Source organism: Chaetodon trifascialis, chromosome 18 (assembly GCF_039877785.1).
Source record: "Chaetodon trifascialis isolate fChaTrf1 chromosome 18, fChaTrf1.hap1, whole genome shotgun sequence".
NCBI lineage: Eukaryota > Metazoa > Chordata > Actinopteri > Chaetodontiformes > Chaetodontidae > Chaetodon > Chaetodon trifascialis.
In genome coordinates this window covers 15,544,450-15,813,624 of record NC_092073.1, presented here as the reverse complement: position 1 = coordinate 15,813,624, position 269,175 = coordinate 15,544,450, and the positions used below count along the sequence as shown (strand labels likewise).

At 43.2% G+C, this 269,175-nt stretch overlaps 12 protein-coding genes across 18 annotated transcripts; 2 read left to right on the top strand and 10 right to left on the bottom strand.

The window, feature by feature from the left end:
- The first annotated feature begins 71,427 nt into the window (after positions 1–71,427).
- On the top strand, positions 71,428–77,886 carry LOC139347019 (xin actin-binding repeat-containing protein 1). 2 transcript variants are annotated; one of them, XM_070986438.1, is made up of 4 exons: positions 71,428–71,470; positions 72,291–72,436; positions 72,702–72,749; positions 73,105–77,886. In XM_070986438.1, exons 2-4 carry the CDS (start codon positions 72,374–72,376, stop codon positions 77,884–77,886), a joined length of 4,893 nt encoding a protein of 1,630 aa, XP_070842539.1. In that variant the 5' UTR covers positions 71,428–71,470; positions 72,291–72,373. The 2 variants fall into 2 exon arrangements, 1 of the variants encoding a protein (XP_070842539.1); XR_011603296.1 differs by lacking the exons at positions 71,428–71,470; positions 72,291–72,436 and having other exon boundaries at positions 72,701–72,749; positions 73,141–73,196.
- Positions 77,887–80,329: 2,443 nt separating this feature from the next.
- On the bottom strand, positions 80,330–83,547 carry LOC139346999 (solute carrier family 22 member 13-like). Its single transcript, XM_070986416.1, has 9 exons — positions 83,173–83,547; positions 82,598–82,701; positions 81,937–82,091; positions 81,653–81,824; positions 81,438–81,558; positions 81,251–81,345; positions 80,847–81,061; positions 80,642–80,750; positions 80,330–80,528 (listed from the first exon to the last, which is right to left on the bottom strand). The coding sequence occupies exons 1-9, from the start codon at positions 83,545–83,547 to the stop codon at positions 80,330–80,332; spliced, it is 1,545 nt and encodes a 514-aa protein (XP_070842517.1).
- Positions 83,548–84,807: 1,260 nt separating this feature from the next.
- On the bottom strand, positions 84,808–88,739 carry LOC139347001 (solute carrier family 22 member 13-like). The gene is made up of 9 exons (XM_070986418.1): positions 88,365–88,739; positions 88,115–88,218; positions 87,406–87,560; positions 86,689–86,860; positions 86,450–86,570; positions 86,272–86,366; positions 85,950–86,164; positions 85,724–85,832; positions 84,808–85,006 (listed from the first exon to the last, which is right to left on the bottom strand). Exons 1-9 carry the CDS (start codon positions 88,737–88,739, stop codon positions 84,808–84,810), a joined length of 1,545 nt encoding a protein of 514 aa, XP_070842519.1.
- Positions 88,740–91,496: 2,757 nt separating this feature from the next.
- LOC139346941 (solute carrier family 22 member 13-like) lies at positions 91,497–94,742 on the bottom strand. The gene is made up of 9 exons (XM_070986320.1): positions 94,368–94,742; positions 93,741–93,844; positions 93,408–93,562; positions 92,839–93,010; positions 92,596–92,716; positions 92,420–92,514; positions 92,127–92,341; positions 91,752–91,865; positions 91,497–91,636 (listed from the first exon to the last, which is right to left on the bottom strand). The coding sequence occupies exons 1-8, from the start codon at positions 94,740–94,742 to the stop codon at positions 91,753–91,755; spliced, it is 1,350 nt and encodes a 449-aa protein (XP_070842421.1). The 3' UTR covers positions 91,497–91,636; position 91,752.
- A 2,049-nt stretch (positions 94,743–96,791) lies between these two features.
- oxsr1b (oxidative stress responsive kinase 1b) lies at positions 96,792–139,230 on the bottom strand. 4 transcript variants are annotated; one of them, XM_070985561.1, is made up of 19 exons: positions 138,616–138,912; positions 130,966–131,078; positions 123,306–123,414; positions 114,831–114,972; positions 108,406–108,461; positions 108,037–108,146; positions 107,738–107,839; positions 107,510–107,643; positions 107,329–107,377; positions 105,989–106,054; positions 105,784–105,906; positions 105,526–105,603; positions 103,503–103,538; positions 102,809–103,004; positions 102,652–102,703; positions 100,909–100,961; positions 100,246–100,314; positions 99,984–100,048; positions 96,792–99,608 (listed from the first exon to the last, which is right to left on the bottom strand). In XM_070985561.1, exons 1-19 carry the CDS (start codon positions 138,683–138,685, stop codon positions 99,528–99,530), a joined length of 1,704 nt encoding a protein of 567 aa, XP_070841662.1. In that variant the 5' UTR covers positions 138,686–138,912; the 3' UTR covers positions 96,792–99,527. The 4 variants fall into 4 exon arrangements, with proteins under 4 accessions (XP_070841662.1, XP_070841663.1, XP_070841666.1 ...); XM_070985562.1 differs by having other exon boundaries at positions 102,652–102,701; positions 102,819–103,004; XM_070985565.1 differs by lacking the exon at positions 105,526–105,603 and having other exon boundaries at positions 102,652–102,701; positions 102,819–103,004; positions 138,616–139,230.
- A 506-nt stretch (positions 139,231–139,736) lies between these two features.
- Positions 139,737–143,413, bottom strand: myd88 (MYD88 innate immune signal transduction adaptor). The gene is made up of 5 exons (XM_070986037.1): positions 142,956–143,413; positions 142,471–142,602; positions 141,046–141,223; positions 140,692–140,783; positions 139,737–140,602 (listed from the first exon to the last, which is right to left on the bottom strand). Exons 1-5 carry the CDS (start codon positions 143,263–143,265, stop codon positions 140,448–140,450), a joined length of 867 nt encoding a protein of 288 aa, XP_070842138.1. The 5' UTR covers positions 143,266–143,413; the 3' UTR covers positions 139,737–140,447.
- Positions 143,414–143,817: 404 nt separating this feature from the next.
- On the bottom strand, positions 143,818–149,546 carry cry-dash (cryptochrome DASH). The gene is made up of 14 exons (XM_070986036.1): positions 149,182–149,546; positions 148,300–148,472; positions 147,781–147,874; positions 147,560–147,690; positions 147,272–147,420; positions 146,720–146,808; positions 146,559–146,632; positions 146,371–146,460; positions 146,179–146,258; positions 146,044–146,103; positions 145,760–145,917; positions 145,494–145,613; positions 145,152–145,328; positions 143,818–144,753 (listed from the first exon to the last, which is right to left on the bottom strand). The coding sequence occupies exons 1-14, from the start codon at positions 149,242–149,244 to the stop codon at positions 144,646–144,648; spliced, it is 1,566 nt and encodes a 521-aa protein (XP_070842137.1). The 5' UTR covers positions 149,245–149,546; the 3' UTR covers positions 143,818–144,645.
- A 310-nt stretch (positions 149,547–149,856) lies between these two features.
- map3k22 (mitogen-activated protein kinase kinase kinase 22) lies at positions 149,857–188,293 on the bottom strand. Its single transcript, XM_070985973.1, has 18 exons — positions 187,906–188,293; positions 177,677–177,760; positions 176,894–176,938; positions 171,031–171,140; positions 169,089–169,126; positions 165,297–165,396; positions 164,962–165,078; positions 163,918–164,032; positions 161,866–161,999; positions 160,833–160,906; positions 159,698–159,759; positions 158,050–158,121; positions 157,338–157,502; positions 155,863–156,011; positions 155,626–155,757; positions 154,449–154,578; positions 153,046–153,223; positions 149,857–152,001 (listed from the first exon to the last, which is right to left on the bottom strand). The coding sequence occupies exons 2-18, from the start codon at positions 177,693–177,695 to the stop codon at positions 151,773–151,775; spliced, it is 1,869 nt and encodes a 622-aa protein (XP_070842074.1). The 5' UTR covers positions 177,696–177,760; positions 187,906–188,293; the 3' UTR covers positions 149,857–151,772.
- A 3,634-nt stretch (positions 188,294–191,927) lies between these two features.
- On the bottom strand, positions 191,928–203,797 carry dlec1 (DLEC1 cilia and flagella associated protein). The gene is made up of 38 exons (XM_070986214.1): positions 203,714–203,797; positions 203,463–203,603; positions 203,204–203,360; positions 202,941–203,054; positions 202,676–202,854; positions 202,188–202,396; positions 201,175–201,259; positions 200,974–201,061; positions 200,497–200,670; positions 200,256–200,392; positions 200,064–200,156; positions 199,670–199,760; positions 199,406–199,568; positions 198,871–199,063; positions 198,654–198,730; positions 198,367–198,529; positions 198,160–198,256; positions 197,883–198,013; positions 197,628–197,777; positions 197,410–197,540; positions 197,107–197,257; positions 196,873–196,989; positions 196,631–196,752; positions 196,331–196,516; positions 196,183–196,250; positions 195,949–196,100; positions 195,711–195,826; positions 195,549–195,619; positions 194,871–195,091; positions 194,560–194,718; positions 194,342–194,464; positions 194,132–194,226; positions 193,889–193,976; positions 193,562–193,759; positions 193,204–193,365; positions 192,946–193,096; positions 192,366–192,483; positions 191,928–192,264 (listed from the first exon to the last, which is right to left on the bottom strand). Exons 1-38 carry the CDS (start codon positions 203,795–203,797, stop codon positions 192,135–192,137), a joined length of 5,085 nt encoding a protein of 1,694 aa, XP_070842315.1. The 3' UTR covers positions 191,928–192,134.
- Positions 203,798–206,255: 2,458 nt separating this feature from the next.
- plcd1a (phospholipase C, delta 1a) lies at positions 206,256–221,538 on the top strand. 2 transcript variants are annotated; one of them, XM_070985560.1, is made up of 15 exons: positions 206,256–206,504; positions 210,549–210,707; positions 214,395–214,623; positions 214,759–214,888; positions 215,015–215,243; positions 215,352–215,553; positions 216,254–216,398; positions 216,510–216,662; positions 217,774–217,923; positions 218,013–218,169; positions 218,270–218,386; positions 218,482–218,660; positions 219,250–219,385; positions 219,526–219,675; positions 220,552–221,538. In XM_070985560.1, the coding sequence occupies exons 1-15, from the start codon at positions 206,474–206,476 to the stop codon at positions 220,641–220,643; spliced, it is 2,259 nt and encodes a 752-aa protein (XP_070841661.1). In that variant the 5' UTR covers positions 206,256–206,473; the 3' UTR covers positions 220,644–221,538. The 2 variants fall into 2 exon arrangements, with proteins under 2 accessions (XP_070841661.1, XP_070841660.1); XM_070985559.1 differs by lacking the exon at positions 206,256–206,504 and adding an exon at positions 207,518–207,775.
- A 288-nt stretch (positions 221,539–221,826) lies between these two features.
- Positions 221,827–233,214, bottom strand: vill (villin-like). The gene is made up of 20 exons (XM_070985558.1): positions 233,152–233,214; positions 231,981–232,019; positions 229,542–229,625; positions 229,330–229,404; positions 229,037–229,236; positions 228,530–228,638; positions 228,100–228,210; positions 227,439–227,641; positions 227,277–227,355; positions 227,089–227,187; positions 226,805–226,955; positions 226,377–226,477; positions 226,138–226,275; positions 225,880–226,038; positions 225,555–225,734; positions 225,260–225,405; positions 224,425–224,569; positions 223,811–223,999; positions 223,016–223,327; positions 221,827–221,993 (listed from the first exon to the last, which is right to left on the bottom strand). Exons 1-20 carry the CDS (start codon positions 233,194–233,196, stop codon positions 221,880–221,882), a joined length of 2,679 nt encoding a protein of 892 aa, XP_070841659.1. The 5' UTR covers positions 233,197–233,214; the 3' UTR covers positions 221,827–221,879.
- A 672-nt stretch (positions 233,215–233,886) lies between these two features.
- Positions 233,887–265,622, bottom strand: ctdspla (CTD (carboxy-terminal domain, RNA polymerase II, polypeptide A) small phosphatase-like a). 2 transcript variants are annotated; one of them, XM_070985978.1, is made up of 8 exons: positions 265,000–265,603; positions 247,709–247,875; positions 246,416–246,448; positions 244,133–244,234; positions 238,021–238,077; positions 236,294–236,386; positions 236,014–236,199; positions 233,887–235,496 (listed from the first exon to the last, which is right to left on the bottom strand). In XM_070985978.1, the coding sequence occupies exons 1-8, from the start codon at positions 265,073–265,075 to the stop codon at positions 235,371–235,373; spliced, it is 840 nt and encodes a 279-aa protein (XP_070842079.1). In that variant the 5' UTR covers positions 265,076–265,603; the 3' UTR covers positions 233,887–235,370. The 2 variants fall into 2 exon arrangements, with proteins under 2 accessions (XP_070842079.1, XP_070842080.1); XM_070985979.1 differs by lacking the exon at positions 246,416–246,448 and having other exon boundaries at positions 265,000–265,622.
- Between the last annotated feature and the right edge of the window lie 3,553 nt (positions 265,623–269,175).

Below are 269,175 nucleotides of genomic sequence, written 5' to 3'. Positions count from 1 at the left end.
AAAGACTGTTACCTTTAATCGTTTTTTGCATTGTAACGACAGCGGTGGTTATTAGCAGTTTGGCAAAAATAATGTTAACTCCATATGCCAGCTTGTTGTTTGCTCAGTGTCTGCTGTTTGCTCAGATACTGAGCAAACAGCAGCCAACCAGGGAGACCATGAGATACAGTTGGAATTTAGGAGTTTTAGCAACCTTGAGGAAGTTTTCGCTCAATAGATTAAAATGTACACACCGTGGATATTTTTAAGGCGGACTGTGGTATCTTTAGACTCCTTAAAGGAAAAGTTTGTCCTTTGGGGAAACGGCCTTTGCTTTCTTGCTGAGAGTCAGACAAAAAGATTAATAGCATATTTAAAATATTAAGCTGCAGTTAGTGGCTAGTTAGCTTAGCTTAGCACAAAGATAGGAAGCAGTCTGCCTCAGTAACCGAAGCTCACTAATTAATGTTACACCTGGTTTGTTTAATCTGGATCAAATACAAAGTCTAAATATGACAGTTTGTCATTATACAGGAGGGTGTGACTCAGACAATTTCTTGGAACAGTTGCCAGGCAAGAGGAAGCTTAAATTCAACATCAAAAAACAAATACATAAATCATTCTTGACAGTATGCAGAGAGCTTTAAAAAGTATTCAGACCTTTATTTTGAAAGGAAAAGCCCTCAAGTTAATAGGTCCAAGAGTTCCTAATAACTTTCAATTAAGATCTCTGGAAGGAATTTTGTAATGTGGAGCTACTTAAAGGAAACATATAAAATGTTCTGTAAGAGTTATTCCAGTCAGATTTTAGGTTTATTAGAGGCTGTTGATCTTCAGGGGAAGAGAAGAGCTGCCCCTTTAAATAAAACTTGATTTTGGCGTGGGGCATTCGTGGGGGTTTTACTCTTGACCTCGGCTTTTCTGCTCTTGCTAAGGCCCTGAAACCAATGTTAGCGAGGTCAGGACCACATTTTCACACAGAATTAATGACTTCTCATCTGTACAATATTTGAAATTCCCACAGTGTGGTAATCGCTGATTGAATCAGTCTTTTCTCCAGAAGCAGCAGCGTCACACGCCCTTTCCCTCCTCTGAACTCCTCCCAGGTATTTACAAGTCTCGCTGCCCACGGCGAGCTTGCTGACATACTCTGCTTTCATTCTCAGCTGGACCTGAACACTGAGGCAAAGTGTTCTGCCAATGTCAATACAGGTGCTCGACTCAGATATGTGGGGACGGCTCTCCTAAAGCTGTGTACATAGAGCTATGCTAATTGTCTCCTGCTAATAGAGGGCCCTTTCTCACTGGCCTGTTGAGCCAGAGGGCCCCATTTAGGGCAGAGGCAAAACAAGCACATCAAGCTGAATGACAGCACAAGTACTCTCATTACTGCTAATATTGAACCCACAATGTTTTTCAAATGAAGTTCTTATTTCTAAGTTTATAGTAAAACATATTGAAATTGACACAAGATCCAGTGAGCAAGTGTGTGGCTTTACTTGATTTGCTTTGGAGGCAGGAGTTTCACCAGAGCCATAAATTAGCATTTAAACAAGAGTGAATGGCTTTGTGATAATGAACATGTTAGATAACAGAGATTACAGCTGGCCACGCAACTTGTTTGTTTACCCAAAGGAGTCATTGGAAGCTATGGTGAAAATGTGAGAAAAGCTGCTCATTAACAACACAAAAAGGATGTATTACAAATGTTATTAAAACAATAAGTTAGTGTGATTAAAGCCAGATTCTGACTGATCAGTGAGACGATCAGGTGAGCAAATCCAGCAAAACATGAAGAAATCATTCAAAGCAATGCCGTCCTTTAGTTTTTCTGTGGTTCCAACATGCAGCATTTCCTCAGTAAAAAGTCAAGATCAAGGTATCCACTTCATCACATACTGTTACACCTTAATTACACTGTGATTAAGGTGAGGCGCAAAGGGGCAATTTAAAGTGTTATTGAAGCCTTTGTATTGTTGTTATTGCAGCTAGAAGAAATGGAAGAAGTGGAAAAAGGTGGAGAGAGTTGGCTCTCAAACCAGGGATCAATGTGATCTCTAATTTCTGCTGGTTTATTGTGAAATACTGGACACTTTTTCTACTTTAGGTATGTAAAATCCTTCAAAAATCACTGGTTAAGCTGCTCACAGCGAATCACTTTGCTTCCAGTTGCTAAGTGGTACGGTTAAGTAAGGAAGTAAATAAACATTTACTGATGCTATCTGCATACAGAATCTTTGTTGTTATCTGCGTCGTAATACCGTCCAGGAGTTTGTTTTTGTTTTCATGCTTCCAAGGTGTGTAACAGCATAGGTGAGGGTGTGTGACGTGGTAATGCTCTAGTGCAGCCTGGGAGTCTGTGTGTCCAGACAGACTCCACCCAATTAGCTTCCCTGTCGCCCTGCAACTCCTAAAAGACACAACAATGAAGTGTCCACGGCCCCGAGGAAGAAACCGGCGGTCACATGAGCGGCAGCAGCAGTCACAGCCATTACTGAGGAATTCTGCCCTCTTCACACACACACACGAAAACCCCTAATAATCACCAACATTAACAATTAGCCCTCTGTTTGACAAGTCCCCGAGAGCCTGGAGACATTCTCTCTCACTCTGACACTTCTGTGGTTCGGTTCAGCGTAAAGCCTAATTATAGCCAAAGCTTTGCAAACATCAGATCACTGACACAGCGTCGACAATGCTGCTTGACGGACAAACATTACGTAAGAGGCGAATCTGGAATCTGGACAGCATAAAGACTTGTTGTGAGTTCCTGTGCTGGTTTTTTCGGCCTTTGATGAAGTGTCCTTCATGAAGTTCTCTTGAGATAAACAGGAAATGTCTTGGCGGTGGGACTCGTGCTTTTTTATGTTGCCCTTTGAAGTCCCCTGTCAGGCTCATCAATTCCCTTTCTGATAAACAAGGAAAAAAGTTCCAGGGAACAGCGCGACTCACACATGTTTACCCTCTCTTCTAAGAAAAAGAGCTGCATACGTGTGTGTGCGCGTGTGTGTAGGATGGGGGGATGGTAGCCCAAGTGCCAAAGCCACTGAATCAGGCCTGAATACATTAAGGCCACTCTCTTTAAAAGTGTGCCAGAGAGTTCATGGTGGAAGACGCCCCTCCAAGAGCACAATAATGGGCTTCAATGCTTTCCATCTGCGGAGGGAGAAAGGCCTGTGACTGCACGTGCTGCGTGGAGTGGGCTCAACAATGTATCAATTTATGGCCATCAGAGGCATCATAAAACTGCTCCCGAGGTGACGACCGGGGCCGTGAGAGTGAAATGCCAAAGCCGTCGATAAATAGATAGGACTCAAAGAAGAAAAAAAAAAAAATTCGCAGCATGAGAATGTCAGCTGAGATTTAGAAAGCTCGCCCCGAAAGCGTGGAAATAAGCAAATTCATAGCAACATTTGTGTTGATAGAAGTGTCCCCTGGAGGAGCGACAGACCAGATGAGACAGCCTGGTGTTGTTGTTGTGGTGGCGGCTGTGGTGGTCAGACCGGGGCAGACGGACACACCGGGGCTCAGGGGGAGATGATTGATGGCTCCAGCTGTCCCAGAGGAGAGGAACACAGGCAGACAGCTGGTCACCTGTAGCCCCAGACATGGCTGTGATAGAGGCGCATGGCATTGTGTTTCACTGCAGAGGGCAGCCAGTGCAATGCAGAGTTCAGGCCACTGTTCATCACAGCCAGGAAAACAAGCAGGATGGCTACAGGGGATGAGACTTGAGGATTAAAAGAGCACTTGAGGAAATAGATTTAGCCAAGAAAAGCATGCATACGGCTAATTTATTGGATTTTAAGCAGCAATTCAACACTCAGTAAGTGTTTTGTTAATAAGATTACTGAAAACCTCAGGAGAAAACACACACACGCACACCTCAATGTCGTCATCAGCTAATAACAACGCAGTCCTCTGAATCATGCAGCTTTGTGTGAGACTGCTGGGACATGACTACGTAGAGAATAACGGGTGTTTTGACACAAGTTACATGAGAGAGAGAGAGAAAAAAGAAGAGATGAGCTCACTCAGGCACAGGGATTAATCCAGAAGCAGGAGAGAAAGAAGAAGAAGAAGAAGAAGAAGAAGGGAGAAAAAAGAAAAAAACACCCTCCCCCTCTCGCAGCCTGACAGCCAATCAGCACGCAGAGGAGCTGGTTTACTTGGAGACCAAAGATTCTGTGTGTAGTGATGTGACATCATCAGCTGCCCATTAAAGGAGAGGTCACTTTTTCTTCTCTTCCCCCTTTTTTTTCCTCCACCTTTGATGATGAGTGAGGAAATGTGGTGCAGTTTTCCAAGAAGAACAAAGACCCTTTCAAGCGTCGTACCTTTCCTGTTGTTTTCCTCATATTGATTGTTGACATGAAAGGATTGTTGTAGTAGCCTGTTCTCAGTTTCACCGTCCAGGATTGCCTGAACTGGATGCTTGAGTAATATTCATGAGTTTCAGCTGTTCAGCTCTGGGACAGGCACGATTCATAAATTCAGCAACTTGCCTCTGCTGTTTTCCTTTGTCACCACAACACTCAGACAAGAAATGTTGGGTTTTCAATGCTTCCATTCATTCAGTAACAAACAAGCGCTATGTTTGGGTTGCCATCACTGCATACAGTAAGTGTGTTTGCTCTTACTGGGTCTCTGTATGTGTCTTTAGCTTTAGGGGAAGAAAAGCTGCCAGTTTGTGTTGTGTTTACTTGGCAACGTCACAGGGCTGTCTGACTAATGCATTCTGGATCGCCTCTCCCAGGACGTTTGTTCTATGTTTTATTCATCGGTGTGATGTGCTATAGACTTCCCCCTGACATAATATTATTGATTGCCTAATAGACTATCAAAAGAATGGCCTCACTCAAGGCATCAAGAGTTTAGTGTACCTTTACTTTTCTAGATAATTAGATTTTTTTTTTTTTTTTTTTAAAAGCAGGGCTGCAACAGTTTCACCATTGTCAGGCTGTGCATTTAAATAAAAGAATTAGGCTCAATTAGGCTATTATAGTTTAATATCTCCCCTTCCTTTGAAAATGAATGTTATTTCCAAGAGCTTGTATCAGTGTGAACAGACTCCATGGAAATCCATAATGATAACTAGACACTAAATAACTAGAAAATGTTTTCAGATCTCCATCGAGGAGGCAGTCAGTGCTCAACACAAAACCCATAGTTCAGCTACTGATGAATGAGTCCTTAGCTTCACAAAAACTCCTCTTCAGGATCCCAGGAAGCAAACAAAATACTCAATATTATGAGACTCTATACAACGCCTCTTGCATCTGATAGACAAGGTCAATTATTCTCCATCAGCTCCTGAGTTACCTCTCGCAGTCCAGCCAGTGAGCTGCTGTCGGCTCCAGGGAATGGCCGGTGGTTTGAGGGTGGGTCCACGCGTAGAGAAGATGGAGCTGGAGAATAATCCGATTCTGTAGAACTGGTGAACTATGAATTTTTAATGAAACAGACTTTTTGGATTGTCGCCAGGGGTTGGCAAGCTAATCGACAATCACTCTCGGACTGGACCTCTTCCCCTCACCAGTAGATGCACACATTTTCTGAATGCATCAATATTCTGCAGGCGGGATGGGGAGCTTTGGTGGGCCGGATGTGGCCCTTGGGCCACGAGTAGATGAAACCAACAGTCCAAAGTTCAATTCAATCAAACATCACACAAAACAAAGAAAACTAATGCTGAAATTGTCATTTGAGTAATTGATAGGCAAACTCACAGAAAAATCAATCTGCAGCTATATTTGATAATTGACTTATTTAAATCTTAATGCAAAAATTCTCATTTTCTTTATTTACTATGATATTAAACTTAATATGATTGAATTTTTGACTGATGAGGGGCAAAACAAGCCATTGGAATTTGTCAACTTGAAACTGAATATAGTATTTTACATTGAATATGTCCACTTTCAGAAATGTAATGCACAAAAAGATGAATTGAGGGATCACATTAGTTGTGACTAAAAAAATCGTCTAAACTGAGAAGCTGGAACCAGACAATATTTGACTTTTTTGCTTGAAAAAATGAATTCAACAGTGACTTACTGATGAAAATATTTGGAATTAATTTTCCACTGCTTGCCTAATTGATTAATCAGCCAATTGTGTTGCCTCCTTTGCCCTTGTTTTCAACTTATTTTTGGACATGAGGCGTATTTTGTGAATCCAGGTAATCCTCCAGTTTCATGAGACAGATGGTTCTGGCACCCAGAATATTAATAGGCTGAATCTATTATTGAAGTGTTTTTGCGCTGTGAAGCGAACGAGTAAGAGATCAACAAAGAGCGTCTCTCGCTGCAGAGAAATAATGTTCACAAGAAACCGTTACACTAAACAGAAAGTGAAAAAAGAGGTGTGTAAGAGGCATGAAAGGGTTAATGATGAGTGACATGAGTATTAATGAAGGGGTCCCCTGCTTGGAGCACATCCCTGACCAACACTCAGGCCCATTATTCACATGACCGAGCTAAACCTCACTTCCAATCCAGACCGCGCAGTCGGCCTTTATCTCTGCGACTTCATCACAAAGACGCAGTGATCATTGTAGACTCCTGAGCTGCCATCACACTCTCCTCAATTGCTGTGAAACTGCTGTCAGTGCTCCGGCAGAAGTGTTGTTGGGACACATGTCTTCAAGAATTTACCGCTCCTGACGGCTCCCTCCATTGCCCAGAAATCAATATGTGGCAACCTGTGCTTTATGGCAACATAACAGTCCTAAAAGATGTAGTGCAGGAGTGCATACAGAGATATTAGCTCGGTTGAGTGCCAGACAACAAAAGCGAAACCCCTCATCTGCTTATTTTCCTTTTACTGCAGCACTTCCTCATTGAAATGTTTACATGCAGCACACGTGCTTTCAAAGAAAAGGCAGAGGCTTGTGAAGCACAGGAAGCGCTCTGCTGATACTGATACAGAGCTGATAGTAACAGTCGCACACATGCTATGATTTAATATGTACTCATACAGCAGTCAAGATTGATGCACAATCACATGAAACTATAAAACTCTTCCTCTTGCATAAAGTTTTTTTTGCTAGATTTATAGCAACTGCACCATTAAACAAACATGTTATTAGTATATCTGCCCAGAAATAACTTCCCTAGGCTCACTCTCATGCCTTCATATGTTACTGTGATCCTGATCAGTGTTACTGGAGACGTGATTTACTGAAAGAGTCTGCCTTTCACCAGAAACGGAGAAGCTGCTTCTCAGCAACAGAAGGTGAGAGTGCGACTGAATGTGATGGAAGTCCCTCGCCGCGTCACGCTCTCCCTGACACAAGGAGAAGGAAACCACACACTGCCGTGTTTCCCGTAACAAACTGAGCACTTCCTCCTTTTTTTGTTCTCATTGTCTGTGTGACAATTTCAAAGCGTACAGTATCTCACGATGTCAAAATAGGTGCTGCTGGGAAAAAAAAAAAGCAGGCCGGCACGTTGAAATTTCCAGCAACGGCAGAAAACCGACATCTCGAAGATCTCAAAAGAAATATGTCAACTGCTCACTCACTTTCTGACTCAGACAGATAACAATGTAGTTATCATAACTCAGCAAATAAGTCATCAGTTTCTGCCCATGTGGGGTTTTCTCTCTGTGTTTGTGGTTTGGTGCATGGCTGCCATTGAGGTTCTAAACAAATTGAATGCAAAACAGCTTTGTGAGACTATTTGTGACAGAAAATTTGATTTGTGTTGGGTTGACAGCAAATCAGCTTTTATACTCCTCTAGTGTTTCCAAGTGGCATTATTGTTGCTGCCGCTGTTGCAAAGGCATCCGGATCACTTTCCATTTTCCTCAGAGCTTAGTGCCTCCCAGCAAAACAGGACAAACTGCATTCGCTTCCAAATTTCTGTGAAGAGACGATCAACACCACTTTGGAAAAAGGAGGGAGGAAAGAGAAAAGTAAAGTGAAACTGTTAGAATGTTATATAGAGTAATAACAGTTTGAGTATTCACATAAACAAATAACTAGAGCAGGGGTCGGCTTCAGGGTGGAGGGGGGAGAGGGAGAACACCCCGTGAGTTCATTCATTTATTTAGTCTCTAATGGAGACATGGAAGCAGACAGAACTTCTTAACTCTGTGTTAAGAAAAGCAAAGTAAGTTATTTTATATTTTTACAAAATTAATGTCCACTGCCCGTTTAAGCTAGCTGTTTCCCCTTGTTTCCAGTCTTTATGCTAAGCTAAGCTAACAGGAGGCTGGCCCTAGCTTCATATTTGCTGACAAGTAACAAACCAATTAACAGCAACAAAGTCTCGCCACCTTCCTTACACATTATCACAGCAATTTAACTCATTCTGGTTATGTAATCCAGTTATGTGTGTTTATGTAAACAAATGGTCTGAGTCATGTGTGCACCCACTCCATTAAAAGTGCCGCACGTTAACTAAATCCCAGCTTCCTGCTCTGACAGTAGTTGGTTGTTGTCAAACAAAATCAGCCCGTAATGTCTAATTTGTGGCATTTTTTCACTTTTTTTGGGGTGGTGGTGGTGGTTGGTAATAGGGGAACGGCAGGGGAGGAGCAGGTGGGGGTGGCTGGGGGACGTGCAATCGCTGAGGCTCGGAGAATCAGCATCACAGCAGGCTGCTGTTACCACGGCTACAGTGACATGCGGGCCAACTGCAGGTGCCAGGCCGACAACAGTGAGGCCCAATTAGAGACCCTGGGAGAGGGAAGATAATGAAATCCAGCCCCGGACTGACGTGGGTTAACTAAATAAGTCCACAGTCATTTAGAGTTAACAAAAAAAGACGACCGGGTGGATGTCAGGGCAAGAAAAGTGGTCACAGGCCCCCGGACAGTCGTTCAGATTTATTGACTGACAGGCTAAGGAGATGATTGGATTTGGTGCTGTGTAATATAAGAATTTAAGATTAAAATTCATCATTTATATGCCCTTGATTAGCTTGCATTACCACACTTTCCATTCCTTTAACAAGCTCATTTCCCCCTGCTCTTTCTCTTTCTCTCAGTCCATTTCAGCTGTACCTCACTTACTCTGACACACACACAAACACACACATGCACTCCACAGCGTCAGCCTCCGGGCTAGCCGCTGCAGAATGGCCTCAGAATGTGAGAAAGGGACAAGTAGCTGTGTTTACCGAGCACTACTGTCCACACATCCGTTCCCACAATGGCCCCATTGAGGGTGGGCCCAGGTTAAAGCCTATTTAAAAGGCTTGTTTAACACTGAGAAGAGGGGCCGCATACCCGAACCGCAGGGAAGGGGAGGTGGGGGGAGGGAGAGGGATTCACAGCAGGCTCCTCACCCTCCACCCCAGCTTTTTCTTCAAAGTCGGGCCCATGTTGTGCTGACAGTTCACTTTATCTTTCTCTCTCGCTGCACTTCTGCTTTTTGTTCTTTTTCCTGCGCACTCTCTAAAATTTCTTTCTCACGCCGTGCCTGTGTGCACGTGTGAGGGTGCATGAGGACGTGCCACAGTTTGAGCTGAACAGAGGACAGGGGCCAACGGAAAGGGAGAGGACGGAGACAAGGGTGGGAGTAGTTGTAAAAGTAGATAGTTTGGGGAGGGAGAAGCAGGATGGATGGGCAGAGGGGAGGAAAGAGAGAGTAAAGGACAGCGAGGGAATATTTTCCCCTCCACCCTCTCTCCTTCCCGCCTTTCTCTTCTCCTCATGTGAAGGACAAGCCTGGCGGGGCTGCGGTCTGGCCCAGTGATTGTGTACGGCGCCTTGCGGTGCCTCACACAGGAACCCCATTAATCACTGGAGCAGGTCTCTCACTCCTGGACACAAAGACCCCACACACTGACTCTGCTGCATACACTTGCACATGTAAACACACAAACATAAAAAATACTTGCATATCTGCTTGTGCATGTGAGGGAAGGAGGAAGAAAAGAGCAAGAGCGAGGATGGAGATTCCTAAGCGTTTTCACAGAAGTACACGTAATTATTTCTAAAATGTTTTGGCAGCGCTCTGCAGAGAGAACTGAGAAAGGAATGCCAAACAGTTTGGAGTCACACCAAGAGAGCGGTCTTGAATTGCCTTAGCATTTAGTCGTGGACTGAATTTGCTCCTACAACACAGCATAATCCTGATATTTAAGACATTAAAGTGCCCTGATAGTGATGTCAAGAAAACTTATTTCATGTTCTTCCTTACGGTGCAAAAAAGAAAGAAAGAAAAAGAAAAACAGCATCTGATTTAATTAAGCAAGCAGGCAAATAGCTAAAGATGACTCTGGTGTCTTGATAAATTAGATATTAGTGCTAAGACGTGTAGGAGATACACATATTATCTCACAACTCCAGCAGGCAATGTTTTCCAGGTCATTTGGTGGAGAAATCCCTGCAGCAATTCTATTTCCATCGGCTGCCTTGAGCTCGAGTCCATGTGTGCACAGTCCGTCTATAGTAGCAGCCGAGGAAAGGACACCACTGAGGTCATTCCCTATATTAAGACTGCTGGCTCCTCTTACCCCCAACATGCATTGCAAAAAAAAAAGAAAGAAAAAAAAGAAATATTGACCTTAACAAGTCATTTACTCCCACATGCGGTTTTAAAATGAAAAATTGTGTCATTAGGTGAGGTGATTAGACCTGTTTCCAACATTTGCATGAGGGAAGGGGTGCTGATTATTTACTATTTTAAGAAAATTACACTAAACCCAGGCAAAAAAATCATGAATTGATTTTCACTGGAAATAAATATAAATATTGATATATGTAAATATTGCACCTACTACAGAATTTTTCACTTGTTTTAAACAAAATAAATGTTTTAAGCAACACATTGCTCCTCTTTCCAAAGTTTGACTCATCAACAGGTCCACACATTCATTTCTGAACTGTCCATCATGTTGTTTGTCGTCTGAACAGCTGCAGAAATGGTCCTTTTCAGCCCGCTGCATGCTGCATTCAAACGTGTGCATCTGCAAGCATAAAAAGTAAAACATGAAATTGGACTGATTGATAGAGCAATCTGCAGGTGGAAGAGGGGGAGGAGCACTAAAATGTGGAGTTGTCTGGCATACGAAGAGACAATCATCTGTGTGAGTATGTGTGTGTTTGCATGCATGCATCCTCCTCCACTCTGCCTCTCAGACATCCCCCTCTCATACCTAATCCCAGCCCAGCCACTATAATTTACTGCCCCATTGGTAACTAGCCATCGACAGGGAGGAGATGAGGAAGAGAGAGGGAAAGGCAGGAGCCAGAGGCAGGCTGAGGGTCAATGGCTATATCGAGCACATAAACCCCCATGTAATGAGCAATATTTGTGTACCAGGAGGAAGGTCATCAGGGTGAAATGGAGAGGGAGTTGCACGTCACATGCAGACGCAGGACTCCATTAGTCAAGAGCTACAGAGCCCATGTATAATTCTTTTTTGTGCATGTATGTAAAGCAACTAAACCAAAACTGAAAAAATGTGAATACCTTTTCTTCCCTTTGTCCTTCCTTTTTATGATGCATCATTTATTGCTTTTATTATTTTCTGTCTGACGCCAAATGCGCCGCTGATTCTTTGCTTATAAAAGAGATTTCTGTTCTTAATGGGACTAATCTAGATAAGCAAAGATGAAACCAAAAAACAAAAGCCATACGCTAAAGGGCCCATTTGTTTCCTTTTTGAACGCAGGCGTTAACTGTCATGTGCGGCAGAGTGAATCACTATCCTAATTATGTGCTATTGCATAATCAGTGTGTTTATCGTGATGAAGCAGATTAGTGTGTCTAAAAATCCTGCGTGCTGTAAGGTGGAAATGCAAATGACGGCTGACACGTTGGAGCTTAATGTCCATCAGTGCTGTAAATACTTACAGTATGTCTTAGCTCTTATGATTAAAAACACACAACAAAGTGAATCCAATCAGTGCTCAGCAGCTGACCTCAGTCTGGGTAAACACATTTAATGTGTTGCAAGGAGTGCTTGTTTTTTTGTCCACGTTAAAGCTGGGCCTTTGTAGAGAGATTAAGGCAGCGGATCCTGCGTGTTTGAGATTTGATGCGCATTGTGGCTACTTTAATCATCTCGGTCCTAACGTGACCTCACACTGTACGAGCATACTTTATAGATGTATCCAGAGCCCCCAGGCCTGTGTCACCCCGCACTACTCATCCCCGGTGGTGAAAGCCCTGCTGGGATTGGCCCGACCTAAACCCCTTTCTAACTGATGGAGCTCAGGGACGTGGAGTGACAGCATGTGTTTCATAATGATTGAATGCTGAGCGAGGAGTCCATCAGTGACCAGGCATTGGCTTGCGAACACCTCCAGATGCTGTTAATCATCTAAACAATACACTGCCTCCATCTCACACACAATGGATCCATATTCACGAGCAATCAGCCGTGAACCCATCAGGCCCGGTATCAGCTGTCCTCCTGGTAACGACTGTGATACTGCTGACAAGTGTTTCTTTTTGGGTGAGAATAGGTGTTATGGCAGGCAAGTCCAAGAGCTGACTGAGCCACATCAATGTGCTAATGACGCCCTGATACTCTAATTAATTAAACTAGCAAAAGCAAATGGAGTCTATTTATTTACAGCTTCCTGGAGTTGATTCTTCAGTAGATCAGCTCCATGTTTGCAGGTGTGATTAGGACACAAGATGTTGATGGAATCTGACACCTCAGCACTGTTAAACCCTCATGAGCAAATATGTAACAGAAGCAAATAACCAGGGTGTAGAAGTAGCAGCACGGCAGATACAGTGAATTTCATAAAAGCCCTTTAAGAGGACACATGCATTAAATATGCAGCCTGTAAATCTTTTATAATCTAATTATACGAGCAATTTGGAAATCTTTTACAAACCATTTATATGTGTAACCACAATCAGATGAAAACTCTCCGTTTGCTTAATCTATTACAATCCAGCTAAATGAGGTAAAACTGCTGTTTTGTTGTTGTTGTTTCTAGAAGAAATAGACTTGTGACCCACGTCCAGTCTGTAAAATTCAACAACAGTGGCTTTAGATAAGAGGAGGTATTACAGAATAACATGTTTCCTTTCTGTCTGATTAATGCATCAGTGGCAGATGCTGAGGGGATTAGGTCTAGATTAGTATCCTTTCCACTGACTCTGTTTTCCTCTGTTTGCCACATTGCCTTTCCAATGGTCCTTTTTAAGAAACAAACAGGATCAGCTTTCCCTGTTTTTCATCTCACTCAGCCATTGTTGTTTTTCATGCTGTTTTTGTCAAATATATCATGCAATATTTTCACAAACCGACTGCTGGACCTCAGGTGCACGTATGGAAATGTCAAACTGCTGGGCCAGGCACGGTCGAACAAAAGGCTTTCCCGCTCGGGGTGGTCTGTTTCACTTCACCGTTCTGGCACTGTGTGCGCTCTTCTTTTCAGGCGTGACTCATTATTTCACCTTTATTAACCTGACTCATCAGTTTTGCAGACCACATCATGGCAGGATACAGGAAGTTGCATTTTTTTTTTCTGTTGAAGCTGGCAGTGTGCTTCTGGGCGGATTCTGGCATCTGTTTAACCATCCAGAGATAAAGCTATCAGCAGCAGGGCCTGTTCTCCATTGTTAAGAGGAACACCCGGACCCTAATGAAGTGCATGTAAGCGGCATAAAGGGACCGGGGTGTGTCTCTTCCTCTCTAACCTAAGTAACGCCGGTTTTCTCTGTGTTCCCTGAAACTGCATTCACAAGCAGATGTCTGCTGGCAGGGCCTGCCAGATAATGACAAAGGATTAAATCGCCTGATTCCCACACCACCAGCCCACTGTGTTTGTCTACCCTCTTTAGCCACAATTTATGGGCTCTGCAGAGCTGAGATAGATCGACTATAGGAGTATAAGCCTCAGAGGAATAAAGAGGGGCGCTAATCGGCGAGGAATAATCCCAATTCAGGGCAGTGATTTGGGATTAATAAAAATGCAAATTTGCAGAGATGTGATGGAATGATTTCTTGTGTTGATGACATGTCATCTGATATACATATTCAAGTTGTTTCATCACTGATTATCACAGCACTTGAATGGAATGGGAAATATGGTTATTGTTTATTCGACTTAGATGAGACAGTTGATGCCACTCCAATAGGATAAATACACAGATACAGTCCATTAGCTTAGCTTAGCACCACCACCTCTAAAGTCAAATTGCACAAAAATCTAAGTGTAAAAATGCTAGCTAGCTGCTAGCTAGCCGGGCTAGCTGCTACCTCCGCTTCCATTTTTCAATTCACATCTATTATTTTCCAGTTTTTCTTCCCTTCTTTTTGAATTTTCCATGCAACTTTTTCTGCCTAAATGCATCAAATGCCACTGATTGCAAATAAGAAATGTGAAACTCATGGTATAGAATTTGCCTAAATCCTACACAGATCTCAGTTTGCATTGATAATGGCATATTTTTGGAGCTTTTGGATGCAAAACTCCCTGCGAACTAAAACGATTTGATGAAAATGTGATTAGAGTTGATAAGATGATGATGATGCTCAGAAGTAGTTAAGTTAAAAATGAATGAGCTATCATTCAAAGACAAACAAGACAGAGACTAAAATAAACATAACAAAACTTGCCACACATGATAACCTGCAATTTGAAATCAAAACATAGATTTTTTTTGGGTTTTATTTGTAAAATACAGAGGCAATTTTTGTCTGAACACAAGGACGCTTTGGATACACACTGCTCATTTCTAGTGGATGATTTGTGTACCAAACCTGGCAGACTATCATTTGTGTGTGTTTTAATGCGGAGTCCTACTGACTCCTGCAGTTTTGCGGATCACCCAAAATAACACCGTGTGTTTGTCATTTAGGGATAATGTAGCTGGCTGGCAACGGAGAGCAGCAAAGCAACAATTAGAGAACTGTTCTCTCCGGCTCGCGAACAGGAGACGAGGGGAGGTCACTGTTTTCATTTGGTCAGGTTTGCTTGGCCGCAGAGTAATAATCAACTGGCAGGCTGTCTTACAGTAAAGAAAGCAGTCGGCGGAGAGTTGAAAGCAGGACACGTGTTCTCACTTCACTTCAGCCTCTTTATTCAGTGCTGGGAAATGTAGTGTGAAATGAGAGACTCACATTTTTGTTTTCAGCTGTTTACAGTCTTGACTTTACTGGTGTACATTTCTATTCATAACCTCCCAATGCATGAATTTTCCCCCCTTGCTTACACATACACAAGAGGCGGCACTTTCCACCACAGTGTATGCAATGAGGAAAGTATCCTGACAATCCCTGTCTTTGTTTGCAGTAAACTACAGCGCTCACCTGTGACTGCAGTGGCACTGGCAGCTATCCAGAGGTGTGTGTGTGCATGTGCTACTAAGTGTACAAAAGACAAAGAGAGGGCCAGTCAGGCGCCTGTGCATTGGTTTGCCTGTTTCCACACAGTCTGGGCCCCAGAGGAGGATTTGCAGGCCAGATAGGATTAGGCTCCCTCTCTTTACACAACAGTGATGGGGATAAGGAGTCCGCAGAGCTCAGGAGCACTCCAAAGCCCTATTAATACACAGCAGCAGAAACCGCACAGATGAGTACCTTAAACAGCTGAGCCCACTCTGTCCATGTTTGGTTATCAATGCTCGGCTGCTGCGCCACTGGTCAATTATGTCCACAGCCAGCAATGCTCGGTGGAAAATTTACTCAATGCACCAATTATCAGACACGTCTTCCTGTTGCTGAGCTGCTGCTGCTGCTTTTGATCAGTCATTACTAACAAAGTCTTTCTGTCTTTCTACCTCATCATAGTACTTAATAAAAACAGGGAGGGCACTCAATATTTGGTGCATTCGGCTTATTTAATCAGTGTGTGGCACACAGTCAAATGTTACCTGTAATTATATCTCTCATTTAGCCTCCCATTCAGAACCATTGATGGCAATTTTCACACTAACAAATTCCTGTATCACAAAAATACAGAACAAGTCAAGCCATTATCCCTGATTATCTGCCAATGACAACTGTCAGCGACAGCAGCTCCAGTGGGTCTTGCATACTGGTGGGTGACTGACGAGGGTTGCACAAGTGAAGGGTCCTTCCTGCCCTGTGAGGGTTCAAAGAGCCCTAATCACATTAAGACAAGCCACTTGCAGCTGAGTTCAATCTAACTGCAAACTCTCCCTGAGCTCAGATAAGACCTCCCGAGCCATTCAGACAAGACAGTAGCAGTCTGTTTGCTTCGCTTTGATCCCCGTGAAGTCTTTATGGTAGGAAGCATACAGTTCATTGCTTATTTTGCCATTAGTTCAACACATTCATAAGTGGGCTGTCATCAAGGCTGGCGCTCAGCACAAATTTCCTCCCACTTCCTTTTATCCCTGTCGTCAGAGCTTCAACATCACATTTCCCATCTCATCCTAAAGTCTCGTCCTCTTATCTCCTTCATTTGCTACCTCCTGCAGAGTGTATTGATCTCTGCACAATCTGCCAGCCTACATGTCCCACAGAGCATGCTGGGCCTCCTGTACAGTACTGGAAGTTAAAAGAGGACAAACGGCTCTGCTAGAAGTCTACTGTCTACAAACAGCAGCCCATTTTCTGTACGCGGATTCTTTAATTTAAAGAATAGATTATTTTGACGTGAATTAAGATCCTTCTCTTTGGGTAATCTTTTTTTATGAAGTGTCATACACCCTAAATTCTGTCATCAAATTCCTTCAGGCAAACAACGCTAGTGACTAGGAACATTATTGGTCTTAAATCCATCAGGTTGCAAGGACCTCCAAATAAATGCTGACGCTCCATATCTGCTGGATGTATAAATAAGATACTGTAACAGGCTGACAAATTTCCATGTGAACTTAAACAGTGATAGTCCAGTGTCCTGCATGAAAGTCTATGTGCTGTATGCCCATCCACCACCTTGTACTCCACATCCTTCCTTTCCACTTCTATAAAAGCCCGACTATTTCCTGCATTGGCATATTAGAATTTGGCGTAAATCGCCCAACATAATAATATAATTCCTTGGGACACTGTGCTGGGATTAGACTAATCATTTTACAATGTAATTTTAGTGTAAATGACTTGAATGATGTGTAATTTTTGCTAACAGGTCTCTCAAATGTCTGGAATCAGCCAAAAAAGGTTCCACTTGTCCAACGCTAAATCCCAAATTTCATGCCACCAAATTACTCGGTGGTTGCAGAGTGCTGATGCACAGTATTCTCATTGATTCAGAGACGAGGAGACTGACGTGCAGCCAGCTAGACGGCACTCTGCCGAGATTACTGCGACCCTCCCGGTCTGTTCTGGTGTTTAAGATTAGGAAAATAACTTGCTGTGGACAGTGAGGACATTATTAACCAAGGTTGTGGTGCAGAGATGTGCTCAGGGCTTAATTTCACCACAAGTCTCTATGTGTGTGTTAAAAGCTGATTAGCATTAGCATTAGCCTCGCATGGGGTGTAAACAGGCAAAGAAAGGGTGTAGCAGCGATGGCAGCCCATGAAAGAAGAGGGGGGTCGTAAAGAATCGTGTTTCCGACTACACAGAGCATTTTTACAGGGTCTCTGCCACAGAGGGTCAGAGGGTTTGGAGTGGAACTGTGTGTCAGTGCGATTATTGAGCAGTGAGCAGCGAGGTCACATCACGGTCATGGACGTTTACAGATAGAAATATATGATCTCCAAACAACGACTTGCAACAAAGCCTAAAACTGAGAGCTCATTAAAACTCACAGCTGTGGAGGGATGGAGGGGTGGTGAATTAGCAGAAGGGAGGAGAAGGAGGCCACTTTCACTGTCTCTGTTCAGCTCACAGTGTGCAGACCTGTAGATTGGGGGGGGGGGGGGGGGGTCAGCTGTATTTAGCAGGAGAAGCTTCCTGTGCGTGGGCCTCATGGCGCCGAGCGGGGGACGGGATCCACAATCCAACTTGCTGTCTCCACAAAACACCCTTTGCTACAAAACACACACACCCTCTGGCACCGATTCTGCTCTCAATTTCCTGCCTGTAATTCTGGCTGCTGGTCAGAGAAAAAGCGACTTCCTAACAGTGAAAGAGCCCCGGACAATCATTCGCTGCTTAGATCACGTGTAAATAACCATGCTTCGTGGTACGAGAGGTGCATGAGGTACCGTAACAGTGTATATTCAGTGAACACAGCACAAAATCTAAAAGAAATTTGAGTTTACAGTGTCGTTTCTGTGTGCAGCCATTATCAATCAATTATATGATCCATATACAGTCAGTAAAAGGAATTCCCTAAAGGTGCACAAAGCGTTTGACTACCAGGTCCTGTGCATTTGCATCAGGTCTGTGCGAGTTTTTGCAAATTAGGTGGTGCAGAAACCACTCTTAGGTACAGTTTGAAAACATTTGAATGGCCTCTCAGTTATATTTGAATTAGTCTTACCAGAAAAGACGACAAATCACTTCCTGTTCATGCATTCACTGCTCCCTGTATGAGAGATCCAATATAGTGTACTCTATAGATATGTGGTGTAGTGCAGTGTGGGAAATCTAGATTTTCATACGTTCATCGCGGGATTTTTTTTAGGTCACTTGAGATCAAGAACACTCAGAATATGAAGCCTCATATAAGATAGTAGAGGGTAAATATAAATGTGTTATATGGTTAAAGGGGAGCTCAGAGTTCTGTAAGGCTGCACTGCTACAATGGTGCTTTGAGCTTGATGCTAACCTCAGCATGCTAACGTGCTGATGTTTTTCATGTTTACCTTGTTCACCATCCTATTAGTTTAATATGTTAGCATGCTACTGTTTGCCAACTAGCACTCAACACAAAGTGCAGCTGAGCCTGATGGGGATGTTAGTAGTTCTGTAGATATAAATGAAAACATTGGACAGTTGAAACTGTAACCTGATGATGGTGCAACAGGAAGTCAGAGGCTTTCATTCTGTATTTGTTGAGAAACTTCAGCTGGGACCAAAGCGGTGCTCCAACTGACCTATGTTACCATTCATTGAGCAACACCAAAAAACAAACAGACAAACAGAACCAGAACTGACAAATCAAAAACAAATAAAACAAAAATAGATGGCAGATTTATGTCGCTGACCACTTTAGTTGCTTTTTGATTGCTTGATGAGCAGGTTTGTTACCACTGACGCTGACATGTAGAGGGACACTTTCATGATCTTTAGAAGTAGAACAATGTGTTTGACATCAGCAATCTATAGTCAAATCTAATACCACACATAGAACCAAACATTACATTAAAGACAGCCACAAGGTGCCGAACCTCTAATTAGCCTGGCCTTTGGTTCACACCCATGAAAAACAATCTGAGCGAGGACAGCCCTGTAATTAAAACCTGAGAAACCCTGCGTCCATGAGCTGTAAAACAAACATTTATTCCAACCGTATCTCTGACTTTATTCACCCGTGCTGGCCATCTCCTCCCAAACAATTCCTAATTCATGGACATTACAAGACCCAGAGGATGTTCCTAATTACAGGGCACGTGTAAAACCAAACCAAGGCTGGTTACCCCTGGAGGGGTAAGAACACAGGAACATCAGGCTGGAGCCAGTTTTATTGCTGTTGCCAAGGCTGAGGAGAAGAGCACGGAGGAAGTCCTAAATCAATCCTGCTCACTGAGGGGTTCACAGTAGGAAAGAGGCTGTCATCAACAGGAGGTGGATCTGTCACGATCAATTACAAATCCACAGGGAAAAGCCCTAATGAATTCTGATACCAGCCTTTGTCTCGCTTTGTTTTCATTTCAGGACTTTTCCGAGCTGATAAACTCTGAACAGCTCATTCCTACATTTAAAACAGACTCAAATCCCTTATTTCTCCAAAATGTCGCATGTTTAGGATTTTCTATTTTCTAAAAATGCTGTCGTTTCATGCCTGTCTGAACATAAAGATTTATGGAAATCCTTTCAGCCTAAAAGATTAGCCACTTAATTACTATGTAAATTTGTCAATAAAGTTTATTTTACTTGTGCAATTCAATCATTATTGTACAGATAAATACGAATAATTATAAATGCAACAGCCGTTTGTTTCCTGTTTTTAAGAATGTTGTGCATTTCTGAGCTCACTCGTTAAAAGCTGAGACCTAAATACTTAATAGAATCATTAAACATCTGCTGTCTGGGTGCAGCCGCTCCATTAGCCACTCTATCTCCGTTTCTGTTGTCAGTCATCAAAGCTGTCTGCAGGCACATTAGATACCTGACTGCGTGAGATGTAATCTGTGCAGAGTCATCATCGTTTGTCTCCATGCGCTTCTCAAAAGAAGAGCAGGGCAACGAACACGGTGTTCAAACCAGAAAGACTGGGACACACATCAAGCCACAACTGAAACGCTCAGCGAGAGAACACATAACATGGAGGCCTAACTGGGTCAAAAGTTAACCTAAGCGCTTTGCCATTCTGAAACACACCATCTCTTCAAATATAAGCTGACACAGTCACCTAAAGAGGAGGCTGGGAGTGGAAACATAACTCTCTATTGATGCTCAGAGAGCAGAGCTATTTATTTAAGCTAACACTCAATCTGAAAAACTCCAGCAATTGCGTTAAAACAAGAGATTTCAAAATGATAAGCTCAACTTTGCAGGATGCCAACAGGTTGATAAGAAACCCCAGGCAGCCAAGTGTTTATCACTGTGCACAGTTACAAACTGAAACTAAATTACTCGCTTCCCACGACAGTAACAACAACATTTATTCCATTCAAAAGCATAACCCCGGTGCCAAGTGCAAGGACGTTGCGTTGTATTGATTCCTGCAAAGCTTTACCAATGTTCTCCTGATATGTAGGTCAATGAGGCTGCAGACTCGCTCAAGTGCAGCTTCAGTCAGATATTTAGGTCACACCCCAATTACAGCGAGGCAGAGAGATGAGCTCTGCAGGGGAAATATCTTTATGGAGTACAGCCATTTCTTTGAATATTATTTTGTAGTTATTTTGAGACTGAGCCCTGGCAGGGGCTCGGAGCAACAAGCAGCGGTAGCAGGAAGATGACAGCTCGGGTGATTGGGTTTGAAAGTGGACCTGTCTAGCCTCTATGCTAATGCTCTGGCTCCTAGACAGTCTTCTGTTGGCGACGCTCTCCGGCGAGCTCCAACCCTTTTCTTTTAGGTGACATCACCATTCATACAGGCACGTTGACATCACTGGGAGAGCGTGTTTGGGAATCGCAACTAACAGCAGATCTGGCAATTTCTACCTTGCGCCGGTTTGTGTGCGCCTTTGTTCTCTTCGACAAGACAATCTCTCCATCATATCTGCATATTGTCACTGCTGATAAAACCTGATTCACATCCCAAAAAAAACCATCCGCCCTGCATGCTGGAACTCATAGTGAGATTTTTTACAAGAAGCAAAAGAATGTTGCCAGCACTATTTTACATCTCCAAGGGAAGCCCTGGGAGCGTAAGCAGGCTGAATGTAAAGTCAATACCATCGTACACAAGCTCTGCATGTGGTCTGCGTCAGATCAGTCCTGGGGGCAACTCTCAGCGAGGGGGGATGGATGGGAGGGCTCATTTAAAATCCTTTGAATACACAGAATAATTGAAGCAGATATGTTGAAGTCTGTAGCAAAAAATGACAAAAATGTTACTGCGGGTGCTGCAACTAAAACACTTCTTTTTTTTAAAAAAAAAAGGGGGAAATGAACAAATGATAAAGACAGACAGTTGTGAAGAGGAAGGAGGCAGGAGAACAAGTGTTCCTAATTCACAAGATTGTGATTAGCATGACAGATTTAGTGCATGGTGACAAGAGGGCCTTGCACTCTAATTGGGGGTTTTCAGCTCTGTATGTTATTTTAAACTAGCTTATGATGATTATGGCAAACTGACACTAACTCAACTCCCACATATGCTGCTGGCAAGAGTCGGGTGGATGAAGAAATAGTTATTTTGCGTTTAAAATAAAATCCTGCTTGCATCATGTGCTATGAATAACAAAACGCAATTTCATGCAATCCTGTTTTTTAGATAAAATATGTACCTATAAAATGACCTCATCCCAAAAAAAGACTTGATATTATGACAAACATGGTGGAAAACACTTTTAAAGAGTGAATCTAATGTTTCATGTGCACAAACTACTCACATAGAGAACTTCAACCTCGTTCAATAATGAGCGTTGGTGGGTTAACTGTGGGTTTTCCAGTTGCTTCATTACCACCTGGCACTCTACATCACATAAACCGGTCCAGCTGCAGGGTCAGGCCTGTCAACAGAAATCCCCTGTGTGGTGCTGTGCACAAATATGCTGCTAAATAAAACAAATAACATCCAATAACAAGAAGATACTTCGTTGGGGCGACTCAATTTTCACAATCTGGAGAGATGAAACGTCAGTCTTTCAAAGTTTTCGTAGGAAGCTCATACATCATTTACATGTCTGAAAACAAGTTGGAGGAAAGTCCCTGTGATTTGATTAGACCACGGAGGAGTTTTCTCTCAGCTGCTGCTGCCACAATTTGAGTTTTAAAAAATGAAACTGGGCATTACAGTCATAACGAGCATTTTTTTTAGGCCACGTGAGTAGCTTGGCTATTGGTCAGTTGGATGGTGCAACACTTTGACCTAGACTGAAATATTTTAACAACTGTTGGTGGGATTGCCATGAAATTTTGTCCAGACATTCTTCTTGTCCAGAGGATGCTGACCTTATCTTTTCCTTTCGAGACGTTGGCATTGTGCTTCATGGTGAAATACCTTATTTCGTGGACTGTGTTAAAGTTTACTACAGATATTCAAGGTCCCCAGAGGACTGATTCTAATAAATAACTACAATTTGTCCAATAATTTGCTTTAGATAATGAGATTTCCATCAGCCCACTTTGCGTCTAGTGCTGCTAATTAGCAAATGCTAGCATGCTAACAGTCCAAACCAAGATGGTGAACACTTTAAAGATTACGCCTGCCAAGCATCAGCACGTTAGCACTGTCAATGTGAGCACGCTAGCATGCTAACATGACTGCTGTGCAAAAGTAGAGCCTCACAGAGCTGCTGTGTCTGTAGACATTTTTAATGTGTTTGAGAGTACATGCAACCAGAAGCATATTTTTACTCTTCCATTAGTCTTCCATTTATGCTTGTAACCACATGTGGCTGATGCTCAATACTGTGCCTGAAAAGCCAGACGGTAGCACTGCTGCTGCTGCTGCTGCTGCTCTGCTAACATGCTGCTTTTGCCACGCAGGCATTGTGTAAGATGCAAAGGAGGAACATTAACATTAAAAAAAATCAGACCATGCACTTTGATTCGGTTTGGACATCTTAGAAATGTTTGAAGATGAATTAAGAATGGACTTTCCTCACCGCCAGACATTTCAGCTCATATTAGGAAAGCACAGGTGTAGTTAATAACATAAATTAATGATGGCTCTGTTCCATTTGGTGACTCAGTAAGCCATGACAGTGAGCCGGCGTGTACAAGACCTCAAACACCTAACTGGAATACAGCCTTCATTAAAGTCGCTGCTATAAATCCCACTTCTGCATCCATCAGGCTCTTCAGTGAGGTTTTTTAGAGTAGAAAGTTCCCTGTTTTTCTCCCTCACTCAAGAAAAAAAAGAGATCATCTTACAATTTGGAAACGATGTACTGTCACTCAGGTTTTCTCTAAAGCTCTTCCCTGTTACTCATCACCACCAGCCACATTGAATATTTTGACTTCTTTCCCACTGAAAAATTCTTGTGAGCTGTACTAACAATGAGCGAAAGCAGAAAATATTTCCTCCTTAATCTTAAGCCTGTTATTCTAAGGCTCTTTCCCTCTGGCAGAAAAGACACACAAGATGGCTTTCCCAATGTTATCCCTTAAATCTTCCCCAAGTTATTGCTGGCATTAGTCTGGCTATTTCAGCTGTGATATCAAAGCAACACAAAGGACACATCAGAACACAATGTCCTATGAAAATGCATGAGGGAAAACCAAAGTCTGTAAAAGATACATAATCAATTCTTTCAGCAGAGGCCGGCCTGGAGAGGTCTTTAAAAAGCTGAATTACATCACGTGGATCTAATGAGTGATGAGTCTCTGGATTTCTAACAACCAGACCTGTGTCTCATACACAGTGTGTCGATAGCAGATAATTACATGGTTTACACTACACACACACACACACACACACACACACACACACAAACACACACACAAACGAGTATGTCTGCTTCAGGAGGTGATTTTCACAAATGGAATGTATGATCTCAGTGTGTAAACGGAGGGTAAAACCATAGACTGGAAAATACGAGACCAAGCCCTTAAAACATAGTGAGAATTCAACAACGCGACACGGGGGAGGGTGGGGTTTCCCGACGAACACTCCCATGTTTTTTTTCCAAATCTGCTGATGCCGTGGAAACTTCAAAGAAGTCAGAAAACAAGGAGAGGGAAAGGAGATCTGTTTTGTTTTCCCTCTGCCTGCTACTAGGTGACTTGGCAGATGGCCACGGAAAGGAAACCAGGAGTCTAAAGTACAAGATGCAGCACCTCATCAACAGCGACTGATGTCCCGATCTTATCTTCTGACACCTGGTCAGTCAGCAGCAGCAGTCCGACTGTAGGCAATCAGTGCTGCAGATCAAATGTCTCAGGAGTGTTACCAGACGGCCGTACAGATAGCATTAGTCATGTCTCTGCAATGTACGCTAAAGGAAATTAGAACAATATGTGCTTACTGCACAAGCAACTATTGCCCCTTTTCTCTAGAATTTCTCTTTCCAGGAGAAGATTAAATTCATGTGAATATTAACGACAGGTTTCAGAAATACGTACCTCATGAGTTCAGAGTACTGCCAACCAAACTCCATGAGATTTTCTGAGTATTTTAAAACAAATTTGATATTTTATTTATTTATTGTGGTTAGCACTGACGCCTCACAGGAAAGTTTGCATTTGCCTGTCTGTGTTTCCTCCCACAGTCCAAAAACATGCATGCTATCTTAACTGGAGCCTCCAAATCGCCCATGGGTGTGAATATGGGTGTGAATGGTTGTCTGTGTACATGTGTCAACTCTGTGACTGACCCCAACCTGACCAGGGTGTACAACGCCTCTCTGGGATCAACTCCAGCCCCCGTGACCCTCTAAAGGATGAGCAGTTATAGCTGAAGGATGGATGGACATATAACCCTTCAGTTATGCCAAAAACAGTCAAAATTCAAGATGTTTAGAAAAAAAATCCAACGAAAAATTCATGTTCACACTTGCAAATTCCTAGAGTTGATACAGAGAATAGGATGACTCTGGTACCTATATTTTGAATTTAATCAGGTATAAAATCTATGATTTCATCAAGTTTTATCATATGTGAATTGTCTGAAAGCCACTTAAACCTATGCAGGCTACTGTATTGGGAATCTCTCTATGGAAAGAAGAATACACCAGCTACAAATTAAAGGGAAAAACATGACCATAAATGGGAATAAAAACTTAAATACAGATTGTTTCATACAGCCAGTGAATCTATGTTAGCCTCCTGGTCATCAGATCAGTGTTAGACGTGATCAAATGATGCAATTTAGTGCTTTAGCATGGTCCTCATCCCTCCAGCAGAGTTACACAGACTTAAAAATCTATAGCAGGGAGATTTGAAGATGTTCTTTATATCAGTTTTCCTTTAACTTCTAACTAATCTGTGCTTCTTCTTCCAGGACACGGCTATCAGCATCTCCTCAACTAACAAATTTGAGTAACTATTGTTCATTCAAGGACATGACTGGCTTCCCACCTGAGAATTCAACAAACTGTGTACACGCTGCACTGTCTCTGCAGAGAGAGACCCCCCCCCCCCCCCCCCGCTCACATGGCAGACATTAGCCAGATGAATGGAACATTTTCACCACACTATGCGTTTGCTAAAAATGCTTTCAGGTGAGATTTGCTGTCAGTCCATGAAGCGCCTTACTGCTGCGGCAATGCAATGCTGCCTATCATTAGAAATGTAAATATGACATGGGGCGCAGTCTCATTTACAGAGAAGGAAATGGGAATGTCTCACACTCACGTCGTGCAGAGAAAACACTGGAGGCTTTGCTCAATCATGTCCTGTTTTAGCACCTTGTGAATGCAGCACAGGAGCGGCGTGACATTCAAGATAAGTTGTAATGACTACCTTAACGATGGCAACCGGTGATTATTGAAATGTTAGTGTGGCAATTCATGCAGAGGGTGGGAGATCCACCGGGCAGCAGAACTACTGTATGTTAAATAATTTCCTTACAATGAGATTACTCCCCATTCATCACTCTTTCTCACGCACACACAGACTCACACACACACACACACACACAGCCGGAGAGCACCCTCTGCTTTATTTGATGCTTCTCTCTTCACACAGATCAAAGTGAGAAGGACTGATCATGCATGCATTAGGACAAAACACAGACTGCCTCCAGCATGAATGCATTACCAGGTTAGTTATTTTAATTAACTCTTCAGCACCATCACCTTTCACCTGCTTTCAATATCCCATTCAATCAAAAGAGGTTATGATTTAGGGAGCTGCTGTGCTCTCATGATTTCATCCAGCTACAGCTCCCGATACTTTGCAAATGACTTGTAATTCTGAGGCTTTCGCTGGCAAACTAGAAACAAAACCAACAAAAAGTCTAAGCGAACCTTGGCTTTTCTGCACACTGTCTATATCAGGCCTCTTATCTTTCTGTCAGCCATGACAGCTGATTGCTCCTGCAGAGGAACAGCAGTGTGTAAAAGACCACAGGGAAAGCATGCCTTAAATGGCGCGTCTGCAGCTTGCAGCCAGGTGCTCTGGGTGTCCCAAGGACACAGTCGGCCAAAGGTCACTGGAGTGCAGAGCTTAAATTACATAATCAAAGTTTGTTTCAGGCTTTCAATACATTTCCTGGCTGACTCCTCTGGATGTGCTGCTGACTTTTAGCCAGTATGTGAGGAAATGTTATGCGATTGCACCATTTTTTAAAATTATTCTGATGGCATAAGTTTGTGTTTGTACAAAAATGAGACAGAAAACTGCTGCGGTTGTGTTGCTCTCAGCCCATTCATCTCACTGTCCCTGGGTCAGATCCATACGGGGATGAGAGAGACAATCAGCAAATATTGATGTCTGCCACAGTGTTTCTTTTTTGTACTACTAGTAGAAGTTGCCAAAGCTGGAAACTGCTCCCTATGGTGGCCAAAATTATGTCATAAATGAAAAACTATGTCAACCATGTACATATCATAAATTATAAACTGTACTAAATTGTATGGTGTCTCAGTGGGAGTCAGATCAGTGAATCTCGTTTGGTCATCCATCTTTTTTCTATCTATTCTTAGTAGTTAGGGTCAACAGGGGTTGGAGCCTTCTCCAGGACCCTGGACAGGTGGCCGCTGTGTTGATGCAGCTGCGGTGCCAGTGCAGGTGAATAAAGTGGAGGGTTGTCCAGCAAAAAGTTGAATTTTTGCTGCAATGCAACACCATTCAGAAGGAGCTGCATTGGCAGATCAAATAGGTTTTAAAATGTCTTTCTGGTATCTGATTAGGCTTCAAACACATGAAACTGTTGCTCAGACTGGACAAGACGCCCCCCAGCATCGCAGGCTATTGCAGTTTTGTTGCAGTTTTTGGTCTGAACAGCCACGAAAAAAGAGACAAACACATCCACACCTAAAAACAAAGAGTCCCTCAACTGTGAGAGGAAGCTGCAGCACCTGAAAAACAGGCAGAAAAGTCAGGATGTCCGTACTGTGACACTCCAGTGCAAACTCTGAGCTAATAAAACTTTCAAATATAAACGCCCAAAGAAATGTGGGTGGTGTGCCGTCATGTCAGGAATAATAAGCTACTCCAACTGAACCTATGCAATGTTTGCATTGCAAAATGAGACCGTTTTTGGCACCGTTACAGGCTCACAGTTTCCCAGCTCATACATGTGTTTAAACAGCCATGAGCACTTCAAGACAGGAGAGGGATAACTGACATCTTTGGGTGGTCCCCATCTCTCCACACAGCGCCTAACAGTCGTGCGACATTCCTCACGGGGGTTACCGCAGGGTCCGTCCTTTCTCATTGATGTTTGGGAAAATTTGAAGAATTTTTATTGTTCTTTGTTGGCCTTGCTGCTCTTTGGACAATAGGGAGGCATGGAAAGGAATGCACGGATCATTAAAGGGTCAGTTCACCCAAATTAAAAGAAAACATATTTTCACAGTTTTTTTATTTACTCAGGCTGCGAGATATCATCTGGTCAGACCACTGACACCTCCTGATACAGAATGGGGAGAAGAGTCAGCAGTTGATATCTCAAAAGGTGAAGAAATGAAAATAAAACTTTCTACATGGTTTGATACCACAAGGAATTAATGGGAAAATAGAAATTATTATGAGGTTTGGGTGAACTGACCCTTTAAAATGTTTTTTGTTTAAAAATGCAGGCCAATGAGAAGGTGAGATTTTTATGATTACTTCACGTCTACACTCCTGGTATTAATGAGATCTCCACATTTTTTCTAAATAGTCGTCCAAATACTCTTTGAATTACACAAAAGTTGAAATGTTTCACTCCAGCAGACAGTGCGAAAATACTTCAGCTCAGTCAGGTTTCTTTTTAGAACTTTTTATTTCTGACCTCAAAAGACAGGAAGTTCTGCACACAATAAAATGTCCACTGATGGTTTATGGCGACTTCATGACTTCTACTGATGTTTATAGTTTTCATATTCTTACTGGAGCAGATGCAGTCGTTTGTCTGCCTGACAAAGACGTGTATATTAGGCCTCTTGTCTGATGCCAGTGACTGCAAACTCCTCAAGGAGAACAGAAAGCATTCTTCCAAAAAATTAATATAGTTAGAACCCACACTCCTAAACCCCCCTTTGCCTCTAATATCAATCAGGAATGATTTTTATTTCCCTCAGAAGACGACACTCACTGGCACTCCCAACCATCTTCCCTTTGTCTTTCTGCCTCTGCGGGCTTTTGGCGCTCAGTGCGAGGAGCGAGGGCAGGAGGAGCCCCACTTGGCATGAGGGGAGGATGACTCCCGAGCAGCCTGTCGACTTCACTCCCTAATGCTCTTTCGCCTGCCCCACTGACTGAGTTTTTAATAAATGATGAGATGTGGTATAAATAAACCACAAGGCAGTGCAACTGCCAAAAGGCAGAGAGAGATACCAAGGTAACACACAGGAGTGATAAATAAGTCAACAAGGACTCATTTGCACAACTTGGTTTCTATCACTGTCATCATGGCACTGCATTAGATTGGATTTGAGAGGTAGTGAGTATGCCTCCGCACATGCACGAATTATTTTTGGAACAGAAACACTCAAGTTGTGCATCACTTCTGCATGATTTCTAAATATAACTCAGAGGTCAGGAGCTTGGCTTTTTGCTCTTTAGCTTGTTCCTTTCACTAGTCCTCCAGTCAACAAGCCATTTGCGTTGGTTTCATTGATGTGATTTACGTTCCTAAGCATGAAACACCTTAATATCAGTGAATTTGAGGAGATACTGTATGTGATGCAGCATAATGTTAGACTGCAGCAACATCTGAGATATTAACCATACAAGGTTCTGCTTGATATAAAACATAAAATTAGAATTATTCATCCATTGCACAATATCCCCCTGTGTGCATTAACTCATACTATTTTTCCTGGACTTGCTTGTACTTCAAGGTTATTATATTAATGCACTAAGAAAACACAACTATAAAACATGTTTTCCAATAATTCTACAATAACCTTGGCTCGCTGTGCATAGCAAAGCTACTTTCTAGTTACAAGCATTAGTTTTTCCATACAAAGGCATTCAAAGGGATCCCATCCTAACACTTTCATTTGACTTCCATGTCTGCGCTTGCAGACGCATCATATAAAACAGAAAAAAATGCTCCAAAAAAGCACTCTCAACAACATTTGTACGAAATGATGTTAAACAAAGAAGAGCTTGAACTAGCACAGGCAACCTCAAGCAGAATCGTTGCCTTGAATGTAAAAATGGACATTGTTATTAATAGTTGACAAGCCTGGTTTCATCACGAACAGGTCATTGATTCATATGTCAAGATGTGGGGAAATCATAACAACAGTGCAGACCTCTCTATCTTCAGCCAACCGTTGGGAAAACAGTGGTATTTTGCAACAGAATATCAGCCTATATTCCAACTCTGTCACTGCCACTTTTGCTCCAGTTATGGTCTGCAGATAAAGACAAACCTTGTCCTAGATTCTGCAAGAGCTCAAGCTGGTGCTGGGCGAACTTTTAAACTAGGTGAATTCATACTTGGATGACTCTCTTTCACAGGAAAAGTCCACCAGGCAACAGCTAATGCTGCAAATTTATATCACTTTGAATAAGCAACATTAAGTGATTTTAGAGCAGTGGAGGGCAGGAAGACGCCAAAACAAACACAACCCCTGAAAATCTTATCATGTGTTTATGGCTAATGTGTTAGCAAACAATTTCCTCCCTCACATCCTGCAGACACAGAGCAACATGAGCATCCCACTGGAGTTTGTTTAACACAAATTCAATATGCATTCACTTGAATTGCTATTAAGAAGGACCCGTTCTTTTGAAGTAAAAAAAAAAAAACATTAAGTTAAAATTTACCAGATTGGTCACTTTGATTGGAAAAAGGTAGACAAAGCCAAAGGCAGAGATGAATGGAGATGGAGTTAGGAAAGGCTGAAAGGTTGTAAATTACAAGGCATATCAGGATCCAGCATTAGTCAATGGAGCTGGAATGATGAAAAGAATGATGAAAGGCAGGGGTGAAAAGCTGAAATGAGGTGGGGGGCTGTTTAAAATATCCTCCATTTCATCAAAGTGATTATTGGGGGTACTTAGCAGCTTTCATATTAAAATGATTAAGGCCTCTTTGAAAAACTAAGAGCTGGTGTGGCTGTAGTCGGTGGGAGGCCTTGAATAAAAGGTTCTTGTGGTAAGAGAAGAATGAGCTTTAAATACCTTACAGGGGACGGGCGACGTGGCAGGTTTTGGGTCTTTCAGCGCTGCTTCTGCTCACTTACAGGGGGCTTCTGCAACGAGGAGAATGAGCTATAAAACTGACAAACTATATAAATGTTCACATGGAATCACCTGTTATACTGATGTTTTTCTCCTTTCCTTCATTAATGGCTTTTTAAACAAAGATAAAAACAGTATAATTCAGACCCCGGATGTATTTTTTTACATTTGAGATCATTTTGGCCGCAAAAGAAGAATAATTAAAAGATTCAAACTTCGATTTCCCCACAGTGTTTCAAGGCAGGGGAGGATGCTGTTGTAACCAGTTTGCCCCAAAATACTCATCGATTTTGTATTTGTTTACCAGCCCAAGCAAAAGATCATTATTGAACCACAGCGGTGCAATTTGGGCTCTAAATATTTTGTTAACCTGGTCTCCTGCAGGTCCTCTGCAGTCCAGCCGGTGGTTAGCTTGAATAGGTTTAAACTGTGATTTGTCAGTCCAAAGTGTGCCCAGCTGGCATTCTGTGATTCAGCTCCAGTAGCGCTCACACCAGACTGACCTTCTATTTCTATAGCTAAAGCATTAATTGTGCACTTGACACTGAAACAGGAAACTGTTCCTTCTTAAATCTGCACAGATTTTGAGGCTAAGCTTCGGATTTCTTCACCACTGACTGGTGATTCTTATTTAACTGCGGCTCAGACGATCTTTGTCTCTTTGCGCTCTTTCAGTTGTCAGTCTGGTTGAACTATTGTACAGTGTTTTGTTCTCTAAGTGTTTTCTACTTTTTTGCAAACCCTTCATAAAAAATAACATTCAAAACCTTAATCTGACTGGACTCAAGCTTTTGTTGCAGGCGGTTCCAAACTTTTGAGCGGTGATGTACGTCCCTGTGGATATCCGCCTCAGACATTCACTTTATGGCTGTTGGCAACATCCACAATGCACAGTCCTGCTATCACAAGCAAGTATTGTAAAGCTTGTCCTTCAAACAGATGGTCAACACAAACAGGTGAGGACTGTCTGTTCTGGCCTGCTCCCTTGACATCCGCTGGGGCACACAGAGCTCAAACAATCTCCCACTGGAACATACAGTGAGAACCTGTTCTACATCTCGCCGAGCTGCAACCTAACACCGCCATCAAAGAGAAGAGAGACATTACTCATTTCTGCGTCACCGTCGGACCTTTGAGGACAAACTGTGCATATTAGCAAACACAGCAGTCAGCTACATTATAAATTGTTAGACTCACTTTGCAGTAAATGCAACAGAGGAGCAAATATTGATCAATTGATTAGCGTCTGAATGTGACTTTGCTCGGTTGAATGTTAATGGCAGTGAACAGATGCCTGGAGAGGCGCTGGCTGCAGAAAAAAACAAAAAAAAAAACAGCTCTCCATTTTGTCTGGATTAAGGGCTTGTGTCACAAAATCACTGACTTAAGTGAACAGGAGAGGGGTCGTGACCTCTGCGGGGGCCAGTCTGGTTCGGACTTGAGATTGCAACTGGACAGTTTTTTTTTGTAAGCCTTGTTAAAAGGTCAGCCTGTTCGCAAGAAAATGCTGTTAAAGGATCACACTGTGGCGCCCGCTCCACTAGACATCACAGAACGTTCCCTACTCACTGCAGAAGGATTATAGAGACAACTAGAAACAGGGAGCAGGTTAATATTTAGATACAGCCGGGCGGAAAGTGAAAGCACTGTGGTTGGGGTGTTAGGTAGGCGTACACAAAACTGTCTCTAATTCAACAGCCTGAAGCCAACTGCCAACTCACGCTGAGAGGCGAGCGAAAAGCCTTAAACTTTTCTGTTTGCCTCTGCCTTTTATTCAATTACATTTGGAGCTATTCGTTTATATCACGCATTGTACCGTCACTGTCCTCTTCACTCTTCTGATTATTCTGTTTTGCTCGATTTTAGCTTATTTCACACCATTAAAATCCTATTTGCACGTGTCTTCTGATATTGCCTGGTGTTTCTTTTATATCTCGTCTTAATGCCTTTTTATGCTGATGTGAAGCACTCTGAATTACCCCGGTATTAAAAAAATGCTACGGTATACACATAAACTTGCCTGGCCTTGAATTATCTTGAAAGTGAAGTTATATATATATATATATATCTATATATATATATTTATTTATTTATTTATTTTTTTTTTTGGAGCTTCAAATGAACCAAACCATAGCATGCACAACTTGAGAAAAGTGTCAGAAACTCTAATTTACAATGGAAAAAAGTATGTTTACATTATTTATGTTTATGCATGACTTCATTACATTTTAATGGAAACCTGTGACCACTGGTGTTGTTCAGGGAGGGTAAATCCCCCCATAGCTTCTCACTTTTACCAGTTACTTTAAAGTTTCCATGCAGAGACTTCACACTGACGTTTAAATAAAAAATATCTTGTGATAATACCGTCATCAAACATTCCAACCTGCTCTGCAGCCACCCACGAACATATCTGGGGGATATGATGTTGCTAACAGGGAGGCTACAAATTTGCCACCCAGCCGCCAGATCAGTGGAAGCTGGACTGTGGCTGCTGCAGCTGCAGGGGCAACACGCAGCATGTATAAAACTCTGGGAACCAAAGAGCTGCACGTTGTCCTCACTTCACACACACACACCCATACACTCTCCCGGGGGAGACAGAGACAGTCTATCAGTCGGAGCAACTAGGGCATCTTATCCTCAGCTCACCCTCTCTTGTTGGACGTTAGCTCATCTGGCTTAGATGGGGAGGGGTCCTGTCCTCGGTTCACACTGAGTGAAGGTAACACAGGGACAGAGAGAAAATGTTGTGTCTGCCTTTGATGCAGCTTGGAGCTGCAAAACAGCTGCTCCCACTTCATCCTTTAACAAAGCCCCTAATTTTCATCCTCATTCAATTAATGCCACCTTTTCTTCTGTTTTTGATCAGAAAAGTGTGAAGGTGTCTGAAGGTGTCAGCCATTGGTGCTGCTTTTCCAGAGACTTAGAATTATTCCATGTTTGGTGACAGTATAACTTAATCCTTGATTTAACCCCATAACCCCTTTCATCATGCTGTGACCCATGCCGCGCTGCTCCCCTGCCTCATCAATAAATCAGACTTTTGCTTCAGAATTTCAAGATGGGCCCGAGACAGAAATGAATTTCTAACTAAAATGGAACCATTTGCGTCTCTGCCAGAAATCAATTCATTTTCAGCTTTCAGTGGGAAAGCAGAAAAAGAAATGAGAGAGGGAGAAAAAAAAAAAGTCTCTTAACATCTCATCTCTGCTGCTTTTCCACAGAGAGCCTCGGCATTGTCTAGAGACGGTGCAGAGATCTTCTACCGAGGCTTATTAATTCACTACTCTCATCTCCCCGAGCTGGCTATCATTACAGCCCTATATATAGAGTCGCGCAGGGAATAGTGAGGGATGCACACACACATTAACATTAATGACTTTAGGCTCTGCTCATGAGCCGTGTGCGCTCACAGACGCACTCGCACATGCAACTGTGAAAAAAAAAAAATCAACCAAGTGTGCTAGCACCCATGAAATAAACACTCCTCTGTTTACAAACAAAAGAAAGACCGGTTTCGTTTTCACTACGATATCTCAGCATCAAGTTGATGTCGCGTCTCTGATTTCACGACTGAACGTGCGTCAGGTTTGGCTGCAGGCGAGAGCAGGGAGTCTAATCCGGGATCTTCGGTAGGTTGGTCGAGTGCAAGCTCCTACTGAGTCTGCTAATGAACAATCATCAGTGCCTCCCCCAGTGGCTGCTGTAAAGGACCAGTGCACGGCTGTATTGTGAAAGCAGGATTTCATTGTGTTGGGCCCTTCCTTAGTAATTCTATCCCGATCTCAGCAGGAGTCTACACAGCCCATTACATTTTCCACATGTTAATCAGGATCTAATGTCCAATATTGCAACCGCACGCTCTGGGTTTCGTGCACAGGTCTGCGCACATCTCTTTGAGCAGAATCCTGCAGGATGCATTTGAAGGAGAGAGCCAGTGTTGAGGCTACTTTAAGTCCTTCCTCCCCTGCAGCACCCCCAGGCCCCATCCTGGGTGGCTCAGTAGTGGGGTAGCAGATGGTGCTTGGGGGTTGTGGGGGGCAGGGAGGGGGGCTTGCACACACTCCTGTCCCCCTGCATGAGCCTTGGGGGTGTTTGCGGCTCAGCAGGGGCGATCCAGTGGGCTTCCACCCAGGAGCAGCAGAATGTGACCCCACTCTCTCTCTTGCGCTGCCCTTAGGCCTGAACATGGTCAGCCACGCATGAACCAAAGACACTCACGCATAAACACACACAAGAGCTGCCATGGACAGGTCGATTCCCAGCTATTTCCCCCATCGAGGATCCATTAAGTGTCTTGTGCATGCATGTTGTTCGCACGTTACATTAACTGACAGCAGGATGAATGATTTATTCGGGGAGCTTTTCAATTGTCAGAGATGGATGGCATCAATAGGGGTTTTGTCCTTGCCGATGAATCAGGCGATTTGCCACTTTAAACAAATCTATCCTCACGCTGTTGTACAGGCACACACTCAGAGAGGACTCCAGGGACCTCCTCTGTCTGTTTAGAAACTGGACTCAAAATGAAGGAGAAACAGGTGAGGGAAGCAGGCAGAAACGAGGAGCATATTGCAGTGTATATGCCCTAAGCCCCTCGCTGCTCCCCTTCAGTCTCTTTGATATCTTTATGCAAATATGAGCTGGCTGATTTGGGAGTATGGAGAGGATTAATAGCTCTCTCTGTGGACACGCTATAACACAGTAGCAGAGGATTGTGGGTCAGAGTGCTGAGACCCCTGGGCCCAGCGGGCATCAGCTGCCATTCTCCAGGTACGAAGGCTCGAGGAAAGCTGTGAATGGTCTCACACCTGGTCACAAACCACTCCGTATTGCATGATTTTATGTATATTTACTAAAAAACATGTTTTCCAATCAAAATTCATTTATCCACTAATAATTTATATATTCTCTTGTTTTACGGTCTCAAATAACATCAGTTGTGTCACGTGTGTCCCCCTGTGGAATTAGCTGATAAATTAGCCTGGAAGCATTATATGCCTTTGAATAAGCAGCCGTTTAGATTATTTAGCCATGGGAATACTAAAATAACATACAATGGTAAACAATTAATGAGGAGATAAAACGGCAATTAATCAAAATGAATGAAGGAGGATGAAAATGGCACATCACTTGAGGTGTAATATGATTTAAGCATGCAGGTTTTGATTAAATCTGCATTATTCTACAGTGAGCCCGCTGCACATTAGGCGGTGGGATATTGCAGTGGGGTATGAGCGCTGTGAAATAGGCACAATAGGCTGAGCTTGTGTTTTCCTGGAGGCATACTGCATGCTCTCGTGTCAGCCTCACTCACTGCCGGCAATGACCAAATCCATCATGACATGTGGACAACAAAGAGCTACAAGAATGCCTGCCTTTAGTGTGCACGCACACCACACTGCGTCTTAGAAGGCACTATCTCCCCAGAACACAAGCCTATCCCCATGCACGGGGAGCATTACATGTCACAGAACACAGTGAAATCTTTAAGCACCGTATCCAAAGGAAAAAGCCCTGTCAAATAGTTCTACTCCACATGAAATACAGTAGAGCGGTTGACGGTGCCAGAGCGGAACTAGTCAGCGGAGGGAATTTTCCAGATAAAGCTTTCTGGTAGAAAATTGGGAGAGTCCAGTCATCAGTATGTTCCAGGCAATTCTTTAAATTAGCACGAGATTAGGGAGTGCATGGTGATTAAGCTCATTTGAAGTATTGAGGATCCGTCTGGGCATTGGCAACAGCCACACTTTAATTAATCTGGTAATGGATGAGAAAAATAAGCACTCTTACGCACATATCAGCATTTTGCTGAACAGGAGGAAGTAGAGGAGATGGAGGGGAGGGGGTGCGGTGCGTGGTTGGGGGGTGGAGAGGGGTGGATTTTTAAAGGCAGACACAGAGTGAAATGGAGCATGTTGCCTACAGAGAAATTAGCACTGAGTGTAGCCTGATGAATACACCATTGTATCTATGTTATAATGGAAAAAAGGAGACTGTATGATTTTTTTTTTTTTGCTTTTTATCGCTTGCCCTTGTCCGGGTTTTTTCCCTGGAAACAAGGGATGTGAGAGGATTTCAGATCATGCACAGAAAGGCTGCGGCGCCACATTAACAGTGAGAACTGTACAGTGTGCGAGACAGCAGCGAGGCTACAAGTCTTTCTACTCTTTGTTTTGTTCACTATGAATGACCCGAGTCAGACAGACACCGTGACTGACCCCCACATGACAAACACGGACTCGATTGCTCATGTAACCCTGTTCCACCAGTTTGAAGCAGTGACGCCTTCGTGACAAATGTCTGTGCTCGCTAGTTGAGTCATGTATTTTACAGGGTTTGACAAATTAGCTGTGTGTACATGCAGCACAGCAGTCAGCAACAAAAGTAACATTTAGTCACGCGGTCCATGAACCAAGCTGGTGCTTCTTAAATAATTGAACCCTGGGAAAGGAGCCCTGGAAGAGGTTAAGAGAGACTGAGCTGCACAGGCGTTCTTGCTCGGTGGTCGCGAATCTGCCAGCAGGACGGCCTCTCACCCAGGACTGTCCCAGGAGTGGACTTCTTTGCCTAATTAGGCTTACGCCCTTTTAACATTTAATAACGGCCAACTGGATCTTCAGTTGAATACTTAATCCAAGTCTATGCTGAGGGATTTCACAAAGATTATCGGGATTATGAGACAAAAGACTGTCCCTTCCTATTTGAAATTCCCCCCCAATATTTTAGAAATTTATCATATTTGAGTGACAAATTTTACAACTCCCTCGACACAGTCAGAGGATGCACAAATAAATTACAGCCATATTCTCCCGTTTTCCTTTGTTATGCTGCAGGAGCTCATTTTTCACAGGCATAAGATGAAGAACAGATGCATGCACTGCATCATGCAGCGGGAAAAATCTGTGCCAGTGTCGATCACTCTAATACACTGAGCCGTGGATAGTATAATAAGCAGAGAGATCTTCTGAAAGCCTCTACTAAAAAGCCTAATCACATATGGGGAGGTCAGTGGACCATCTGGTGGCTCATTGTTATCTTGGACAGCTCTCACCATACCTGAACATCAGCATACTGAAGGCATTCCCCGGCTGCACTAATTCAAAATAAATCCTCTCCAAAACCAGAAAAAAATTAGGAAGCTCATGAAGAGGGATTGCTTGTCAGAATTTCAAAGAACACGACAAATATAAACCTCAAAGGACCAACAGGCTCATAACTGAGTAACACTTTTTGTGTTAAATATGGATTATCAGATGCAAATCAGCTGCTCGCAGGACTCAAAGGTGGCTGTAGTTGTGTGCGGCAGGATTTTTAATGCAGAGTGTCATTCCTCAGCTCAGTGTACATTAAGACATGCCACTGTCTATTTACCACCTCTGACATCCCCCCACCGGACATGCAGCCCTTGTCGGCTTTGCTCCGAACCAACTTCACGGCATGAAAAACAGATAATGCTAGCGTGGCCTACTTATTTTCCCCTGCCTTTCCCTGTGTGTGTAATAAGTAGTGATGGCATGTCCTCTTCAGGGAATGTAACTCTGAATGTGAAGAGGCCCTGTAGAGGACAGGTCAGTGTGTGTGTGTGTGTGTGTGTGTTGGGGGGGGGGGGGGCGGGAGGACAAGGACCCTCATCAGAGCAGCCCCCCTGCTCCCAAAACAGATTCAGAGTGATGATTAGAGGTAGGTGACACAATAAACTTAATATACTGTTTATAGAAAGACGGTTCTGCCTGTGGCTGCATTTGCCCAATGCTGCAACTCAATGATCAGGACTGCGTTATAGCTATTTTGATATTTTTTTTCTGTGTATAATTCACCAGATTAGGCAAAAATATGTATTAAAATTAGCTAACAGTAGCTAGCATTAGCCACCATAAGCTACCAGTCATACCAGGCAGAGTACGGCTGTAGCAGCAAAACCACTGAGTGTATTGAATTGAGCTGCAGAGCGTTTTATTACCTCTAAATTGAACTTTTCTTTTGTATGATGCAGAATATGTTATTTCATCTTTTAAAAGTGACATAGGCTTGGCTTTAAAGGCACAAGTGAAAAGGAGCAGTTATTATTAAAGCCACCTGTAAGCTCATACAATAGAAAACCAAAGTCGGGTCTGAGCTGCTTTATGGGTCATTTCAGTAAATGACCTGTGTTAAGTCAATCAAATGTCTCCAGATAGGACAGCCACTCTCAGCACACAGGATTAGGTCTACTGACCCACACTGCCTGGGCTACTTATGTAAACACACTGTAACAAGCCTGTTGTGTAAAACCCGTACACTTCCTATAACCTTGCTGCTGTGAACTAGGTTTCTGTGCATCCTCCTCTGTCTCCTTCGTACCGTATGACCCTGAATTGTAAGCAGGATTTTGATCTTGCTAAGGAGATGCATTGGATGCATTTAGCAGCTCTGGATGCCGTCCCCCTCCTGCTGGCAGCAAGGCATCTTAATTCAGGATGTGGATCTCAGTCAGCAGGTGAATGCTGGTCTAATCAGCCAACCATATGTCCTCATATCCCCTGGCTGATTAAGGTTTCCTCTCTCCCCCTCACTGATTGCTGTATGGTTTGATAAATCATATCCCCTGTGAAAAATGCTAATGATATGGTAATGCCGGTTCCAAACTGCTGTCCGGCCAGATAAAGGCTTCCAGCTCATATGACCCTCATACTAAATTCCTGCCCACGTTCGAGGAAAGAAAACAGGAGTTCCTGTCAATTCGGAATAAACCCAATCTCTCTTTCCTCTTTTTCTTTTCCAGGAATCTGTTGCCCTTGTCCTCCCACATGGCCCATCTGTGTAGCCGGGTTAGTCACAGGAGCTCCATGCGGCTCCCTCAATCCCCCTCAATCTCTTTGTGGGTCACAGAAGCACATCTACTCTGCTAGTCGAGAGCAAGAGCAGAATCAGTTACCAGATCTCGGTCAAATCACAGACACATTAAAAACAGTAGCCTGGTACTAATACCCCTCACACACTCACTCACACACACAGGCTGCTTTATAGTTTGTTTCACATGTTGCAAACCAATCTCCCCTGCTGTGGAACCAGGCATTGAATTTAGGTCATGACCGTTTACCTTGTTATCTTGTGATTTTATACCGTAGCAAGCGAATAAACTGCAGTGACGCCTTAATGCAGCTAAAGCTCCAATGAAACCAGCCACCGTGCAGGAAGAGTTCATCCCATTTCAGCAGCTGATGAACATCTGTTCAGCATTAGTGGTTACTGCTCTGTGGTCTGTGGTCCTGTGGGTGCAGCGCAGGGCTCAACTGATAATGTCGAATCCTCAGGTGCAGCGTGCTTCAGTTCAGAGGTAGAAACAGACAGGAAAGAGAAACAGGAGCAAATTTCCTGTTTGCGTCGTACGCAATCCCAGACCGATGTTTGAAGCCTGTCACAGGGCTCAAAACATGAATGCAGATGTTCGCTATTTGTTTTTTAGAAAGGCAACAAACAACTGAGCCAACATGCAGTTTGCTCCTAACTTTCTATTAAAAGTTTTTTTTCTTTGTTTGTAAATAAAGAAAATATAGAAAAAAATGCTCCAATTCTTTAATTGAAGCATAGTGTTCAATTAGGCAGATGAACTTAACTAATAAATAACTAAAGCCGCACTAACATTAGCTGATTAGCATTAGCTGTTTCATTGTCACTGGGTCATTCATCTGTGTCCATCGATCAGCTGACTGGAAACCTTCCAATCATATTCATGCAGGTGTACTCAGGTGGTCTTATAACGTCTCATTACAACTGCTGACATGCTCATGTTTACACTGTTTGCTGACACACCTCACCTGCCTTAAATCTTTGGTTTTGTTTATTTATTATGTTTATCCTTTTTCACCAAATCTAACTACACAACTATTTGCTACAAACGGTCAATTTCTTGTCTCTGACTGACAAGGAATGTGCCTTCTTTGAGTTAATTTATCTCTTTTAATCAACCCTCCTGTGGTTTTTATGAGCCACATGAGGACCCCCACCATCTGAACATGGGATGCTGCAGATAAATAACACCACCACACTTACTATCCCGCACATTTTCATTATATATTATTTTTGGGGCTTTCTGGTGGATTGGAGACATTTAGCTTGAGCCTACAAGACATAAACAGACATTAGTACCATAACATCCATTTTATTTGTTCATTTATTGCAAAACAGAAAAAATTATGTTATTGATTTATTTTATCATTTTTTATCATATTTTTATCATTTCAGGTATTATTATTTCACATGTTTCCACTGTTTTTTTTATATATATCTGCATCCCAATACCACACCCTCTGTCCTTGAAGTTAGTTTTTGTGAACTGTTGTTTGAAAAGTCAAGAATAAACCCTCAATCACAAATTTTGAGCCAACATAAAGTCTTTAAAGTGCTCCAAAGGCTCCAGAACTGCTCCTGGGTGGATTCTGTGGTCACATTGTTTTTGTCAATTATTTCTGTTGTTGCTTCTGTTGTTGTTCGTGGAGTATTTTTCTGCCAGTGAATATGTGTGTGTGTGTGTGTGCACGTGTGTGTGTGTGTGTGTGTCCAGGGGTGCGCATTCTTGAGTGTGTTTGTGTGATTCACACATTCCACAGGCTTAAGGAGAGGTCGTGATGAGCATATTTCTCCAATCCTGTGGCACCTCTTTGTTTACATACCAGACGTGCTCCTGGGAGACAGAGTGACTGACTCAATAAGCTTGCCTGGGCTGTCTGTACATCACAGCAGGCCTCTAGCACATCGTAGTATAACAACAAGTTCCCAAATGCACGGAGGAGCCGATGGTGCAACCACTGTAAACTGAGTAGCTTGAGGTTTTTGGACGTTGTAATAGGAATTTTCACCATGTTATGACATTTTAAAGACCGAATGATTAACTGATTACTTAATACTGAAAGGAATGACTTGCAGCCCTCGAGGTGACATCAACATACTGTAGCTGGCGGGCTCTGATTTAACTCAGAAGGAACATCTTTGCATGTTGTTTTTGTCTCAGTGAATCTAAAAGAAGCCAGTTGTCCCTCATCAAATCATCGACTTAACAAAAGCAGCCTCTTTTCTAACATGATGGGGGTTACTGAAAAGGTGGAATGGCCCTTGGTGGAGACGGACGACCTTTCCCCCGGATCCTGACCCCTGACCCGCCTCTCTGTGATCAGCTAATTGGGAGAGAGCGAGCTAGAGGAGCCTAAAAGCTCTCTGGCAGGAGCCAAGCGGCTGGGACCAGGACAAGCCTTCTGGGGAAAGAGCTGGTCTGCTTGAGGAGAAGGGATTGAATAATGGCTTTGAGTAGAGGCCAGTGTGTGTGTGTGTGTGTGTGTGTGTGTGTGGGAGTAACAAGTCGCAGGAACACCACTCATTACAGCCACATAAACTGAAGGAACAGACATGAGAATACCCCAGGCAGGTGTGGTGCCACAGACTGCACATGATGAGTCAATAAATCACAAAGCCGATAGAGTTTTAAGCAGGGCGGTCATCAGCATTCAGACAGTCTGTGCAGATTTACGAACCACAAGATTGCAATACCTTTCACAAGCAGTTATCTTATGAATAATACACGCAGACCATATTTGATGAGCCAATCTACAGGCGACTATAAACTTCTTTTATTTGCGACGCCGGGGTTGGTCTGTAGTGCCTCTCTCTTCATAAAAATGGGATCTTCATTGAGGTAACAGCAGCGCCATTTGGGTAATGGCACACTAATATTTTACACCAGCTCTGGGAGACCTGATTAACTGCAGCGATGCTGGGAGAAATCTTATGCAATCAAAGCGCTGTTTCACCTCCCACGATGTTACTTGAAAGACGATTATGAAATCAGGAACCTTAGCTCTTGATACAGAGACAACTTTTAAGCACAGTGTGAAGGAGAATCACACAAAGAAACAAGGATGTGATCCCAAAAGGAATTATATCTTCACACTGACATGATGCCTTTTAAACAAGCTTTAAGCTTTGGGGAGAACATGCATATAGTTGTATTTTGTCCAAAGGTGCTACACATGCACAAAACATCAGGATATTTTAAAATATCTGTGATGAAAACTTAATGTTTTTAATACATACTATTCAAACTATGTATTTATTTTCCATCAGATTTCTTTTACTATTTGAGATAAATGCCACCAAAACCCTTTTTTTTTTTAAAGTAAACCCTTACAAAACAGTGTCTTTGGGTCGCAGAGAACAGCCTGACAAAGAGGAGCATTGATTCAAATATAGCTTTAGTGGTTATTCTGATGGTGCCTCTTTGTACAGTATCCGGTCTAATGCTTTAGTCTGTAATAGTAACACACTTCTGGTCACTGACTGACAGATACGGTTGATGTGTGAGAGAGAGTGAAAGTCTGTTTTCAATGGAAAAACAAGCTGTCTTCTCTTCTGTTGCGTCACATTCAGCAACATGCAAATGTGCCAGATCTGTCCTTTTTGCTTTCATCAGCAAACACAGCAATCGGAGAGTAGTGGGGCCTTGACAGCACACACACATGCACACACGCTGCAGATGATTGACTGAGTGTGTGTGTGTGTTTAAGATAAAATGGTCAAAAAGGCCCTGAATCCCTTATAAAACAGCGAGCAGGCCTGGTTTTGACACTCATTAACTAGACAACCCAGATCTCAGTGTACGTAGTGTAGCACAGTGTTCTAGTGTGTAGTTGCAGGCTAAAGAGTGTGCGTGTGTGTGTGTGTGAGTATGCGTGTGGTTTGTGCGTCACACTCAGCTGCAGCCTGATACCACTGGCCTACCAAGCTCTGACCTCTGAGCTCCAGCCACGTAACAATCTGCCGACCTGCTGCCAGCATGAAGCGTAGGCCGTCCTCAGGGTCACACACACACGAACATATAAACACACACAGTATATTGGTCACTGCAGATCTCAGGGTCTGCATTAATGTTTGCTTACGCTGTCTGACTCTAAAAAGCAGTGACTGCGTGTACGTGATGAGGCCGAGCTGAGGTGAATCATGAATGGTTTCGTCTCGTTTTGTGAAATACAAATGATGCAACGTCAGTTCACTGATAAAACGGAGCCGTCTCAGACCTCTGTACAAATCCAAGGTGTTTTGTTAGTTGCTGAGCAGTTCCTATAAATACATCATGTTTGAAGTCGGGCTGAGGAACGTCTGACTCAACTCTGAGACACCCACCAGGATAAAGCTGACAGCTGATTGGCTGAACAACCGATCCAAAATTCAATTTCTGGTCTATTCACAACACAAACAGAGACACTGAGATGCAGAACACAACTACACTGTACACACAAACACACTTTAACATGCTCATATGACACACACACATTACACAGATGCAGAGATGCTTATGTTCATATACATTTCATACATCATTCTGCTACAGCTATTTCTTTACATACTCGGAACGTTGTTTTGAGGATGGCGAAGGTGAAATAGCTCAACAACTACTGAATGGGTTCACATGAAGTCAACATGGTAAACACTACAGTATAGCTGCTATGCACTGACATGTTAGCGTTGTCATTATGAGCATATTAGCATGCAAATCTTAGCATTTAGCCCCAACTATTGCTTTGCAAAGTACAGCCTCGCAGAGCTGCTAGCATAGCTGCAGACTCCTAGCCCTGTTAATCTCGTCTTAAAACCCATTTTTGTAGCTTCTATTAACAACCAATGAAGTGTTGCTACGTCATATAGTTTTCCCTCCAGTCTTACAATTTGCAGTCTCATCTAGGACTTTGTAGATTTTGACTTTTTTACTCTCTTGCATAAACATTTTGCTGTTGAGAGACCAAACTGGCACAAACAAAACAGATACAAACTATTTAACCTGCCATAATTATGAGAGACAAAGAGCACACTGTTCCAATGTAAAGTTGAAAAACTTTCCAATATACAGAAATTTTTTCCAATTGGGTCTGCAGAACAGTACATTCAAGCACAAGCACACACAGAACTGATGACAAAAGCAAGGAGGTGGCCAGCACTTGCTGAGCCCACACCGCTACGGAGGAGGCATGTGCTGAGGCTGAGTCACGGCGTAGCCAGAAATCATCAAGTCATGAATCCGTCTGTGTTTGGGCGTACAGAGGCACATATGAGTCATGACAGAGAGAGGGAGAAACGAGGAGAGAGACAGAAAGCTGCAGAGACAAAGACAGAGGACAAGCAGTCTCAGGTCAGACATACATTAGTTCCACACAGTCGGTTGTGGTGACAGTCTAGAGTGTCAGCAGCTCTGAAGTCAGCCTGAACTTGAAATAAACCCTGAGCTGAGCGGCAGCAGCACTGGGGTGACACAGTTTTTTGTCTTCAGTTCAGTCTTTGCAGAGAAACACACAGTCCTCCCACCCTCACTCTCTCTGTCCTCATGCACTCCTACACTCCAATTCTCATCTAAAATATATGCTCAAGATCCCGTGGATAATCTCAAACTAGGCAGAAACACTCGCTCGACTCAGACATCAGCCCCTTCCGTTGACTTTTGGTCTAAAAAGAAAAAAGAAAAAAAAAAAAATCCTACTTGATCCGTGTCCTACATTTGGCAAGACTTGGAGGCTCCCTGGTCAGTCTGTGCCAAGGCTTTTCCCTGGTCTAAGCCACGAGCAGTGTGCAAAAACCGAGCACAATCCCTCCAGCAGTATGTTGTCAGTGCATATTCTATCAACATAGCCAGGCGGTGTTGTGCAACTCTCCACTGACAGGGTGGGGGTGACGGGGGCTACCATAGGTGAGGGAGGGAGAGGCTGCAACAATCGGTCAGGAGCAGCTGAGCCTTTTGTGTGTTATTACAGGTTAAAGCTCTTCACCTTATGGTCCCACCTGGTGCCACTGAGAATGAAAGGAGGAGGCCTGCAACGGTTTTAGATTGATATTTCCAGTTGATGCTAACAGTGGCGGAAAGTAACTAAGTACATTTACTCAAGTACTGTGCTTAAATGCAATTCTGAGGTGCTTTTACTTTACTTGAGTATTTCAGTTTTATACTACTTTATACTAAGTAGTTACTAATTACAAATTAAGAGTTTACAAACAAAACAAATATGATACTACGCCATAGAAACTACCTAACTACATAAAGTACTTCAAACATGCGCCACCTCCACCAGCTGTAGCATTAAAATACAGCTTATGTGTGAAAGCATCAGTAATGATATTCCAGTCATATATGTATAATCATACAAATCTCAGATAGAGCTCATTCTGGCCAACAAATGCTTTAATACTTTAAGTACATTTTGCTGTTAATCCTGTTGCACTTTTCCTTTACTGCTTTTTTTGCAGAGCAGTTTTGCCACTTTGCTTTAGTAAACCATCTGAGTGCTTCTTCCAGCGCTGGTGTGAGTCAGTTTTCCAGAGTTCTGAGCGATTGAGGAATTGTTTTTGAGATGGAGTGATGTTTTGGTTACAGGAGTTTTCCCCATGCTGTCAAGGCAACCAGCAGAGAGGGCAGTTGGCAGGATGGTAGTAAGACAGCGAGGGCGACATGCTGTTTGTTCTGCAGATGCAGCCCTCTGTTCCCGAGAAGTCCCTAGGTGGTGCAGACTGAGTGGTGTGTCCCGAGGGGCTATCGCGTTTCAGAGCGAAAACAAGCCGGCCGGGCCCTGGCAAACAGGATCGCTCATTGCAAAACCTTTCATTTGCAAAGGCCTCTGTAGCTGGAGGCTTGTTTCTTTTTCTGAGAACCCTTCTGAGAAGTCAGACAACGGCAACCTAAATTTTGCAGAATAGTTTTGGGAAATGTGATCCCTGTTTTTTTTGCTTCTGGTATTATGGGGGGAAAAAGAATCAAAGCCCACCTGTTTGTGCACGCTGGAAACAATGAAAAAAACAACACAAAGTGGATGTGGTGTTGATGTTTGTGCATGCTCTACAGTCATCACAATAAGTATCCAGTGGTTGAAAAAGTCAGTTCAAACCTATTTCATGTTTTTGTGGTCATCCATGTGAGTCATTACGTCCCAGCCACATGAACAAGTTATAGCTAATGCTGTCTGTGGAGGATAAAAGGCTACTGTTGCTGGCATTGATATAAAAGGCAACACTTCCTAAAAATAGACTCACCCGAGGCCATGGGGATGACATAAGTACCTCAATCTACCACAGTGGCGCAGCTTGTTTCCTTTTTTAACTTCCCTCTATTTACCCATCACCACATATGGGGAGCAGCACGTGGTGTCATGTGCCATTTTTATCCCAGTGCAAATATCCTGAGCGGTCGCTAATAATGCAGCTCAAGGTCAGGATGATGAGTAATTTATGGAAGGTGTCATAGTGTTTTTATCAACAGCGTGACATCAGGAAGTAAGTAAAGATGCTGCATGTCATGAGTGACAGCCTGCAGATTTAATTATTTTTCATCAACACTGACTGAAGCACCTGTTTGCGTTCCCTTTCTCCTTCTTAGCAGAGTTCACTGGATGTCACGTCATTACTATTAATAACGCTTTCATCATAACAGCGTCAGACTTTGTGAATGTGTGCACGATTCCCTTTTCTAATTAGGCTGATGATAGTGAGAGTTTCTCAAAGGCTTCATTCACAATGGCACACATTTCCTGCGGAGTATGAGTCATATGCTCAACCAGAGGGAGAGAGAAGAGCACTTCCATCATCCGTCATCCATTGTGATGTCATCCTGAGTCATAATATTAGTGCCTTGACATGTTAAAGCTCATCCACGGGTCATAAATCCTACTCGTGCCACCTCCTCACTCTGTGTCACAGGTGTTCTGCAAGATTCAAGTCGTGATGCTGGAGCTTCGAGTCAGGACCTACAAGTCCCCAGAGTCCAAAGTTAAGGACTCGGCAATGTGACTGACCTTTGAGGGCTAAACAAGTCACTGGGTTATTCACCAAATGTAAGAGTCATAGGCCAACTAACTACACAAGCTCCAACCTTGTTAAAAGTTTAAGTTGTTAAAGGGAGAGTCTAGTTTTTACAACTTAGTTTGGGCCATGTTATGCTTATGCATATTATTTTAAGAATAATTCCGGTTCGGCCTTATTTTCATCGTTTTTACCTTTATTTCTATTAGTTATGATAATGTTTTACACACAAAGTGAGCTGCTGATGTTTGGGAACATAGCAGCAGTGCAGGGAAACAAATAAGCTTGCAGGTTTTGCAGAACCTCCTTCTTACCGGCTTTAAATGGACTGACTCCCTCCTTTACCTCCAAACTCATTTCTCCATTTGCTCCATCACATCCTTTACATTCGCTTGATGCAGACTATTTAACCATTCCTCTAACCTACTGCTACACATTTGGGAGGCGAGGCCTGATGATGCTTTCAAAAACACGTCTGTTTTCTGTTTCCTTTCAAAGTGATCTTCACTGATTTCACCGGCGGGAACACAAATCACTGTTTATCCTCATTGATTGTAGGCTAGCTACCACAATCCTGCTCTGGTCATCTGACCTGTTTTTAAAACTACTAACCTCAACCTTGCTGTCGCATTACCATTAATGCCTGTGAGTGTGTTTGTATGTGTGTGTGCTTTTACCTGTAATATGGTGTGTGTTCCTTCTGTTATTTTGCATTAACTTGTAAAAAGGAACAGAGACTGTCTGGCTGATGTGCACTTTTTTAAACAAACCCTCGGGTTATTCAGACTTATTTGGAAATGAAAATGCCAGTGAATGCTAAAAATATTACAGTCTGCTGTAAACATCCATCCACTGGCTCTATTTGGCTGTACTGCGTGCACATAGTTCCCCTGTAATATGAGGGATTATTAGCCTTATTATTATCTGCTGATGCTTCTTTTCCTCGTGTTGACCCACTCCCAAATCCCAGCAGCAGGCTTCATGAGTACAGTCTTATCATAACTGATAAAAACCTATGAAAACAGGCATCAAATTGTAATAGAATAAATCACCGCATAATACGCACTGACAAGGAGTGGCAGTGGAACACCGCCGTGTTACACATATGAGAAAAGAGAAGTGAGAGAGAAACTAAAAGAAAAGAGAAGATTCACAGAAATTACCGAATTTTCCAATAAAATTCAACCTGTTGAGGGATGGCAGCCGCTTAGCTCGCTGTCTAACCACATTATCCTCAGCATGCTGCTCTTTGTGCAGCCTGAAATGTCAGAGAAGTTGTATGTTGCTGCATCTCCATCTGTGATGTTTGTCCTGCTTGTTTTTTTATTTATTGATTGGTTTTTTTTATTTATTTATTTTGGCTGAACAGTGTGTAGCATCCAAATAATCCCTGGTATCATCTCTCATCTCTCTGCTCTGCTGTGTGAAAACTGAAGCGCTAATTCACTTCATGCTAACACACTTCACACAGCAGCATCATTTGGTTACTGGCTACAATATATTGTGAGACTTGTTTCTCATCTATTTGTTTAGTCACATTTATTTATGTATTTACTTGTTTAACTTGGTGAAATTCATGGACAAAACCTGTGGGCGGACAAAGTGCTCTGCAGCTCCAGCGCGGAGCAGAGCGTTCATGGGGATTGAATGTAAAAGAGAAATAAGACAGGTCAAAAGGCAGCTTGAAACATGCATATGATAACAGCAATCCAGACTCTCCGGATTCATTTAATGACTGAGGATGAATTACAGTGAGATTACAGGTCGAATAGTGTCTGTTGTGCTGCTGAAATAAAATATTTCTCCTGAAATTACTCTGTCAAGGCTTTACCAATAGCATTTATAGTCTTTATGCTCTCAGGAGGTGTACATTGCTGACATTAATTTGATCTAATTAAGCTCCATGTTTAATTTTAGGATGGACTGGTGTTTAATGAATGAGAGAAGAACCCTGTTCTTCCCATTTGATGGTAACAATTTGTATTCACTGCTCAGGACGTGGTTGAGGTCAGAGACAATGTTCTTGGCAAGCTTAATATGTTATTATGGAGGGCTGATTCTTAGAGTTTCTCAAGGGCTTGGCCCACAATCTTTGCACAGATTGTCATTTGTTTTGACTTTAAAGTAGTGGACAGACACTTGTACCACGCAGCATTACAATACTTTTCAACACTCATAGTCACAAAATAAAAAAAAAAACAAAAGAAGGATTTGTCTACTCGCTCCAAAAGACCTAAGGCGGCGGACAAAATACATGCTTTGTTTTGTCTTTCTGCAGACAGATTCAATGTGGTCTTTCCAGGACAACAGATGGTCTGACATTATATCCAAGTATTTGTATGGAAATACCTGCTTGATTTTTTCCATCATGGATAACAATGGGAACTTTATGGGAGTCAGATGTTGAACCTAGCGCAATGTCTTCCATTTTCTTTGTGTTCAGCATTAAGTAGATTAAATCTATGATGCTCAGATCACGTATGATCAAACCAGGAGCGCAGCACATTAAAATCGGGGGGGGGTGTAATCCCCCCGTTCCTCCGCTGAGCCCACTGTTTGTGACACTTCTCGCCGTTTGCCCCATGACTTCCCTGAGTTCAGGTCGCCAAGCAACCGGTCCCCTGCTATTACAGTCTTCATGCACCACTGTGTCCGCGTTGATGTCATGGTTGCCGTGGCAACCATATGACCAGGACACTTTTCTTTGCCACTATTAAGAATCTATAAGCCTTTTTTTCACTGGCAAGCAGGAGCAGTGACGGTATGTGATGTCACTTCACTGCATTTCTTCATTTTTTTTAGAAGCACCTCTCCCCATTCTGAAGATCAAGAGCATCGACATGAGCACTTTGACATGATAAAAAAAAGGGTTTAAAGGTCCAGTGTGAAGGAAGGGGGGATCCAAATACCAACAATGTACTACCCCTCATCGTCTCATACAGATGCTTAAGATACCATTTGACATCGAAAAGTATCCTTCAGCATCTATATGAGATGCCTGTTAGAAAGCCTTAAAATAAAGTGTGTTAAAGGGGTAAAAATATGCACAATTACAAATATGTGTTACATACAAAACTTAATGTACGTTACATTAGTTAAAATTCATTGATGCTGGACTAATGGTTTCAAAAGGGACATTGACTTTTTGCTCTTTGCACTATACCTCACCTTGCTCTGAGTGTCTCAGAGTTGGTTGAAAGGTATGCTTTACAGTCTCATACAGACTGGGGGCAAAATGTGACAAACAGTTGGTTTTTGATGACCTGGGAATGAGAACAATGTGGGTGTTCTTTTGGTTGCAATCTGCAACCTCACCACTAGATGCCACTAAATCCCACACGCTGGTCCTTTAAATATGGGTCCAATTGGCAGTGATAGTCAGGATGCATGGCTGTAATTTCTTTAAAATAGGGCTTGCCTCTCGGCAGCTCCTACAGTAAATGGATTCTAAATGGCAACAATCCAAAGATAATCCACAGCTGAAAAATCAGATGATTAATGCCCCTGACATAAATCTACTGTAGATTGCGACTGCCAAAACCCAAGAACTGTGGTAATCTCAGCCGCTCATTTCCTCCAGCGAAACAGCCACAAAGCCGTGGGATAGTGCTTTATTTAGATTAGGTCAGGGTCAATGCAGGAGGACTCCGAACAGTGCCATTCATTTAAAGTATACAGCATCAGACTGTAGCCCCATGTTTTCTTTGATTATCAAAAGTACCATGACCTTCCACATTTAAAGGCATAAGGAGCAAGGGACCAAAAAGAAAGGAAAGCAATCATGATCTCGAGACAAGAGTTAACCCTCGCTCTCCCTGTCAACACTCTCCCTCACGCTGAGCCTAAAGGGGTCGCGACCTCCCAACTTAAACTACAGCAGCTGCCCTCTGTCTGAAGAGCAAACACATGCCGATAATCACAGCCACAATGGAAGTGTTTTTCCTCTGAGATAGATGTGACAATAAGCAATAAAAAAACATGCTGACAGAGTTCAGGATCCACAACAAAGCCAGCACAGTTGAGGTCAGAGACTGCACTGTTTTCTGAAGAATGTTAATGCTTTAATTTACAATTTCTTATTAACTATTCATTGTTTTGTCCCGTTCCAGCAATTAATGTCTGACAACCAGAAATTAGATTATCAGTGTGATACGTCTGGAGTTTGTCAGAGACAAATCAGCGGCTGATCTTACAATAGGACGCTTGAGATAAACCCTTTTTGCTGAAGCTCTTTCCTAAGAGCGTCCAAATGAGCTAACCACCGTGCTCTGCTGATAATAATCTTTATAACTGAGAGACTTTTGTTGGGTTCCCTGGAGGGAGCAAAATACTGATGGTGAGGACTGTTATGTGATGATCTGTCTCGATCTCTTCCCTCGACAAAGATAATCCGTCTAGTTCACTGTGTGCTGTGCCTGTTTGCCCGGCAGCCTCAGTCTGCAGGCTGGCGGTGGCACGCTGGAGCGGAGCTGCAGGGAACTAGGTAAAGGATGGGGAGGAATCAGCGCTCACTACGTCTGGCGGTGCCAAGGGCGATCTGCCGACTGGGAAGCACGCCCAGAATATGTGTCCAGATAGGAAAACAATCTGAGGGATCTTTTCCCCCGCACAGTTAGCAGGAAATGAGGGTGATAGTGAGGTGTCTCTGCAGGTGAGAGGAGGCAGAGCAACTGCTTCTGTCAGAGGATTAATTCAGTCTGGTTGCGCTATTAATGGTTGTTCTGGAAGTTCATCCTAAAGGCAGCGACACCGGGCTGCCAAAGTCCTTCCAGTGTTGAGTCTGCAGCGCTGAAATGATTAGTTGAGTAATAAATTAGCCGATTAGCAGGAAATTGATTGACAGCAATGTTGCCATCTGATTACTGGGTCCTGCAGGGTAAAAAAGTGTGAGTGAACCTGAAGCGTCATATGATATGAAATTATTTAAGAGGGAACAATAAACTCGAGCATTCTGGTCTAATTCAAGTCTAATTTAAGTGAACATAACAGGGATTCTTTGTGTTGTAACTCATGAGAAACATCCATGAAACAGTCATCCATGTTCCTGTTATTTCAACACATTCATCTTGACTCTCATGCTGCTAGCATCTTTATTTTTGCTTAATAAAAAATTCATCTCTGGAAGGGCATGATTTTTATTTTAGATTTTTGGGTTTTTTAGTTTTGTTTACTTATCCACTGGCCAGCGATTTCCTGGAGCTATTACTAAATAAGAAATTAGCTCATTTCACCTTGTATTTCATTTTGTCTGGGTGAGGATCTTTTACGAGCACCTGTCTTAAAACAACAATAAACACTGATGTGACAAGCAGCTTATTTCACGTATAGTTAATGACACAGTAATAACATTTTGTAAACACTTTCTCTTAGCCTAAAGTGAAACTTACAGTTATTTCACTAATGAGTAATCTGACAGATACTTTTAACTGGAAAAATGTTTTGTGGAACAAGATGTTTATATTGTTTAGGTATTGCTTTAGTTTTGGAACATTTACACCAAATCTTACTCACAAAAGGGACGATTTCTTGATGTTATAGACTACAAGATTAATAATAACATACATAATAGATGATGTCCTGTGATTCTCTCCTAAATTTGTTGTATAACAGTGAGTCTCTTTCTTTCACAAGTGATTTCTTCCTATTGTTTATAATCCCTAAAAATCCCTTTTTTGAGCCCACTATGAGTACTACATACAGCTTTGTGCTGCGTCCCCAGCAGGGCTGGCTTCCAGGCAGCCAGTTAGTTGTGAATGTTTATCTGAGGCTGTGCTGCTTACACCACAGAGGCAGCATGGGAGTCTGGCACAGACACAACGCTGTGAGCTGAAACTGTGACCGTGACGTCATGTGGGTGGCCGTTCCTATGTAGTCAGCACTTTTTACCCCTCCTCCTCTTTTTCTTCTTCTCCCTCCAGCTGCACATCACACACTGACCTCTGGCTATCCTCCATGAGGCCCAGGGGGAGGGGGCTCGACCAGGAGCCCCGCACACAGGTCAGAGGAGAAGAGCACAAAAGCAACCCATGGGGGGAGATAGGAGCTCAAGTTTTAGGGGGAAGGGTGGCAAAGTCGGTTCACCTCTCTCCTCTGCAGACTGACTGATCAGAGAGCATGGAGAGCAGTCTGGTGTCGTTCTGGGCATCTCGTCCAGATAGAGCGAGACACAAAGGGGTGGGAAAGAGCAACAGCGGCGGCGGCAGCAACAGAGAGCGCCCGTCTCACATGCTCCCCCATGTGAGACTGAGCCAAACAGGAACGGGAGCAGCTTTATGTAAGTGTCTCCCAGCAGCCTGTGGGACTGCTGGAGAGCCTCACATGTTTGTGTTGTGGTCATCCCACACGGATGGACTGGGGACGGCTCGGCTGGACCGGACCACAGCGCGTCCTGCCTCGAGCCGCTTGTCATCCGTCTGCCTCTGTCTGAACATTTGGTTTGTCTGTGCGCCCATGTCGCTGTCTGTCTCTCTGTCTGTCTCTCTGCTGTCCACTCCTCCCATCAGCGTCTTTCCACTCCTGCCGCTGCTCCCTGGTTCACCCCTGGCTGCGAGGGCTTGCAGCTGGGATGGGGAGGAGCAGGCGGAGGCAAAGGGAGGGAGGGTGAGGAAAGGCGGGAAGAGGAGGAGGAGGAGGACAGATCAGAGGTGCCGGCTGTGTTTCCCAGCAGACATAGCAGAGATCAGAACCGAGCCCAAAACACAAACAGTGGCCAAAATCTGCACGTGAGGCATTGAGACGTGTGCCATAAGAGACACCCCTCAGAGTCCTGCATGGACCACAAACACCAAATATCTTCAAACAACAACTCCCCAATTCAGATTCTATAAATAACATTTAGTACATAACATCAGCCACATACACATTCAGCCCCGCAGCCACCCCTCACCCCCGCCCCTCCTTCTCTCAGGGCAGCTGGCAAAACACAAAGGAGAGAAGTGTGCAACTGGTGCGATAAAGCTGGGAACATCTTGCTATTCAAGCGTCAGCATAATAAACTGGAGGCACAATTAAGGAAGAAAAAAATCCCCTAAACCACATGAACAAGTGCTCAGTGCTGCAGCAGCGTTCAGCGCCTCAGTCCAGCTGCGGGTTGTCTTTAGGACACAGGAAAAAAGGACAACAGAGCTTTTCTGTTCCTCCTTCTGGGGAATGCAAATGATCAGACAGTGACATACTGAGGGACTACAAAGCATGTGTGTTTTAACCTCAGATGTGCTGCCATGATTCTATTCGGGAGGTCTGATATATATTCGTGTGCGCAAACATTACTCCCTTTGTCTAAAATTCCCAAAAGCAACACACGGTGGGACATTCACATAAAGTTAATAGTTAAAAGGTGCTTTAAAACTTTATGATTTAACAAGATAGAACAAAGAGCCCTTATTTAAACCTTGGATTAAAAAAAGTTGCTGAGATCTTCAAAAAAAAAGAACCCCTCCTGTAAAATTAACGGCCCTGAAAAGCATAAAGTTTGGAGGTTTTTCCCTAAAGCTTTTTTAGAGAAAAGAAAACCCAGAGAGATTCCTCGCCCTAAACCCTCCTCTCTGTTCCCACAATCCCCCGAGGAGGCTGGTGCAAAGTCTGCCGCTGTCTGGCTGTTCCCATGGCAACCACCAGGTGAGCAGACAGGCTTGGAAAGCACGGCGGAGAACACGTGACTCCCTCCACATGCTCAGGCACGGCGCACACACGCGCGCACGCACACACGCACACCCTCAGCTAACAGGAGGCGAACTCCCTCTTTTATTCAAACTTGCAAGTACATGGCGTAGTCACAAAAAGGCAATGTTTGGTGAGTCTGAAAGCAGACAAGCAGATGACCAGTCTGCCAGTCCGTCTGTTTACCACTCTGTGTCTGTCTGTGACACATGCACACACACACAAACACACACACTGCACTGAGGAGTGAGGAAGAAGAGGAGGAGGCTGCCCTGGAGGGGGGCGACTGAGATGTGTCATAACCGCTGAACGTCAAGTCCAGTTCTGCCACAGCGGCAAAAGGAGAAGGAGAGGGTGGTGAAAAAGTCACACAGACGACTGAGAGAGGAGAGGAGGATCGTTCTGAAAGAAAAATGGATTCTGAGGAAAAAGAGGAAGAGCTTTGAGCTAAATGTCAGCGTGATAAAATGCTCGCACTGATGATGCTAAATGGGTTAATGCTCACCATCTTAGTTTAGCATGTTAGCATGCTAATGTTTGCTAATTAGCAGAAGGTACGGCTGATGGGAGCATCATTAGTTTGCAGTTGTTTGGCCATAAAATGAAATATTGGACACTTTGAGCTGATGATGGTGCTAGCTGAGAAGACACCATTAAAATTCATCCTGAGGTGCACAATGCATCCAATAGTTGTTCAGACATTTTACTCAAAAATAAAATATCAACCTCATGGTGGCGCTAGAGGACGAGTCAGGTGATCGGGGAGTCTTCCTCTGGGGACCATGAACGTTTGCACAAAGTCTCGTTGCCTTCCACCCGGTCGTGGTGGAGTTAATTCATCCTGGACCGAAGTGGTGGACAGATGGACCGGCTGATCTTCAACAATCTAATCTTATCTTTCTATTTTACTGCTCTGTTATTTCTTCCTTCTGCTGCACTGACGCCAGAGCAGTTCCTTGCACACATGTCCTCGGTGACTAAAGTCTGATTCTGGTGAGGAGCTTAAACAATATTATGAGAATTCACAAATGCAATTGTGATAAGGAAAAAGAAAAAAAAAAAGTGTGTTGCTTAGCAGCATGTACACAGTCGTATGCAGTTACTGGAAGGAAGTATTATGATCTGACTGTTTATTATTGACTCTTTTTATCACCAAGTATTGCTTGTTTGTGCTGTCTATTGTATTTCCTCCTTCTGCACGTGGCACACACAGATGGATTACTTCAGTGATGAGGTTCAGCCTCAGTCATATTCAACAATACAAACTATCACCGGGCTGCCAAAACACAGTCACATGGACATTCTGTCCAGCAGCCACATGTGATTAAGATGAACATGTTTTGGACTGGAGAGATTCACCATTAGACAAATCAAATTGTTCTGTTGGGAAACAGCAGCGGGCCCCGTGTCCGTCACGAGACTTATTAAGATGTGATGAATAAGGCTGAATCAGTCCTGCGCTGTCGATCTGAGGAGGGCCGAACCTCTCCTCTGTCCTCTTGTCATAGCTCTGTCTGGGATTTGCATAATCAGGCAGGTGACAGAGGTCAACGTGCAGCCATGTTGTCTCTCATTACTCAGCTATCCCTGCCTCTCTGTTTGTGTCTAACCTCTCAGGATGACACAGGATGCCTAAGCCAAACGAAGGTCAATCCACCCACCTGACCCATCTCAGACACTCCACCTTCGTGCTCTCATGCTGCTGGTGTGTGATTCATCTTTTATTCATGTCTGCTTCAAATGGGAACTTGATTAAAAGCATGGCCACATAACGCGAGGAGGAACACACACATTCCTTAGAGATTTCATCACTGTTTTAACATGTAGGCTACACAGTGAAAACCCTCACGGGGGTGTGTTTGTGCAGGAGGCTGACACAGAGGTGGGGAAAAGTGCACACCTGCATGAATATTACATTACATGTGTTTTTGCTTTAACAGCCACATGTGCCTCTTTCATTCGTAAGCATTTCCCTCCCATAACTGCCACTGGCGTTCTATAAAAAACTCTTTCCCCTGCCATGGCCAAGTTGTGCTCCCGGCCCCTGGGCTTTGCAGCTCCTTTCTGCCGAGGCGATTTCTGTGGAACACGACTCCAGAATAGGCTGGATCGTGTTGCCGTGGATTCCGCCTGTCCGCCTGCAGGGTCTATAAATAGTGCCTGTCAGATATTTTCACTCCTGTGCTGAGCGCATTCAGTGGCAGAGCGGTGTATTAATATCCACGGTGACCAGAGTCGTGCCTCAGGAGTATGGTGCGGAGGTGTGGGTGTGCGAGTGTGCATGTGTGCATGTGTGTGCAGGGAGGGTAGGTGGAGGGACAAGCAGCCAGGAGCTCAGCAAGACTACACACAACCAGCAGGCTGTCATCTTCCCTCCAACCTCCCTCTGCAGACTGAAGCTCCAACAAAAGAGCTCTTCATGTCTCACTCTCTGACGTCTCCCCACAATGTGTACACACAGTTGATTTCAGCTTACAGGGGACGTGATCTGAGTCACATTACCTCTTCACCCTGATTACTCCATGTTATAACTGCCTCCTGGAGACTCTAACCAATGTCTCTATTATGCAATCAGATGCGAAAAACCACACAAGGCCTATCATCTTAATCATAAGGATTCTGCAGCACATGAATTACATTAGAGAGGGCTAATATCCCTGGTGCACGTTGTTAATCAGCCTTGAGAAAGTGCAGATCTGCAGATAACCCCTGAGAGCTTCAGCTGTGTGAGATTTAAACATGAAAAATAAATCAGGTGAATAACTACGAGGATTAAATGGAAACAACCGGGTAAACAAGTCACATTGGGTATGAATTCAATAATAAGATAAAGGCTTTTTACCAGTTTGTGCAGCTCACACATACAGTAGGTGCAAATAATACTGTTTCTTTGAAAGCTTCAGCAATTCATCACTTCTGAGCAGGTCATGTGCATACACCCCAGCTTTCACGGCTCTCTCACACACACATGCACACATGCACATAACTAGTGACTGCCTTGTGTAACAGGGGAGGACTCTGCATGCGCAGTTGCAGTGCATCACATGTGCAGATGAACAACCTGAGGTCAGACAACAACACACAGCACACTGACAGAAAATGCGGCTCAGCAGCCAAACTCTCCACATGTTTTGAGTAATTAAGAAATTATGTTAATTTAGCCAATTTCCATGAATTTTCTCCCACTGTTCCTCTTTGTGTGAGAAACAAGCTCTCTACTCTCCTTACACACACACACACACACACACACACACACACACTGTCACGCCCTTCATCATTAAAAACATGCACAACAAAAGCAAATCAAAGGAGAATAAATGCTGCAATAGTATGACGATATTCAACATGATTGCATCATGTGTCTCCGTACAGTGAGCTCCTGCTCTTCATGAACAAGGACTGTGTGCAGAGAGCCTGCAGAACACTGCCTCCAGTGGAGAGGGTGAGTATAACTAAACCAGCTCCTAATGACAGTGCTGAGAAGCAGCCACAGAGGGTGGACAAAATAACATGAACACTACCTTTAACTGTAATATAAGCCAGTGGAAAATAAAGCAGTAAATATTATCTTTTTAAGCTGTTAATGTTCAGTTTTTATTGGAACAGGTTCATTAAGGTGCTGATTTCCCACTGGGAAATTGAGCCATCATTCACAAGGAAATATATTTTCAATACTCTTTGGTATATAATGTGCATAGCCTCTATAGCTGATTTTATTTGGCATCTTTTTTTTATTGCCCGTTTGTTCTTTTTTCTACCTCTGCTTGTTTATTCTTGCTATTGTTACAAGTGAATTTCCCCAGCGTGGGATCAATGAAGTCTTATCTTGTCACCTCTATGGTTATTTGTGACTATGCAGTTGTAATGAATTACATGATACTGCAAGGTGGTCCTGTTTTTTCATTCACTCCTGTATGTGATATAAGTGTAAAAGCTGCTAAGCATAATAAGTTTTAACATGCATAATTTAACATGCATGCATGCAACAGCTCTAAGGGGATAGATGGTATTTTCAAAAGCTCCTTTTCAAAGTCTGTAATTTAGCTAATTTAGCACTGCACTTCCATGAAACTGGAGGACTTAGAAAAACTAAAACACGTACATTTCTGCATCAAAAGCCAAGACTTGCTGACTTGTAGCCCCCAATACACTGAAGTCAAGCTCTAAAAACACGGCTCCTACATGTCTGACATCTTTTCGTTAGACCCTTCCTGTCTGGTAAATGCCCACGTCTTTCAAACTCCACGCCCATGTAACTCAGAGTTTCTATTTTAAATGTGTAGTTTCCAAGCCTAACCCAAGATAACCCCTGATGACATCACTAGGGGATATTTTCTCAAACTTTAAAAAGCTCCCTTCAGAGCCACAGAACACATACAGCTGATCTTGACAGGGAAAGTCAGGGCAGTTCCCCTTTAATTAACTTTTTTAAAAATGTTTTGTTGCCAATAGAAAAAAATAAAGATAAAGACAAATGGCAGGAAAAGTGCATTAAAAAGTCGACACTTTCAGTGCAAACTCAGTGTATCACCAACTGCCTTCTTTACATAATTAACCTTCTCATAGTATGGCACCGATCCACAACTCTTGTAATGGCAATGACTAGGAATTTGTCATCTGCGTCAATGATCTCTGCTCTTCATCTAATGTTCCAGGTGCTTCTTAACCTGCTGAAGACTCGGTGGAATCATGCTGCAATAAATTTTCAAAAGTGGATTTTAAAAAGTTCTCTAAGAAACTTCTCTGAGATAAACAGCGCAGACATCTGCCTGTGTGACAGTGTTGCAGTACAAAGTGTCACAGGCGGAGATAAGAGAGTGCAGTTGGCTTCTGTCTGAGTTCGTTCTGTTTTCTGAGACATTCCAGGAGCTGCACCGTGTGACGTCTCACATACGGCATCACATTTCACAGTGGCCCACAGTCAAAACCACAGACCTCTTTGCTGGTGCAGCTGATTACTTGCAAGCATTAAATTAAACTTTCGGACTAGCTTATTAAATAAAGGCCAGCGTGCACACAGGAGCAATTCATTCCTTTGCTCCAAAAGTAGGAAAAGAGAAGAAAACTGATGCAGATACACCCTCTTTTTCCTCTCTCATGTTGCACGCGACTTCGCTGCAGTATTGTGTGCTTGTCATCTTTTTTCTCCAGCTTCATAAATTTACTCTAATATCCTCATATGCTCCACTTCACTCTCCTCCCCTTTCCTCCTCCTCTTCCTCCTTCACAGTGCCCAGCCTCTACTGGCGCCACGGCAGGGTCATCTGGGGTTCCACAGCAGAGGGGGAATGCGTAGAAACAACAGTCGTACATTTTCACAGAATGAAACCATGAATGAACCGCACACCAGGCACCAAATACTCTGGCTGTATGCAAAACAGACCTAGAAAATCTCATTAAAACACTTTTAGGATTCATTGTTGCTGCTGTGCCACCAGCTATCCAAATGCATAAAAAGGTGGTTTTAACTCCCTGTGATTATTATCTCCTGACCTTAAATCCACTGCCAGTGGTTGGGTTGGTATATGCTTAGAGAGCAGCAGCAGCAGCAGCAGAGAGTGCCCTGATGCAGTGCTGCTGCTGTGTGCTGACAGAGGAGGAACAAAGGTGAAGCTGTGAGTACAAACTCTGCACAAAGACAGGAAACCTGATATTCCAGCTCTCAACATGGACTGAGTCTAGAGAGAGGGAGAGTGTGTGCATGTGTGCGATATCAACAGCAGGGAACATTAAGTCCTGCAGGACACATTCTGCACGGACGGTACGCTGCATGTGCGTATGTGCTTTTTTTTCTTTCTTTTTTTTGTACAGTACATCTGCAGCACAATTAATCATCCTCGACTAAAGTAAGTTGAGAAACTGTGTCAGAGTTTAACCTGCTTTTCCATACGCTCACACTTCAGCTTCATGAGGCTTGAGCACGGATTGCAACAAAGAAGAATATTTAAATATATGTTAACCACTAAAATGCATCAAATGAACTGCAGGCCCGTGCAAAGATTTTCCTCATCGATAAAAAGAAGACCTTTTTTGAGTTAATCAAGCGAGGAAAGATAAATACTTCCAGGCTCATTGACAGATTAATGCTGTCACCTTCTTTGACTGCTGAACAAGAGCTGTGTTTGTGACCATGTACAGTTCAGTGCGGTGCCTCCGTGGGCAGCCCCTGACCCTGCATTGTTATGTGAAACCCTGGGCACCATGCTCCAGTGCTCAGCTATGCCGTCACCCCCTCTAGGCATGTAGCAAACACAGCCCTCTGAGTAGCCAGCGAGCGGCTGCCCTCCTAAGCCTCGCAAAGCAGCTTAGAGCTCCGGCTGCCTCCACGGTGGTCACATGTGTGAAACGTGCACTCTCACTGACACAGAAACACATGCAGGCGGGCTCGCCGCCGCCTTGTGCGTGGCCACAGCAAGACGGGCGGGGCTTGCTCGGCCTCATATGGACAAAAAGGGGACGGGTTAGGTCATAGTCACTCCCACTCAGCTGTACCAAAGCACGTTCCCCCTCAGGCACAACACACACACCTGCAGAAAAACATGCACAGGGACAGAGAACACACACGCAGTGTTCTGCTGCTCACCACAGCTCATGTTCTTCACAGGCAAGAGGGAGTGTTCCAGCAAATCATAGCCATGTGCCGGGAGAAGGCTGGAAAGAAAACACTTTCCCAATGACACATAGATTCCCACTTAGATCCGTCCGTCAGGCGCTGAGAACAAATGAACTGAAAAATACTTTGGTAAAACTCAGCTTCAGTTTTGTTTGGTTTCCCTCGCTGCTCTCCAAAACATGACGCAGCCTGGGTGAGCTGCTACACCTAATTAGAGTCAATTATGGGCAAGAAAAACAGCCAAACAATGTAGTTTCTCTGACAACAGAACAAAAGCGAGTTTATCTTGTTTTATCTCTGTGGACATGGGAATATCATCAGGGTTTGTGTCGACTCCTGCTATTGGTTGCTTGTGATTTCGGCGATCTAAGGATTTAATCCTCAATAAAAGTCAATCAAATGACTAAAATCTTAATGTAAAATGTGCTGTAAGCTCAGCACAGGGGCTCCTTCTTGCACAAAGAAAGCTCGGTGATTCCTTTCAAGCCTCAGCTTCTCTCCAGTAGTTTCTTTGATTTGTGACTCAGCTAAAGGATAAATATATACACCTTTATCTTGCTCTTTTCATTCCTCCTCGTCTTGTTTCTCTTCCTCCTCCTCACTTTTCTCTGCGAGGGGAAGAATGAAGAACTAGCCAGCAGCAACCAGCAGCAGAGGGATTCACAAATATGTGAGGATGTGAAATATATTCTCAAACCGGAGTTAAAAACATGAAAAACTGTGTTTTCTAAGGCATAATGCATTAGTACATTAAACTGTTGTCTTGCTAATTGCATTGTTAGCACTAATAAATCTCAATAAAAACAGCACTGTAGCCAAAAACACAGTGAAAACAAGAAAGGAAATTTTGTTTTTGTAGATTATCTGAGCTGATAATGCTGTCTTCTCTGCTGACACAGATTAATTAACTTAACAAAGTTCTTGTCATAATGATCTATTCATTCAACATCTTAAACATAATCAGTGTAATTATCTCTGCCACCACTGTTGCCTCAGACATTCAACAGTCTTTTCTTGTTTTTGGCACAGTGGTTTATGCAGCTATATGTAAGGCTCAGACGCACTTTCTGATGGTTTTTCACATCTGACTTGGTGCCTCTGCAGAGGAACATGTTGAATTTTCCATGTTCATTAATGGTTCAGCATAACACGAGCAGGCAGCGCATCTACAAACTGCATCAAGGGTTAAGTCTCAGTTCAGTCAGGTCTTTGTCAGGTGCAGCAACTGTGAATCTATCAAAATAAAAAAACGTGTGTTAGATAACAAAAAAAAGTTTCCTTCTCAGTCTCAGCTGTCCAATGCATCCTCCATATTTTAACATTTGGCAGCATACACACTGCAGCGAACCCTCATCTGCTCTCTGCCTGCTTCTGTTTTGGATCCATACACTGAACATTTGCTCTTTTACGTCAGGCACGTCACCAGGAACAGATGAACGCAAGAGCATGCATATTGAGACAGAGCTAATGCATTCACTAATAACTGATAATGTCCTGCATACATGACATATATCATCTATAGCACTGTCGCACATCACAAATGTTGGTGCTCCTATTTAAAATATTGAAATATGTTGCATTATTTATGTAATGCATATGCATGATATTCAGGCAGTGAGTAGTTGTACATACTGTACAGCAGACTGAGAGAAATATGCCTCAAGATTTTTGGCACAAGACAAAAAACACTTTTACATACTGTCGGTCTGACACTTCATTTAAAGAGTATTAAAGTTAAACATTAGAGAATAAATTAATTAATAGTTAGGGCAAAAAGAAAAATGAGTAAATTAAATTGTGCTTCCTCTAGTACTAGTTATGCTGCATGCTTTTGTCTCTTCAGGGGTGGTCTGTTTCTAGACTACAGATGGGACATTTCTAACTAATTGGGCTCAAATCTTGGCATCAAAGTAATCTGGCTGAGAGATGACTGATGAATAAATAAGACATTCCTACATGAGCCAAAACTGATTTGAAGAATGACTTTTTCAGTGTGATTAGACTAATAAGCAAAGCTACACCAAACTGATTAAGTTATGAACAGCGTCTAAAAGCCGCAGAGTTATTTAATGAACATTGTAAATTGAAAAAAATAAATGTTTTCTCCCACATTCACAAATGACGAGAGTGTTTTGTTTTTTTTTTCTCGAAAGTTCTCTGAATGAAAACCAACTAGATTACCTCAATTGCATGTTGGGCAGTATCACTAGTAGCAGCAGCATGAATCACACCCGCACCCACACACACACACCACTGCTGAGTCACACACACTGTGCCTGCCCTCTGTGTCATGATGCATACATATTAGCCATCACGGCAAACTCATGACTGCTGGCCCTGTGAGATGCGTGGTGCATGGCATGTGTTTGTGTGTGTGTGTGTGTGTGTGTGTGTGTGTGTGTCACTCACGTCCAACACGTCATTCAACCAGTATCACACGCTCTGTAAAGCACTGCAGACCTCAGACTGGCATGTGCGATGCAGACAGGATGCTGTAGAAATGAGAAGACGCAGCAGGGTTAAGTGAGGTAAGAGACCTTTAACGCCTTATGATGACAGAATTTGTTTCCAGCACATGATGAGACAGAATAGTGCTGCATATAAATTGATTTCACTGTCTGTGATCAAATATGTTATGTTTGCACCACAGGCGAAACGCTTGAGCAGTTTTGACCTTATCTTCCTCAACTGTCTGGTCTCTGTTCTCGCTGCTGTACATTCTGGGTTATTTTGGTGCACTGAAATAACCCAGTTTGGCCTCGAATGGCCCCACTGTAATGTTCCCATATAACCCAAATGTGGGCAAGACAATACAGAGCACTGAGTTTATGTGGTCTTTACCGCCCCCTGCTGGACAAGCTCAAAATGTCTTGCATGTGCAATATGAAAGGCCAGTTCATTCTCATGGCTGTTCTTACACATTCAAACACAGGAAGTCAAACAGATGCATCTGCGAGCATGCTCACGCTCTCCTCTTTGCAGCTCTTCACCAGTCACGGAGTGTAATCCGCTGGTATTTAAGTCTCCTTCCAACCAGCCGGGATCCTCCCTCTAAAACAGCTGGCTGGTGTACGCAAGTGTGTTTAAAACGCAGACAAGGCCAGTAAACTTCCCCCTAATAACACTGCACAGTTCACAGTCAAAAGGCGGCACATTGCATATTCCCTTTCATCTCTCCAGTGCCTCTGAGACAGAGACAGGAGTGGGTTTTGAAGGGAGGGATGAGGGTTGCAGTCAGAGGAGGGGCAGAGGAGGGGGGAGACAGCCAGGCTGAATCTCCCATTTTTGCCCCAGGGGTGTGTGCTGCTGTGTTGCTCTCTCTTTGTCTGAAGGCTGATTAACAGAAAGCAAGACTAAAGAGAGTGAATATGAATTCTGGGCGCCAACAAAAGCTTCTATTGTCTCAAACTTCCGCTGCATTTTACAAATGCGCGAAACAGAGGGAAACCCAGATAAAGGGTGATACAAAGCTGTGTTCAGATTGAGTAAAATGGATTTGTCTGCTGTAAAGGTAACTTCATATACTGATTTTGATAGTTTATGGTTTATCTCATAAATCTTAACACCTTAAAATCATAGCTAACTAGTAACTATATCCACCATGTAGTGGAGATAAACATCTAATTTTTATCTTAAATAATAACAACATCAAAAACGGTGACAATATGCCAGTGTTGTGTTTTCAGCTTGTTCTGTTGCCCCCAAGTGGCCAAAAATCAATTAATGCAGCTTTAATGACAGCTTTTGAGTAAGTTACAGCACTTTCAAAAGCTGCCTGTAAAGCTGTCAGTTCAAAGTTTATGGGATGTGCTGTTGATTTCATGACAAGCTTTTAAATAATATTCTAACATTTTCTTTCTTTTTCATTTCTAGTTTTAGTTTTTAGCTTGTGTCAATGCACTAATCTCGCCCTCCATGGTTTTACTGCAGTAAAGATATTTCACCACATGATAGCATCATTATCAAACCCCCCTATCATTTCACATATGGAAAAAGCTTCCATATGCACATAAGCACTGTGATTATACTATGCAGTACCAGCCAGAAACAAAATAATAATTACAGCGCCAGTATGTGGCCCACAAAGCTCAATGTCATGACAAGTAATATGTAGTTAGTTCGTTTAACATTCAAGCCCAGAAAAGCTGCAGCGGAGCACACATTTCTTAGCTGATGCGGTTTTGCTGCAGCATGTGTCAGGGGGAGTCTGGTTGGGGTTGGTGCTGTCAGCGAGGTCATGAGGGAGCAGAGTTTCCTGCTGCTCTTACTTGATCCCTGAGGGTCAGCAGGTCTTGGAATTCCTGGGTGGAGACGAACTTCCACACCACTTGTTTCCTCGCTGGCTGTCTGGACCGGCTGAACCCCAGCCAGCTGAAATCTAATCTGAGAACGAAGAACCTCTAAAACAGGGGTGCCCAAACTTTTCGCCTCAGAGGGCCAAAACCAAAACTTAATTGTGGGCCAAGGGCCAAAAGCAAACATGCACGCAAAATGGTACAAAGATGCCAAGTTCTCTACTTGACTGGTTTCCTTTGCAAAGTGCCAATATGCTTACTCTGCTTAGATTGTGAAAAATAATAAATAATTTGGGATTCTACATATTTAAAGGGCATTTTTACCACACAAAAATAAAACAATGATTTATATCAGATTTGATATTTTAATTAGAGGCACCAGGGTGGTGTGTACTATCTATTAAGGCTAAGTCTTTACTGCTACCTGTCAACACTGGGGTTTGAAAATGAGGGAAATTGAAACTGTGGCATTTTGAAAAAAAAAAAGAAAAAGCATGACTTTGACAGATGTTGCTCTTCATTAAGTACAGGTGGCTGGTGCTGTTTCAGTGAATGAGCTATTGTTCTACATGCTGCCACCTGCTGTACGAGAGGGGAATGTAGCAAACACATCAGGTAGGCAGTTAGGCCTTTCGTCAATGTTACAGCCAGGTTAAAAATATGGGGGATGTATGGGAAAATATTTAAATGTAGGTACAGCGAGAGGAGAGTAAAATAAGTGAGAATTCAAGGAAAACTGGAGGGTTGCCAGGTCTGGCTTGCAGCAGCACCCTGAGCCCTTTGCTTCATGTCATTCCCACTCTCTCTCTATACCTTTCCTGCTTGTCTCCAGCTATCACCATCAAATAACAAAAACAGCAGAAATGGCAAAAAAAAATAAATTTAAATACATTATTGTTTTATGTATCTTAGCAACAAACATCTGGCAGACCAAACAGAGCATTCTAGCAGGCCAAAGTTGGTCCGTGGGCCCCACTTTGGGCAGCCCTGCTTTAAAAGAAGCAGTAAAAAATGATTGTCTAATTGCAGTGGTGTATCCAGGCTGTTTCGTACGGGGCGTTCAAAGTGGGACACGGACTTAAAAAGGGGATTTGCACCAACCATAACATTTCAGATCTTCAGAGTTTTGCAGTCATGTCAAACTTTTCCAGAAGTGTGTGCCAGATTTACTCTTTGTTTCTGGTCTTTTTGTTGCTGTTTCTGGTAGCCATGATTTATTTGTAAAGTGCTATACAAATCTAAAAAGTGAGAGAGCACAGAACTGAACCTGATGATGTTTTTGCATTCACCTTACTGGAGCGTCCTTGAGCCACATACCCAGTCACAAGGGCCTCGAGGGGTGCAGTTTTATAACCCAAGCTTGCAAGAGTAAGCAGCATTTATCATACAAACCTATTTCAGTATTCCTTTTAGTTCCTTAAAATGATCTGAGCACACCTGAATGTACACGTTATTTCAGAATCAGCACTATTTGGGAATACAGGAAGAGTGCAAACATTACAAGCATCTTTTCTGTTCTTTGATTGCACAGTTGATGTGATGCATGTTGTGTCTGAAGCACTGTTGAAACCTCTGATAATCTGCTTACATGTGATCATTTCCAAATGTATGGTTTAGAAATTGTCCTGATAGAATACAACCAAGCACACACTGTGCATTAACTCTTAGGCATAGGCATTGCACATTAACAGTGCTCACATGCTTTGAAACTGCATTGTAAAGCTGTAACCTGAGAATCTCTGTTAATCAGTATCTCTCAAGACTCAACCCACACAAAATGCTCTCAAAGCAACAGAGCTACATCTTATCATAATTCTCTTGTTTTAAAATATTTCGCGTTTGTTGTTCTTTGTCTCTGTCCTGCTCTTAAACGCTGTAATGACTTCCCCTCAGGATCAATAAAATTAATCTCATTTCATCTTAATGGATGGTGTGTTGCTGCTCAAAGATCAGGCAATTACGTCTGAGCTCTGGAGGTCTGACCTGACGTTAAACATCGAGGATTCTCCTGAAAACTCTCATGGGAGAGAAAACACACACTAATGGCAACAGATGTTTGATACAGAGTAAAATGGGGATATTGGATAATTGATTTGAGTAACAACATTAGCTTCTGTACTTGAGATGAACGCTGCAGATGCAGTCTACATTACTTACTAATGTTTTGGCCATTTATATCCTATTGTTAGCCACTAGACTTTTTCATAGATCGTGTTTCACAGTCTGTGGTAATGAGGAAGAAAAAGGACTTTGCTCACAAACGCTTCACATCCTGTGCAAGTCTTGTGATGCTGCAGGAGTGTCTCTGATCATCACAGGAAACAGACGCCGACTGACATCTGTAAGGTAACGATTCTCCTCTAAATTTCCTTTATGTAGCCCAACACCTTGGTTTTCATCTCTAAATTGAGGAGTTATCGCACTCTTCTGCATTGCTGTTAAATTGCATGACTTCCTCCTGCATTATTGATGCTCTAACCTGCTATTTCTACAAGTTAGTGGAAGAATGTGAAGCTCTACGAGCAGCTAAAATGCTTGCTGGTGGTGTTAAGATGATGGCTAACACAACATTTATTGCTAGAATTAACAGCTGATCCTCAGAGAACAGGTATTAATGATCACTGATTATCCGTCATGTACATTAGGTGATATCGTTATTCGCAAACTGTGTGCTGCTGTGATTGGTCATGGAATGGAACAGCAACCTGAGGCACGCCCAGTCACTGGGGAGCACCCACCTGTCATGTGACCAGCCCACCTGGACAGATGCAAGGCTGCAAAACAAGACAAAATCTGTGTCCCAGCTAGTTGCCAGGTGAGAGAAGCATCATCTTCCTCAGTCTATGTGCATATGTGTGCATATGTGACAACTAAGCACACAGTCCAACCCTCCATAACCATCTGCATGTTGTGCTTCCATAGATGATTAATATGGCTTTTGTGTTATTTAACAGGTATCAAACTACAGTGGAAGAGAGTGCGTCCATTCAAGACACTTTGGTAAATAATGGCGAAGCAAATCCAAAGCATCTGAGTACTTTACATGACATTTCTGAGCTGTTTGCAAAAACATCACCATGGGAAGAATAATCAATACAGCTGGATGCTGCTTTTTTCTGTATCACTATCAGACAACTCCATCTCTTCAGGAGAGTACAGAGACTCATCTGGAAGCTCTGATGTGGAGGAATAACAAGAGGGAACAGTCTCGAGCCAAGACCAATTTGGTCCGCACTCAGTCACTGGGAAGCCTTCAAACCAGCGCTGCGTCCATCAAGACCCTGAAGGCTCTGTTTGAGTCGAAGGCAGCCACTCAAAACAAGACAAAGAGCAGTTTCAGAGCTGCAAGTTTCCCATCACCTTACAAGGCAGCAGACATCATGCCGGCCATGAATGGAGGTGTTGAGAAGGACAAGAGCCCTGCAGAGAAACCGAAGACCCAAATTCCTGCTGACGCTCCAGTTAATGAGGCAAAACATGATCATGTGACGCAAAAGGTAAATTTCTAATAGGTCAAAACAAGAATTTATTGTGTTTCTTGACTGATGAGAATAGAAAATATTTACTTGAGCAACTCTTTTTCCAAACATTACTAAAGTAAACAAGCTTCAGAAAACATCAGTAACATATTTCATTTACATTTAGCCGTCATCTAGTGTAAGTGTGTGTATGCAGATGCCTCTTGATCATTTTGGGACTGATGGCAGATTCATTTTCAGCCCATGTTCAACTTGAAACTGTCAAGTTTCTATCAAATCCATTATGTTACTTCCAAAAATAGAATCACGACTTTGTATTGTCACACTGACAGATGCAGGTCTGCTTAGTAGCAGTGACAGTTCATTATTTCTCTCGCTAGGTGGTGAATCAGACCCGCATGGAGAGGAGGAAAACAACAGGGGGTATTGATTTTGAAAAAACTGCAGCCTCTCAAGGTGGTGAGTACCAGACAGCGTTCATTAAAGCGTGCTCTGTGAAGAACCACCAACCCGACCACTAGTTCTTCCTATCTGCTGTACTCTGCCAAATGAATGCTTAAGTGCTCTTTCTACTGATTAGTTATCAGTAAAACTTTGATGAAAATGTTTTATTGTTCAGTGAAGGACATTTGCCTGGCAGACAGAATAAAGAATAAAAAAAAGCCTCGTCATAAAGCCTCGTCATAAAGCACACTTCCGGGAAAAAGCTGATAAAACCAAATGAGATACTGTGCTGGAGAACAGCCCTGACCAAGGCTGGGGGGGTGGAATTCATAAGGATTCAGATAGCATGGTGCAAAGTCGAAACACCAGAAGACTTGTTCAAAAGGTACTGTGCATGGGTTACTGACTGAGAAACACAAACATAACGTTGTCTTTAATTTCCAAATAATTTCCCAGGAAATTTCCTGGAATTAACAATGTATTTTGGTCCAAATTATACAGAAAACAGAGTGCTCAATTAGTATTAATACATTCAAATTTATTGCTAGCATAGAGAGTCTTTTAGTCAGTGCACAGCTTGTCAGCTGAACATGCAAAAATGTGAAATTTGTCTACAGGCATGAATTCAACACATATGAAGAAAAAAGTTTTTAGAAAACTACATGAATAATAAACGAACAATAGACTTACAATACTTCAAGAAAAGTCATGTTTTCCTTATAATTAGCACCAGATTACACAGATTTCTTTCTGTAACATCAGAAGGAATTACTCATCTATAGAATAAAGTAATACCAAACATCTTTTGCTTTTTGATCCACCACAATAACATGTTTAGCTTCTCATAACATCGCAGTTCTTTGCCTATATCCTCACGCAACTGAAAAAACCTGCACAAGATGCCGGCTCGCCTGGTAAACACTGCCTGGAAAGCCCTCTGTGACTCAGGTCAAAGCTGTGGATGGCATGAATGAAAGCGAAGAGGGGAAATGGAGACGAATATTCGCACGGTGACTGTGCAAGAAGCCGTGATTGACTCAACCTGGTGTGAGCATAGTAGGCCACTCCAGAACAGGCCAGAAATAGCCGGCATGCTGCAAGTCCTGAATAAGTGCAGGAGGGTGAAAGGGTCAGCTGTCACCGGGGCAGGAACGAGACAGAGAGAGGAAGCCACCGAGTGTGGCAGAGACACCGCTGCCAGACTGGAAATCAGACCTAAAAACATTCACAAAGACTGAACGGAAATAAGAGGACAGGCGGGCCAGAGGAACTGGGAGCTGTTCAGTTTCTGTGAGTACAGATTTGTGTTTTGATCAAATGGAAAAACTAGAGAATATTCTGTGTCTGCTGAGTAGAAACAGTCTTACCAGCATTCTATATGGCACATGCTCTAAAAAACTTGCCTACTCCTAAAAGCTTAAAATACAGAGAAAATTAGGGGAGGAACAAAAATTACCTGCAAGTTTTAGCAGCTATGTGGAGACTTTAATATCACTGGAGGTTGACCTACATGTTGTGGCCAGAATTCACCAAATCCTCATCCTGAAGAGTTCTCCCTTTGTACCACATCATGTTTTGCCATGTGCTCCAGCTGCTTGCAGACTATTGATGTACTGTATCTACTTCCACAAACAATTTTAAAACATGTGTTTATTTACTTTTGCTCTCTTATGCTTTGTCAACTATAGCGGCAGTGACTTGACTGTCCTTTGAACGCTCAGTATTTGTGTCAGAGGAGTCAGGTATCCATCCCTCTCCACCACAAGTGGTACATTTATAACTCGACCACATGGCAGCTGTTGCCCTAAATTTCTAACTTTAAACGAGCAGTTTAATGACAGGGATGGGAACGTAGAATTTACCTGCATATTATTAAAAAAATGCCTGTCTTTTAGTCACATGTTACTGTGACATGCGTCAAGAAAGTGAAGACAAAATTAAAACCACTTTTGTCCCCTGTGATGAATTTGATACCACATTTGTATCACACCAAGTGCTTGATACCATTGTCAACATGGATAGCAAAAAGCTCTGATTAGGCCCTTTTTAAAGGTACTACACAGCATAACGTCATTAAACATTAAACCTGCTGTGTCTGATGTCTCTACAGATGAAAAGAGGAGGTCAGTAACAGATTTCAGAGACAGCTCCTTCACCCAAATCAAGGAGAAACCGTGTGTCTCGGTCAAAGCTATGTCGGCTCTCTATCTGTCAAAGATGGCACCTCAGGAATCAACGCCGAGTCTTTTAAAACCGGTAAACATCTGTCTGCTCATTGTAGTATGTCTTCTGTCTAGACCTGGATTTGTTTGATTTTCTCAAAACTACAAAAACAGAATTCAGATAGTAATATAATTTTACAAATATGCAGTCCACCAATGCACGTACACTGTGGCAACATGTTTCACAAAGAAGATTGGCGGCTGACACTGCAGTGTGTGATCCCTGGCAGTCTCCAATAACACATCATACAGTATGACACAAGTTAACCTGACCTGAAATGATTACTGTTTCCATCCAGGCACAAGATCAGTCACCTGAATCTGGGAGAGGAGTCAAACTAACAAAGGTAGGGTGAAATTTCACTGGATAATTTGCATGAAGATGTGTGTTGGATTTGTGACAATAATATAATCTTCCACGCTATCACACACCATATGGCTCAAGAACCAAATGCTTGTTTGTCCTTGAAAGACAGAAACAGCTGTGAATGGATGCCATCCGCTCTGTGTTTTATTTCATTTAATTGTGGTTGCATTTGCGGTGGAATCTCTCAGTTGCTTTGGAGGTCGGCTAACCCACTGACACCTGGCATGTGGAAAGCAAATCAGTTGGCTTGATGAAGGTAACATATCGCTCTCATTGCCGTAAGCATGTCTGCACAGTCTGGAGCATGATATTTACTGGATGACTCGGTTACAAAGGACTCAATGATGAGAACATTGCTTTGTTCTTCAAAGATGGCTGAAGACTTCCAACAGAGCAAAGATGACCTCCCTCCACTTCCTTCAACCAGACATCAGCCAGGGCCAGAAGACATCTCTGGGGCACATTTCCAACAGCCAATGCCATCCCAAATAACCAAAGGAAAGTTATACCAGCAGCGGCAGAAATGTGAGCTGAGGAGACTCCTGAAGCACACTCACCCAGAGCTGAAGATGTTGGATGATGTTGTGGATGAGGAGCTTGCTGAGGTTTTAAGCTCAGAGACTGGGCTGACAACTGGTGGAACTGGATATGAGGGAGAAGTCCTTTCAAGATGCTTGATATTTGAGAACTGTGCCTTGGGTGACAAAGTATCTCGTTGCACCCCCAAGGGGCAGATGGCAGAGGGAACAGCGGAAAGAGGCGATGTCCGTAAAACATCAGCTGTATCTGAGGAGCATGAAGAAAGGCCATGCAGTGAAAGTGTGAAAGGGATCTTGGAGGATGACAAAACATTTGGTTCCAGTATAGATCCTCACAATCTGTGTGAGGAGGATGTGATAAGAATAGATGTTCAGGCCACCCGAAGGATATTTGAGAGTCAGTCTGTGAACACATCCAGACTAAATCCAGATCCTAAGTTCCAGGGGAAAGTTTCTATTTCTAGGGATCAGACAGGGGCAGTCCAAAAACAAAACAAGGAGGCAAGAAAAGAGAATCTACACAATGAAAACAAAAGCAATGCATGTACCAAAAGTCTTGATTTGACAGCTCAGCTCCATAATCAAGAGCCATGTGTTCATATCAGTGGTCAAAGCACTGACCATCAGTTTTCTGGTAGGGAAGAGGTCTCTACTGGTGAGACACTCTTTGAGGACGAGCCTGTGAACCCCCCTGCTACAGAACAACTAATCAAAACGAGTGCAGCTCTTTTTGAAAACAATCCATTTATCCAGACAAACGTAGAAAGAGAGCATTCCTTTGTGCATCCATCAAAATCCCAAAGCCCAGCAGGAGACGGGGCAGCTCAGGACTACCCAATACCTAATGTCAAGAACAGAGCCAATTTGTTTGAATCAATGCCGTTTGACAAAATTAGGCATCAAAACAAGGACGAAGTTGAGACAATGGTGGAGAACATCAAGGAAACACTGAATTCCCTTCATCACATTAATGCCATACATTCAAGTGGCTCAATCATTGAGGTGAATGAGACAATGATTGCTAAAAAGGCCAAATTCATACTATTAGAGAGTGGGCCGAAGATAAAATATGATGAGGTGACTGAAGGTGGTGCACAAAACCTAATACTCCAGCTGCTACCACGCACAAACCTGAAGCGTGGCATCATTTACCTAAAGGAGGACAGTAAAGGCAGTATGGAGGCAACAGTGGTGAATGTACCTGTGCGCCCGCATCACTTCAATACCAACCAAGACACAGAGTTTAAAACTGCCAATTTCGTTCAGGTTGTTGAGGATATTCTCAATCAAGATAACTCTCTGAGGAAAGGGGTGATAATCCAGGAGGATGTGGACAGATGTGCTGAAGTCACTGTTTACTCGCTCTTCAGTTATTTTGACGAGGAAGATGTGAAAAGTTACTATCCTCCAAAAGACGTAGTGTATGATGAACCAGAGCCAGAAAGAGGTGATGTGAGAAAAAAAGACATTCAAGGACTAAGAAAAGGCACTATTGAATCAACGATAAGCTGCCTTCTAGAAACTTCTGAAGACCAAACGTGCCAAGGATCAACAAGGCCTGAAATCACAGTAAAAGGCAATGTAAAACTGTTCAAGAGTTGTATTGAAAAGGGAGATTTGGAGTGTTTGAAAAGTCTTCAGGCTGAGGCAACAGTGCAAGAACAAGACCCAGGTTACCAAAATGTGGCTGGACCAGGCATGGAGCTTTATCATGAAAAGAGATCCGATCAGGCAGAGGAGAATACTTCAGAATGGATCCCAGTGGATGTAAAGAGACTAAAAAACATGTTCTCCGGAGATCAAAGACCGCCCCAACCAAAACAAAATCTATACGAAAATCTTGCCCAATCTACCAGTATTTCTTATGCATTTAAAGGTCAAAATGTGCCACTTGGAAAGAGCCAGCCCTCTACAGATTGCAGTGTTGGGGTATTCTCCCATGGGCAGATAAAGAACACCTTTGAGGAGAGTGGTGCCCAACCACAAAAAGAAGCTTGCAACTCTACAGTTGCCCCACAGGGATCATACCTACTGGATGATGACAGGGTCCACCAGGCTGAATTAGTCGAGGTGGTGGATGACGACGATGAGATCTCTAGCCTCCAAACTGCAATACAAAGCCTCCAACAGGCCACAATTGAGGCCAAATATTTTCATCAGTCATCACAAGAAAAAAAGGAATTTCTTGTTCAAGAATCATCTAAGGAACCGGTTGTCTCAGTTACAGCAGGTAATGTCAAACACTCAACAGAAGCAAAATTACCTCAAGAAAATGAGGACCAAAAAGAGGACCCGTGCCTGAAGCCAAGTTGGGATGAAGTCCCATCAGCCAACACCATCACCATCACCTCAGGACATATATCAGACTGCAAACATGAGAATACAGAGACTCATCAGAAAGACATTAATTCTGAAAAAGAACAAATTACTGACGCATGCAGCAACAGTTCAGAAACAACCGCTGCACAGCCAGAGGATGAGGAAGTCGTTTTTAAAGGTAAACTTCAAGCAGCTATGAATTCCCTGGAGAGGTCCAACATTAATGTCAGTAGAGGAGATTTCAGAGCAGCTATGATATATAGAAACTCTTCCAAACCTCGCAAAGAAAGCTCTCAAAATGTGGATGCAGTGTCAAATCAAAAGCCCACTAAGGAGGAGCTTTGCCCCGTGACTGACCCTAAATCAACAGTACTGAGACAAGAGATCTCCAAAGAACAAGTGACTCCAGTCAATGCAGAGCTCCCAAGCCAGAGTGAAACATTCAATAAAGCAGCCATCTCAGAGAAAAGCAAAAAACCAGCCATCCCACCTAAACCTGAGCATTTGAAAGTGAAACAAAGAGAAACTCAATCAACCAAGGATGAACATGAGCAACATCTGTTCAAGATTAACAGTAACGCAAACTCAGGACCTGATTCAGTAGATCTTCAAAGAAATGAGCCTTTTGATGAAGCGATGCCAGTGTCTCAGGAAATTGAAGTGAGGCATCAAGTCCAAGGTTCAGCTGTTACCTTGGAAAGAGATAACATAGATAAGAATATCATTAATCAACAACAGGCGACAAATGTCACAGCAGAAGAGAAAAAAACCCAGGACTTCCCTGTCAAAGAGAATATGAATGAAAAAGATGAAAGCCATGTAGATTTTCATGAAGCGTGCAAGATATTTGGAGGTAAAAAGATGTTTTCAGTTAAGAATGCTCCTGTAAAGCCAAAAAGAGTAAAGATTGCTCAGCCTGACAACAAAAACCCACAACACATGTGTGGAGATAAGAATTCCTCAATTCTTGCACATATGGTTGAGGAGCCACAGGAAACTGTAACCGCTCCATCGTGCAATAACCTAAACACATGTGGACAAACTGCTGACAGCACAGACAGGCATGAGAAAGAAATGAAACAAGAAAGCAAAGTTGAGATGCGGGAAAAGAAAGGACGAACAGAGACAGAGGATGAACGCCGACAGCGTCTGTCGGTTCACATGGATGAGATCATGAGAGGGAACATAACAGCGGCCATGGAAATTTTTGACAACTTGCGAAAGCAGGAGGAGCTGCAGAGCATCCTCAGTCGAGTTGAAGAAATTGAAAAAGACACGAGCGAGGTTGATGTAAGGTCTCTGAGGGGAGTATTTGAGAACGTCCCTGAATGGGTTGTCAGCTCTGAAAAAGACAAATACAAAAAGGTCAAAGTACAAAACAAAATTGAGAAGTTGCCATTAACAAGAGACACTAAAAGCAAGTCCTCAATGGCACATGTTTTTGGAGACCTTGAGCGAGCCAGTGAGGAAATCATGAATCTAAAAGAACAGACTTTAGCCAGACTCATGGACATAGAGGAAGCCATAAAGAAGGCTCTATATTCTGTCTCTGCTTTGAAATCTGACTCAGATATCGCTGGTTTATCATGTCTGTTCAAAGAGTCATTAGGGGCAGTGCAAGGATCCCCATCCTCTGGTAATATTAGCAAAATTAGCATTGGCTCAAGCAGAACAAAATCACTGCCAAAACAGGAACGCCCTACAGCACAGGGAAACACAGTTCAGCCAGAAACCAAGACAGCAAGCGTCGAAGTAGCCTCTGCAAAACAACAAGCAAGCCCTCCATCGTCACCCGCCTTCATCTCCATCCAGTCAGCTGCTAGAAAGACAGATAAAACAGAGGCGCCTCCACCAGAGACCACAATCTGCCCGACATGTCAGCACAACCCAACGACAGAGGAGAAATTCCGTACAACCAAAACCCTGACATGCAACAGCCCGGCACAAAACAGAAAAAGGGACCCGAGAAAAGAAGGTCAAAAACAGTCCTCTTACAACCAACTTATACCTAAACGAGAGCTCAGTGTGCTGGAGGTGCAGACTGACGGGGAGGCAAACAGTGTTATGGGCACCAAAACAATCACAGAGAACTATGAGAGGACCGACAGCCTTGGAAACCGGTTTTACTCCTCCAAAACCTCCACCGTCATCACTGCTCAGCCAGACACAACATCCACAAGTCAGGCAGCGGTCGGACCGGCTGCATATCAGGTCACCAAGTACCCAGAAGTTCGGCTGCCAATCAATCAGAAACCTTAAATCATTCACAAACAGGAGCAGTTTGTTACCTACTAGCTACGTGTTGGGAGTGTTTTTCATATTCCGAATTATAAAGTTATGTACAGAATTTTATTTGCTAAGATATGAATTATGTTGTTCATTATTGCTTATTTGTTTATTTATACGAGGTTATCATTAGTTTAAGATGTTCTTATTTATGTTTGAGGATTTATTTTATAGCCTGCAGTCTGTTTATGATTTGCATTTGAAATGAAACGTTATTGGTTTTCACTGATGCGTTTGTGTTTGCTGTTATTAATCCTTGTTATTGTCAAAACAATCTTTCAGTTTCAACCAGCCTGTCGAGAGATGTGTTCAGCCTGTTTGAAGACGGTTTATCCGATGGAAAAAATCACTGCTGACAAATACATTTTTCACAAAACTTGCTTCTGTTGTAAAGAGTGCAAGAAGAAATTGAGGTGAGATATTAAAATACGCTACAGAAAGTCACCAGAAACACTGATCAATTTTCCCATTTATTGATTTCTGTGACAAAAATCACTCTGATATTAATAAATTAATTGACCTGACTTTTGATGGCATTCTTCTATGCAACTGGTTTAATAGAAAATTCTGTTAAAAACAAATATTCCAATCCAACAAATTTCAAATGCAGTATCACATGAAAACCATGAGATGCATTAAATCACTATAAATGTAAATAATCAACAAATGTTATCAAATTTTGTTTAATTCTAAATTACTTTGAACACAAACTGAACAAGAACTGAGCAACTTTTCTCTCCTGGAAGTCATGTTTGTGTCAGATGCAGGAGAAACTTTGCCAGTTTTAGCTTACCCAAGTTTGTTTTCGAGCCCAGAGCAAAGCTGAAGGTCTCAGGAGACATTTCTTCCACTCAGTTGTTCCTCCATGGAAGCCTTAGCACAGCTGTGAGCGGTCTTCTGCTTAGACAGGACACTTTTGCAGTTGGTTAAGTTTACCAGAAACACCCTAAATGGAGGGAGGAAGCTTGCTGCTTCTCCTTCTTCTTCTTCTTCTTCTTCTTCTTCTTTAAGGCTTTACCACAGCCAGCAGCCATGCTGTTGCATCACTGCCACCTGCAGGTTTTATTCTCCTTCTTCCTTACCCATTTTAAGGCGAGATACTAAGCGTCCCCTTACAGCCGTCTCTCCACAGGCTCACTTCTTTAGCTCTGTCCTGGCCTGGTCCTGGCTGCATACATCAACTCTGACTGACAAACTGTGCTTATTTGTAGCATGTACAGTTACGCACCATTATATGGGGAATTCTACTGTATATTTCACTACCAACAACTGTTCCGAAGAAAAGGGAACTATGATGAGGGCTTTGGACATGCTCAACACAAGAACCGATGGCTTCTCAGGAAAACTGCTGACATGGTGTCCAATGAGTCTGAGGCGTAAATAATCAGAGGCAATGTGAGTACTGTATTAGCACGCAACACATATCTGTATTATCTTTGTCATGTTAATCATAATTCATTAACTTGGCTCCCCTCCATTAAAAAATGTGTTTTGTTTCTGTCCTCAGCTGATGTGACGGTGACAGTAACAACACAGAAAAACCTTCTTGAAGACGTGTAATAGTCGACTGTTGTCCAAATCTTACTGTGTGTTCAAATACTGTTTTCTACTGAATGTGAGGACACATAACCCATGGCCTCCTTTAATTGCAGCAATTGTTTAATCATTGCAAGAAAGTGCAGCATAACAGGTTGACAGGTGCAGACACATGCCATCATGTCTTTTTTATTGAAGTTTACTCTCACTATAAACTTACTTAAATCACCTGTTGCTTTTTTTTTTTTTAGCTCACAACTGCTACAACAAATCACAGTAAACTGCTGTAAATGACGGTGCATAATGTTGCTTTACTTAATATTTTTTACAACCCTCCTGTTACATGATGCACCGCAATAAAACAAAAGTTAATACAAAAACTAATAAATATGGCAATTGAGCATTATAAAGTTAGAATATGAGTCATTTTATGCCTTTATGCTGCAGGAAGGTGGGGCTGGGTGTGTATACAAGAAAGGTTCCCATAAACCCTCACACTAGCCTTGAGCTTTGTGCTTAAGTAAAGTGACTCTACTATGCCAACAGTTTAATTCTTGCATGTCAACTGACAAAAACTCTGTATCAGGTAATAAATAAAGAAAGGGCCAAAAATAACTCTCATTATGTCTAATAAAAGCTTTTTATGCTCTTTATTAATTTGCACTTGTTTGACATGGACTTAGGTTCCTGTTGGCCCATTTTCTGGTTTTCTGAAATGAAAAACAGAAGAAAGATTAGTTTATGGAATTACATTATTTATTTATCTTATTTATCCTTTTTACTGATGCTATTGAGTGCCTGTATTTTTACACATACTCACCTCTCTGCATCTTCCTTATTTTCCCTGTCCATCCTTAAAATCATATTACATTTAAGTAACTCACTTGAGTTCGGTGTGATCTTGGAGTTCATTGTTGCGGGTTTCAGGAAGAAATAAACAGAGACCCCCAGCAGCAATGGGGATGATGCCATATATCAGCATGGGGATGGTGTAGTGGTAGCCCTCCAGGAGCCTGATGAGTGGAGCGAGGATGCCCGCCACGCGAGCACACATAGAGTTTACACCTACACCATTCTGCCTGTAAGACAGGAAAACTGACTTAAGGAATATCATGCTGATTGTCAGTCCTTAAAATCGGCCTTTATTAATCACGATAGCAGAGTTTTTTATATGGTACAAAATAGACATTACCTTAAAATGGTAGGGTATAGTTCTGCAGTATAAATATAGGATGTGCTGAAAGAGGATGTGGCAGAATATTTCCCCAGTACGGCAATGGCTGTGACCACCACAGGAAGGTCTGATGAGTGAATAATCAGACATACTGTACAATTACACGTTAAGACCTCAAGAACAAATATTAAAAGAAATTAAGAGCATGCTCAACATACTTGACCTTTTGGGATAGCAAGGACCACGAGGCAAGCAGCACCCCCAAAGAGCAGAAAGCCTGCTTGGCTTATTCTCCTCCCAAAGAATTGAATTACAACAAAACTGCTGAACTGTGCAGGAATTTCGACAAGCCCAAAGATGAACTGTGTGAGATAGATGTTCAGGCCAAAACTGCCAACATTCAGGCTCAGTCCATAATATAGAAGACTGGTTGAAAACCTGGTGAGGAGATAGTAGTGTCAGTTTGATGTTACTGTAGAGTGTACTGATACACACAGGAGGACACAAGTATAACCACAGGAGTTATCCCAGCTGGTGTCAGTTGCTCTTGACAAATGTTTACCATTACTACAGTAATCACAACATATCATAGATAAACATGGCAGGTGTTAACAAATGTTCACAAACCAGTTAAATCCCATTATAAGAGTACGTTTTCTCAAATATGATATTCGGAAGATGTCCAGCATGCTTGTTTTTCTGCAGGTAACCTCCACCTCTAGCTGAAATGTAGAAAAGCAACTTTTAGAGAATAATGTGAGTGAGACTTTTACTTTATTGTGGATGAAACTTAAATGTATTCGATGCGGCTCACCTTGTCTAGCTGATCGTCTGTGACCATCCTTCCGTTCATCCTGGCTGCCCTCCGAAGCTCCTTTTGTGCCTCCTCCTTCCTGCCCTTGGTCAGGAGCCAGCGTGCCGATTCTGGGAGAAACCTGATGGAAGTAGTATGTTTTAGATGCCACATTTATAACCTGTAAGGAAATGCATTAAGAGAACAACAGCATTATGGCTCTGCGGGCTGCTGACCAGTAGAGTAGGCCCACAATGAGGAGAAGAGGGCTGAAGAGCACCAGCTGCAGGATCCTCCAGTTGTGGATCAAATAGGCAATGCCAGGCAACACCATCAGTCCAACAGGGACGAAAAGCAGGATCACCATTGTACAAAATGCAGACTTGGAGGAGTCAGTCCACTCCACCACTGTATGACAGATGTGGATTGATCGTGTTGATCCAGTTAGTAACTTGGCCTCTCAATAGTCCTACTTTACTACTTTAGAGTGACTTAAAGCACAAACGAACAGTGCACCCACCCATCACAGATGTGTTCATCACAGTGACTCCTCCTGAAGCCCCACAGAAAAATTTTAAGACCATGTAAACATAGATGTTTGGTGAGAAAGCAACACCCACATCAAACAAGAGCAGGAGGAAGAGGGCGAGTAGGACTGCAAAGCGTCGGCCAAACCTAAAGAGGAGAAACAGCTTTTTTTTTTTTTTTTGAGGTTGCAAATCTGCACATATGCATATGAACATAGAATCTGTAGCAACTTGAAAAGATTTTGGTATTGAAGCATTGACCAATTACGTTTGAGCGGGCTTTGGTTGCATGTAAGCAAACGACGGCTTTTATTTTGGAAGTTTGAAAGTTACGTTGATAATCACACCCTCTTGAAACAATGATGGGTGCAAGGAGGCAGAAGTCTTGACCCCACTTTGTCCAGTAATTCACATCATTATTGGTCCATCCCTCAGTATATTTTTCCTTGCCCATGTGTCTATCTTTTTTTTCTTTTTTTTTTTTCTTTTTTTTGCCAAGTCTCACGCTGACTTCCTTTCTGTTAAGCGTCAAAAACTTTAAGGTCTTGATTTCAATATTTTTGATTTAGTCTCTGAGGAGACCTTTCTGTCAAGAATGACAACTGTCTCTTGCATTGGACAGGAGGTGGGAGTGCCTGTGCTACTTGTCGTTACCTGTCAGAAATTGCCCCAAACACCAGCGCTCCAACCAAAAAACCTGCCATGTAGATGGACTGTGATGCCTCAGTCAAATCACTCTTGTCACAAACCAGATCAAACTGAATAGAGAAAAGGAAGGTGAAAGAAAGAGAGAGGAAAGGAACAGATCAAAGGAAGAATGAGAGCAGGCCCTTTGCAAGGAATTACAGGCTCAATGCACAGAACTGAGGGACTGTATGATAATTGTCGACTCATAAGGGTTTTTAAAAGGTCGATGCCAATATTTAGAGAGCTTGTGATTGACAAGTGAATGAAGTTTTCGTACCACAGACAGTAGCATCTCCTTGTTTCTGAGAAAGAATGAAACTTTGTCAACTTACATAAACAAATAAGCAGTGTTAGCGCACGCAGTGGCCCACATGATCACTTATTTAACACTAATGTGTTATTCAAAAAAAGTGCATTGTCTCCGATGTGTCTGCAGACGACTGATGCTGGTGATCTCAAAATGCCAGATATTGGCCCAATCAACTGGGACTCTGAAGGTCAAAGTTAAATTAGTTAGGACCCTGAAGTGTTCTCTTCCTTACCTCTGTCACAATGCTGCTAGCACCTATGGGTGCATCATAGTCCCATCCATCTTCGCATCCAGTTGTGCTGTTAAGCCCATAGGCTTCAATTCTTTCCAAATTTAAATCCACAGATTTGAACATTTCACAGTTTTCAAACCCTCCGTCCTTGTTCACCGGGAGGGTGAGATTTCTTTGTTCCTCAGCTGTCAGGTTGGGTCCATGCTCCAAGATCCAGTCTGTGTTGCAGTGATGTGGGAAGCTCAAACCTACAAACACCTGGCCTATCACGTCAAAAGCGGCAAACATGCTGGGGATGCATAGTGCAGCCACTAAACATTTCTGAAATAAACCAAACTCCCCGATCTCCTTCAGGATCTGCCCAAAGTTGCTCATTTTGATATGTGGCTGTGCGCTTCTTCATTGAAGGGCAGTGTGAGGTCCGGATGAACTCAGCTTTGTTGTCAGTGTTTGTTATGGCAGTAATTATGAACATATCTGATCTTGCTCATTAATCTTTAACCCACTGCAACTCTAGAGTTTGACATGACACTCACAGTTTATTTGCTTTACTTTTCTTGTTGAGAACAACAGCCATCCATCCATCCATTTTCTATACCGCCTATCCCTTTCAGGGTTGCGGGGGGGCTCGAACCTATCCCAGCCGTCAACGGGCGAGAGGCGGGGTACACCCCAGACCAGTGGCCAGTCGATCGCAGGGCAACAGACAAGACAAACAACCATTCACACTCACACCAAGCACAATGCCTGCTGCGCCACCGTGGAGAACAACAGCATTATTCTTTAAAGTTTCAGCAGTTTTAAAACTTTGAATAAAACAATAAAAAGAGCATTAAATACAGATAATGACAATAACGCAGCTCAGCAAAGTTAAACTTTATTTATGTAGCATTTTTAACACATTTGTACAATGAGCTTCATAGTGTAAAGAGATGAGAGAAATGACAGAATAAATGCAAATCATGTGCTCAAAAGAATGTACAAGCAGCAAAATACTCCCTTTATATACATACAGGTTAAAAAAACAAAACAAACAGCAGCAAACATGCAGGTGTGCCCTTTTGGACTTGGTTTCCTGACCGTCTGCCAAGTGCTGACTTGCATTGAGCTGCTGCGTCTGTCTTATATAGATGTGCGTAAATACAGAGTCATCATATTTTGTTCATATGTTGTCAATCATATGTTGGGAACAGAACACAAACTTATGTGATTTAAGGAACAGAACCATTTGTGAGAATAAATTAATTTCTAATAAACTTTTAGCCATAAAAAACACTAACAAAAATAAAACAAACTATCATTTTAAAATGAAATGAAATAAAATCCTTCAATAATGTTTGACCCTTAATTCCTGATTACTGCATCCTAAACTGTATACTTAAAATTTCACAGCTTTTATACATGAGAATAAATAAGGAAAAAGAAAAACTACAAACTTTTGATTATGCTTACAAATTACAGTTTTTCCTCTTGAATAGTTTCCTCATCTCTGTGTTTGCTCTGTGGTTCTCTGAAATCAAAAATAGATGACAATATAGAATTATTTACACTTAAAATAATTCAATTCACTTCAGCTTTATTTCAGACTCAGAGGTCCATATCAGTATAAAAATAATCCACATGCAGCATTTATACTCACTTGTCCTCAGCGTGATCTTGAAGTTCAACATTGAGGGTTTCAGGCAGCAGCAAACTGAAACCACCAGCAGCAATGGGGATGATGCCATATATCAGCATGGGGATGGTGTAGTGGTGGGTCTGCAGCAGCCTGATCAGTGGAGCCAGGATGCCCCCCGCACGAGCACACATGGAGTTTACACCTACACCGCTGTGCCTGCAAGCAGAGGTTTAGATTTAGACTTTTGATTACATTAATTATACTAGAATTATTACTTACTTACTTACTTACTGCCCATTTTGCCTCCTGGCAAAATAATTATTATAGCATATAAAAAAATAGTAGTAAAAATAGTATATAAAAAAACAAGGTACCTATTTGTGTGTGTATTAGAATATATACATGCATATGTTGAATCTGCTCTTAGATGTTTTTAAAATTACTGGATATCTATTGAATCATGACAGAGGAAAATCATTTTATTGCTGTGTAAGAAGTAAATGTATAATTTAAAAAGTTTTTAAGTACAGAGTACTTATTGTTATTAAAATAGTGTACAAGCTCACCCCTTTTTCACCGTAATTATGTGTACTTACATTGTATAAGGGTGGCCTCACCCTGTTTTCACTGTAGTTATAATAACTTGGTATACGCGCTTTAAAGTAAAGTGGCCTGTTGTTCGCAATATTAGCAGTAATTACTATGTAGTTACAGAGTATTCCTACTGTCAAGTGAAGCAGTCTCTTGTTTGCCCCATTTTTAAGGTAATTACCAGCAAATATTCTGGCTTTTTTATGTAGCATTGCTTGCTGCAGTATAACTTCACAGTGCAGTCAACCACCACAAAATATGTCAAACTGAATGCTGAAACGGATCAGCGTTAAGAAGATTTTATGCCATCATCACGAACAGCAGCAGAAAGAGTGACATTACCTTAAAACAGTTGGGTATAATTCTGCAGCGTAAACGTATGCTGTGCTGAAAGCGGCAGTAGCAGCAAACTTCCCCAGGACGGCTAGGGTCGTTCCCAACTCTGGAAGATCTGATGGGTAAACCACATATTTGAAAAGTGGATACTGTGCCCGTTACATGAACACTGAGAAACTGACACCTTTACTACAAATGCTTTCAGACGATAGAAACAAGGTTTTGAAAGTACCATTTGGGACAGCAAGGACAAAAAGGCAAGCAGCACCCCCAACGAACAGAAAGCTTGCTTGACATATTTTCCTTCCAAAGCGCTGAATTAGGGCCAAACAACCAAGGTTTGCAGGAATTTCGACGAGACCAAAGATGAACTGTGTGACGTAGATGTTCAGGCCAAAACTGCCAACGTTCAGGCTCAGTCCATAATATAGAAGACTGACTGCAAACCTAGTGTCAGAGTTTGGAGAGATGGGTTGAGTTTTCCAACTTATTACATATCATTACTGAACATCACTGATGTGACATGTAGAATTAATCAGTTAAAGAGGACACACCAGTTAAAGCCCATTATGAGGGTGCGTTTTCTCAAATACGATATTCGGAAGATGTCCAGCATGTTTCTTCTCTTCGGTGAGGCCTCCATCTCAAGCTAAACAAAAAAAAAAGTGTTGTTTTATAAAATAGACAGGTTTACTATGTTTACGTGGTTAAAGTGTGTCTGATGCAGCTCACCTTCTCTAGGTGACCATCTGTGAGTATCCTTTTATTCACCCTGGCTGCCCTCAAAAGCTCTTTTTTTGCCTCCTCCTTTTTGCCTTGGGTCATGAGCCAGCGTGATGATTCTGGGAGAAACCTATTAGAGCACAGTTTCAAAATCACAAAGTATGATCTACATAGTACCTTTAGAAACTTGTAATGTTTTTGGCGACTAGCACTTCATGAACTTGTATGGTCAGATTACGGCTGCTGACCAGTAGAATAGTCCCACGAGGAGGAGAAGAGGGCTGAAGAGCACCAGCTGCAGGATCCTCCAGTTGGTGATTAAATATGCAATGCCAGGCAACACCATCAGTCCAACAGAGAAAGCGATTACGATGAGCATTGTGCAAACCGCAGCCTTAGTGGGATCGGTCCACTCCACCGCTGTATGACAGATATGGATTGCACATAGATTACTTTATTTCAGTGGTCACAGCAGTATTTAATTTGTAGCCTATTACCTGCATGATTTTTTTAACATAATATTTTACCTCACATTTTGCTTTATTTTACTCACAGCCACGTTTAAGGGATCATATCAAGATTTTTTGGTTTGTGCTTGGTCATGCTTTGGAAAGTCTACTACAAACAAATGGCATACTTTACATAAATTGTTCCAGATTTTTGATTGTGTTTTTCTATGTTCCAGGCAGCCACTGGATTCACATTTGTTTTTGGAGGGAAAAATGGGAGGCGGAGTCCCTCCATGTCACATTCATGCGCATAATTATACAGCTCTAATGATGTTATATTGCCTTTAATTTTCTCTGCTAAGACAATATCACTAAGTACATACGGACGATAATATGAATTGATAGATGAATGCTAAATCTGTCAATAAGGCAACAGCAATAATAATAATAATAATAATAATAATAATAATAATAATAATAATAATAATAATAAAACCCTGGGAAAAATAGACTTACCCATCACAGATGTGTTCATGATAAGGACAGCACTTGAAGTCCCGGAGATGAATTTGAGAACCATATAAACATAGATATTGGGCGAGAAAGCATTACCCACTCCAAACAAGAATGGGATGGAGAGAGAAAGCAGGATTGCAAAGCGTCGCCCAAACCTACAAAGAAAGGACAAAGAGCATGTTTCCAGTTCTTTAAAGGGGCATAATATTAAGTTAGATCCTTCTCTGTATATTTCACATCTTAAGTATTTAATCTAGATTTTTTTTTTTCATGCAATAACATTATTGTGATTATTAGACATTGATAATAACAATACTCATGATGAATAGAATGATGTCTCCTTACTTTGTAGCAAAATCACAGAAACTCCTCACAAGGGAGTGGAGATATTATAGGTAATTACCAAACCATTTTCATTCCCAGGTCATCAAACGCCGACGTTTTTCATGCCCCTCTGCACCTTATATAGATAAGGTACCCTTCTCAATCTGTATGAGAAGTCTGCCAGAAAGCCTTTCATGTAAGTGGTCAACATCGTAAAATGGTCACAGTTTGGTTTAGGTTGAGGCACCAAAACGACTTGGTTAGGTTTAGGAAAAGATAATGGTTTTGTTGTGTGTTTACATATGTGATGTAATTATGTTACGTAAGATAACTTCAAATGTCGGTATCTGGTGACTCAGGTATGAGAACAGTCTCCTGTTTATACCTGTCAGAAATTGCCCCATAGGATAGTGCTCCAACCAGAACTCCTGCCATGAAGATGGACTGTGACACCTCAATTAAACCGCTGTTGTCACAAACCAGATCAAACTGAAAGAAGGAAAGAAGACGAAAGGAGAGAAAGACAAATAAATCAATACAAGACAGAACTGAAAGCTAGAAACCCAAAACACAGCACTGCAGCACAGCAGACCTGCAAACCGCAGCCAAGTTGATTAAGATATCCATTTGTTTACCTCTGTCACAATGCTGGAACCTCCTCTGGGTACCTCATAGTCGTATCCATGTACACATCGAGTTGTGCTGTTAAGCCCATAGGTTTCAATTGTTTCCAAATCCAAATCCACAGGTGTGAACATTTTACAAGTTTCATACTTCCCATCCGTGTTCACTGGGATGGTGAGATTTCTCTGTTCCTCAGCTGTCAGGTTGGGCCCAAGCTTCAAGATCCAGTCTGTGTTGCAGTGATGTGGGAAGCTCAAACCTGTAAACACCTGGCTAATCACATCAAAAGCAGCAAACATATTGGGGATGCATAGTGCAGCCAATAAACTTTTCTGAAATAAACCAAACCCCCCGATCTCCTTCAGGATCTGCCCGAAGCTGCTCATTTTGATATGTGGCTGTGCGCTTCCTCATCAAAGTGCAGTGTGAGGTATGAACGAGCTCAGCTCTAAGCATTATAAGTGAATATATCTGATCATATATCTGATCGTTCTTATTAACCTTTAATCCATGACCACTCCAAGAGTTTGACATGACACTCACAGTTTATTTGCCTTAATTTTCCAGTGGGGAAAAAGAGCTTCCAGCTGTTGTAAAACTGTCAACAAAACAATAAAATGGGCAACAGTACAAACAGTGGTAGTTATGTATTATGACATTTACCTTCATCTTTTATCAGAGAATAAAATATTGTCGCTGTTCTACTTCAATCCCCATTGTAAAATTTGGGATAGGCAAACCAATAAAATAGGCATCAACATAGATAATGACCTCCACTTTAAGGACAACACAGTTCACACAGCGAGCTCACGTGCAAGGAAAGGAAAATGAAGGCAACAACAAGGGAAGACAAATTATAGAATAGAAATCTCACAGAAAATAAAATCCAGAAATCCAAATCCAGAGCCACTGTATTGAAGAAAATTAGACAGCCATAGAGAAATAACATAGCCAAAACATAACAGTACAAAGTAATCCAAAACCTTGAAACAAGACATTTGGACAAATGATCAGAGGACAGTCGAGTTCAGGAGTTGAAATAGGAGCCTCACTGCATTCAGTTGGAGCAACTGCAATGTACAAATACAGATTCATTTTGCTTTAACATAATGTCAACAAGCATTTTAGCAGTTGTCAAGAGGACAGTTTCAGTTTTTTTTTACTCTTAACTTTATACTCATATTCTTGACAACATTGGTTTTCTATTTTTGAATGATGCAAGACAGGCAGTTCTTCTGCTCCAATGAGTAAGTGAGCCTGTCTATAGCCTCCAAATCTACGAGTAGTGGAGGGGTTAAGGATGCAGGACTGGAGAGGCTCAGGGGAGATAGCGTTGTTGTTTCAGTAGTTATGGCGCTGTGGTCACGCAGACATCTTTTATCACACGGTTGTACAACAGGTTGCAACTATTAACTTGGTTTGGGACATGTTGATGCTGACAGGTACGGCTTGAATGACTGATAGTCCAGTGGCCTCTGCAGAGGCTCTAAAGTAACAGAACTGTTCATCCCAAACTCATCATCTTCATCATATCACAACAGTGATATGTGACCCCTCTTTAACCCCTTAACCTCAGTGATTGAAAGATGAGCAATTGACTATGTGTTTTGGAGTCTTTTCAAAGGGCTGAAACTGTCAACACTAGAAAGAGCATTTCTCTGCTGTCAGGGTGTCATTATTTGACCAAGAACATTACAGTAGTATCTTACTTTCAAGGGCTAGCTAACTTAATTTGTGGGCTGGAAGTTTCATTTAGAAATGACCCCAACATGAAAAGGTTTTGCTGAAGTATACTTAGGTATGGGGCTTTGCTCTTGGTCTTCTTCATGGATCATTTGTTTTTGAGACTACTGACTTTTTCTAAGCTATAGCCTCAGGCATTGACCACACATATATGGATATTTTCTAAAGCAAACATTTTCACCCTTCAAAAAGAAAAAAATCCGTAATTTTCCCAAATAAAGCTGTACACAAAGGAAAGAAATCATGTCACAAATGCTCCATTTTTACCATTTTATGTACACACAGTTGCACAGAAACCGGAGCGTTGCAAAATCTCCATATAGATGTCATCAAGGCCGTCAGAGCCGAGTTAGTATGATATCATCACAATCACAATCAGCTTTAGCTGTTGAGGCCTCACCACCCAGACAGGTGTGGGTGCTTAAGCCACCTAACTGAAGGAAAAATAAGGAGGCAGATGGACAGAGAGCACACGGCTGTGAGGAACTGGGCGATCAGACTTTGAAGAGAGCATGAACGTTCAGAAACATACCTGAGTGTCAAGGAAATGTTCAAGTGGAAGATGACAACATAAAAGTGTTGAGCAGTGATAATAAAACATTTTCAACACAAGATGCAAGACAAGAGAGTTTAAAACCACAATGATCTGTTTTTTGTTGTCGATGTTTTGCCACATGGGGGCAGAATTCCATGACAGGAACATTACACACACTTATTATTTACACATGGAGCAACACAAGTTTTCATCCAGAGTTGTACTGCATGATACATAGAAATCCACCAGTTCTCAGGAGAAATATCTTGGTGTTTTTGCTGCTAAGTGTTCCTCTGTGTTCAAAGATGAGCAAACTTAACAGAGATAGTTATTTTGTGCTGTGACATCAAAACATCTATTTTCCATTTTCTATATGAGCTACACTTGACTTCTAGCAACTGAAATACATACAGAGGGAATATATCCGGATTAAACAATTAAAATGACATGAGAAACAAACCAGTAAGAGCAAAGTGAATACACACATACATAATTTAATATACTGTACATACAAATCCCAGTTTTCAAACAGTCTATAACTTCTGTGGTGTTGTTTAAAAGTGCAGCACGATTCAGCTGAAGCTTTGCATGTAGGTACCAGTTATCAGTTGAGAGCAGCAAACTATATGAAAGAGACCATTACGTCCATATAAATTACATTTTTGTGCTCTTTCCTAAATTCGAGAAGGATCCCGTCACGTCGGTCCTGTCCTCAGGGTTTCTGAAATTAAAAACAAGAAGGCATTTATATAGAGATGCTTTGGGTTTCCCGTAAGCAAAGTATGGCTTCTGTTGTGAGAGCATTCATCAACTCACATGGCATGATCCTGGAGTTTAACATTGACGGTTTCCGGCAGGAATAAGCAGAAAGCTGAAGCGACGATGGGGACGATGCCATATATCAGCATCGGGATGGAGTGATGGTAGAATTTCAGGAGCCTGATCAGTGGAGCGAGGATGCCCGCCATACGAGCACACATGGAGTTTAGACCTACACCATTCTGCCTGCCAGTGAAGACAAAGCACTTATAAGCATCCACATTGCATGTAATAATAAAAAATAATTTGCATTTTCTGCAAATATTAAGTGAAATCATTTTACCTCTGGGACATTACCTACCTTACCTTAGAGTGGTGGGATACAGTTCTGCAGTATAAACATAGATTATGCAGAAGCTGGAAGTGGCAGCAAATTTTCCCACTACAGCTATGACTGTTACCACGACAGGAAGGTCTGATGGACAAATAATAAACACAGTTGTGACACGTATAAATTAAACATACTGTATATGGCAGAACGCAATGCACGTGTATGGATGTGAATAGAATCTGTGTGCATAGAATGTATCTTCGGATGTAGCAAGGCTCACAAGGCCAATAATAATGTTCTTAAATGTGATGTTTTCATCAATGTGGTGTTTGTCCTAGCTCTCAGGGATCAAGGAAATGTTCGAGTCAGCCTACAACAGACTAACGTTATTATACAACTAAGTACCTTCTGGAATTGCAAGAATCACAAGACATGCACAGCCTCCAAATGACAGGATCCCTGCTTGACACATTTTCCTCCCAAAGCGCTGGATGAGGGGCAAACTGCCCAGACGCGCAGGGATTTCAACTAGTCCAAAGATGAACTGTGTGAGGTAGATATCCAGACCGAAATTTCCAACATTCAGGCTCAGTCCGTAATACATCAGGCTTGTTCCAAACCTGTTCACAGAATGGAGGAGATGTCTTCAGCGCAGCTACAAAGACATGGCTCAACGGGTGGTCGTGGCTGATACTCACCAGACGTAGCTCATAATGAGAGCGCGTTTTTTAAGGTATGACACCCTGAAGATGTCCAATATGCTTCCTCTTTTGGATGGAGCCTCATCGTCCAGCTAAACAATGTAAGTGTCATTTTTTAGTTGGTGTATATTTAGTCAAGTGCTTTATCGTGTTTAATTTCTGATGCAGGTTACCTTTCCCAGCAGATCCTCTGGGACCTTCCTCCCGTTCACCTTGGCTGCTCTCCGGATCTCCTTTATGGCCTCCTCCTTCCTGCCCTGGGTGATGAGCCAACGAGCTGACTCTGGAAGAATCCTAATGAGATATTGGTCCGTCATCAGCTATAATGTATGCTTAATTGGATTTTTTTTCTATAGCTATAATGGAGATTAGTATCTAAAACATTAAATTCTAGTCTGGCCTGAGAGGCTGCTTACCAGTAGAAGATTCCCAGCATGAGGATAAGCGGGCTGAAGAGCACCAGCTGCAGGATCCTCCAGTTGCGGATCAAATAGGCAATGCCAGACAATATCATCAGTCCGACAGGGTAAAAAGAGTGGCAGATAATGGTGCAGAGAGCAAACTTGGAGGAATCGCTCCACTCGCCACCTTCAAAGCAATAATACAGACAGAAATAGCATCAGTTCAGCCACATTATTTCTTAAAGTTAGTGTGTGAAACTTCATACAAAGCACTCCCATTATTAGTCATTTCAGTTTTGACAACATTCAGTTAAATGTATGTACGCTTCTGTGATGAAAAAGTAAGATCGGTTCAGTGCATGCCACACATCTGCAATGCAACACAAGGCACGCATGTTGCAAATGTCGATCAGGCCCTCGATAGTTTTAGTTCAGGTCTGAATGTGCATGTATTAGTTTAAATTGAAAAGACAACAGTTCAATGCTAAATGATAAGTTAAGTAGAGCAAAAAATATAAAATAAACAATATATACAAAGAATGATGAGGCAATCAACAATGTATACAAATGAGATGTAGACCTACCAATCACAAAGGCATTAACCAAAATGCCTGAAATGGCGATGCCACCCAAAAACTTCACAGCTATATAAAAATAGATGTTGGGTGAGAAACCAGAGCCGACGCCAAACAACAGCAGCAGGAGGAGTGAAAGCAGGACCACAAAGCGTCGGCCAAACCTGCAAAGAGGAGAGAAAAACAAAACACTGGTGCTTGAGATTTGAAAGTGAGACACATGAGAATCTTTCCCTCCTATAAGATCAGCTTTTTAGATCTTTTCAGCAGCTGCGTGAGCATGAATGCAGACAGAATCATAAGTGTCATGGACATAGAGTAAAGGTGGGAGTGAACGTGTACCTGTCCGCCATCAGCCCCATCATCAGCGCTCCCACCAGAAGACCGGCCATGTAGATGGACTGTGACGCTTCGATCAAACTGCTTCTGTCACACACCAGGTTGAACTGACAACAGGGAGGATGATGAAAGGAGGAGAAAACCAAAGACAACATTGAACTAAGTTCTGCTTTTCTCAGCTGCTATTTGAAAATTTGAAAAAGTGACAATTAAAATGTTTGATTGTGGTATGAAAGACTTTATAACACCAGACAAGGGAATCCACAAAGTGCTGGTATGGTGGCTCAGAAGCAGCAAAAAGTCAAAGTCAACAACTGATACAACACACAAAGCAGCTGCCTCATCCCTTGATTCGATGAAACATCCTCTGTATTAACACTCCTTTTAACACTAGTTAGCGCTCAGTGGTTGAATTCTGAGACAGCAGAAAAATGTAACCCCACAATAAAATAATCACAAGAAATAAGAAATACATTCAGTGGAAGAGTTAAATGTATTTTTCATGGCCATCTTAGGGACGGTGAGGCGGACTGTACTCAGCTGGTTGCAGTCTTCTCCCTCACTGCTAGATGTCGCTACATCCTACACACTGGACCTTTAAGTGTCTTGCTCTGTTAGTGAATCTCTTACCTCCGTCAAAATGCTGGAGGCACCTTTGGGTGCCTCAAAATCAGATCCATTCATGCATCCACTTGTATCATTAATCCCATAGGTTTCAATTGTTTCCAAATCCAAATCCACAGGTGTGAACATTTGACATGTTTCATACTTCCCATCTGTGTTCACTGGGATGGTGAGATTTCTCTGTTCCTCAGCGGTCAGGTTGGGCCCATGTGCCAAGATCCAATCAGTGTTGCAGTGATGTGGGAAGCTCAAACCCACGAACACCTGACCAATCACATCGAAAGCAACAAAAATGCTGGGGATGCATAATGCAACCACTAAACGCTTCTGAAAAAAACCAAACTCCCCGATCTCCGTCAGGATCTGGTCAAAGCTGCTCATATTGGTATCCAAATGTGCTCAGAGTGCAGCGTGGGACAGAGAAGAGTCAGACTTTAAGCAACATCCAGCCGTACTCAGTCAACTTGACTCTCCTCCTGCAAGTTAATGTTTAAACTGACATGGACAGTGCTTTTATGGCTGCTGCCAAGTTGCTAACAAACAGACTAACAAAGTATTAAAATGTGACAAGTCAGGATGCCTCAGGCTGAAGTCCAGCTCACTGTCAGATGGCTTTCTGCAGATGCTCTTATGTTGTGCAATTTAAGGTCTGATTTTAATGACAGGCTTTCTCCATGCATCCTTGCGGCTTTTAGATCACTGCGATGGCAAATTTTCTCAACCACATTCTGCACTTACACAAAGAGTGGGGCTCAAAGTCTTATCAGGAACGCTCTTCAAAGTCTGAGTTGCATGGATGTTCAGCCTCGGTCTCCCAGTTAGCAGCTGTTGTCCAATTGGTCACAAGCAGGACGAGCCAGAAGCCCCTGGAATGTAAAACTCGACATTTCCCCAAACAAAGTGAAAAAATAGAAAAGACAAAAGGCAATCCTTTTGCTGCAATTCACAGATCCTGTATGTGCTTTCCTTTCAACGGCAGCGGCACAGAAACCAGTAGCACAGTTGTTTTCCAGCAGTAGAGCACCAGTGGCCACGTCTCATTTTCTCTGCATGTCAGAAGCACACAGTCAAATGTGATCCATGAGAATAAATATCTGGAGGACCTGAGCAAAGCCAGGAGAACAGACAGTTGAAAAACAAACGTCCACGTCCAATCAGGATGAAGAATGAGAAAGTCTTCAGGCACCTACCTTTACAGGTTTGGTCCATGTTAGCTTTGAATTTGCCTTCCATTTTGTCAATTTCAAACTTTGCACTTCGGGGCCACCACATCAACAAACTGCTTGAAGAGTAGTTAAATAATACAGTAACGTGACACACAGACCCTGCTGGCCACAGAGGCCAAAGACCTCCGGGCTCCTATGGAATCCTACACAGGGAGCACTTAGGCTGATTATATCAATATGTTTGTCCTCCACACCATTCGATCAAATGCTTCCTCCTTTACCAAGATCAACAAAGGATACTAAAAAATAGATGTAGTGAAGCAGCTGCTGGTCCCCCCGACTTTACATCCTTGGCCCACATTCCTTTGAAGCTGCTGATCAGGTTCAATCATTCCTGTCCAGTCTAAGGCATCAGGTAAAACTAGACTCTCTTGCAATGGCATCACACCAATCGATCAATCAGCAGTACTCAGTGATGCAGTAATCAGTACTGGGTACTCGTGGGTCAGAGTGTTGAGGGACACCATGACTGATGTCGAGGTCTTGTGAGTGGCATAAAAGAATTACAGCTAGCGTTCTGTTACATAACCCTGTGTTGTTAAATGATTATGAGTGAACTGTGAACCTTTACAAGACACTGAGGTTCAAACGATGAGGCGCAACATGGGAACTGTAGGCTTTCTGAAGCCTGATCAATGCGAGGGCCTAACAGGATATCTGCCCATCTGCTTCACTGATTTTGACTATTTTTAAGGATTCTGTCTCTTGAAAGTCCCCCAGCTTTATGAGAGAGCTATGCCGAATGGCTGGAGAGTCGTCTGAATGTCTAGAAGGCAGAAAATTACTTTTTCTGGGTGAGAGGGTCGTAAAAGGACAGCTGTGGTCTTATTGGAAGATAGTGAGGGCCATAAAGCTGAAGGCAGTGACAGCGACCGTAAGGATTACTACTTGAAATATAACTTTAGGAAGAGAGAGAAAACAGGAGTGAGGACGACAGACCGTATCGAAACATTGATCCGTTTACAGGAACGGCTTACTCGCAATGACAAGTAATGATGTACATAAAAAAACAAAGTGCCAAGAGGTGGCTGATATGCTCATTCTTTATTGATTAAAAATAATCAAGAGAAACATGCTTTGAACTCCAAAAACGATCCAAAAAAAAAAAAAAAAAAAGAGCAAATGAAAGAATGAAAAAACTGAAAACAGGTGGAAAATTCAAATATATTACAGCCTTGATGAGTTATTGCCTGGACAAAAGGGCTTTGTTTGCCAGTCATCTGTTCAGTTGCTACAGCTTCGTTAGACTACATGGAAGCAGGACAGAGGAGACTGTTGGCGAAAGGATGAGAACAAAGCTATCAGAGCTTCAACTCTGTGAGAAGCAGGGCTCAATCTACGCATCACACACACACAAACACACACACTCTCTCTCTCTCAGGGCTCATACACACTTATCCTGCCCTTGTCTGCTGTCAGCTGCAGACTAAACCAGGAAAATGGCACCAAATACTGCAGTTCAGAAACTTTAGAGTAACATCGGGTTGCTGACTTTGTTGCGCCCCTTTGAGGAGAACACCGGGTCGACACACCTGTTTATCTTTATTTCAGCTATCTTCACGTGTAACAAGAACTACATTTCAAAGACACTGAAAATCTAAATCAAAACCTTGACATTATGTCAAAGAAAAGAAAAGGAAAAGAAAAAAAAACACTTGGTCATTTTCAATTTAAGGCGAGCCTAAAATTTAACAAGTCAAAATACAAAGATTTCCTCTTAACATTTGATCTGCAAGCAAAGAAAATTCATTCATTTTCATTTAATATGGCATCTGGAGGGTTATGACATTATCACATCACCAAATTAAACAGTAAAACCTTGCTGGCATTTCAGATCTACACATTAGAGCAGAGTGTTTAATGAACCTGCCACTGCCGCCGGCGCCGGTAACTGCGAGATGCACATTCCTTATAAAACATCCAGAGTGTGGTTGAGGATGTCACATCTGTACTGATGAGGACCCTTTTCATCCGAATCCAAAACACATCTCTGATCGTTCAAAATGTCTACAATCATAGCTGAGCTGCTTCCAAACTGTCGGACGTAAAATCTTCGTTTTAGCCGCTTTAAAAATGATTAGCAAGAGATAAAACAGCTGTTTGACTTCAGATGAGGGTCAAAGTACTGTAAACAGCCTCCACTTGGTATTATTAAGTACTGGAGACAAATTTGCCGCACAGCTTGAAATTTGGGGGAATTTAAGGTGGACATGCAGTGCATCAGGACAGCTGTGGCTCCACAGTAAAAGATATTCAAAACTTCTCAAAGGCAAAAAAACGGAACGCGCCATGAGTCAAGGTAAATGAGTCGTACATGACGCACAGCACAAGACCGCATGTCCTGCAAAACCAGAGCGTTCAAAGCGAAATCTGCCGTGTCGTCGTCTTCCTTCACGCAGCGCTACAACCCACAATCGTGTCATAGGACAGAAAGAAAGGCCAAGAGTGAAACACACAGTATAAAAACAAATCAAAGCCAAAGGTCATTATTTATATACTAGAGGTTAAATCAAGTACTTGTGTTTCATCCACATAAACAAAAAAAAAAAATGCACTTAAGTCTTTTTTTTGTTTTTTCTTTCAGAATTTGAGAAACTGATTCCAAACAGACACAAACTAATACCGACAGACAGACACATCTGCTCACAGGACACGTGTGGCTTCAGCTGCTCTTAAACTTTTTACTTCACTACAGTTTCAACGAGTGATCAGATTTACAAAAACTGGCTTTTCTGGTTTCATGCTACATCGGTTCTGAGTTTTGAAACGCACAAAGGTAAAAATCAAGACAAAAGTCTGTTATTTTGCAATCCTTTTAGTACATATTGAAGTACTCTTAAATCTACATGTGTAATAATTTAAAACCAGCCCAATTAAGTTGTCTCATATGTATCCTTTAATGCCGGTTGTGTCAATATTTAAAAGAATAAGACTTCTTACAGTCAACAAATCCCATGAAAAGACAAAAAATAACGAGCTGATCCGACGAAGTACTGTCTGTGTATCCTAACAAGGATACATTTATCCCTGCTGCTGAAATACTAACAAGAGCACCAAATGTGTATTGATCCGCTGCTGAAAATAGTCCCCAAACAAATGCACTAACTTTGCCTTAAAAAAACAATGAATTGTGACCCATTTTTGAAGATTTGTGCCTCCCATAGGAATGAATGGGCCATAGGCAATGCAGGGGGGTCCGAAAGTATTGTGAGACGGACTAACATGTTGTTGGTTTTGGTCTTTCGTGGCATTTGTTGGCAATAAGAACAATACAGACTCAAACCAGCCTTGGTTACAGACTACAGACTGTTACTGCTGGGAGTGTTCACATCCTTCTTTTCTCACTCGTCGGTGAGAAAATGCTTCATGATTTACTAGAGAAACGTGCCTAAAAGTTCATTTCGAGTCAGCTAGGCGGGCTGCATCTTACCTCCTCTGAAGGTTAAAGTAAAAAGTTCGACACGAGCAACTGAGACCACATTTGTACACTTCAGACGACATAATGCTCCTTATGGTAACTGGGGGCTTCCCCAAAACGTGCATTCAGTAGTTCTGATGAATATAAGGCATTGTTACACTTATCGGGATTCAAGGGCGTTAGTTCAGATTGTGCAAATGCATCACATATTAGAGAAAAAGAAATAACAGAACGAGGGAGACCAGAATGGTAAATGTTTGCTGTAGATACCTGCGTCCTTCTACATGTACGCTGTAAACGTTTTGAGTGATTCTTACACTGTACGCGCGGATACTTCAGCCGACCGCCCAATTCAACCAGGCGACCTTGTGTAATCCTATGGGTGACAAAACGGTACTGTTTTCTTTGGCAGTAGTGGTTTCTTTACGGCCATAGAAAGAAAAAATGCATTAAACTATTTATTTTTTTTTTTTCAATTTTCACATTTTTTAGGCAAGTCACGGTCCCAGGTAGAACAACAGTTTAACTAGTACTAATGCTGAGCTGAGCAAAGCCCATCAATTTGACGTCATCTGGTATTTCAGATCCCTCAATTCCAGAAGCCTGTGAAAATAAGAGGGAAGAATGAAAAGCAGTGAGCAAAAATGACGTTTGAGCACGGACACACTATGTACAACAGCCCGATTTCCACGTTTTCTTAAAATTTGCAAAAGAAAATGATTATTAGGAGTTGTTCGGCTGAGATAAGGTGTACGTGACCATCTAAGCATTGCAAAAGGAAGAGGGCGCAACCAGATGACTTGGAAAAAATGTAAAAAACATGATGGAAATACATCATTTCTGTTTGTTTCATGTATGAATTTTAGGAAGATTATATTCTCCTCTTTGCTCCACACAAGAAAAATCAGTAGAAATACATATCAGAGATTTCTTCAACACAACTACTGTCATTAATAGAGATGAAGGTGTAACACTCACCAGTTTGAAAGTGACGTTTTTATTGGTTAGAGGCTCATCTACTATTTTCTGCAAATTTGCAGCGACTGAAAAGAAAGACAGTGTTTCAGTCCAGTGAAAGTGAACAAAAACTGTGTTCAGAAAGAGGAAAAACATGACATGGTGTAATCCATAGAGAATTTTTAACCCTCAGGTTAAAAATTCTTCAGAGGAAAGAAATGATGTTGTGAGTAAGGAACGTTTTTTTTTTTTTTTTTTTTTTTTTTTTTTTTAAATCACTGACCTATTACTAGGTCCCTCCCGTCCACCAGGCCTGCCGACACGAGCTCCTGGGACACACCATCTGCTGTGTCTGAAAAGTCAGAGCATACGAGACCAACTGTGACAGGTGGACAAAAACAAAGAAACATTAAGATGCTTCAACTGTGGCTTCATAGTGCCCAAAACACGACGGTGCCTCATGCAATCAGAGCTGGTTTCTCTTCAGACTGCATGATACTTTTCACATCCATGAGTGCACGAGGGTCGGCCTGTCTTTCGTCATCAGAGGGTGAGCGCGGAGGCTCTGTGCAGACAACCATGCATCTCTAATTTGTTGGAAGAAAAAACAGAACTACTCCATGTCCGTGGTATCAGGGCTGATTTGGGCATACAATCAGGCCCTTCCTGTTCTGGTGAAACAACTACTCAGCCTCTGAGTCCTCAGTATACTCTCAGATTATTAATAATGAAACGAGCTGGTTTGGGCTCAGATTTTTCAGACTTCAGGCGTCTGTGTGGGAAGCCGGCATACCAAAAGAAGTTTCACAAAAAGTACAATATACAGATTCTCTTACTGATTACCCGTAATGTGCAGCCACGAGGTTTAGACCTCCAGACATTTTTTAAACCACCGGCTGACAGCACAAGCTGATCGATACGGCCCCGAAACAGAAACTTCACTCACCTCTGCCTGGCATAAATTCAAAGCGGATGTCGTTTAGCTCCTTCTTTAAATTTCTGAAGAAATAAAAGAAAGAGAAAGAGTGAAGATCATTCATTCATTGGCCGGTAAAACAGACAGATGAACACATATTTACAAAACCAGTGAAGTTGGCACGTTGTGTAAATCGTAAATAAAAACAGAATACAATGGTTTGCAAATCCTTTTCAACCTATATTTAATTGAATACACTGCAAAGACAAGTTACTTAATGTTCGAACAGGTAAACTTTGTAATTTTTTGCAAATATTAGCTCATTTGGAATTTGATGCCTGCAACATGTTTCAAAAAAGCTGGCACAAGTGGCAAAAAAGACTGAGAAAGTTGAGGAATGCTCATCAAACACTTATTTGGAACATCCCACAGGTGAACGGGCTAATTGGGACCAGGTGGGTGCCATGATTGGGTATAAAAGCAGCTTCCCTGAAATGCTCAGTCATTCACAAACAAGGATGGGGCGAGGGTCACCACTTAGTGAACAAATGCCTGAACTGATTGTTGAACAGTTTAAGAACAATATTCCTCAACGAGCTATTGCAAGAAATTTAGGGATTTCATCATCTACGGTCTGTAAGATCGTCAAAAGGTTCAGAGAATCTGGAGAAATCACTGCACGTAAGCGACAAGGCCAAAAACCAACATTGAATGCCCGTGACCTTCGATCCCTCAGGCGGTACTGCATCAAAAACTGACATCAGTGTGTAAAGGACATCACCACATGGGCTCAGGAACACTTCAGAAAACCACTGTCAGTAACTACAGTTCGTCGCTACATCTGCAAAACTCTACAATGCAAAGCGAAAGCCATTTATCAACAGCACCCAGAAACGCCGCCAGCTTCACTGGGCCCGAGCTCATCTAAGATGGACTGATGCAAAGTGGAAAAGTGTTCTGTGGCCTGACGAGTCCACATTTCAAATTGTTTTTGGAAACTGTGGATGTTGAGTCCTCCGGACCGAAGAGGAAAAGAACCATCCGGACTGTTATAGGCGCAAAGTTCAAAAGCCAGCATCTGTGATGGTATGCGGGTGTATTAGTGCCCAAGGCATGGGCAACTTACACATATGTGAAGGCACCATTAATGCTGAAAGGTACATACAGGTTTTGGAGCAACATATGTTGCCATCCAAGCAACGTCTTTTTCATGGACGCCCCTGCTTATTTCAGCAAGACAATGCCAAGCCACATTCTGCACGTGTTACAACAGCATGGCTCCGTAGTAAAAGAGTGCGAAATGTGTGGCGCATTATGAAGCGTAAAATACGACAACGGAGACTGTTGAACAACTTAAGCTGTACATCAAGCAAGAATGGGAAAGAGTTCCACCTGAAAAGCTTCAAAAATTGGTCTCCTCAGTTCCCAAACGTTTACTGAGTGTCGTTAAAAGGAAAGGTGATGTAACACAGTGGTAAAAAGGCCCCTGTACCAACTTTTTTGCAATGTGTTGCTGCCTTTAAATTCTAAGTTAATGATTATTTGCAAAAAAAAATAAAGTTTCTCAGTTTGAACATTAAACGTCTTTTCTTTGCAGTGTATTCAATTGAATATAAGTTGAAAAGGATTTGCAAATCATTGTATTCTGTTTTTATCTACAATTTACATAACGTGCCAACTTCACTGGTTTTGGGTTTTGTAGAATATGCACAAATAAAGAATGAAGATTCACCCACTGGTTTACTGATTTTTATGAGGTCATGGGAAACATACCTTAACCTTAATACCAAACTAATTGGAGCCTTCACATCCCCTGAGACCGCCTGTTACAACACAGAGAATGACATGAATAAAGTAATATAGAACAAATCAATGGTTAACAGATGATGCATTTAGAGCCTCAACAAAGAGTACAGAGGATGAAACTCAGTAATGCTGACCTGTGCGGGAGCAGCAGCAGCAGCAGCAGCAGGTACTCCTGGTGCAGGAGATGCAGTCTGGGCAGTGGATTGAATGTTGACTGGGGTGGGCTGCAGTGGGACCTGGCCTGCAGCCTGAGGTAGTTCTGCCTGACCTGCAGCCACCGGCTGGATTTGACTACTTAAAGGCTCGGGAGTCTGGAAAACCTGAAGGAGGAAAGAAAATTCATCAAATCCTGCTTGTTCTGTGACGCCACTGACAAATAAGCTCTTGAGAATTCAAGATTAACAAATGTTTAATATTTTATCTTTGGATGATATAACAGACAGCACATGTTTCAATACCTATTCGGCATTCAGGCTTAACATGCAAATAAATCTGTATTTCCGCCTGCTGCGCAACCAAGATGAACAATTAATACGCATTAAAGGGCCAGTGTGCTGAACTTTGAGACATCTAGTGGTGACGTTGCAGATTGCACCACCCTTCGCCTCACCCCTCAGTTTCCAAGCATGAAGGAGAGGCTAGGGTGGCTGCTAATCCCACGAAAAGAAAGCAGTTCTGAGCATTGTTCTGCTAATACAGCACTGGTTATAGCACCTATGACAGTCTCCATTACTCAAGAGTCTGACACACGTATACACCTTTGATTCTGAAGCATAAAGTACAGTGAAGAGTAAAGAAGAGAGCCTTTTGAAACTCACCTCTGAATTCTGTGATCCCTCCTTCACTCTTGGTGACTGTTGAAAAACACAGAGTGGAAGACAACACTCAGAGAGGATATCACTGTGGTGGCTTCAGCAAAGCAAAAACAGGACGCGTGGATGCAAAGAACACACAGAAAGCGAGAGCGGCGAACAGGTTAACACGGCTCACTCGTTTACTTTGCTCATTCATCGTACCGCTTAGCTTATCCTTATCTCCTTTAAGGTGAATGCAGTGACATCATTAGAGTGGGAGCAGAGATAGGTGCTGATAATACTTACACTGCTGAATACTACACTTCACAAACTGGTGCTGATGTGGCAATATGGTGGTATTTAGTGAGGGGAGACAGCAGAGATGTACAGCGTCTCGCAGGGTAGCTGTCCCTTTAATATATTTCAAGCAGGACTGCAAATCAATAAGCAGGCCTGATTTATGGGAATATTGGATTTGCAGGATTTTTGCATTAATGTGATAAAGTACTGTGATCTGTCAAGTATTTCATTTAATGTATTACCAAAAAAAAACAAAAAAAAAACAGCCATTCCCATTTGATAAGTTTATCTTTAGAGAGAAATTTACTACATCACTACATACATCATGACATAAAATGACATCCACAGTGATCTTATGTGCATGGCACGTCTCTGGGTGCTGGTACCTGACATGTAAACGAGTGAAAATACATATTCTACAGCTGCAGTTATGCTTTTAGTTTTAGATTTGAAAAGCAGAGAAGCGGCACGAGTACATACGAAATCAGAGTCACACGGTTATGTGGTCAAATTGATTATCTGCAAAACAAAAAGAGCTTAAAACCAGCTCCAAGGAACGCACAGAGACAGACAGAAGCCTTGCAGGCCCAAATGAAGACAAACTGACTTGACTGAGAGGATCTGACACGGCGTCTGGCTGATGTCAGGAATCACATCAGCTCAGGATTCGGCTCTCTGATTCAGACAAAGCGACGACGTGTTCAGGCTGAGGAGACTGTATCAGTCTTTAAATGTTACGCAGGTACTCAGCCGAGCTCAACTGTCAAAGTTCAGTTTGCCGACAAGTAGCCAGTAAAGCAGCATCAAAGCAGCAGAGGTATTGTAAAATTGGAGTCCCTTGATGGTCATTAGTGCTCCAATTGAAAACCACTTAAAGGATTGATAAGTCATTTGCCTTGTATTGATTAAATGTGATTTGGTCAGTATAAATAAAATAATTTAGAGAGAGAAATGGAAAATACAGATGGCTTCCAGGACAGGCACCTCTGACGTCTTTGATTTAATGAAGCTCTCTCAAAGCAAACCGTTCAATGAATGAATGAAGAGCTTAACTCTCCTATATTTATTGTAACCTATTGACCTTTAAGCACAAATCTGATGATTTTACCAACATTTATGAGTGGTATGCTCACATTTAGTTATGTGGACACGAACTCCTTCATAATCTCCCACATTTCAGTAAAAGCCACACATTTGCTTCCCTTCCCATGAGATAGAAAACATTTCACGGTTTAAAGAGACTCAGATCCTGTACTGACTAATTGGCCCTGACAAGGTTAACTAGTGGGTCAAATTCTACTCGCATGTGATCTACAGTGTGCACGGATTTCTGCTTCAAAATGCTTCAACCTCTGCTGTCAACAAACCCATTGCGTAACTTAGGCCAGTAATTACTAGTCGTTTTCTGATAGGTTAGTGTTAAGTTACATAATGCCAGAACAAAGTCGCTACTATCTAGGGGATAAGAGCTTATCAGTGTGCAGATTTACTCCAGTTATATTCTAATCAGTCCTATAAAAGCCTCTAAAGTGAATGCACATTTAACCAAAAGTCAAAATGACCTGAGTGCGATATCCACAGCCTCTTCTGAATGCAAAGGTTATCTGCCCTTTTCTGCACCTTCTTGTCTCCCTACAAGGTCTTTCCTGCCCTTTCTAGCAGTCACATGCTGCCTATCTGACACGAGCAGAGAGAGTCCTTCCTTGTTAGGGGAATGCCATCTGTATTGTGTGGGCATGTGAACAACCCTGGACGCAGGCAGCTCGAGTGGGTAGGAGAAGCGCACTTGTCGCCTGGTGGCGCCAACAGGCTTCACCTGCTGCTCCTTGGCCGTCAGACAGAACATACACACATACGGGAGACTCAGTGGAGAGACAGTGGACAAACATGCTACTGCACAGACATGAGAATGACAATTTAAACATCGTACAGCGATTAAAAGACAAGACATGTGGAGCATAATGTGTGCACGGGAGGGGGGAAACAAGGGTTAGCTTCATCTCACCCTCAAGGCAGCAACGGCTGCTTTGCCCTCTTCGCTTTCTTCATCCAGCTCATCATCACTCCATTCCCATTCGCCATCCTCCGTTTTGTGCAGCCGACCACTGGAACCTGGCACTCGACGTACCTGACGACACACATGAACGCGACTGAGCTCGTCTTCTTAGCAATAAAGCAAAAAGTGTAGATTGAAATGGTTGGCGTCTTACCCTTTTCGACCTCTCTGTTATTGTGGGCGCCCTCTGAAGTAACTTCTCGTGTAAATACTCATGGGTCTGTGAGAGGAAAGACATAAATGTCTGTCACTGTCACAAAATCCTCTTTATCTATTTATGGATTACCTCTTGCATTATTCAGAGTCTGACCTGTGGCCTGTAATGTGCTTTACAAACAAAGATTCTCCGCTACACCGGCTTCCTGTAAAATTTTGAATTTAAATCAAGAACCATCTAATTACTTTTCACGCCTCACACAGCTTGGCTGCACCAGATCCTGTATCAGTGAGCTGCAGACCCTAAACATGTGCACTCCGCCTCTCAGGTCATCTAAACAAGGGCTCCTGGTTGTGCTCTACCCAAAGTATAAGACTTGTTGTGCCGTCCTGCCTCCCTGGTTATGAAAGTCCCCCCTCTGATGGGCAGTTCAGCAAATGTTTGAAATCTCACCTCAAGACCTATTTACTCTAAAAGCAAAAAGTGCAAACAAAGTAAAAAACATTCCCACTTTAACACTCACTGTGATGTCTAATGGTGGACATTTCATTTGGGAGTAAACCTTCAAATACCTTATTGACAAACAAACTCTTGCTCTCAACAGATAGTGACAGGAGCTAATCAATAATCGTCTGCTTGCTTCAGAACCATTTCAATCCCTCCCGCAGGCTGTCACAGGACCACTGTTTGTCCATCTGTAGCAGATCAGCTCTACAACAATGACAAAGCCTGCCCTCTGCTGTGCATGCACAGTACTGTGGTTCTTGGTGCTCAACGGTCATATCCAGCAAACCAACCAGGTTGTATTTGGGCTGTGTGACATGCTGAGACAGCACATTTGTTGTTCTAGTTGCTAGGGTACTGGGCAGCCGGAGGCTGGAGTTAGACTGCTTATCCCTGCCTTTGTTAGAAACAGCTCTGCACGGTCAATAATGAGAGGAATGCTGCAATGGCCTCAGCCTGGGTCAGACACACTGACAAGTTGAGCCAAGTGAGAAGTAGCCTGACTCACACAAACACCTCAGGGAGAGAGACTATTCTTTCTATCTATTTTTTCCGTCTCTTGTTGCATTACACTTGACCTTTTTCCCTACATTAAAGCCTCCTTCAATCATTTCAAAACTTCTGGAACAAAAAAAGAAAAGTAAACAACTTTCAGTGATGAAGAACGGCTTAATATTAAACAGAGGCCAAACTGAGGCCATGCAGATCCGATCACTTCTGCGGGCTTAGACCTTTACTCATCAACCAGCTCAACGGGTGCCTGACACAGAGGTGAAGCTGAGTCATCATGTAACTGATTCAGTCTCAGGCCCGGAGGGAGCTCAGGTACCTACCTTTGCCTTCTGAAAGAATTTATGCTTCAACAGCTCTGAGGAGGTTGGCCTGAAAAACAGCAGAGCAACAAAAAATGAGCTCTGTTCATTTGAGCTTTTATACTAAAAAGCTTGTAGAGGACGTGTTTAACAGAAACCATGAAGCATGGTGAAACAAAATGACTAAAGGCATGACAAACACCTTTTCTCTGGGTCCTTCTGTAGACACAGGGAGATCATCTTCCTGAAGGATTTTCCGTATTTCTTTACCATCTCCTTGTCTGTGATGCCGGTCTCCAGGGATGGGGGGTCGTTCTGCAGCGTCAGCATCAAGACCTAAAGACACCAAGAACACATTTAGTAAAAAAGAGGAACTGACTTTGAATTTGTTCTCTTTCATTGCACATTTCTAGATACGTTTGTTTCTTACCTTCATTGGTGGGTATTTGTGGTAAGGTGCAGCCCCTGTTGCGAGCTCAATGGCTGTGACCCCAAAACTCCAAATATCTGCTTTGAAATCATAACCCCGCACCTGTGAAAGCAGAAACGTATTCAACTTTTACACATCAGGTCGTCTTTCATCCCAACTGTGGCAACAGACCTCAGATTCCAATAATAAATACAATAAAAATAGCCCCTTTGTGACCTTCATTACCCATTTTTGGGCAATGAAAAGTTGTGTCTTATTGTGAACTTTTACTTCCTGTCTCCACGCTAAAGACGACCGACCTGCTCCATGACCTCCGGGGCCATCCAGCACGGCGTTCCTACAAACGTCTTGCGCACTTTATTTCGAGTGATGTCACCACCTGTGGCTAGAAAGGCACTGACGCCAAAGTCTGAAGGAAGGGAAGAAAGAGGAGAAATAATGAGACCAACACACACACACGAAGGACCCAGCGTAGAAAGTCAATGATGTTATTGTCAAGAAGGTTCATTTTCCTCTGCAGACTGAGCCTCCTGTGCACACATACACTGAGATATTGGAGCAGAGCTGGCAGGAGAAAATGAGGCTACAGCACAGCACAACACCTTCTTCAGACCTAATCTGTTTCACTTGTGACAGGTACTGAGCGGTGATGCCTCATGGCTAAATACCTGCAATTTGCACTGAACCATCATCCCCGAGGAGAATGTTTCCAGCCTTAAGATCTCTGCGAAAGAAAGAAGAGCATGTACATTACAGAATTACTTCTCACAGGGAGCTGTCAAAGAGAGTGGCTGGGCCGGATCAAACAGTGAACATGAACAAAGGCAGTTAAAGTAATAAGAGTAAGAGTAATTAAAGTTATTAACTAGTTTATGTTTATTGAAGCATAACATCAGTACCGCCCCCAGTTTAATGATGTCACAGACTCAAGGCAACCTTAGGATCTCACTTTGCTGCTGATTAATAACTTCTCAAAAAGACTCGACTTTGTACATCCTGGTACTGTAAATAGGCCTTGAAGCTTTTATCGCTCCACCTCTCTGGGTTGCTATTTTTTAAAGACTTTATTAGCAACACACACACGGCCTGTAGTTAATTTGTTCATCCCTGTTCAGCCTCCCCTGGTGGCGATAAGAGGATTCAGCAGGGACGACTGTCTGGCTGCCTGTCTGCCCACAGACTGCCACACACACTGAATACTGCCACCTCACCAGGTAGACAGAGTTGTCATAGCAACAGACTTTCAGAGATAAAGTGGAAGGGTCAAGTGAAAGGTGACGAAAAAAAAAAGTACGGATGGCAGCAGAGTCACGGAGGACAACAGTTAGCTCTGTATGCTGTCCTGGCTTTCAGGAAGTGAAGGCCTGGTTTTAAAGAGAATAATGGGAGAAAGACAAAGAACACCAACCTGGTACAACCCCAGAACACTGCCAGCCACTGCACCACCTCGAATGACTTCAAACACATTTGCACAAATCATCCTGAGGTGGATCTCTGAACCGCACTGACAGGCAGACAAATGACTCAAATTAGATGCATCTCAACAGCTGTGCAGTTCACCTTGCTACCAGACGGGGGCACTGGAGTAAAAAGCTTGCAGCTTCAGCTGAAAGATAAATGCTGTTTGACCATTCCAGCAAAGAAATTGGTCTCAATGAAAGTAAAAATAGACTGGTCTTTGGAGTGCTGGGTTGGAGATGAGATACAACACAGCTTCCAAGAAACAAAGGCTCATTTTATTGGGGATATAATTCAATCCATAAAGACTATAAACACATGCCAAATACCAGACACATGGGGGCAAATCCTGCAGACATAATTGTGCTGGCTGGAAAGACTCTTGTGCCTCAGACAAGAATACCTTTGACGCATGCTAACAACTTGAAATGCATGCCGAAACTTTGCCTGTCCGCAGTCGGGCTTAAGCACCCCCTCTCCTGTAGCTGTAAGTCTGAAGTACAATCTTTACAAGCAGCCTCCTCAGGACACACAATGTGCTTAGGGGACCCGAGAGTGGGCAGGTCACAGTTCAGATCTTTGTTCAAATGTTGCTGCATACTTGTGTGTAGAGGCCTCTTTGCTAAGAGCTCTCTAGTAAAATACCACACAGACAACAGGTCTTGAAGTGATGGGCAGGGAGTGGCAAACAGTGAGCCACAGAGGGAGGAATGCAGCATGTGTGACATATTAGGACCATTGGCTGAAGATGGGGATTCCCGCTGCAGGGCAAAATCTCTGCCGGGATAACACGACAATCCAGAAGGCAGACTAAGATAGCAAACGGGACGGGGCACCGACAGCCTTCTCTAAAACAGAGCGTTTTCAGCGGTCCGCTCAGGCAGACAGAGCTGTCTTTGCACTGCACGAGGCAAAACTTCTGATGTGCATTTGTGTCTCGATGTCTCAATTACATAACTATCACACCAGGGACGATGCAGGGGAAGGGAAAGGGTGGATGAAAAACGGACACGACAGGCTTTGCGAGCGGCTTTGAACAACCACCGTTAGAAATGTCTGCTGCCGCACAGACGTCTGTGCTCCGCGGCTCTCTGGCTTTCCCCACTGTCACTTCGCTGCTCTGACATAACAGCTAGCTGATATCAGGTCACAGTGTCGTCCCGTTTCTTGAGTTCACTTCTTCTGCTTAATCAAGAATATGCTCATCCTCCGCTTTGGGTGTTAGCACATACAACAGCGATGAGTTACGTCTGGTAATTTGAGATGTTTCTTTTTAAGGATTAGAGGGGTGGTGCAGAGTGGACCACCTGAGGCTGAAAGGCAAGTCTGAGAGTATCCCAAAATACTTTTCCTCGTTTACACAACCACATCCCCTCTATCCGAGGGTCCAGTCTTGTCATGTAGTGCTTGTGGTACAGGGTTTAGCCTGTGCTAATAATGCACTGTATTCTAATTAAGTATTGTGGGTTCAGTCTGGGCCAATAAACCACTCATGTCACAAGGCCTTCTAAATTATCTACTCTTCTGTCACATCTGTTGGAGGACAGGTCTAGTTGTGGGACGGCATTCTGCTTCTACAATGGGAAACATGCCAAGAAGCTATGCTATGCTAGCTGAAGAAAAAAATCACCCCAGTGGAGAGTTTACACTGAGCTATGTGAATGATTTTGGACAGTCAAAGTAAAAGAACAAGAGTCATGCTAGCAGCTCTGTGAGACTTTACGTAGGTACAGCAGTGTTTTGAGCTAAATGCTAATGTTTGCTAACAGCTAATGTTTAGCAGGTATACTGTTTGACACGTTCCCCACCTGTTAGCTTTGTTAGCTTTGGCCACAGCTTTGGCCATGAAACCAAAGAATTTGACAAAAGTTTGGCCTGATGATGGCACTTGAGGTGTCACTAGCTCATTGAAGGATTGTGAATATGTGGAACAAGCTTCATAGCTGTCCATCCAATAGTCGCTGAGACATTTCAAAGTGGTGGCTGCTAAAAATCAAGATCAGATTTGAAATGATCAAGTCATCAGAGGACATTTTTAAGTTGTGATATAAATGAATTAGTGAGAAACTTTCTGAGCTCAAAGGTCTTTTGTTTCACATGCTACGTCATGATTAGTTTAGATGAATGAAGAGCTTAAAGCTATTAATCAGAGCCATTTTACTGTGTCTGTGTCCTCACAGGTGTTTCATTACTCACTGTCTAAATATGTCTCTATATGACAACGTGTTATTTCTCAGAATATCTTTCATTTGTGAATTCGCACAAGCTGCTGAAAACTATTTCAAGGTGAATTTTCAAAGTAATAAGCTTCACTTGGATGAAAGACAGCCCATGATGCCGCATCACTCACAAAGAGTGATCAAGGCCGTCCGACTGCATCCCTCCTGCTCTCATTCAAGAACCATGGAGACGATAGTTCACTGCAGCAGATTGCAATGCTCTGAAAAAAAGGCTGCAGAGTGCAGACAATCATTAACATTCACCGGAGAGGAAGAGGAGGAGGAGGGAGGAGGTGGTGACACAATGCACCACACAAGTTCAAAGAAATTCTGTAGCAGAGAGGAAAAAAGCCAACCTGCAGTTTAAGTCCCTACACCGACTGTACCAGTCATCCAGCCATACGGTACAATAGTAGGTGGGCTTAAGCCAGAGTACTGATTCACTTCATTTCTATGCATTGAAGCGCATTAAAGCCAATCAGAACTGTTGCCAGAGACTTGAGGGGTTACACAGCCAACATATATCGCAAAATGAACAAGATATGTGTGGTCTCCTCATATTTATGACCCACTGAAATGATGGCCAGCCAGTAGCCAGGTGGGAGCAGCCGCGGCATGAAACTGTCAAGAAGATTTATCATTCTCATCTCGCACCTCGCAACTCCAACGGGTCACCTCCTGTGACATCACATCCTGGTGCCAGGCTCACAGTGGCCCTAACAGGGCCGTGAAAGGCGGCTTATGAAATACCCCCTCCCCCCTTTTAACCATGCCCTTTGCGACCACAAAAACATCTTCCCTTTGCTTCGCTGTTTTGATTGCTTTCTCCATCCTGCTGAATTTCATTCTCATCCGTTTTCCAAATCAATTTTTATGTCTTATTTTGTCAATTTTCCGTTAATTCACAGCAAGAGACTCTCTGCTCCCAGAGGCAGCATAACTACAGCCATTACCTGGTCATTACTACACCACACACCAAGTAATTTGCTGAGCAGAACCTTCCCATGTACCTTCAGAGGACGTGAGGTTTCAGAGATGAGTGAGGCAAAGCGCTCTCCACACCAGGACTGCTGTCTAAGAGGCCTTTGCGATAATTAACTTGCAGACTTTTCTGCCGCTCACTCTCCTTCACTCACTCAACCACACCCATAAAGCTCTGAGCTTGAACAGGAACACAACGTTTCGACACAGAACGTTTTGTGTTCTCTTCTTTTAGTATCACCTGGCTTGGAACCTCAACGTAACCTCAACGAGTCCACAGAGATATTCATCTCCTGTCATGTGCGCGATGTCTACCTGCTGCTCGAGTTCGAGGACAAGTGCCGCCTTTGAATCGCTGACTTTCCGAGCTGCTGTGAATGTGGAGGTGGAGCAGTTTGCCGTCTTGTGGTAAATGTCTCTGGTTGAGGCTACAGCTCGGGCCGCAAGACTCTAATTGCTTTTCTGCCGTCCTTGGCTGGATGGAACGCATCATGTGACACTTTCTCCCTCCTTGTCGAGCCCCGGCCCCTTGCCTCTCTCCATCACTCCTGCCCCGAGGCCACGACTCATATGATCCAGCTTACACAGGAGTTACTCGCACGGCCATATGCGCACGTTTACAACAGCAGACACTGATCGACTGAGCATGGCCTCTCCATTCTGAGCGTGTCAGTGATTCGGTGCTGGTTGGGATTACCTCACGTGCCTCACACTTTCTTTTTTCACAAGTCACAGCTCGGAGCCTGGGGTGGACAGAAGTGATGAATGAATGATCCTCCTTAGACTGGGCACAGAGTTGAAGGAAGGTTTTCACTTTGGGAAAAACATTCCCCTCTCTCTGGCAATGACCAATAACCCTGTCACATTATGCTGAAAGCGGATACTTAAACGCTGCAGCAGAGGTATACCGCAGCGGATTTTCCTTTTAATTAACACAGTAATTCAAACAGTGTTGTATGCTAATTCCTTACATCTCTATCTATACTTTCTACAGGAAACAGCCGTTTGCTTACTAACTGGTTAATGAGCTGATGCTTCATCTACACGGCTGAACACAAAACATCATTCATCTGACCCCGTGGTCAAAGCTTTCAATCAAGCTTCTCTCGCAGTTTCTCATTGGCATGCCACTCTGAACGCCGCTGAGCACTTAACCAAGCCGAAAAAAGCTATGCATTATTTATACATGTAGCCTGTCCCGGGCTATATGTGTGCCAGTAGGAGAGAAGAGGAGACATACAAAAAAGTGAGTAATGAATATTAAATACAGCGAAGGCAGCGCGGCGACTTCTGCAGCCGGCGTGTCGACTGGGTTCACTGTGACAGCTCGAGTGCGAGGATTTAGCCAGGTCGAACTGGCTTAGAAAGAGAGCTTTCAGGATCACATTTCCTGTGGCACGCAAATCTGCCATTGACACATTCTGCTGATGCATATTCGTACTGTAACTCTTAAAGATTATCAGGTCTGAAAGATTAGCGGCTCTGAAGTGTCTACTTACAGATTTCTTGCTGTGGTTTTTTTAAAGTTAAAGTTGCTGCAGCTTTATTAAAACACTGAGGGCTTGTATCATGTGTACAGCTTTAAAATGAAATAATGACTGTTTTTTTTTTTTTCATTCATAACCATACTTCTGTGGTAAGGCATAAACACATCATTACTGCTGCTTCTTCTTCTGGGAGACTTGTCACAGTCCCATTGGGGAAGTATGCTGCCTCATCTCTATATAGAGCCAAATGACACCCTTGACCTTTAGTGAGTGAAAGTGGCTGTCTGAAAATGCCATTTCCTCGGTACAGTCATCTGTCTAGTCTGACGGAGAACACTAATCATTTCTGCATTGAACTTTGCAATAAACCATGCACTAAGAGCATGAATTCAATGCAGATTACCTGAGATTTTGCTTCCGTTTTTGACTAAGACAGAAGAAATAAGTGATGAGACTATGATGGTAACATGTACCGCATGATGATAAGGGACACTTAATGATACGAGTAGTCAATATAAAAACAGAAAGTTATGCTAATGAGTACCTTAATGTAGGCATCAGCAAAGTATTCTGTGGCAAGTAAGTAATCTGTATCTCAAAAACACTGAATTATTGTAGCTAAAAAAATTTAAATGTTAATTTAATCCCAAAAAATTTATCTGCTCTATCGTGGGAACTCATTCAATTAACTATGTCTGAACTACCGGCTCACAAGAAAGTGTCAGCACAAACAAACGGGACCCCACTGTAAAACATAATGTCCCATGTAGTCAAGGTGGAGGACAACATATATATATTAGTTTGACAGCTTTTAGGACAGAGGAGGAGGAAACAGGGAGGAGGGGCAGAGTCATGTATATTTCTGCTCCATAAACCCTGAAGGTGAACAAAGCCTCTGTACTTAGTGATAATGGGCGTCTCAGAGTGCAGGGCCGTGAGTCCTCTCACCTGTGGATCTGTCCGTTCTTGTGTAGGTACTCCAGGCCCTCGAGCACATCTTTCAACACGGTGGCTATGCTGGCCTCGTCCAAGACGCCTGTCTTGTGTTCCCCTCGCGAGATGATATGCTTGATCACGTCCAGCACGGAGCCTAGATAATAACCACAGGAGACAGCGGTTGATAAAAAAGAACTTACGATGTCATGCTTCATTTTTCTTTGTTGAAAACTGCATTTGTGATTGTCAACATCAATGTCAGGGAGAAATGAAAATTATCCAGCCGTCACCCTCTTTAAACATGGCTGCGTAAATGAATTGTACCGTTTCTGGTCTTGACTGATGATCTCCCCCTGCACCTCGGGCTACCCTATATCATTTGCTGAGCCTACTCCAAACCAAACCTTATTTATGAAAACACATACTTCCTGGTGGATTGGCAGCCATTCAGTCAAGATAATTCACGTATAATCTTATATTGTTTGGATAAATTAGATTGTGGGTACACAAAGACCTTTTTTCCAGTTCCAGTAAAATGGATTTTATTGAAGGGAAAAACAAATGATTTAGTTTTGTTAAGACAAAGTCCTTTAACCATAAACATCACCATGACCTTTTCATTTGGCCATGGCAAAACAAACCAATGGTGGAGAGAGGGAAATCAGAACAGTCACTATCATGCGTTGTTTGAAGGGTAAATCCGCCTTTAAAAAGAATTTATGTTGTGTTATCTCCGATTTTAAAAGGTAAAGTCAGTGTCTATAAACACAGACAGTTGTCTCTGTGACTAAGCAACAGCAAGACTTGAATTTATGATGTCATTAGGGGACATTGTTTGGCCTTGGTCCACTGATTTTAAATTAGATTGACTTTGTTGGCTCACAGGATTTTTCTTTAAGCTTTTCCATCCAAATGACTTTCATTTGGATGTGCTGCTCACAGCTGGCAATCAGAAAGTGTGGCCAGTTAAAAATCACCATGGCTACTGTCAGAATCATGCCATTATTCACCATCTATGGAGCAGCTACAGGATTTGACTGTCGATGACATCATTACTACGGTCCAGCTCTCTGAGGTTCAGTTTCACCTCAAATTCACAAATACCAGCTGAGATCTGCAATAATATACTGTATGTGCATCCTTTAATGCCTTTACGATTGGTCAGAGGTCTGCATGAAAGACAAGTGTGCGTGCTAACATGGGAGGTTAGAAGTCAAACTGTTGCTTTGTCTTTAGTTGCTCAGGCTGAATCGACAACTAGTGCTGCTCTGCTCACTGACCAGGCAGGTCACCATGTCTCCCTCAGCCCGGCTCCTGCTGAATAAAAGGAGCGCTCTGGATGAAAAGTCAGACTGCCGTCAGTGTATGATTTCCTTTGTGCGACTTTCCAAAGAATAAAGAACATCCCTCTGAAAAGAGGTTCAGTATTTGCATTCAGAATGACAGAAAATTGGGGGACACTGGTGAATGGGGACAAAGCAGAGAAGCAAAAAGAATGCCACTTGGCTGACAAGCTGCATTGTGCTGCAGTGATACACAAACACAAACACCACACTGCCACACTGTCTATCTGTCACACACACCCTCAGCCACACACACCCACACGGCGGCACTTGCGAACAAAAGCTGGAAATGGCCTTTTCAAGGTCCTGAAACACTGTCCACACACAATTCCAGGACTGAATTGATTGGATTTTAGCAACTGTGCCAGCGATACGATATTTATTTGCACAATCACTTCAGGGTGTCCTCGCCTGCAGCACTCAGTCGAGCACTGCATTACCCAGCGGAGCCGGCGATGACGGGCCACCTGAGACTTGACGGTGTTACTGCAGAGAGTCTTAGACACAGTGAGGCGGAGTGGGGAGAGCGAGTGAGGGAGAGACGAGTTCAACGGGTTCGTCGCGCAGTGACGATGCGCGGCAGAAAATGCGATTCAGCAGCGAGGAAGAGAGACAAACCCATTCAAAGAGAGGACAGATGAGGGGAAAAGCAGCCTAGATGTGTGTCTTGAGCGTGTGCAATAGCAGGTGTATATGTGAGCAAGTGGATTGGCAAGGAGCGAGAGGGAAGCGTAAGAAGAGAGCAGCCTCGCCTCTCTGATGTGACAGTGCTTTGAAGCTCATTGAGAAAAGGCAGCCTTTTTTCCCCCCTCCCCTGTTCTCCACACACGGTTCCCTCCTCTCTCAATGCTTCTGCGCTCAGCATGATGCTCGTCTCCTTGTCGCAAATGGCTGTAGGGAGAAGAGGAATTGACAGGAAGTGACAGGTGACAATGCGGAAGGCGCGGAAGGAGTGAAGAGAGTCGAGTCTAAGTGAGGGGGAGTCACAGTCCTGATGAGCTAAGGTGTAATTATATGAGAAAGTGACCATGTAGCTAACGTGTGGGACCTTATCCTTGCTCACTCCACCAGATACAAAAAGCTACAGCCCTGCTTTATCTATACACCATGAATATGCCTTTTTGCCGAAAGCTAGATGAGAAGGTTGATACTAATGTCTGTATGCTAGGTTTTAAGCTATCACCTGCAGCCGGCTAACTTAACTTAGCATCCAGACTGTAGATAGCCCGGCTCTGTCCGAACAGTAACAAAATCTGCTTTATAGCACCTTTAATTGGTACAAAAATGTGAAAAACAACAGTTTGTTGTTTGATGGGGGATTATGTGCTGGACTTCTTGTCCTCACTGCTGCTCAGGACCAGTAACTTCCTCAACCCTGAGCTGGTTGTCTGGCAGCTGTTCCCATCCAAGCAATAGGGATTTTTAACAGTTTTTGCATGGATTAAACAAACAAAACATGTGTTAATTAATGAGCTTAAAGGGGTGGCAGGTGTTGCATTTGGACAGAACCAGGCAAGTTGTTTCCCCTCCGTTTTCAGTACTTATGCTAAGCTAAGGTAACTGGCTGCTAGCTCCAGCTTCATATTACCGTACAGACATGAGAGGGGTATCGATCTTCTTGTCTAACTCACAGCAGAAAAGCATTTGCACGTATATCCCAAAATGTCTAACTTTTCTTTCAAGAGAACAGAAAAACATTGATACAGATAAAGGAAGGCAATTAGTGTACAGCAAACACTTTTCTAGACCAAGCTGAGGTGGCACTGAGGGGAGAACATTTCTAAGTGCACACTCACAGCATGATGTAAGCTTTGGAGGATCACTAAATGCCAGCCTTGTCAGCCTCTTTCACATTCATCTGATTGAACTCTTCATGCCTCATTAGGTTGTTTCAGCACGCTGACACTGACTGACACGTTAACAATGTAAAGGTTCATTTTGCATGGGAAAGACTACGGCATCCAAGACAAGTGACACCTGTTGGCCTGGTTGGAGCGGTGCCTGTCCAAGACCCCAGAGGGAACCGATCACAGGGAGCAAATTAAGTCTTTAAAGTGTATTGCACTGTAGAGTGTGCAAAAACTCAGGAAAATGTCAAATCGTCATGTCAGTTACATGCTGGATTAGCCAGATCTCTCCCTCTTAGGATTTCAAACAAAACCTGTGAAGATGTAAAAGCCAGGATTTATACATAGCTCTGCGTAACTCTACTTCATCCAACAACAACATCACTTTTACAGTCTTCCATTCTCCTGTTCAGAGCAGGCAGTTTGAGACTGTGGGAGAGGATGAGAGACGAAAAGGGGGGAGGAGGGGGAAGTGGATGAAGGAGGTGAGAGCTGGTGCCAACTGTGCTAAAGGCCAATGGAGAATGCCAAGCAAAGTTGGAAGGGCAGAGGGAGGGTGGGGCAAGGGAGGGGCTGTGGAGAGGCATAGGTGGTGTAAACGAAAGGTGAAGAGGAGAGGACTGCTGACTGTTGAAAAAGTCTCCAGCTTAATTTTCGAGGGAGGAAGAACAATGTGATATAATGGTGAACAAAGGTAATTTTGTTTTTGTCTTAATTCTGTAAACCTCCATCAAAGCTCCCCGTCAGCACTTTGGCAATAGTTGAGGGCCACATCATGATGTGACAAATCCACTGGCTCCAAACTTGACAGAGTCCTTTCATATGCTAAATCCAGTCAATAACAATCTGCCTTTAGCTGGGTTCCACTCTGAGTGGCATTCGATTGAGCTCGGCAGCAGTGACTGCAGGTCGGCGAAGGCTGCGCACTAATCTCCTGAGAACACATTCCTCTGCTTGCTTTGGCATGACTCATATTCTGTCCCTGTGGGTTTCAGTGGATGTCTCTCTGATGTGAAATCGGCCATGGACAGGTTATGCGGCGCCCTAATGAAACAGTTGTTCACATGTCACATTCAGAACAGGAATTTCCTGAAAAGCCCTGCACCTGCTGCGTACCTACCTCAACACTCAGCTCTACAGGTTTGGCCTTGAACGGATTTGCCAGAGAGGGGTGCAGTCCTGATTGAGAAGACTACATGCTACGCTGTCAGTCAGGGAGTAACTTTAGAGGAGCAGACAGCAACCGGTACCAACAAATGAGACCGGCTGACCAACACACACCGCAGCATTAAGCAACTTAAAGCAGCTCAGGTGAAGAAAACGCAGTGCTCGGCCTGATTCACGTCTAAAAGCCTGCAGCCGCTCACGTGTTAGTCAGCAACGGCCTCCCATCAAGGCAGCTCTGCACAGCTGGACATACAACATTTATAACACAGCAGAGTACTTCCCCTCGTTTTGTTATTCACATACAGGCTGGAGGCTCTGAGAAGCTTTCAAATTAATGCATTAATTAATGCTGTTAACTTTTTCCAATGAACAGGCTGCAGATCTTAATTGACAGTTACGTTTCATATTGTACAACCGTGAAAAACAGTGAATCAATAAGTGAGATTCCCAAAGATTCACATCCCTACTGCTTACAACTAATCCACGGATGCTCAGGGTTTTTGTGCATATGTGCAACGATGACCTTTTTTGATTGAGTGACACCAAGACCAAAATGTGGCCTGTGGCTGGTTTCAGTGGCATATGCCGATTCTTAGAGGTACGATGCAGTTTCCAGAAGGGAGTGTTATTTGCCAGTGGTAGACTGGTGACATGCCGTTTTTATGGGCGGTGTGCCAGGTGAAAATAAGTGCCATACCACCGCGAACACAAAACGAGAGTGTCACTGACACCACCCATCATGCTCCAAATGTGTTCATTTGATTCTATTTTAAAATGGATGATTTTTAACACTATTTCTTATATAAAAGTGGATTGCCACAATATTTTTTAATGCAAGTCATAACTGTCCTGAAACTGTCATTCTTCAGGTTCGGTCTCTCCTTTTTACTTTCGGCCACCTATTTTGACTTTTCTGCTTTGTTGAACTATTCCTTTAAGAATGTAAGTCAGGCTATGGTTAGCCTAGCTTAGCATAAAGACTGAAAGCAGGGGGAACAGCCAGCCTTGTTCTAATAACATCCACCAACACCTTAAAAGCTCACTACTTCACACTGTTTGTTTAAAACAACGTACAACAGCTATTTGTGGTGTCTGCTGGAATGGCACGTTTATCCATCCACAAAGAACTTTTTCAAAAGTGTTCACATACAGCTTATAGCAGAAGTATATTCCCTTCAAATCATAATGTCAGATGTTTTTTTAAAGTAAGCTGAGCTACTCCACAATCTTTTCATGTATCCCCTGGCAACTGCTGAAGCACACCCTGGGCTACAAGCATCCCTGGTTGGAAATCACTGTGCCAATGCAGCATGAGTGACATACAGTACCTCCTGTAAGTGCCATGAGCCAGTGGAACAGCAGCGGCATACCAATATTCAACAGTGACTCACCACTCAGAATGAGTATACACCAAAACAAGAGTAGTGTACTATCAGTGAATATCTGTATATTCAGACACGGTCTTTAAGTCTGCTACGTGATGAAAATCATCACACTTATTGTGGTCATTATTACGATCACGATAATTTAACACAATTACTCACTGACTTTGAAATCCTGCAAATATAATTCAAGTGCAATCTCAACTCTAATATGTACAGCGGATCCACGTGATTCACTGCGTCCTTTTATTCAGTTCTGTCTGCGTCACATGTCTGCGTTCTCTCTAACTTATTCAGTATTGAACATGCTTGGCAACCAGCAACACACAGTCATCACTGTAGAGAGCCAGCACATGTCCTACAAGCTATATGCTTAGGCTCTCTTTATGAGAGTTTTGGGACTGCACCAGTGCGTAACGACCTCACCTGCCTGCTCTCTTGACATGAGTTCACCATGTATGAATGCGTGTGTGGGTGCGCTTGCTGAACTGGTTTTAGTTTTCTCATTGACCAAAGGCTCTCTTTCTGTCATCTTGGCTTGAGCTGAACTAAACATGCCACAGTTTGAGAGTTTGGGCTTTTAAGGGACACCACTGTACTGGAAAGGATGCACTGGATTCATAAGACAAAGCAAAAGGAGAGCATCACTGCTAAATGGAATGCGGCACAATAATCATTTTATCTCAATTACCAATTATTTTAATTGTTGGAAGCCAAATATTATAGCGACTGTCTCAGATGGGTGAAGTGCGACTGGAGCAAAAGTGAAAACATTGCTTAACAAATGTCATCTGGTGACTGAACAACATTCTTCTCTATTAGAAAGGAGACCTGAAGGAATGTACTCTGCTGCTTCATGATACACTTCACAAACAACAGCTGTTGATAAAAACACGTCAGGGCTTTGTCAGATCAACTGTCGAGCTGTTATCAGCTTTCCGACAGCAGGAGATGCAAGACAGGATGGAGTTGGAGGGTGGAGGCGTTCTTACGCTACATCAAGCCAGAGGAGCAGACAGGGGTTGGCCCTCCTCTGGGCTGGTATGCTCTGCCCTGTGGAGTGATGCTCTATAAACCCGACCTCATTTGAGGTATGGCAGAAGTCACCGTGGCCATCGTTTAATTACTCTGTACAATAAAACTCAACTCAACTCTCTGTTTAACTAGGATAAGGGGGATGAGAGAGGCCATCTTAAGTGCTGTCTGCTCCTGCTGCGAGGCTGGCCGCCTGCTCGAGCGTCGCTTGGCGGGCACTGTGACCCCGGGCCCAGCTGCAAGGCGGCTGCCAAGAGGCTCGTGACTCGAGTGTATCCAAGGGAGCCAGGCATGCCACCTGGACACTATCCGTTACAGTGGGATGCTGTTTACACTGGGGGCCGGAGGGGAACAAGGGAGGATAGAAATAGAGTGTAAGTGTTTAGTGTGTGGATGTATCAGTGAATGCTTGGGCTTGTATAATTAAGCGTGTGAGACTGAGAGCAGGTTTTGGAGCGTGACAAGTGGCAATTTTTTGCCTCTTTGTAAACAGAAGACCATAACTTCAGGCTGTCTTCTGCTCCGAGTTAAAAGAGCCCACTGCTTCTTGCTTGTCAACTGTTTGGCGCAGGAGGCCTTCATCTACATTCTGTTTGTGTCTAGGAGCCCTCACAGGTCTGCTCTAAAAGCTTCTCCTTCACAGGCGGATCCAGATACCATAGCTTGATGTTTCTGGTTAAATAAAATAAAAAATAAGAAACAAAACAATCAGAAGCAGATGCAACCATTGCATTATGAGGTCTTTCTCTCCATGGTGGCCCTCCCTTCATGCTCCTCTCACTTGTTAATTGCAGCGCTGCCACATGGGTGCCATGACGCCAGGCTGCGGGCTGTTATTACCGCTGCCCTGTCATTAGCTCCTGCACTGTACTGAGTTAAAGCCCGGAAAGAGCTGCAGCTCACATGGGACACAATGAGGATCAGTGCTGTCACATTCCCTACAATCACAGTCAACATCACCAGGAGTAAGTAGCCCGGCTCTTCCTACTGGCCCCTCTCCCATCTTGAGGGGCCCTGCCAAATATTCTGGACCCGACCAGATATGAATTTAAAGGGATAGTTTGGGTTTTCTGAAGTGGTGTATGAGGCACTTATCCATAGTCAGATGGTGGTTGAACGTGTTAAAACACCAAAATCACACAATAACACAGATAAACAAACTGACTGAGGCAACGGAAGAACAGCAACCCCCGTGTTATGGAAGGTAAAAATTAGTGATTTTGTCAAAGGAGTCTGGTAACTGTGTCCTGTCGGAAAGGGATGTTTGACAGCAAGGTAAGGAGGTGGAAATATTCTAAATATACGCTTGAATGATTTTTTTTGGGTGGCTAAAATGTGCTTTTCTGCTGCACCCATCCACAGCAGTACATCGCTTTGCTTCCAACACCAGCACTCTTGCTACTTCTCCAACCTGGGGCTGTGCCAAAAGCCATCAACTGCAGATAATACACTGATTATGGATAAGCATCTCTTACATCCCCTTAAAAAACCTGAACTATCCTGTTAAAGCTAGAAGTATACTCCAAACCAAATTACATTTGATGTGGTATACTCATTTTAACCCCTTATTCTTAAATCAGAAATATTGAGATTGATATTTTGGTCTGTGCAGGATCTCGACATTCAAACTGACAGGCAGAAGTCAGGGAGCAGCGTAATAAGAGATTGGACAGATAATGGAAGAAGAAAACCTCGGAAGACACATGCGCTTACCACCACTGAGCAGCTTCATGACCAGCCACAGCTCATCCTTTACCACGAACGAGGTGTAGTAAGACACGATGTTGGGGTGGTGGCACTGGCTCATGGCCTGAATCTCTTTCTGTGAGAGGAAAACAAAAACAGGAGGGATTAGCAAGTTATCACAATGTGTTCATGTTTTACACAGTGTCCTGTTTTGTAGAGTAGGGGCTGTAAAACCTGAAACACACAATACACCGCCCTTATGTTTTCATGCAAGACACACAGAGCTGGTAGCTAAATTTGCTCATCTGGCTCCCACAGAACGGTACGAGAAACCCCTAGAGGAAACAAACTGAACGTACTCACAATAAATACCTTTGATGCTGCAGTTATTCTTGAAATTTAGTGCGATACTTAACATCTTAATGACGTCAGTAGTCAGACGAGAAATAGGTTAGGTCACTATAATGCACATCTATGCAGAAGTGAAAAACAGCCGGTACTCAGCCCTTTCTACAGCTGTAAAGCTTTCTTCCTGTGTGCGTGTGTGTGTGTGTGTGTGTGTGTGTGTGTGTTTGGGAAGCAGGGGAGCTGAGGTAATGCTGGCACAGAAGTCTAATCCATCACTTCAGCACCGGTCCTGAAGTCATTTGAGGAGAGACAAGCTTCCTAAGAAAAAGAAAGTTGGGACCAGTGCTTCTGTTTCTGCACTTGACAAATGACTGAACCCGTTACTGGAGCTCCATGTTAATGCACTGCATCTCTGTACTACAACTCCTCCTAAACTTTTCTTTGTGAGGATGTGTAAGAAAAACACTGAAAATGTTATTTTAAATTATTAATAATATATCCAACAAATTTCTCAAATCTGAATATTTGATGTTCTTAAACTGGATATCTTTGGGTACTGGACTGCTGGCTAGACAAAACATGCAATTTAAAGACGTCACCTTTGGGAAAATGTCATGGACATTTTTGGATATTTTACAGACCTAACAGTTAACTGATGAATTATGAAACAATCAGCAGATCAACAGACAAAGGAAAATAATCAGTTATATGTTGATAAGTTGCATCACAGCTTGGTTATGACATTAAATGTTATCATGCAGAATATATTTTACAAAAGCAACTTTTTGTTGGAACATTTTATCGTCATATATGAATTTTAGTGAAATATTTGAGGAAATGCAATAATTTTACATCAAACCCGTCTATGTTAAATTCAGCAAAGTTGATCCAGGGTGCATTTCCACATTGCATCGCCAGTCTTTGCGCTAAGCTGTGCTGTCTCTCTGTACTGGAACCACAGAGGTGAAATCAATACGGACCTCCTCATCTAATTATGGGCTTCCACCACAAACGACCATATTTGCCCAGATTTCAGAGTGTTGTCTAAAATAGCTATCGAGTGTTGCTCCATGACAGGTGCAGCACCAGCATGTCAACTGAAAAACCATGATACTTGAGCTGAGAACATTTGTTAAAGGCATCAATCAATAGATTCTCGTGGGTCAATCAAAGCCTGATGTTCCTAACCATAAATGCTTAGCTTACACAAAGTGCATTAGCATTATCTGCTGCAGAGTCATCACTATTGAGCTTGTGGCCTTCAGTTAGCGCGTCCGCCAAGAGAGGCCAGGACAGGCACGTGACATCACGATGCCTTTCGAGACGAGCACTTGACAAAAGAGGGTTAAGATCGGGAACTGAGCCATAATAAGGGCGGATACAGACTGTGCATGAAACAAAGTCATTGGACCATGACGGGTACAGACATGTTTAAATGCACACAGATCTGTAGAGGACAATATACGGGTTAGAGTTAGTTAGAGTGTCAGTCAAAAAAAACTTTTTTTTTTTTCTTTTTTTTTTTAAATCAACCAACAGGTGAGGCCTAGCACCACTCCAACGGCTCTCTACTAAAGCTGTTTTTGATTGTCAAGCAGACTAATAACTTCCAGTCTGCCGGGCCAGACGGCGAGCTCTGTGGGTTGTCTCCGCTATCATTCTTTCTCTGGATGCTACAGGCTGAGAGAGAACAATAATGATATAGCCTGTTGGCTGCTAACTGGCTTCAGTGGAGCCTAACCCAGCCCCCCTGTGTTCTCAGCACAGTGGAAGAGGCAGGTCACCACCGCACTGTGGGCCAGGGTAACCCCAGAAAAGAAAAACAATGGGATAACAGGGAGGATATCGTGCTCTGGCCGTTGGCAGGTTTTCCCATCTTTTCCAGCGGACAATGTGTGAATCAGAGAGGCTCTTTGTTGTGGGGATTAGGTCACTGTAAACCTATGCTGCAGCAAAGACAGTGGAAATGTTCTCATGGCTCAAAACCATTCATATGTCTTTCTGTGTAACCTTCAATGTGCAACCTTTGACATTTGAGGAAATTTCGCTTTGTGAAAATATTTTTGCAGGACATCTCAATGCCGCCTGAAAAACAAAGATATTTTTAAGTATTCCTTCATGACTACCTCCACAAAGTCTAGCTTCATTTGCTCAGAAATTTTACATTGCCGCATGTTGAATACGTGGGAAAAATACTTGTCACAGACAATATTGAGCAGAAACAGGGAAATACTTCTTCCAAACAGTCTTTGTTTTGGCCTTTGTGTCTGGTTGTCACAATGCCCTCATCCTAAAGCAGACTTTCAGAGCAGTCTTATTCAAATCATCCGACCTGCAAACCACAAGTGACACACCTCTCTGCCACCTCCCACAAAGCCTCGCTGTCCCGAGATTTAATTTCCAATTTAATATACAAGGCACAGATGACATCAGAAGAGGCACTTATGGCAACCTGTGTAGGACATCATTGTCAAAGGACTTTTTCTAAAGACCATCTGCGTTACATTCATAAGCTGCCTACCATTACCATAGATTCTCCATATGTTCACTGTATAGCATTTGTGTACTTTATAATGTCAATACCATTCTAAATACATACCTTGCTTAAACAAAACATGCTAAGAAGTTGACACATTTTCTCCCAGTCTGTTATTAAAGCCTAATTTCAATAAATTAAAGCCTTTGTCATGAGAACTTAAATTCCATTTTAAAAAGGTTTTGTTTTGTGGAAGACTAGCAGGCTGATGTGTGCCAAAAGTTCTGATCAATATCAGCATCAGACTGCTTCTCCATCCCCTCTCTCCACCCATGTAAAGAAACTGTCTGTCTCTTCCTCATTATTAGGACCTAATGGAAATCACATTGGTTTTTAGAGTCTGTAACTTTTGAGTCCTATCTCCCCAAAATGTAATCACAATTAAAGTGAGTAAAACAAGGCATTCATTGTGCCACAAGCGAGTTCAATTTGGTTTATTTAATAAACAAAACTAAAACTGACCTTGCAATCTTGTGATGGGCCTATAAATGTAATTTAATGCCCTGCAAAAGGAAGGCAGGAAGTGTAACCATTTACAGATCCTCCAGGAAATAGACTGATCCACATCAATTGTGTTTTTCTATGAGGCTCGATGTCTTTGCAGTATTTGGCGTGTCTGCTGACCTTGAAACTGAGCAAAAAATAAATGACCTATTGTCACAAACTGAATACAGTGCTGGGTCACAAACTGGTGCCACAGAATCACACTGATGGCAGACGCACAGAGAAGCCACTATAGAAGCAATGTTACGTCACTATCAGTCACTCAGAGCCGAACACACACTCACTATGACCCAATATCACACTCTCACACACACGAGAAACCATTGAGGAACACAGGCTCTGCCAAATGAGGGGGAAACGTACTAAAATGTGATCTTAATGCTGCTGAGATAACAAATATACCTCTGAATCATTTCCTTTGGCTCAATTCAGACTTCTTCTACTAGAAATAACTATTTTCACCTCAAGGCACTCAAGATCTTTGTTACCTCAAGGTGTTTTCAGGTGTTTGAAGCATAAGCCTGGTAGATATTCTGGTCATAAACCAAAGGCAAAATGAAATGTTGACTGATGATGGGGACACATAAAAGTCCATCCACTAGTTGTTAAGATACTTCACTGGTTAAGAGAAAACTTTGGCCAGCTGGTGGCGCTAGAGGAAAACTCAGGGTCTCCAGGATTCATCCCCTGGGCACCATGGACATCTGTACCAAATCTCATGGCAATCCATCCAATAATTTTGTAAAAAAAAACGAAACAAAACCTGTCAGTCAGGACTAAGATCTGAACTGAAAGAGAGAAAACTGGAGGTCAGAAAGCAAATGTATGGAGGAATCAAAGCAATGGAGATGGAGCAAGACAAAGAGTTTCTCTGGAGATGATGCAGACATGCCAGAGGGAAAAATAGGGAGGGAGGGAGAAAAAGAAGCAGAGGAGAGGATGAGGCAGAGGGAGGAGAGAGGAGGAAGAGGAGAGCAAAGGGAGAAAGAGAACAAGACCATCTGAAGAAAGAGAGGCTGCAGTGGGGAAAGGTGATGCTGCTGGAGGAGGAGCCTGTTAACAGGCAGGTTTACATTAAGTGCCCTGAAATAAGAGCAACAGAGAAGGCAAGAGGAGGCTGAGCTCTGCTGTCTGCCAAAGGTGCCTGATCTCCTACACAAAGGCTGAGCAGCAGGGTGGGAAAGTCAGCCTGTCAAAGGGCCCCACCCAAACAGCTCCACCTATCTTCACAGGCCCCAAGCCTGAAGGTGTTCATAACATTTGTATCATTTTCCTTCATCCTGCTTATTTAACACTGAACCTGTACAGCCCGAAACTGTCCAACAGTATAATATAAAAAAAGAATTATGAAATAAATTGTCCACATGAATGAACTCCGGTTATGTCTTTATTTCATTCGCAAGAATGGAAGACAAACAGTGCCAAAGGAATCCGGACTTAATCAACTAGCTGCTGCAGTAAATAAACAGTGTACACAGCACTCATTAACTAACCTCCTTTAATCAAGCTTCACAAAGCTGCCTCTGTTTCTGAATAATAATTTAGACTAGGTTGTCAGCTTAGACACTTAACATAAAAACAAAAACTTGAAGCAGAGGAGCAATATGTGAGATGCCTTCAAGGCAAGCCGTGTCATCCAGTTTTGCTACAGGCAGAAACAGCATCCTCAAATCCATTTTCCAATAAGCTTCATTTACTTTCTTTCTTCATATTTCGTATTTTTGTGACGTAACAAAGTAAAACTGTGTTGAAGTTGAGCATGAAGTTGTACTGATTATAGTGGTTGAAGACATTGAAGTGATGCTCATGTCACAAATACTGGTATGTGCATTGAAGTCAAAAACAAGACGAGTCTACAGACATGCTAACTGCTCTGTGAGGCTATTTATGCACAGCAGAGCTTTGAAGTCCTCAAGCTGACACTCACCATGACAATGCTAACATGCTAGCTTTTAGCTTGATTTTTTAAGCTGAAAAGACATCAAATCTTTAACCAAGATGTTGCGCCAGGGGTGTTTGGACACTTCCATTATAACAATGGCTGTGGGAGCAGCAAACCTGACACAGCCATCTTGGCAACTGGAGACACAGATTAGTATTTTGTTGTGAACTAGATCTTAGCAGATAGGAACACTATCAATGAAGTAAGTTTCAATAAATAAGTAAACCCAACATTTGTAACAATTGTGTAATTATGCAAGTGGATATTCAAACTGCACCGCATGTAAATTGTAAACAAACCTCCTCCTCATCTGATCTAGCCTGAGTCACTCAAAGTGCTGTGCCAGGAATAACTGCAACATACCGCTGCATACAGACACATGACAGATTATTGGTCTTTCTGACATCAAAGACATTCACAGGTAAGACTAAAGACCTGCAGACTTCTTTCAAACTCGTGGCATCCTCTTTTCAAGCAGCTTCTTCAGAGAATCAGTCTGGGACCAATTTAATGCTTCCCCGACGTTTAAACGGGTACCCAGCAGGCTGTGGAATTGGGGGGGAAAACCACAGGCAGGAAATCCGACCTCGCTGTATTCCATGTGACCGCCTGCTCCGAGAATCCGGGAGCAACATTCCCCTGATTCATCCTCCAGAAATCTGGGGGGTGGGGTGGGGAAGGTTCCTCCTCAGTTTAGCATTGCCAGCGAGTAGTGAGAACCCTGCCAGCAATCTCTAGCCATGATCTTTCATGCACACGTAAAGGCTTACACAATATCTATTTCGCACAGGTTACTTTCACAGACTTTTGGATGAGAACTTGGAAAGAGGAAAAATCAATCAGTCACTCTCCTGGTGTGGGTTAACAGCTCATTTCCCAAGAAAATGTCATGTCTACTGTAACGTATCCAAGAAATTAAAAACCAAATCATTTTAAAAATACATATTGTACGTAAGAAACTCTTTGCCATCTCCAATGCAAGAACACTAGCCACAAACAAGCCCCTGATCATCTCAACGTGCAGGGAAGCTCGATGCGATCCTTCCACCTCTTGAGGTAAATCGTAAACCACATGTCACGCAGTGCATGATGTGCCGGGCTGCGGTGCAAGATTGCATTGAGGGCATAAAAACACAATACAGTCCTCAGGAAGATGTCCCACGGTGGTCTAATAGTTTCCTGGCAGCAAGTGGAGTCCTCCTTCAGAGAACAACCAGAATAGTGTTTGACGTGACAGGAATGATTGGCTTGGAGAAAACAAGTAATGAAAAGCAGAGGTGGAACTAACTCTGTCCACACGCAGAGACCACAAAGACAAAGCTCTAATTGAAATCTCGTGTTGTAAGGGAGTATAGCTGCCTTTGATCACATAAAAAGAAATGTAGTCATTTCTTTTAGTGGTCAAAAATAATGCCCTCGTGTTTTTTAAATGCATTGCTAATTGTGTTTATGGTATCAAAAGAAAGGAAAAAGATCTTTAGGAAAATATCAGGAATGTTGCTTTTCATCTCAGGTCTGCTCTGCTGGCAGGCTGAGCCCCGGCAGGGGAACAAGAGGCAAAGTAAGGCTGTAGCCTACAATCCACATGCAGTGTACTGTTAGTGGTGCTAGAGAAAAGTCAAAATTATACCTTCCACATGCACGTGGTGGACGTTACATGACGGTGTACACGCAGGCTCTGTGCGGACATTCATAGACATACCACATACAACAAGCTACAGAAAACATCTGTAAATGTGCTCCAGGCTGACCTCAGAAAAGTAGTTCATTCATAGCTACTACACATCCATGGTGTAGCAGCTGTCTGTGTATGCGTCCATTCAGGAGTATATTCAGGCCTTAAGAACCAGACCAGCATCTAACTGGACCAAAGAGGCATTTACAGGTACTTTTACATCCCATTTATGTGAAAATTAGCTTTCTAGCCTGCAAACTAACATTAGCAGTGCACTTTGTTGATAAGCATCAATTGGTTGTTCGTTCAACAAGGTAAGGGGCGGGACAAGACGTGTTCATGTTGTTAAGCTAGATCAGAAGGAAACAGGAAAGCTAATGTAGGTTGTTGTGTGGTAGGTTGCTGTCTGGCACAGTTTTCTCTGCCTCTGACAGAAGGCTGACAAAACTGCTTTCTGCAAGATTTGATTGACTATATTGAATGTCTACACAGGCAGCATTAATTTGAATTGATGTGAAAATTAATTAACTATTACGAATTTCTCCCTTTTAGTTTCAGAATTTTTTCCTAAAGGAGAACACAGGTCACGTGATTTACAGTGCAGATGTGCATGCTGTTTAATTTCAGTTGTATCTAGGTCAATCTAATATGCATTTAATTAGCAGTGTTGTGTGCGTCTTACCAGGAGTTCATCCATACTAGTCTGGCATTTCTCTAGGTTGATGCGTTTGATGGCAACCTTCTCCTTGCGTGGTGTACAGTAGGCTGCTTGAACCACTGCTGTGGCCCCACTCCCTAAAACAGACAGGAAAACATATTATCACATTTATTATGATTCAATGTAATATTAGTTATGTCAGGCAAGATAGGACTCTCAGTGCCATTGTAGAACGCAACTTTGGCACATACAGCACATTCATCTCGGGTTACATTCATATCCTTGCTCTGCCCCGGCTTCTTTCAGTTGCTGGCCCCTTCCCCCCCTTCTCCATCAAAAGATAATGGCGACTACAAGATAATAAACCTAACTTTTATTATTACCTCAAAATTCTTCAGGGTTCAAGAAGGTTGAACAGTTCTGCTTTGACAGTTCATTTCATTTCACTTCAGTACAGCTTAACTGTCTATTCATCAATTATGAATGAGCTTTCCCAAATCCTACCTGATGAAGTGAGTCTGATTAGGGACAGTGACTCTGCTTTTGAAGATTCATGCCAGAAAAGACCAAAGTTTGGTTCCTTTTTCTGGACCGTATATCCACGGCACAATTTGAAGATTTAGTTCACAGTGTGTTGAAAATTGGCAGTTATTCTTTACAGCACCAAATACCACAATGCAGTGAATGACAGTAGCTTTAAAACTCTAAATCCAAAGGTTTATTTGTCACATAAATAATAAGTATATGCAGTGAAATGCAATGTGCTCAACTCTAAGAAAGACAAGCAAAGGGTAAAACAATAACATATGTGCATCCTTATAGTATGCATCACAACTGAGTAATATCATTCATCAATACTTTTAAAGATTTGTAGTTTATGAACTTTTCAAGACCAGGACACTTTAAATCAGCCTCCTTTTCCATGTTTTCAAGCTGTTTGCGCAACAAGGTACAAACCCTCAGCAACAGTGGGAAGTCTATACTCGTTTATCGCACCACACCTATTTTGATGTGCAAGTAAACAACACATAAATCACAATCTGATTTAAGCTTAGACCCTAAAACAGTATGCTAATCGTTATTTTGAATTATATGTGATAGTCAGGAGTAAAAGCTTGTAAAATCCTCCCCAGGAGAGGTACATCGGTTGCTCCTGCGTCGTGTGAGGTCATTTCACTGCCCCCTCTATGCTCTTATTTGATGCCATGCATTCACACATGGTTGTTTCCACAAGTTCTCTGGAGTATACGTGATGCTGAGCAATGCTGGGAGCACATTCTCCTCCAGCAACAGGCTTTGGTGAGTGAAAGAGTGAGAGGTAAGTCAGTTCGCCCTCCAGTAAGCTTTTCCTAACCTCCCTCATCTTAGCTATGCCCAAATATTAACAAAGTGCTCATTGTTTTGAGTTTTCATTGAGCCAGAGGTGTGTGGAGGTTTAAAAAGGGTTATATTAAAGGGGGAAAAAAAGAGTTCACTGATTTTAATTAAAAAGTAAAGCTTTCCCTGAAGACTTGGCCACTTTTTATTTAACTGTTTTTATTCAAGATAATTATGACTTCAGGCTATATGAGAGAAGCAGAGAATAAAACAGCAAAACCTATTCAGTATAGCTGAAACTAAAATAAACCACAAACTCTTGCTCTTGAAGATAATACAATCAAATTGCAATTTCCTTGTAATTTCGTATTATTAACAGGCTGTAATGGTCACTTGACTCATCATAAATATACTGTATGTGAAAGTCTGCTTCCTACAGCTGTAGCGGGTGTCATCTATTGACTGGCAACCTCTGACAATGTGTGGTTGGCCTTGCTCAACTCACCATCATGCAAGTAATCACAGATCACTCCTCCATTGCTCAAAGGAAGGGGCTGAACAGCTCTTAAAATATATCCCCAAGCCCCCTCCTGCCGCCACCACCACCACCAGCAGCAGCAGCAATACCCAACAAACCTCTGGAGGCCAGCCAGTGATGGGGAGCTCAGCCCTGGCTGGACCACAGAGAGCCAGTTGCCCTGTACACAGCGGAGTGTAAATTCTTCCACACAAACAAACAGCCAGTCGTCAGGGGTGGCTGGACAAGCTGGAGAGCATGTGTGCTTGCATGTGTGTGTGTGGAGAGGATGAAAAAAGGGGGAGATTGTTGGGTTTGCAGCAGGCAAGGTTATGGAGCACCTAAGCTCTGCAAGCCATTTAGACTGAAGAAGCCCAATTCTACAAACCAGCTGGGACCTTGAGTTAATATAGACCTGATGCTCTTTGATATTTGCTACTTCCAATCTTAGCACAAGGTTAGTCGTCATGTCTCCTCTATTTGTATCCAGTTACATGATTATTCAATGCTTCACGAGGCCTTTGAGGTTCTAAACCTCCAAACCATGGCTGTCATCACACTCACTAACCAGCGGCCTGATAATCCCGAACCTCATTGTGAGTGAGGCAGTAAATACAAAACACAAATCTCAAAAACATCAGATCTTATCAAATAAGCCACACATCGTCACATCTCTGTCATTCCCCCAGACAACATCATCACCGCCCTCTTCGTCGGAGTGGGAGGAAGCACACAAAAGAGCCATCCTCACAAAGGCAAGCGCTGCAGTAGGATGAGGGCTTTGAAAAAGTCAGGCCAACATCTAATCTGCTAAACAGTCTGGCACAGGCATAAAGGCTGCATATCAAGCAGGGGGTGCCTTTTCCCTTCTGTAAATGAATTAATAAATGATAATGAGCAGGAGTCAGCCCTTTATAAATACAAACAAAACTTCAAACTTTGCCTGTCTGTGTTTTCTATTGCCAAAGGCTTCGCAACAAGAGTTTGCGTGTTCTGGATATGGATGGCTAAATCCAATCTACATATTAAGTTTCCACATTAGGCAAAATCAAATGAAGACGATCCAGCTGTCAGCTGGAAATGTGGCGTGTTGACGAGGCTGAGGGATACAAAGCTTTTTTGGCTCGTTGATTTCCATTTGTTTCCATGTCTGATTTCCTTTTACATGTTATTTCCATTTCATTTTTCATGGTGTCATTAACATTTTAAGACAACTGCAGAAACAGCCAAGAGGAAAATATCATTAACTACCATATGTAGCTGTTTTTTTTTGGCCCCCCCAAAAAAAGTAAATGTCATGTTTCCACTAATTAACAATATAATTATCCCTGCACAATTAGTCAACAGCTTCTCCAAAGTATTCTAAATGGATTGCTGACTTTAATCTGTGTTTAAATGTGCCGTTGTTTAGATCCATCCTCTTGCCTCACACTTGGTTTGCATTTACTCCTTGTGCAACATTATAGCTCCAGATGTAAAGGTCTACTCTGTGTAATGAAAAAAAAAATGTTGCAGACAGGGTGAAACAACTTGATCGCTCCTGAGGGGGAAACATTGACAAAACAATGATGATCTTTGAAAAAGCAGCCAATGTTTTCTGTAAGCATGTTTCCTCAAAACAAGTCCAGCTTGGCATGGAGCGCCTTATTATACTATAACCTGGCATTATGTGAATGGGACACGCAAGACTGAAGCTTTTTCTTTACAATCAACTGTTGTAAGCCTAAACATGCCAGTGAGGGCTGCTAGCTATTAACCCGTACACTAGCATGTTTGCTTTTTGGGGAGTTTACATCAGCATATGGATGTTTGCATTCCTCCTATCCTGGTGCATCTGCATGAAGTCTTCTTAAATAAGCATTAGTAAACAGAATCATAGGTTTACTTAGGCAACAGACAAAGCTGCAGCATTACACTAAATTAGAATTATTAAAACAGCTCGAAAGACCGTTAAAATACAAAGAAGCCATTTAAATCTCAAGGTTTCATTAAGGAGCTGTTACTGAAGACTCCAAATAAAAAGATCGCTCACATTACAGGCCAACATTAACCTGAAAGTATCTGATAAAAAAGACTAAGTAAGATCAAGGCAGAACAGCCACTGCTGCAGTTCATTTCTTTAACCGCAAAAAAGTACATACTGCCCAGTACAATAATATCCTATCAGATCAGACCGGCCTTGAATTAGCTTCTTAATAGAGTCGGTCACCCGCAGTGAGGCAGCAGCTCTGAGTTTGTCTTTCCTGCCCTCAGCAGGCTGCTTTGCTGCTTTATGTCAGTCATGTTTTATTACATTTCCTCTAAAAACCTGGCTGACATTCCACATATTATTCAAAAGGCAGAATGAGAAATGTCACACATGACTAGAAATCACTCCAGCAGCCACTGTCTTGACGTGTGTCCTCCCCTGATATCCCAGGATGCGACGTTCTAAAAAACAAAAACATATGGGGGTAAACATCGAAGCTAACCTCATTGGAGAAATGTTAGTCTGCAGGTTGTTTTCCATTGTGATAAGTTTCTCAGAACATAACCATACTGAAGTTTTTCAGAACCGTCTGAGGGACAGGACAAGGAACAGGGAGGAAACATGGTTACCGCTGGATACAAACAGTGGGAGCAGTAAGTTTCCAGTGGAGACCTGCCAACATGAATGATCCAAAGTCTGATCCAGAATGAGAGAGAGCAAGCGGCTCTTTTTTTTTTTTTTTTTTTTTTTTTTTTTTCCTACAGCTCTGTCCAGTATGATCCAATGTTCAGTGGGGTGAAAAGAGTGGGTGTGAACCATGTAATAACAAGTCCTCTTTCCCTGGGGAAGTTACCAAAACAATAGCTCTGCTGGGCATGCTGGGTATGCAGGGCCATCCTCACAACACCAACCTAGCAGCTGTGCACAAGAGCTGAAGAAAACATCTCTCTGGGATGAAACAGCTTATTCAGTGTCCCACCCAATCAGTTTCTGTTAAAGAGGTGGGTTTAGGTTGGAAGTTTAGCTAGTGGCTACCTGATGAGGATTTAACAGCTGCAGGTTATTTGATAATGAAAATATTAATTAGCTGCAGCCCTCCACATGAATGCATAGCTCATACATGTGGATGTCTTGCACTGAGCTTGTGGTGGGAAATCAAGAAGGTCTCACTGCTCTCATTATAATCCTCTATGAGTCCATGTGCATGCTCTGTGCTGTATGTTTCGGTGGGCTATTAATTGACTGTGACGAAAATTACCAAGGCAATAAAACCCACTCTTTCAATTTAATCAGTGACGCCTGAAAGCAATTAAAACACTTGTCCCCCTGCAAGTAATAACAGAGACACACACAACATATCAGTGACCTGTCACTGGTCTGAAATCTGAAAAGCCTATCTATATAACTTTCTAAGACAAACAGTAGCCTGTAGTAATTTAGAGGTCTCTATACTGAATTTGTGTTTACCCACCCCCCTCCCTGAATACACACTCCACAACACCACCACACCTCACCCCTGGCTGATTGCGCAATCTCGGGAATATGCCATCCAAACAAGAACCCACACTCCTGACTTTACAGCTCACGTCTTTTCTTGGTAATTTAAGTTAGCAAATCCTTCATAGTAAGGCTTCTATCACTTCTTTTTTTCAGAGTTAGTTGAATACACTACTGTGATTTAGGAAAATGTTGTGAGAAATCCTGATGGCAAATGTCAAGACGGTAACCGGAGGAAAACAGTATGTGGAAGTCACTCCAGTGTGATCCCCTGTGTACATGAGAAGAGGAGCAAGACCTCTTTGCTGTGTTCATTCATAAAGAAAGCCTCTTCCCCAATATCCCCTCATCCTGAACTTAAAAAGAAGAGAGATAAGCAATGGAGAGTCGACTGTTTAACCAATCACTGATCCACTCGGCCTGACAAGAGGAAATTGCAGCTACTCAGACTGAAAGCTCAATATTTTAAAAAGTCGTATTGCTTTTTGTAACACTTGCTGGCTGTAACGACTTAATTTCCCATCTCATCTTATCTTATCGGTCATATGTTAATCAAGCACAGACTGTATGAGCGGGCAGAGACAGAGAGCTCCACAGGCGAGGTTTAATATGAACCAAAAAAGGATGATGCCAAACAGGAGGATACTTCTTGTTTACTTGGTGTTCATGAGGAGCCTGGAAACAGCTTCACATAAAGGGATTGACTAATTTAGATGATATACAAAGAAGATCAACTTGAGATGAAAGAGCACAACTGCTGATCAGCTTTCAGCCATTTATAAAGAGGAAGACGAACTACACAATTTGTTTCCAAAGCTAGGGTTGATAATCATGATCCCTGCCCTAACCCCAAGTCAGCATGCTGCAGTCCAAACTTGAAATAGCCTTGCCGGAGTCAGACCTACGCTGACAATTTGTGCCACACATCGCACAGGAAAAGGCCACAGAACTGGTGTCTATACAAGAGGGGCTTTATCTCTGTGTGCACTGCTAAATTGGAGGGCGTTATCTTGTGAGGTGCCCCAGATCAAATTTTCCAAGAAACCGAGGGAGGAAATGTTGAAATGGGTAAAAGTTAAATGAAAGTCTTTTAAAAATACACAGAAAGGTTAATTTGGGGCCTGCAGAGTGGACCCTCTATAAACACACAGATTCCCTGAAGAGGAAGCCCGCACCACTGAGGTAAAGCAAACCAGAGGCACCAACTAACAGATTTGAGAGGACAATACGTTGCTTATGTATCCATATTCTCAACCTCGACAAAGTCAGCCAGCGAAGTAAAAGCTGTCATTCCTCAGGCCAAACAGCCGATAAGCCATCTGCAGGACTCTACCAGGCCTGATCCTGCGCAGGAAAGGTGTGAATGCCTCCCACCACACTCAAGGGCTTGATAGAGACATGACCCTAACAACAATTAACTTCAACCCAGACTGGTTTAAACAAAGCATTATTGATGATGTCACCCAGGAATTTATCAAATGACTTTCCCCCAATTTCTGTGAGGGACGTGGTGAGAAGCCCCATAATTCTGATTAATCCTCTCCAAAGAGCTCTCACATAACTGGATTAATTCAGGCAGTAAATTGCCCAAAACAATACCCGATACCACAGAGGACCAGGAAGACTAATCTCTGGACTCTGCAGTGGTAACACGAGTGTTTTAGGGGGAGGAAAAAGTTCTGTGCTTGAAAAGCCTGTGTATTTTAATTGGAAATGGGCGTGAACACACACACACACACACACACACACACACACACACACACACACACACACACACACACACACACAGAGTCTTACAGTGAGGCTACCTGCATGATACTTGGCTTTAGCCTTAACAATGCAGTATCTTCCCAAATAAAAACATAACTTTGAGAATATGTTATTTGTAATGTCCCTTCTGTGTACAATACCAACAATGACTAATTTAAATAACACATGGTTAATATTCTTCTAATTTTATCGATACTACGCCCTCTATCTACAATACATTACAGAAAGTATTAAGATAGCTTTTTGCATGAATTCACGACTGCTCAATGAAAGCGGTTCTTTTCCAGCTAATAGTCAGAGCCTGACTAGACAGTAACGTTATAACGCTCGTTTACTTCTTCGGCATAGCCCCAACGGACGGGGTAACCGCTCTCACTCGAAACGTTCCACTGACTCCAGTCACAACACCGCCCGGCTAGGATTGCCAAGTTGCCGAACGCGATGAACTCAACCTAGCTCAAGAGAAAGAAGATGCCTTCTGCTTGCTTAACACTTGAATTGTGTGACCGTTAGGCGTGAGTCCCCTTTTCACGTAGCCAACGACAGACATTCTCAGACTGTCTGGTAGCACATACATTAAGCTAACAAGCTAAGGACCACATACCAATCACCTCGTGTAGCTCATAATCATCTTTGTTGATGGACCAAGGTTGGGAGCTCAGGTCCTCCGACATGGCTGTGGGGTCTGCTGGAGCCGTACTATCTGTAGAAAGGTGGTGAATCCAAAGACTGTGCGTAAAAAGAAGTCAAAGTAATCCAAACAGCACCAACAAGGGCGACACTTCCCCTTCTTTGCGAATCCTGCAGCACTCCTGTCATTCCCAAAGTTTGACACTAGCCTAGCAGCCCCGCCTACCGCATTCCTACTGATCAAATGTGGACCTTCCCGGCGGACATATTGAGTGTGGGGCGTTAGAGCACACTGTCCCGGAATCTCACGATTCGACCAAGTAAAGAGGAAATTACTATCGGCAGAGGTTGGCGGCTAATTAGACTGAACCAGCCCTGAAGAGACGGTGCCAAACATACAGCGACAGAGGCACAGCTGTTTAAAACGATAGCTACACAAATTCATAAGCTATGTCTGTTTAAACTGTTTTTGTGTATAGAATTTATCTTTGAAATGTACTTGCAAACACAAGCTACGACGAAGATTATATAAATATTAGGCAAAACATGTCCCAAAACGAATCATGCCTTTGGTTTCCGCCACACTTTTAATGGCGGACTTATGGAAGATTACTTGTAGACCCCGAACCTAGACTTAAAGGCATGCAATCTTTTCATACAGCAAACAAGCCGCATCTTTTTTTTTTTTTTTTTTTGCTCGCTTTAGTACATTTCTCTTCCTGCTCTGCCACACCCAAATAATTTGATTAACAGAGCGCGGTTAAGTCTACAAGCACTAGCACGTCCGACCTGACAGGCACAACCCGGGGCAAATCTGGGACCTAAAATGTGTATGAAAAGAGGCGTGTTGTTCCAGGAACATCCTGTGCTCTGATTGGACAGTACCACGTACACTGTTCTGTGATTGGATGCCCACGTGTTAAGCGTAAAATGTAGAAAGCAATAGTTATTCTTCACAGCATTCAATTAGCGACACCTCTGGTGCATTTTACAGTGTGCAGGACTTGACCAATCGCGATCCCTGCTGGAGAACTACAGAACATGCTGTGCTTTCATGACTGTACCCATGCTTTACAAAATACAAGAAAACTGGCATTAAAAAATATAAGAAATTTTCTTTTCAGGAAATCATATTGAGACCGTTTGTTCAAATAGTTTTAATTCACTTTTTATGAAACTGCTCTGAAAAAAGACCCTATCAAAAATACACTAATGTCAGACATCATGCTGATAGAGACAGTGAGAGAAAGGCAGGTGTCAGCAGTCAGTAAAGCAGAACATACTGAACTTGAAGTATCACTATCACAATATCTCTTCCTCTTCAGCTTCAATCTCATCTAGAAGCTGCTGACTTATAAGAGGAAGTGGCCAGTGCAAGGAGAAAAAAAACAGCTTTTACAGAGCATTTAGTACATGCTGCCCCAAATACAAACAGATCTCTTCTCCAATATAACTCACATATATATTAGCCACAGGCAGGCACAACCTTTGTATTCTTGTAATGCGAATAACATTTAGGCTTTGTGCAGTGACAACTGCTGATATTGGGTATCCTAATGCAGCTTAAGTTTCACAATGACACTTATTCAGAAACCACCTTGTGATCTTAATAGGAAACACAAATACTTGCATTATAACATATACCGTATACACACAGTAAATGGTAAGTGGGTTCAGAATCCAGCAGGCTGCGGATAACAAGCAAAAGCAGACACTTGAGCTTGTAATGTTTGGCCATTGTCCAATATTCGCCTTTTCTAGTATAAAAAAGGCACCTGTAAGCATGATTAACTCTGTGGTCCTTGATTATGGAAGCGAGAGCGCTTTGGCCAGCCGCACCCAGAACCAGGCCTGCGTGCAAGGCCGAGTGTAGTCACACACGGTGAGGAAGCGTAAAATGCTGGGGAAGGGCTTTGTCATTGTCTTGTAAACCACTGGAATAAGCCGTTTGTGTCGAGCTCCTGAAACAGAAAAAAAGGACGAAAAGGTAAATAACACGCATGCACTGGTAGAACGTCAGAAAAAAGGATGACAGAAATATGCAACTTACCAGGACAGAGGCTGAGAGCGAACTTGGTCTGAAAGTCACAGGCGTCGCTGTTAAGATATTCGTCAGAAATCACCACCACCATCCTCTTACACCTGCAAAGACGGTCACATGTTAGAGTTTTTGCAAAATGAAAGCGTCAGAAATGAGGAGATTTTATGAAGGGGAGTAGTGGGTTGTCTCACAGAAAACCTCTAGCTCTCAAGTGGCTTACTATATTTAAATTTAAAGCGAAATGATCATTAGGCAAGTTTGTGCTGACCTACAAGGAGTTTAAGGACCAGATCGGGCCCATGTGCCAGTATGTTCTCAGTCAAATCAGCAGACTAGACCTGGACGCATGCATCGATATCTCACCTCTTCTCAATGAGTTCACTGGTGATGGTCCATACACAAGAGCCCGGGAGGACATCTCTGTCGAACACACACAGCTTCAGCTTGTACTCTGTCTGCTCCAGCTCCCGGATCATCTCATGGACAAACCCAAAGTCACTCTGGCAGTAGCAGATGAAGGCGTCGAACAGCTCAGGGGTTCCTGGATTGAATTCAGTTAGGCTGAAGTCAATAACACAACTTAATTCATCCTTATAAGGCCTGTGCTGCACTAAAGCGTGCAACCCAGGACAATTTACAAGAAAGTAGGAGAAAATATTATTCCACAGAAATTAGATTATTACACATAGATATAACAACCTTGATGCACAAAGGTGTGCGGGGGAGTGGAGCGGTGCAGTAGTGTAGAGGAGTGCGATTAGAGCCTCAGATGAGCCGGAGCTCTTCCTGAGCAATGCCTCCACCACAGAAAGTAATGATTTCATTACTTCAAGTCTGGCTCTTATGACTGCATTACAAAGCCACTCATTTCTAATATTTTTGATCCCAGAGTTGCTAAGATGTGACACTGAGGTATTATGTCTGCAGAGGAAACAGCATGAGAATTTTTTAGAAATGGCAGAAAAGTCATTCTAAATACTGAAATTTCTGTTTTCAGCAGCTTCATTATGCAGACTTTAAATCTGTTCTCCTGAGGCTGAAGGGACGACACTGATGCACACACACTCTAACAGAGTCTAGCAGAATATATGTACAACTTTTAGCTATAAATCAAAACATGCATTTTATCTTGTGTATCAGCAGCTCAAAGTGGAGTCTGACAATCTGGTTTGTTACGAGTTCAATTTTTCTTATTACAAATGATAGAAGTACTCAAATCCTTTAATTAAGTAAGTATTAATACCACATTACCTAAATGTACTTACTTATTTAAGTTTAATCATAAATATAAAATGTCAAACATTTGCTCATTCCAGCTCCTTCTACACTTTTCTTTGATTTGACAAAAGAAGCAATTTGATGACGCATTTTTCACATTTTGTTGACATTTTATGCACTAAACGATTAATCACGAAAATTATCTGCAGATTAATTGATCATGAAAACAATCAAAAGTTGCAGCCCTTGTTGCATACACACGGTATTACAGGACTGGATGATTACTGTCGATAAGCAGCATGTTACTGCTGCAGTTGGTCAGGGTGGAGCTAATCTGAATGTCTTTACATGCAGTACAGCTGTGAGATAAATGTAGTGGTGTAAAGAGTCCAATATTTCCATGGCAGCTCTATGGGGGCTGTCAGAACATCATACAACTTGTCTGGAGAAGAAATGATTCGTTGCATGATGCTAAATCATCATGTGTTTCTGATGCGATTCATGCTGACAGGGGATGCAATGCAGCGTGTTTGTTGCTGTGATATGAAGATGCGTTACATAAATACAGACCGTCGGGGTCGTCCTCCAGGGTGAGACCCACCCTCTCTGGGGTGGGAGGGAAGCAGCTGTCAACCACATCAACCTGAACTGGGGGCTCAGCCGCCTTCTTCTGACTCTCACAATACTTCCTGACATTCTCATCTGGTGCATGAAAAGATGCAAACAGCACACAAAGACACATGTTTACTGTTCAGGATGTTGCAGAAAGTGAGATCAGATTGGAGGAAATACTGATCACTGAGCTGACACCCTATTCCCAGCTTATTAACACATGAGCACTGACTAAATTTGGATAAACATTTCTTAATACATTCTAAATCATGTGCGCGCCTTTGTGCAAGTCAGGCATGTGACTCATTTCCTGAAGCTGGGACAGGACGGCCGATGGAAAAAAAAAAGGTACAAATGAGTCAATGTTGTGTATACTTGCACCAATGGAACGAGCATTTAAAGAGACAGAAAACAGACAGAATTTCCAAATGCCACCAACGCACCTATCAGCGGTCGAAGATCCTCCACGATGTCCTTCCTGTCCACCTCCGTCAGGATTGACAGCAGCTTTCCCACCGTGGCGTCCGTGGAGCGGGCCCGCCAGTCCTCCAGGACCGCCTCTGTGGGGCTTCTGGACGCTTCGTGGTTCTTTATCTCGAGGTAAGTGAAGCCCATGGCCTCTGCCACGGCCATCCAGTCCGCGGCCACGGTGTTCCTGGGGTTCAGGTACAGCCCCAACTTTTTCCTCAGGCTGACGTTCAGCGCGATGAGAGGAACCGTCCCCAGGTCGACTTCTGGGTCGGAACAAGCCATGCTGGAGGGTTTCCGGGGAGCTCCGCGGGACGACGTGCTTTAGTTGAAACGTGAGAAGGGAGACATAACTCCAGATGAGGTGAGGACGGAGAGAGAGAGAGAGCTTCAGGCGCGTGCAGCTTACCTGACGAGGGAACAAGGAAGTGATGTCAGTTGATGTTGGCAGCTGACTGCGTCACGCGAGGGGAGGAAATGTTCTGTTTACTTACAGACAACAGAGGCTGATGGGAAGTGCACGTCCACTAAACCGGACCATCCGATCTAAAAAAAAAAAAAAAAAAAAAAAAGTTTGGTCGCTGCATGAATCATAGATAAAAACAGAATACAGTCATTTCCAAACGATCTGCGTTCACTGACAACAGTTGTACAAAGTGTTCCTGAGTTCATGTGGTCATATCCTTCATCCAATCACGTGTTCATAAAGTGGTGAAGCTCCCTCCATCCTTGCTTGTGGACAACACTGTCCCAGTCTTAAGTTGCTCCTGTCCGGATTTGTCTGGAACGTGTTGCTGGCATCAAATTCAGAATAAACAGCTATTTACAAAAATCAATCAAGTTGATCATTATTGTCTTTATTATGCTTTCAAATGAGCAGATGTTTAAAAAAAAAAAAAAGGATCAGAAAGTGGTCAGAGTCCATCTATTTGTTGTTCACAGCGTCGCAGTTTTCTTGGAATCGGGGTTAAAGGTCATTTTGTATTTTTCAGTAAATGGCATGCAGCAGCAGGCATCATGGGAAAATGTTGGCAAAAACAGAAATGGGTTTCTCTTCCCCTTTCTTCTCCGTGGCCCAGTGAAATCTTATTGCTCTACCTCCTTCCTTTAATCGTGTCTGATGGAAAACTGAAATCAAGACTTCAAGATTCATTCTAAAGCTTAAAAAGGTGTCATTTACTGCAATGAATAACAAAATCACTGAACACAAACTTTTCAGTTTGGCAGTTTTATTTTGTATCTGCCACAAACGGGCAAACTCTGAAAATGTATATATTTAAAAAAAAAAAAAAACACAACTGTATTTCCAAACAGACAGAAAACTGCAAAGAACACATAATACACATAATCATTGTAACTGACTCATTGCATCAAAACTAGAAACCACGGTGTGGCTTTCACTGTGGCTGCAGCTCAACAGGAAGAGAAATGAGTCCATGAAAGGTGCATCATGAGGTCTGTTTTTCTACAGAACTGGTCGCATGTATGTAGATCAGGCAAGTTCAAGTATTCAAGTGTAGGCAGGACCATGCATTTCCTCAAATCAACTTCCCTCAATCAGCACGACAGTGTGCAACACAGCTTTTACAGCAACAGTAGTCCAGGTTTGCATCACTGGAGCGTCTGAACATCCGTCCAGGCTTCAGCATTTAGCTTTGAGGCAGATCACAGGTTTTTGCTTCTGGAGAAATAGAAATCGATGCCTCTGTCCCGGTGTTGTCTGGGAGTGTGAGACGGGCCTTTCTTTCCTCTTGGTGAAGGCCCCGTGCCACTCTGAAAATAAAAAGGAAATCAAACCTTTAGCCATACTGTGATGCTTTAAAAGAAGACAGTGAGGCCACATTGTTCAATGCTTGTCTTTTACATTTTCAGTTAAAACCATAAAGTATTATTGTTTCTTAGTGGTGGAATGAGTATTCAGGGCCTTGATTTAAGTAGATGCACTGATGCCCTAATGTAAGCAGCGAGTTTATCTGTTAATTCAAATGACTTGATTATTACAAAGAAATACTCAAGTACAAGTACTTCAAATATTGTACTTAAGTACAGTGCTTGAGTAAATGTACTTAGTCACATTCCACCACTCGTGTTTGCTGCCATAAAGCATAAAAAAAGCTATCACAGCAGCACCATCAAACTATCCACTTCCCTTTTCTCAAACAGTCACCCACCGGTTTCTTGTTAACGTGTCTGCTCCATTCAGGCGCCATGACGACGGGGGTGGGGTAGGTCTCGCCGAGGGACACGTGTCCATGTGACAGCGCCGCAGTGCTGAGGGCCCACGGCGTGTGAATGTCAGCTCCCTTGATCCCCTGCAGCTCAGGAACCCACCGCCGCACGTAGTCGCCCTACAGCAGATGCACGGGCAACCAAGCACTGATTAATCAATGGCTGAGATTTCAGTCTGACAGCTGGCTTCACGTTTCATCACCATCACAAAGCATGAATGAGACACTTTGTATTGAAGCACAAATACGGGCAAGCTGACAACTCAAGCATCTTCTCAAACGTACATTACTGTCGTAGTCGAGGCCTTGCTTGATCATGTTGAACTTCCTGTTCTCTCTGGGGTCATTTCCTACTCCAGCGCTGTACAGCCAGTTGCCATAGTTGCTGCAGACATCGTGGTCAATCTTTGGGGGAAAATTGGAAAGTGCAATACCTCAAAAAACGTTTTTCTGCTACTGCATAACATCCCAATAATGACATAATTTATTAGATAATAAGTCAAATCCTAATCATAACAGTTCCAAACTAAAACATGGCCTTGACTACTTACCAGAAGATACTCAAACCACTCAGCTCCCATCCTCCAGTCCAGGCCCAGGTCTTTTGTGAGAAAGCTAGCAACATTTTGCCGCCCCCTGTTGGACATGAAGCCTGTCATTGCCAACTCCCTCATGTTGGCGTCCACAAAGGGCACTCCTGTTCGGCCCTCTGGTGTTAAAAGATGATACATGTTTTCAGCTATAATTCATATACTTTTAATGCACCTCTTAAAGACACTGCTTGATATTTATGAAAGAGTATTTTGTGACCAGTGAAGAAAAGAATGGTGCGAACCTTTCCACGCATTGAAAAGCTTTGTGTCCTTCTTCCATGGAATCGATTTGTCTTGAAGACCTGAGATAAAATTACCATGAGCTTTACATTCACTTAAAATGAATTTAAAAAAAATCAGCTCAAAACTCATTTTACCTTTGATCTGAAACAGTCTGTTTCCATACTTGACGGCTACGAACTTGAAGTAATCCCTCCACAAAAGTTCGAAAATGACCCTGAAAGACAGCAGTGACGAGCGTCAGAAAGCAGAGATAAATCATTCTTCTAATGTACAAATACATTTCGACACATTATAGCACTAGATGTCCTTTCTAACTCCAGACTCACCAGTATGTGCTCTGATTGGCTGTTCGCTCGCTCTCATACTGCTTGATCTGATGATAAATATACTTGGGTGAAATGCAACCCATCGCCAGCCTGCAGAGTTAGAGCACAGTTAGATATATTTATAGGAATTACTTCCACGGAACATTAAACTGCAGAAGCATTCACTAGTCGAGAAAATGCTCACTCACCAAGGTGCAAATTTAGTGGAGTAATCCACACCAGCCAAGCCATTACGAGTCTCCTTGTAAGTCGCAACTGCATCCTACAAAACAGAAAACATGCATTTGTCACACCTACAGTACGTTAAAGATAATACATCATGGTGTGAGGGTAATGAAGCTGGACTCACAGTGTCCCAGAAATAGTGTTTGAGTCTGGCCAGAGCCTGACTTTCACCACCACTGCAGGGGAAGGCTGAGCGAGGATCAGTCACAGGCTCTGTGAGAATAAAACAAAAGGAGGAATTTCAGCATCAGACTGAATTCGTACATGTTAAACACTCCCTGGTGTACATTAAAGACACACAGAATCATAAAAGCTTAATCGTATACATGGAAATCAAGGCTGTCTGCTCGCTCGCTGGCACTTAATGAGGAAATCTGTGCTCAGCAGTTTGCCTATTGAATTCTGAAAGCAGCAGCAGTGTGGATTTACTCAACAGAGGCACTGCATAAAAAAAGCAATTTGCGCTTAATATTTGCCAACAGCCTGCAAACACATTTACACAGAAGTCAATTTAATAAGCACATAAAATACATGTGCAGGCATTTGATCTGTTGACACTGATACAGACATAGTTTCACCATTTCTGCAAATTCACAGAGCATGAACACATGAAGATTGATATCCTGAATGAGTTAGACCATTTGGACTGATCAGATAAAACATTAGGGTATTTCACCTGTCTGTTGCAGGTCCTCTGCTGCAGGAATGGCTCCTTCCTCCAGCCCTTCAGGGAGAGGCTTTAGCTGCTCGGGGGTTGGGAAGACGGGCCTCACCCTGCTCTGAGTCTCCACTGCCTTCCTGAACTGAGTGTACACATCGGGCAGCCTAACAAGGAGGAAATGGTATTCAAAACTCTTAACACTTTTAAATCTACAGAACATCTCTCGTAAAATTGCCAGAGTCAAAAACAGGATGTTAGGCAGAACTTTGACATCTTGTCCCTGAGCCCTAACCTCTGTCTCACCTGGACATGTGGTGAAATGGAAGATCATCTCTGTGGTACAGCGTAGACCCCCAGCAGGTGTGAACTTTGACCTTCATCTGTGCACAGACATCCTTGACTCGTTTCTCGACGTTCAGTTCTTCTGAAGTTACCTGGAACATCGAGGGAGGGAAGATCTGTGTCAAAATCACCAGGCGATGTAATTAAGTGGTGACAACAAGAGACAGGCTGTTTAAAACTACCTCTTCATGGAAGGCCACAGTGCTGACAGAGCCCAGCTGCTTGATGAGGTCGGCAACAACGTCCTCTGGCTTACCCCGTCTTACCACGAGGTTGCTGTCACAGGCACACACACAAAAAAATACACAAACACAAAAGTTAACACCATGCCAGGCAAGCTGCATCCTGGGTAGACAGCTAGTAACTCTCCCCCCATGCTGACTGGAAAAATGATGGGAAATGTGTGTGCAGCGCTGGTGTTAATGTAAACATGACCCCCTATAAGCCCAGGTGTGTCCTGATCCTGTTACATCTGTATCAGTTAAATCCTAGAAAGCTGAGCTGCACTGACTGGACACTCGGAGTGTACATAAGTTCATGATCACTCTTAAACGTTGTCAATAATTAGTGATTCTTTGGTGCTATGACAAAAACAGAGCTGAACTGTGGAGAAAGTCAGCAATGCAAATAAAAGCAGGAGAAGACACCTAAAACTGAGGTCATCTACAGGAAGAACAATCAACAAACAACTGTTTTGTTACCTGCCCTTGTTGAGCAACGTGTTTCTGAGGTCCCTGATGCTCTCCAGTAAGAAGCGCAGGCGGAAAGGCCCCGTTTTCGGTAGGTTGTAGTTGTATGTTCCCACGTAATGTCTGGGGTCGAAGCAGTACAGTGGGACAATGTACTCTGCATTTCTTTGAGCCCAGTGGAAAAGCTGCACACAAAGAGTGCAAAGTATGTGTCATACCATCATCTCTTAGGAAAAGTGATTTGAGTCTAGGAGAAAATTATTTCCGAACGACAAATATGGCTGATGGAAGTGCACTGCTATGGTATACAACTATAACATGCCAACTTATGCTGAAAACACATAACCTTGAGTCGAATTTGATGTTTCAAGGACACACAAAATAAGCAAAAGCATTTTCCTTTGCTGCAACTTTATATGGAAACGTATGTCTTTTATTTTGGAAAAACACAAGCGGAAATCGTACATCGTGTCGATGTTCTACCATATGGCTGACAAGGCCTGTAGTTCTGGTAATACAAAGCTAAACATAGAAAGGCAGGTCGGGAATTATATTTTAACATGTCATTTGTGGAGTTTTTGTGACGAATTCAAATTGACTTTCTTTTTTGAACACAAATTTAACTTAAAGGCATATGTTTTATTGTCAAGCATGAAGCCGGAAGTAATATTGCTGTTGCTGCCAGCGAAACAAAAGTAGCTTGATGCTAGTAGTAAACATACATAATACAGTCAAAATGTTCTCGTAATGACAGTCGTATCAAACCGAGTGCGACACAGTAGACACATAACGTCAAACAGACGCTTTTACTTGTACGTTTAGGTGCTTCAAAATTAAAAAAAAATCGCATTTCATAACTATGTGGACTCGTAACATTCATAGCCTTAACGTTACCTCATTGTCGTGGAGACGCAAGTCGTTCCGCAGTAAACATATGATTGTACGGGAGGTGGACATACTTGTTGTTTTCAATATAGCAGCAAAAGTTTTATCAGAAACACTGATAGAGCTCCGCGTCAGAGAGCAGCGTCCTCCGGTCTGACGATCCCTTAGACTCCGCTGCTGGAGCCGCCTGAGTCCGTCACGTTTTCAGACACGACGTTACAAAACGTCGGGTTTTGTAAGCTGCCTCGCGCTCAGTTTTCACCAACACGATGCGTCTCAATTGGATGCTTTTGTCGACACACACACACACACACACACACACACACACACACACACACACACACACACACACACACACACACACTGGCCACTTTATTAGGTCCACCTCGTTTACATGCTTTTCATTGGCTGTCCATGTGAAACTAAACGCAAAAAGAAAGGGGATGGATTTACAATAGATGAAATAACTCTGCCTATGACTTAACAAATAAAAACTAGTATAATTCTACACTTTCAAGTATATGTGGTGTGTTTTCTTTCCCTTTGTCTCTCTTGTGAGTTGCTGCCATGATGAAAAAACACTCAAATAAAATTAGGAAGTAAAAAAAAAAAGCAAGAAGAATTTTCACAGCAGTCTAGGGCAATGTGATCACAAAACAACACAATAAAATCACACAGGGAAATAGTCTTAGACCTTGGATTTATTAAGTTAAATGTACAAAAGATCAACGACTTGATACATTTCATGTTTGAAGGCTTTGTCATTAAGACAAAACAAACTCTGTCCCAATCGAAAGCCTCCCAACCTTTTCATGCCGCCTGCCAGCTCTCAAAGAGACAATCATACATACTCCTGTCTAAATCACAGTACAGCCTACTGTATAACATAGCTATTTCATCAAATAGATTTGTATATAATGTAAAGAAATTTCATACAAAAGTGCAGAACAATATGTATTTACAGTATAATCTTTTTTTTTCCATATAAAAGAACTTCAGCAAATCCTGTGTGCTCTCTACTGAACAGCTGCTCACCTTAGCGTTCTGCTTTGACAGTGAACATTTGTGTTTACGAGCAGATTCAGATAAGGCACTGACAAGGGTCAAAAAAGATTTGATCATTCCTTAAGTGCCACTGTATCACAGCTAGCCACTACCCCTCCAACATCAATCTCCCGTTAAAGTTTCATCTCATCGCTTTAAAGAACACAGCATTCAGCTCCGTCCGTCCTACTTTTTTGGCGACCTGTAACGTCATTCTCCATCTCACGTGACACAGACCGAGGCGCGCTGTCAAGTGGTCATCGAGTGGCCCGTTCATATAGTGTGGGAAGCAAAGTAAAGGCATGGGGTGACTGGATTCATACAACAAAACCATTAAATGAGCTTACTTCGATCTAATTCCATAATGCTTTTCATACTAACACAATGTGACGTCAATGCATCTGATTTGGTCTGTGCAGTCTACTGTGCACGAAGCTGCCATAACATAGAAAGGCTATAGGGCTCTGAGGTGACACAACAATCCAACATGACTAATACTGCACATTAACTTTAGCCGAACGTTTCCGCAACTTTTCTTTGGCCACTTCTTTCTGTGGACCCAAGGCTCACTGCATGGAAGCTGGAATGGATGTCACAGACTCCAACAGTAGTGTTGGTATTGCTTAATATACATTGCACACGAATGCAAAGGTTTGGTTCTTTTCTTTTTTTTTTCTCTTTACATCAGAAACAAACTACGCAATTCTCCTTATGAAATTATATTTAAAAAAAAGCTTCAAATAGAAAAATATCTCCTCAGTTGATTATCCTGCATGTTGGAAATGTTGCAATGCATGATATCAAAAGTGCAATGTTGACAATCCTTCTAAATGAGCTTGTGAGTGCTATGAAAGTCGGGTCATGCGACCCGCTAAAGATGTTAAAAAAAAGACATTCTTGCTTACAAATTCTTATTGTAAGGCGTTGACGAAAATACATTTACACTTTTCAGGTGACAGTAGAAAACTTGTTTGCTAAGATGACTTTGTGTGTGTTATTGTCTGTCGTATAAAAATATTTTACCTTCTTTATTTCCCTCCCAGCTGACTTCAGCTGGTGAGTAACTTACAGTACTGTCACATGTCACCAGTCAGTCACGATTACATACCGTCTGGCCAGACCGAGACACTGTTCTGCGGCAGTAAATGAGTGTAAAGACCCCGAAAGCTTGAGAAGTCACTGCTCTCTATCTTGGGTCACTTTCCTGCTCTTGTTAACGGACAGCAGTCTGTAGCTTGTCAGACTGCAAAGTGCTTTCTCGTCATTTCCCTCCTGGGGGAACAGCACTGCGACGCCTCGGAGAACTCTAGAGGCCTGACGTCATCGAGCCGGCCTCTCTGTGAAAAATCCATGTTGAGCTAATTGGTGAGAGATGCAGGGTCCCGACAAGGCAGACACTGGTGATAGATGACAGGGCAGGAAGCTGGAGTGATGTTGAGCTCCGGAGCCTGGTGGGGGGACGGGGGGTGGGGCTGGGGGCGGGACAGGGTGGGCCGGAGAGGGGCCGCGGTGGCCTCGCAGGCAGGGGAGGGGAGGGAGGGGGGCGTCCGCAGGCTTCAGAAGCTGCCCTGGACAAACGGGTGGGTGAGCAGAACGTCTGCAGTGGGCCGCCACTTCTCCTCCACGAACACCTGCCGCAGGAAGTCCCTGCACGCCTCGGACACGCCCTCGGGGAGCATGGGCTTCGTCGGCTGGGTGGCAATTTTAAAAATGGCTGCCATGGCCTCGTACTCGGCCCACGGAGGTTTCTGGGTCAGCATTTCCACAACGGTGCAGGCGACACTCCTGAGGACAAACGAGATGCAGCAGTTTAGAATTTAATCACATCAAAGATTAGTCAACATGTAGTTTAATGGGGTGTCATGTTTCTATGTATTTATATTATACGATACTTATTGCACAAACCCTCCAAATAATAAGAGTTCAAAAGTAAGAGTTGACCCTTAAACCACTGCCTAATTAAAAGGATTACATACCTGAACTGAACTGAACTGAACAAACTGAATTTAATCTTTATAAAAGAAGTATTTTTCCCTCTCTTTGTGAAAAGCTGATGTTTTAGAGACACAGACAGGAGCAAACTGTAATATTCACTGCAGGGATATTGCTTTGGATTGCATTGTATTTCACAGGTGTTGATGCTGATTTATTCTCCCCAGCATTTCTATTACAAGTTAATACTTCTGCTTTGCAATCCAAATTTAAATTAGCATTTACCTCCTGGTGGCTGGTACATATTTAACTGCTGCAACTGGCTTTATTTCCCAGTGATTCAGTATGCTTGTTGAATTGAACTTTATTGCTGCATGCACTGTACCCGCACTGTGCATTCTGTTTGAAAACAGCCGAAAACACCAAAGTCTAATCTATCAAAAAAAATATGTATTACATGGCCAAATTCATTTAAGGTCTTATAGTGCTAATGCCCCAGATGCAGAACAGCAGGTCTTGAGAGGCTTAATACATTTATACAGTCAAATCTCACATGAATTGTACATTACAACCTTCACAAGTGTAGTATTTACTGTATACATTATATTTCACATGAGTATTTATCCACCGCTGCCCTGTATTCAACACACGCTAGTATTTATGTGTTCGAGTGCAAATTTAAGATAGCATTTATGTGTTGGTGACTGTTATTAGTGTTAACAGAATATCCTTACATGCACTGGATACTACACAGCTGTGTCTTTACCACCATGTATTGAGGTAACTTTATTGCTTTTACTGCGACTGTATTTTTGTGCCTGTGGTATATCTTTTGAGCTGCTGCAGTCTAATATCCCCTTCGGGCCTCATTACAGTTCCATCTGATCTTAGTCTTACCAAACATCAGCCTTGCGGCCATAGCCCTCCCCATTGATGACTTCCGGGCTCATCCAGTAGGGGGTGCCAGTGACAGACTTGATTCCTGTACCAGACATGCAGATGGTCTGGATACGTTTGCTGGCTCCAAAGTCTCCCAGCTTCACGTTCCCTGATGAGTCTCTCAGGATGTTAGCACCTGGTGGAACGAAAACAAAATGAGCTCAGAGTTATTCAAGAGTCTCCAGAGGCCTGGCGATATCCTTCAAGGGATACTTCGACAGTTTGGAGGTTCAGTAAATGCAGTCGGCCGTTACAGAGAGCCTGTGCCAGAACCTCAACCAGGCCGAACAGCTTTAAGGGGAAAGGTAAACTTTTACGGCTGTGATGATGGAACACTGGCAGGCTATACGTTTTAGCAATCACTTTATATAAATACCACACTAACTCAACTCTACAGACACTTAAGTTTTCACTTCTCACACATTGGACAAATAAGAAAATGAAAAACGGAATCAACCGTCTGCTCCTCACGAATCGAACACCCTTTTCTTTTTTCCCCCTCCTTTAGTAATTTTCCGACTTGTAGCTGTGTCTATCCCATTTCCTCCAGGCGCTCCACTTGTTTGATCAGTGACTAATGTACACCACTGGCCACTCACTCTCCACACCCACAGTCGGATGGAGCACTGAAACTGTGACCTTTACTCTCAATTTCTCACTTCTTTAATCCGTTTCCACTGCCTGTGCGTTCGTTGCGAGGATGTGAGACCCTCTAATAAATTAATGCTCGCGTTTATTTGGCTCATCGGGACGTTAAACTTTTAAAGTCACGGCCGTGATGCCAAGCTCTGTCCGAAGACGGCATGTGCTGACAGCTCTTTTTACAGCATACAGAAGAGCTCTTGTGTGGTGAGATGAGCACACACCGTATATTACACATGAGGAGCATTTGTAAGTGGAAAATCCCACCCACATATACACTCTCATAGGTCCCATGTCCTGTGAGACCTACTATCTGTTTTTCCCCACCAGACGGTATATTTCCCTCTTCTTGGCCCACGCTGAACAAAGCAGTGGCTCCCTGAAGCTGCGGGCAGCCAAACTGAAACCTTTCCATCCGGTGTTGAACATTTTTAGCCTGGCCGATTTCACCAGCACGAAGCCTAATATATCTCAAAGGGGAGTTCAAAATAGCCCTTTTTTTTTCCAGGCACCTTCTGTAGACGGTGAATAACCAAATGAGGAAATGTCAACCAGAATAAAATGAATGGACCTGTAGTAACAGTTGCTGCAATGTGAACCGTAAAGATTTGCCGTTTGCACGCTGTCAGCTAAGCCCGTCTCTCCAGTGTGGGCGTTCATTGGTTACAAATCCAATTAAAATCCTATCCTGACCTTTGCTAGCTGGCTGTGTCTGTTACCTTTGATGTCCCTGTGTACAATCATGTTGCTGTGCAGGTAGGAGACTCCTTGGAGGATCTGCCTGCTGTATCTCCTCGTCACCTTCTCTGTCAGGGCCCCATAAGCTTTCAGCTGGTCCTTTATTGAGCCCTGGAGAGACGAGAGAGATTTAGTGGCAATCAGAAATGCATTCATGATCTTCGTATTGGCCGTAGTGTTCACTAATATTATTGTCACCGCTGTGTAAAATCCTAGAAGATCTGCTTTGGAAGGATGTGTTTGGTGGATATAAACCAGTTCAGTGTCTGATATAACAGTGATTTTAAGAAAAATGTGGCTGCATACTTTCCAGCTGAATGGTTTATTTTCTTTTATGGTGAAAACAGCCTCAGAGCCAGTTTTTAAGTACAAAAACCAAGTATATAAACATACAACGTGCCGAAAGAAATCCGAGTCCAAACACCTTCCACGTCCTGCATTTCCTTTCACTTCCTGTTTTCAGTTCCTCGTGAGGAAAGTCGCGGGAGCAAAGACCTGATCCAGCGACACCTGTGACGCAGTCTCGGACTCACACAGTGAAAACAAAACCCCTCTCTCTGTTCAGCTGTCAACAAGACTCCTCAACAGCTCTCTGGCTCTCAGAGGGACACTTGGCCCCCCTGCCCCCCGACACACTGCGGGCGACTTAAGTGTTATCGGTCAGCCACAGCGGTGCGGTCGTGCCGAGCAGTCACACACACAAACTTGGCTTTGTCACCTCCTCTCTCGCCTCTGCCAGCAAACTGCAGCGAAACATAAACATTTCCAAGTTCCAGACAATGTGTGACTAAGACGCTCAATGCCACTCAGGGAAAAAAATAGCTCAGGAAATATTAAAAACAGGCGCAGGGACAGGGTCCACAGGCGACAGCAGCTCATTAAGACGCTCATTTAGTGAGAAAATGATCTCATAAACTGAGCTGTTCGGCTGACATCAACCACCGAGGACATGTTTGTTGACAGCTGGTGACATTTGAAAATTGGTTTTTAGCAGATGTGGCCGGTGCGCGTTTGATTTGATGTTTGTCTTAGAATGTCTGTGTACCTATCTGTACGGCCAAACGACTCACAATGTGACAAATGCTCAGACGTTATTGTGTCTCAGTCGAACCTTAAGGGCAGCTGACAGTCAAACAAAATACCCTGCAGAATACGCACCCCGGGCATGAACTCGACAAAAATGGTGAGTTTCCTCTGTTCCAGGTCCCGAAGACAACCATAGTACTGGACAATCCGCTCGTGACGCAGATTCTTCAGCAGTTGAATCTCACACTCCAGAGCATTCACCTCCTACAGAGAGAATCAATAAAAGCATTTCAGACATGCGGCATCTTAAATGGCGAGTCTTGTGTCTTAACATACATGCAGCCAGTGGCTTATTGTGTTCTCCCTCACCTTGCTGGTTTCCTGACAGTCGGGGTCAAAGGGCACCTGCTTGGCGGCCAGCTCGCGGCCTGTGTCGGCGTCGTAGCAGAGGTAGACCTCCCCGAAAGCCCCGCGGCCCAGCAGCTTTCCTTGTCTCCAGTTGACTGGCGCCCGCGGTGCTGCAGAAACACGACACCATATGATGAAAACCCACCCGTAATTCATTTTGCCGCTGAGCCCCCAGAGGCAGACAGATCCACTGTGATATACTGATTTGAGCAAACACCAACACTGAAGCACGCATCAAAATCCGCTGCGAACCCGCCTTCAGCTCGCACACAAACTTCACCGAGGCCAGACGTCAAAATCCACCGCAGGGTTGTTAAACAAATCCCACCGCAGACCCTCTCAGAAGGGGGAAACCCCCTGATATCTGAGTCCAACCACGCTCAGTAGACAGAAAGTCGTCAAAACCTAGAGAGAGCATCTCAACAATCTTCACAGGCCCAGACTCTGAGACTTTGTTTTGGTATTAACAAGTTTCTTTGCGGCCGCGTTAGACAGCTCAGTCGTGTGTGGGTGTGAAGGACAGCGGAGACTGAGACGTCAACCACAGACTGCTGAGCTGAGCTTTCGTTTCATGACAAAGGTGATTTCTGGGTAACGCATCCTGTGGACTGAGTGAGGACAGATGTGGGCCGGTGACACGGACGGTGAGAGGGGAATTCTGCCTGCTGTGACACACAGTATTACTGTACGTTAGTTCTACTCCCTTTCCCTTCCTACTGCTGAGAGTTACAACAGACTTTAAACTGGAAACAGATGTTTGTTTTGTCTCTATCCATAATGGCAGAACACATTTAAGATTCTTTTAACTCAGCTTAAACAATGAAGTCACTCTGTTTTCAGATCCAGTTCTTTTGTTTTCTGCGTGAGTTTTCTGTCATGCATATTTTGTGGTGCACCCAGGATTCAATAACACACTGATAGGAGCTTCAATACTGACACTTATGTTCTACTTTCCCTTCACAAAAGAAGAGCTTTACCTAATTTTTCATTTCAAATCTGAAAAGATCTGATCAAAGAATAAGCGAACGTGATTATGAATCTGACTATACTTGCCTGCTTTCAGTATGTGGCAGTTTGTGATTGATACCAAAAGACAGATGGGAGGGACATTGTTTTTTAAACCCCCGGTAAGTCACAATAAATACGGTGGACATGTGGCCGTGCATACACGCATACATCATGAGGTTACAGTGCTGGAGTGCTGAGGTCTGAGGCCCGGCCCTGCTCTTGACAAGCAGAAGAAATTTATTCATGTCTGGGTTATCAGTGAGGGTTTATTTGCCTCATTATCCACAGGAACCAGACAGATACAACACCAATCAACAATAAAAGCCCAGAAATTCTGTTTATTTAAGACTGTTTATATGTTTGTGGTGGAATGTTCCTTTAGTGCTCCTCCGTCCCTTCGTTAGAACAGTTTTAACGGCTCCACTTACACTTGGCTGTACCACGCTGGCAGCTTTTGTCGGCGGTGCGGCCCAGCGAGCGCAGGTCGCTGTACTGCAGCGTGCTGTCTCCGTTATAACTGCGCGTGCGACTGGAAGGAACCAGCTGAAACAGGTTCTCCTGCGGCATGAAGCTGCGGGGAAGTGTCCTGCGACCTGAAAACACAGATTCAAAAACAATAAACAGACATATTAATGACTTCACACCCACACACGGACAGAGCGCCGCATCTTTTGTTTGCACTGAATGATTCTCACAGTTACTTTACAGGTGTTGTGCAGAAAGTGAGCTCTTGGCCAAGACTTAGGGCCAGCCAGAGCAGAGTGCCTCTCGCCACTCCGGCCCACTTCCCCTCAGACAGGAAGCAGGGCGCTGTGTTTTTATACAAGTTCGGGTTCACCGCAGGGAAACGTAAATCACTGCTAGCCAAGGTTAGCCTCTGAGTAAGCAATTACTAGCAGCTGCCTGGAAGAGCGAGCCAGCACTTCGTGTACCGAATCTACCCAGAGAGCAAAAAAATGCCGAAGCAGTCAACAATATTTAGAAATATTCTATCTGGAAAAGTGGTAGAAATGTGAGGAGGAGGCACCGTGAAGATGTGTGGCAGTGTGTGTGTGTTGTCATGTACACATTGTAATGTATCTGTTTAACCTGTGCAATAATAGTGGTGTTGTTATTGCTGTAGAAAAGCCGGTTTCTTACGGTCTCCATAATCCTTGCTGCGATTGGGCAACTGGAACTGGCGAGGGAAAGTCCCCCCTTTCCCGTGGCGACCTGAGGAGGGAGCAATGAGGCAGAGCTGTGAGTAGGAAGTGAAGCCTCAACAACTAGCCACACATTACAACTGAATTCTCAATATCCATTTTTGTGTGTTTCTCAAGCTCAGGCATGCATCTGGAGCTGGTCAGAAACGACGCACACGTCGATGCCTAATAAAAACGACAGATTTCACATTCGTGTTTCAGCTGATCACATCCGACAGACGCCACACTGCTTTTGCTCGTCTCGGCGTGTCAAATCAAAGTCGCGTTGACTGGAAGACAGCTTTTCACACGGCGAACGGAGCTGTCGTGTCGCCTGACTGCAGCCAAGAGAGAAACTGAAAACAGCTCATGTGTGCTAGCTTAGCCTTAGCTCTGAACCCAGCGGAGCAGTAACTAAAGGCAGGTGGGGAGCACTGCTGACGCAGGCGAGCGCTGACACTCTCACTCACGCACGCACACACACACACACACCCACACACACACAGAATGGAGAGCAGCGGAGCCACTTGCAATTGAAAGCAGCTGTTCTGTCAGATGACTGCCTCCCCTCGCGCTGTTTTTGTGGCCGTATCCCATGGAGACGGGAGTTATTTTTTGTGTTTGGCAGCGCGGGATGGAGAGGAAAAATCTACTCACAGGGAATGGTAAACAAATACTGTAGCGCTCAGCAGGAAGGGCCACACAGCTTTACATCTGGGAGAAGAGAGCGTGCATATGGGTGTGTGGAGGCACGTGCATGCAAGCGTGCCCAAGACTTCAAGTGCTGCTGCAGCTATATGAAGCTCCCACAGTCCCAGTCTGTGTACACAATGTGCAGCACTCCCTTTTTTTAATTTACAGCGCGGGGGGTGGTGAGGAGGAAAAGAAATGACCAGATTGGGAGAGCTGCTGTGGTTCCTCTGTTCGTGAGGATTAGTATGGCGTTATCTGTCATCCTGCTCCATTTGATCTACGTTCTGAAGGAAAAGGGGACAGACAGGGAGCCAAGGGACGAGGACTAGACGAGTAAAGGGGGGCGGGGGCGTCAAGAGGCGAGGGGACAGAGAGGGGAAGTGATCATGAAAAGACAGGAAAGCAGCGATGTCCATTAGGAGTTTGAAAAAAAAAGAAGCAGACGAAGATGGGACGAGGGAGACAGAGGGGGAAAGGAGATGGACGGAGAGTGGACGATAAAGCAGGAAGAGTTACGCTATCACGCTCTTCATCTCCTCCTGAGACACAACAAATGTGACCGAGATATTAAACGTCTTCCCAATAACCCATTCCTCATTTTAAGTATTTACTCCCAGATAAAGCCATCAGACGACATCATCTCCCTCCTCGTTAGTAATCTCAAAGAGGGCATTTTCAAGGGGGAAAGATTTTGTGTAATCAGGAGCAACACGAACAAAGCTTCAGCGCTTTTTCTGTGAAACTGCTTGTGTGGCTGTAATCAGCACAAACCACCTCCCCCCCAAAAAAAGTAAGAACAGATAAAACTTTCTAATAATGAACAAGCTTTTTGCGCCTCTCTTTATCTTCCTCTCATGTTTGAGATGAGAGCAAGAAGCAGTTTTTAGAAGTGCTGCAGATTTCGCCTCTCTTACCTTTGTATTCATAGTTGAGGTTCAGGTAATTATTGTCACGGTTGTTCTGCGAGAAAGGAGGACTGGAATGACAAGAGAACGGGGAGGGGGGGGAAAGTTGAGAAACGGTTTGCTATTTCAGTCAGTAATTTCCCCTTATCTTCAAACAGAGTCTGGCTACAGCTGCTGGTCGGAAACTTCAGAACAGCCTCGACTGTAAAAGCAGCACAAAATGCCTCCAAATGACTTTTGCGTTGGAGCTACTTTGCTTTCAGTCACAGTTGATTTTAAACCAACCAATGTGCTGAATTAGGAAAGATAAGCTGGATGTTGAGAACCTCTCTGCACTAACAATAAGAAAGTGAAAGTGAAGTTCACGGTGCTAAATTGCTGCACTTGAGCTTTCAGTGATTAAATGTGTCGACCCACCTCCCACCCCCCTCCCGGCCTGCCTGTGGCCAGCCCTGCCCCGACAGAGAGTGACGTCTCTGTTGACCGCAGGGCGGCGCGGGGCCACGAGACCCTGGATAAGGGGCACGCATGCCCGCTCGAAGGGAAAAGTTCCATGCACTCGTTTCCTGCCATTGTTCTGCAGCCTGGAGCCCAGATAAGCCTCGTGCAGGTAGAGCTGTTTCCGTCCTACACTCTCTCTCTCAACCTCGCTTTTTGCACACTTTCCTTTCCCCTCTGATTCACATTCAGTCTTTTGGCTCTTCGCCCCCACCCCCCACTTCACTCTCACTCTTCCTCCACTTTTCATTTTCTGGCTCAATTTTTCCTCTCATCCAGCATGTTCTTGCTTTACACTTCTACGTCTCCCACTCAGTCTGCCTGTTTCTCTCCCTCTCTCAAGATAACGGAGGAATCCAGGCGTCCAGATAAGAGTTTTGTCGCCATGGCAACAGCAAAGCGACCCGATCCCTTTTTTCCAACAGAAGCAGGGTCAGGGAGCTCTGCTGGCCTTTAGCACCGTTTACAAAGTTGACCGAGAGCCTCTGGTCGCTTCTGTGTGTGTGTTTGCAACATATAGGATCACATCCAAGTGTGTTAACAGGCACGGACGCTGTAACACAAACCAAGTCTCATATCTCTGTTAATAACACTGGTCTGCAGCATGAATGTGCACATCATAAATATGACCCCACTCATGACTCACCTGTCCAGTGCTTGATCTATTGATTGACAGCTGCTCGACAGTGAGTTGTCTGCACTCCCAAAGGGATCCAGCATCTGACAGACACAATAACACGGAGGAATCGAGGGTCACAGAGCATGCAATCATGTGGGAGAGAATATAAAGCAGGGAAGATGGACTATAACTGCAGCGCAGCGTAAGAATGTGAAGGGGCTTGAGTGCTGCATGTCTTGGACAGGTCTCTTTGAAAGCAGCTATATTTAAAACAACAATTTAGGCCGTCATGTATAAGCAGTGTGTTTACATAAGAGTCAAGAACAGTTTTTAACTGGCTGACAGGTCATTAAATAGACAGTAACCCCTTCACGGACTTCAAGAGAGAGAAAGAACTCAAGACTTCAGACCTGCGTAGTGTTTTTAAATATACCTGAGAGTCAATTATTTTGTGTGGTTGCTGGACAAGAACACTTAAAAATAGCAAATTTAGAGGGTTATGAAGCCAAAGTTAGTCATTCCTGTGCGTTAACTGGGATGGCTACAGTTTCATGTTGATACTGAAACAGTCTGGACGACAATAACAATTTAATAATACCCTCTTAGCTGGAGACAATTAAAAATTAATGATAATTTTCTGTTTTTGTTTTTTTGGTAAGTGGCCGTGACGAGACTGACTCTCTTGAGATGTCGAAGTTAAAAATAAGTTGGGTGCAGACAAAGTCACAACAAGGCAGAGCGGCATTCTCTCTAATGAGTCAGACCTCTGCTGGGTTAAAACTGTTAAACACATACCTCAACACTTCAGGTCACTGGTCATATTTCTTTAAAAAGAGCCAAATTACAAGTTATGAAGATTAGTCACGACTAAGACTTCATAGTATGTTCATACAGCCACCCACTGTGGGTAGCTTAGCGAGTTTCCATTCAGTATTTGAAGTAAGAGCAGTGATTACATAGCAGCACAGAATTTAACATTAAACCACACTTCCAGCCAATCACAATGGAGTGTTTTAAATTGTCCTAACATACAGTCTTTTTCCTCTTGGCATGCTCTTACATTCTGGTCGTGAGTCTCCGGGATGAACTCCCCTTCACTGTGGATGCTGGTGTAGGAGCCCTGGCGGGCAATTTGCTGCTGCTCCTCGGGGACGCTGCCAGGAGGCGGAGACGTCCGGCCTGTGTGCAGGGAACCTGGGCAGGTTTGAAAGGGTGGAGCGAGGAGAAAGAACAGGGAGCAGTGAGTAAGAACGGAAGCAAATTCAGAAAAGAAAAGGAGAAATTGAGCAGCGAAGGTGAGAAGGAAAGGAGGCAGCGCAAGGTAAGGATGATGAAGAGGTGAAAGTGAGAGGGCAGAGGGGAGAAAACGGCGTCACAGTGTTATTCATGGGTACAAATTCAACAGTGCCAGGACTACCAGCAATGATTTACTAAACCACACTGATGCCACCTCTAACCTCAATTACTGTGACAAACGCTCCTCCGGCTGAGCTGCAGCGGAGACTGAGCGCTCGTCCTTGACACAGTGAGAAGACATGCTGGAAGTCGGACTGTGTCCGGCTGAGCTGACAGGAATACTGAAACAGTGCAACAGGCCAAAAGGTGCCAAGATGTACAGGAACGGTCAAAATAAACAGGCTGGTTTTTGACTGCAAGCTGAAACTACAACTCCTTTTTCTTCACAGTTCAGTTTCTTTCTGCCTGTCCCCCCCCCCCCCACTCTCCCTCCTCTCCTCTCCCCCTGCTGCTATACGTCATTGAGGCATCCAGGCTCACATCACATCTTCACTCAACCATCCACTGTGACCACTCTCCTGTCACCTCTCATCTGCCACCACTCCTCCACTGCTATCCCTCTGCTGCTCTGACTTGCAGCTGGCGGGTAATTCTATACAATTTATATGACTCGGGATGGTGACAGTGCTGATGTTATTGGGCATACGTGAGAAAGACCGGCGCTGACAGCGATCATGAAGCGGTTTTTCAGCTGAGAAAAATGCACATGCGACACAGAAGTGCGCGCTATTCGTCTGCATGTCTGATGGTTGAGATACGACTGCAGCGCTGACCTTTCTGGATGGACCTGATATAAAGGAGTGAGGAGACTCAGACACGGGGGACAGGGGGGAGCTTAGTATTTCACAGAGCAAAATAAACCTTCACGCTGTGTTACCAAACAAGCCAGGGGGGACAACAGAACTGATGCGTACCGCGTTATCTGGAGTGTGACGTGACAAGAAAAGGACCATTGTCTGCCTTAAAGGAACAGTTTGGCATTTTTGGCTTATTTTTCTTTCTTCACTTTGATGAGAAGATTTGAAACCGCTTTCATAATAGTCTGTTAAACAGAAATCAACAGCCAGCAGCAGATTAGCCGCTAGCTAGCTGAGCTAAACACGTGGAAACTGGAAGCAGAGGGAAACAGCTAGGCTGGCTCTATCCTCCAAGCACCTCTACAGGTTCATTAATTAACACGTATTTTGCTTATTTTTCAACATAAAAACCCAATTTTCCATTGTTACACTTCAGTTTTAGGTCGGTATAAAGAAACAAAATATATCCTAAGTATCAATTAGTGAGCTTTAGCACTGGACAGAGCCAGTTTCCTCCATTTCTTTATGCTAGCAAAGCTAACTGTCTTCTGGCTGTAGCTTCATATTTATCAGATTGACAGTGGTAAAGAGAATGGCGCTTTTGATATCTAAGGATGAACACTTTTAAAATAAACATCTTCAAAATCAAAGCGCTAACTAATCAAGGTGATGATGCAGGCGGAGAGCTCATTGGTATGAGAGCAGGAGCTTGTCCTTGCTCTGACCTGACATCTCTCTGGCGGTTACAGTTGTCGCTTTCACCTCCAATTTACATTTTTCCCCTCTGACAAAGCATGTCCCTCATCTTTCCATTAACATTCCTATGACTATGGCATCACTCTGCTGTAAATCGACAATGGCACGGCACCCTTGAGGCATCAGCAGGTGGAGGAGAAATCTTGGCATCAGCAGGATTTGGTTGAGAAATTGCGTCGTAACAACTCCGGATAGAGCTGTGATGCCAGTCTAATTACGGCCGATGACTTTGCATTTCTGCGCACGTCTACGTGCCAGCTCACCTGTCGAGTGTTTGCGCACCCTCTCAGAGCCTTTGAGCAGGGAGCCCTTAAGATCTCCCAGTGACCGCGATGACCTCATCTCGCTCTGTTTGTCCCTGCTGTTCACCTGTAGGTACTGCAAAAAGAAAATACACAGGAAGTAAGAGGTGGAGGAAGAGGAAGTGAGCACAGCATTACATCACTGCCCAGTTATATGTGCACTGACTTCAGACTTCATCACTCCAACCCCTTCAACACTAAAATGAATGCTCAGGATGCAGAAATTGTTGAATCATACACGTACATACACTTTGCACCTGTAGCTGGATAAGTTCGGTGCTGACAGGACTCCTGACGACTTTGTTTTACAGATCTTTTAATGAGGTTCGATATGCTTCTCTCAATCTTAAAGGGGATCAATGTCTGCCGCACTGTCACATGATTTCAACAGACAGATCTGCCTGATTTATGTAACAAACGGCTGTTGACGAAAGCAGAATCCATCCTGTCTGACAGCACCAAGCCCCTGCTCAACCACCTGCAGACCTTGCCTTCGGGCTCCCGCTTCAAATGCCCGCAAGCCAGAACCAACAGATACAAACACTCCTTCATGCCCTCGGCCATTCCACTGCTAAACTCTAAGGCTAAAAGGTCAAATCAGACCAACCACACTTGGTAATTTTAGTAGTATTCTATGTTTTAACTCCTTATCATAGACTGTATTTAATTGCCTTTTGCATATTGTGGGATGTGTATTACTGTTTCACAACTGCACAAATGACAAGTAAAGCTCTGCTTGACCTCTTGACCTGAGTTACATCATCAGATCAGTGGGGGAGTTCCTCTGAGCTCAGCAAAGGTTACTTGGTTTTAAAAGAGAATGACTTCACACAGCTAAATTCCCACTAACTGTCAAAAATGACTAACCTGCAGCTGTCCCCAGTTGTTATGACTACTGTTTACACACTGACACATCTCTCTATGACAACACGCATTTGCATTCAAATCTGCTGCAGATTTTATGCCTTAAATATCTTCAATACGTGCACCTTGTTTGGAACTCACATGGTTGTTCTTGGGGGTCTTGAGCAGTATCCTGAGAAGCCCATTGGTCCCCAAGCTGCAGCCCAGCGTCAGCACCGCCTGATCCAGGTCCTCCTGCGTCTTCAGGGGCAGCAGCGACTGAAAGGAAACATACAGCACATGACCTTTCATTCACCATTGTTCCATAACGATTGCATGCAAAAGCATCGGCACACGCAGGACGTGCTGTAGATGTTGTTGCCGTGTTAAAGCTCCAGATAAAGCTGCTTTTTGTTTTCAGCACTTGTGACGCTGATAATACGATTCATAACAGCAGCCAAAGATACTGAGTGCATGTCCGATAGCTGTTATTGTACCTCTTTCTCCATGAAGAACATGTCCATCTGCTGACCAAAGGCCTCGGTCACTTTCTGCAGCAGCTCCTTGATCTTTAGCGGCCTCTGGAACGGGATGATTCTGGGAATCGGAGAACGGCAGCAGGGTCAGAGGTCGGAGATAGAAGCTGGTGTTGTGTCTAGTTCACGAGCTCAGCCTCTGAAACTCAAGCTTGCAGCTATACCTGCTCATAGCTCACATGTTTGTTCCAGTTATTCCAAGACGACATGACACAGAGCAGAAAAAGGAGACGAAGGAAAGAGAAATGGAGTTACAGATGATGATGGATCCACTCCTTTCTTAGTCTTCGTAGCTTCACTGGTTTTCTAGCCTACGTGTGGATTGGATGACCACGTAAGAACCTCTTTCTAAGCCATTTCATGACAATGTTTCTATGGTAACAAGAGGAAAAATGGACAGGTCAGCTGGGTCAATTAGCTGAGCGAGCTGATGCTAGACGGCCATTAATCAATGCAATGAAAACACAGTGACCCCACTGACGTATGATGGCCTTATCTACTGTACGCCTACGTGTATGACTGAGTGTGCACACTTTGTCTGTCTGTCCGAGTCCGAGCTTATCAGCAAGTGTTTGCAGTGAGCGTCTATATGGATGCGTGCATGTTTGTAAAACCCTGCATGCATGAGTGTGCTTCCCAATCAGTGTGTGCATCGGCCACTGTTTCAACACCACTGGGCCTCTCCACTAAGCCAGCACAAAGGCAGATGGGAAACTTCCTGAGAGGAAAGGGCAAAAAAAAAAAAAAATCTGGAGCGGCAGCAAAAGCAGCAGGATGTGTGTCTTTCCCTCCTCTTTTAAAGAGTGACAGAGTGAAAGATACAGAGTTACGGAGGTATTTACAGACTGTGAGAGAGCAGGCAGCCTGACAAAATACAAGGAAAGAAAGAGAAAGACTTTCTCTCCGGCATTTCTTCTCCTCTCTCTGCCCTCGCTCGCTGCTTTTGAAGGATCCGCAGCCCACTATCTCTTTATAGTATCCTGATAAAAGGGCTTGTTTTTATCCCATCATTTCCTCATCAGAGGCCAAAGCTCTGCCTATCTTAATGACTGCTCATTGGTTCCCTCATTTGAGGAGAGGATTCTGGGAATAGGGAGGCTTGCAGATCAGAGGCGAGCAGCAGCACAGCTAAACGCTCTCCATCTCTGTTTATACTCGCCGATGATGTGTGTGATAAAGAGCTGGGGGATGTGGGGGGGGGGGTGGGGGGGGGGGGGGGGGGGGGGGGGGGGGGGGGGGGGGGGGGGGGGGGGGGGGGGGGGGGGGGGGGGGTGGGTTCGGGGGTATGAGGATGCTGCTCCGAAAGATATGGCTTTCTTCCTCTGTGCAAGCATGTGGACACACAGATTTGCAGAGTAAAAGAGAACGCTTTCACACATCCCAGCACACTCTCTCTTTCTCTTTCCCTTTCTCTCATGGACACAATCACAATCACATACGCACAGAAAAAAAAAGGTCTGGCTCTGTTCCTTCACTCTCTGGCAGGAGACCCTGAGGCAGAGCCAGGGGGAAGAGAGACACAGCTCCTATTTCCTGCCCCAAACCTTCAGCTCTTGCCAATGAAAAGAGAGACCATCCAATTAGATTCCATTGTGGACAGACAACACGGTTATCCTGACTCAGGGACTCTTAATACCTCAAGTGCTGCGGACGCTCCTCCGATACAACAATTCACGCCGCAACTTGGGTTTCAATTGTACAGTTCAGTTTTTCTGATAAATAACCAATAAGATCCGACCTCTGTGTAAGGTTATATCATTAATTAATTAATTAAACTTAGTCATACAGTCAGCACCTTCATAATCAGGTCAAGGGGTGTCTTGCTCAGTAACTCAAGTTGAAATGTTTCTTCAGGAGGGCTCAGAAATGCATTTCAGTGGCCTTTCATTAGGTTTTTATGGCATCTTTACTCTATTACTGCTTGTGTTTTATGTGTTTGCAATAAAGGCCCAACTAGAGAAAGGCGCCGCTAACCAGCTTAGAAAATTATGGCAAATTGGCAAATATAAACACTAAGCCTGCATTTAGTGATTTTTTTGGGCAACTTTTTATCTTGTAATGGCCAACTTGCTAGCAAACAGCTGTCTGTTTAGTTGTCCAGCCAGATATAAAGGAACATTACTGTTCATCTAGACTCATGTTTCTGTCCACCTCATGAATGTAAGTTCAATATTTACTCTCTTTTAGCTCTGTTTTTGTTTTCCACCAAGAAAAATATCTGGCTCTTAATGCGGCACTGTGTTCACTGGCTAATTGCTAACTTTATTTGCCGCCTGTTTTTAGGTTTTTTTGCTGTCTGAGAGATGTTAAAACACTGCAGAGCTGTCGGGAACTGTAGCGTCTGCTGATAACTCTGTGTGTTTGTCACTGTGAGCGACCACTTCCATATACATAATAACGTGAGCTATTGTGAATGTAAAAATGTTGATTATAGCAGCTTTAAATAAATAAATATGTTGGTCATGCTAACGCTACAATGTGATATTATTATTTTACCCCTGGAGGTAACAAACTCAGGATATCCTACTGATTTCCAAAACAGGCCAAAAATCAAAGTGAAAGCGGTCAGAGCTCGGACAAGCATAACATGGAAATAGCTAACTAGCAACATGACAGAAAAAAGCGAGTGAAAAAAAGCATTAAAAAGAGTGAATGGCGTCTTCCAGAGTGAGCTGTTGTTCCAGAAGAGCAGCGCGGTGTGAGGGGAGCTCGTGAGAAAGGGGCTGCGAGATGGAAAACAGACGGAGACGGGAACATGAAAAACTCGTCTCTTCCTCAGCAGTAGCCAATTAGGGCTGTGAAAAAGCGAGAGAGGCCCAACGTGAAGCCGTATTCTGCTGGAGAGGCTTGCCGTTTCCCGACTCTTCCTCACTCCTGTGAGCCTGTGGCTTTCTAATCAAAGCCTCACTGAACCAGTGCACGTTCCCCTGGTCTATATTCTGATGAATCAAGGCAATTATTCTAGCAGGTTCTGGTCAGTCTCCCTCCGATGCTTTTTTCACAGTAACAGCAGACTGTCTTTGTCATTTCCCCCCTGAGGAGTTGTTTGGACAACTTCAGACTCTCTGCGTGTTGTTGAATAACGGTTTCAAGGGGAACAAAGTATGTCTGCGAACTTGGACCTCTCCCAGGATGCAACGCTAAAGGCCTGACAAGGAAATCACACAGCATCCATACATGGAACGATGGAGCTGCAATCCCAGTGTAGACTAAAAGACCCTCTCATTCAAAAGATCTGTTATTTATATCGGGGGGCCTTAGCTTTCAAAGTGCTCCGGCATGGTAAACAAACTGTAAGGCACCTTGGTGGAAAAACTACTTGTAAGACCGTCTCCAGACAGTATGAGTGTAACCATGCTTTGCCTCTTGAGTAACTCTGAGGCTGGTGGTATGAGGGAGGACAGATGGCTGCAGGGTGAGGGATGTGGAGGCAGGCAAACGCACAAGAAAACACAGAAGATGAAGTATTAATTTGGGGTGTGCCTGGAGGACTGGACACTGAACTGACACTCTTGGCACTCTGTCTTTTCGCTCACTCCCTCACTAAACGGCCGTCCGAGTCTGAAACACAAGGCCGTGGCTAAATGTCAAAGCAGGAATTTTTTCCTCTCTTTATGCTACTCTGGCATGTAGCTGTGATTTCCCCCAGACACAAAATCCCAGGCATGGCAAAGCATAACAAAAAAGATCCGAACTGAAGAGTTAAGGCTTGGACAGAGGAGCAGAAAAAACAATACGGAGGTTCCAACATACCGTTTTTCTCTCTCATGCTCCAGCTTGACTCTTAAATCCTGTTGAGAGGAAAAATAACAACAGAGGGGAGTTATGGAAGTGGAAAGTTAAAATGATTCATGGTTGTATGTGGGATTTGTGCTGCTGAATAAATGAAAGCGATAAGCTGGACAAGGAATTTAAGTGACAAAAAGCTTTATAATGATAGATGCTGTATTGCTGCTGGTGGATTTTTGCTCTGCAACACAAAGACGGCGTTATCCTTCGACTTGACTCGAAAGACGGCACGACAAAAGCTAAGTTTTCTATTTACAAAAAGCAGGAATCTGGAGGAGCCTGCTAGTCTGCATGAGGTCATGGCGATAAACTAACACTGACATCATATCAGTGCGAGCAGTTGGCTAAAAAGTAGGGGTTTACCCCGACTCACAGATGAGCGCTCGGAGCGGAAACTCTCTGCTCCTCACTGTTTGTTTATGTCTCATCATAAACATTGGTGCTTCAAGAGGATTTGCCAATTATCATTCCACAGAGGCAACAAATGCACAAGGAAACGACTTCAGAAAGAGGCACAAGGTGATTGAGAGAAATTAAATCCTGGGGGCACTAAAGTTTTCAGTGTGCAAAAACCATGAAGGAGAACGATTAGCTGACCAAAATGTGTCGATTTGTCTTTTCCAATGATTTCTAAACTGATCTACTCTGGCTGTGAACAGGCCATAACACCATCCCATCATCTCTGTTAGTGATGACTTTGCGAATGCATGTGGCTTTTTCCTAAACAGTACATTCTGAAACAGATTTTTCTGCCCAGTCGGGGCACAAGCTGGACCAAATGCTCAATTTTTGCTCCGTGTGTGTGCTGCAGATGCACACAATACACCACAAGCTGTCAAATCTGCTTCCTTGAATCTATGTTTAGAATTCCCATGCCAAAAAATGTTAGTGAATGCAGCACGCTGTCACATTAGCGTCTGTAAAATGTGTTCGAATTGGACTCCGAATAAGCTCCTTTCAGTCACAGCTCAACCTTCACCTGACTTTGGCAGCCAGCAGCTGTCAGTCCAGCAAAAAATCAAAAAGGAAGTGGTGCTGCTGGAGTTTTTGTGTGTAAACCCAGAATGACAGTAAAGGTTACAGGCACCGCTGTGCTTCTGGTGTGTATGGTTAATAAACTGTAATGGAGCACAAAGTGTGACGGCTTTAATGTGATACCCAAACCCAAAAAATCTACACTCAACCCCTGCGGGCGCAAAAGGTGGCAGTAAAAAGTTTATAGTTTATACTCAGCAGCTGTGATCACGCTGAATTCATGTCCATCACAATGGATTCCAGTGCTAGGAATGTTTTACAATGGAAAAAGTTTCAAAATGTTTTTTTTTTTTTTCATGCAGCATAATCCACTTCTTCTTCTTCTTCTTCTTCTTCTTCTTCTTCTTCTTCTTCTTCTTCTTCTTCTTCTTCTTCTTCTTCTTCTTCTTCTTCCATGTCCTTTCATAAACTCAGCAAGTTCCAATCATTCACCATTTTATCAAAATACAGCTAAATAACCTCTTGCATGCTGCAGAGATGCAGGGTAGGAAATTCAATGCGTCATGGATAAATGCCACTCAATAGCAAATCGTTGTCTACCAGCCATTTTACAAACATTTGGCTGGTGGCTGGCGCTGATTTCCCACCATGCAAAGGCTCCACTGATGAGTGCAGTCTGGTAGAGATGCACTTCAGTTCTGTCAAAAACAGGACTCTTTGGAACACGCAGAAGAGGTTTGGGAAGTTTGTGTTGATGTTTTGACTTTTCAGCGATGAATACCTTCATTAGAATCCAATTTTACATTTTAACATGATTTGACCTGAGCTGCTTTAACTCAGTCTGTAAAGAAGCCTTTTACAGGCACTGTGTAAGCCCAGAGATAGAGTTCAAAATCACTTTAAATGAAGTGCGACTGGAGGCCATGTGTACCTGTTTGTAGAGTAAGGTTCTGTTCTTGGGCTTGTGGCTGTTGTGCTGGGTGTAGCAGCGACCCAGAGCCGCCAGGTCCTTCATAATGGAGTTAAGCGCCTCCTCGTCGTCTAAGGACAGAAAATACACATTAGTTATGTGCAAACACTCTCACTCCTTTGAGGTTAAATAAAGGAACTGACATATTTAAATCAACTTTAGATGACCTACAGCTGTGTTATCTCAACGCACACGGTGACATGAGCTGCCCATGTGACGACTCCTTGACCTTTTGTCACAGATGAGTGATGGTGGCCTGAGAGGGTAACACAAGTCAGGTTGGCCCAGACCGGGCAATGAGGCAACACCTGGGGCCAGAAAGCATGCATGCACTTTCCCCACCCACACATGTAAGGTGGTGTTTATGAAGGAGGAATGCACGGCAGGAATGTGCACGCACACTTCAGCCCAGGAGGACGGTTTCAAGAGATAGCTGCACAGCGTTTGGTAAAATGTTACTCAGAGGCGAATTTCTAAACTCAGTATCAAATTATCTACGAGTGGTATCATCCTTTTTTTACTTAAACTTTGCAGAACACTTTGTAAAGTCTGCTTCAGTGTGAGCTCCGTAGATTAGCCACTGATCATCCTTCTGATCTGCAGTAACGATGACTCAGACATATCTGAGATGATGCTTTAAAGGCTTGTGTGATGAATTAGAGGTACGGGAGACGGACAACGTTTAAAAATGATGATGATGATAATGTGATTTCTGCTGGGTCCCTTAGGTCTGGAGAACAAGATTTGTAAAACTGCAGCTCCTGCCATTTAGATACTGCACGTGTCCATAGAGCGATTGTGAAAATATTTCAAGAAATTTTTCAGCCCTAATGCGACACATATTTCTGCCTTTGCATGTACGCACTGTTTCAGGCATGAAAGCACACAGAGTTTGATTCATCTGGCCTCAGGTGTGTTACTTCCTGTTCTGATACCATCTGTTAAGTTTCCTCTCATGAGTCCAGCGGTTACTCTCTTGCATAATCGGAACAAGAACAAGTTTTGTCTGAGAGACACCTGTACGAGACAAGTCTTTGACTTCCCTGACTCAAGTGAGAGTAAGGTGAGGAGTTCTGTGGATGAACTTAACGCTGATGGCTCTCAAACTCTGCACACAAAGGCTGTGTCAATGAGTGCCTGTCGCAGGGGACAATGTGGTCACGACTGCGTAGCCTGGAGCTTATTAAGGACTTCAATATTTCATTTTACGTTTCAGGAACATAATTCTTTGGTTGTCTCCTGTAATCAGACAAGGATTGATCTTTTCTTTAGTCAAACACTGATTGAGAATGAAAGTGGCTGCAGGCTTAAACTGAGCTTAGTGACTTTGATGGAGAAATCAGAGGCTAAACAAGAGGAAGTCAAGAGTGTTTAAAATTCATAAATCACTCCTTACAGGGGACAGGCCTATGGTGTTCATTAAACCCTTATAATTTATCCAGAAAACCTGCGAGTGCAAGAGGCCGACACTCAGCATCGAGTTAGTTCCCCATGTCTCATTTTTCCTCTTCCACTTCACACATTCTGCCATACACACTCACAAACACACCAACAACACACTCTCTTGTGTAAAGGGGGCAATCATGCAGATGAGCATGTCAGACATTACCATATCAAGAGACTTTAATAGAACCAATTATCTGAGAGCGGTGATTACAATATAAAGACGAGGTCATTGACCTCAGCTCCTGCCTGCCTCTCAGATGAGCCCTGGGTGCATTCATTATAAAAACACAAACACACAGACACACACATCCTTCACCGGGAAACCAGGCCAGGTGTGTGCAACACAAACAGCACCTGCAGGATAGACTGCATTCTTTAAAAGAAAGAAAAAAGGAAAGTGTGTGTGTGCGCGTGTGTGGAAGACCACTGGGAATGTCACATATCAGGTGTGATAGCGGCACAGGGAGCAGATGGGGTCTGAGGCGACACTTGATCTCGTTCCCACTGTACTGGTCTTGTGGCCAGCTGTTGTCCGACATCGGGCCAGTCCATTGGGTTCGCCCAGGGGACACAGCACACACACAAACGCGGGTTTACCTTCCCAGATTAGGGATGCACCTCTTTTTCCTCGATTCCCGCTCCACTACCTCAGCTGTGTGTGCTGATTTTGATTCCCAATCCGACTCCGGCGGTCCATTTTTCCCAGATTCAAAGGCTCAGCTTTGAATCTGAGCCTTAGCTTTTGGTGAAGAGCTAACAAATATTAAAACCTAGTTTAACAGAAGCCAAAAGAGAGAAGTCACCAAACTCACTGTGTGCCTAATTAAGCTAACTTAAGCTAATATTAGCCACCATAAGAGACTGGTCATACCAGACCAAGTCAGGCTGGAGCTCCAAAAGAGTTAAACTAAGCAAGGGAGTGTTTTATTGCTTGTGGATTCAACTTTTCATGTTTAAGAGGAAGAATGTGTTACTTCTTCCATCACAAGTTGCACAATCTCACTTCAAACTCTTCATCAATAATCTGCTTTTCACTTTAAGCCATTTTCCAGTGGAGAGCTACTCCTACTCACTGTGACCACAAACGTTCACCCCTGACTTGCCCGGTCGCCAAGCTAACATAAACTGAGGTCGAGCCACACCAACAGCAAACCACAGAGGTGGACGTCTTGTTTGACAATCCCAATATAGCAACAGGAATGAAGGGAGAGACCCTGCAAGTCTCCTCCCCGCTGACCGTCACACTCCCTCCACTTAGCGATAAGTCAAGTTACACCCACAAAATCTCACAGTGCAAACAGTGAAAACAAAGAGAGGAGATATTCCTCATGATAACTTTCTGGGCGCTTTATTACGTCAAACGCTGACTCAAAACTGAATGAATGAGAATAAAGTTTAATCAGAGACAATCAGGTAAGCACTTTTCTTATCAAGTGCAGTGGCATGCTGTCATTGTGCCACATTAGCAAATTCCTCTCCGGAGCAACAAGTTCAAAACTACACATACTGTGTGTGTGGGCTGTTGTGATAAGATCAGGTGAGACAGGTGAGCCACTTCTGGTGTCTTCCTCTCTTAGCTTGTTAAAGAGATAAGACAGAGGGAACAATGGAGAAAAGAATGAACTCACACCTACGTGTGTCAATAAGTCGCATACCTCCACAGACCAGACCAGACGATGCACATACATACTGTATCGAGCTCAGGCTCCCTGTCGGGGCTCACTCAGAAGAGCGTGGCTGGTTAAAATATAAGCTGTCAGGAGTGGTGGATGACTAACAGCTTGACCGGGCCCGTCCTCTCCAAACAGGAAGGAACTGAGTCACTGTCTCTGCTCTGAATACGGAGCTGGGTTAACCGCATTATTCCACATTAAGCAATTAATGGATCTTTGATTGAATCAGCCAAAGATGGACACGAGGCTTAGGAGCACTGGTCCATGGCCACTCTGTGACATTTAATTTATTACTTCATATGCAATTCAAGAAAAATGTGCTGCGTGTTTTGTCTTATTTCATAGAGATGGAATTTTACTTATGTCCTCATAATTGATTGAAATGTTTGTCATAAATCAACAAAACGTCCCAATAGTGAAAATTTCACCAAAAATCTCCCTGAGCTCAGGTTTGTCCAAAAACCAAAAGACATTTGATTCACAACTATATAAAAACAAAGAAAAGCAAACAAGCATTTTTACGACTAAACCACTTATTCTATTAAATCCTAAATTAAAATCTAATAATCAAACCCAGCGCTGCCTCTATCTTTATTTCTCACTGTTGCTGCCTCTCTCTCTGGTGACAAGTGTTGTTTCAGCGCACAGGCTCAGAGCTCCAGACTACCCTGTGCACGGCAGTCAAGGATACAAAACAAACAGAGGCCTGCGTGTGTGTCCTCACATGTGTTTGAGCCTTGTGCTGGGGCCTATGGATAACAGTAGAGAGGGAAGAGTGGGAGGGTCGGCTGGCGAAGGGGGCAGTGAGAGTGTGAGAAATGCGTGGTGGCGTACGGATCCGGCTGTGACGGCCGTCTATAAATGAAGTTATTACATCACCGAGGCCTGGTCCGCGGCCGCTGCCAGGCTGAGGCCGGCCAAGGCTAACCACCAACACAGTGGAAAGCAACCAGCTCACACATCACTGCCAGGAGCTGCCTCACAAACCAGCTACTTGAGGAACCTCATGTCAATGTGACAGAGAACGGCTGATGTTTTCTGGTGGATGTGCATAGCCTGGGATACCTGCAGCTCATTTCCTGTGCTTCGTCTTGTGTCTTGGGTAAAATGTGACTAGCATAAGAAAAGGGGGAATTCCAGGAAGCTGAGCAGAGCGAGCAACAATCCACAATGGAGGCTGATTGCTGGGCATTGCATCATCACTCTGCATCTTTCTGTTTTTTTCTCAGGCAAAGGCTGAGCACTGTGAAAGTGGCAGTGGGTGAAATGAAGTTGGAATTCCAGTCGAAGATAGTTTACATGAAAGGAGTTATTTTCCTGTAGCTGTGCTGCTCGATAGTCTGCAGATAGCCGCGAGTCCTTCAAAGCCAGAACAGCTGAAAGAGCTCGGAGCTGAAGATGCAGGCTACGGCCTCAAGAGTGTTTAAAGAACAACACTGGCTTTAAGAGGCTAGCACTGGAACTTGCAAGCTAACAAAGTGTTTGCAAGAGCCAGCGAGGCAGCGACTGTGTGTGTGAGGCAGGCTGCCTGAATGAAGACATTGAGGGGATTTCCTGGTGCCGAGAGACACATCATGGCAAAGGCATCCGGCAGGATTAGCAGCTGGAGCCAAATGTGTCCTCACTCTGCAGCAGCATGGGCCGTGCTCTGACGCACAACACACACACACACAGATACACACAGCAGCTATAATAAGCAAGGCACGCTGAAAACTCTCTACACACCTTGCTGTTTGTGGAAACTGCGACACAAGAAATTTAGCACCTAATGGGTGTAACATTTAAACCCCTGAAGTTAATCTTTCACTGAGGATAATGACTCTGATGTAATGGTATTGTGGGTGTGCGACAATAGTTGCGCAATTAATGTTTGAACACCGTCTACGCCGAAAGTCTTTTCATTGGTGAATGTATGCAAACATTTCCATTCAGTATCTAAAAGCTGTGACATTCCTCCTCTTGGCCTGCGCATGCTTCTATTTCCACTACACTGTAATGGAAATGTAATGAGCTCTTAAAGAGGGCTTTGTGTATACTCATGTTATAATAATAATTAGACATTTTGGGAAATATGCCCATGTGCAGTGAGTTATTTACACTGCTGTAATGCTTGTGCATGAAGCACAGAGCTAGAGCCAAGAGGCAATTTGCAATTAGCCAAAAGGCTGGAGGCAAGGGGGACACAGCTAGCTCGGCTTTCTCCACAGTCCAAAAATACACTTCTGAAGCTCACAACAGAAAAAGGCACAGAAAAGTTGATCTACTCCACCTCGCAATTTAGACAGCACTAGAGGCTTGGTGATGTCGACACTGCTACGTCTAAACAAGCCAGTAAAACAGCAACAAGCTAGCAAGACAGCAATAAACTAGTGCTAGTCAGTCACAATAATTTAATTTCAACTTTTCTATTTTTACTGAGCTGTTTGGCATTTTGTTCTCAAGTTTGTAAATAATTGAATTCATTAAAAAGCTACTGAAGAGAGAGAAAAAGCTCTCAGAACTAGCTAGCTTGCTAACTGTCAGTTAATGCATTTTTCAGCCTGCTAGCTGTCTGCAAGTGTTTATGCTAAGGTCAGCTAAGCTAGCTGCTTAACATACAGACATGAAAGTAGTAATGATCAACTCATCCACCTTTAACTGTATTCCCCAAAAAGCCAAATTATTTCAACAAAGCTGACTTTTCATCTGGGACAGTTAGGGTTTACCTTGTGAGTTCCTGTGCTGTCCGGGTCCATTTTGGAGACCGTCATCTGTGGAAACAAAGGCAACACGGTTTTGGTTCATGGTGGGAAGAAGTCAGAAATAAAGAGTCAGGGGTAGACGCTGCGCCGTAGCTGTGATGCATAGTGCATTGTGTTGGGTTTTGAATGGTAAGAATAGACCACTGATATCGATTCAATATTTTCAGCTTTGTTTACAGAGGTCAGTTAGCAACAGGTTGAGACGACAGCTCCTCCAGGCCTGCAGGTCCTGTGCACATGCAAATACACCACAGTCTATTGTTTGAGCTGCATTGTATGGAGGAACTCTGTGTGTGTGTGTGTGTGCGTGTGTGTGTGTGTGTGTGTGGGTGACTGGTTTTGCATAAAGGTAGGAGTGCATATGTGTGTGCACAGGCTTGGTAAGTGTGAGTATAAATAAATGTGCAACACTGGAAACTTGTGTACTTTGAATGTTCGAGGGAGATGTGTGTGCAACCCGAACCTGCCCACGTGCAAAATCGTGTGTGCACATCTGAATAAAAATCGGTAAAACAACATTTTTACTAACAATGCAGAAAGACTCAAAACAAGTGTGTATAAAACAGGCCATCTGGAGCTGTTAACAGCCTGCTCACACTTTTCCGCTCTCGTACATGTGTTATTTTTCTCCGCACTGTTCCTGCCAGAGGATGTGTGAGAGGTGTGTATGTTTGTGTGTTTCCCTACAATCGTGCAAGTCTCTGTATGTATGCACTGTGCGCCAGCCCGCTTTCGAATACTACTCACCCATGTTTACTGTCATCATCAGGAAGTGGCCCTGTTGAACTCGAGCACAGAGCTCAACTTCTCTCTGCAAGCGAAGATTTCATCCTGAGAACAAAAAGCAAAAACAACGCGGTTTCAACATCCAAGAACTGTGCCACTTTGCTTCATCTCGGTGCACATAATATTTCTGTGATTGCGCAAAAAAACAATGACAAAACAGGACGCAGGTGGCAGTTTCAACACAAAGCGTTTTTTTCCAATGTCACCCGCTTCTGCTATTTACTTAATCTTTATTTAACCAGGATGGTCTCTTGAGATTGACATATCCGTTTTTTTGAAAACTCCTGGCAGACAAATAACAACATGACAGCCAAGAGCTGCATTTGATGCTCGTAACTCAAGCCATCTAAATCCTGTCAATGCCCTGATGTCTCTCTACTGCCACTCTGAGAGCCACAAGCCAGCAGTGGCGGAGGAATTCCTCAGTGTTTGATGATGGAGGAGCCTCGTGCCCTTGAGATCTCATAGTGCAGCGGAGATGCAGGCGTGGGTGTTTGCCTAACTGCCTGCCTCAGGTGAAGACCATGAGCACTTCAAAGACAAAGCCTTCGTCGTGCTTTAAGTTCATGAGCGCGGAGCAGAAAAGCGGTTGTCACATCCCATAATGAGGTGATACAGAAAAGAGTCTTTCGCCTCTGACAGCTGTAGTTCCTTTTGCTTTTTACTGATGATATTAAGTAAAGAACAGAGGAGAAAATGCAGCTATTCTGCAGAGTAAACCACTTCCCAAAAATCAATCTCACACCATTTATGCATACCCATCATCTCATACTGCTTTCCTTAGAGATGTCACATCCTGTTGCAGGCACACACACACACACACACACACACACACACACACACACACACACACACACACACACACACACACACACACACACACACACACACACACACACACACACACACACACACACACACACACACACACACACACACACATGATATTACATTGACTTTCACTGAGACTTCCCCAAACGCTAACCCTAACCCAAATCCTCACCCTAAAATTTCATGTTTTACATTACGGAGACTTGCATTTTGTCCCCAAAAGGACAGCCAGTCCTCACTATGTGACTGTGCAAACAGATTAGTGTCTCCACAACATGAGTGATACTCATCAACACGCACACATTTGTTTGTTTTCTTTGCATGCAGGCTTAGCAAAAGGAGAACGGGAACTGGAGAAATAGCTGCAGTACGGTATGTTGTGCCATTAAAATGTGCTTTCCCTGACAGCATCAATCACAAAACCATGCAAGGCTGACCAGAGGGAAGCTGCATGTTTCAGAAAGCCAAAAAAAGCTAAAATGCTAGTTAAAATGCCAGCATAGTCATACAGTCCCCATATGAGGGAATTAGTTTAGTCAGTTGTACAAATCCAAAGTTTGCTAACTTAAGCTAACATTAGCCACCATGAGCCACAGGTCCTCCCAGACCGAGCTGCATCAGGAAAACCACTAAGTGTGTTGACCTGAGCAGGAGCGCTAATGAATTCAACTTAACTTGAATTCAACTTGCAGGAGGAACAATGTGCCATTTCTTTTTTCATCGTGTCACTTTAAAATGCAAAACAAAGAAACAAGCTGAAATAACAATTTGCATTTGAACATGCAGCAGCTCATGAAAGAGGAAGTACAACAGAACCAAAAACAGGACATCAGTAAAAGTACTTTAATACGTCTATTCCTCTTCAGTATGAGTGAAGACGTACAGCACAAAGAAACCTGTCAAGCTTTTAGCCAGAATACTGCAAAACTTCCTGTGAAGTCCCTAGATTCACATTAAAAGCAGACTTTTTAAGGACCCTTGCATTAAAAGCGGGTAAACAGGTTGTTCTGGCTGAGTGATCTGCTGCAACACAGGATCGCAGCTACTGTCAGTAGCTACAGTGTCTAACAAGGCCAATGATTGAGCCAACATCTGGTAACAGCGCTGCAGTCTGACTACAATGCTTCAGCTCTGCTGCTGCATCACGTTTTATGATTCATTTTTGCAGTCAACTAAACGCTCTATCACATGATTAATTGCACAGTCCCATTCAGAGGCAGCTCAGTTACAATGGGAGTGAGCATCAATGTAATACATCAGTGTTAAAGGGAGGTAATATGTTGGGTTAGCAGGAAACTATCCATACAAAGCTTGCCGGGGAAAAACACATAATAGAAAATATATCGTAAAACACTACATTAATGAGGGAGCGATGGTATATAAAGTTGTACAGCCAAGACACAATCTTTGGAAAAGGATTAAAGAGCCTCCAGAGAGATTAATAGCAACACTCCCCAGATATTTTTTTCTTAAAACATCGTTTACTTCTTGTTTTGTATCTCCAGTGTCCGTCCAGCATGTGTTCTTGTGCTTTTAAAGCCTGCACCACTGTGTACACTGTGTCCCAAACACTCAGCGCAGACAAACGCCCCAGTCTGTCTGCAGAGACGCTAATACTTTCTCTTTGTGTCAGCCAGAAAACTTTTCATAAAAGCAATAAAAACGGCCACTGGAGCAATTTACAGCCTGAGGGGCAGAGTCACAGGGCGCCAGCTGAGCTTGAACATGGGAACATGCAGTACGCTGCTGTCAGTGGCACAAATCACAAGAGCTGATGGATCGGAAAGCTGAAACTTTCAAGCAGAAATGTGGAGTGGGCAGAAATGGGTCAAGGGCGGCCACTTTCTGAGAACAGTGTGTTCTGAATCCATCACAATATGAGATGTGGACAAACTTAAATTCATCACCCAAACCAAATCAGATACACCTTTGACATAAGGCAGCGAGGACTGAAGAGGGGCATGATATGTCCCAGCAAAGCTCTGTGTCAGGCTGTGCTAGTATGGTGCTGCTGACCACACATGAAAGAGATGAAGAGCAGCCACGAGACAGGTGGTCTCCTAACACCACGTGGCCCAGTCTGTTGATGCTGCACACACACAAACACACGCACACACACACACACACACACGCACACACGGGAACAGAACAGCCCCTGTCTTGTGCCAGCGAGTCACCAGATGGCCCATCTGCTTCGCCCCTCTGCCCAGCGGGACGCCGGGCGAGTGGTGCCCACAGATCGCCGGCCCAATTCTCCACACGCTCCTTGGCAGGCTGGCGCTGTGACGGCCCCGCTTGTTGAAGATCAAATGCTAATCGCCGCTCGCTCTTGTCGCTCTGCTGCCGCACGTCCTCCAAGAAAAGACTGTCTGTCCCTCCACTCGATCATGAGACAAACCTCGAAAATGCTAACCACATCCTGAAGTGCTTTCGAACCCTGTGATGCACTTCACCGTCAAACACGGATAACATCACGGCTCGGGCCAGTGTTTCATTGGCAGAGGCCTCTCCTTTGTCACAGTATGAGGACTGTGCTGACATGACAGAGGAAGTTAATTAAAAAGAAGACGGCAGAGGATGGGATTTCAGGCGAGGGTTGTGGGGGAATTGTCTGAGCCAGACGAAGCAGAGCCGTGCTTCTCAAACCGCACACTGCAATTTTATTTTTATTGGACTGATTGAACAGGAATCACAGCCAACACTTTGCAGGCGAGCGCGTATATGCATGCGCACGTATGCACTAACCTCTTTCAGCTCCGTTACATCACTCTCTAGCCAAGTAAACAATGTGATGTCGGCTGTGGGTCTCCAAGGGAAACTCCCCCCTCTTTGCAACAGAGAAGTGGAAGGTCTGCTCTCCAGCTGCCTGGTGGCCCGAGCGGCATGACCTCATGTCTGACATCACTCCAGTGGAGTCCCAAGGAAATCGCCATTTCAGGGGTCAACTTCTAAACTTTGCAACATGCCTGTTGGGCTCACTGGGTTTCCATTCTCCAGCACAGCTTGTCTGTAACAGCCATCCGATGCCAAAGTAGACAGTCCATAAAGGGAATCGCAGAGATCAGTTGGTGGAGAGGACAAGACATCAGTGAGTGTTTGATCAGTGAGGACAGGCGCCGAGGCTAAAGCACTGCACCGATGGAAGACAAGGAAGGATCAGAGCACTTTGGTCCTTTCCAGCCCACAGACGTGCAGCTTTTTCTTCCAAGCAACTGTAAAACTGACTGATTTTGACAACCCAGCTTCTTTTCTGATTGGTTTGAAGGAAAACCTGCATATTCATGAGCATCAGAGATGACATGAGATGGCTGCTTAAACTCCAGGACTGGCAGCAAGATTTAAAGGACCGTGCCAGCAAGTTTGCACATATTAGCCCCTTAAAGGATCAGTTAGACATTTTGGGAAATATCCATATTTCCCTTTTTGTTGAGCATTAGATGATAAGACTGATGCCACCATCACGTCTGTGCAGTGAATATGAAAATAGCAGCTGGTTAGCTTAGCTTAGCGTAAAGACTGAAAACATGGAAATAGCTAGCTTCTCTAAAGCTCACAAAATTAACATGTTACATCTTGTTTTAATACATACAAAAAACAAAATTTACATATTCTGGTACTAAACAAACAAGATATAACATGTTAATTAGTGTATTTAGAGGTTCTGGTGGGAGGGTTTCGTTCATTTTAGACAAAGCCAGGTGAGCCCTTTCCCTAAGCTCCAGTCTTTGTGCTAAGCTAAGCTAACTGGCTGCTAGGACTAGCTTCAAGAGTCATTGTTACCATACAGATGTGTGAGTGTGCTTCCCAAAGTGTCCATCTTTTCCTTTGACAACATATCATACAAACAGGAAAATATTTAAAGGAGGCTTTCTACTTCAACAGTTGATTTCCTTTCATTTCTGCCTAACATGGAAAAGCAGCCTCTTGAAACTTACTCATATTGTGTAATTCATCACAGTAAAACCAAAGCCTACATTAATTTTTGTTACATTACACTGATATGGTCCTTTAACAATTACAAATATGGATTGTTGACATGACAACACGCAGGTTTTCAAATGCTGTATCCAAAACAGAAATGAACAGCGCAAGCGGGCGCCACTGATGAGGTCACATGTAATGCATCATAGGCCTGATATCATGAGGAGACGGTGAGCTGGTCACAATACCCAGCAGGCTGTTTGAATTGCAACACGGGCAGGAAGTGAAGGGTGATTAGTGAGCCACGGATATTTAGGTGACTTACTCTTTTTAAAAGGTCAGTGGCAGCGGTGTCCTGTCTGCTGAACGCTTGCCAAGACTGAGCCGCGGCCACATGAGTCAGACACGTTCTTCAGGCCGATTCTGGGAAGTAAGACAATACAGTATGTGCTCCAGCGCACCAAGCAAGCCGAGGGTTTTCTGCGCAGGGGCGCACTTGAGGACTTCTGGGTGGTGTTAGGAGTGCGTGGGCAGGAGACTGTCACTCCATGTGGGGCCTCAGCGCTCATTTATCATAACCTTGGCTCCCCTCGCTTTGTCTCACAGGAGTTATTGCTGTGAACAGATCCAAGACTTTCAACGGGACGCACGGCCGAACAACTCCCTGCTAGAATACAACAAGGGGATTCTTCCCGTCATCCGGCACTAAATCTATGTTTTATTTCAAATAGGAATTTCCCTTTTGATTCGATGCCATTATTTACACGTTTGTATCTTGTTTCCACTGTACATGAAAGGAGTGCCAAGTGCTCAAATGAGCTTTTTATTCTGCAGAGTGCTGGGGAGTTTCATTTAGGGTTGACAATAGTAGTCGGTATGATCAGGACCCAAAGGGGCATATAAATATTGGAGCTGGATGTAGTGTGTTAAGGCAGTCCACTGGTACCAATCAGACTCCAGTGAAAGAGGATCCTCCTCAGTGACAGTGATGGCTCTATTAACTCAGAGATAAGTAGATCTGTCTGCCATTATCATCAAACGCACAACACTGGCTAAAAATAGCCAAATGAACGAGTGATTCTCCTACCATCCACTACATATCCACTCCCTCCATCACCAGAGCCGTACTCTTCCCCCAGAGAGGAATCGAAGCGCAATCTGTAAAGTAAGCTGTCTTTTCCATTATGCGGTGACATGCTATTACAAGCACATTCATTCATTGTGTTTCTCCACCCAAATGCAGCCATGCAGAGACAGCTCATAGACTTAAACCCATTTCACGAGACAGAATGTCAAACAGCTGTGGTTCGGGAACAGGCAAGAGAGTATTTCTGCTTTGCCACCACAGGTTTATCCACCAAGAGTGTGTCGGTTCTGGGCTTTTGATACTCAAGAGGCTGAGTGAGTGTGACGATGAAAAATCTAAAAGCAATTTCATGATTTGAGAGCCCCAACCCCCCCCGTCAATGTCATTTAACGTCTCTCGCTGGAATACAATCAAAAACAAGGAGGCCTGACCAGTGACGGTATCTCACGAAACACTTAACACAAACTTGTCCTCGGTGTTATTGTATGAGAGCAGTCTGGCAGTGTGTTGTTGTATCCGGCTGTCCTTGCAGGCTCGGGCTCTGCTGCTGCTGATGGCATTGTCCTTACGGTCAGACAATCTGTGCAGACAAAGCTCAATCAGGACAACTTCCTCTTGCTTTCTGAGGAGGAGGGGGGCTGGACCTTACCGTGCTATCACAGATAAAGAAAGGCGACCCAGACGGACTCCTGAAAGCTGCACGTTATGTTCTGCTGTGGGCTTAATTTAAAAGTGATAAAAGCTGTTTTTACTTCCATTAGCCTTCGCAAAATACCCCACAATGGCAAAGCAAGAGTAGCTTTTTAAGTTTACTGAAAAAAACAAACAGACTCTTGATTCAGTATTACCGTCCAGAAGCACCGCAGTCAGCAGTTAGCGACTTACGTCATCTTGGGTGTGCCGCAACCTGCTCTGCACACCTGTCTTTGTGCAGTGTCAGTCTTTCTTCATTGCACACCAGCTCAAAGTCTGCCACACTGTTTAGAAAGTGTCTAAGAACTGAGACTTTTAGATCATTTCCCAGAGCAGAGACAATAAGAGAGCATTTTCTGTGACTTTGCCGAGCTGAGCCGTGAATCCTTCCAATTCTGTGGACTCTGAAGCCGATATATCTGCATTTGTCCGAGCTGGTCGCTTTCTCTGTCCTGACCTGTTTCTCAGTCTCTGCAGCTGAGAAGCACGAGGCTACAGCTACCTTGCGTCACCACAGGGGATGGTATAATCCAGGTGGCTGGTATTTGGGCTCTGCCAGATACAGTGCTTGGCAATCAGGCCAAAGAGCTCAATTTCTTGTCTTGACAGACCAGATAATCTTTTCCCTCTCATGCTCAGAGTCCTGTGCGCCATCTGGCGAAGTCTGAGAGGGCTTTCGTTAGTGTTTTACTAAAGAGTGATTTCGTTCTCGCGGTCTATCTACCCACAGAGCTCTGATGGACGCGATGAGTGCTGCAGAGATGGTTACCCTTGGGCCTGGTTCTCCCATCTCTGCAGAGGACTGAAGCACTCTTACAATGGTTATTTGTTACTTGGCCTTTCTTGCCCAGTTCCTGAGATTGGTCAGATTGGCAGCTTTAGGAAGACTCATGGCGGTCTTCCATTATGTCCCAGTGATGAAACTTTAAATGGTTTTTGTCCCCGTCTCTGGCTCTATGCCTCAACACAATGCTATCTAATAGATCGACAGAGAATCTCTTGGACTTAATAGCTTAGTTTTGATGGGTGCTGGCCCTTATTTATTATATCTAGTGAACTGAATCTGGCCGAGACGGACTCAACTTTTAGGTATCGTAATGAAGACTGAAGGAAATCTGGACGATCTAAGCTCAATTTGGAGCGTTTATCAAATCTTTAACAACGAGTTCACTTTGTCATCATGTGTTAAAGACGCCATATTATGCTTTTGCATTAGTAGTTTATTAGTTACTCTCTTGCACTGAAAACACTGTTAATGAACTGGCTTGTCAATAGTCCAGCCTTTACTTTATTGTCTACGTCACCATGTACACACAGCACCACCTCCAGCAGCTCCAACCATTCTCCACCTGGGTGACTGTCCCAGCTGACTGGATTAACTTTACTTTTGATGAAATGTGATGGAAAACTGCATTTTAACGTTAAAAGCTCGCAGAGAGCAGCGCCTGCTTGGGCCTGTGTGAACTGACCAATCAGAGCAGACTTGGGCTGGTCTGGAGGGCGGCCTTAAGGTGGACTGGAGCAAAAACAAGAATTGTGGCGTTGCAGCTATGGGCAGTATGAGAAAAATATTGTGTTTTTTGTACATTAAATCACATCAAGCTCTTCTAGTAGACATGCAAAATAAAAGTTTGAACCTGAGTGAACATAATATGACCTCTTACTGATGGGAAAACAATCAGCAATTCAGTTCCACAAAGCTATGGGACTCACAGTGGACAAATTGGGGGAAAAAACGTCACAATTTGACCATACTTTTAGTCCCGTGAACAGATCAAGCTCTACAAATGCTGGCTCCTACATTTCCCATAATGCAATCAATAGCCTTTTTTTGTTAAACCCTCTCTGATGGGTGCATTTGCATGTCTTTCAAGCTCCAGACCCCCAGTTTGCAAAGCAGGCTTTGTGTTAACTGCAAGGCCACAACATCTCTGCTGACTGCCAGGCCATGCACTGCAACACACCGTCTAATAATCCGCTGCCAGGCTGGTTAAGAAGGTACGACACTTTCTCACACCTAAAGACAAATCTGCTTTGTTTTCTAGTGTAACCAGGCAACATCCACAACAGGCCTTCAAGGGAAGATAATGGGCTTTCTTACATGAGTCACGGTAACCTTTCACCTCCAGCCCCTCTGGTCAGTGGGTGTCTGGCAAGAGGCGGTCAGGCTTCTGTGAATCAGGCATATGATAGCATGACTTCACACTGCTCAGCGGAGGGGCAAAGTGAGGGAGAAGAGGTCGCGTTTACCCTGATTAAGACACTCAGCTAATGACTTGCGAGAAGGAGCCGGCGTGAAATCGTCCTGAGAGTTGACAGCAGGATGTTAAGGAGAGTTAATAGGTGAACATAGTTTTCTCACAAGTGGGCTGCTGAGGAAGAGATCCTGCATGAGCAGAGTCTGCAGAGCATGACACGCTCCTTTCAAGACTGGCAGCACAGTGCTGCCTCAAAGCCTTTCATCCGAACGAGACGCCTTGAAACTCTCCTTAAGCACATGACAAACACTATCGATCTTGTGGTAAACTCCTGTTTCAGACCCCACTTCTTCATTAGTCCCATCAAAACACAATTATAAACCCATCGCTTCTGTCTCTGGCTGGCGTATTTACTGTGGGACCCAGTCCTGTTATCAGCCAAATGGATTGTTTTGCTTGAGGCACACCAACCATATCTGTGGGCGGTTTCTATTTGACAGTTTGACTCTCACTTTAAGGCTATTTCGGAGCCCCCAGGGCACGCCAACGTGCTGATAAACCCATCCGTCAGTTTGCTGCTCGGACTCCTGCGAGTGCAGTTCGTATGGATTTGATTTGATGAACACGATGGCCTCATTAAAATCTAATTTGGCGGATTGTCTCAGAGGTCTGCCATTGCAGGAATATGTGGTGCTACTCTGGATGAAGCTCATCAGCATCCTCACCAGTGTTAACACTACAATGCCCTCTGCGTGGATTCAAAATACTTTGAAAATGCACGGATGGGACAGGAAGCAGGAAGACAGCAAAGCATGCGAAGGACTTTTTCGGACATGAGCTGACCATTCCTCCTTTCAAGGAAAACACTGGTCTGAGTGACCACTGTGAATCACAGAGGTCTGGACGAGTGACAGCAGAGAAGAAAGGATGCAGACCATGAGTGAGTCTGTAAGCACAGGAGGAGCACGACTTTCCAGAAATCACTCACACCTGCAATTTATGCTTTCCTGACGAGAAGTACAGCACACAGCATTGTCAAAACCATGTGAAAAGAGTATCTGGCACTGGAATTAAGCATTGATAGTGAACTCAAACCTTCATTCTAGCAGCAACATATAGATTTAACAACAAAGCATATCTGTTGAGAGCAAAAATGAGGCTGATTATGAGCCTGCATGTCACCAAAATCAAATTTACTGAAGAAGCAGTCTTGTGTTGAAACACATTTGTTTCCACTTGGAAGAAGGCCTGTCCTGTGTGCTGCTATCAGTAAGCAACTCCTGCACATGTTTGACTAGAACAGCCATTAAACTACAGATTAGCATAATTAATAATAGCTGCAAGTCTATTTCACTGTCCTGGCATTTCGTTTGCAATAAACAGGAAATAACAGTCTAAAAGCAGTGATCTCAGTAAGTGGCACAAAACAAATGAAGAAACCATCTAGACTGGACTCTTACCTTGTTATCTGGATGTCTCCATGTTGTGTTTGTGGCTGCAGGATTTATGAAGATGAATTAATCGGCGAGTTTAAGTTATGACAGAAAAACGACAAGGACAGCGGAAAAAAACCAAACAGATGCAGAGCAAAATCTTCCCAAAACAGTGGGCTGATATCCGGAAACTGCGCTCTGTACTGAAGCGCAGAAATTACAACCAGAAGCTGTGATCGGCCGGAAAGGTCTTCTCTTCTCTCAGGTGCATAATCCAGAGCTGCGTTCACAAGCGGGAATCAACCGCAACGTCTGCGGCGTTTCAGAGGAAAGTTTTTTCACCCTGCTCTTTGCTGTCTCCTCACACACTACAGCGCGGAGCCGAGTTTCTCCCTGGAGCTGCGCCTCTGATGTCAGCAACAACGTGAGCTCCAGGAAGTGGTGACGCTCTCCGGTGGTGCGTTTCCAAGGCAGCGGCGTCAAAGCGGAGGGAATGCCGCCCCCCTGTGGACGCGCGGAGCAAGTGCAACAGCTGCTCGACTTAAAGTCGTTGGACCAAAAACTGCATGACATTGACATGTTTAGGATGCTCAAACAGCACCCGTCACAAGCCTAAAACACTGCGAAGAAGGTTAAATTCAAATAAATGCGAGAACAGAATTTTATTTTGAAGTTTAATAAGTGGTGGAATTTAATTAGTGCATTTACTAAAGTACTGCACTGAAGTTCAAATGTGAGGTACTTGTACTTTAAGGATTTCCATGTTAAACGTTATCTTATTTAATACATGTGCATGTACAGTGTAAGATTTTGCCGTTTTCTTTTATTTACAAAGAGCATAAAGCAGCAACCATCATGCTAAACTGTGGCTGCTGATGGCTTGAGCCTCAAGCTGAGGAAATACTATAAAAGACTTTTTCAAGAGTTGACATTGTAGGATTGCATACATGCAGCTGCTCAGGACTGCATCCTGAGCACACATGCTGCAGATGACAGTATTTCACCACCACACCTGATCAGCCGCTGCACACAGAGATGGCAGCAGAGGTTGCAGGTGTCGACAGTCGCCTGATGAGCCGTTCTTTACAGCTGTTGGAAGTTAGTCGTTTTGTGTAAACGCATTTTGAGTTCACTTACAGTGTGTGTAGGTCCTGTGCCTGATGGCCAGCGTGACAGCACTTTCTCAGGATGGAGTGCTTCACACAGTGGTTAGCGCTCCTCATTAGCACAGCCACAGTGTTTCTGACTGCTGTCGTGATCTCAGTGGGGTTTCTAGTAATTCTGCCTGTCTGCAGTCAACAGACAGAGCTTCTCTTGGCTCAGTTTACGCAGGTGAAACACCTGACTGGTTCAGTAATCACTCAACTTCACAGCCTGATCACGACAAACCAAAATCTCCTCCCTTCACTGGGTCTGCAGGATCCAGTAAGGACTTAAACTTGACCTGTGTGTAAGAAACGCGTAACACCTGTAAACACCAAATCCTCCAGTACAGCAGATAAATTGCATATTTTACACTTAAAATGCACAGATTTCATCCTCAGATGTAAATCCAGCCATGCTGTGTAGACATGTGGACATGCATACACTGTACACACCCACCTACTTCATGTATAAGAAGCAACGTATTCTATTATTTATTCCAGCACATTTTTTATGCATGTTGGGTTTTTTTTTTGTTTTGTTTTTTAACACATTTTTATTTATATTTTAACATGTCTTTGTTCAGCCCTGTTGTCCTTGTTTTCAGCTGTATCTCTCTTTCTATCTTCCTGTAAATTGCTCTTGGAAGTGTTTGTGAGAACACTGTCAGCAACTTAAAACCTTAAAGTCAGAATCCTTGTATCTGGACACATACTTGGCCAATGAAGCAGATTCTTCTTCTGAAACATCTGTAATATTTGGACACTGAGTCCCCAGTTGTGCAGAACATGTGTTCAATCAGCAAGTGCGTCAGTGAGCTCCACACTAATGGACAGTGACAGCGAGCCGGGCCATACAAATGCAGCAGTGGATTGTAACTCAGGGTATGATTGAACACATTTTAACAGCATGTCGTTCTCTCGTCAGACTGCTGAACCCTCGCTCTGCAAGGTAAAGAGGCGACCTGTTTACCACAATTATTTATAATGGGCACAAAAATGCACCTCCAGGCAGTCCTGTCTTCTCTTTTTGGCGTATTAGACAATCAGAATAACAAATGCTCCACTGACCTTGGCTCCAGCATCGCTCTCTTCAGATTAGTTCCACACAGCTCTTGTTTTATTGTGATCAGACATGCCCTTGCTCTGTGTAAGACTGCTTGAGTGCATTGAATATCAATTGGACATTTGCATCTCTCTGTGGATTTGCAGCACTTGTAGGCGTCTGTACCGCTGAACTGTGCTGTAGATGAACACCACAGGCAGCTGTTATGAACAATAACAGGCTGCCTGTGTGTGTGTGTGTGTGTGTGTGTGTGTGTGTGTGTGTGTGTGTGTGTGTGTGTGTGTGTGTGTGTGTGTGTGTGTGTTTCTCATGTTTTTCTGCAGCATCACTTCAGAGTGTCTCAGAGAGATTTGGAGTCTCTGGAGGAAAAAAGGATGTCTTTGCAGTCAGTTTTATGAAAGCAATCAAAATGCCTTTTCACATTGTGTAAATGGGTATTTAGACCACAAAGAATGTAGATGGTATGGGGGATATTATGTTGACATGACATCTGTCTGTTTGTCTGACTGTGTATCAGTTATTGAGAGTAACTCAAGAACAATTTATCATCCAAACTGCTAGCAGCAAAGCCACATGTCATACTGATCTGACTTGTTATTTGAAGCACATGGCTGCATAAATCTGCACATCTACAGTGAAAAGACTCATTTTTGCAGTTTTAACGGGCAAAATTCCTTGAAACTGCTTTGAAACAATGGACTTAATATTCATTCCGATCATGATTAACGTGAAATCAGGCGGTGAATTCTGACGCAGCAGGTAATTCTTTGGTAGTAATGCTGGAACTGAGGCATGAATTGCTGCAGCTCACACACGCAGACGCAGACACACACACACACACACACACACACACACACACACACACACACACTCTGCCACAGTGACGTCCAGCCAAGTGAGGGATGGAGCAGCACCTGTGCCGACTGCTTGTGCATCTAAAGCTTTCCCCCTCATGACATGTGTGCTGAACCAACAAGCCTGTAAGATGTGTGTGTGTGTGTGTGTGTGTGTGTGTGTGTGTGTGTGTGTGTGTGTGTGTGTGTGTGTGTGTGTGTGTGTGTGTGTGTGTGTGTGTGTGTGTGTGTGTGTTTTGAAGCACTGCTAGTGTTCATCCTTGTGCTGGTCTTTTTTCTGATCTTTCTGCTTTGCTAAAAGGGTCGTCTAGAAAAATCTATTTCCCCCTCAGGGCGAACTGTGGCTGCTATCGACTTGTTGGAAATCAATGAGGCCTTTGGCAGTCAAGTTCAAACCTAAAAATACCGGGGAAGTGATTTCTTTTCACAGATGAAATTTTACAGTAAATGATGGATTTCCTCTGGGTAAAGCTGAGATTCCCTGTGGTGAATCCCAAGAGAGGCGCCATCGCTGTTAGTCATCCTCTCGACTGCCTTTCGGGTGATAACGACTCAACAAGCACGTACGCAGAAGGCTTCTGCTAACAGCCGCAGAACTGCTGTTCATTTTCTAGAGAAATACAAGCCTCATTCGACCCACCACAAAAATGCATCCAGGATCAATGGTCAAGCAGGCTTTCCTCAAATCCACCTCCTGTGGTTTCCTGCTCTGGGACTGGAGGAGGACCTGCTGCTGATTCTATTTGTTTGGCTGACGGAGAAGACTAGAAATGAAGATTTTTTACTGCGCTGACAAAGAGTGATTTGAAAAATCAGAGTAAAAGAGTTTGGTGGTTCATTAAATGTGCATTTTGCAGAGAAAACTGTGCAGCTGATGCTGTTGAACCTGAGGTGTAAATATATCTTTGTAACATCTACTTAAAACAGCAGGTGTTTAAGTGACTTGAATTGCAGGTGTCATATCAACTCATTAATAACGCAGCACATAAATCCATCATTTATATGTAAACAGAGTCTGGGTGACTGGAATTAAGTGAGGATCTTATGAATAAGTTTAGAATTTACTGATCATTAAATGAGCTTTGGCGCTGTAAGTCCTGACAGGTTAGGCTTTAGATTTATTTACATTTCTAAAAAAAAGTTGACTTGAGGAGAGCAGGTTAAATAGCAGGTGATGATTGTTTGACTGCGATGTCATGAGGACATGTTCAGGTTAGACCTGTACACTTCATCAAAGGATCCTGTTCCCTGGAGCTGCAGCGTGAGGGAGGTCTTCACCAGAGGAGTCCGGATTACCAAAGCGGCCCTGAACTCTCCGCCCCCGCTACAACAAATGACATGTAAAGATATGAAACGTGTTAATATTTGCTGTATGGTGTGATCTGGTCATAATGCCTGTGTGACAATGAAACAGTGGTTTGTTACGTGGGAGTGAAGCTGATCTGAAGGCACTGGCTGCAGCTGCTGACGTGGAGCTCCTTAGACCTGAGAAGCCCAAAGTCTGGAGTCACTCTGAACACATGGGAGTCTCCTTCATCTGACTCTACACACACACACACACACACACACACACACACACACACACACACACACACACACAGTATGACATACAGGCCTGTAGGTCAATTACAGGAAATATGACTCATAATTGACACTATGGGTATCATTTTTGGTGTGACATCATGGACATAACTCTTGACAGTGTGGCTATTACTGCATAGCAGAAGGCAATGATTTGATGTTAAACTCTCTCATTATATTTAACTGAGTTTGGAAAAGGTCCAAACTGGTTATAATAAGGAAGAAGAGTCTGACACCTTCCTACTGCTACAGAAAATACTGAAATAAAATAAAAAAATATATAAAAACTGCCATTCCAAGGTGCTGTAGGTGTAAATGATTGCATAATTCCAGTTAGTATAGCCAAACTGCTCCTGCATTAAAGGTCTGAACAAACCTCAGAGCCGGTGTGTGAGCACTGAAGTGGATACAGTTCAGTACTTACCTATAACTGATCTCCAGTAAGTGGGGGCTCCATGGCCAAACAGGCTGACGTCTACTGTCTGCGTGAGCCCCACGTAGCAGAACCCAAAGTCGATGCTGTCAGTGGACAGACGCATCGTAGCAAGATCCAAATGGGCACGGAGAGGCACCGTCTGCACAGAGACAGGAAATGAACTTTGTGACTTTTCTGAAGTTACCTACAGGTCATCATTTTTCTCCATTTCCACACTCATCTCAGACATTCACCACAGTCTCTGACCTGCAGGCTGTTGTTGCTGAAGTGAATCTGGAGGTTTTGCTGGAAACTCAGCCTCCTCTGCCCACGCGGGCTTTGGATCAGCATCACCCCAGGTGGGATGTCCTCATCCGCCTGGTCTGCGTGGTCCAGAAGGGACAGGGAGCAGTGGAAGGCTACCTTTACCTGGCAGTTACAGAAAGAAGTACATCTTATCTACTGTTACTGTTATGCACTGAATGTAACATGAAATATCCATAAAATATGTCACTTAATCAGCAGTCATCAGTTTACTCAATGATGGAAAAGGGTCCCTTGAGGAAAAAGGCTGGGAATCACTGGTATACATCATCCAGAACATGACAGCCTCTCCTCGTCTCACCTGCACGCTGTGTTGTGGCTGCAGCACCACAGACTGACTGTCACCAGTGGGCGGGTTGCTGGAGTTGCTGGTCCGGGTTCTGGGCTGCGGCTTGAGAACTGAAAATGGAGGTTGAGTCCCCAGTCGGAAGTGTACGAGCATTTCTGAGCTGTTTTTCAGCTGAAGGGTCCGTGTGATGTCAAATTCACGCACTACCAGCTGCAGAGCAAAACAACCACAAGAACGACCACTGAGCATCAGAAGTACTGCACACGCTGGGGATCGATACCTCATGTGTGCGCCTCAGTATGTCACTGTTGATTATTGTTGTAGATTTCTCAGACAAACCTCCTTCCCTGATTCTTCCCTCAGTAAGTCACCGGCTGAGGCACAAAACTCCAGCACCCCCCCGTCCTCCTCCATCTGCACTAACAGCCTGCAGCAGCAGGGAGCCAAGAGGAGATATGCAACTTAATCAGACCACCTCCGAGCTCCTCTCGCCTAACCTCGGCTAATTTTAATTTAAGAAACATAAACTGAGCTGGATGCATTGGTTTTGGGGACATAAATAGTATGATTGTAATTGCTTACACTGCAGGCTTAACGACTGCAAGTAGATCCATTCTGACAGGCTCCAAATCCAAACCCTGAGCTCTTCCAGCTTTACCCGGGACACAGGCAGCCATCTGTAAACACACACAGCACGATAATAAGGGAATTTAGGGTGCATCAGTCATCTACTGTTTGCCTCTTGCAGGATCTGAAATTGAAATTCACTGTTCAGTGTACTGAGCATGTTACCTCGGAGTCTAGACTCATGAAGCCCAGAGCCAAGCCCACACATCTGGACTCAGAAACTGACTCAGAAAGAGTCAAAGGAGTGAAAGATGCGTGGATTGTGCCGCTGCCTTTCGCTGGAATCACCTGGAGATTAACACCAGACAGAAAATATCACATTATTCATGCGGTTAAGAGCAGAGTTTAACTGATAACATGTGGCTAAAATCTAATCGACGTACTATTTGCTGAGGTGTGATGCAGTATGGGTAATCCGAGAGGTTGCCCACATGAGGTCTGATGTGGACAGAGAACAGTTTTTTCTTTACAGGACAGGGATAAAGACAGGCGTCCTCTTCCTCACAGACATCCTCGGATATATATTCCTCTCCTTCCTCGTCCTGAAATCAACAGATTGAAGTTTAAAGCCAATGAAAGAATAAAATGTGGATTTCTTACTGGCATTGCAGCCATAATAATTTCCCAGTGGCACCGCCATGAAAGCCGTTAAAGTTTATGCTTGTGTATCTGTGCTGTGATGTTAAATACTCACAGTTATGCTTTGGTAAGAGGCGCTCGTTCCCTCGGAGCCTGGGGTCCCGTTTCTGTCCCATCCCGTTTGAACGCTCCCATCAGAAATCCTTAATGCTCCACTCAACACCTCGTTGCCATCAGCATCTTTAAGTGGAAAAGCGTCTCCATATGCCACCACAACATCCACCAGTTTACGGTCATTCGGATCTACGTTATATGTTTCCCAGTCCAGGCGAATATCTGGCAGCGCATAAAGATTTAGATTAGATAACTTTATTAAACCTCAGGGGTGGAACTCGTTTGGTCGCTCATACACAGTGACAAATGAGAAAAAAGAGTCGGAGAGGTCGCAGCAGACTGCATTAGTGAGACGAACACAAACATATTCCAAGAGCACATAAGAGTAGCTCAGGAATGCGCCTCACCACTAAATTAAAACACGATTTATGCACCCAAAACAGGACAAAAAACAGGCAATTCATATGAAAGCAGCAAAAGAAGCATCATTCTTTAGTATCACTGCTATGGGTGCTAAAAACCTCATATACACTTGTGAGACTAACACCAAACGGGGTGACCTTCAAACTGAAATGGGGAAATTTCCTCCAACCAATGAATCGGGAGTCACAACTGGCTGACTGACAGAAGCAGCCGTTTTCATGCATTTGCTGAACCTGTTTTTTATGACTATACTTACCAAACATGGTGGGATTGTTGATGCGAAGAGAACGAGACACTGTGTCACCTCCAGATACATGAGTGCCAAACCTAATGAGGCAAACAGGAAATGTCACACACCATGCTGAATAACATACTACAGACGGCGGATTGAGCTGGAGAAGGGGACAGTGGAACAGACTGTATAATCGGTCCCTGGTTCTGGCCATCTGGACGTGGGCCTGTCATTTGGAAGTAGAGTGGGCAGCCTCTCGCCGTCATCTGCATGGGAATGAGCGTGGTCTCAAGGTCCCCCACCTGCAGGAGGAAAATCAGATTTCAACATTATTCATCAGAGAACGCATGTGTGAAAATTAATTCTTGTGATCCGCTCATTTATAATCCTGAAATACGTTACACCCCGTCGCATGGCATCATACTCTGCATATGAGGTGATCTCTGTATTCGCCCCACATGTCAGTGTAGGCGGTGACATCCACGGTCTGGGACTCGAAAGGTCCCAGCACCCCGGTGTCTGGGAAAACAAAGAAAGCTGCACCTTTTCCGTGAGCCAGCAGGCTGCTCACAAACTCTGCCAACAGATGCAGAAATGAAGAGTCAGAATCTGCAGCATGTGTACTCAATCTGCTGACTTTCAAAGTGCGTACACTCACCCTCATGTGCTTTTTCCTCTATTTTCTTAGCTTGGACTGAATGAAGTGGCCTCTTGATGTATGTGAATCTGTGATTTGAAATGCAGCCCGTGTCATATCTGCAGTACAGAAAAGTGACGAGTTGATCCATTATTCAGAGCTGCCTTACCTTTTTTCTGACTGACCATCTGCCTTTGAGGCGTGGCAGGTGAAATACTCTGCCTCTATGGTGAAAGGGGCAGGGATAGCAGTTTGATTAGTTATCGATAACTGCTTGGTAACGGCCCTCTTCAAACTGACATCATCTCCAAAGTCGAGTAACAGTGTTGAGGGGCTCTCATCATCTGGAGTTGAGCTAAAGCAAAGAACAGCAGTCCTGTGTTGAGTGGTCACACATTCGTCTATTATGCAACAAAACTGGTGCAGCTACAAGGTGGTTTGATGGCAGATTTCAAGCCGAGGGTACTACCTGACAATGGGCAGCGAGTAGGACACGCTCAGCTTCTTGGTTTTGGACGCCACGATGCTAAGAACAAGAGGAGAGTTCATACCCTGGACCTCACAGAGAGCAGCCACCTCAGTCAGCTCCAGCTGGACAAAAATACAAACAGCATCAAAAGACCATCATCATCCTCCTCCTTCACCGTCACATGCTCAGGTGTTTTGAGCTAAATCATGTGAGCTTCTGGTGTGTTAATAAGTGGTACTTACATCAGTGTGAGAGATAAAGTTAACTGTGATCTCCATGCTGGTGTTGGGCCCCAGAGTGCCAGAGGAGGGGTCAAAAGTGGCTGCACACAGTTCGGCATGTCTACCCTGAAGCTGAGCCTGGTGAGGAAAATGTAAAGCTCACATCAGCAAGTGCTATTTTAGGATTTTATCTAAGAGAAAAAACTAAGAAGCTAAGAGAGAATTCTCTAAATCTCAAGTGCTAAAAAGTAGTACCATCCAGCTGAAGTGTGAAGGCAGCAGGGTCTGGTTGAAGAGAGTGACGGCTGACTTGGCAGGAACTCCGACGTAGAGCTCAGAGAGGAGCAGCTCACAGTTTAGCAGGCACACCTGAGGACACTGCACATCTGCTCGCACCAACAGGTGACTGCAACGGACACGCAGGTCGTGTTACTTGTTATCAGCAGGAGGATGTCACTGAGAAACATCATTATTGTTGCCCCTGTTCTCCAGCTGCTCAGAAATACAATGGTCGTTTTAAAAAGTTTACAACTTAACGTCAGGAGCAGTGAGGTTTACCATCCTGTTCCATCCTCCACCGTCAGCTCCAGCTCCGTTTCATATCGCTGGCTGAAACGTGGCATGAATACCACATCCACACTGCAGGAGGTCAAGGCGGGCAGCACACCTTGGCGTGGCTCCACCGAGATCTAAGCAACAGAAAATTCACAAAGGTGCAAAAATTCATGTTATTTCTAATCGCAGATGTGTTGCTCTGTTAGTCCACTGTTCAGTACCTGTGTGTCTTGGTGCTCCTGCCTCTCCTTCAGCATCCAGCAGGCCTCCAGCTGGGTGATGTTGGTGAGCAGCAGTGTGATCTGTGTCTGTTCCCCAAGCTTCAGGAGGCCAAAGTCCACAGAGGGCACGCTGAGGGTCACTATGGGACCCTATCCAAAAATCATGTGATGAGCACAAAGAGGTCACAAACTATTAATGTGGGATATTCAAGCAAGTTGTGAAGATTTTAGCCACCACGTGTTCATCTTTCTTACCTTAAAAGAGACTTCCACGGCCAAAGTGACGGGCTCGTGATGGTGCTCTATGTGGCAAAGCAGACTGGTCACAACCCTCTCTGGCTTCCCTCCAGTCACAATCAGGTCAAAATCAAAACACTCGTTCTCTTCTGGACCCAAAAGACAAATCAATCAACAGTGAGCCAATGAATCTACTCTGTGAAATGCTCTTTGCAATTTATGATGTATAAAGTCAAGTGAGTGTAGCTGAGGAGGGATTTTTCTCTATCATTCGACATTGTACTGTGTAACACACCTATTCTACCAGTAGAGGGCTCTACTTCAATGATGTGGCTGCTGCTGCTCATCCTCTCCCATTGAAAAAAGATGCAGGTTTTGCTGTGATTCCACATCTGATACACACAACACATACAAACCATGAATAGCTGTAACTGCAGCACACAGTGACTTTGATAGAAACAGTAAATAGAGTACAAGGTTAGTACAAACTGGCTTAAATAACCTTGAATTGTCTGCGGGTGGATGTGCAAATGAAAATCTCTCCAGGGATCACAATAGCATAGGGCTCCAGTAGGACCTGGTACGGCTCTGTTGACCCCTTGACTTCTATCTCCATGACGATGACATCGCTCACCTTGGACCCAGTGCGCACAGGCTGAAGGACACTACATTTCCACACAAACAGAGACACACACACCAACTCTCATATAGATTAAAAGTACGCCAAATGTTTGTTAAATCTGCCGTGTGGTGTCAGAGCTCTTTGCATGTATTGTATATGAACTTTACCCATCGTCACTGGGCTCTGGTGGCAGCTGGGGGATGTCCCTCAGGACTAAGTGACAGACACTGTGGTAATCCTTCAACTTAAGAAAACATTTTGAACATCACATATTTTTTTCTGGCACATAGCGTACTACGAGATGCAGCTTCTCAAAACTTAAAAAAAAAGACAGCATAAGTAGTGATATAATAAACCTTGACTCTTGCTTTCTGTCTTCTGTACCTCTTTTGGACAGAAGGTGAACAGAAACTCTTGTTCCTGGCAGGGGCCCAGAACTCCTGTTGGGGGGCTGACGTGGAAAACATCATCAGTGGCCAGGTGGAACTGGATATGGGAGGGCTCTGGGGTTTCCCCCGGAAGCAGAGGGTGCAGGTTGGGCTTCATGATCTGCCAGTGGAAAGGCAGCTCTAAGTGGCTTCAGCCCCAGAGGCAGAGAGAGAAAGGCAGAGTTATGCAAAGTGATGTTTAATGATTCCTGAAGGGAAAATCTCTTTCAACATGTGCACGGCACAGGGTCAGCGACAGAGCAGCAGCCCTTGTTTTTGCAATGTAGTTAATCAGTGTTTAGTTTCATACTCAAGGACACTTCAACTATGTGAAGCTGCCAACACTGGGGCTTGAATCCCAGTAAAAAGAGCATGGATGACACGTTGGATAATGTTGTGGACAGGCAGTAGATTCAAAAAGTTTAAAAAACATGATACTATTTTGTGGTTTCATGCTTCATAGTGATGATATGTGAAGGTGTGAGGCTTACACGTTGTTTCTAATGATGAGGTTTCTCTGTTGCGCAGAGTGAGGGTTACATGAGCTGAAACGGACAAAATGCTCTGCAGTGAGGTCATGCGCCTCTCCCACCACTGGAGGCTCCTTCTGCCCAGATACAGACACAAGCTCAAGTGCAATCAGCTGGCCCTCACCTGGGAAACACACAGATTATACGGGACACACAGAGGGTCATCATCCCAATAAGTACATTAAAGCATATTTAGTTTTTTTTTATCAAGCAAGTTCTGATCACCTTCAATGGAAACATCTTTCACCTGGCAGTTGTCACACACAACAGTGAAAACCTGACAGCTCTTCTCAGCAGTGGTCGGAAAGAAAACCACCTGCAAACACACACACACACACACACACACACACACACACACACACACACACACACACACACACACACACACACGAAACATACAGGGAATTTAACACGAATGAATTTTTACACACACACTTTCACCTTCGTCATCTTCACAGAAGTGAAACCTACGCAGACAAAAGCAAGAAGTATACCAAGAAGCTTTTGAATCATTTTAACTGGATGCACTGCATTGTAAGTGCAAAAATCTCAGTGAGCAGCACTGGTACCAAATGTTGCCTTAATCCTGTCAAATAACAAATATATGTCAGGGACTCACCTCCACTACAGTGGCCTCTCCTGGCTGCAGCACAAAAAGAGACGGGCTCACCGCAAAGGGTGGCTGCTCAGAAAAGAAAGTTCTTGCCACAGTCTATATAAAGAAAGAAAAAGAGGACCTGTCAAGCACGTGTATGACACCTTTTTAACAGCAAAAAACCAAATATCTATCACATGTTAGAGAGGTTTTTACCCGAAGGTTCGAGGCAGGCCACTGGTTCTTGGGGATAATGCAAAAAGTCCCAGCGCTGAGGCCAACGTTTTGGCAAAGGAACTCAACAAACTTTACTCCTCCAATCAAACAGTAACCACAGTCCAGAACTCTTGGTACTGCACGATAATTAAGGGGAGGCATATGAAAAATGCATGACCAAATAAAGTACACAGGTGAGTGTAATAACAACATATGGTTGGTTGATTAGAATGAGACTTACATGTAAGTATAGGAGGGGGTCGTCTGGCTGCGATGGGCACCACAAGCAGGTGTTCAGCCTGGGTCTCCACCACAATGAAGTCCTCATAGTCCCCCAGAGAGTCTGGAGCGAAGCGCACGGTGTACTTGCAGCTCATCCCTGGGGCAACAACGCCACCCTCACCAGGGAACCTCCCTGCCAAAGCACATCTGAAGATTAATCCCCTCTTAGATTGACTGTACAAACATAATTCTCCACATTCATCGTCTCATACTCCAGCGTTTGATCCAGTAGGTGGTGCTGGTGTTCACAGACAGGGTTGCAACAGCTGTACAGAAATGCCAAAAAACACCAATGGCATTCCAGAGATTTATGAGTTTATTTGTCAAAACATCATGGCATTCCTTTTCCATGCAGTCACTGATGATTTCCTAACTACCAACAGGAAAAGATATAAGGAGGCTGTATCAGCCAATCAGAAAAAAGGGAAGAGCTCACCCAGGCCAATAGAGAAGTAAGGAGTGGTAGGAGGGATGACTCGGACATGACGGCTTGCAGAAGTCAAGTTTTTCAGTTCCAGCGTTGTCTGGGACAGGACAGGGACACGTTACTGCACAACATCTCATAGACAAACAGATTGTAGTTTCAATGTTCTAAAGAATTCCCCTTTTAATTGTTCAGTATGTCGCTGAAACGTACCTCATAAACATGTCCAACACTGTAGCAAGTGAAAACCACCACTGAAGGCTTTGCTAGGAAGACTGGGACAGGATCATCAGTGGAGCTTTCAGGGAGAGAGAGCACAAACACAACACCTGACTATTCTGCCTGTTTTCAGTAAAGACAGTTTGACCGGAAGTGGAGAGCTGGGTAACAAGCGAACAAACCAAAATCCTGTAGCTAACCTTCCTGACCACTGAACCTTCCTGCTGACCCAATGTGTGAGTGTGCGTATTAAGCATGAATGCACAGTGAACAGGATGATGCACAGATGCACAAACATAAATGTGGCACCCCACGCCTTCACAAATACAGCAAAAACCAAAATGTAAAGGACTGCAGAGTTGTCACACTCACCACACACTTGAGGTAGATCTTGCTGACAAAACAGCAGCCAAATAGTAAACAATATCCTCCCGCTGAGTTTGTAACCACAGGCAATATGTGAGCCAGCCTGTCTTTTTTTAGACACACCTGGCTCTCAGCAGGATGAATCTTGTTTCACATTCAGAGGGGCTACGAGTCTGTATGCAAGTACTATGTGACCCAGGCCTGACGTGATTAAGGACGTAATGTGCCAGGCAGATGGAAAAACCTGAGATTTTTTTTCAACATCATTTGTGGGAAAATCAGCTGTTGCTTCTTTGGTAAAGCAGGTTGTTCTAGATTGAATGAATTATGCGGGAACTATTTTTGAAGATGTAGGGATTCAGCGCTGCTGAGGGCTCACAAGCTTCACACTGTGACTGCAAGCTTGACACAAAACATTTCTACCCACAATATGTGATGACAGTTTTCAAGGCCTTAATGTTTTCTTTAGTTACAACCTCACAGTTGGTATAGCACATACATCATTATACCTGAAATGATAATAAAACCCACTATGTCAATCCACTGCCATTACACAGTATATTTGCTGCCCTTTGACAAAATGATGAGCATTTACTGTGAAATGATGAAGAGGCCCATCATACTCAACAGATCCCAGGTACCTTTGCTCCACCATCCCTCCATCCTTCCTCCCCACGCTGGTTCTTGGCCGGATGAGCGATGTGCCACCCTGTTGTGCATTCAGGGGAAGGAAGCGAGGGTTGCGTAGGAAGCTGTGTCGCTCTTTCAGCTTCTGAAGTTTTTCCCTTCCCTCGGCCCGGTCCTTTGCACTTGGCACATCCTTCCACTTTGGTCTGGGTTTGGTCTGGTTCTGTCTCTGAAACATGCAGACAGATCATTTTAAGTACATTTAAAGTACATTGATGTAATCAATCCCTGCTTCCAAGAGGAAGTCAGGTGTTCCAGATCAAAATCATGATTTACATCAGTTTTCAAAACACTCTGAGGAATCTTCTTTTTATGCCCTGTCTTGAGTCTTTTGTTTCAGTTTATTATCTACTCATATTACTCACAGACATTAGTGTTTTAGATTCTATCAGGGAAAAGAAAACACTGGAAATTCCTAAATTATGAGCTTCTGGCTCCTCACCTGCCTGGGAGTTTTATTCCTCTTTGAGGTATCTGAGCTGGATTCAAGCGTCAGGCTGAGATCTGACATTTCTAGCACCTTCATTTCTGGACTGGGAATTATAGTATAACCATCATCCTGGGGTTCCCTGGACACACGCATGGCGTAGGCGATGGTGGGTTTGGCAGGATTCCATTTCACTAACAGGAAGAGGAAAAGTGAAATATTAAGCCAAAGCACACCAGTCATTAATAATTTAAGATGAATCCCAAAGAGAATCACCTACCTGCTGCTGGCGCTTCCACCCTTGTTTTTTGTGTAGTTAAGTAGTCCTGGGGGGAAATCAGGTTGTTCATTTTGAGAAGATCACTGTCTACACACCAGGAAAAGGCTGATTTCACTGAAAATAGACAAGAGATATACTGAATAGAGATGTCAAAACACCCCTGGTATATTCAAAGTAAACATACCTGTGCTTCAGTAAAACAGCACAACACTTCTCAGCAGTATAACACATTATATCAATTCCTGCTGATGAACCCATCTCACCTGTAGGGAGGTCCTGCTGATCATAACCATGTCCCACCTCCTCTTTCATTCTCTCATAGGCATGGCTTTCTGTGGCTGCAGCCCGAGCTCTGGCCTCAATGATATGACCCTCCAGCATGTCGGCCTCTTTTATACACCGGCTGTATTCAGAATGAGCCTAAGAGAAAAAAGAAAGCATAAGAATAACACAGATTTATATGATTTTCATATTTGCATGCGGCACAGCTTTGCTCTGTTAGCGACAGTGTTGTCATCCTACCTGTTGAAGCTCTTCAACATATCTGTCATGGTGGCTGCTTCGTCCATTCTTTGTCTTGACGAGGTTGGACAAAGTGTCTTTCCCAATGATGTCTTTTGTGTAAAAGTCTTTAAAAATGCTTGCCAACACATGAGAAATATCCTAATGTACAAGAAAAAGGGGGTTTAAAAAACTTGCTCGATGTTTAGTGGTTATTTATTGACTTATATTAAGTGTTTCAAGGCCATATCATCCAGACAGGTGTTCATTACCTGTGACTTTCCTGATGCGGGTCTGTGACTGTTCACGGGCGGATCAAGCTGCGATGTTTTTCTCGCCTCTGATTCTTCCAGCATGGTACAGAAACACCGGGCCTCTCGCTCATGTAGCTAACGTTAAATGTTTCATTTGCTAAACAGACGTTGTGCTAACGAATTTACTAGAACTTCAAGTTTATTAGCACGTAAAGTCAACGTCAAAACAGAAACAGACACGAAGAGTTACCAAGACGAGTTTCACGAGTTATATAATTCAGCTAAAGCTGGGGCTAAAAGTTAATTTTGTTGAAGTCCGTCTCTGCGCGCTGCTCTTCCGCCATATTTGTGTACATGTGGTTACCATGGCGACACTTCCAGGCACATGCGCATTGTTGTTGAGCAGCTGTCTTACTGCAGAGGTGGTCAGCTCGCCCGCTAACTGGTCAAGATAATTGCCAAAATCAATCAAAATAATTACATTTAATTTCTAATTAAATTATTTAAATTCGCTATTGTGTTTAGAGTTCAGTACAAGTACACAGCACCACATAAAATTACATAAATACAGTAATATACCACTTGGCTTAAAAAACAGCAAAAATATCAACTAGAGAAGAAGTATGAATAACAAGGACTTACTTTTCAGACTTTGCTTAAAAATTAGGCGACTTGAAGACAATGACATCTGGCTTTAGGGTTATCTATCTATCTATCTATCTATCTATCTATCTATCTATCTATCTATCTATCTATCTATCTATCTATCTATCTATCTATCTATCTATCTATCTATCTATCTATCTATCTATCTATCTATCTATCTATCTATCTCATGATTCTCTTTGATCGGTTCTTTGTTTTTGTCTTAATTATTATTTTTAACTCCTTCCAAAGTGTACTTGTGCTGCTGCCTGCCTTGGCCAGGACCCTGCTGAGTCAGAGACTCGCTCCTGGTGAATACATGTCCTTGCTGTCTTCAAATTTTGAACCATGAACTAAATCAGTAATTCAGAGATAATTGATGGCTCTGTTCTGAAAGTTACTGAATAAGATCATTGAATAAGTTGAATCTATTAATTGTCCTCTGCAGCACATTTAAGTTTACTCAATGATCTGTGGGATATGCATTCACCTCCTCACTCGAAGCGATAAAACTTAAAGTCAGGATTTCCAGATGTATATTTTTCAACCAGCTTTCTCAAGCTGAAACTGATCAATACACGGTGCACAGAGTGAATGATTAAAGATTAATGAATTTCATTGAATTAGAATCATTTTCATTAATAACTATTTCCTGATTTTCACATTGAACCATGAGCCAGATGACTTCCTGAGGCCAGATGCAACATGTTAATTACACAGTCACACCCACATACTGTGCTGTCACATGAGGTGTGTCTGTGTGGTATGTGTGCTTTTTTGCATGAAGCAGCCTAGAAAGAGTATCAGGCTTCCCTTGTACAATGAAGAGGTACAAACAAATACTGAAAAGGCTTATGTTAGGATGGTTTCAGCACATTGTGTCATGCAAAGTCTTGCTGAGCTTTATGCAAAAAGTCTGGTTGATGTAACAACCGATGCTTTTCAAACACATGGTTAAGCTTTTTTTGTTTAGGAGGCCAAGATTCCCAAAATCTAAACACCCAAAACAAAACCCTTGACTGTGCTGATCAGCTCATGCGGCGCTCAAGTGGGATCTCAAAGAGGCAATTGTTGAGCTCACTTCGTCGGGCCTCGTGGTTTGCCAGACAGAGCTGTGTTTTTTTCACGAGACTTGCCTCAGCGTGAGAGTTCATAGGACAGAACAAGCTGGCAGACATTGATAATAGAGAGGCACAAAGAGGGATCTGTCCAGGCCCTCATATATTACATGCTAACAATGTGCATCCAGTGCACAAACACTGTTTTCCTACTACGACTGCCTCATCCTAGCAGATTCGTGATGCTAACAAGAAAAGAAGTCCAAGACCCCTTTTATAATTCGCCAGTGTCCAGAAAGAGCGTTTTTGTGTTCACAAGAGATGGGCTAGGCATGCATGACAAGCAAAACCTGCTCACTTAGCTTTGATTTGTTGCTTTAGCACATATTTCTGTTTGAATCAACACTCAGCCAAACGCTGTGCTGGGATTTCTACTCAGGATTGGTGCTTTCAGCTGCTATCAGATTGGGTAAAGACCTTAGGTATTCCAGTAATGATGACTACACACATGGAGTGACGTGAAGTGTTGTTACTCCTAACATTAACTGTGCTGTGTATAAAGGTAGAGGGGCGAGGCAACAGTACACTTCAGACTCTAAATGGCAGGTCTGTGCTAGACGAAGGCAACACCCTAAATTAATCAAATCACACTCTTTGTGCCTAAACGCCACAGAACAACCACAACACCGAGAGAAGGCACATACAGAAAAGTCTCCATTTAACATTATCTTATCAAGTTTACAGTGGACCTTGTGCAAGTGCTTGTTTCCAGTTTATTGGTAGATTTCCACCCAAAGGTGTATCCAAAGGGAGCTGACTGAAAAGTCACAAGAGCAGCGTTGTACTTGTCAGACCGGTGTTGCAGTGGGTGTGGACTGAGAGCCTGATGGGTTGGAATTAACTGCGCACTGCGTGGGTCGGCTCAGAGGGGGACACAGATTGGATTATTCCCCACGCAGGACGCACAGGCAAGTGTTCATGCTTGTGATAGCTCCTATAATATAGTCGGCACTACTCTGGAGGAGAAAGAGGACTTTGGCCCGGCGCATGGTGATTTGTTCGGACTGAAACCACGATGGAGCAAAATGGCACAGCTGGGAAACATGGTGAGTTGGTGCGTGGTGACGCACAGCTTGCAGGCTTCGCTTTAATGCCTGTTTAATTCTAAGAGCTCACCTGCTGAAGTGTTTTCCACAGGGTGGAGTCGGGAATATTCAGCCTGATGTTAATGTGTGAAATAAGTATTGTTTGTGTGTGCGTGAGAGAGATATTATTTTAAAGGTATGTAATCAAAGAATAACCGAAAAGTGTTACAGAGCTACATTTGTTGATGTTTATATTTGTGATTTCTTCACAAAAATAAATGCCAACATGTACTTAATGCTGTTCACACAACACTGGATGCATGTTGCCTTCCCTTAAAGCAGACATGTCTTCTAGATATTTAGGTTTAGGACTTTGGTTTGGTTTGGTTTGGTGGCATGTCCCTTTTTCCACGACGATTCACGCTCCACACATTGGAGAATCCCACATGCACGCAGATGACATGTCTAACCACTCTGCTTATTTGGCTTTGGGGATGATGGGTGACTTGCAAAAACTTTTTGAAGGACAGGCGACACGTGCGGTGTGTGTTTTTAGCAACCTCGAAACACGCGGAAACATGTTCATAGAGATTCAGATCTGGACTGAAAACCAAAAAGTTTTCAGATACCAAAAATCACGGTTTCATTTTCATGCATCTCTACCATGCGATGGCGCTATTTCACAGCACAGCATGCAAACATTGTTATTCACTTTGTGAATAGAAGCTCGTGCATGCAGCCAAGTTCATACCAAAAAAAAGTGCGCATCAAGACAATTTAACCTGCATTTAAACGCATCATGTAGCATTTAATGTCATGCGCTTTTCTTTAAGCAATGAAATCATCCCAGGAGTGAGGCTCCTCGTTGCTGCCTAAGATTGTCAGTGTTTTTTATGTTTCCCACTGCGCCAATCAAAAGGTGTCCCAACCCACTGGCATTAAGATGTTTCAATATAAGATTTCAAGACTGAGGCTAAATCGCCACGAAGACTCGTTCTTCAGTCCTCTGAGGGCGCACAGACGGACAGCGCTGCAGGGAATACAACAGGGCAGTAGATAAACTTAGATCCGCCCCATGAGGAGGGGGGGCGACTACGTGGTGGCTGCTTCTCTTCCACACCGAGCACAGATTAAACAGCGGCTGGATATACTTATATATTCTACTTTTTTAAAAAGGAAAAGTTAGTCAACCATGTCTTGTTTACATAAACGTCCGAAGAGGACAAAATCCCAGGAGCAGGCTTTCCAGGAGCAGGTGAAAAAAGTTGCGCAGGAGAATGGAAAACGCCTAGGTGAGTCCCCCCCAAAAGGTGCAAAGGACGCGCGCAAGGGTTATTCCGCCACCACACAGCGCGCGCGCACACACGCACGCATGTATACACTTAATGTAATTCGCTGATCATATGTAACCTGCAGAGTGAGTCGCCTGGCTGGGAGGCAATATGCAGTTCACTAAAGAGGCTTGATCAAGGCTTCCTCCTCGCCTGGAGCGCTGGATTCTTTCTTTCTGCCGTGGTGACACCTCAGAGGAGGCTGAAGTAAATGACACGTCCGTCTCGTTCTTTTTAGAAATTGAGACCAACACAGGAAACCCTAAAAAGAGCTTGATGAGCCGAGGGGAAATCCGCTGTGGTGTGTCTTCTTGACATTTTGTGCCTCTTAACTTGTATGATGCATTAGTCATTTTGAAGGAGAGCACAGCAGAGCAACACAAAGCAAACTCTCCAGAGCAAACAGCACTCAGCTAGAGCTGCTGAGTTTGGCTGTTAAAGTCAATAGATGAAGGAAATTCAGCTTTTCATTTGGCATTCATAAATGGGACATTTGGAGCAGTTGTCCCTGTGAAAAGTTTCCTCAAATCTCAGTTATTTACTGGAAAAACACAAAGTATTATTCAGAGTCCAAAGACAGGTCTCAGACTCCCACTCAGGTTTTATGTGAACCCTTATCAAAATTCCCTCCAGCGATCACTCCCTGTTATTTAACCTTGATTCCTCTTGCCCTAGCTTGCCTCACAGGGTGTAGGCAGTATTACTGTGGGTTTAAGATCATTTCTTATCCAGCTTTGCATATGAAACTGATTACTCTGAAAAGACGGAAAAGAAACCTCACGAAAAATGCTCCAAATGCACCATATGACTCACTTTTTATGATTTGAGGAAGCGTTACGAATCACAGATGTGGTTGTTGTGTTTCCATAACATTAAGGCACCTCTTCTTCACGGCAAAGCAGACTACATGACAATCAAGGAGAAGCCGATGGAGTTAAGAAAGCCTGACTGAGCAGAGGCGGTGTCAGAGCTCTCGAGCTGCTTTGCCCCATCCTCCTCCCTGGCTGCAGAGAGGCCAGAAGCTCATAAACAGCCTCTGTGGGTCTGTGCTGGGATCCGGGGAAAAAAATGTCTGTAATGTTGTGGTCATGCCCACGACTCTGACACAGTCCCAGCTGAGTACAGTGGATGTACTACAGCTATCCTCAAATGCCCTGATTACTGAGAGGATATAAGTTAATACACATTTTTGACTCAACTCCTCCGTTAACAAGTATTTTAAGCTTGTGTGATGCAAAATGTGCATGCAGAGATGAGTCCCACCCGTGTGACAAACACCAGGATTACTTCACATCTGCACAGCCGGGAAACAAATAAACTAAACGTTGCTCTGCTAACATCTGTCTACGAACTTACAGTGGCTTAATGTCAGAAATGAATTGTGAATCATTCTTTCAGTGGAGGCCACACACCCTTCTCAGAAAGCCATTAATCAGCAGATTACTTCACCTGACAGATAAGCCACTGGCACGGATCATCGGTTGACAAATGCTGTGTGAAACAATGTGCTGTTGATGTTACACATCAGTCAGCTGACTGTGCTCACATCTGTCATCAAACTACAGGGTCTTTTTCAGACAAAATTAATAGTACAAAATATATAATATAATATATATAAGGAAAAGTAAGTCCACTTGGGTCGTTCAATTTTATGCAACTTTATTCTTCTTTTCCACTACGTCTCAGAGGAAAATACTGAGCTTTTACTCCACTATATTTGTCTGACATCTTTGTTTACAGCTTTGTTCCTTTATGGGTTGATAAAATTCTCCTACTTCTTAGATAAATAAACTATTTAAAAACTGGATGAGTTGTAAACGAAGTGTTGCCTTTTTAGAGATACGTGGTTGTCACACACATACGATGATGTTATAGAATATGATGCATTGCTCTAGATTAAAGTATAGTAGAATAGTACATAGTATAGAAATAGTATCTATAGCAGTAAAATGCAACAGACACATGAATGTAGCAGTGATATGAATCAAAAAACATCAGATATAAAAGGGATCATTTTAATGTGCAATAAGTACTTTTACTTCTCATACTATAAGTACATGTTGCTGATAATACATACATACTTAAGTGAGGTTTTGAATGCAGGACTTTGTCTTGTATTGAGTATTTTCATGGCGTGGTATTAGTATTTGAACTGAAGTAAAGGATCTAAATACTTCTTCCACCCCTGCTTAAAGGGCCACACCACTGATTTTACACGTTATGGCCAATTTAGTCTAGAATACTCTATGAAGAGATAATATTCACCTTATTTTAAACCTTTTCCCTCCCTTCTCTAAGTATAATTATTAAATTGTCAAAAAAAAGTTTGATTTAACTGAATGTAAAACAAGTCAAATGTCAGTCATTCCCAGCTGAGTGGCCTTGGAACGCTGAATATGGTAAAACAGGTATTATACCTGTGTTACCAAGTGGAGGCAGGGAGGGTTGAGCAGACAGATGCTGTTTGTTGCGTTATGGTAAATGTATGTCAAGCATTTCTGGAGCTCTGGAGGATATCTCAGCCTGCACTGCTGTGATTTTGTCTGTTCTTTTTGAAGCTTTATGGAAGTGAAATGCAAACTTTCAGGAGAATATGAAACCTGTTTATTCGAAACATACACTAACACTTATCTCTCCTTAATAACAATGTGATAATTTCCCTTGTTCATGCACCTAACATTACCGGTCATCTAGATTTGTGTGAGACCTCTCTCCAACCTCGCCACTCCTGCAGGTTTGGAGGGAGATGCGGATCTCCAGTTCCTGCTGGTCGGTGGGGATTTGGTCAAGATTCGCTCGAGCTCCTGGAAGAAGAACCGCTTCTTCAAACTGCAGGAAGACTGCAAAACATTCTGGCATGAATCCCACAAAACATTCAAGCGAAACCAGACCTGTGAGTGACATCTTCTTCTGGCTTACATGCGTGTGTTTGCATAATTCTGCTTTTGTGTGTGAGCAAAATAGGATTTCATTTACATAATTCACACACTGGGGGGAAGCTCTATTAAACTTCCCTCCCTCTGAGTTCTGCAAGTCATTTTATTTTACTTACCCGTACATCCTTCTTATTCTGTCAGCTCAGAGTCCTTTCAGATTTCAACAATAGAGCTTGTTGCTCTACAGCGCGCACACAAACACACCCTTCAAATCCCACTGGTGCTCCAGAATATGTGAGATGTGGTGGTGAAATGGAAACAACTCACACAGATACAGCAGCCAAAGACAGACTGGAAAATACCAGTGTGAATCCTGGCTGTTTGTCCGTGTGTGTGAGAGAGATTATTTTCCTCTGATTTCTGGTTCAGTGGTCCACTGTCAGGGTGTGAATGTATGTATGCGTCCTCTGGGCTTCTGGTAGCTCTGATTTATCTCCCATCCTGGCAGCGGCTGCTGCTACCAGGGCTGATAACCTCTGCCCTGAGCCTCACCCTTGAACAAACACTGAAAGGCAGAGCGGTGCGCCTTATATTCCCCATACAGACACAATAGATAACACACACAGAGGCGATATCAAGCAATGGCGTTGTGTGAACGGTCATGAGTCAAAGCCGTTTTTTAACACGACCAAACTCGCTTAGAGATGGGCCTTGTGTTCGCAGGCATTTCCTTGTTTACGGAAATAAGCCTGCGTGTTTTATTGCTTTCCTGTGGGCTTTAGCAAACCACAATTACCGATCAGCTCTAAAGTGCTTTGGCACAAGGTAAGAGAGCGTGGGAGGACAGCACGTATTGTTTTTAACCAGATTCATCTGCTGCCATAGGTTCAGTGTTATCAGTGGGTAGTCCTGTTATAAATGGTCATTCTGCTTGCCCACATTGATGTTCTGCATCTTGTGTCAACACTGATTGTTTATACATAAAACATTGTTTGCATGTCTGTCTGTGTGCTGGAACAGAGATCTCTCCTCTGTCGCTCTCGCTGAGGTTTTTCTCTAGTTTTTCCTCATCTGAATTGAGCATCTAAGTGAAGAGGCTGTTCATATAAAGGTCTTTAAGACGATCATGAGTCAGTGTGGTGTTCATGGCATGTTTTGGCTGCAGTACAACAGTACAAGTCCAAAATTAAAAGATTCCTGACTTAGATCAGTAAACATCATTGACACAGTTCAATGCGACGGACAGATTTTGGCCAGTGCAGAACTGAGATTTAAAGCCTGTAAATCATCCACACTCTGATCCAAAAAAAGCCCTCCACTCTGGATCCCTTCTCATTGGTCCCCGCAGACTGGAAAGCTCTGTTTGTTCCCACACTCACTGACTGTCATTCGCCTTGATAGCATCCACAGATACACACTGTCAGGGTCGTACGAGGTAGATGTCGGAGGCTTTACGTTCTCCATAAAGATAACACACACACATCCCATGAGACTCTTCCCTTGTATAACCATCGGTCTGATATTTGTCACACAGATAAAGGTGTTTGCAGACTTATCAGATCAGAATTTGACTAAACGATATTCACGTCAAAGGCTGACAGATAGGGTAAGTAGGTGGTTACTGTTTTGCGTGCCATTCCACAAAGTTTATTTTGTGTATAATATCTGTTAACTTCCCACTTCAACTCCAAGCTGAAGATTAACCTTCAGGTCAACTTTATTCATTCACTGATGTGGCTAACTAAGGCTCCCGCTCTCTGGGAAACAGCCTCTTCACTGCTAAATGTTGAGGTTTAGAAACAGCAGCATGAACTTTGTCTGGGCTGCCACAATAATCTCATTGTGTGAAATTTCATCTGGTATTTAAGCAATGCCAGTGTGACGCGGATGACAAGACTCGGACATTGTGGGTCGGCTCTCCAGATGGGATTCTCTGAAAATGATCCAAATTCACAACCCTAAACTCCTCTTCAGAGGCCTGTTTTGCTGGGGATAATGTGCATGTGCAGATTAAACAAACACTGCTCTTCTGGTGAGTGCCTCCAAGGTATTTTGTTCATCTAGCAGTCAGCTGAGAGTACACCATGAAACCTTTGGTGCATTTCGCCATGCCGCCCCCTCACTGTTGTGTTTTGCTGTTCGAGTAGCCTGACCTTTAGATTCATCCTGCCCTTAGATAGTCTCCAGTTCTCACAGGAACAATGGTTGCTCTTCATTTGACTCTCCAACTCTGGGATGCAAAGGGTAGAAACACTGATTGTAACCCAGCTACAACATATGGCCTCTTCGCTAAGCCTATGGTCTTTGCTGTTTTGTTACAAGGGGTACATGCTCTTCCGTACTTTAAGCTGCTCAACAACAGAACTGGCCCCCGATGTGTGGATAAAAACAGGCTGTATGTGCTGAGACCTTCAGTCTATTTGAGCGTCTGATACAACATGTTTTTTAGGGCTAGAAATGAGATCACAGTGTTTTATGTGTGCCAGTCCGTGAGGCAAGAAGATCAAGGGAGGCCAGATTGCATCAAACTATTGTTAAGTGCAGCAATCAGATCTCAGTGGAATGTGTTTGGGTTGTTCAGCGGACACCAACAAAATGTCTGAGAGATCATCTCTGAGGCTCAGACGGACTCAAACTTGGTAGCAACATGTGTGCTCAGCCTACTGTTGTTATGTAACATGTTTGGTAGGTGAGTGTTTGGTATTTAACTAACATTGCTGCTGGATTTGCACATAGGCAACTGTTTTCAAACATGTTTGCCACAGAAACATTATAAGGCGTTTGCCCAAAAACCAGTTGTTTCTGCATTAAGATAAACTGCTTTGGGGTCAAACCCAGACTGCTGCGCCATCCTCCAAACATCCAGTGTGCTTGTAGGCTGCTGCTGAAGAGTTATATGTTTTTATCTGTCGCCGTGTGCCTTGTGAGTGAAGGCCACAGAAGTCAGCTACCACACAGAAACAAAAGCCTTCCTGTAGATAAGGCTGAAAAACAGTTTCTGGCACTCTGACGTTCCCATCAGGATAAAAAGTCTGCAGCCCCAAGATACCGACTTGTCTAAGGAAGAGTTATCAAGTTTGCTTCGAGGAGTCAAATGTCACCACCAGCTGCTTCGTGGCTGTGCCCAAATATCACACTCAAAATTATATATGGATCTAACAGAGCCATTAACAGTAATTACCACTGCTGATGACAGGCGATCAATGGAAAAGCACTTAAAGCCTCAATGCAAAACACAGTCCAATGTAGAATTTACATTAAAAACATAGATTATCTTTTGCAACTGTGTCTCTTCTGTCTCTTCATTTTTTAAATAAATAAATGACAGTTCATTGCTAAAGATTGTTTCTCATAAACCTACATTTCATAATGCAAATATTTTATTATGTCATGCTGAAACTATATCAGATTGTGAGGACAGACAAAGGAGAACTTCATTTGATTTTGTCTGTAATCCAGACAGGGAGTTTCCACCTTTGTCTTATTAGTTTGCAAATCAAACTCAATTTAACTAGACGTTTAAATGATCTGAATTTTGTCTTTTTTGCAATTACAGCGCTGTTAGGACTTGCTCAGGCTTCTCTCTGTGTGAATTCTAGTGTTTGGAGAGCTGACGTCTGCAGACTCCAGTTATTATCAAAGCAACCGTTGGTGATGTCTCAAGGACCAGACTTCCTAACAAACCGCTTCCTCTCTCCAAACAGTCTCCATTGATGACATTGATTCAGTGCGCAAGGGCCGTCAGTCAGAGGGGCTCAACAAACACACCGAGCCCTCTGTTGAAGACCGATGCTTCTCCATCATCTTCAAGGGCCGCAAGAAAAATCTGGACCTGCTGGCAGCCAGTGGGGTGGAGGCGAAACAATGGGTCAATGGCATAGAGAAGATCATCAACAATATGCAAAACCTCAGCCGCCAGCAGAAGAGCGAGCAGTATCCTTGACAAAGTCTGCCTGGGAAATGTGCTTACAATACATGATTTGTTGTTTTCTTCTTTGTAAGTGCTTCAGTTGAGTTGTGTAGTTCCACAAAACACGTGCAAACCAGATCCTTACATCCAAATGCCAGCTGGATCATCAACTGCATGCGGAAAGCAGACAAGAATGAGGACAACAAGATGACCCTGAAGGAGCTGAAGCACTTCCTGCGACAGATCAACATCGAAGTGGACGACAGTTATGCAGAGGAAATTTTCAAGGTGAGAGATTTCATGAACGGTCCTTTGTATCCCACACATCTACATTTTAAGATCAGTGTATTATCCATAAACCTCACATCAAAAGTCTTTTTGTATGATTGGTCCATCATATCTCATGTTTCATAGAAATGCGACAAGTCCAATTCAGGCTCGTTGGAGGGCTCAGAGATCAAGCACTTCTACGACCTGCTGACACACCGAGAGGAGATAGATGTGATTTACGAGAATTACGCTCAAACAGACGGTCAAATGAGCGCCACAGACCTGCTCAACTTCCTGCTAAACGAGCAGAGGGACCAGGCGTCCATGGAGGACGCTCTCAAACTGATCGAAAAACACGAGGTGGACGGGACAGGTAGGGTTAACTCAAAAAAGTCATTCGTCTTTGGGGCTTTATACAATACCACAGAGAACAAACATGCATTAACATGTTTCATCATCATGTCTGTCCTCTGTCCACCAGCGAAGGAGAAGAATCGCATGACCAAAGATGGCTTCCTGATGTACCTGCACCAAGAGGAAGGCTCCATCCTCAACCCGGCTCATAAACACGTGTATCAGGACATGACGCAGCCTCTCAACCATTACTACATCTCCTCCTCCCACAACACATACCTGATGGAGGACCAACTCAAAGGACCCAGCAGCACAGAAGCCTACATAAAGTAACTATTTAAAGCAACATACTTTAGCAGCTTAACCCCATCATGCTAATAGTATTAGTTCTTCATAAAAGCAGCTTGACAGTGAAGTATTTTGCTCATATTCTCTCCCTCAAAGGAATTTTCTTCATGTTTAGCGCAAATGTTCATTGGACTGATCAGACTTTGGTGGTCAAAGGTCCCTGTGACCTTACAAAACACATTTTTTGGCCATAACTCAAGAATTCGCTTGCTAATTTTGTCTATATTTCACAAAAATGTCTGCTAGGTTAAAATGAAGCGAAGACATTTTATATCCAAAAGGTCAAAGGTCAACTTCACTGTGACATCATAGCATTCTGCAACAACACTCTGGCCATTATTCATCACCATAACTCGGGAACAGAAGGGGAGATTGTGACCATATTTTACATTTGGTCAGATCATGAATTGGTGACACTAATCTTGGGTGTCCACCTTTAAACTGTGCTGCTTAATGCTTTTTCCCTGAAAGTCTTCATTACATATATTATATGAATCTGGACAGATGTGGATGTAAACTGCAACACTGCAGATGTGTACAACCGCTAGGCCTTCAAACAGTTCTGGTAGGGATTCTTTAGGGTGCAGGAACCAAAACTGACACTAGTGTCCTCTGGTTGAAAATGCGTGGGAGTGACCCCAGTGGTATGCAGGTTTTCAAGAAGGCTGCTTTAACTTGCAGAGCCCTGATGAAGAGCTGTCGCTGTGTGGAGCTGGACTGTTGGGACGGTGCTAACGGCGAGCCCGTTATTTACCATGGCTACACGCTCACATCCAAAGTGCTCTTCAGAGATGTCATCAAAGCCATCAAAGAGTATGCCTTCAAAGTATGTGACATATATCACCCGTGGCACTGGATTTACCGTTTATTTTCCATTCCTGCTCTCATTCATACGATTCTGGAGAGGCTGAGCTTCACCTTCACTTTGTTTCTCCAGACGTCTGAGTACCCAGTGATCCTGTCCCTGGAGAACCACTGCAGCGTGGACCAACAGAAGATCATGGCCCATCACTTGATCTCCATCCTGGGCGATGCTTTGGTCACAAAGCCTCTGGGCAACACCATGCCGACCAACTTCCCCTCACCTGAGGTGTGTGGCCTCTAACCTGAGCTCACCGATTCATACCACGTCACATTCACAGTCTTTAGAGCTTTGCTGTAAATACCTTCCCACAGAAGATCGCACCTAAAAAATCTAAGTTCATGAACCGCTCTGCCAGATTTTTTTCACTTTCCTGTTTACTTTAACTTGGACTATTAGATTTGTCTGGGAAGGAAGCTGATGAGATTAAAGTTACACCCATCCCCATTATGTGAGCACCAAATGAACCACATAATCTAAACAGCATCAGTTTTAAACCTCCGCTCATCTTCTGTGTGTTGTCAATGTTGGTACACAAGAGTTTTGCACTTTATTAGCTTGTCTTAGTGAGCACTTTCAGGGCGGTTGTTTATTAACTAATAAGTCGTTACACGATCGGACGGTGAGGCCTGGTAGCGTGTGAGAGGGCACCTTGTTTGATAAGCGAGGTTGATGGCCAGTGGAATTTCATTTTTATGTGAGCAGAGGTTGGTATTTAGTGTTTGCACACAAGACGTGCAAGGAATGCGCACATTCATTTAAGACTAACACAAACTGGTTCCATGATTGCAGTTTCCACTGCCCACCTCTCAGACATGTCGGCCTCTCTTTAAAAAGCCTTTTGGCCTCAACCTGTGTGTCTTTCTTTGCTCTCTTTTCCATTTTCCTCCTTTTCCCTACATCTTTCCTCCTTAAACCTCATATCTTTGATAGTATGGACGCTCAGGGCTCCCTGATGAGCTGAAACATTTTCTCATTATTGGTAGAGACACGCAAAGAGGGAAGTACTAGCGTGTCAAAGCATCTTTCAGAGACATTCCTAAGCCCTTGTGGGCTGCCTGTTCAGATGTAGCACCCAGTGGATGAATGCCTGTGGCATTGTCAGCCTCAAATTAAATTATGATTATGTATTACACATTCCTTTCCTTTCCTTTCTGTCATTGGCTGTTGGGAGGGCGTGTTGAGCAGTCACCAATAACACGTGCTTTTTTGCTATTGAAAAGTAAGAATGTGCTTCCCTGCATTTAATGGCAAATTACTGCACAGTATATGTCCCGAGTTTTGTGTTTAAAAATTGCATAACAACACATAAAAAGACATTTTCTCTGTTTCTGAGCAGGAGCTGAAGGGCAAGTTCCTCATCAAGGGAAAGCGGTTGAACAAACTGGATGCTGCCTTCAGCAACGACAGCACCTTAGAGGAAGACACTGTGTCTGAGGAGGATGAGGCTTCAGAGTGTAAGGAGAATGGCCAAAAAGCCAAACCAAAGGTGTGTCAAGTGCTTATTATTATTATTTTCTTTTTTTTTGTCTTTCAATGAAGAGAATGAAACTGATCCACTATCCCATCTCCTTTTAGAAATCAAAGATCAAACTTGCCAAGCAGCTCTCAGACATCGTCATCTACTGCAAGAGTGTCCATTTTAACAGCTTTGAACACGCCAAGGACAACCAGGCCTTCTACGAGATGTCATCCTTCAAGGAGAGTAAAGCTTTCAGCCTGGCTGAGACTTCAGGTGAACATGGCCACCATGAACCTTACTGACAAGCATGATTATGGTTTCTCATGAGTGTTAAAGTGTGTTAAAGCATTGGTGTTTTGATGTGGTCTCGCAGGTACTGCCTACATCCATCACAACATGGACAAACTGAGTCGGATCTACCCAGCTGGCTCCAGAACTGACTCCTCCAACTACAACCCATTGCCCATGTGGAACGTTGGCTGCCAGATAGGTACACACCCATTACTACATGCAGACATACAGCTGTTATTGTTATATTAAGAGTAATGGTTTCACCCCCTTCTCTCTCGGCTTTGGTTTTTTTAGTGGCATTGAACTTCCAGACTCCCTCCAAGGAGATGCACCTAAACCAGGGTCAGTTTCTGCCAAATGGTGTCTGTGGCTACATCCTGAAACCGGAATTTCTGAGAAGCCTGTCCTCTCAGTTCGATCCCAACACACTAACCAAAGGGCCCTGGCTGAAGAGGAAGACCTTTCATGTCATGGTGAGGTTTACCTGAGGTCACACCTGAAAGAAGGACTTAGCTTTAGGTGCCCTGCAGAGTTTTCCTTTAAACAAACATCTCTTCACATGCACAAGCTTCCTGTGTGTCCCTGAGGCCTAACAACAGCATCATTTCCTGACTTTTTTGACTGGGCAGGCCCAAGTGGGGCAATAATATATATCTACTTTAAGTGCTAACATTACAGTATCTTACATTCCTGTGTTTATAATGTTTGTTTGAATGATAAATAGTCTGACCAATCACAACACAAGAGAGTAGCAGCATACAAATATAGAGCTTCCAGGAGGATTTTTGGGGATCTATTGGCAGAAATGTAATGTAATATTCACAGTCATGTTTTCATTAGTGTACAATTACCTGAAAAGAAGTATTCATTGTGTTTTTGTTACCTTAGAATGAGCCCTTTATATCTACAGGGGGATCTATGCATGGAGTCCACCTACACTGTTTACATCCATGTTTTCAAGCTAGCAGTTTTCTTGCATTTATAAGTGCTGTAGACTTAATTTTTTTTGTTCAGTATATGGATTGCTACATGTTTGCTTGTTTTCATATCTCAATACAAAAGGTCATCTCAGCTCAGCAGTTACCTAAAATCAACAAGGACAAACACAAATCCATTGTTGACCCTCTGGTGAGAGTGGAGGTCTACGGTGTCCCGGCAGACAACGCCAGCAAGGAGACACACTACATTGAAAACAATGGTGAGCATAACACTCATAAACCCACATGATGTGGACGTCTTTCTCTCAGAGCAAACATCAAACACTTTGGCAGAAAAATAAGATTATATATATAGTATTTTTGTGAGTTGCGTCAGCTTAACAACAATCCGTCCCGGCAGGGTTCAACCCAATGTGGAATGAGAGATTCCAGTTTGACGTCCACGTCCCAGAGCTGGCCGTGGTGCGATTTGTGGTGGAGGACTATGACTCAACGTCCCAGAATGATCTCATCGGGCAGTACTGTCTACCGCTCACCAGTGTACAGAACGGTAAGAAAGTGGACCTGAAGAAACAATTCTTCAAGCCCCGCTGAGACAGGAGAACCTCCTACCCCGTTGGCATTGCACTCGAGCCTGTCCCAGTGGCATTGCTGACCAAAATATGTTGTTTGGAAATTTGTCCAAAGAAGGAATTCCTGTCATAAAGTGTCTCAGATGAACCAGGAGTTGAACCCAAAAAGGCAGAGCTGGTGCAAAATTGTATTTATTTCAGTGACAAGCAACATAAATACTTAATGGGTGGTGAGATACGTGAGGGTCAAAGCCAAAGTAAAAAGTCCAAAAAATGAGGAGTTAAGCAAGGTCCAGTGCAAAACAAAGCAAAAGTCCAAAATGACAGAAAGCACAAGGAAAACACTGGAATGCACATGCATGAGGTAAGACGGCAATCTGTTGAAGATAGACAGGAAAAACACTGTGAGGACGGAGGCCTGTTGTGGCACAGGTGAAAACAAACGAGGGACAGGTGACACAAATCAATCACAAGGGCGGGAACACACAGGAAGTAAATCAAAAGATGACACATGAGGTAAACTTTCACCATAAGACAGGAAATAACAAAACTGACTCGAAACCGTGACGATTCCTGCACGGTGAAAAGGTGCAAAGCCTCAGAATGAATGTTATAGTCTTCAGATATTGTCTCAATACTTATATTCTTCAAAATGCAATTTTGAGCAGAAACGTTATTGCACAATAAAAATGTGTCCTCCACTTATTTATTTGCCCTTCTAATGTACAAAACCTCTGACTATTTCACCATAGAAGAGCTGCTGACAACTGTATGTAAATCATATGACTTCAGTTTTTGTCCCATCTGCTGCCATATTTTGCTGACAGAGCTAAAAGTCTCTTCCTCTTCTCCAGGATATCGCCACATCCCGCTGCTCACCAAGAGAGGAGACGTCATCTGCTCCGCCGGACTGTTTGTGCACGTCATGCTCATCGACGCCGAGTAGGCCTGTGTTAGGAAAACCTTCACCCCAGCAGCAACGCTCTTTGACAACGCTAAAGGAATTTGTCCAGTTTTAAAGCTAAATACTATAACTCTGATCGACTGTTTCCACAGATTTTTCATGGAAAAAAACTCTGTTGTCTGCAGAGCTGCAGCTGCTGACTCACTGTTGTCTGTGTGACACTTTCCTGTTATTGTTTAACTTTAGCTTTTTTAATAAGAGGTTTGGTGGAGAGCTCGGGTATGGTAACAAGGGAAGAGTGAGAGAAAATATGACTGGCAGAGCAGGCTTGGAAATAACTTGAAGGAAGCCATTATGTGTGCCATATCAGAAGGTGATTGGAAGAGTAAGGTGAAGATAAATAGGCTTGTAATTTCTGAGCAGTATTGTAATTTTCAGTTTCTTGTGGCTTTATATTCCATTCAGTGCCATAGAAATCATGCTCATACAATGAATTTATCAGGCAACAGAACAAGCACTCAACTGTTTTACTGTTATATGACTTTTCTAACTAGAACAAGTCTCGATTTACATTTCTTTATTTTTCAATATTAACACCATAATGATGTCGGTCACTGGAGTCTGATATCAAGGGCAAATGTTTTGTGTCTGTGTGCATGTGTTCAGGTGGCCGTTCATTTTTTAAAACAGACTTAAAATGCTTTATAACTTCCTTTTGACTATTGATGTGATAAGCACATCAAGGAATTAACTGTATCATATATGAACCTGTTCTAAACATGATGAACCATAATTCACTTTATCAAATATTTCATCATCCGATGTACTGCAGCAGTTTTTCTGTGACAAACTCATGACTGTCAGTGCGTTCAGTATGTGCTGTCGGATATCTACATTTGCACTAGCTTTCAAATAAAACCAGCAGAGTCACAGATTGAAGGTTTTGTATGTTTATTCATAATAAGAGTGATTCATCCAGAGCGAATGACAATGATATATGCGAAAACTCAATCATCAGCATAAAACATTGACAAATATAGATAAATATAAAGCATAACAATCAATAAAAATCTTCAAGTGTCAGTCATGTCTCAAAATTAGATCACAATCATGTTGATATTCAATCACAATAACTTAGTTGATGATATATTCAGCAGAAATCAAGGCCAACCAATCTGGTCTGGTCAATATGCTGCTAAGGTTGTTTTACAAGTAAGACCCACATTTCAGTGAGACAGGTTTGACAACGTTTCTGCGAAATCCAGCAGTGAATGTTTCTCAGAACAGCCCTGCTTTTTTCTTCAAGTCGGTCTGCCTCCACTGTGGCAGGCGGAGGAAGTCTGGGCGATTTGTGCCCATCAGTCTCTCAAAATCCTCATCAGACAAGTAGTCCTGCAATCAGAGCACGGAGGAGGACAGAAAACGGTTAGACTGACCTCTACTGTTCACTTTCTGTTATTACACCAGGACGCACATCCTCATGACATTAAGCTTAGCACAGTGAGTCACAGTCATTATGGATTATGAGGCAATGGGACACACAAGCCCTCCACCCCTCCTTATGTAAGAGCAAGGCATTTAGACCACAAGAGACACAAAACAACTACAAAGAGCACATGTCTCTGTAGATGTTTTGTATCTCCTTGTTGTAATTTTGTGCCACTGTAGTCATTTTGCACCTTTGTAGTAGCTTTGTGCCTCTCTCTTTGTAGTTGCTTTGTATCTCTTTGTTGTTTTTTGTCTATGTAGTTATTTTTTGCATCTTTTGAGTCTCTTTGTAGTTGTTTTGCATCTCTTTTAGTCATTTTGCATGTCTTTGTAGTTATTTTGCACCTGTCTCTGTAGTTATTCCGTGTCTCTTAGTTGTTTTGTGTCTCTTTGTAGTCATTTTGTGTCTCTTTGTCGTAGTTTTGTCTAGTGTTAGTGGACTCAGACAACTCTCAGGTGCTGCTGTTAGTTGAAAAACTGTGCCTGGACTTCAATATTTAGTTCATACTGGAGACAGAGAGGCTGCTTGACTCCCGTCCAAAGCTTCCTGCCACAACAGATCCACACTGACACTCCTCTGCACAGGCATTACACTGAATACTGCAGCATACCATACAAAAGTTTTTCTGCTGTCAAGCTGATTTAAAGCTTTACTGACAGCGTGTTTGTGCTTTACTGTATTTCACTGAAACGTTACAGTAGTCTTAGTGTGCTGTGCAGCTGTAATCCTCTAATGAAGGAAATACAAATATAAATTGGATTGGATTTGTTTTTTTGTTTTTTTTCTCAAAAGTAAAAGACACCCCATCTTTTAACTGAGCTCTGTGACTTTCCAACAATTGCGTTTACACATTTATTAACACCTCGCACATACTGAGTTTGATCTTTTTGTGCCATTTGTAGTAGATCCGTGATTGTGCACCCACCTCTCTATGGCTGGGGTTCACTCCCTGCGGCAGCTCATCAGCAGACTTGTTGATGAGGAGCTCTGGGTCCAAATACTTCTCAGAGCGTCCAGCAGAGGGAGACACATTGCCACCAGGTGAGGATAATTTAATGATGCCAAAGGAGGGCCGGCCTCTCTGGTCAGAGGGGCTAATGGCACCAAAGGATCCCGGGGACAGATCACCTCCGTGGACCTTGTAGAATGATGTGGGGCTCACGGGGCCTCCTGGAGCCCTGTAACCCCCCTCGCTAGTCCCACCAGGACTCCTATTGAGATGAGAGTAGTTTCCATCCTGAAATCACAAGACATGGGTGAGTAAAATCATATTTTTGGAGAAAACATCAGAATTGTAAACCGTAGCAGGTTAGTAACATTAGTATGCATCGCGTTATTTGTGATATTAGTACGTTTTAGTCATTGAGTGTTAGTCAATCACTTACTACAGCGAACTGTGAGAAAGATGTTGCATCACTCAGCTTTTTTTTCATCTCCTCATAGGACTTGCCTCCCTGTTGAGAAGATCAGGTGAGGCAGGATTGAAAATTACTGAGCATGCAGAGTCGTCTTCGTCTTCAAATAATCCTTAAAATCATACACATGTGACCGTATGGTCTTTCTAAATTCTGAAATGATTCGTTCACACAAGATTATTCATAGAATTCATGTGATATTTGTGTATAATATTACTGATTTGTGATGATTCATGCTCCATCATCGTATTAAAAGCGCTCCAGTGCCTCTCGCTGAGATCACAGACAGGCCTTTACAAACTCACGGTCCACTTGTGAGGATCCCACACACTGAACCACCCAGTGAAGGTGAGCGGCTCGTGTCCCTGTTTGACAAAGATGATGGGTGTGTCGAGGTCGCGGTCTGCTGGGTGCAGCCTCAGGTACTCCTGCGCACAGTTCCACGCCTGCTTGGTCTCGTACTTGTAGGCTAAGTTTCCAACCCACAGGAAAATCTGAGGTGATTTGGAGAAAAGAAGAAAAAAATTGCGGAAATGAAGAAAATGAAGAATCTTATTTTATCTGACATTTCAGCTACGATCACAACTAGAAGTGGAATATAACTATGTATGAATTTAAGCTTCTTTATACTTCAAAACAGTTCACATGTTTTGATTATTATCTCCCACTTAACGAACTTATAGACTATTAACATTTAAGACATTTTAAGCTGTTTATAGTGTTTATATTTACATTAAAAAAATACAAATTAAAAACAATGCTTCAGGCAAATGGATCCTCCAATTCACAGCTTCTTATTGGCTGCATGAACTCCACAGTCTAATTCCCAGGTGGGTGGATTGGACTGAGCAGAGGACATTTCTGCATCTACAGACATGCACCTGAAGTCTGGCCGCTTTGAGGGCCTTCGACCTCTCACCTCCTGCCAAGTGTCCAGCAGCATGACATCCTCCTCGTCCAGGTCGGTCTGGGTGAAGTCGTCCACCTCGGTCATCCTGAACTGGCCGGGCTCATCGGAGCATTCAAACAGCCGGGGACTGTGAGGAGGCTCCTCCCTCTGCAGTCTGAAACAACACAGAGCTTGCTGCCATTACAGCTGTATAATCTGCTGTGTGTGGGTGGACGTGCATTACTCATGTTGAGGGGACATTAATCTGTTTGTACAGTCACATTTGGAGGACTCGCCTCCCTTATGGGGACAAAATGCAAGTCCCCAAAATGTAAATCATTACATTTTAGGGTGAAGACTCAGGGTAGGATTAGGGTTAGGGTTAGGGAAGTAGTGGCTATGGTTATGGTTAGTGTAAGTATCCAGGAAAATAAATGAAGGTTTTTGTAGCTCTCTCTCTCTCTCTCTCTCTCTCTCTCTCTCTCTCTCTCTCTCTCTCTCTCTCTGTATGTATGTTGTGTGTATTGGGGGGTGGGGTTGTGCAGACTATATTTCATTGGCTTCAGACGACATTGGGCATATTCCACTGACCTTGATATAAAAATAATCCATGCAGATTTAAATGTAAGCTTATTAATGTTTCAAAATATGATTAAAGGGCTTTTTTGGACGAGTTTTGGAGACAAGCCCTTGTTTATAGGTTAATGTAATAGTTTTTTTTCCTCCTATAATAGAGAGTAAAAAGACAAATAACAGAGAGCAACAAGACGTGGGTTGAATGCATATGAGCAAAAGTCTTGAGATTACATTAGGATCACAAAAATGTCTGATTCACTGATGTGATGCTGCTGCAGTCTGTGTTTACCTATGGTCACTGGCATAGGGAGCCCTCCCTCCCAGAGCTACCCAGAATTCAGCTGGCTCCTGGCCCTCCATCACCACCTGCTTGTCCTGCTTGGACAGCACATCAGACATCGCTCTCCCCATCACCCTCTCATCCCCGCTGCAGCCCTGGAGACAGATCGAGGCAGACATCAAACAAACGCGGATTTGTGTGAAAATGCAAACACACAAACACAAATCCATGTTTTCCTTCCTTGAAGGGGAGTTCATGTCAGGCTTCAGCAGCTTGTTAACAGGTTCCATAACAAAGCACGCACCTTTCCGTACCACAGGTAGCACATGTGGTTCGACTTGAGCAGGAAAACGTCATTGCTGTTCAGAGACGAGGCCCTCGCCTGCACCTCAGTGGCCTTAGTGTTCAGCTCATCGGTCCCTCTCACGTGGAAGAGCCTGGGACCTCTATCAGGGTTGACCGCACCAGCTCGGCCTGTACCTCCCTAAAGACACACACACATACTGTAACATGCATGCAGAGATTTGCACACATTTCTGCACACACAAACAAAATATAGGCATTTTTGGCATTTGTGCATTTGTAATCTAGCATAAAAACAGAACTGTCAGTGAGAAAACACCTCACACCTCAAAGATGATGAATTTGCCCTTGAAAATAGCCAGGAAGTGACGAGGCTCCTTTCCCATGATCACCCTGACCTGGACTGGGGCGCCATTGTACTTGTTATCAATGTTGACAGCCTGGCCAGCGCAAGCTGTGATCTCATCTGTAGTGGCATGACGGCCCTACAGATATAAAGCCAAGTTAATACAGAGCTACAGCTGTTCTTTTTTTTAGCCAGAGCTAAAAAACAAGGAAAATATTCCCTCTATGATGATACTGACCTGCCACATGTAGAGTATGTACTGCTGCTGGCCTGAGCTTTGATATGTGTACAGCACCAGGTAGCAGTCTCCTCCATAAAACTGTCCATAAGTACGTGGATTTACTTCAGCCAGCTCCAAGTTCTCGATACGCCACACCTGACCAGACATGAAAATGACAAAAAGTTTCAGCATTTTTCACCTAAATAGATATTATTGAATGTGCGCCATACAATGTTTTTGCGTATTTTTCCCCTCACCTTAACATCTCCGGAGCCATCATCCACCATGCCGTGCCGTGCTGCCATGTCAGGACGTGCGTAGAGCTGCAACGCATCGAACTTCAGTTGCGCCACCTTTGCTGTACGGAAAGCCAAAGTGTTCAGTGTGACAGCATCATAGGAATTCATGCAAAACAAAATATGTGATCTAAACATGAAATAAGAAGGATCTGCGATGAAATATTTCATAACGATCCAAGTTTAAATCACAGTTTCATTGTTATGTATTTTGCCAGCCTGTAGTCATGATTATTGATTTCACCACACATGCATATCGCACACTTTGGGTCTCCACACAGCTGGGAGGACCATGATTATATTCATAAACAAGTGTCAAAAGGTCTTATTTTTCCTTTCAAAGCTATCTGACTCAGATGTGAATTCATTGAAGGTCACGTAGAGGTTACCTGTCTTTCCCACGCTGTGGGTGGTAAGACCCTGAGTTTGCCCTTTTTCTCTCCAGAATTTGAACAAATGCTTGAACATCGCTGACTCTCCTCCTTCGGTCATCACCTGCACGCTGGTGCTGGATGGGTAGTTCTTGGCTTTGATATAGCCCTGATAGAAAAGATACGAGGAGCATCGTTCGTGACTTTCATAAATTATGACTTTAAGTTGATGACGCTGGCAAAAGAGAACCACAGTCTTGAATAATTCTGGAGTATAAAGGAGATTTAATCAGTAACCTCACCAGTGCCCTGTTGAGAGCTTCTCGCCGCTCCTCCATCGAGGCCTGTTTGCCTTTCCACACCATCACACAGGAGCCTCTCTGGTCCACAATGTAACAGTCCTGACAGTGAGAGAAGATGCAATGAACAGGACCCGTCGTCTATAACAACACCGTCTGATGAACATGTGTGAGGGTTAAAAGACAGTTACAGAGGAGCGCAGCAGGTCTTGCGTCAGAGGCTGTGTGGCCACTTCTTGAACCACCAGGTTCCCGTTGTTTTCAAACACGCTGGTGAGAAACAGTGTATGATTTTATTAAAGCTCATATTATTCCCCACACGTTGATGCAACGGATCAAGACGAAAGTCTTACTGGTAGAGTCTGACGCTGGTGTTCGCCTGGTCAGGCTTGTCATCAGGAATGGCGTTCCTCACCGACCCGCTTCCCTCGCCGAGTACCGCCGTCATGGCTTTCATCAGCTCAGGGGACTCCTTCTCATTTCCTCCCTCCACAATACCAATCTGAGCCCGACCTCCTCTCTCCCTGTCCCGGATGTCCTGAGCCAACAAGACCGCCTGCAAGCAAGGGAGGGGAGCTTAAGATTAAGAGCAATATTTTCTATAATGAAAGTTTATTTAAGAAATACAGAATATGGCAGCAAAATGGATTTTTTTAATATATAAACAAACATTAGTGGTTACTGATTGATCCAATGACCACAGAATATTTGATTTAAGTCATTAAAGACATCCACGAGATTAAAACAGATTTAATGCTATGACTGAGAATTAAAATTTTAGGCAAAATGCACAATTAGACAATTAGGTAATGTTATAACCCTCTTATCTTAGCTTCTTTCACTTAAAGTTTTATGCTTTGCCCAATGTCTGTATGTCCACATTGACACATGACCTTTGCAGCGGTGCTTACTTTTTGATACTTTGAGACTTTGTTGATGATACTTTTGTACTTTTACTTACTTGTAATGGAATATTTTTACACTGCTCTATAACCAATCAGAACGGAGGATTACCTTCAGCCTCTCTCTCGTGTTGCTCTGGGGGCCGTTCCACTGCACTATGGCTTTCCCCATGTCCAGCAGGAATATATCTCCATTGTTAAAGCTGTTCCATGACACCTCCACCTGCACATAGAGTGACGGAGAGTTATCACATAGTTTCCCCTTATTCAAATGAACAGTGTAAGATGTCATAAATCCACTAAAAAAGAAAAAAAAACAAACAAAAAACTGTGAAGCAAATGTTGTTAACATCTGGAAATATTAATTAGACACCACGCAGTCACGGCACTCCTCAGGTAATTAACTCCTACTTTGACAGCTATGACAACAAGCATGCCATGATTTGTTTAAGAAGGAGTGCCAGCATCCCTCATAGGGCGACGTGTGAGGCCTGTGATAGCATTAATGTCTGCCACAGCCCTTTACGTTCCACTCCGCATACCTCCCTTGCTGTGACATGCTTCCTGCCTTTGACGTGCAGCAGTCGCAGGACGTTGTAGGCATTCGAGTCCACGTGGTCAAGACCCGAGGCCACTCCGCCCTTCTTGTAACTGCAGAGAGATCAGCGTACATGACCAAAGTGCAAGTGCAATAAAGCAAGTGCAGCAGACTGGAGGCAGGATGAATGCAAAAGCAGCTGAAAGCATTTCTTGTTTTGTTGACTTTTAAAATTTACCACAATGTTACACAAGCACGAAGCAAAAAACACAATGAGGAGTCAGGGGTTAATGAACTTGGTGAGAGAAAACTGTGTTTTTCTTTGCTAAGCCTCAACAAAACAAGTGTAATTTGTGTCATAATGATTTCATGCAGAGGGATTACTGTTGTAAGCTACGTCTCAGGAAGATTACAGAATAAGTGTGTGTGTGAGTGTGTGTTTGTGACTCCTTCTCTTTATTTGGTCACCACCCCCTTCTAGTTCACAAAGCAGCCCCTTTCTTCGACTCACATGAGGCCATTTTTGAAGTAGCTCCTGAACCGTGGCGACTCGTAGCCCTGCACCTCCCTGTGCTGGACTGGAGTTCCACCCAGGTACTCGTCCAGCTGAGTGACGTGGATGGCTGCTGCACCTTGCTCGCCCTGAGAGGAGGAGTTCCCAATCCAATAGTGGATGTCGACCGATTGGCCTGAGTCCTTGTTGTTACATATCTGGTGGAAAGCAAAGCAGGAGCCACAGGTTGAAGACGCTTCCTTAATGCTATCAAGGCAGCCTCTTGGGAAATCAGCCAATACTGTACTCACATAAAGAACAATGTAACAGTCTCCTTCAAAGAAGTTACCAAAGGCTCTGGCTGATACAGGCACCATCTGCATGTTCTGAATGAGAAAACATGTTCAATATTATGACATCTTATATAAGATTTCAGCAGGACATGCAGAACCGACAGGTGCAGCAGTGTGAGCAGTGCATGTCTGCAAGTGCTGTAATGTGATGATATTTGTTTAAGACTTACATTGATGGTCCATATCTGCAGGCCTGGCTTTCTGTTGACATTTCTAAATGTGTCTCGACTGGTTCCACTCATCATCCTGCTGAACTGAAACACACACGCAGATGCACACAGACACACACGCGTGCGCGCACACACACACAGACAAACATTAATTTGGATTAAACACTGTTTATCTCATACTACATATAAAGAAATAAGCATTTGTATAGGTGTCTGATTCACATGATAAGATGCATTTACGGTATGTGAGCTGTGTAAGGAAACATTAGAAAATATGGAAAAATAATTTAAACATCTTAAACGACTGAGTGCATTTATCATCACTGTCTTGTCATCTGACAAGACACAAGATTATCTCGTAAAATGTGTTCAACCTCCAACCTAGCAAGAGAAATGGTACTTGCACATTAATAATAACAATAATGCAATCATATCTCCTGGACTTTTAGTAAGAATCTGAATGCGTTTCTACATGTTTACATTGCCACTTTCATTTACACATTAAAAGACTGTTTTTTTTTACTTTTTTGCTAATACAGGGCCGCTGAAACACAACAAAACACACTGTAACCTTGGCAAATAACTTCTTGTTACTCTCTTTCAGCTCTGTTTTTGGTCTACACCGGCTCCTGAAGGAAATATGTGTTAGAAACACAGAAAACACATATTTAATTGTAACTCCTCCAAAGTACTTAAACAGAGAATTGCTGCATCTTTGAGGCTTCCTCCTCCTCATCTCTCATCCTCGCAAGTTCCCATCCTTTCACTGCAAACAGATGTCTCCACCATGACAAGCGAACCATTTCAAAAGATTGGATCTCTGACAGTGAAACACCTCTAATCCCCCTAATGAGTGTCAGCTTGGCGCCATAGCAACATACAAGTTCGGCAATCAGCGAGTGCTTAAACTGCCTCTTGACTCAGATATCAGAAACAACAGCACTGATAAGCAAACACGCTGCATCACCAGCTGAGCCAAGAATATAGGCTTAGTGATGACACACTGTATGGAAACAGGCTCGGTGGGATGTCACACTGGCGGCAACATATCATGAATGCAAATAAAGGATCCATGCATACATGTTCTGATTTCCAAACAGCCGGAGGATCTGTGGATGCAGTTATTCTCCAGAGAAATAAGACAGCTACGGTTTACGGCTCTTATGCTGCACTTTGCCCACAGCCTAATCTTTGCTCCAGGTACAAAAGGTCTTGCTGGGCAGTGATTGATGGAGGGGGTGGTGTAGATCAAGTCACCTGTAATGTACCAAGACATTAAGCACACCCTTCATTTCTAGTATCAAGGCTCTGGTGCAATCAGATAAAGAGTTGACACATGCAGAGCTTACAGGGACAGAAAGGACTGCGATTCAAATAAAATCATGAGCTGAAGTTACAAAATCCTCCTTCTGAGTAGCACTGAGAGGCAAAGACTGAGTCAGACTGGCATCATTTCACCATTTATCTGATACATAAAGCTTGAAAGCAAGAACTTTAAATGAGCCGCAGCAGCTGTGGCCAAAAATAACAATTATGGGATCAAAGTAAATGCTGAAACGCTGTGTAACAGTAGCCGAGCAGAGAAGAGTCGTGAAATCAGCCAGCAAGCTGAACCGATAGTCGTATCTATCGGTTTGCAGACATTTGCCACCATTTAGCAACTGGTCATAGCAGGCAAGGTGTGGCTGCAGAGGCTTAACTCCTGAGTGAAGTTGAACAAGGGTTTTACTTTGTAAGAGGAAAAGCTGCACAGTCAGTCACTTTATGCTCGTTAACATACATTCATTGCTGACACATATCATGCAATGCATTGTTATACTGGTATGTTAAATATAATTTGGTGTTACGTGTCCTTCTCTGTTTGTTTAGGCCTGTTCGGTCATTGTTCTTTCAAACTGATAAAATAAATGTTCTAATGATAACAGTAAGTACTTGACAAACTTCTCTTCTCACCTCCACTTTCCCTTAATTGATTAATCTTATTCAAATGACTCGATTACTTGACTAAATGACGTTGATTCTTGGCCGTAGACTTTGTACTTCTGCAACCTGATCCGGCTCAAAATAAAAGAAACACTTAAGCAAACAGTGTCTGAAAAGAGAAATTGAAGGCCGGCGTTGCTTCCATTAGTGTGACAGGAAAGACTGGTTCCACCTCAATTAACCTGCGGTGTCCATTGACTCAACACACACAATGAGCTTCGTTAATGCTCTATATACATCTTAATGTGTTTGTCTCCACTGAACATGAAATGATGTGGGTCTTAAAAGAAACATAAAGTCTGTTTTAAAGAATCTTTTCCGATATGATTTTGATTTTTTTTTAAAAAGATTTTGTTCTCTGCAGTGGCTCAGAGGGAAGGAAAGGATTGATAGATGCTGAAAAAGACGAAAACTATGGAGTGAAATATGTCACCAAAATAAAAGCACAGATCTTACCTTGTGCTGCGTCTGGTGGACTGAAGGCCTGGGTGTCTCCTGCAAGACGTGGAAGGAGATTAGTGAGATGTTGTCTTTATGCAATAAAGTATCGCTGGCTTTATCTCCCGTGTGCAAGCTGGAGTGTGTGAGACAGAGAGGGCTGGCTGTATTTGTCTCCACACCCCGCTTTGAACGCACCTGCAATTTCCTGTCTCAATACACAACCTTAAACACGCCTCTTCCTGCATTGTTTCCAGGTGCTCTCAAATAATGTTTCGATATGGAGATTCTGGCTCTGCTTTGAGGATGAATGAAGGGGGCCAGACTTGCAAAATGTAGTCTAGATTCTGGAGAAATTCATCCACAATACCTGGACTGAGATGGACTCAAGCCTCACTCGAGGCCCTGATTGTGCTTTAAGTAGCCAGTCAGAGTTGTGTTTACGTTCGGCTGAGCCCTCAGCAGCACAGCGGGCATTACAGGGGCCACTTGACACCAATTATTCATTTCACAACTGTTACAACTAGCAGATGGGGGAATTGGACTCAAGGAGCGCCGAGTGGTATTGGAAAGGAATCAGAGGCTTTCTGTGGCTAAATCTCTCATTCTGTGCCTACTCACAGACACTCGAGGAGGAACGCTTGACATTATTGAAGGTTTACAGCTCTGGGCTTTGATCTCCCAGCAGAGAAGGCATTGGCAGCTTGTGTTTGCATTACGTTGCTAAATGTATTAACACACTGTATCCAAAGTGATTTGCACACTTTTTGAAGTAAAAGAAAGGGAGAGTCTTTGCAGAGTGTGCATGCTGATCCTTCGTCAAACAGTGAATTGTGTGTAAAGATACAAGAGGAATGAATTTGCGGCTAAGGGTAACCTTGAGATCAAAAATCACTATTACTTCTCCTCCAAAAGCATCACACCCTGCTTCTGCTGTCATTCCAAAAACGTCCAAACTGTGAGAACAATCTGTAAATTTCTTCTGCTGCACGTTGCAGTCAGTGCATGAATCATGGATGAAGCTCCCTGCTGATGTTTTCTGCTCAGGGATTCAGCTATTACACTTGTCTTTGTCTTATATAGTTCACACAATCCCTGCCAGGGAATCTGAAAAACAGATTGTTGCATAACTAGCCTGGTTTTCTTCTTAACAAACAGCTTCAAGTCAACATGCTTAGGTTTTTCTTACCTTTGGCCACAGCTTTTCATGTTTAGATTCAGTCCTGGGCTCCATTATGAAAATATGGTCATTTCAACTTCAGTCCTCACATATCTGAGGGACAAGTGGAAAATTAAGAGGAAAAAAACCCCTTGCAGGAGTTATTCAGGCTTGAACAAAAGGCTCTGTAATGCCTAATCCACTGCCGCAGTTAAAGCGGCTGCTACGTAAGCGGAAGCTAAACGTTCACATCGAGGTATCACATGAAGCTCAGCTCCTCTTGGTTGCACATTAACCAGTTTATATCCACGCAGTTGATGCACCTACAGATCATTTAACCCTGCAGACAACGGAGCTTGAGCCTCACTCGGAGAGGTTAGTGGTGTCTTTTTGTCCTCAATTCATGATGAATAAAGCACATAATAAATAACGGAGCACATTATGTACTATGTTTAGTATTATACATATATTTAGGATGCTATTTAGCTGCAGTGTTAGCATTCAGTGTTTGTTGAATTCATTTTAGATTCAAACTGCTGAAAGAAAATGCTCTCATGCCTCTTGCCAGATTTTTATCAGATGGTTTTCATTTTAGGAAACAAGACTGTTCTTTTCGTTGTCACTAACACTGAAGGTCAGCAATGACAAAATTTCAGTTTCTACCTCTGAAACTACTCAAACTCAAAGAATATGAAATAACAAACACAGCTAGAAGTAAGTGTTGATAACAAATGTTTAAAAATATGTTCAAATTTTCTTTTTTTTGACGGCGATGAAGTTGATGAAGATCACGCGTTTGTGCTTGGCTTTAATATGCATCTGATTTTCCAGCCACAAGGGGCAGCAGAAACAAGCTGAGGACATCACAAATCCTGCCTTTTAACTCGTTAGCTAACAGTTGCTTATTTAACATATCCGACAGTTACGGAGCTACATTATCATTCACTTACAGTCACGTACGGTCCAATATTCACTCTGTTTGAGCCTTTTTTGGTCTCCACCAGCTCCTGAGGGAAATATTTGACACTCCAGCTGCGAGATGCTCCACCATGTTCTTCAGCTAGTAGCTAACTGTCATTACTCAGTCATTACAGTCCATTTTAACATAAAAATATTAATCATAGCAGCTTTGTTAAAGTCATTACACTGTGGTACAAACTGACAGTGTGCAAACTTGCAACTTTAATAATGTTGTACAGTACGATTTCAACAGCAGTCTTTACAATGCACCCAACCCCCTTTTTTCCCCCAATAAATAGAATTTCATGTAATCTAAGCTAATTATTATATTTTCCTCAAAAGTTTAACATTTATTGGTGGACGGTGATGTCATCACAAAGGTTTCTTCTTCTTTTTTTTTAATATTAAAGAGGGGTTTAATTGTTTTTAAGGGTTATCAATTTACAGTCACTGTCAAAGATCAAATGAGCCAGAAATCACATTGAATTGTAAAAATCTTTGGTAAATTTAACAATTCAACGTTACTAAACTCAAACGCAAAGGACCATCCAGCTCTAACAGGCTCGCTGATACATTTCTAGAAATGACTATTTTCTGTTTTTTCAGATTAAATGACAATTACCAAAGACTGTTTCCCAACTTTCAATTTAAGGATTTAGTTAATATGCTTTTTGGAGATTTGAGTAAATATGCAGCATAAAAATGTGCACCCCATAACCCGACACAACAAAATCAGCACAGTAATGAAGGCACTTCATTCTGTAAGAGAAGATAAATCACAGTTGTTTGAACAAAAGGTCAGACGGGAAACAACAGCCTGCATAGCACAGCTCAACACAAAAACAAACAAACAAACAAACAAACAAACAAACAAACAAACCAAAAAGTCACCCATTTCTCCAAAAAGAAACCAAAAACTCTTCCTTCTGTCTACTCGGTTATTTTTGGTAACTAAAATATTACTTGATAGAATAGTAAAACCTCCTCTCTGATAGAAAAATTACTTTATGTATGTCTTGCTCTTAGAAACATATAGTATGTACATACAGTAATATAATCTTTTGTCAGTAGGGGTCCTGTACAAAGAGTCCAAGAATGCAGAGATGGTAAGAATCCATACAGTTGTTGTCTCTAGATTTGATTATGGCCGGAAAAATTGCCTGAAGTCCTCACACTGGGGGCCACGTTGGGACTCCCAGGACGGGAGCTGGGCTGCGGGGCCGTGGCAGCGAGGGAGGCCTCTGTGCAGCAGGGCCGAGGCAGGAAGAACCAGCTGGAGCTGCCGTCTGCTACCTGTTCCTCAGGCTTTGTAAGAGACTGTAAACGTCCTCCTCCTTACTGAGGCCCTCGAACAGAGGAATCAGGTCCAGCAGCTCCGTGTCCGCCATGTCGTCAAACCAGGACTGCACCGGGACCTGTGGAGAGATGAAACAGAGAGAGACACAGATTGAATTCATATGATGAAGGGAGGAAAACTCGGCTGACAGCGGATGCTAAAGTGTTGCATTATAGGTGAGGAGATGGTGCGAGTCTTGTGTAAATAATTAATGGGGGAAATGCATCAAAGGCATGAAGAGTGGCAGCAGCTCCACTGAGCAACTTCCCACCAGGGGAGAGAAATCTAACAAACTGGGAACATTGCCTCTGGCTCAGCGCTGTTTCTAAAACAGCAGCGCAGATTACTTTTGACAATGTCTCGCAGATTTAATCATTTACCCTCATTATTAACTTTATAACTAACTTGTTTCTGTGGTACCAGTGTACCAGGTCAAAGAGTGAAAAAGAAAAAAATGAGCTCATCACTTGCTTATTTGTGGCAACCCCTATCAAGTGACATTGTTTTCCGCTGTTTAAACACAACATCCAGGCTCATCGTGATCGGGCCTTCACTTGTTCAGGTCAGAATTGTTACGCTCAACATCAAGCACTTACTGCATTCTCAGGGTGGAAGATGTAGGAGGCAGGTGAGTTGTCTATGATGATGACTCTGCTGAGCTCTCGGCCCAGCCGGCTGAGGTCTTTGACGTAGTTTCCTCTGTGGAAAACACAGGATTCCCTGAAGAGCCGGGTGCGAAACACCCCCCACTGGTCCAGCAGGTCCGCCACAGGGTCGGCATACTGATCGAACCCAAACACAGAAAGAAAAATCAGGTTAACATGGTGTGTGTAAATCACTGTGACGTGCACTTAGAGCCACAGTGTGTGGACAGACCTTTGCTAAGCTCGCTGTGAAGAGGACGCACTCGAAGAGCTCCCCCATCTTCTGGAGGAACTCGTCCACGTGGGGCCTCTTCAGCACGTACACCTGAAGCAAGGACACACACAAAAGTCAGCTTTCACATACTTGAAGTCAGGCTACCACACCTTCATATTTCTTTGGCACCGACCACAATATGCTGAGGCGAGATAACCATTCTGATTACCCGATCAGCCTCAGCCATGAAGTGATCCTGCTCATGAACTCTGGTCAGAGATAATGTTTTTACACATTAGAGACATAACCTCTACTACCTGCAACCAGTGATCCAAACCACATGTACCAGGGTTGCCCAAAGCAAGGCCTGTGGGCCAAAGCTGGGGCGCCATGAGGTCTGATTTGCCCTGTCAGATGTTTCCATGTGCTGCAGTTTCATCTGATTAAGGCCCGTTTAAGTCCAATAAACTCAGCGCTACCTTTCATCTTTTCGTGTGTAATAACGAGATGAGCTGATGTCCGTATCTCGTTGTCAGTCGACATATCAATTGCACTGGTCCTTATCAGCAAAATGAGTCATCTGTAGATATAGAACTTTATCAATGAGTTGCCTGTTATTCATTGGTTGCAATACTTCTCCAATAAACTGATTAAATTCTAGGTTTTGACCTTTGACCCTCATTAATCTGAGAAGCCAGTATATGATTTAACTTGAGTAAAACCTGAGGAAGAGTTACTCTGAATGAATGTTGTTGCTCTTTGTCAAACTTGATGTGAGGTTTCTTAGTTATGAGGCGGCTGTAAGCTCATCGCTGCTGTCTGTTTCACTGATCAGCTGGGTTGGGTTCCGTAATGAGCTGTCACATTTGGTACATTTACAAGTTTTTTCCAGATGAACCCTTGGTCTATTTATATATAATTCATTAAAAATCTTGAAGGCAATTATTCACATCAACTATTTTTTCATTTTAAAATTGCCCTGGTTATCCTGAAAAAAGTGCAATACTTGCATATTTGAAGCAAGACGCAAACAAGAATCTCCACAGTCCATGATTTCAAAGCATTTTTCTTGTAGGACTCCTTTTGATGTATTTGGGAACTTTGGCTTCTTCTGTTAAATGAAAAAATGGTTTGTGTACCCAGTGATTCACACCACCATATTTGCCGTTTCTGCTCGTCTTCGCCTTCTTCTGTTGGTCTCTGTAGGTTAGGTGCTGCCCCCAAGTGCAAGTAATCAAGCATAGGCCAAGACAGATACAGAAAGCCTATCCTGGATTACTTGAACCCAGTTCCAGCTACAATGCAGCTGCTTCTGCTCCAAACAGGACGAACTTTTACATTAATCCAATGGATTAACATGTCACAGAGCAGGTGCAAACCTCTGTTTCTTCCTCTCTGCTGTCATTTTTCTGCCTCTCAAACACACATTTGTAATCAGTGAAGCATCTCTTCTGCTGCGCACTCAGGAGTATCTTCAGCTGGCTTTGTGACATTTGTTTACCTGGTGGCAAAGTCACGTCACGACCCGTCTATCTTTACAGACACAGAGAATAAAACAGAAAGCAGCAAACTCAGGGAGGAGCAAATGCACTGTCCCCTTTGACGTAGCTGTGAGATCACAGAGAATAATAAATGCTAAAGGAAAGAAAATGGAGCCACAGCTTCCAAGGGACATCTTATAAATTAATGAATATTATTTCACTCAAGGCCAATTCCAGGAGTCCTGCATATCAGTGCAACAGTACCTGATGAACAGTCCCATCAATCTCCACTGGAACAATGAAGTCTGCATTGCTGATGGGCTGCAGGAAGACAAGAAACAGAGAAAGGATTCAAAACTTGTGGTATTTTTCTGCTCAAAACAGCACAATCTGACAAGGAAGCTGCTAAACCACAGGCCCATATTTGTGGTTTAAAAAAAAATAAAAAAAACGGAGAAAATAGTCCTACAACGTGCCTCAGGCAAACTAGGGAGGCTTTCAGCATAATGTGATTCCCACTGCTCCCGCGCTCCGTGTCTCTGTGTTAAATAAAAACCAGAAGTGAGACTCCGGGGAGAAACCTGGGAGCTGCACAAGATGACAGACGTGAACGCGGACAGGAGGAGCGCCGCCGTTTTCTCTGCGCGACTTGTGTCATCTTTAAACGCAAGAAAGGGGAGAAGAGAGGTGCAGGAGGTGGAGGAGGATAGACGCTGGAGGGGTGTGGGTGGGAGACAAGTGGAGGGCGTGAAGACGAGGATGAAAGGATTAGGTGGGAGGCAGGGCGGTGTCATTTCAGAGAGGGAGAGAAAGAAAAACAGGTGACAGAGAGACAGAGAAGAAATGTTTCTGGGAGTTTTAAGAAGCACAAAGGAAGCTTCTCCGTCAGAGCTCGGCTGTCGGCTGTTTGGATAGTTTGTTGTAGAGACAAGAAAGAGTGGAGGATTATCTGAAAGTATTGTTTGATCAGTTGAATTGACAGTAATTTGTATTTAAATTGATGCAGGTAAATCTGCAACAATACTGCTGGAAAGTAATGCTTGAGATGACTTTGCGTCATAGACTGTGCTTCATTCTGAGGAAGTTATCATCTATTATTAATCTGTAAGCCTGCCCTACAAAGACAGACAGTAACTACAGAGTGAAGTCGAGAAAAAGGGTTTGAAGTTTGAAGGCTAATTAGCCTTCAAAATGCCTACATAAGGAGCAAAACTTCAACTTCACGCCTTTTTCTGATGATCGTTCGTTCCCTCTTCACCAAAAAGACAATTAGCATCTAAGCTAGGCTACTTAGCTTTTAGCAAGTTGCTTTTTCTTCATTAAGTTTACATTTACCAACATTTTTAATTTGGTATAACAAACAATTACTAAGATGTTGGAGCATCAGAATTTTTTTTTTTTTTCAATAAAGAAACAGGTCAGAAAAGGTCTGTGAATTTGCTTTAGCTATGGCTAACCGTGGCTGCATTTCAGCTAGCTGCTAGCCTTAACTAGCTAATTTGTTTTGTTTTTTGTTTGTTTTTTTACATGCAGTGTTTTTATGTACACATTTCGATAGAATAATATTATTTACATCATAAAACTTTTAAAAATTTAGGCAAATTTTTACTAAAAAGCATGTGTAGCCTATTAGGCTAACTGCATTTCAACACTTGTAAGTCCGCTAGCATTCAGAGGCATTCAGTAAATAAACAAATAGATTTATAACACCCTGTAATGAATTTGTAAGAACGTACATATATGCACAGTAATGTATATATTTAAAACTATAACTCCTGCTGTGAGCATCCCTAAGTGGAGGCTGCTTTATAAACAGATAATGAGCAACAATATCATAAAAATCTGTTGTAATGTCTTCATAGGGGAAGTTTTAATTGGCCACAGCACATGAATAAAAAATGAAGATGTCCGTATAGCTGTGTACAGCTACATTACCGAGTGTTATAAACCGTTTATTACATGTTTGTGTATTTAGAAATGCTCAACAGGGAGACATAAAGTAAAGTGTCGCCTGTTTGTTTTGAGGGCAGCCTCGTCTTCGGGTCTTAAAATGACGCATTCATGTTTCCATAAAACCGCTGTGACATCTTTTTAATGAACTCTAAACCAGCTGTCCTTGAATATAAACATACCCCACATCCCTGATGATTATACTGTATGTGTAAATTCAATGCTTGTTCCCTTCAGGCATGAAACTACAGTCAGCAGACAGTTCAATGCCATCCAACAGAGGGAGTGTTTGCAGCAGGAATACGAAATGCAGCACTTTGACCTTCCGTTTGTCACCTGTATAATCTGTCTAATACAACCATAATGGTAGTGACAGAGGAACAATAGACCTACTGTACTGAAGATGTTTGGTCTCTCTGTGTGATGCAAGCGGAAAGCAATGCACAATCAAAGCCTGCAGATCCATCCTAAGGCAGATGCCAGCACTTCTGTGGATCAGGTTTGTAATATATTCAACTCTGGTTAATGTTTACACCAGTAAAAGACTGTAGCCTTGGCTGTCTAAAAACAGAACCAGTAATGAGCCAAACCAGTGACAGGCAGAGGAGAGAACAAACAGTCAGCATTTGGTCCAACTTCCACAAAGAGAAGAGAAAGAGGCAGGAGAGTCACAGATGGAGGAAGAGATGCAGAGACAGACTTGGCCTCTGCCTATTGCTCGTCTGCTGAATCACTCCATCATCTGAAGACTGAACACACAACAGCTGCTCGTCGCGCTGCTCTGTAATGGGCCGGGATCCGAGACGGCGAGAGATATGAAAATGGAGGAGGCCGAGAGGGGGAATGTATGAGAAACGGAGGGAGAGGGATGAAGTAAACAGGGAGAACGGAGAGCGTTTTATGGATCTGTGCCGAACCAGCGTTGACCTCAACAGACGGGACGGAGGGAACGTCTTCTGGGTTGTTTCAAGTGATGATCACAGACTGACTGTGGTCCAGGGTTTCTGTTACATACATGCATTTCCCAGCAGGGCATCATTTGGCATTAATGTTCAAACCTGCCTCTGAAAAACACTTCCACATCTCACTACAGCAGGTTTGTCCACATGCAGTACAACTGAAGTATGTGGACAGAAAAACACAGAAAAAATACATTAAAAGCCTTTTAGGGCTGCAGCTAATGATTATTCTCATTATCAATTAATATGCAGATTATTTTTGCCCATTGACGGATTAATTTTAAATAAAGTTCTGCTTCGTTCAGCCTTTACTTTATCCAATGATATTGCTCATCATGGAAGACTGCAAGTAAAGAAGGGGTGAATTTTGCATTTTAGCTTAAAAAATGACTTAAACTATAAACTGATTATCAAAATAGGCGTCGATTAATTTTCTGTCCAGGTAATCATCTTATCATTTCAGCTCTAAGGCCTTCATTCAATCTGACGTAAAGCTTTAAAACTTTCAGCCTCACAGGGTTAAGGCGGCCTCACTCTGTGTACTTTGGTTCAGTTAAGGTAAATCTTAACGCTACAGCATGATGTCAATATTTCATACAATAGTGTCTTTAAACATCTGTTTCAACACAACACTGCCAAAGCTGTACGGTCCATAAATCCATGGTTTTCTGTTTCTGACCTGACTTCAACCCCATTCAGCACCTTTAAGATGAAGTGGAGCGAGGCAGAATTTATTGCCTGACGTCACTTATGCTCTTGTGGCTGAATGGGATCAAAAACCTGCAGCCAGCTTCCAAAATCTTGTGGAAAGCCTTTGCTGATAAGCGGATGCTGTTATAGCAGCAGACCACGATTTTGGATTGAAATGTGCAGCAGTCACATGCAGTATGGGTTTAACGTTCAGGTGTCCAGATACTTTTTGTCCACGTGTGTTTTTCTATCTTAATCCTTCTCAGTTTTTATCTCTGCGATACATTTAATAACACTGGTTTTGAGAAGTGTTCTATAAATAGACTTTACTATTATCACTGCTATATACAGTAGGCTATATCGTCTGAGCACACTGGATCTAATCCTCGAGCAGGAATCATCTTTTCACCCATAACATACAGGATAAAGCATGTGATGTCTTATGTAACACTTCTTTTTTAATCTACACCCATCTGTGCACGATGTGAAGTGTCTCCTGTCAGTTCTGCCTGTTTATCGGCACTAATTGTCCAATTCTAGCTTGTATGTTTTCATCCGAAATTACCTCCTGAGTTCACTTGCAGAAAAAAAAAGAGATCCACAGGAAATCCTGCAGGCTTCTGAGCGGAACCGAGAACGCTTCGTGCGTGTCGCTTTCTGTTTCGCTCTCTTCCTCTCCCAGCTGATTTTCATTTATTGCATTGCCTGAATCCATTTCATACTGCATACTGATCTCTGAGCTAAATGCATTTTGATAGACTGAGTATATGGCGTGCAACTGAAGCTTTATCGAAAAAAAAGGGGGGGGGGGGGGGTTGTTCCTGTGTGAGTTTCTGGCTTGTTTTGTCAGGAGAGGAAATAAGACCCTTCAGACTATTAGAACAGATCCAGGACTTCTGCGAAATTCATCCCGCAGTCATTCAAGGCAACAGTGCGCTGTGTTGGACACACCCTGGTGTGTGTGGGTGAGCATGTACGTGTGTGTGGCCCCGTACTGCTGGCATGTGACTGTAATGGGTGGGTCCAGTACAGTGTGTGTGTGTGTGTGTGTGTGTGTGTGTGTGTGTGTGTGTGCATTTTTCTCTCCCTCTGACTTTCCACAGTAGATAAATTCCATAAGAAAATGTACGGAAAGTGTTTTCTCTGCACTTATTTCAATCAACAAACGGTTTCCTTTCACTGCTGAATCAAAGTGGAGCAAACACAAAAGAGTCTTCAGCTTCACCTTCTGCTGTTTTGCTGCGCACCTCCAACGCTGACAACAAAAGGCAGGCAGGCAGGCAGGCACAGATACACTACACACAGATGTAATAAGATCAGCTGGGGCCGAGGCAGCGCTGTGCTGAAGTGGGTCACTAGGTGTGCCAGGTGTGTCAGTGTGAGGTACAATTTGAATCAGATGTTTCCCAGAAAGGCTGGAAATAAAATAAACCATAATAACAAACTCATATTTTATAGTATGATGGGACGCCTGAAGATGTAACGTGCAGTGTGTGAAGACCAAAGCACAAAAAGTGAAATGCGTGTACTGTTCTTGAAATAGCACGAGTTTGATTTAGAAACGTGACCTTCAGTTTCCCTCTACAGTACTGTACGCTGCCAAATGAAGCGGTGGTGCCACAAAAACAAGCAAGCAAACTTCATCTTACATAAGCTGCCATCCGGTGAAAATCATGTGCACACAAATGTTAGCCATGCTCGCTCTGTGGAAGGCACTGGTCCACCACTTTGGTCCAAAATCTCAACAGCTGTTCAATGGATTGCCATGAAACTGTGTAACTGTAATAACTTTGTTAATCTTCTGACTTTTCCTCTAGCACCATCGTCAGGTCCGACTTTAATGTATCCAATAATTTAGTCAATGCCCAAATATGATTAAGATCAGTATAAATCCCATCATCCTCAGCTGTATTTTGTGTTTAGAGAAGCACATGTTAGCTGACATTAGCATTTAGCTCCAAGTACTTGAATTAAGAGAGCTGCTAGCATGGCTGTAGACTCCTGCTGGGTGTTAAATATGAATAATAAATATCCTTTTAGGGCAAAGTGAACTCTTCACCACTTGACCTAATCAAACCCTTTAACTCTTCTCATCTTGAGATTCAGTTTCAGGTGACTGTGATCACGCGCTTCCAGGTAAATATGCACCGTGACGTATACTACAAAGCACAGAAACCTTGAAAACATGGTATTCCCTGGCTTCAAAAAAGTCTGGCAGCCTTTTACAGTTTAATAAATCAATGAAAACTTGTAACGTATTAAATAATCCATTTGCTTTATCGTGTAGGCGGATGACTCTTCGATGGAGAGTTGGGTTTAAGGCCGTGAGCTCGTGTACAGCTGACGTTCTGGGGATGCTGTGCGTGGTTTTCACAGGACAGGGATGATACTGTAAGAACCTCGTGCCAAACTGTAAAAATGTATTGGTGGCTATGCCAGCGCCTCGTTATCAGTGAGACCTTTCTTTTTTGCCTTTTCTTGTGTTACTGATGTATAAAAGCTCTAACACCCTCAGGGACACACTTTGCTGCGATTACGTGTACTTCAGTGATGCAGTGAGCTCAACGGCACCTCGTGTTAATTGTCATCACACCATTGTAGCCGCATTCACAACAAAGAATGGCAGCTTGAGGATTTATTTCCGTATAATCCCATTATCCCTCTAAGGTTACGGAATAGAAGCGCAACCCAGCTGCAACGATGAAAAAGCAACATAATAAGTGTCTGTTCGCTTGAATGTGTACTTTGTGTTGCAGGGAAGCACTGCGGTGAAATACCTTGAAGGAGCTGTGTACGAGGGTTTCGTCCAGGTCGATCACCACGCAGTTCTTGCCGTAGTCTGCTATACTGACCTCTGGCAGGAGGAACTTGGCTGGCGGCTGCAGAGACAACACACAGCCTTTACAACAGAAGCTTGTCAGAGGGAACAGGCTGCAAAGCACACACACACACACACACACACACACACACACACACACACACACACACACTGATGATGGCTCACTTGGTCACTTTGGGTGACATTTTTTTCCCTTTCCTGGTTAAATAAAGGTTAAATTAAGAAATCAAATGATTTTTTTTTTCCTCAATAATCTGTGGAATCGTTTAATCTACGAAAACGTAATTCCAAAACATATTTAATTTGAACTGATAAAAGACAGAAAGAGGCAGATCCTCATGTGTGAGAAGCTGGAATGACATCTCATTTAACATCAGCTCACATGCCATCAACTATCAAAACCAGTCTAGCTGGTAGGATTATCTTTGCCTGCTGTTGTGGCTTTGGCTGTATGTGTGGCTTCACTGTGCGAGTCCCCGCTGCTATTTTCTGTATTACCTCATGTTGACTGAGCTCTGTGACTGTGCTGCCTTCAGGGTCAGGGGGAAAAAGGAGAAACACTTGTGTCCTCTGCCAAGCAGGCCTGGGGTTGCAGACAGGCACGGGGCAGATGGTGCGGCCATAGGGGGCACACACTCACACACACATATACATTCATGTACACATACACGCACACACACAGATCTGTATAGAGGTGAGGAGCAAGGACTCTGTCAATCTTACACATAGCCATGCTTCTGCTGCTGCTCAGTATGCCAGGCGTTTCCTGCATGTATGTGTGTTTCTGTGTGTGTTTTCACTGTATTTATCATGTCTTATGGCAGGACTGCATGCTGATGTTATCAGAGGAAGGATTCCCTGCGAGCAAGGACACTGAATGACACCCTGGCAGGCCGTGATGAATGTGATTTACACATGCAGGTTGAGCAAATAAAGAAAGAGCGACTGGGAACTTGACATTTTCACCAGGGAGGCGCACGGTGATAAAAGCAAAAAAAAAAAAAAAGTTCAGCTGAGGCCACAGTCAGGGGGCGCTATCGCAACCTGACAGCTCTGAACCACAGCATCGTGCTGACTGAGAGGAAATGAGTTAACTTGATGACCGTGAATCTAACAAACATGTCTGTCTGTTGGATGTAAGAGTGGCAACGTAAATTCCAGTGTGTCATCTCACACTCCTACGTCTTAAGTTAAACAAGCTATTACTTTTAATATTTTCACAGTGTGGTATTTGTACTTTTACTTTAGTATTACTAGTACATTAGAATGTGTTAAAACCATTCACTAAGTGTTTAGATAATGATAATGCGAAGTCAGGAGGGTTAAAGTAAAGTGATACTGTTTATTTATATGCCTGTGTGATGAGCTTTTGGCATCTGGTGCTTTCTGACGTGGTGCTGTGACCATGACCCTTGCGTTAAAGTAAAGAGTGACGCAGACGTAACCTGTCCAGGTCAGCTTGAGTTATTTAAAAGTCGTCCTCGCCCGGCCAGGAATATGACGGAGCAGACCTCGTCGCCACATGCTCTTCCTGCCGTTGAAGGGAGGTGTCTGCTGGGTGGTATAGTTTAAAGCTTGGCTGGGACGGTGGGATGCTGTGAGTGTGAATATCCTAAATTACAGTAAACCATGGGACCACATAGATTGCAAAATAGCTCAGTGAATTGCAGTCTCAGCACAAACAAAGCAGGGATCAGATGAACCTCCCGCTCTGGTGAACGTCTGAAGAAGTGCGGATCATTGAAACCAAGCCCCCTTCGAATAGACTAACAGTAGCCACTGAGTGCATCACAATGTGGTCTTTCTCAATACAGACAAATAGCTAATTTAATCAAGGGCAGGTCATCCATTTGCTGATCAAAACTGGAAAAGGTCGAGCGTGAGATTCAATACATTTGATGTAATAAGTAAATCAATCCCATGCTCTGTTCCAATGATTGGACGAACACGGGAGAAAAGGACAACAGGACAAAGGCACAAATAAATCATACGATAATAAATGGATCTGGATTGCTTCTTTCAGTTGTGAGAGTGGAGGTTAAGTAGCAAAAAGCAAAGCACCGAAAGCTGTATTTATAACCAGAATTTCATCTGAGAGCAAAGAAAAATCACCTTTGTGTCAACATCCACATGCAGCTAGAATGATGAAGCACAGCATGCACAGGGAGGAGGTTACCGAGATGGAGCGAGATGAAGAAAAATGAAAGATAATAATACATACACTGGGGATGGGGATGACCTGGACCTGGTCACACTGGAGAAAATAACAGAGAAGAAGAGATTGAAAGAGAGAAACAGGATTGGGGGGGGGGGAGAAAAGAAGCAGGAAAGCAAAAGAAAAAACAGTGAAAAATCTTTGCGAGGGAGAAATCGACAGCATCAGTATTCCTGTCAACAAATGCGTGGGGAGGAAAAGAGGGAGAGGGACCGAGAAAAAGGGACGTATAGTACACACCGTGATAGAAAGCGAGAACAACTCACTCAGAAACAAACAGAGCTGCCATAGTAACAAACACGGCTGGCCAGAAATCCAGCAACAGTACACTGCTGGGAGGGACGGTGGCGTGGACCCAGCTCGAAAATCAGCCCCGCACTATAACAAGGCTTTTTATGGCAAGGTTCGCCAGGTTCACTCGGAATTAATGGGATCTCATTTGTTGAGTAGGGGGTCCGGAGCAGGTCAGCAGTGACCACATGTATGGTGTCTGTAAAGGGCCACACATTCCTCCCCTGAACGAGAGACATTTACAGGTAAACAGGAGTGGAAATGTGATACGGCTTTGCTCCATTTATAGCGCCTGTGTACCTGCCTTGGCAGCGGAACGGCGTGTCTGCGGAGGAGCTCGGGGGTTTTGGCGCCTTTTCCGCCGCCAGAACGTTCGCTTCACACATCCTCACTACACTGGTCAGAGTGTGTGTGAGGAGAGGGGGAGGCGTGGGTGCCAGGCAATCCATCACAGCGGACACACACAAGGCCCACTTTATGGGGATTAAAGAAGCAGCAGTACGTGTGCGTGTGTGCGTGCGCACATGTGTTGCCATGGGTCCATGGTAAGACTTGTGCAAGCTTGTGCGAGCATGCGCCAGAAAGACCGAGCGTGTGTGTGTGTGTGTGTGTGTGTGTGTGTGTGTTCAGCTTCTCAGCGTGCTCAGAGTGTTATTTTGTGTGTGCGGTTGTGTGCGTAGGCAGATATCGAAGAATGCAAGATGGGAAGCGGGCCCGTATTTTCAAGCAGTGGATGGTAAACAACCTCTGGGTTCAACGGGTTTGAGGCAGCTGGAAAAATTTGTGGAGGGAACTCGGCGAGGCTGCACAGCGCCTCGGCCTCAGCTCTCTGCAGGAAAAGGCAAACCCTAACAAGCTCTCTGTAACACAACCAAACAAATGTTACTCGTTACTGGATCTCTCCAGTCAAACTAGGATTTCTGTCCAGCTTTAACTAATTCCCACAAGGGTTTGTAAGGGTAATTTGGACTCTGGCCAAGTATGATGAGAGAGAAAAATGATCTTCACCTTGGGAGGACTGCCATTCTCCTCTGGCGGCAGAGGCAGAGAAAGTGTCTTGTTGTTGGCGGGTGGTGGCTCCACGTGGTAGTCATTGTAGTTGCGGAAGCAGCAGAAGAAGGGGCTGAAGATGCTCCGGCTCCGGTGCTTCTTTAGGCTGCTGTTGGACTGGGAGACTGGAAGAGATGATGAAAGAAAACGAGCGAGGTTAAGCTGCTTTGCATATGGAACCAAGTGGTGGATGTATTCAGATCTTTTACTGAAGTATCAACCCCACAGTGTGAAAATACTCTGTTCAGAGTCCTGCATTAAGAGCATTATCAATCATTTCACTTATTGCTTATGTATATGTCCACTGAATATGAAGTACAGCTACTGGATGGTAAGCTTAGCACTTTTAATCTTGCATGTAGGAAATAATACAAAAGTTCATGAGATTATTACATGTTTTGTAAAAACTTTATTTGCTGAGTAACGAATAACGAAAGTAAAAAAGTACCTAAAATTTGTACTTGAGCTTATAATTTGAGTTAATGTTTTGTTACATTCCACCGCTGATCCCAACAAATTACACTTAGTGAGACCGAAAATGGCCTCTTTCGACTCGAAATGCTGTTTTCACAGCGATGTCACCTGTTGAGAGTAGGTGTCTTGTGTTCAAATGCTAATTAAGTGCATCGTCTGAAAGAAAAAGACAGAAGTGACGCTCAGAGTTGCAGACAGACTCAAATGCATCATCGCATTATTGTGACAAAAGGCACCGAGATGCATGTTGTACGACACAGTGAGGCATCGGTTCATGCAATAGGGAGCACAGGGACAAAAATAGCCATCGTCAGAGCGCCCTCTGGGAAGGTAGTCCAGTTAATTAACATCAGGAAAGACGGAGAGAGGAGGACAGACACATTCAGATCATGTATGTGAGAGGGAGTGGCAGCAAATATAAGAAAGAGAATCTTATACCTTTTACAATAAAAGACCCTGAACGTCCCCTAAAGACTGACTGAAAATCATTGTCCACATATTGGACAGTAGGCAGTATATTTCAAACAGCTCTTCTGAGGCTGTTTCTATTATTTGACTATATTTGACCACAACAAAACTCAGATCCATACGCTTATCAAGAAGGTCTGAGTGCTGCAGAGATCCAGAGAGAAAACAACACACACATGCTCTATAGGTCCCCGGTTACATCATTCCTCCTTCACTGTCTCTGAAGCCCATGGCCTACTTTCACACTGACAGAGGAGAAACAAGCCTCTATAAATGTTCTATTGCGGATTATGATTTTTACATTTTCTGTCTGTGAGGATGAGTGGATAAAAATAGAAATTTGGGCAGCTCCGGCACAAAGGCTAAAATCTGACAGCGCAATTATCCGGAGGTGTTCCTAAAGTAGAACTTCTGCCAGTTTAATTGCTTTAAAGGTAATTTTTAGGCATGGAAATCCCAAATCTGTGCAGGACTTTGAAGTGTCCACGGGCCGACATTGGAATCGTCATTTTGGTGCTTTTGAAGCGGCCATCACATAGTGTCCCTGTTTGCTGCCGTCTTGTTAACGTGTTCATACAGCCGTGTGACACAGGCAGCCCAGTTAGCCGTGCATGCTGAGGCTCTCTGCAGCCCGCTCCTGTTCTGAGAGGCTTCAGATTGACGCCTGGAACTATCCTTGGGTTTGCTCCGACTGGATCTGACAGGCTGCAGGCAGTTCGTCTTCTTTGTTCTCTCCATCTTTGTAGTCCAAAGCTCGCTGTGGATCTTCCTCTTCCCCGATAGATGTTCCAGAGAAGCAACACTTCGGTAAACAAACAAGCCTATACCGCCGAAAGAGGAAGGCAACATGCTGTGTTTCTGTAACCTATGTGGTATCTGACGGATAGGCTCTGCCCACGTAGACTCGATGCACTCACTGCTGGAACAGAAAACTGATAAAAGTACTCCGACTAGAAACAAACACTATGTCACTGTCTGTCTGCAGACATGAGCGTAACATACAGATAAAGCATTAGTGGTAAAAGATATTCATCTGATGAGAGAAGAAGAAAAACAACTCACACTGAAAGCATTAACCCCATACGAGCGAGGTCAGCAAACACAAACACGTCCACACGCAGGGTTGAGGCGTCTAATTAAGACGCAGCGACTTTGTGTGGAGAATTCAATTTCATCATTTTTAACTTCATAATGTGGAAATATCATTTGTGCTGCTCACAGCATTGGATGAATAAATGGCAGCCTTTCATTAAAGTTTATAAAACATATCTAATGGCTTCATCAATGGTTAATAAATAATCTATTCATGCTTTAGAAATCAATTATGAACTCTATTAACCATGATAATCAATTATGGAGCAAAAAAAGACAAAATTCAACTGGTTTCAGATGCTCAGATGTAATTTACTCTTTGGAAATTAGACTGTTTGCTGGACTAAACAGGCAGTTTGAAGACCGTTAGAGGCATTTTTCATCATTTTTTGATGTTTTATAGACTAAAAGATTAATCAAATTATAGAATATTGATTGTCGCTTTGTGGTCCAATGGACTGAACATTTATAACTGCAGGCTTTGTGTTTATTATTGTTAATTAATGACTTAGTCACATTTATAACTGCAGGCTTTGTGTTTATTATTGTTAATTAATGACTTAGTCACATTTATAACTGCAGGCTTGATATTTATTATTGTCTATTGATGAATTACTGACAGTTTTAATAGCAGACTTGATGGTTTATGGGACTTTATTACTGGCTAGCCTTCATAACAACAGGCTTGGTGACTTTAGAAAGTGAAACTTTTACCAATGACTTGAATATTAAGGACTCATCAACCAGAGATATTTTTCATACCCTAGTGATCCAAAAGTTGCTCTAAATAATGTTTTATAAAGCATTAGTAAATGATTTATTAACATCAGTTTAAGTGAGTTGAGACAAATAAGGCCTTTATATTTGGTTTCTAAATACAAAGTGGTACCACAAATGATTTTGTTCATCTGTTTTCTGTTCCTTTGTTGGAATGCAACCCAAATCTCAGAGCTTCAGACTCAAAGCTTGGGCAAATCAAAACAAAAGTGTCAAGTGGTATGAGAAACTATTGTAATTTGAGTGATTGGACCCTTGAACATAGTAAGTTTCCAGTTTGGCAGCACCCTGAGTCCTCCCTCATTCTCCCTAAAGTTGGCCTCAAACACTTTGATGTCATTCTTCCTCCATTTCGAGACAGTCTACATTTTCCCGCCCTGGTCTGCTGCCCCGAACGACCGCCTGAAAAAAGCAGGTGGGAGTGCGAGAGCGAGGGAGAGAAAGGAGAGGGAGCTTGGAAGGGGAGAGAAGGGCGTAGAACGGGTGGGGAGAGTTACTGTGGTGAGACAGCCTATACTTGGGTCTGATTCTTACTCCACCCCCTCCTGCACCACCACCCTACACAAACAGAGCTTTCCTTTCTCCCTTTGACACAAACAACATAGCTGAGAGCTGACTGCTGCTGCAGCCCGAGCAAACACACACACGCAGCATATGTTCACATGTTTAGGCAGAGGGCCACGTGTACAGTGATCAACAAACAGCATACTTCACAGACCGACACGACCGAGGCACACAAACTTTTCGCTTTCAATGTCCTTGCTCAGGAATGTGACTGGAGTCGGCTCGCCTTGCACAGTAACGCTGCTTTCGTCAGCCCTGAGAATAACAGCGAGAGGTTAAAGTACAACGTTTGCCATTAAGAACGCAGGAGAGGCGGTCTGAACAAACTCCAACAACACAACAACGACGTAAACGAGGTAAATCAGTCAAATAAGACACCCAGACTGCAAAGAATTAGCTGACAGTAAGGGATACGCCTGACTAAAATCTAGGTAAAGGATGGTGCACACAAGTGGTTTTATCTAACAAAAGCTCCCTGGAGAGAGAGAGAGATATTAGGCCAAAGCTGCAGCCTCTTCAGAGCAGGTGCATATTATTTACCCACTGAATACACCTCATTCGCTCAGCATATTCCCTTGATGTGAGAGCTGTGACAACAGCCCTCTAAGGCAGCGCCTGTGTCAATGCTCTTGCTGAATGTTAGGTACTGTAACAGCGATACTGTAGAAGGCTCTCGAGTCAATCAGAGCCAGCCGGGCCCAGGCTCTGTCACATGTTCAGGCGCAACCACTAACAAGGCCGGAAGAGGGAGAAAACGCAGGAAATTCTCAGCATTCCTGACAGGAAGAGATAATCACCCCATGACCGACAGCGTGGAATAATGCCAAGCTCAGAGAGGGAATATGATCCCCAGCTTAGCTCGAGACGTTGGAGGTGGCCTCCTTTACTGTAGTGCTAAAAGCACATAAAGTGCAAGCAGTCAAAACATAACATGCCACATTTGAAATATGGCTGTAGGTTTAAGTTTAGCTGCTGGTTCTCTCTTTACAGTGGATAAAGTCTCGAAGGTTTATGTCAGGACATGCATCACTCTTGAGCCAAACGCTTTTGGAAAGGGGGGGGGTCTGCCCAGCAGGACAACTTGGGTCTTATTTTCATAGTTTTGGCCATTATCTCTATTAGTTATGAACATCACTAAGTTTATTGCTGAGATCTGGGAACATAACAACACAGCTACAGCAAAGTCAGATTGGGCAATAAACACTAGATGATCACACCGGTTTTAAATACGCCAACAGTTTTGCAAGATTATCTAAACCAGAGGTTCCCAACCCCCTGGCCACGGACCTCATAACATTTACTACCATGCCGTGAGTAAATCATATGATTTGGCAGAAAAAGCTGATGAATAATCATATAACTTTACAGGCTATTATAGGGTATTTTTGCAATAATTAACTTGAACTCGGTGCATTCAGTGCTGCATTTCTTCTATTCTCTCCATTTGTTTGGCTGGTCTGACACAAAATCATGAGCATAAAAACATTCTGTGGTACAAACAAAAAGTGGAGAACTCCTCATTTAAACCACTTTATTTGGTCTGAAGGTGAGCAAATCTATAATAACAGAAGATTTGTTATTGTCACAACTTCAAATTCTCCACACCCACATGTCAATGCTCCTGTATTTAAAGCATATTGAGCTAGACAATGAGATAATGTGGTTTCACAAGCACCCGGCCTACAGTTAGGACTTTAATGACCATCAACAGCTAACATTAGCTTAGCCCATGTGACTGCCTGCATGAAGCACTCCAGACGAGCCCTGTTTTGGCTGCCAATAAGACACAACACGTGAATTAGACAACTTTGGGGTTACAAGGAGTCACATTTTTCCTCTTTTGGTCAAGGCTAATTGGTCGTACAGTTAGCTAACACGTCCCTCAGCTGTCCTATGAATATGTCCATCGAAGACAGCAAAGAAATTTACGTACTGGAGATTGCAACTGCGATTGATAACTCTAATTTAATTGAAAGTCTAAACCCGACACGACTAAATAGAGTAATCGCATTGCTGTAATAAGTAATTAAGTAACACTTTACTGCCCAACACTGATCAAGACTGACAGGAAAAGCTGCCAAAGCTACAACCGTAAGACAGAAGTTGTATTAAATTAGACTTTCAAATATTGGTATTAGTAGTGCCTGTGTGGTAGACCTTGAACTGCACTCCAGTGGCAGTTAGTTGCCCAGCCAGGCAGGTAAAGTGTACAGTACCTGGGGGGCATGAAGGTAAATGTGAGAACAGTCCATGTGAAGGTGCAGCTTAAATAATTCAGATGGAAAACAGGCCGGTTTTAAATGGCGCAGCCGGGTACTTAACATACACTAAAATAAAACAGCCGGGAGCCACAGGGATTTCCACTCCATCTCTGCCATACAAAGCTACTGTACAACTAAAAAAAACACAGCGAGGACTTGAGGACATCATGGCAAAGAAACACCAACAGCCAAAAGTGACATGCTAAAACCTGCCATGGCCTCAGCAGTGGGCACGATTTCACAGAATATTTGCCTCCTCTCCTCTCTGAGATTTTGAGTGTGGGGGGTTTGTGTGGGACCAGCTGTCTGGGGCTTATATAATACCATGTGAGATAAAATACTTATTCATCTGCAGGAAAAATGAAGAACAGGACGCACACACACATAGACCCGACAGGTAATCCACAGTTAGCCTGCAGCCTGGGATCTAATGTCTTGAGTTGACAACACTCGGAGGCAGAGTGAGCACCTGAAGATGAAGCTGTTTCTGTTCCCGGCTATAACTAACAGCAACAGACAGCAGCGAGGGGGGACTCCTTGTTGTGCACAGTGTCAGCAAAATAACACTGTGGAAGGAATCCCTGCAGGAACACACTATATCTCCAAATTAGATGATGCTAAGAAAGGAAACACTTTCATCTTGCTCTTAAATTTAGGCAAAATTAATTAGTGTCTTGGCCATTTTCTCTATTATCCATTCATTCTAAATATGTAAAACTTGTGAAATTACAATTATATACAGAAAAATTAAGAAAAGCTGTAAATCTTCACCTTGGAAATTGACAAATTGACAAACAGTGGATGTGTCTGTCCTGAACAGATACATTTCTAGCATCACCTTCAACACCTAGCAACACCTTACAACATTTTCTCACCACCATCTTCTCATAAAGGACTACAAAAAAGACGCCACCCTCCAAACTCTTGAAATACAGAGTATCGCCCTTCTTATAGCCTCATGCACACCACATCAACATGCAGAGAAATGTGAAGCTGGACAGGCCTGCAGGTGCCTTGTGAGGCAATATCAGAGGAGATGTCTTCAAAATTGTTTGCTTTGTCTATCCTGCAGCCAACTGAAGCAGCAAATTGTCACATTTGAGAAGCTGCAACCAGCAAATGTTTGAACATTTTGCTTAATAGATGACTTAAATGGTGAGTGAATCAATACATTTTACATTACATACATTTAGCAGATGCGTTTCTCCAAAGTGAGCTCCATCACACGAACATCAGGAGACACTTCAGCTGTTCGATGTCTTGCTCAAGCACGCAACCATTTACACCAACTGAGTTACAGCCGCTCTGTTTTTCTGCTAATGAATCAGTCAACTAATTGTTTGAGCACTTTAAAACAAGGAGTCTTAAAGAATAAGTCCAGCCCTCATTCATCAGAAACAGATTATTGATTGTTACCATACAAAAGAAAATCCCAACAAGAGAGGCGATGATAATCACAAAATATCAGCTTCCAAAATAATATTTATGCCACCAAAGAGCATCTGCTTCACAATACACTTGAACATGTGTCTGCTTATGCACACACACACACACACACACACACACACACACACACACACACACACACACACAGTAAATCCAAACAGCTGAGTGGAGTTAGGTATCATCAGTTGAGCTGAGCCTGACAGTTCAGCCAGTGTGTGTTCACTGTGCCGAGGTCCTCGGTGGGTTATGTGTGAGGCCATTAAGGCAATAATAGCACAGTATGATAAAATAAACTCCCATTAAGCCTCCTTACTTCCCCGCACAGACAGCTGAGGCCCGGGTGAAAATTACAGGCTGTGGAGGTACACTCGGCACGAGCAGATGCCTTTAGTCACACTGACTGACCCTCAGCTGCCCTTTTGCACGATAAGTGCTTTATTTCCGCACTTATCGTGCAGGATTTATACGTACATATGCATCCTGCATGACCTTATGTAACTGACATTCACTCTGTAACCCAGTTGAACAAGTCAAGATGCGGTTTGCTGAGATTTAAGCACGCAAAACACTCAGTTTGGCACCCATGTTGTGCAAAGTACTAAGCCTCCACGGTGCTGCTGTGAACCCTGACACAGAGACGTGGGTGGGTCTGCCCCTGTTTTCCTGCCTCAGCTGTATAGCAGCGGAGGCGCTGTGGTGGCGGTGCCAGCCTGCCTGCGGCCCCCGGGGGACGAGGGCTGCTGCTGCTTCTCGAAATGAAGGAGATGACAAGCGCGAGGGAATTAACCCACTGAGAGCTCAGGGAGAAATAATGAGGGAGATCTGACTGTTCTGCTGGAGTTACGCAACCAGCAGCAACACAGCCCACGTTGTTTGGGGCTGCGGCAGTTCATTATTTATATATCTTTTTATATTCTCATCCACAACTGTGCGCTCAATGCCAGAGGCTCAGTGACTGATGGGAAATCCTCCTTGCCTGTCTGTTGGTTAAAAAAAACAAAAAACAGAAGAATTAACGTCAGATGAAATTAAAGGCCTGTCTTCAGGCTCATACACTTGGTGACCTGAGAGATGCTGTCCATGCAGCAGTAAAATTGATCCAGTGAGCAGCTGGACTGGAATTTAAAGGGGTACTTCAACTATTTAGTATTGATCTTCCATAAAATTTGGGAATAAGCAAAAAACAAAACGTCAAAAGCTCCAAGAACCTCAGTGCAGAGTACATCATCTTTTCGTTCAACCCTCCCTCTCAGTCTGAAAACCCTGATGACATCATAATGACGTCATCAGGGTTGTTTTTCAGCCACAGAAGACATTATACAACTCACAAGGCTGAGTGGTCCTCTCTCACTGTAATGTGTAAAATGGACAGAAAGCCCCTTTAAATGTTGTTCACAAACACAAAAGCAACAAATTGCTTCTTTTTCAGTGAATCAGATTCATTAAAGTGCTGCTCACTATGAATGGAAAGGAAGTAAACAAGTAGGTCATGTATTTGTGTGTGTGTTGGTGTGAGCATGTGCGTGCCCTGCTTGTGTATTGCTGCTACAGTTTGCCATGCCTCTGCTCCCTGAGAGGCGTTCATCTCTACATTTCCACACACAGCATGTCCTACTTAGTGCCCCTTGAGATCCACAGTTAAACAGTATTCACCTTTACCTCTGGAGAGGCAGAAAATTGCCTCTTTGTGTCTTTAACAGCCTCCGTACTCCTGTATTTGCTTATTCCTCGCTCGCCTCTTTAAAAAATGTATAAACCTTTTATGCTCTTCTGTCAAATATCTTGCAAACTGGCAGGCAGCATAATTCAGGGAGGGTGACAGAAAATCATTATGGACAAAACATGATCTCCTTCTCAGATAGCCAATTACTGGTGATGAATGCCAGCCAGAGGAGGGCAAAATATGCAGAAAGGCCATCCCCTTGTCGGAGCCAGGCTGGGTACCTGCCTGCAACCCAAGAGACACACAGCTGCTATTTGAGCACTCCCTCCTGCTTTCTCCTTCACCTCCACTCTTTCTTCCCTACCCCTACCTTCCTCTGACTGTATTGATCTGTTTTGACAACGTCCGTTTGGCTGAACGGATGCTCAATTAATCCTATCTTGTGGTGCGTTCGAGTCCACGCTCAACAGTCCGATCAGAAACAGGCTTCGGAGCAGCAGCATCAAGGCTGCTGCGGCAGTGTGGCAGGCGGTCCCTCTAGCTCCGAAGGGACTGTGGCTTTTGGAGCATTAATAATGGTCTCCACTCATTCCCTGCCATCGAATGCCGATGTGTCAAGATATACATGAAAGGCAGAGTGATGTAATCCCACAACAATGCTGTGCATTTAAATCGAAGCACGACAAGACAAGCATGCACCAGAAGAATCGGACTGTCAGTCGTTCGTCTTCTGCACTCAATTAGGAGAAGTTTGAAGAGTTGAAAGTCGCTGACAGCTGCAGTAAATTAAGCCAGAAGTTGAACACAGACACAAGACTTTCTAAAGCCGCTTAGTATGGACGGAGTTCTTCTGTTATCTTGCACTATTTTCTCATTACAATCAATAAAAACTCCATTATTATAGTGCAATCACAGCCGATCAGTGCTCAGGATGGAGGTCGACTGGGCAGAACATCTTTCTATAAAGAATTTACTTGCAATCCTACTGTAATAGTCTCTTCAAAGCCCATGGTGGACATTTTGAAGTAGCGTTCGCTCCAAAATAAGCTAACCACAGCATATGAGCTACACTTGAGACAACATTCGAACATAAAACTTCCCCACAATGCTGTCAAACATACGGTCCAAAGCACACAGACATAAAAAGAGACCCAGAAAAAAACCATGCTGTGCAGCAGAACCAACGAACGGGATAACAAAATACTTCACTGAGGGCAGAGAAATGTTGAATTTCTCATGTGCAGAAGGCAAACAGATTCCTCGAAACCGGCTCAGCACAAGGTATTACATGAGAGGGGAAAGATGTAAAAGCTTAAACTGGAAATACAAGTAAAGCACCTTTACTGAATGAGTTCTAGCTCAAAATGCTTAAACTTGAATGATTAACTAAATTAACTTTCATTGCTGTGACCCAGTGCTGCTATGTGAAATCCAAACACACCTAACAATCATCAACACAGGACTGAAGCTCTTGGTACGAACAGGAACAGAAACAGGAACATGTCCTCGTCTGACTATGAGGACCTACGGAAAAAAAAAACAATCTAATTAAAGATAATTAAATTAAATATAATTTTGCTTTTATAATTGTTAGTGAGATTCATATAAATACTCTGTGGTGGATTGTAACTAGGTATATTTACTCTATTGCTGTGCTCACTAAAACAATTTTTAGGCAATGAGTGCTACTTTCTTCCTCAATTTGCACAACATTTCAGGGGGAAATATGACTTTAAGGACAAGGCTACTGTTATTCTACATCTACACTTGACAAGTCTCTTAATAATTTCCAACTCTGCAAAGCCCATTGGTTGATACAGAAGATATAAATCCTGAAAGAAGTCACAAGAACTAATATATAATCTTAAAACAGCTTGACACTGTCGTTTTTAGCAAACAGTACTCGAGCAAAACTAAAGAGTGCTTCGTTTTGGGACTATTTTCAGTCAGTAAATTAGTGCACGAGTGAGCATTTCCGGCAGCAGCACAATGTGAGGCTGACTCAAAATCAACTACAGTTGTCATGTTCACTGTACTGAAGGAAAATGTCACACAGTGCAATGGAGTGGCTCACAGGTGTGCTTTAATGTGTTTTGGCAAGACAATACTTTGGCCTCGAGGGATTTTTAATGCAATCCTGGAGGATCTGACCTAATCTGACCTGAAGGAAAGGCAAAGATAAAATGGTGGCTTTTGAGTAAACCGTCCTCAGGTCAGACTCAGGTCCATAACTGCAGATTGTATAAGGATGTGGATCTGAGGGCCCTACTGGGGACTGACAGCATATTAACAATACAAGACTTCTAAACAAGCAAAAGGATGTTTAAGCTCTATTCTAAACTGGAAACCAGTGGAGGGCCTTCAGAGCTTTCCAGCTAAAACGGCACTCTGAGTGAGGGTTTAAGGATTCAGAGTCAGCCAATGTAGGAGTGAAGAAAGAGTCAGCCCACACTATTTTCTCCTGAAGCCTCTCCGAGGACGGACTGTGGTGCGATTCCATCTCCTTCACTCTGTCTCACAATCCATAGATCTGCGGGCTTCCTGCTAATTAAGGGCCTTTGCTGATTTTAACTTGAATTATTGTGAGCGGATGTGAAAATCTGACATAAATCTCACTAATGCATTCTGTGTCACAGGAGATAACCCTTGACGGCTCTGGAAAAAACCCTCGTCCAGCAATTATAACACTTTTTTTTTTTTTTTTTAAAGGCATTTTTATGATATGTTGTCAGGATCAAAGTCCACCACTGAGGAACGAAAGAGACAGAAGTGTAGAGGGCTGCTACGCTACCGTACTCAGCTAACTTCCGGATATCCCTATTGTGGGTCTATCTAGAAGATATTTTGATACTTAACAATTAAGTAATATAAGGATTGACATGAGTAGTCTTTATTAAAAAATACTTATTACCAGATAAATATCCTTATTTGTGTGGCATGTCATATAAGATGTATCTCAACGGAGGGTTAGCTTAAGTTAGCATAAACACAAAGCAGGGAGTTTGCTTGTTTTTCTACTTCAGTTTCCATATGTGAAATTGCATCATATTTCATGGTGGGAGGGGGCATAACGCACATTCAGCGCTACTGACTACTGTAAACGCCAATCAATATCCACAATATGTCATTCCCTATCTTCCTGTTTTTATAGGAAACACATAAATATGCTGTTTCATGGGAACTTCCAGTCTTTGCTTAAGCTAGCTAAAAATCTCCTGGCCTTAGAATAATGGATAGCAGTAATCTTCTAACTCTTGGCAAGAAAGCAAATAAAGGTATTTGCCATTATGTCAAACTAGTTCTTTGATTTTCCTTTAATCATATAACTTTAGAAAAACATTAGCTTCCCTCATACGTCCACTGATGTTTTTCTCTTGACGCAATCGAGGAGATATAAACCGTAATGGGAGACTGATACATCAACAAACACCTAATGGAGCCACTACTGGTGATTGACTGTTTATGAGCTCATATATAATGTGAAATTCAGTGCCGGCAAGTCCATTGTGGTTATTTACAATGCCAAACAAGCTCTGCGCAGAGCAACAACCACACAAAGCTACTACAACAATGGATTTATGAGCTGCTTACAGCTGTAAAAACTTTACATTTCTTCTTGTTGTGGGAGTGAATGAATGTAAAAGACATATAAGTTAATACAATCCCCAACTTCCACTTCAGGCCTGTTCATCTACACTCTGGGCCTATCCCACACATATAGCTAAGAAGCTCATCAGTCAGGGAGCTTAGGGTTGGAAGAAAAACATGCAACTCTTCCCAAACAACTGCCCAGTATGGTATCGGACTGAAGTAATGAAGATGTGTCTAACACTCCAACGCTTCCCTGGAGGTGCAGATAATCTGCTTTTCTGAGCAGCAATGACTGAAATAGGCTCATAAATCTGTAATAAGGATCTGCACTTCAGAGTCCGGCTTTCCTCTCAGTCAAAATGGTGCACTGAATATTGACTTAACTGTACGCACACAGCCATCCCCAATGTGACTCTCAAGAGAGGTGGGAGGCTTCAAAGTGACAGACTGTATCCTCAAAATATATCTAAGAAATCTATGCCACCTATGACCGAGTAAAAGCTCGTAACCCTGCTCTACTCAAGGCTTTCGTCCGGTCATCGCAGCAAAGTGCTGCACACAGCAGAGTGGCAGGTTGTGCCAGGGACTCCAGGGCAGCCAAAACTCACAGGAGCTCTCCTCACAAACAGTGCTGCACACACCCCTGCAGGTGTGGTCCACACATCATAAACACTTTATTAATGTACAGCACTACGTTCCAGGAATAACCTCAAAAGCCAAGTGTGCATGAAATCACAGGCTTTTCTCCAGATTCATATTTAATTACAGCTTCAGTATGTTTTCTCTCTTTCTGGCAATGTAAAGATTTTCTAACCAACAAGCCTTTGAGGGAATCTTTACATTTTAACATGCCATTAGTGCACAAAAATCCCAGCTTCAGCTGCTGCTCCCTGCCTGTGCTTCTACTGCAATTATACAGCTTATCAACATAAGAGACATTTACATGTAGCAGGACAGACAGAGAATCTTGACCACAGAGTTTTTCAAAGGCTCAAGGTTAATGGGCTCTGTGAGACGCACAGTTTAGTGCCTTAACTGTCTTGTTGCTGCTTCGAGCGAAGTAATGTAATGATGAGGAGAATGACATTATGTCTGTTCAGGAGAATGCATATTACTTAGCCTCTGCAAAGAACACCACACATTTAGAAGAAGAGAAGAAATATCATTTGTGTTATACAGACCTATTGTGAAAGAAGCAAGGCTGACACACAGCTTCATCACTGTGCGATAAGATTGGTGATATATCTTATTGTGAACAAATCCAATGAATCGACCAAAACCAACAATGAACCGATCCTACTAACACGTATTGTTCGTGTACCCTGATATATCTTATTCCTGTCATAGAGCTCCATTGTACTGGATAACATCTTTATTCATTACCATAAACACCAGGACTGCATTTTGATTCAATCCACTCACCAAACCACCAAATGTGTATCATAACGCAGCTGAAAATAGTCCCCAACAAATTTACTCTGGATCCAGTAAGCTTTGCTAAAAACTACAGTGCCCAGCTATTTTAGGAAATTACTGACCACCTTCTTTAAATTTAAACTACTATACGTTGGTGACTTAACATTTATGTCTTCCATAGGAACAAATGGGCTTGGTCAGAAAGCATTCAGAGACGAACATATTTTTGGTTTTGCTCATGTCATGAAATTCGTTGACTAAGAAAAATGCAAAATAACACCAGACTTTTTTAATGACTTCCTTATGAAGATGAGCAATCTACTGAAATTTGTACATATGGGGAAAGTGTTACAGATGGAATTTTGCGAGGATTACTCAAAAACACAAAACATAAATGTAAAATATTACAACTGTCTGCTAACAGTTTGTGTGTGAGGGAAGTGTATGCGCTATTGTGAAATGACTCAGGCGTCAACCAGGAACTACACACATAATGTGTTTCACTGAATGACAGTTGCAAATGTGTGAAAGTAAAACACAAAACCAACTCAGAGAGGTTTCTAAGTGAGAGAGAACATTAATAATATAATCTTTAACTAAACACATGTTACTTTGTGTGTAAAGCCGGTCTAAGTGTCTGTCGTCACTCACACTGCAGCACTGAAGAGCTAAACTCAGATTTGACCTAATCTCATTTAGGTAAACAGCTCGTTCATTGATACCTGTCGGACTGCGAAGTTATCAGAGCAAAGCCTCTGTGATTCGCGGAGTGAGACAGAGGCTGGCTGGCCTGTGGCTCTCTGTGTGTTCTTAGTCCAGTCATTACATTTCATTGCATCAGATCCTGACAAGTAAACGGCTGCCAAATGAAAAGCCTCATTTGGGTTTGGAAAGAAGAAACACTGTTTTCTCAGCCCCCTATGTGCTTCTGTGCTGGTTTCTGTGAAATCACTGGCTTTAAATTACTACAACATGGCTGTTTGATCTAAGAGAAACTACATTATGATACAAGAAACTGTGCTCACAAGCATCTATTTAATAAAGGTCAAATCCAACACAGGCTTCTTAGTACAAAAAATAGCCCTGTATATCCTCCAGAAGTGTGACATGGTTGACTTTGTACCAATGCGTGTGCACTGTCTGAAGAAGAAAAAGCCGCCCACATTATGATTCCACCCCTCACCTCATTTAACATAATCCATAATGCATAAAGATATAATCTCCACCTGACCAAAAGTCTAAAAAAACGTGGCTCTAATGAATTACTACATCTTCGCTTGGAATGAAACTGATAGGACTCTGAAAATAGCTTGGCTGTGCTCTGAAATATTCAGCATGTGAGTGTGTGTGTGTCATCATTTGTGGCTTCAGTGCAGCCTGAGCGGGTCAGAGAGTAACTGTCCTGGACAACAAGCGCTGTTTGTTGTCTGCTTTGACAAAGCCAGTAGTGAAGGGCAGGGACTCCATTCAGGAAGCTCCCTGGTGATACTTTGTGTGTCACACAGCAGCCGTTTGAGGAGCCTCACTGTGTGTGTGTGTGTGTGTGTGTGTGTGTGTGTGTGTGTGTGTGTGTGTGTGTGTGTGTGTGTGTGTGTGTGTGTGTGTGCGCGTGCGTGTGTGTGTGTGTGTTGTGTCCTCTCTGGTCAGCGACTGACCCTGGATTTTATCCTGCCAGATTAATTGTCAGATTCCACATGTCATCTGGGATTTACTGTCCAAGACAAGCAGGATGTTGCAGACCAGGAAGTGTGCAAACTTTGTGCGAGCGCTTAAAACGTGCTAAAAAGGCAGTTTTATTTCTCTTCTAACAAAATCTCCTGAATGATGCGACTTCCTCCCGCTGCAGCGCAGTCAGTGATGAAGCTGGATGTTTTGCTTGTTAGTGTTTTCATTGATTTGTTTATGATGGTTTTAATTATGAAGGTGGCACCACAAGATTAGAGTACGCTGGCGGGGGAAAAACGTGTGGTGGAGCGTGAATCATAATTGATCTTGTCGCTGATCATGCAGGTCAATCCTGGAGAAGCTTCAAGCAATTAAAATAATGCAACAAATAAAAAACAAAGCCACACTTCTGCTTGCTGTTATATTTGTGTGCAATTACTTATCAAAGCAAACAAGCCCTGATCTTCGTTTCATGACCGCCAGCGAGGAGGTCACTGAGTCAGAGAGGTCCATGTATGTCAATGTTGCTCAGCAGCGGGTGATGCAGGAAGGTGACCTTTTCTCCAACAGAGCATAGGGAGTAGCAGGAAGTCATGGTCCCTCTGGCCTCCAGGCACCCTGTGGCTCAGTGGGCTGGGTGCTGGTGGGGGGAATGCCAGGGCCTGAGCTCCAAACGCCCAAACCCCCCTGCTGTGATCTCCTACCTGTGCGTCCCACATGTTTGTGCACACAGCGCTCCATGGCCTCGCTCCTGTTCATATATATCATATATGCTGTGTGTGTGGACTCAGAATCAACAGAGTGTCACTGGCCTGCACAGATCAGTGAGAGGCCCTCTGAAAGTTAATGAAAACTGAAAAGCTCCTGACTCATGAGGGGGATTTGTCGTTGATGTCATCACCACATGGTGAAGTGGCGACTCTTGTGCAAAACAACAAGACAGAAAATGTGTTTTCGTTCAGCCTCGGCAGTAATCTGTAGTGCAGCTGTTGAGCTGTTGTTTTCAGGCACTTTGTACACAGCTGGGAGTGGACATTTCTAGCAATATACACATAGATCGTCCATTATATGATGACAATTGTTTTATCATCATCAAACACTGAAGTCTTTTAACATCATTTTTGCTTTAGTGAGGTGGATTTAATCGAACTGGGCAAAATGTGCACAATAAGCATGTTTATCCAGCGTTACTGATGCTGGCTTTTGTGCAAATAAGGTGTAAAAACGCCTTCTACAGCACAGGTGGAGGGACTTCTACATGCACGCTTACATATGTTTCTACTTATATGCTTTAAAATTGAGTGTTTTTCTTCAGATAATGAAGCCAAACTGTTGATTTGACCGTTGATCATTGCTGGTATTTGTTATTAGTAGTACACCAGGCATTTTACAGTGTCAGTGATGCATGCAGGGATGTCGCCAGCACAAGGGGGAAGGAGTGGAGTACCCGCCCCCTGTAGTAAACCCAGCTCACTCCACAGAGATTATTAAAATATCCCATTTTTTAAAATCGCAAATTTGCCAGATTTAACGTGCAGTTGAACCTAAATAAAGCTCCCGGTAATAAAGTTAAAACGCACTCCAGGCAGTGTCTATATTGACAGGCTGGCTGGGGGCTCAGGCTCTTAATGTTTCTCTGCTTCAGCTGAACAATGGAGGTTTCCCGTCGATATTCAGGCTTTGCTGTAGCCCAGTATCCTCTCTGCACTGAGGGCTGCGGATCCCATTTGGCAACCGCGCAACGTCAATAAAACACGACTGGAAATCCACAGAAATCATGTGAAAATTAAAACAACAACAGCGTGCGTGTGCGTGATTTCTGTGCGCCTTACCTTTATCTTGACTTGAAGAATTGCTCTCCTCCTCTTTCGGATTTGCAACCTGTGTTATTATGGACGTGTTGTCCATGGAAACGAGATGTTATGCACCTTCGGCTACACCGTTTTATTCCCTGGCAAACATTACCAAAGCGTACTACAGTCCCCCGGCTGTGCGCAGGCTAGAGCGTCCGCTGCGTGCACCATTAAAATCCCATTTCGCTCGAAGCATGCAGTCCCATTCCCCTTACACACGAGACGGAATGTCAGCGAGAGGAAGAGGAGGAAGAAGAAGAAGAAGAAGCGGCCACAGCGCGTCCAACATCTGAGGTGACAGTCCGATGAGCAGGAGAGCAGCAAAGCGTCAGTCCTGCATTCAAGTCGTGTGTGTCCGCTGTGGTTGTTGCAGGCAGCATAGCACCCCGCCTGCCGCCGCTGCTGCCGCTGCTGTGCGCTCCGGCTTCAGTCCACACACCACAATATCAACTGCGTGATACGGTTACAGTGTTTACCCAGAGATGGCGACCGTCCTCCTGCCACAGGGCCATACAGGCTCAACTACAACAACACGCCTTCAACGTTTCTATTATCCTCCTCCGTCCAGGCTGAAAACGCGCTCAGTCCGCCCACCGCTCACTGTTTGCTGGTGCTCATTTCTGACGGGGGGGGTGCAGTTCACACATACTCAGAAAATAATGTCACATTTATTTGAAAATGTGCGCACAGATGCTTCCACTTGTCCAAAATATGTTTGTGAAGTCATATTTTCTGACGACCAGCGTTTTAGAAACACTGCAGCAGGTCAAGAGTCCAACAACCCCACCCACCCTTCAAGAAGAAAAGTGTCAAATCTTCTCATTTTTAGATTATCTATATTGATTTCATAGCTAATTTACATTTTTGTTGATATTATCTACCTATATGATTAACTTAATGCTGTTTCAAAGCCTTCTGTCTTTGTCTGCAAATACAATTTATAATTTAAGATAATGTTTATTTTTTATTATCTTGTATATACTCATTGTTTTTTTTTACTCTATCTATCTATCTATCTATCTATCTATCTATCTATCTATCTATCTATCTATCTATCTATCTATCTATCTATCTATCTATCTATCTATCTATCTATCTATCACTGATGCTGCTGTAAATTGGAATTTCCCCTTGCGGGACTAATAAAGGTATATTGAATTGAATTGTGCACAATGTCAGTACAGCACATCTAAAAGCAGGTCTGTCCAGGCTGTGATTTTATCTGTATTTTTCATATTCTTGTAGCATATGTGTGTAAAAAAAATAAATAATATAAAATAAAATAAAATAATAATAATAATAATAATAATAATAATAATAATAATAATAATAATAATAATAATAATAATAAACCATTACTGGCCAATTTCTGTTTCTATGGGTGAAACACATTTTTTTTGTGTGTGAAATCTCGCTTGCTGGTGTTTGTCCTTCAGCATGACACAACTCTGTCTTTTTAGCTCTTTCATTAATCAGTAAACTGGATTCTGGTGAAACTCTTTATAAAGCACTTATTAACAGACTTGACGGCTTATTAGAAAATGAGAAACACACAGGAGCATTAATTAATGAATTGCCAACAGCCTGCCAACCCAAAACCTTATAAAACATCACAAAGCTGCTTAACACATTATTTATAAATGCTTTATAAATGGTATCTGTCATAGAGACTTGCAATGGTGTATTTTAAAAAAGAGTGATCAAAATTTGTACAGCAGAGGTTGAAATATCCTCTGAGACTGAATATCCTACATTTCCCATAATGCAGTTCAGGAGCATCTTATTGTCAGAGCCTTCCTGGTAAATGACCATGTCTTTCAAACTATATCACACAGGTGCTCAGTTAAAAATAAATACTCTTCAAACCCAAGCTGAGATAACCCGGATGATGTCATGATGACCCAATCAGAGTCATTTTCTCAGGATGAAGCTCCTCCAGAGCCACAGGAGACTTTTCACAGCTGTAATCTGACCATTGCAGGAAGTGTAAAGTTAGCGGATTGCCCCTTTAATCTATTGTTTACATCATGTACCCTGTTCCCCATCTCTTGTGCACCACAGACGTACACCCTCCACATACACTGATATACAAACATTATTCATGCTATTTCAGCCTCGGTGGACCGTAGAATAACAACAAGGGAGATAAAGTGTTTTTCTGGTCTGTTGCCAGCAGTGACGTGTCTGAGTGTTCGTCCCTCTTCACCTTCGCTGTCACTTTAATGGAGCCGAGGCTCACACAGCCCTAAATGACCCCACCTGAGAGACATGCGTATGATGGCATATGAACAGGAGGAAAACAGCAGTAAGTGCAGGCTGTCATCTGGTGACGCTGCTCATAATTAGTATGTAATCTCCCAGCAGACACGATGCGCTCAATGTGGGTCAGTGCCTCTGTCCTCATGCTTACAATAATGTATGTGTACAATTGACAACACAGGTCCCACAGCCACTTTGTACAATCAAAATCGGCCCTCAGCACTTGACAGACGGTCTCAGGCTACTGTGTATGTCAAGACTGCGTGGACACTTGGCCACAGAGCCTGTATGGAGCCACAGCTTGGTTGTTTTTAGATGGATAATCCTCAAAGGAAAACAACAATGAGAGAAAATAAAGTCAGAGTTTTACAGCAAACAGTTCTGTGTCAGAGCCTGTTGGTCACTTACACAAAGGAATGATATATAGTTGCATCTAATGGCTTTATCAGTGATAAATGAATAATTTAGTAGTGTTTTATAGATCAGTTATAAGACATTAATTAGAACAACTGCATGATGCTCATCCAATTTGGTAATAATGCTGTTAGTATTCCATTATAATTGTCTGTAGTGACTGCTGTGATGTCCACATTCACCATTCTTTCCAGTAATTAAGTCATGTTCTTGATGAATTTAAAGCAGCTATAATCAGAGGGTTTAACAATAACAACGGATCAAATGACTTTGTACATAAAGGGTGTATTAATGTTTTTCCTAACTTCATATGCCAAACAGTATATCTGGCATAATGTTGTATATTTTATTCATCTTAATTGTATATTACTCTGTATTTAAGTTTAATATTTGACTTGCTTAATTACCTTTTTGAATTTCTTTTTTCACTGCAATGTATTATCAAATCAATTTCTTGTGTACATTTGCATTTGACAAATAAATTGATAAATTTACAGGCTCAAAACTCACTGTTCACCACCTGTTGAGCACCAAACAGCACACAAAGTTAGCGATGGTGGAGCATTTAGCAGCTTAAAAGTCAAATATTTCCCTTCAGGAGTTGAGGGAGACCGAAAACAGAGCTAAAAGGATGGTGAGTATTGGGCTTACCTTAATCAGGTGAATACAAACATGACTCCAAATAAATGCTAATGCTGCTTCATGTCTGCTAGACTTAGGCAACTGTTTGCGAACAAGTTAGCCAAAAACAGCTTGTGCCTTATAACTGATCTGATAAATGCATTGATAAAGTTTTTAATTACAAATTACAAACCCTTTACCATACATGATTGCTGTGGTACCAACAATGACTTGAATTTTTCTGGTTTATTATATTTGTTCGCCCTCTCGATTGGTTGATGTCTTGCATGCAAAGTGTTATATCAAGGTTGGGTATGTATTAAAAACATTACTTTTAATGACACCCTGCTGTTGCAGATGACAGCGCGCAGAATGAATAGTGGTATGGTTGTCATCTGGATGTTAAGAGACTGGTGAGAGGGATGAAGGATGATGGACATACTGGAATGGACCAAAGCCACCTTAAGACATGAGGCTAAACACTGGAGGATTCGCTCCTTGATCTTTGACATCAAACATCACTGATCTCTGACAATTCTCTCTCTGAGCAAACTGAGGGCCACGACCGTCGAGCACTGCGTTTCTGTTGATGAATAATTAAAATAAATACGGTCTTGATATTAACTTTGATACGACACAGATGATCTTTTTTGCCTCCTTCAAATACATCTGGTGTGCTGTCAGACTGCGGGGTCCTTGAATGTTTTATGAATGTGGGTGTAGTTCAGTAAGGAATTGGAATCACATAATCCTCCCTTCTCTCTCTGCATGGGCCTCTTTCACGTTGTTTCCTCAAGATGTCGAGCCTTCGAGGTTCACGCCACATAAACAATGACAGTGAGGCTTGTACAGGGTTGAGTG

What these genes read in the sequence shown, in the direction of transcription:
- plcd1a (XM_070985559.1), top strand. Translation starts at nt 207,676, where the DNA reads ATGTCTTGTTTACATAAACGTCCGAAGAGGACAAAATCCCAGGAGCAG. An exon ending in AGCACAGAAGCCTACATAAA is followed by an intron (nt 215,554 to 216,253) that starts GTAACTATTTAA and finishes TTTAACTTGCAG; the next exon opens with AGCCCTGATGAAGAGCTGTC. An exon ending in CAGCCTGGCTGAGACTTCAG is followed by an intron (nt 218,170 to 218,269) that starts GTGAACATGGCC and finishes GTGGTCTCGCAG; the next exon opens with GTACTGCCTACATCCATCAC.
- oxsr1b (XM_070985561.1), bottom strand. Translation starts at nt 138,685, where the DNA reads ATGTCGGAGGACCTGAGCTCCCAACCTTGGTCCATCAACAAAGATGAT. An exon ending in AAGAACGGACAGATCCACAG is followed by an intron (nt 108,462 to 114,830) that starts GTGAGAGGACTC and finishes TTTCTTTCGCAG; the next exon opens with AGATCTTAAGGCTGGAAACA. An exon ending in CCCCGGAGGTCATGGAGCAG is followed by an intron (nt 107,840 to 108,036) that starts GTCGGTCGTCTT and finishes CTGCTTTCACAG; the next exon opens with GTGCGGGGTTATGATTTCAA.
- vill (XM_070985558.1), bottom strand. Translation starts at nt 233,196, where the DNA reads ATGGAGCCCAGGACTGAATCTAAACATGAAAAGCTGTGGCCAAAG. An exon ending in TACTTCAAAAATGGCCTCAT is followed by an intron (nt 228,639 to 229,036) that starts GTGAGTCGAAGA and finishes ATCTCTCTGCAG; the next exon opens with TTACAAGAAGGGCGGAGTGG. An exon ending in GCTACCTGTGGTACGGAAAG is followed by an intron (nt 225,406 to 225,554) that starts GTGCGTGCTTTG and finishes ATCTGTCTCCAG; the next exon opens with GGCTGCAGCGGGGATGAGAG.
- myd88 (XM_070986037.1), bottom strand. Translation starts at nt 143,265, where the DNA reads ATGGCTTGTTCCGACCCAGAAGTCGACCTGGGGACGGTTCCTCTCATC. An exon ending in CCTGGAGGACGACCCCGACG is followed by an intron (nt 141,224 to 142,470) that starts GTCTGTATTTAT and finishes AATTCAATCCAG; the next exon opens with GAACCCCTGAGCTGTTCGAC. An exon ending in AGTGAACTCATTGAGAAGAG is followed by an intron (nt 140,784 to 141,045) that starts GTGAGATATCGA and finishes CCGTCTTTGCAG; the next exon opens with GTGTAAGAGGATGGTGGTGG.
- LOC139346941 (XM_070986320.1), bottom strand. Translation starts at nt 94,742, where the DNA reads ATGAGCAGCTTTGACCAGATCCTGACGGAGATCGGGGAGTTTGGTTTT. An exon ending in GGTTAATGCCTTTGTGATTG is followed by an intron (nt 93,011 to 93,407) that starts GTAGGTCTACAT and finishes ATTGCTTTGAAG; the next exon opens with GTGGCGAGTGGAGCGATTCC. An exon ending in GATTCTTGCAATTCCAGAAG is followed by an intron (nt 91,866 to 92,126) that starts GTACTTAGTTGT and finishes TTTGTCCATCAG; the next exon opens with ACCTTCCTGTCGTGGTAACA.
- cry-dash (XM_070986036.1), bottom strand. Translation starts at nt 149,244, where the DNA reads ATGTCCACCTCCCGTACAATCATATGTTTACTGCGGAACGACTTGCGT. An exon ending in TGCGTCTCCACGACAATGAG is followed by an intron (nt 148,473 to 149,181) that starts GTAACGTTAAGG and finishes CTTTGTGTGCAG; the next exon opens with CTTTTCCACTGGGCTCAAAG. An exon ending in GCCTCGACTACGACAGTAAT is followed by an intron (nt 145,329 to 145,493) that starts GTACGTTTGAGA and finishes CATCTGCTGTAG; the next exon opens with GGCGACTACGTGCGGCGGTG.
- map3k22 (XM_070985973.1), bottom strand. An exon ending in ACAGCACAGGAACTCACAAG is followed by an intron (nt 171,141 to 176,893) that starts GTAAACCCTAAC and finishes TTCTGTCCTTAG; the next exon opens with ACGACGAGGAGGCGCTTAAC. An exon ending in AGACCCCCAAGAACAACCAT is followed by an intron (nt 164,033 to 164,961) that starts GTGAGTTCCAAA and finishes TTCTTTTTGCAG; the next exon opens with TACCTACAGGTGAACAGCAG.
- dlec1 (XM_070986214.1), bottom strand. Translation starts at nt 203,797, where the DNA reads ATGCTGGAAGAATCAGAGGCGAGAAAAACATCGCAGCTTGATCCGCCC. An exon ending in ATGTTGAAGAGCTTCAACAG is followed by an intron (nt 203,361 to 203,462) that starts GTAGGATGACAA and finishes TTTTTCTCTTAG; the next exon opens with GCTCATTCTGAATACAGCCG. An exon ending in GGAATAAAACTCCCAGGCAG is followed by an intron (nt 202,397 to 202,675) that starts GTGAGGAGCCAG and finishes TTTCAGAGACAG; the next exon opens with AACCAGACCAAACCCAGACC.
- ctdspla (XM_070985978.1), bottom strand. Translation starts at nt 265,075, where the DNA reads ATGGACAACACGTCCATAATAACACAGGTTGCAAATCCGAAAGAGGAG. An exon ending in AGAATGGCAGTCCTCCCAAG is followed by an intron (nt 246,449 to 247,708) that starts GTGAAGATCATT and finishes TATTTTCTCCAG; the next exon opens with TGTGACCAGGTCCAGGTCAT. An exon ending in AGGTCATCCCCATCCCCAGT is followed by an intron (nt 244,235 to 246,415) that starts GTATGTATTATT and finishes TTGTCTCTGCAG; the next exon opens with CCGCCAGCCAAGTTCCTCCT.
- LOC139347019 (XM_070986438.1), top strand. Translation starts at nt 72,374, where the DNA reads ATGTCGGCTCTCTATCTGTCAAAGATGGCACCTCAGGAATCAACGCCG. An exon ending in CGCCGAGTCTTTTAAAACCG is followed by an intron (nt 72,437 to 72,701) that starts GTAAACATCTGT and finishes GTTTCCATCCAG; the next exon opens with GCACAAGATCAGTCACCTGA. An exon ending in GAGGAGTCAAACTAACAAAG is followed by an intron (nt 72,750 to 73,104) that starts GTAGGGTGAAAT and finishes TCGGTTACAAAG; the next exon opens with GACTCAATGATGAGAACATT.
- LOC139347001 (XM_070986418.1), bottom strand. Translation starts at nt 88,739, where the DNA reads ATGAGCAGCTTCGGGCAGATCCTGAAGGAGATCGGGGGGTTTGGTTTA. An exon ending in GTTCCAGCATTGTGACAGAG is followed by an intron (nt 88,219 to 88,364) that starts GTAAACAAATGG and finishes TCCTTCTTTCAG; the next exon opens with TTTGATCTGGTTTGTGACAA. An exon ending in CATGAACACATCTGTGATGG is followed by an intron (nt 86,861 to 87,405) that starts GTAAGTCTATTT and finishes TCTGTCATACAG; the next exon opens with CGGTGGAGTGGACCGATCCC.
- LOC139346999 (XM_070986416.1), bottom strand. Translation starts at nt 83,547, where the DNA reads ATGAGCAACTTTGGGCAGATCCTGAAGGAGATCGGGGAGTTTGGTTTA. An exon ending in GATGAACACATCTGTGATGG is followed by an intron (nt 81,825 to 81,936) that starts GTGGGTGCACTG and finishes TCTGTCATACAG; the next exon opens with TGGTGGAGTGGACTGACTCC. An exon ending in ATTGTGGGCCTACTCTACTG is followed by an intron (nt 81,559 to 81,652) that starts GTCAGCAGCCCG and finishes TACTTCCATCAG; the next exon opens with GTTTCTCCCAGAATCGGCAC.